At 39.4% G+C, this 270,000-nt stretch overlaps 4 protein-coding genes and 1 pseudogene across 6 annotated transcripts in view; 4 read left to right on the forward strand and 1 right to left on the reverse strand.

Annotated features, from left to right (window-relative positions):
* Nucleotides 1–34,635: 34,635 nt before the first annotated feature.
* MYL2 (myosin light chain 2) lies at nt 34,636–52,060 on the forward strand. Its single transcript, XM_074297423.1, has 7 exons — nt 34,636–34,715; nt 39,368–39,457; nt 41,826–41,901; nt 43,668–43,772; nt 44,660–44,738; nt 48,101–48,149; nt 51,696–52,060. The coding sequence occupies exons 1-7, from the start codon at nt 34,713–34,715 to the stop codon at nt 51,792–51,794; spliced, it is 501 nt and encodes a 166-aa protein (XP_074153524.1). The 5' UTR covers nt 34,636–34,712; the 3' UTR covers nt 51,795–52,060.
* An 11,462-nt stretch (nt 52,061–63,522) lies between these two features.
* Nucleotides 63,523–171,986, reverse strand: CCDC63 (coiled-coil domain containing 63). 3 transcript variants are annotated; one of them, XM_074297428.1, is made up of 14 exons: nt 171,931–171,986; nt 169,892–169,979; nt 127,624–127,816; nt 110,366–110,576; nt 109,215–109,378; nt 105,510–105,699; nt 86,508–86,627; nt 84,380–84,561; nt 79,449–79,630; nt 76,507–76,727; nt 72,586–72,660; nt 67,882–68,074; nt 67,367–67,564; nt 63,523–63,705 (listed from the first exon to the last, which is right to left on the reverse strand). In XM_074297428.1, exons 4-14 carry the CDS (start codon nt 110,372–110,374, stop codon nt 63,590–63,592), a joined length of 1,650 nt encoding a protein of 549 aa, XP_074153529.1. In that variant the 5' UTR covers nt 110,375–110,576; nt 127,624–127,816; nt 169,892–169,979; nt 171,931–171,986; the 3' UTR covers nt 63,523–63,589. The 3 variants fall into 3 exon arrangements, with proteins under 3 accessions (XP_074153529.1, XP_074153528.1, XP_074153539.1); XM_074297427.1 differs by lacking the exons at nt 127,624–127,816; nt 169,892–169,979; nt 171,931–171,986 and adding an exon at nt 120,673–120,797; XM_074297438.1 differs by lacking the exons at nt 127,624–127,816; nt 169,892–169,979; nt 171,931–171,986 and adding an exon at nt 117,737–117,906.
* Nucleotides 171,987–219,295: 47,309 nt separating this feature from the next.
* Nucleotides 219,296–241,926, forward strand: PPP1CC (protein phosphatase 1 catalytic subunit gamma). Its single transcript, XM_074297444.1, has 8 exons — nt 219,296–219,443; nt 231,047–231,178; nt 232,696–232,926; nt 235,077–235,181; nt 239,388–239,611; nt 239,763–239,897; nt 240,489–240,549; nt 241,534–241,926. Exons 1-8 carry the CDS (start codon nt 219,389–219,391, stop codon nt 241,602–241,604), a joined length of 1,014 nt encoding a protein of 337 aa, XP_074153545.1. The 5' UTR covers nt 219,296–219,388; the 3' UTR covers nt 241,605–241,926.
* A 2,660-nt stretch (nt 241,927–244,586) lies between these two features.
* LOC141559716 (pre-mRNA-splicing factor SPF27 pseudogene) lies at nt 244,587–245,498 on the forward strand (annotated as a pseudogene).
* Nucleotides 245,499–269,543: 24,045 nt separating this feature from the next.
* Nucleotides 269,544–270,000, forward strand: part of HVCN1 (hydrogen voltage gated channel 1) — a 45,932-nt gene continuing 45,475 nt past the window's right edge. Inside the window, exon 1 of the mRNA XM_074297467.1 lies at nt 269,544–269,629. The gene's annotated coding sequence lies outside the window, so the exon portion shown is untranslated. The remainder of the gene's footprint in view (nt 269,630–270,000) is intronic.

Raw genomic sequence — 270,000 nt, forward strand, 5'->3', positions numbered from 1 at the left:
GATTTTTCAATCATTCATTCATATGCAAATACAAGTTTTTATTAACATGATTATTGGTCACTAAAACGGCAAATGATGTTGAAAAGAGCCCTGATATTTTTCTTCTGTTGAAACATAAAGCATAAAAGCATTAAACAATGGTGATTAAGAGAAACTAAAAGGCTCTACTCTGTGGGATTTTAATTTCCCTCCTTGAGTCTCAGTTCCCATATCTGTTTAATGGAGAGGCTGAATCTTGTGGTCTTGAAGGTTCCTTGCTGCTCTAACCCTGTGACTCTATGGATAAAAGAATGGAAAAATCACATTAAAGGCTCTAACAAATGCTTACTCTTTGCCCTAAGCCATCAGTCTAGGCACATGACTCCAAGTCTAGGCAACAGATTTCCTTGAAAGCCATATAGACCTATTTGCTGTCGTGCACATACAACACTCCATTTCTTTGCTAGATGGTTCAAGGGACTGGACTTGCAATTCAGGAAGACCTTAATTCAAATCTATCCTCAAATACTTGACTGTGATCTTGGGAAAGTTACTTCATTTCTACTTACCTCAATTCTAAAATAGGAATAATAATAGCATCTACTTCACAGGGTCATCATGAGTGTGACTAGCTTATTTTGTTGTTGTTCAGTTGTATCCAACTTTCACTATTTAGATTGTTTATGTTGTTGTCCCTTTTGCTTCCTTAAGACTCAGTTCAAAATCTGGAGCTCAGCTAAAAGGGCTATGGAACTGTAATAATTACTAACACTACTGAGTCTGTATCCCAAAGAAGTGTTTTTTAAAGGAAAATCACCAATATATACAAAAATATTTATAGTGGCCCTTTTTTGGAGTGGCTAAAACTTGGAGATTGAGGGGATGCTCAGCAATGGAGAAATGGATGAATAAGTTGTGGTATATGAATGTAATGAAATACCATTCATTGTGCTATAAGAAAAGGAGAGCAGACAGATTTCAGAAAAGTGTAGTAAGACTCATATGAACTGATGCAAAGTGAATGAGCAGAATGAGAAGAACATTATGCACAGTAATAGCAAGTATAATAGTCTTAATTCTTCTCAGCAAGACAATGATTAAGACAATTCCAGAGGTCTCGTGATAAAATATTCCCAAAGAAAGACCTGAATGCAAATCAAAGCATCCTTTTTTTTTTTACTTTGTCTAGCTTTCTTTTATTTTGATCTATGTTTTCTTTTGCAATATGACTAATATAGAAAAATATTTTGATTTCACAGGGAGGAAAGAAGGGAGAGGAAATTTAGAAGTCAAAAAATTTTAAATACATGCTAAAATTTTTTTTATGTGTAATTAGAAAAAATTCTTAATTTTTTAAAAAGATTCAGCACAAACACCATATTCTTTCTATAGAGGATCTTTTCCTGGTCCTAATCTCCTTGCTTCTAGAGATTTCCCTTTGAAAATTAACTTCAATCTATTTGAGGGCTTCTTAACCTGGGGTCTGTGAACTTTTAAAAAATGTTGATAGAAGAAATTCAATATAATTAGTTTCCTTCCATTGATCATCCTATGTAAAATACATTTTTAAAGTGCTTTCAAAACACATTATTTTGAAAAGAGTTCTGATAGGCTTCTCTACACTACCCCAGGAGTTTAGGGTTCCTCAAAAAAGGCTAAGAAACCATGATCTATTTATCTTGTAAGTATTTATTAATTTTCATGATGACTCCTGAATAAGAAAGGAAGTCTCTTGAGAGCAGCCATGGTTTTCTGTTTGAATTTACGGGTTTAACACAGTGCCTAGTAGTTGTTATTATTCATTCACTTCAGTCATATCTGACTCTCCACAATCCTATTTGGGGTTTCTTGGGAGACAATAGAGTGGTTTTCTATTTCTTTCTTCAGTGTATTTGACAGATGAGGAAACTGAGGCAAATAGATGGAGTGACTTGCCCAGGGTCATGCAGATGGAGTGGTTAAGACCAATTTGAACTCAGGAAAATGAGTCCTCCTGAGTCCAGCCCTGGTGCTCTATCCATTGTACCACCTCGCTGTCCCTAGGTATCTAGTAAACACCTAAGAAATTAATTGTTTATTGATTAATTAGAGCAAGTTCTGAGAAGACCTGGAAAAAAATACCTTTATTAAGCATTTTGTGCTAGATTCTGGGCTAGGTGGTAGGGATGCAAATAAACAAAGTAATTTCACAACCAAAAAACAGGCTGCCTCAAATTTACATGCCAATGAATCCCAATTGAAATTGGAATTACAACCCAGCCTCAATGAACAGATAGAACATAGAGAAGAGTGGATGGCTAGGAAAGAGAATTTTTAATTTGGAAGTCACAGGAAAGCCAGATGATGTCCCAGAGCAATTGTTTTCCACACTTTTTTCTAGAATCAATGGCAGAACTGATTTTCTGGGATTGTAGATCTTGAAGGGATTACTTGCTTGTAGGGGAGAGGGTTTGTGTGGGATGGCAGGGCTGGAGGAGAAGTATGGCCAGACCCAACTCAAAACAGTGGATAAGGGGACCCTCAATCACCCCATCAGCCAAGATAGCTCAGGTCTAGTACAGAGTTCTAAAGAGAATTGTCCTTTTTCAATCCTGCCTTATCCCTCCCTTTCTTCGTAGTCTTTCAAATATCACTGATAGCTTCTCTTGAGGCTGAACTAAAATCCCATCTTCCATGAGAAGTCTCTCCCAACTTAATATTAAGTGTCTTCCCTTGAAGATTATCTCCAAGCTATTTTCTATATATCATATATGTACATAGTTGTTTGCCTGTCAGGAGACCGTGAGTCCCCAGGAAGCAGGGGTTTGTTTTTGCTTTTTGCAATTCTTTGTATCATCAGGATTTAGCATATATTGTTGTTAAGTCATTTTTCAGTCCTGTCTATGATCCCTTTTGGAATTTTCTTGGCAAAGATACTGGAGTGGTTCACCATTTCCTTCTTCAACTTATTTACAGGCAAACAAGGTTGAGTGACTCCAGGTCACACAGCTAGTGTCTAACGCTGAATTTGAATTCAGGTAATCCTGACTCCAGGCTGGATGCTTTACCCACAAAGACACCTAGCTGCCCTGTTTTAGCACATACAATAGGTGCTTATGAAATGCTTGCTGATTTGTGTCTGCTATTTATTTCAATACTGGATGATGTAATTCATTTGTCTGAACCAAGTGACTTGAATTCACCAAAGGGTACTCTATTATAACCTGACTTGTGTTTGCCATTTTTGCTCTGTTTTTCCTGGGAAATATCATTTTCCTTTGTTGAGAAACAAGAAATAAAATAATCCAAGAAACTCCAAATCCAGGTATTGCCTTTGACTTCCCTTGCCAACCTAACTCACTCTGAGCTTTAGCTCTCCTGGCCCTACCATCCTCATGTATTCATCCTCTATTACTAGTTCCTTCTTGTGTTGTCAGGATCAAATGAGAAAATGTAGGTAGAGCCTTTTACAGAGTGCTATATAAATGTTAGCTCTTGTTATTAGGAGAACATCCATTTTTTAAAATAACATTTTATTTTTTCCTCAATTACATCTAAAGGCAAGTTTTAACACTCATTTTTTAAAAAATTTGAGTCCCAAATTCTCTCCCTCCTTCCTCTCCCCCCTTTCTTTGAGACGATAACCAGTGTGATATAGGTTATACATGTGCAATCAAGCAAAACATATTTCCATATTAGTCATGTTGTGAAAGAAGACACAGACAAAAACCTCACAAAAATAAAGTGAAAAATAGTCTGCTTTGATCTGCATTCAGACTCCATCAGTTCTTTCTCTGGAGGTAGACAGCATTTTTCATCATGAGTCCTTTAGAATTGTCTTGGTTCATAGTACAGTCATTTTCAATCCAAGTAGGTTAAGGAGTTCATTGTGCAGCCTGCTCTTATTTCTCCTTATTGGAATTATGCCTTCCGAATTCATTCTTGAGCATATCCCATCTCTCCCCAGCTGACTTTTCCCCACAGCATTTAGGTCCCTGGGACATGACCTATTCTTTCTTGGAATGCTTTGAAATCGGTTTGCCCCAAATCTAGGGTGTATGTCAGACAGTACTCAGCTTTCATCTCTTCTATCATCATGGTAGGAGGGGAGTAGTCAATTTTCCCCAAATTATCATCATTTCTACCCTAGCAACTAATTCCTATTTGCAAAAATCAGATTCGGTATAGAATCTTGCTCTTGCTGGTTCCTACAACTTTTGAAGGATAAAAGCATCACTAAGGCAAATCAAGACATTTTCTGCTATTCTGTTTTTGAAAGAGAGAGAACGCCCAGCAGATGTCTGAAAAAAAATGGAGTCCTCCATCGCTCCTATCTCATGTCTCTGTGTCAGGCTTGTGATCTGTTTCCCAAACTCTTCATCTAGTTCCTCTTTCTGTGTAGGTGGATTGTGGTATATTTGACAAAATTTCTGCTATTTCTCCCTCCATTGATCTTCCCAAATAGTCTCCATTTTATTTCCACTTTTTGGTTGTATCCTTCTTGCTCTAGGAACAAGCAATCACATCTATAACTATGAATTTCTGATATCAATAATAATTGTCAGTTTTTTATAGAGCATTTTAAGGTCATATCTAAATCTATAAGTTTGTGATATTAATAATAATGGCTAGTATTTATAGAGCATTTTAAGGTTTGCAAGGTGCTTTGCAAATATCTCATTAGATTTTTTAAAATTAATTTTATAATTACAACATTTTTTGACAGTACATATGCATAGGTAATTTTTTTTTACAACATTATCCCTTGTACTCCCTTCTGTTCCCAATTTTTCCCCTCCTTCCCTCCACCCCCTCCCCTAGATGGCAGGCATTCCCATACATATTAAATATCTTATTATCTCATTAGTTTTTTTAAAAAAATCCTAATAGATGGGTGCTTTCATTATTCCCATTTTGCAGATAAAGAAAGTGAGGTAGACAAATAAAATGATCTGCCCAGGGTCAGTGTATAATTTGGATTTGAACTCAACACTTCCTGATTCCAGGTCCAGCCCTCTATCCACCGAACAATCTCGTTGCCTTACTGGAATGGGTGTGAAAAATCAATCATCCTTTGACTCCATCCCTCACTCCCCTAGGAGGCACTGTGAACTGCCTAGGGCTTGGTCAAACATCAAGGACACCAAAGTCATGGGCTGGATCCCAGGCCATCGCCAGTCATCCTGATAATGGATCTCAGTGATTCTGGAAGAGAGAGGGAGGGTGAGGGGTTTGTGTAACTATGCCTCACTTAAATCCAATTCACAATTAAATCCAAGTTAAGACTTCACGGCTTCAAAAAATGAAGGATCAACAACAACTGGTTTCATCAATTTGCCTCATGTACTAAGTGTTTGCTTCACTTGTCTTGCCATTTTGGAAACCTTTCCTTTACCTTTTCCCTGAGCTCTTAACCCTTTAATTCTTCCAGGTACCCTGAATTCTCCCTGATCCTCCTCTTCCTTCAACTGTCATACATGAAAGACAAAGGTAGAATGGGGACATGGACATGATTATTTTAAATTGTTATCTAATTTCTCCCATACTGCTTCACATTATGGAGCATCCCCATTCACCCTCTAGCCTTTTTCATAAACACAAACCCCTCCAAATCACCTTTATATTTCCTTCTTAGTTGGCTCAAGGGTTAGCTAAATGGTGCAGTGGATAGAGCACCAACTCTGAAGTCAGGAGAACCTGAGTTCAAATGTGATCTCAGACACTTAACACTTCCTGACTGTGTGACACTGGGCAAGTCACTTAATCCCAATTGCCTCAGCAAAAAACAAAAAATAGAATTTAGTTGGCTCAAACTCTTCTCTCTTTTCCCAAAACTGTCTCCCATAAAAATCAGAAAAAGACATTCAATCCAAGAAGCATGTATGTGCATGAAGCATGATCCAAGGCATATTAAAACATAATCTCAAAATGACTATGTCCCCTGCAGACATATTAACTACTGACAATTTAAAGATTCGATTAGATAAATATGTGCTATATTGATGCTAGCAATTATTATTATTGACACCATAAAATCTTAGTTCTAGATATGATAACTCATTCCTAGAACAAAGGGGCACTTATGTCAGAATAGATAGATGGATAAATTGATGGATGATTGCCTAGATAAATATATATATAGATAGATGGATAATTGGGCAAGTAGACAGACAGGTGGATGGACGGACGGACAGATGAATGGCCGGATGAATGAATGGATGGGTGATTTGATAGACAATATGAATAGATAGATAGACAGACAGCTAGATAGATGATTGGATAAATAGATAAGTAGGTTGATAGATAGATAGATAGATAGATAGATAGATAGATAGATAGATAGATAGATAGATAGATAGATGATAGATAGACAGAAAGACATGCATGGATGATTGGACAATTAGATAAATAGATAGATGATTGGATAAATAGGCAATAGATAGATGAATAGACAGAGAGGGGGGAGAGAGAGATGGATGGATGGATGATTAGATAGATAGACAATTAGACAGACAGACAGATAGATGAATGATTGGATGAATGATTGGATAAATAGGCAATTAGATAGATGAATAGATAGAAAGATAGATAGATAGATAGATAGATAGATAGATAGATAGATAGATAGATATGGATGACTGGATAGACAATTAGACAGACAGACAGGTAGATAGATGGATGGATGGATGGATGGATAAATAGGCAATTAGATAGATAGATAGATAGATAGATAGATAGATAGATAGATAGATATGGATGATTGGATAGACAATTAGACAGACAGACAGGTAGATAGATGGATGGATGGATGGATGGATAAATAGGCAATTAGATAGATAGATAGATAGATAGATAGATAGATAGATAGATAGATATGGATGATTGGATAGACAATTAGACAGACAGACAGGTAGATAGATGGATGGATGGATGGATGGATAAATAGGCAATTAGATAGATAGATAGATAGATAGATAGATAGATAGATAGATAGATATGGATGATTGGATAGACAATTAGACAGACAGACAGGTAGATAGATGGATGGATGGATGGATGGATGGATGGATAAATAGGCAATTAGATAGATAGATAAATAGATAGATAGATAGATACATAGACAGATAGATATGGATGACTGGATAAACAATTTGACAGACAGAGACAGATAGATAGATAGATGAATGATTGATTGATTGGAAAGAGACAATTAGATTAGATAGATGGATAGATAGATAGATAGATAGATAGATAGATAGATAGATAGACAGACAAATAGACAGATAGATAGATACTAAATATTAGGAATACCCACAGAAGAAAAGAGAACCAAAAAATCCTCCAAAACTCTAGTACCTGTTCTCCAGGAGCTTACATTCTAATGGAAGAAGACAACATATAAAAGAGACCCAAAAGGGTGGGGGGGGAAGTATCCATGCATAAAGATACCCATGGACAAAGTAGAAAAATTGTTCAGAGAATCGGGAGCTAAGCCAGGTTAGAGGTGAGCTTAGCTGGCTTTATCAGTCCCTCCAAATGAGGAAGAAGAGGTCTCAGGAGTAGAGGTATCTCTCATGAGAGAAGACTGCTGGGACACAAGTAAAGAAGTAGTCCATAAAATCAGGAGTTTAATAGAGTTTTTCCCATGTGATTTCCCTTTTGGCATGGTGATGAAACCTTAAGTTTTCTGGACTTTTCCATTGACCCTGTAATTGAAAAATTTTTTGTACATGTTTTCTCACAAATGTGACCTCCTTGAGGCAAGAAACTGAATATCTGGAGCAATGGATAGAGTTCTGGATGTGGAATTAGGGAGACTCATCTTTATGAGTCCAGATCTGGCCCCAGATACTTACTAGCTGTGTGACAAGTCACTTAATCCTGTTTACCTCAATTTCCTTATCTGTAAAAATGAGTTGGAAATGTAAATGCAAATTACTCTAGCATGTCTGACAAGAAAACTCCAAATAAGATCAAGAAGAACTGGACATAACTAAACAACAACAAAAATGTATCAATAGATTTTTCTATTTGTATCCCCAATACTTTAACACTGTGCTTGATACATAGCCTTAGTTAATGCTTTTTCATTGACTGATTCATTCATTCATTCATATGTGTCAGACACATTGTTAAGTACCAGGGATAGAAAAATGACATAGTCCTAGCTCTCAACAACCTTACCTTGTGGGAGGAAACTACTTGGTGGGGAGCGTGTTGATGATCAAATATAGCTGGAGTTAGAGGGCCTCTGAGGAGCGGTCCAGCTCTGGGATTCTATGTAATCAAAGGTTTCCCAGAGAGCTGACACATCATAGAATGAGTTAGAAGATTTAGGGATGGAGAAAATCACCTGCTACAAATCCCTCCTCTGGCAAAGGAGAAAACTCAGGCTCAGTAAGATGATTTGCTCCCAGTCTCACGGACAATTAGTACTAGAGCCAGCTTCTGAATCCAGAATCTCGGACCTCAAATCTAGGGCTCTCTCAAGTACCATCCTTGAGACCACCTTTCTTTCTGAAGATCCCCACTTATTCTATGCATTCTCTTTGGATGGGATTACTCATTCTAGCTTCTAAGCTTCCCATCCTAGGCCACGCAAGGTGTCTCCTGGCTCTCTTTGAGGGTGACTGGCATGGGGCAACGTTCTCCCTGCCACACTGGACTCCCACCCCAGATTATTTTTGAGTTTTCCTGGCAGTGGCTCTGTCTCCAAGTACCAGCTCCCCCTCCCCATTCTTTTTGGCAAATCTGTGTCATAAAATAAGATCCTCAGGATTATGTCTGTCTGACAACTGAAAAATGAGCAACGTAACAGATGTATAGTCTTACAAATTACCGGAGAATTATACATAGCCATCTGCAGCCTACAGCCATCCAGGATTTTTATCCCACACCATGGCCTTCCATATGTAGTCATATGTTTTTAGTATCTGATCCATCCTGTCAATGTCTCCCAATCCATCATATAGCACATGTGTGATCCAAGCCCAGAAGTGCCTGCTAGCATAGTCCCTGCCCGTGTTTCTGAAGTGAGAAGGAGAGGCGGGAGCTGGCGTCCCCTGAGCTTGCCTTTAGGATTGGGGTAGGTAGCGATTTGTTGCTGCACCTTTCAAAGAGGCAGCTAGAGGCTCATGGAGAAAGGGCTTGTAGCTGGAACTGGGGCTCTGAACTCACCTGCTGGGTGACCTTGGGAAAGGCCGTGTCTCTGAGAACTTCACAGGGGTAAGGTCTCTGGAGTCTTAAGACTAGAGTTCAAATCTCAGCTTTTCAACTTACTACCTATGTGAATATGTACACGTCAAGGAATAGCTCTGAGCCTCGGGCAATGCCTTAGGATTTATTTCAGTCAGACTAAAGAGGAAGCTCTGCTTTTAAAAGCAGCCTATGACACCTTTGCTGAACAGCTCTCTCAGAGACCCAGGACAGACTTCTTACTTTGGAGCCTGGAGATGTGGGTTCAGATCCCATCTCTTTCCCTTGACTCCTTCCCCCATCTCCAGTCTCTGTATTGGCTGAGTCTCTATGCCCCCCAATGTTCTCCCTCCTCAGCTCTGATTCTTAAAATCCCTTGTTTCTTTCAACACTCAGTTTAAATTCTACCTTCTAACTAGCTGAACAAGTCTCTTAACCTCAGCCTCAGTTTCCTCAAATGTAAAATGGGGGTAATAATAGCACTTATCTCCTAGAGTTGTGTGTGAGGGTCAAATAAGATAGTAATTGTAAGGTGCTTAGCACAGTGCCGGGCACCCAGTAGCTACCATTTCAATGTTAGGGAGTTGGAAATGGGGGATGGAGGTAGGAAAAGCTAGTGAGTTGTTTTGGATATGTTGCATTTGAGATGCCTATGGAGCATCCAGGTGGAGATGTCTTCCAGACAGGTGGTAATTAAGAGCCATTTAGTAAATAATTTTTAAATGAATGAATGAATAAATGAATGAGTGAATTAATGACAAATAGGGAAACTACAGCACAAGAAAAAGAGAGTACAGGGAGCCAGAATGAAATTGTCAGTCTCGTCCTCTTGATACTGGAAAGCCTCCTGACCCAGAATTCTTGACTCCTCTTGACCACTGTCATCACATGCTGGGCCACCATCCCTCCCTAGAGAGAATCCAGGATCCCTACTCCCCTGTTATCACTGTGTCTAAAGTCCAGTGAAATATCCTTGAGCTTCCACAACCACTGCTGAAAGGAACAAAGAAAGGCAGACCCCTAAAAGAGAACTACGTCTCCTTTCTCCAATGCTCCACCCGTTGAGGCAGGACCATAGATGGAGCAGTGAATGGGATCCTATGGATCACCGAGTCCCCCATTCCTCCTTTTCCTCATTGGAAAACTGAGGCTCATTCAGACTGGGAGGTCACTAGCCTTGCTAGCCAGCTTGTAAGTGGTCAAGTCTGGAACAAAGAGGACTATTGTAAATAAAAGAGAAAGACCGTAGACTCAGAGGATCATAGGAGGAGAATCTCAGAGGCCAGAAGTCTAACCTCCTCACTGTACAGATGAGAAAACTGAAAACTATGGAGGAAAAGTGACCTATACAAGTCCTACAGATAATAAGCATCAGAGTAGTCATTAGAGTCAAAGTTTTTAAATTCTAATATTGGCTTGCCTTTTGGTGAGGGAGAGAGAGGAGTAGGGATAAGTTTTTAGCTGTTAAAGCAAAGTCTGACCTAGGAAGCATTGTACAAACACGATGGATGGAGGATAAATCCAGACCAGAGGAGTGAATAAGTGTTTGAGATTGAAGATTGTTTTGTCTGTTTGGGGCTCAGTCCAAGGGAACTCCCAGCATGGGAACCACACTCCACTGATGCCAATTGATGATTAACCTATAATTTTTGGTTTGAAAGAATTTTTAGAATCCTTAAGAGGATGAGAGGGAAGACATGACTCCAAAATCTTCCTAATTCCAAGGTTTTCTCTCCATCCACTTCTCTCCAATCAGCTGTCTGAATTTGAATCCTTCTTCTGCCATTTACTACTTGAGTGATCTTAGGCACTTGACCTCCTTAAGCCTCAGTTTCCCCATCTGTGAAAATAAAAGAATTAGACTCAGTGATTAGCAAGATCTTTTCCAGCTATATCTTCGCATGATCCTAAGATATAAAAATTATGACTATTGATATTTCTGTAGCTCCTTAAAACTTATAAAATGTCTTCCACTCATGCATCCCTCACAACAGTCCTGCCAAATTATTAATGCAGCTTTTTGTCATTTGATAGATGAGGAAGTCAAATCCTAGGGAGGGGAATGATTCTCTAGTGAGTCAGCTATTAATAAAAATAATGATGCTAATGGTAATTAGTATTTATAGAATTCTTTTAAGGTTTGCAAAGTGCTTCACACCTACTATCTCATTTGCTCCTCATAACCACCTTGAGGCACAGATGCTATTATTATTTCCATTTTACAGATGAAGAAACTGAGGCCGAGTCACCCAGCTAAGAAGTAGCTGAGTTCAGATTTGAACTCAAATTCAATTTTCCTAACTCCAGGCACACACATAGGTGCGCACTATGGCGCCACCTGGCAGCTCCAATGATAAAGGCTGGCAAACGCTACAAAGAGTCGCCTGCCCAAGTTCCCACAATCCCCGTTCCCCTGTACATTTCCCAGGACTTTCCATGTCCTGGTTCTCCCACACTCCCCAGGGCTGCTCCAATTCGGAGTTTCAGGGGGGTTGGGGCAGGAGGGAAACAGAGGCTATGACATCAATGACAATCCCCATGCAGTTTCTGGGCATCACGGTCTGACAGCTATAGATTTTTACCTAATGATGTAAATTAAGATAATTGCACTGGGGTCCAATTAATGTGCTGAACTTTCTAGGATGAACAGAAAACCGACCTTGATTAAATGAGAAGGAACGCTGGCTCCTCTGCTCTTCTGTTCCTAGCTCCTCTCTGGCAAAGCCTGGGCAGAGGCGCCCCAAAGAAATTGTCCTCCCTCTCCCCCTCTCCCAACTGGCCTCCTTCAGCCAAAAAGAGAACCGGACTGGGCAAAGCGGCGGGCGGGAGAGATTTACATTCTTTAGGGTTAGTGAAGCTTAGCTACACACAAAAATGACCCACAAAACCGAAACAAAGCCTTGTGGCCTCCATAGAATTCTGCCCTACTTTGCATTGACTCTTTAATTAATTAAATTTAAAAAAAGAAAAGAAAGAAATTCCGTGGATCTCTCTGCCTGGCTGATTCTTCATCTCTTTTCAAATCTCTGCTGAAATCTTGTCTTTCCTCCTTGGCCCTCGATCACTCTTGAATTTTTCTCGGCTCTGTAATACTTCATCTCCAGCATGTGGTTCAAATGAAAGAACAGCACAAGGTTGAGGGGGCTGTACTCCAACCACTGGGAGAGATGGGGCCCTTTAAAGGGGCCCCCGATTCTTTAGAGCTCTTATTTACACATGCTTTGGCTCACTGGACCGTAGGATAAAAACCGAAGGTCATCCAGTCCAAACTCCTTTTTTAAGCATCCTGGAGAAGTTACACTTCTCTAGGTAACACAGATAATGGCAGAGTCGGGATTTGAATCCAGGACATTTGGCTTCAGATTCATGGTTTCCCCTAAACCAGGGCTCAACTTCGGCTTGATCAGAAGGATCAAATAACAAAGAGATAGATTTTATCTGTGGGACCGTGCCAAAGGCTTGGCTCCATTTTCCTTGCTCACCCTGTCTTTTCTTAGCCTTTCTGTTATGAATGATGTTCACATCTCACTGCCTTGGAATTCTGGTGTAGAGAGGACCTTGGACTCTCTAAAGCTGTGCATCAATTAATCCACCAGCATTAAGAAAGCACTTAGCATGCACCAGGGAAGGAAGCAAGCACTTAAGACCTACTATGTGCTAGGCACTATGTTAAGTGTTTTACAAACATGATCTCATTTGACCTTGGGAGATAGGTTATTATTATAATTCCCATTTTACAGATAAGGAAACTGAGCCAGACAATCTTTCCCAGAGATTCACAGATAAAAAGTGTCTGAGATTAGTTTTAAGTTCCAGAACCAATGCTCTATCTCAGGGATTCTCAAACTAAGGCCCGCAGGCCAGATGTGGCCGCTGAGGACATTTATGCAACCCCCCTTCCTTCCCCCCCCCCGATTATGCAAATGGGCTGAGGGGCAGAGACAGAGTATGAGTTTTTGTTTTTTACTATAGTCCGGCCCTCCAACAGTCTGAGGGACAATGAACTGGCCCCCTATTTAAAAAGTTCGAGGACCACTGCTCTATCTACTGTACCACTCAGCTGCTTCAGACCAGATCCTGCTTATGACCGTGGACAAATGACCTTCCCCTTCTCAATTTCATCTGTAAAATGAGGGGATTAGGTTTAGGGATCCTTGATTCCTGTGATTTCTGTCATCCTATGACTTTGTGGCTAAGGGTTATTCCAATTCTGAAATCTGTGAATTGCCTCCTCCAAACCAGTATTCTCCTCTGGAATAGTTCTCATTGGAAAAACAAACCAACTCCCTCCACAAAACAAAACATAAAATCACACTCACACAAACACACTTTATCCCTGATCCCAAATCTGTCTCTCTACCAATTCTGCCCATTACCCCTCTGGGACCAAAGAGAACAAAGCTCTGCTGTCTTGGAAAGGCTTTGAGCACAGACCATGATGGTTGTCAGAAGCCAAGAGCACAGAGGCTGTCAGAGGTCCATTTCGGAGATGCTTGGAGGAGTTCAGTCCAACTTGGCCCGTGGGACCCTCCAGCTACTCTGAATGTTACTTAACTGAACCACCCAAGAAGAGCTCAAGTCAGACATTGAATTCAAAAACTTCAATCCAGTTTTTTGCATGTTGTCTCCCCCATTAGCATGAAAGCTTCTTGGGGACAGGGACTATTTTTTCCTTTTTTTATATCCTGAGTGCTCATCACAGTACTTGGCCCAGGATAAATGCTTAATAAATGCTCACTCACTGACTGAAGGTTTGGACACAAAAACTGTCTAGGGCCATCCACTAAATTGTTACTATGATTATAAAGTCAATTAGTTGTATCCCAACTCTTCTTTTTTTATATAAAGAAAATATTTTATTTTGTTTTAAGGGATGACCATCTGGGAGGAAGAAACAGAGAAGATACAGGGAGAAATTACTGTTGACCAACTCTTCTTTTGGGATTTTCTTGGCAAAGATGCTGAAGTGGTTTGCCATTTCCTTTTCAGGGTCATTTTTACAAATAAGGAAATTAAGGCAAACAGGGTAAAGTGACTTGCCTAGGGTCATACAACTAGTAAGTATCTGAGACCAGATCTGAACCCAAAGGTCCTCCTGACTTAAGGCACTCTACCCACTTCACCACCTACCTGCCCCTAATAAATTAAAATGGGGGGTTGAATTGTGTCAGTGAAAAGTGTTCCCCTGAAGGGAGCCTTGGAACTTTGAAGCGTTCAACTAAAGACTTGGAGGAAGATTGGTTTGCTTTGTTTTGGGGTGTCGTTTGGAGGCTTGGGTGAGTTGGGAAGGGGTTAGCCAAGAAGTAACTACTTCTCTGTGATTTATGAATCCTCCAGGGAAAGCATCAGAAGAGGAAAAATCACCCTCATTTCCATTCATATAGACTATTGAATTTGTAAATCAGAAGATGTTCATTCAAATCAGTTTGAATTGTAAAATTACACTGCCACTTTCTGCCTGTGTGTCCGTGGACCTCAATTTCCTCATGAGGGAGGTAAAAGGATCAGGGAACCCCTGGGTCTCCCTCCAGCTCAAGACCTTAGGGGTGGCAAAGTGCTTTATTTCATACATAGCTCATTTGAACCTCACAATAAGCATATTGCTGTTATGATTCCCATTTTACAGAGGAGTAAACTGAGGTTTTAAAAGAAAAATAATTTGCCTATGATCATAGAATGGGTGCTTGAAGATGAGATTCAAACCCAAGCTTACCTTACTCCATTCCTAGGGCCATATATATTATAGGACAGGCCGTGATGCAGAGAGTCCTCAGGTTAACAAAACATCAATATAGGGCAGCATTTATTCAGCCTTAGGGGGGGAAATAACCAAAGAATTCACAACCAAGTATCATAAGTATTCCTAGGAACATTTGACTTTGGCTTGAGTTTAAATCTCCATAAAAAAATAAAACAATAAAGAAAATAGGAAAAGTTTTTCATTTCCCTAGGGACTCGGGCTAACCAGACATCAAATATAAATAAGCTTTATTCAGCATTGAAAACCAACACATATCCATCAATTGGTGAATGGCTGAACAGGTGGTGGTAGATAGTTGAAATGGAATATTATTGTGCCATAAGAAACAATGATTTTAGAAAAGCCTGGAAAGATACACACAAACTGATGCTGAGTGAAATGAGCAGAATCAAGAGAACACTGTATACAGTAATAGCAACATTGTATAGGGATCAACTGTGAATGATTTAGCTCTTCTCTAGAAGACATTTCCAAAGATGTAAAATGCTATCCACCTGCAGAGAAAGAACTGATGGAGGCTGGATACAGATCAAAGCAGACTATTTTTCATTTTCTGTATATTTATGTGTGTTTTCACCCTTTGGGTCTTTCATAATATAGCTAATATGATAATATGTTTTGTGCGACTGAACATGTAATAACCCATAACAAATTGCTTATTGTCTCGGGGAGAAAGGGAGGTGAGGGAGGGAGAAAAAAAATTTGGTACTCAAAAAATTTTTCAAATAAATATTAAAAATTGTCTTTACATGTAACCGAAAACAACTCCCTTTCTCTGTCTGGTGAGCCTTTTTCTTCTCCTATTGTCCATCAGATGTATAGTTCTGCATTGGGTGGGCCTCCCCTGCAAAGAAATACCCCTTGGGTTGATCTTGTCAAGGAAAACCCTTTTTTTGCTGGACCCCTACCTTCCTGGGTAGTCATTAAGTCCTGGGCACTTTATAGGTTTCTATAGGCTTCCCTAGATGCCCTAGGGAAAGAAAGTGAATTATAAAGACTGTTTATTAGCTTGGGTTTGAGACTTTTTGTGGTTTTCCAAAGGTTAAATAAAACCTGAACTATATTTGCTACCTTATTTGCTTGAATTCTTGCATATAAAATGAGAATACATTGCTCTTTTAACAGGAAGCTAGACAAGAAACAAATTCAAATATTCTCAAGGGAAAGCTTGAGAAAATGGTAGAAGGAAATCCCTATGGCTGACCTCAGTCTTTTCTGAGCTCAGGTCCTCAGTAATGAACATGGTACAGAACAGAGTTTAGACTGAAAGCTTCCAGAGAACAGGGTCTGTATTTTACCTTTTTTTAACCAATACTTAGCTTGCTACCTGGTATATAGTAGGTGCTTAATAAATGTATAATGACTAGCTGGTACATAGTCCTTCTTAATTTTTCCTATTTATTCAGTCTATTTTGTGGTTTTCCCCATTTGACTGTAAAAAGGGACTTCTTTTGCCTCTTTTGTGTCCTTTAGTATACATTTACAGCCCTTGGCATAGGACCTGGCACATAGTAGGTGCTTAATAAATGCTTATTGATTGTCTGTTATATTTACTTCAAGCAAATGTGATTTCACCCTTATTGATCCTCCTTCTTCAAAACCAAAGAGGATAACACGTCTTCTGTGATGATCTTTGAGAGTCATTGGTGATCCAATACTACTCATTTTGCTGCGATATTGGAGGTGAACCTCTCTCCTTTGCTTGTTCCTTGCTATAAGTGTCTAGACGCATGCCCCCCATCCCTGAGCTCAAAGCCAGAATTTGTGTCTTGGAGATTACAGGATGGAGGATTACCTCCATGCTCTTTTGCAACAGAAGAGTGGATTCTGCGGGAGTCCTGGAGATCTTGGAACATACCTACCAGTGAGTAGCAAGCAGGGGAAGAGACTTCTCTCCTCATCCTCCCCAAGTCGGGCAATAAGCATTTATTAAGAGCAAACCATTGAAAGAATACAAAACTTAATACCCACGGTCAAGGATCTTAATGAGGGAGACAAGAAACAGATGAGTATGTACCTACTGGGTATATACAGCACAAATAAAAAATAAGCTTACAGGTTCTGGGAAAGGCTTTTCATAGAAGGTGATTTTTGACCTGACCTGAGTCTTGAAGGAAGCAGAAGAGCCAGGAGGCAGAGGGGAGGAAGGAGAGCTTTCTTGTCTTGAAAAATTTGGAGTCAGAAAATGGAGGGTCTTAGGTGATAGACCCATGAACCCGAATTATAAAATGTGTGGAGGGGAGGGAAAGGTAAAAAGAATGGAAAGATAAAAGGGGAAGAGGCTAGATTGTGAAAAGCTAAGTGCCAAACAAAGGAATTCAAGAAATAGGGAATCACTGCAGTTTATAGAGTGATGCAATCAGATCTAGTCTTTTAAAAATCACTTTGTAGCTAAATGAAAAATGGATTGGAATGGGGAGACCAACTGTTATAATATCCTATTCTTTTATAATTATTGCTAATATAAAGCTATCATAATGGTTCTTCATGTAAAAGTGGGAAAAGCCTTTGGAAATCATCTAATCCAATCTCCTCATTGTACAGAAAAGGAAACTGAGGCACAAGTGATTTGTCCAAGGTCACACAGCAAATAAACTTCCAAAGCCAAAACCTGAAGCTGAGCCCTTGGCCATCAGACCGATCTGCACTGCACAGTTGCTTGTGTCTGCTCCCAATCGTGAGTCCCGGCTTTCTCTCCTTTCCCCTTTGCCAGTCTGGCTGCCATCTTCTCCAGCGTGCCGCCCTGTTAGAATTCTGCAAACACCTCCCTGGGCTGAGAAACCAGTTTGGCAAATTAGCTGGAAGCCTTGTTAGAAGCCATCCTGCAGGATCGACTCCTTGCAACCTCAGCCTGGCGCTGCACACATCTCAGCTTTCATGGCAAGGACACGATTAATAAGCTTCGCCAACAGAGGGTGTTCCAAACACTGAGATGAGAGGGAAAGGCTGCCGGGGTCCCTTGCCAAGGGAAGAGAGGCAGTCAATGGCCCATCGAGATATCATCGAAATTGCTCAGTCTAGTGATTCCTCTGCCCCCGGGCACATCCCAAAGGGGGCTTTCTGTAACTAGGATGGACTCGGACCCTGCAATGTGAGCCCCAAGCTGGACAGGAGTGAATGGCTCTGAGCTTCCACGAGAGTCAATGCATCCTTTAAGGGTAATAGAGCTTTGGGCTTAGAATCAAAGAGACCTCAGAAGAAACTAAAGTTACCATGATTGAGGGGTTTACCCAGTGTCACACAGCTAGTAAGTCTTACATTACTTACTAGTGGTGTGACCTTGAGCCTCGATGATGACCTCCAAGGCCCCCTTTTGACTCAAGATCTGAGGGCCATGTAGAAATGAGCCATCCGGTTCATTTTACAAATGAGGAAACTGAGGTGCATAGGATTAAGTGAGATAGGAAGTGTCGGAGGCCAGACACTTGAATTTTAGGATTCACTGAGTCTTCTTAACTTTAGGCTTGGATCTCTACCCACTGTGCCACCCAAGGTTTTAAGGTTAATCAGTAGCCTGTGGGTAGCAAAGTCAAAATCAAATCCCAGGTGTGATCAAATCTTAACCCTTTTCATTAACATTGCATCCCTCCCAAAGGGGTCAACTGATTCCACCACGATCATACAGAGAAAAATAATTTCACATCTCAACAGCCCCCATAGGAATCTGTTAAAGCATAAAGCACCACATGCCATGGTGTCTCCTCTGGGAATTCAACCAGAGCCAGCTTGTACTAGAGATTCTGGGGATCTGATGGCAAAAGCCACGTTTCATGGCAGCCGAATTCAGTGCCCGCTCAGTTCGGCTCATTTCTCCAAATACGTCACATTATGAGATGGCTCTCCTTTCCCCCAAACAACTTGGTGTATAGAGCACTGACATTAGAGTCCAAAGATCTGGGTTCAAATCGTGATCTTGCACGGATGACTTCGGGCCCTCAGTTTCTTCCTCTGTAAATTGAGCGGGTAGGGCTGGGTGATTTTCTGTTAGGATTACAAGGTGAGAACTCGGGTTGTCTGGACAGTGACAAGGTGAGACTCACCTTGTAATCCTAACAGTTTTCAAGGGTCCTTTCCTTCCTACGTCTAGGGTCCCATGGACCTTTGGATGTTTCTCAGAGGAAGGGCCATTACCAACTCACCACCTTACCTTACCTTACTGACTTGCCCTACATACCAGCTTGACCAGTACGGAGCAGCGATGGAATCTGAAATCAACTCTTTTGATTACAAACCCGGCAATCTCCCTTCACTTTTATTATTGCCATTCAGCTATTTCAGTCATTTCTGACTCTTTGGAACCGTATTTGGGTTTTTTGGGACAAAGATTCTGCAGTGGTTTGCCATTTCCTTTTCCAGGTCATTTTTACAGATGAGTAAACTGAGGCAAACAGGGTTAAGTGACTTGCCCAGGGTCACACAGTTCATAGGGATCTGAGTAGATTTGAACTCTGGGTGAATCTTTCTGACTTCAGACCCAGCACTCCATGCACTATGGCACCACCTAGTGGCAGTTCTCCCCTTCACTTTCCTATTTCTTTTTATCAGCTAAAGCAAAATAGGTGCTATTTAATTTTAGCAAATGTCATTTAAATAAAATAGGTATTTTTCACCCCAAGAAGGAAAAAGGCATCTAAAAGAAAAGCTCAAGGCCCCTCTGAGGGGGCAGAAGTGAAATTCTGGTCTCTAGACACAAGCTTGGGAAGAAATTTTTTTTTTCCTTTCTTTCTTTCTTTTTTTTTTTAGCCTTAGAATGAATTCATGCTCAGGACAGCTGCAGGGCCAGATCAAGCCCTTCAGGACGTGTCCCCAGCCTGGGGATAGATGGCATTTGTGAGAAGCAGCAGGCACGGAGTAAACAGGCACTTGGCTTTCACGGATTTAAAGCTAAAAAGGGATCTTAGAGATGGAGTCCAGTTCCCTCCTGTTTCAAAGAAGGAAAATGAGGCACATGATCATGTGACTTGCCCATAGCTATACGGGGAATAGAAGGCAGTAGAAGAATTGAAATTTGAACCCTGGTTCTCTGATCCCAAATGAAAGTTGCCGAGGAACTGAGTTCAAATCCTCTTTCTACTACTTGGTCTCCATAGGACCAACCAGGAAGCCACTGGATAGAAGACTATGTGCTGGGGACTGATGTGTAAGAAGACAGGAAAGGAAGGAGGGGACTGAGTTATGTAGGGCTTTGAATAATAGCTAGCCTTAATCCATCACTTTAAGGTTTACAAATATCATCTCATCTGTTCTTGATTCTTGAAACAGTTTTGGGAGGGAGGTGCTATTATTATCCCCACTTTACAGTTGGGGAAACTGAGGCAGGAAGAAGTTAAATGACTTACCAAGAGTCACACAGCTAGAAGTGTCCAGGGCAATATTCGAACTTGGGTTTTCTGGGTCCAGGCTCACCTACACAATCCAGATGCTTATGTAATCCCACTGCCTTCTTTTATGGATCCAGAGGGGTTAAGTGACCGACCTAGGGTCATACAGGAGGTGCAGCCCACAGGCAGCATTTGAAACGAGGTGGGCTTTCCACGATACCACCCTGCCTCCCTAGAGATGGAAGTATAAGGAGTTAAATCTCCAAGATAGAAACGCAACTTTTTTCTCATCTCATCTAGAGCAGGTTGGCATAAGGGGCAAGGAACAGGTGGGGAGGGAAAAAAAACCCAAAACTCCCTAACTAAGTGTCCAGATTGTGTCTGCTCCTTATTCTTTCCCTGCCAGAAAGGAGCAAAATATGAAGGCTGAAATAGCACTGCCCCTTGTGGTCAACGGGGGGATTTCAAAAAGGAGCCCTCAGCCCTCTCCTTGGGTCTCAAAAATAGAACTGGAGGTTTGGAAATGCAAGAGGGGAGGGAGGTTAATTGGTGTGTGGGTGTGGGGGTGGGTGGGTGGATGTTTCCACCTGTTTTTTGTGTAGTCTTGGAGGGGGATACATGCAACAGCCTTTGTGGAAGGAAAGAGAGGGAGAAAGAGGCAGAGGGAGAGAGGGGGGAGAGAGAGAGAGGAGAGGAGGAGGAAAGGAGGGAGAGAGGAGAAAAGAGGGGGATGGAGGGAAGGAGGGAAAGGGGAGGAGGAAGGGCGAGAGGAAGACAGAGGTGGGGGTTGAGAAGCACAAAGTGAAGGAGAGAGGGAGGGAGAAAGAGGAGGAGGGAAAGGGAAGATGGAGTGGGAGAAAGGAGACAAAGATAGAGACAGGGAGAAGATTGACTGAGGAAAGTAAGGAAAGGAGGGGAAGGAAGGGAAAAGAGAATAGAAGAGAGGAGTCAAACCTAAATTTAAGTGAAGGAGAAAAGAGAGGCAGACAGAGAGAGACAGATGGATAGAGAGAGACAGAGGGAGAAAGGGAGATGGGGAGAGAGGGAGAAAGAGAAGAGAGAGAAAAGGAGAGAGAGGGGGAGAAAGAGAAAGAGAGAGAGAGAGAGAGAGAGAGAGAGAGACAGAGAGAGAGAGACAGAGAGAGAGAGAGAGACAGAGACAGAGAGACAGAGAGACAGAGAGACAGAGAGAGACAGAGAGAGACAGAGAGAGAGAGACAGAGACAAAGACAGAGACAGAGACAGAGACAGAGACAGAGACAGAGAGACAGAGAGAGAGAATATGGAGGAAAGAACTGGGAATCTATTGGAGTTGGGGTAAATATTCCCACTTCCAAAAGCTCTCACTGCACCAGTCCCTGGTGCCAGAAGTTTGGGGGTGACTGAATCAGGCTAACAAAGAATGCCTTCTCTACTTGGAACATTCCCCTGCTGGTCAGGGCTGGAGCAGAGGGGATGTGGCTCAGTTGGGGATCACCCTCACTAGCTGGGGAGATCCTTTCCCATTCTTGGGAATTTGATGGAGGACCTTGAACTTTCCCTTGCAGTTGGCAAGCACGGGGAGGCACTAGCTAGACAGAGGCATAGGGTGCAGTGGAACTCAGGCTCTCCTTGGAGTCTGAGGACGCTGGTTTAAACAGACAAGAGGGACAAGGGACACAGGGTAGGAGGGGGAACAGCCAAAGGAGGCACTTGGAGGGCTCTGCTAACTCCAGGGGATCCAGACCCAGAGGCCCTGCTGGAACACCTGGGCAGGATTCTCCAATGTTTTCCTCATAGAACTGAGCCCTCCGAAGCAAAGTGCAATGAGTATGGGTTTGGAGACAAAGGATCTGGATTCAAATCTTTACTGAGCCATTTCCTACCTATTTAACTCTGCAAATACTTCATTTCTCTTGGCCTCAGTTTCCCCATCTGTAATATGAGGAGGTTGGGCTCCTAAAGTCCCTTCCCAGCCTTCAATCTATGATCCTAAGATTGTCTCCAAATTCAGTTTTTTCTCACCATTCCGTTCAACAAAAGGCCATCTAACTAATTTCCTTCCTACTCTGTGACAGGCACTTTGGAACATCCCTAGGCACCCTACTAGGACCCTCTGGGCATTGGCTTTGGGTCCCTTTCTGCCTTTTGAGTGATCCAAGTCCTTTCCTCCAGCAACTGTTCTGCTCCTGCTCTCTCTAGTCCGCCTCTTACTTTTTCTCACAGCTTGTCTATTTAAATCCCTTTTTAAACACTTTGGCCCCCGGCCAGAATAGATGAAACATTAGCACCCCTTTTATTGGCCCTTTTGAATCTCATAACCTCCTGTTCCTTGCTCTGAAGGCACTCAGAGGAGCTGGCCAGCTGGGTTTTGTCCAGAAGGATTTTTTTGTGAAGGAGAAGACACTCACTTGCGTTCCCCAGTCATGGCCCAGTCATATTATATTAAGTTGACTTATTATCCCTCTTGGACCTACAGCAAAGCCTCAGAAAGCATTCTAGAACTTCCGCAAGTTCAACTGGGCCCAAAGACTGGCTGAGATTGAATAAGTCAATAGTGGTCACTGAGGGCTGAAGTACTTGGAGTTTCTTTATCCATTTAAGTCCATCCAGTTCAGTAGCAGGCAAGGATATTGGGTGTGACCTTGAATATGATCTTGAACTCATTTTTGGAAAATCTCCAGGCTCACTTGGGTTTGTGAGACTTGGTGACCATCTATCTAGCATTTCATGAGGGATAGAAGGAAAGAGAGGAGGAGGGAAGCAGGGGCAGGAGTTATATATATATATATATATATATATATATATATATATATATATATATATATATATATATAGGGGTATTGCTATCAGCCTAGGATAAAAATTCAACATTAGAAAGAGGGATCCCAGAAAGAGCACAGTGTGTGTCTGAAGGGCAAACAATGGGCAGGTGCGATGAGGATTCATAGAGGAATTATATATGTGTTCTTTCTGGGATCCCTCTTTCTAATGTTGAATTTTTACCCCAGGCTGATAGCAATACCCCTTTGTGATATATGCAGCTAAAAAGGATCTCATCATACTATAGTAGGGGTCCCAGATCAATTTAGTCTCCCATCCCCAATCCACTTGAGGAAATTGCCAGATATTGACCTTTGACAGAAAGGGGCCCTTCAGAATGAAACAGATATTTTCAGATACAGTCAATATGACTGTCTATTTTGCATTTTCTTATAATTTTTTTTCTTTTTCACTTGGAGGTGGATGAAACAAAGAAGGTACATAGGGATAGAGGTAACAAAAAAAAAGGAAGAAAAAGGAGTCAGAAGTATTTGTAAATCACAAAAGAGAACAAAATAGAGCACAAATAATCAGGTTAGTTTTGAAAGTTATGTGTTGAATTTATTATAAATAAAAGAAAGAACAAGGAATATATAAAAGAGAGTACTAGTTTCATGTATAATCTGCTTTTCCTGTTCTGCCTTGTATATGGGAATGTTCACTAAGTTCAGAATTTATTATTTATTATTTTTAAAGAGGCTCCTCCTTTGGAGCTGGACCTACATGATGGCTCAACACTGGGGGCATATGCCTTGCTGGAATAGTATAATACCTTCCTGTAACGGGGGCTGTTGTGTCTGAGACCCTTTGCTTTGGGACTCTTCTAGTAATTTCTTCCCCTTAGAGTTTCGGAGAGAGGAGGGCATTTCTCTCCCTTCCAATCTTGATGCGTAGGTAGAGATTATGGTCTCTGAGTACCCAGAGACTTTTTCTGACTTTATTTCCTTCTAACCAATAATTCTAAGAAGTAAATATTTCCAGCCCTCATAGAAGGGTACCTTGAGGGTGTAGGATGACTGGGAAAGGAAAATATCAATTCCACAGTCTTACCAAGTTGTCTTTACCCCTGGGAAAGTAGAATACACTATCTAAGCTATTTTGAATTTTTGAATAATTTGTTAATGCAAATTGGATGGCTAGGGGGCGCCATAATGGATAAAGTACTAGGCCTGGAGTTAAGAAGACTGCTCTTTCTGAATTCAAATCCAGCTTCAGATACTTACTATGTGTTCCTGGGCAAATCATTTAACCCTGTTTGCCTCAGTTTCCTTATTTGTAAAAATGAGTTGGAGAAAGAAATAAGAAATCACTTTAATATCTTTGCCAATAAAATCCCAAAGGGGATGATGAAGAATTAGACTGAAATGATTGAACAATAATAAAATTTTGTTAATTCAGGCTTGTGAGTCTTTTGGGTCTTAAGTCATTTCTGTGCTGTCCTGTATCTGATACCCATACTGAAAACCATCTCTGCCTCAAGATCTCTCTGGTGTCCTTCAAGAGTTCATTCAACATTACCTTCTGCTGGATGTTTCTTCCTGATACCCTAGGAGCAGGTATTATCTACTTTAAGCTTATTCTCCATCTATTCTATGTGTATCATCTATGCATCTGTTTATAGACTATGGTCTCCTCCATTGGAATAGAAGCTTTTTGAGGACAGAGGTTGGTTTCTTTTTCAACTAATGAGACAATATTTAATTTTAAAAGCATGTAGAGGATATCAGTTATGCTTTACTCTTTTTACATCTTTTTAAAATTTAAACATAAATGCAAAAGAAGAAAAGAAAAATCCATTGGCATGTGCACAGCAGAACAGCAGAGAGGATTCAAAATATAAAGCAATACATTTTCATTTCTAGAAAGTCTATATAATAAATACTGCACAATGTGTTCAGAGCTGTCCATCTCTGCTTTCTTACAGGTTTTCTTTTGTTTTCTGCTGTCATTTTTTCTTTATTTTTTCCCATTTATCCCTCCAAGAAGGCTACAATTAAGTATAGCTAACTTTATATAGGTTGATTTTTTTTTCTCTCTCCATAGTTTAGCACAATATTTGGCACATAATCAGCTTCTAATAAATCTTTGCTGATTGATCAGTATTGCAATGAATTTTCTAGAAGAAGGGACCCTGTGACCCACATTTTGGGGAGACTCAGACATGAGCCATAGCTAATCTTTATTTTAAAAGGTTCTCCCGAGTCTCTCCGTGGTGGTGGACAATGAGCCCCAGAAAGAAAGCCTAGACCCCTTCTTTGGAGACAGGATGAATCTGCTTCTATGTGTGACCCGAGAAGGGACCCTCCCTAGATCAAGAGGAAAAAGACCCAAGGAGGTAGTAGAAGAAATGAGATTTGAACCCAGTTCCCCACTGGCTCATTTCCATTATAACGTATGCTTTCCTTGATCTCCCTTCCCTCTTAGAGCTCACATCATACTTTGTACTTAATATAAAATATTGTATAACAATTATCATAGCTCACATTTTGTACTGTTTTAAGGATTACAAAGAGGTTGCCTCATGAAAACTCTGTAAGCTAGGTCCAAAAGGGAATAACAATAACAACAAAAATCACAGCAGGTGATATTTATTGTACTTTAAGATAGATAAAGAGCTTCACATACAGGATTATACAGAAGGACATTTGGATCTCCCTCAGACTCCGTTAACTTATCTACAAAATACAGGTGATGACTTCTACCTCACAAGGATAGTAGGATGGGCATATGAAATAATATTTATGAAGTACTTCTTGGTGCTGGGAAATAGTATCCTTTCTTTTGGGATAGAGGAAGTGGGTTCAAATTTTACCTCCGAAATCTGCTAGTTGTTTCACTATGAGCATACCACATCCCTGCTGGAGCTCAGTTTCCTCATTTGTAAAATGACAGGGTTGGGTGATCTCTGAGATTTATGACAGCTCTAGATCTATTTAATCTTTTGACCATGAGTCAGTCTGGTCCAACCCATACTTGAACAAGAATCTCCTCTAAAAGATTTACAAAGAATGGTAATCCAGCCATCTTCTCATGCTGTTTTATCCTCAGTAGTAGATACCTTAGACACCAAGTGAAGGGAGTGAGTGAGAGAATGAGTGAGTGAGTGAAAGATGAACCACCCTTTCCAGATTTGAAGATAATGTTTATGAAGACAGAAGGTAGGGGATTCTGAAGAGAACTGAACTTGCCCTCCCTTATGCTCAGAACCCCATGCATGAAACCAGATGGATGGAAAAACAACAGCATTCAGACAACTAAAATCACAGTGGACCTCAGGAGCTAGACCCTTTGCCCCTTACTAGCTGTGGAACATAGGGAAAGAGAGCATTGGATAGGAAATCAGAAGATCTGTATTCAAATCCCAACTGACTTACTGGCTACCTTGCACTCTTAGGCAAACCACTTTCCCTTTCTGAGTCTGAATTTCTTCTCCTGTAAAATGAAAAGATTGGACTATACAGTATCTTAGTCCCTCATGAGCCCACAGGACAGTGATGTTCTAGGCAGAGTCTACTGGTGTAGCTGTTCTGTTCAGTGGTAGTCAGGCTCCTCATTGGTAAAATGGAGGAGCTGTTTGGATCTGGACAAGTTACTTATTCTTATTTGTCTCCGTTTTCTCATCTGCAAAATGAGCTGGAGAGGAAATGGCAAATCCTCCCAAAATCTTTGCCAAGAAAACTGACAAAGAGTTGGACACGACTGGAACAATCCAACAACAACAACAAAATGGAGGGTGACATTGGAGTAGATTATCCAGAAATGGGATGGAAACAGTCAGTCCTTAAGAACAGTTGAGCAAAGGCTGAACAACCAACTTGTTACGAAGGAGAATGTTTAGTGGCCATTACAAGATAGCCACTGAGGTGCCTTCCAACTCTTAAATTCAATCATTCTGTCGATATGTGATTTTTTTAGATCCCTTTCAGTTCTGTTCTATGATCCTCTCTTAGATTCAGTTTCCTCATCTGTAATTATTGGACAATTCCAAATACTACCTCCCTGGACCTCAGTTTCTTTTTCTATAATTGGGTAGATGGAAAAATGACCAGAAAAGTATCGGATTGTATGTTTGAAGTTCTGGAAGGAAGTGTTTGCCAATCCTTAGTTTCTTTACCTGTAAAATGGCAGGGAGAAGAGAGCTATCAGGGTTTTGGACTGTATGATCTCTGAGGTTCTTTCCTCTTTTAACTGTAAAAGTCATAGGTCTCAGTTTACCCAGTTGTAACATGGTCTCTTCCCACTCTGTGGTTCTCCCATCAGGACCAACCTCCTTGGCTGCCTTGTCTCTGCTGGGGCCCCTGTCCCTGAAACCTTCATGTACCTGATGACGGAGTGTTGAAAAGTCCTTAACCCAGGGCCCCGTGTCAAATGATTAACAATCCCCCACCAGGACCTTTATATAGCTTCCAGACTGCACCACTTGACAAGCTGATCCAGCTGAAACAATGTCAGTTTCTTTGGGAGGCCACAGGGCCACATGAGGTAGGGGGTAGAGTGAAGGCAAAAAGGGGGAGGAGGGGGGAGACGGGGGAGCAGCCGGCAGCTGTTGTTCCAACCTGGGATGCAGTGGGAGGAGAAATGATATCCTCCCCAACTCTGGGCGTGCCATGGAGACAGCTGAAATCACTATGGAGGGACAGGCAGGGTTACTGCAGGATATTATTAAGCCCAGAGGATTGTTTGGGCTCCATTGTCAACCATGCTTGGACCTCTAGGCAGGAGCCCAAGATCTAAAAATATGAAGGCAGAAAAAAGCCTCCAACCGGCATTACAGCCATTCTGGGTATGTCCCATGTCCACCCAGGCTCCTCTGTGCTCTCCCCATTCCCCTCGGGGGAGTAGAAGCATTGGGGTCAGGTAACAGCTGTAGCTAATGGGGAACCGAGAGGATGGAAAAAACAGCAAGACACATGGTGCATTGGACAGAGCAGGGTATCAGCAGTCAGGGACCCGCAACTCCTGCTATTTGTTATTTGTCAGCTTGTGACCTTGTGCAAGGACACTCCCTAGACTCAGTTTCCTGGTCTGTAAATGAGGAGATTTTGCTAAAGGATCTCTAAGGCCTCTTCCAGCTCCACCTATTATAAAGCATGCTCTGGAATCCACCTTGGGACTCTTCCAGGAGGACACTTAAACTCTTTCTTACTCAGACTCAATCTCCTCAGTCTTTGTCATAGGAAAAAATTATATGGGTATTTTATCTGGCATTTATAGACAGAACCAGTTAAATGGCACTGGACCTTAATTTAAGATGAAATGAGTTCAAATATTGCCTTAGATATTTACTAGTTGGGAGACCCTGAGTATGTGTCTCCGTTTCCTCATCTGTAATATGGGCACAATAATAGCACCTCCCAACTAGAGTTGTTTATGAGGATGAGGTCATATTTAAATGTGAAAGTGATAAATAAATGAATAAAATGAAAAATAAATGAATGAAAAGAGAGATTGAGACTAAATACCAAAAAAATTTCATGAGGGAGAAAACATTTTCAGGGGGAAAAGAAGGGATTTATGGAGGGAGTGTCTGACCTTTTCTTTGACAAAAAGAAAACAGAAAAAATTGCACAAGTACCATTTTCTTACCTTTTTGTTCCAGAGAGAAGGTCACAAAAGGAATGAATGTTGTCCATTTGAGACTTCAAGTGGAGAAGTCGGTTCTCTCCTGGTGGGTCTGAATGGTGTCGATACCTCTGCTGTCCAGAACCTCCGGGGTGAGTGATGGGCTCCGGCAGCAGGGGACAGCTCCATCTTTAAAATCTCATTTTCTCCCAAAAATCAATGAAATGAGAAAGCTCATGAAGTCAATTTCTCCTGAAATTGACATACACCTGAACCTAGGAGGAGACAGAAGAGGCATCCTCCTCATCCTATTTTGGCCCCAGAAGTCAGGACTCTAAGGGAGGAGCGAGAGATAAAAGGAGATTCCGGGTGAGGTAGAATTTTCTTTTTTTTTTCCTTGAAGCAATTGGGGTTAAGTGACTTGTGAGTAAGAGTTTGAGGCCACATTTGAACTCAGATCCATCCTCAAAGTGCTCTATCTGCTCCTTGGACCATCTAGCTGCCCAGGAACAATTTTGTTTCAGAACGAGGGGAAGTCATGGAAGTGGAGGTTTGTGGGTTGAGATTTTACATTAAGGGATGTAACTGAGTCCCTTGGGGTCCCAAGTCCTCGCCCAGAGGAAAACACTGTATTCTTTTGGAAACTGTTACATTCCCCAGGAGTCTGTACAAACAGGCAGCAGAGGATGGCGTCCCCTCCAGAGACCAGAATGAGAAATCTGATGATTGAAGGAGGATAGATAGGCTTTGGAGGCCCAGGGCCTTCTCCTGCCAGGTGAGTTGCCTCCATCGGAGCTTTGCCCACTTCTCCTACTGACTCCAGGCTTTGGGGCATTGATGGACAATCCTGGGAATATTGAGACTTTCTCTTTATATCTGCTGAAACCAGACTTTGGGCAGTTTCCACATCTGTAAAATGGAGGGATTGTCCATGACTGCTTTAAGGTCCCTTTTGGCTCTACATTGAGAACATTAAAGCCCAAAATGTTTACTGTTCATTTTCAAAGAGGACTAATGACATCACAGGTGATGATTTGAGCATAAATTGGATTTAAATGAGGCAGAGCTGCACAAAGTCTCCACTCTCTCTTCCTGAGACATCAGAGTGCAATGGCAAAAGTCAAGGCTACTGGCAAATTACTGGGTCTGTATCTCAAGGATATCCTAAAGGAGGGAAAGGACCCACACGTGCAAAAATGTTTGTAGCAGCTCTTTTTTGTAATAGCAAAGAATTGGAAAGGGAGTGGGTGCCATCAATTGGGGGATGGCTGAACAAGTTGTGATACATGAAGGTATTGGGATATTATTGTTCTATAAAAATAATGAACAAGCTGATTATAGAAAGGCCTGGAAGGATTTACATGAACTGATGCTGAGAGAAACAAGCAGAATCAGAAATATATCGTACACAATAACAGCAAGAATGTGCAATGATGGAAGGCCCGGTTCTTCTCAGTGGTTCAGTGATCCAAAGAGATCCCAATAGATGGAAAATGCCATCTGCATCCAGAAAAGAGCTAAGGAGACTGAATGTAAATCAACACATGCTATGGTCACTTTTTTCTCTCTCCCATGGTCTTTCCCTTTTACTTTTCATAAAGCAGTATGTATTAAAAATACAAAAGAATACAGGCAATAGCCCAAGAGGCAGGAGATGACCATGGGTGTCTTCCATATTTAACCAAGCTCTATATATTCACAGTGCTCTCATGGCCGCCCATTCCACCAATCACTTTTCATGCTTTTCACCCCTAACTCAGTGGCTTGTTTGAGGCCTGTTGGTTACCCACAGACTGGTTTAGTCCATCTGGCAAGGCAGTTCCTCTGGGTGTGGCTGCTGAGTATGCTACAGCTTCCTAGAGCCACAGGTGAGCATCGGATGCAGGTGGACACCAAAGGTGAATGAGCAGCGGGCACAACAGAGGTCTTAGTCCTCCTGTAACATCCCATACACCCCAAGGTCCAAAATAAACAGAAATTGACAAGATTTTGTGCTCTTCTTTGTCGTTCTGGGGCATCTGATTGATTTTTCCCTCAGGGTCTTTTTCCACCAGCAGTGAAAACCCAATTGTCCCAACCCAGATTGCCGTAGCCAGCCCATTCAGCTCTAGGAGGAGTCTGGTGAAGGATTCCGGCCTCCCTGGAATCACCAGCCTCTGAGCCACAAAAATAGTGGGCCAGAAGTTGCCAGAAATACCACAGAGTCCATTCTGGTCCTGCAGCCCTGCAGAAAGAACAAGGTCCCTGGAACAGACAAAGGAGAGTCCCCGGTAATTTGAAGTTTTCATTGTTCATCAAATAACATTATAAAATGTGAGAATCATTATTGAGTATCAGTGGTACAGTAAAACAATGTCAGAGCTGGGAAGGGTCTTAGAACAGGAATGTCAGAGCTGGGAAAAGCCTTAGAACTGGGAATGTCAGAGCTGGGAAAGGCCTTAGGTGAAACTGTCAGAGTTAGGAGGGAGCTTAGAACAGGGACTATCAGAACTGGAAAAAGCCTCAGAGATGGGGGGAACCTTAGAACATGGAGTGTGAGAACTGGGAAGGGCCTTAGAACAGGGAATATCAGAGCTGGGAAAAGACCTTAAGAATGAAAATATCAGAGTTTAGAACAGGGACTATCAGAGTTGGGAGGGAGCTTAGAACATACAACGTCAAGACTGGGAGGAAATTTAGAACAGAAAATGTTAAAGCTAGGATGGACCTCAGACCATAGAATGTTAGGGCTGGGAGAAAATTTAGAATGTGGAATGTCCAAGTGCCTTAGAGGCCACCTCATCCAAACCCATCATTCTATAGATGAAGAAACAGCTCTGAGAAATAACACACTGTAAGTCAGTCACCAAGTGAGAACCAGGGACTCTCCGGATGCTTCTCCTCAGCCCCGGCCATTTGACCAACCCAGGATGAGCTATGTAGCATCAGGACGGCCAGGGGCGTGGGGACAGTATCCTGCCACAGTTCTGGCTGCCTGGCTCGTTCCGCATCTTCTTTGGAGGAAACAACCTTTTCACTTGGTCATTTACAGTTAATGACTACACCCCGAGAGATTTTAAAGAAAATCCATGGCATGTTCATTAGCTCAGGAAGCTCTAATTCTAGGAATGTCAGAGTTTGGGGGCAGAAAAGAAATCCCCTTATGAGATAAAAACGCTGTCTCTCACACTCTTATAAGGACTTGTCCTTGGTTTTCCAAAACTCTGCTGATGTCCATTGTGATGTGTGAGCATGTTACAGTTCAGCCCAATTCAATCCAACTCTTAATCAAGTTTCTTTCTTTTCTTTCTTAATAGAAGTGTGTCACGTACTTTGACAGGTGTTGGGTGTACAGAAATAAAATGAAAATAGGTCCCGTCCTCAAGAAACTCAAAGTTTAGTAGTTGAAAAAGTCAACAACTCTATTGGGGTAAGTCAAGTGAGTCAAAATTTCATCTCGAGGAAAAATTCATTACTGAAAACTGATCTGAGGAAGATTTCTTTGGCTTACTTCTCTTTCCTCAAAGGGCAACGTGGCATAGGGGGGAGGGGAAAAGAACAAGCATTTATTAAGTACCTACTATGTGTCAGGCTCTGTGCCAGGTAATTTGTAAATATTCCCATTTGATGAATAAAGAAATGGATAAAGATATGATGTCACTTAGGAAAACTTGAGTAGAGTTCTGAAAATGTTCTGGAGAAGGAAATGGCAAACTATTCCAGTATCAGACCAGAAAACCAAGGAAAAACCAAACTTCCTCTCATTTTGAGCTTTTCCTTTCCTTGTCATCACTCTTCCTATAAATGGGCTTCTCAACAAAATGCACTCAGAATCAGAGATTTGGAGGCGAAAGAGACCTTTGAGATGTGGAGGCAACCAGTGGAGAAATGAATTATCCAGCATCAAAAATTACTAAATGTTAGAAGCAACATTTGAACCCAGATCCCTCTGGTGATAGAGTCAATGACCATTCCAAGGTACCACACTGTCTCCTGTTTACAGCACTACTAGAATGCAAGGTCCTTGCCTCATATCAGTCAGTCAATAAACATTTATTCAGTGCCTACTATATTCCAGACACTGTGTTAAGTGCTGGGGATTCAAAGAAAGGCAAAAGACAGAGAGGGATCTCAGGGAGCTCAAGGTCACAGCAAGCAAACAACTGACAAGATAAATTGGGGATAATTAGCAAAAGGCAGAGACCACCATTGAGGAGGGGATTTTATAAAAGGTGGGATTTTAGCCGAGATTGGAAGGGAGCCAGGGAAGCACGAGATAGAAATGAGAGAGAAAGCATTCCAGGCCCAAGGAAGATCCATGGAAAATGGAGTCTTCTTGACTCTAGGCCCAGTGCTCTACCCATTGTGCTAACTAGCTGCCCACCTGGAATATTGTGGGTGATAAATAAATGCTTGTTGTTGGTTGATTGATTGATTACTATGTTATGAACTAGGGAAAATTACTTCACTTGTCTGGGTTTCAATTTTTGCTTCTGTGAAATGAAAAACTAAGGTTCCTTTCAATTCTTCCATCTCTCTATCTCTCTACCTATCTCTGTAAAAGACAGATACATTGCCATTCAATGGGCAAAGTTTTAGGGGTACAAAGAAAGGTAAAAGACAAAGCATGGGCTCTACCTACCTAGCCATCCATCTATCTATCAACTTGTCTGTCTCTCTTTTTCTTTCTTTCTTTCCTGTTTTTCTGTCTCTGACTATGTCTCTGTGTCTTGGTGTCTCCCTCTCTCCCTCTGTCTCTCTTTCAATGCCCCTCTACCTTTCTCTCTCTATCTATCTCTCTCTTTCTCTTTGTCTCTCTGTCTCTCTCTCTCTTTCTTCCCTCCCCAATAGAGGCATAAACAGATAAATAGATTAAACCTCAAAACAACTTTGTGTGGTAAATGCTACTTGCCTCAGTTTCCTCATTTGTAAAATGAGATTAATGACAGCACCTTCCTCCCTGGATTGTTATGAGGCTCAAATGAGCTAATAATTGTAAAGCACTGGTACTTAGTAGACTCTATAGAAATATTAATTACTACTAGTATTAATATTACAGAAATGTCAGCACTTAGCATTGTGCTTAGCACATAGTAGGCACCAAAGAAATGTTAGTTACCACTGCTACTATTACTACAGAAATATGAACATTTAGTAGGGTGCTTGGCACATAGTAGGCATTGTAGAAATGTTAGTTACTACTACTACTATTATTACTACAGAAATGTCAGCACTTAATATGGTACCTAGCACTATAGAAATGTTAGTTACTACTAATACAGAAATATGAGCACTTAGTATGTGCCTGATACTATATAAATTGTTTATTATTATTATTATTATTATTATTATTATTATTATTATTATTATTATTATTATTATTATTATTCTCTCCCAGGATTGTTATGAGGATCAAATGAGATAAGTGTGAAGTAATTAGTACAGTGTACATAGTAGCCCTTATATAAATGTTAACTTCCTTTGGGTAAATGACCTGCCCAGTGTGGCCCATCAATATGTATCTGAAGCAGGATTTGAACTCAGATCACTCTACCCACAGAACCACCTTGTTGTCTTCCATCAATATGTTGAGACAGGAAAGTCTTGCCCAAAGTGCCCTTGCTAGCTGCTGCGAGCCCAGTGGAGAACTAGGGTTGCCTCAATTCCTGCTCCCCTGCTCCTTCCATTAGCTCTGGAGAGCACCGGGACCATGGGAATCCTCCTAGGTGCGGGGTGACCTTCCCATTCTGCAATGGCGGGCTGCTCTCCTGCAAGGCCCGCTGGGCACGTGTGTCCCCTGGCCGAGTCCTGCAGAATGCTGCCCTGTCAGCATCTTCCCCGCCCCGGACACAACTGGTGGGACTGGGTAACCTTGAAAGCCTTTGGGTCTCACATGTCACCCAGTGATATGAGCAGTTATTCCAGAACAAGAGTCAACGGAATAGAATGGAGTTGGGGGGGTTAGGGGGATAGCTTAGGTAGGGCCTCTTACCTATTACTGCCAAAAGTGGTCATGAGGCTATTTTTAACCCCAGGCAGGAAGTATTTATTGTTTCGGGGTTGGGAGGGGAAGGAGGGGCAGCAGTCAGCATCCCACTGTCAGAGCGAAGGAGGACTTCTTGGCCAGCTCCACCATGGTGAGTGGGGCCCGGGTCTGGCCAGGAGGAGGGTCAAGGCGGCAGCCCTAAAGAGACCCCAAACATCCAATGGGTCTCTTCTTCAAAGGAGAGTCTCCCTGGCTTCTCGGGACAAGGAACGAGAGTGCAGATTTAGAACTGGGAGGAATGAACCCTCGGGATAATTTGGCTAGTCCTACCCCCTTATTTTACAGATGAGGAAACTGAGGAAAAACAGGCTAGGAGGAACAAACCTGTGGGGTAATTTGGTTAGTCCCACTCTTATTTTACAGATGAGGAAACTGAGGAAAAACAGGGAGAATCAACTCCATAAACTTGTTTTCTTTTACTCATTTGACAGCAATATTTCAATCTAACAGGTTTCTTTGATAATCTTATGTACTTTATTGTATATACTCTAAAAAGGGGTCCTTATACTTCCCAGACCCAAAAACACAGTGAAGAGTGCTATCTTGGATCACAGATGTCCAACTGGAACAGTCTCAGAGGTCCAATCTCTCCATTTCGCAGATGAGGAAAACAAGCCCAGGAAAGACATAGGATCATAATTTTAAGAGCTGTAAAGAACCTTAGAAATCGGCTACTGCAATCTCCTCATTTTACAGATGGGGAGATTGAGGCTCGGGAAAAGTGAAGGTGCTTGCTCCAAGGTACCCAAGGTGAACCTAGGGCAAGTCCTCAGACCTCTGGGAGAACAAGGCTGCTTCCCCGGCCTCCCCCACCCTTACCCCGACCCCCACCACTCCCAAACTATAATTCTTGAAGCTCTGAGTTCCTCTAGCCCAACTCCTTCACTCTCCAATGAGAAGACTGAGGTTCAAAAGGAGCCTTGTCCAAAGGTCACCCAGTTAGTCAGAGACAGAGAGCTAGGAGCGAAGCCCAAATCAGCAGCCCTCCACGTCCAGGCTCTTTGCATTTGGACACAGTTTACAGTACTCGGACTACACAAGGTTCGATTCATTGCTTCTCGTGATGGAACCCCAGTCGATACACTGACGGGCCACAAATAATGCAGGCTCCCAGGGAATAGAAGAAGAAAAACAGAATAAGAAAGAGCTAGGTTTTTTTATGGGTTGTCGACTGACCTCTCTTGAAATCAATAACTCCCAAGGCTTGCAAAATGGGATTGAGTGCTTTTAAGGATCAAATTGTAATTCTTTTTTCTTGTTTGGGCACCTGGGGGGTGGGGGGATATATATATATAGGGATAGATATACACATACACATATATATGTGCCTATTACAAATATAATATGCATGTGTATGTGCATACACACGTGTAATTATATTGAGTAGGAATATCTTATATATAATATAATTATATATGCAAACACATGTATATAGAGTTATATATATATACCTATATGTGTATTACATGTATTGATATAATGTTTACATATAATCATATTTAGTAGAAATATATTACACATGATATATTTGTGTATAATTATCTGTGCAATACATATGTGTGTTCATGTATGTATAATTACATATGGATATGTATATATGTATTTTATAAATAAAATTATATTTAAAAGAAATATCTTAAAAATTATATAACTATATACACACATGTATTCATATATGTATATATAAATTTATATGTGTATACTATCCATCTATGATACATGCATATACATGTATATTCATATATAATTATATTTAGTTGAAATATATTATACTTTTGTATGCTATATTTGTATGCTATATACATACTTCTATAATTATATATGTATGATGGATATAATGATATGTAAATTTTATTGTATATATGCATGTTTTATATACCCATGTGTACATTTTAATATGTGTATTATATGCATATGCATACATATATTTATACATAATTATATTTAGTAGAAATAGATTGTATATAACATATACAATTACATAAGCACATATCTATATACAAATACATATAATTATATGTAAATCTTATGTATATACACACACATATAATTGCATATATATGCAAATTCATATAATTATATTTAGAAAAATGTATTATGCATAATATATGTATATAAAATTAATTTATGTACAGTTATATATATACCCACATACACATACATTATGAATACATACTTAGATATGTGTAGACAAAAGTATAATATATTTCAACTAAATATAATTATATATGAATATACATGTATATGCATGTATCATAGATGGATAGTATACACACATAAATTTGTATATACATATATGAATGCATGTGTGTATATAGTTATATAATTGCTAAGATATTTCTTTTAAATATAATTTTATTTATAAAATACGCATATGAAGCAGAAGCCCCCCACCCATCCAGTGACCAACAGACCCCAACAAACCATCCCCCTGCCTCCTTCAGTGCATCATCAATATAGTCTGGGTTTTTTAAAGTTTTTTTTTCCCCTTTCTTCTTGATTATAAAAGATATGGAGACTGTGAAAAAAAAATAAATAAAATAAAATACACATATACACATATTATATATACATATTCATATGTGTGCATACATATATATATATATGTATATATTCCTTTTGAAGGGTAAACTTTAAAACTCTTAGATCCTTTTTTGGAAGCTTTCTCCAAAGTAGGCAGTACAAGAAAATGCAAATTTATGTCTGGAAATGGTGTATGGGGCATTAATCTGATGGTAGCAAGTTCTGGCAGCTACTCTAAGAAAAAGAGGTTGGACTCAGACTTGGAAAGGAGCTACCTAGTCTGGAAAACGGAGGACACTGAGGGTCTGGGAGATGAGCAGGAATAGCTATGGATCTACAGGCTGGGAATCCTGGAGACTAGAGAGCTGGAGGCTTGTTTGAAGTCACAGAAGTTTTAAATGTCACTGTTTGGATTTAAAACCAAATTGTCATAACATCCGAATGCCAACATTCTTTCCTTGGTTTTGCCCTGCCCCTAATTCAGAGGCTCAGAGACTTAGTGATAGAAGTCATCCAGTCTTTCTGCCTGTGTACTGAAGAGAAATTGAGGCTCAAAGGGGTGACTTGCCCAAGGTCACACAGCTACTCAATGTAGAAAGTAGGATTCAAAGTCAGGTCTTCCTGCCTCCATTCCAGCTCTCTATCCACATCACCGATTTGTTTGTTTGTCTGAACTAGGGTTTCTTGACTCTTTGGACTCAAGAGGAAGAGAGGAGAGAAAGAGGGAGACAGAGACAGAGAGACAGAGAGAGAGACAGAGATAGAAACACAGAAAGAGTGAGAGACAGAAAGAGAAAGAGACAGAAACAGAAAGAGGTGAGAGAGACACAGAGACAGAGAGACAGACACACAGAGAGAGAAACAGAGACAGAGAAAAACACAGAGAGACAGAGACAGAGAGACAAAGAGACAGAGACAGAGAGAAAGCTGTTATTTCCTTTATGAAAACTCTCCTTTCATCTCCCCATATGTTCCAGTTTCAGGGCCTGATTGTCTCCCAATCAATGCTCCTTTGATCGTTGACTGACCCATTTGTCAAATGGTTCAGCAGAAGCCTCCGCTGGCTCTCTCCTGGGCAGCTTCACAGCTCCCCTCTTGTTTCTTCTTCACACACATAGTGCCTCATTAGAGCATCCCAGACCAGAGGCAGGTGATTATATTCCCAATAGTAATAGAGAGGATTTGAATCCATGTCTCTCTACAGCACTGCCTCCCTGCCCTTACCACAGCCCTCTCCCCCTCTCAGTCCTATATCGCTCTGGCTCCCACCTTCCACCCCACAATTCTCAGCCTTGGATTCTCCTGCTCTGCCCGCCTGACACCCACCCACAGACATTAGGATGTTAGCTCTAGGGCAATTTGGGATTTGGTTCCTGTATCCTTGTGCCCGGCACAGCTCTTCACACCCAATAAGATATTTTTGGACTAAGTTGAATCACGCAGAGGCAGTAGCAAAATGAGTTAATTTGACTTAACAGCTAAGGGAATAGCTAACCTACCAGCAGAGATTCATAACTAAGGATAAAGAGTTAGCCAGTCAATCAACAACAAGCACTTATTAAGCTCCTCCTACATGCCAAATATTGGTCATTGAGGAGAATCTATGGAATTGTGCGATTCTATAATTATTGTTGTTCAGATGGAGTTTTCTTGACAAAGACATGTTTTGCCATTTCCTTCTCCAGCTCACTTTACAAATGAGGAAACTGAGGCAAGCAGGTTAAGCAGCTTGTCCAGAGTCACTTAGCTAGTAAGTAATCTGAGGATTTGAACTCGGGTCCTCCTGACTCCAGGCTTGGCACTATGACATCACCTAATTATCCTAGTATCTCATTATTATCTATTATTATCATAGTTATTTCTATACATCATTTCTCATCTTCATGGAGTGTACTAATTTTAACAAAACTCTCTCACATCTATGATCTCATTCTACCTCCCCAACATTCATCTCTGCTCACTGTGTGACCTTCGACTTAACCTCTCTGGGTCTTTTATAAAAGAAGAAGGTTGCACGATTGACTCTCTGAGACTCCTTCCAGCCATAAATCTCATGATTCCTTTGAGGGTAAGTCGGGCAGGAAATATCCTGATTTTCATGAGAGATTCCAGTAGATAATGGGTGGGGTCTCATTCTCTTGGTGACAGAGCCAGCACAAGACCTCACTTTCCTGGATTCCAGCCTGTTGCTTTTTGTAATCACGGCCCTCTTTTCCGCAGGCACCCAAAAAAGCCAAGAAGCGGGCAGAGGGAGCCAACTCCAACGTCTTCTCCATGTTCGAGCAAACCCAGATCCAGGAATTCAAGGAGGTAAGTGTCCATACTTGAAACGAATTATGTACTTGAAAACTCTAAGCCTTTCCACGGGGCTATTTATTCTCCATGGTTCCTAGAAGCATTAGTGAACATTTGGGTGATGTGAATTTGAGGCCCTCCAACAGCTGATGCTAATCTATCACTACTGATGACAGTAGCAATGTTTGTGTATGTGACATTGTACCCCCTCGCCTCCAACCTTGGGGAGGCTCCCACTTCATTTTTCTCTTAGAACTCCTAGATTCCTTTAAGATTCCCTGTTCTTAGCAATTCTCCTCCCTCTCCAAGAGTAATATTTTGTATTCATTTGTATTTTGTATTGATCCGGTTTATATGTTTCTTTACAATTGACTCTCCAGTAGAATATGAAATCCTCAAAGGCAGAAACTATTTCTGAGTCTATATCCCCAACCTCAACGCAGTTTTATAGGGAACTCCCAATGGGAAAATCCCCTCTATCAACATCTGCTCTAGTACGAAAAGTCTTACCTTTGGTAAGATCTTGCTTTGGGTCTCAGAGCCTTAAATCCCGATTCCAAAGTCAGCTCCCAAATCCCCCCTCATTTCTCAATTATGTGTCTGGCAATCAATCCGCAAACACTGAGTAAGCACCTACTATGCACCAGGCACCATCAGTATTAGGGATGTAAAAATACAAAGAGAAATGAACAGTCTCCTCTATGAGAGTCATGGGATTTTTTATTTGTACAGATGGAGATTTCATCATTGTAGGAAGTTCCCAATGAATAAATTCTCTCTCCCAATGTAGATTTGTGCCCATTCTAATTTACAGCCTTATATAGTGCTGGGGGCAATGCCAGGGCCCCAATGTGTCAGAGCAGGGATGTGAATTCAAATCTCGCTTTTTATTCAGAATTAATAGGAGGAAATTTGGGGAGAAGGAAAATACTAGTAATTGGGCCTATTCAGTTGAATACAGGATACGTCTAAATTTTTAAGTCTGGATGTAGCAGGAACAATCCATTTTTAAGAAGCCTTGTTTGAAAGCAATAGTATTCCTTCTCCTTAAGCTTTCTTAGACAATTAAAATATTGTCACGTGCATATAAGGACGCAGTATAATGTTCTTAAGGCTCTTTCTCCTGGTACTTTCCAAATAAATTTTTATTGAAATCTTTTGTTTTACATATATTTTAACATATTCAACATGTATTGGACTATCTGCCATCTAGAGGAGGAGATAGGGGGAAGGAGGGGAAAAATATGGAACAGAAGGTTTTGCAATTACTCATGCATATATTTTGTAAATAAAAAGCTTTAATAAAATAAAAAACCCTTTTGTTTTTGCATCAAATATATAAGAAAAAGAAAAAATATTTCAGCAAAAACCGACACATTGGGGAAATTTTATTATATGCCGTATTCCATATCCATAGGATTAAGTAGACATGTTCCATCTCTTTCTTGGCCTCAAGCTTGATCTTTATAGTTTTATATCATTCTGTTTCAATTGCTCTCCTTTACATTCATGTTGCTGGAGTCATGGCACATTTTCTTAGTGGCTCTGCTTACTTCGCTTTGCATCTGTTTGAGTTTCTCCATGCTTCTCTGAATTAATCACTTTTTTCCTCTTTTTTTTTTTTTTTTCCTGAAGCAATTGGGGTTAAGTGACTTGGCCAGGGTCACACAGCCAGGAAGTGTTCAGTCTGAGGTTAGATTTGAATTTGGGTCCTCCTGACTTCAGGGCTGATGCTCTATCCACTGTGCCACCTAGCTGCCCCAAATTTATCACTTTTATCTCATTACATTTATGTTACCACAATTTGTTTAGACATTCCCCAATTGAGGAACATCTACTTTGTTTCTATTTTTTGATACCACACAAAGTGCTGCTGTAAATATTTTGGTGTAAACGAAGCCATTTTAAAATCACCGACTTTGTGTCCTGGCTATCTTAAACTCCATCTTTGTCAAAGGCAGGGACTGTTGGGGAGAAATGTCTAGCTAAATCCCAGGAATAACATTACCTCCTACTGCTCTTCTTCCTCATTCTGCCCCAGTCTGTAGAATGAGGAATCAGCTCTTCAGGATGCTATGAAATGATATTTGCAAAAGAAACAAATTTTTCTAGGGAGAGGATTCACAAAGAAAGATTTTTAAAACAGCACAGATCCTTCTACTCTTGATGCATTTAATTACTATAAATCTAGGACAACGAGGTGGTGTAGTGGATGGAGCACCAGCCCTGAAGTCAGGAAGACCCAAGTTCAAATTTGATCTCAAATTTAACACTTCCTAGCTGTGTGACCCTGGGCAAATCAGGGTCAAAAGTTACCTAAATCTTTCCCATCCTCCCCATGGCTTCTTAATGACCATCTTTCATTTCTCCCCTGCTTCAATAGGCATTTACCATCATGGACCAGAACCGGGATGGGTTCATTGACAAAGCAGATCTAAGGGATACGTTTGCTGCCCTTGGTAGGCCTTTAGTTGAGTTGGATTTCTACCTGCTCTGAGTGGATGAGTGCCAAGCATGATAGAGTGGTGATAAGAATTATTTCTATTATTTTTATTTTAATGATGATGATGTTTGCTTTTATACTGTCATATAACTGCTTTTTGTTACAAATAAAAATGGTTAAAGAGAAAGAACTTTGATAGTATACGCAACATTTTGCTGTACCCATAATCCACTCCCCAGCCCCATCAATTAAGAGACAGAAAAAATATTTCATTATGGGGGGAGGGAAGAACAACAATAGTACAAGCTTATGTCTGTTTAGGATTTGATGATGTTGTAATAATAAATCATTTAGCATAGGCTATATTATAATAGATCATGGAAACTATCAAAAGAAACCCTTAAACATGATCTTTGCTAAAATAAGTTTTTTGCCTGTTGTATAATATTCACATGTAGGTGGCGCCATAATGATAGAGCATTAGCCTTGGAATTAGGTTGTGATTTTTATAGAAACATCTTCCCGAGTTCAAATCTGGCCTGGGACACTGACTAGCTAGGTGACTCTGGGCAAGTCATTTGACTCTGTTTGCCTCAGTTTCCTCTTATGTAAAATAAGCTGGGGAAGAAATGGCAAACCACTCCAGTATATTTGCCAAGAAAATACCAAACGGGATCATGAAGAGTCAGCCGTGCCTGAACAACAATGACATTCACTATGTGTCTTTATCCCCTCTGAACGGCTCATCAGCCTATAAATTGGCATAATAATGTGATTGGACAGAATTTAAAACTTTCTAATGAATAGAAGTATCCCAAGATGAAAGGGGCCACCATGGGAAGTAACGATCACCAGCGGTCTTCCAGTAGAAGCTGGAAGCTATCATCAGTCATCAACTTAAAGCTTAGAAGGACTTTACGGCTGGTAAGGTCTTAAGTAAGACCTTACCGAGTTCTACGCCTTGCCTTTCCTAGATAAGGTAACTGAACTTCGTAAAAGTAAAGTGACCGGTCCAGCGTCCCCCAGGCATTCATTAGCAGAATCAAAATTTGACCTTGGGCCCTCCAATTCATAATCTTGGGCTCTTTCCATGGGGTTACAATGCCTGTCATTTAGGGGAATATTGTAAGGGAGGACTCCTGTTCAGAAAGGGATTGAACCATATTGCCTCAGAGAACCCTGATTAAACCTGAGGTTCTGTGAGTCTGCTTTGAATAAAATGTTATGAACCTTCTCTAGAATGGTGTGATTTTCATTAGAATCTTAATAAGAACTCCAGAGGCTGGGAACCACAGAATCCTAAATAAGGAGGGGTTTTAGAACATAGAATATGTAGGCTGGAAGGGACCTTAGGGCAGGGAATGTCAGAGCTGGGAGGATCTTAGAATGGGAGGTGATGGAGCTGGAAGGAGGCTTAGAATAGGGAACATCAGGGTCAGAACAGGAAGTGTCAAGGGGCCTTAGAACAGGGAATGTCAAGGCTAGGAGGGGCCTTAGAATATGGGTGTTGGGGCTTGGAAGAGCCTTAAAACTAGTGTATCAGGGCTTGCAGAGCCTTAGACTACATCACATCAAAGTTGGAGGAGATCCGAGATTCTCTTAAGTACAAGTGTCCCTCATTTTATGGAGGAGGACCCTAAGATACATCAGGTAAAGGGGCTTGCCCATGGTCATATAGTCTTGACAAACAGACTTGAAATCTAGGTTTTGTGACTTACCCCATCCATCCTCTGATCCCATTTCTTCCCTGTTATGGATCCCAAAATTTGGTTTGTGTCTCAGGTCGTGTGAATGTGAAAAATGAAGAAATCGATGAAATGATAAAGGAGGCTCCAGGACCAATCAATTTCACCGTCTTCTTGACCATGTTTGGGGAAAAGCTCAAAGGTGAGTAGCCTAGGCATGAGGATTAGGCTGACCTGATGGGTTGGAGAGAGGAGACCTGTGCACTCAGATAATATGAGGATGAGCCATTTCCCGGGGACTAGGATGCTGGCAGTATGTGTGACCATCAGAAGCAAGGTGTAAGGACACAGAGATTTCACTGAAAAACTGATATTCTCAACACGCATTGATCTTCAGGCTTTACTTCGTGTCTCTAGGCCGAGTTTTCCCTTTAAAATCAGCAGGTATAACATTCCCAGGGGAAGCCCTCAGGTACAGAGAACCAGCTTTGTTTCAAATCTTTGCATCAATTGGAAATTGGAGACTCTGATGCCCACAACAAAGACCATGAAGTGGGCTCAGACCAAGTAACTCAAAAAGTGCCTTGAAATCAGCTCTTGTTCAAAACTAATTCAGTTGGGGGTGAGGAGGAGACTTGGAGAGCTTTGGGTCATAAGGAATCAGGAGGTGAAGGCTGGAACACCAGATATGTCTGAGGAATCATTCCTGAGAATGCTGAAAGGAAAAGTTCAATTTAAACTATGGTATCTGGTGAGGAAAGAAGGGAGGAAGAAGATCAAGGAGTAGAAGAAGCATTACTCTTAGTCCAACTATTCTTACTAACTAGATATTAAGCCTAGTGGTTTCTACTTGTTGGAGGGTAACATTCATGGTCAAGATTTTTCAATCCCTATAAACCCTACGAGTCCATTCCAGTTATGGCTCTCTCTTTGGAGAGCTTCTTCCATACAAGGCAGCTCATCACCTTGACCCTCCCTAGCTTCTCCTGCCCTTGGGGATACTATTTATTGTTTCTCAAGGATATCTGCTAGCTTGAATGTGCTTCCCATTTATTCACAACCCATGGGGGTCTCTGCCTTCCATTTCAGGTGCTGACCCAGAAGAAACTATTCTTAATGCATTCAAAGTGTTTGATCCAGAAGGCAAAGGGGTGCTAAAGTCTGACTAGTAAGTGGGGAATAAATTCTGCTCTTTCCCAACTTAAAAAAAAAAAAAAAAAAAAAAAAGAATTCCAATTTTAGTAACCTTCTACCAACACAATTATCCAAATATGTCAATGAGAATCTTTTCAAAGCTTAAATATAAAACAACAAACTTCCATTTTTTAATAGTGTGTTCAGGGGAAAAGTATATGATCAAAATCCAAGCTTAAAACTTTCCTTTGCTGACTCATCTTGGCATGAAGATGACTGTAGTTTGCAAAGATTTTGCTCTCTGTGCTCTAGTTCAGCCATGCCCTACATATCTTAAAGGAATATAGGTCCAGTTAGATGCTCTCAGTTCTATGACTGCCTCAAGCGTGGCTCCCCTAAGTTTCTAGTCTTTTCAAAGTTCACAAGAATCCCTGCCTTCTGGGATAAGTTCTTGGGAATTGGTGGGTGTGGGAGAGGACCTAGGCTCCCCTAAAAAGGGTGGAGATATTAGATGTATGCACAAGAAATCAGAGGGAGAAAGTGCTTTAGAAATGGCAGGACTGGTGTCTATCACCTGCTGTCTGAAGGGACCCTTCCTGCCGCTTGTCCTTCCTCAAACTCTGCTTTGGACAAGATTTACTAAAAGATACATCTTTTTTGTTATTTTTTCTTTATTTGGGGGAAGGTAATTATCCTCCCCCATCTTGGCATTTGAACCTCAATCATACACTTTCCTAAAGAGAGAGGGGAGGAAAAGTGTCCCTGGCCAGGATTTATGAGGATTTCCCCATTTCCTGTTCTAATGGGGCCTCCTCATCTCCTGAAACTGCAGACGCATATATAGTGTCTGCATTGTTTCCCTTTGGCTCCTGCCCCTTCCTCTTGATCCCAGAGCCAGAAATGGTAGAGCTGGTATGAGGTTGACTTGCTTTGTCCAGGGTTCTGCTGTACAGAGCTGTAACTAGAACTTGGGCTGGGGTGGTAAAAGGTCTCTGGGATAAAGTCTTTGGAGGGATGGAGGTGGAGAAGTCATTCTAAATTTCCTTGGGAGAATACTGTTAATTTCTAAATCCTGGGCATCTTGGGAGAAAACTTTGACCAAACTGCCTGACGTACCACTTTGGTGCCTTTAAGAGATTGGGTTCTCCAGACTGGTCTTACCAGACAATGAAGTTCAATAAAAATCAAAATTAGAAGAAAAAAAAAAAGAATATAGGTTCAGGGATGGATTATGGATTTATTTTCCAAAGATCATTGTAACTAAATATGAAGGATTTCATCACTAATGTATTTAGCTATAATCTCAATTCAGTTACAGACGAGTTATAGTATCAGAGGAAAGAATGATGAATTTGGAATCACAGGACCTGAATCTGAATGGCCAGGATTAATTTGGATTAGATGGATTAGATTTGATATTAAAATGGGTTTTTTGCCAGTCATATGACACTCCTTATGAATCTCAGTCTCTGTAGTTTATAAAATGGGCATAAGAATGTGGATATAATGAAAAACTTCCTCCTGAATAGAATTATTTTAAAGTGAAAGATTCATCCATCTCTAGATCTGTTTGGGGTTCATACTTTGTGTGAAGTAAAGGTCTCTGCCCTTCAGTTTCTTCCTTTGTTAATATGAGGGAGTCTAACTGATTGGCCCCTATGTTTCCTTCTAAATTCTAAATCTATGATCTCTGAATCTTTGATATTCACTGAAGAAGGTCCATCCTGACAAAAATCCTTAAGATACTAAACTATATAGACCAGATATTAAAATTCTCCAGTTTGTTTCCATGCCTCTCTTCAGATCATTTTTTTTTCTTTTGAATGCATGTGGATGTCTTTGTACCATGTGAATGTTGGCCACTGGTACTCCATTCTTTTTTGCTCCCCACCTCTAAGGAATGGGGACAGTCTTGTATTCTTCCCAGGCTTTGTCCATCTCCTCTTGGTGGAAGAGGTATAGGATATGATCTTTAGTCACTACCCTCTCTTCCTTTCTTGGTCACTGAAGATTTAATCTGTCACACCCTATTACAACGATCAGCATCTTTTTTATTGTAATATAGCAATATATTTTATCAACAATATGCTATTTTCATGGAGTTTGTAATAGATAAAAAACTAGTAGCATGATGGGTAATAGCTCAGAGCCCCCAGTTAGAAAAAATCCCTAACATTCAAGTCAAGCTTTGACTTGTCAAATTTGACAAGTCAAGGAAAAATTTCCATTTATTGTTATCTCTACCTTTAGGTGGGGCAGCTGGTTGGTACAATGGATAGAGTACTGGAACTCATCTTCCTGAGTTCAAGTATGGCTCAAACACTAACTGTGTGATCCTAAGCAAGTCACTTAACCCTGTTTCCCTCAGTTTCCTCATCTGTAAAATGAGCTGAAGAAAAAAATAGCAAACCACTCCAGTATCTCTGCTAAGAGAACCCTAAATTAGGTCATAAAGAAGTAGACATTACTGAACAGCAACAAAAACTCTAGTTAACCCTCTGAGTGTCAATGCTTGAAAGGAAAATTAGGATACAAAAAACATTTAAATTTTTAAAAATGAGCAGATTATATTACAGAGGTTGTTATACACAAGCATGAGGAGGGGAATATGGAAGAGAGAAAACCATTTTTTTAAACTTCCTTCAGTCCTTAAAAAGGTGAGTATAACTGGTGAATTCAGCCTGAATTTTCTGTTCTTAGCTATCTATAAGAGACCATGGGCTCTCCTTTTCACTTTCTTCTTGTTCTCAAATCTTTCCTTCTTAGCACATTAAATCTTGACCAGAATTGCTACCCCCAACTACAGCACCTGCTCAGTTTTCAAAAGTCCCGATGTCTTCCTTGTCTTATCTATTCTGTTTCTCTTTAAAAGTTTGAAGGTATAGGGCCAGTTCACATTTTCTCAAACATCATGGTAGCCCCATAAATAGTTCTCAGAACTGCGAGGAGAAAGCCTCAGAACATGAATCCCAGGACACCAATTAGTTCTCAAGTTTCTATTACATGCACATTTTTCATCATGATGATATCAGTATATTTTGTGTGGGTTTAGTTTTTTATGCCTCATATATCCCCCTATTGTGCTTTGTAGTTTTCATATTTGTTTAATGAAATAACATCTCATTCCATTTGTGGAGGTGGCTTGAACTAGTGAATACGGAGGCCTGCCCCAAGTCAGAACCTAGCTTTTGATTTGTAATGGCCAGGTAACATTAAACTTTAAGTGCCATAGGCAAATCTCTAAGACTGTAAATTATAGTTGATTTGCTGCTCTTCAATGGTGGAATGGATTAAAAATCCATATTCTACACTTTTTGGTCATTCTCCAACCCCTTTTGGTAAGTCCTTCCTAGCTTCTTGCCTCTGGAATCACAGGATGCTTTTCTCTCTTCACAGTATCCAGGAAATGCTCACCACCCAAGCAGAGAGGTTTTCTAAAGAGGAGGTAAGTGTCTCTCTTGTGCTCGTCAACCTCCCAGGTCCCTGGACTTGAACCCCTCATGGAAGGGGCAATAAGACCCACAACCTCAACCACCTGCCTGATAGACACCAAAGTAAGCTCCTTAAAGGAAAGTGCTGGATTTGTTTGGGAGCATTCTATCTCTTGTACCTAGCTCCAAATCCAGCACATGACAGGTGCTTAATAAATGCTGATTAGATTTGAAATAAATGCTGGTGGGATAGTAGGGGCTTAAAAAGCCTTAGTTTAAAGCCCACCACAGACTACTATACCCATATATACTACTAGCTGTTGGGAGCACAATATGTAACTTTGCTTTACCTCTGGTAGGCCTTTTCTTCTCTTCTTGTGAGAGGATGATGGTGATTCAAGGAGACTAAGAGACAGTTGCTGTTCTCTGACCTTTCTTCTCTTCCCTCTGCCTCCAATTTATTTTCCCAATCCACAAGCAACACCTGTGTCAGCAAAGGCTGCTTTGCAACGTCTTCAGATGTTATGATCCACAGCTGTGGAGGCTCTTGGAGAATTGACCTGTCCCTTTACTTAGACATGGTCCTTAACAATGAGCTATATTGCCTTGAGCAAATCATATCACCTACCTCAGTTTTCTCACTATAAAATGGCTGCTATAGAATATATAATAACTATAGAGTTATTATATATATTCTATAGCAGCCATTTTTTATATATATATATATAGTATATATATATATATATATACTATATATATATATATATAAAATAGCTGTATCACTCAGTTGTATCACAGCACTGTTGTGAGATAATGTAGATAGAGAGCTATATAAATTTCGATTATTATTGTGATCCTCCCCATAACACAGGTGGCCATCAGCTATTCACTCTGTCTTATAGGGATAGAAAAATAGATTCAGAAATGCCTTTGGAGACCTGCTGAAGCTGTCACTTTCCTTTTGGACCGACGTTAGCATTGATATGCTCCATGATCTTCTTCTTAAAAAAAATTTAGCACTCGGTCTCCCAGGATGGAGTCTAGAAAATGCTACACTTTACATATTGATTAGCTCGAATTCTGCTGTTCTTTCTTCCCAAGAACTCAAGCGATGATAAAGAACAGTCGTGAGCTCCATTCTTCTCCTTGCTTGCTGTGATTGAATACAAACTACATTATCGTTTGTTACTTAATCCCCTATTTCCCAGACTTTCTGAAACAGGATTCCTTTTGATATCTATCTGAAGTCCACAGACATATTCCACACTTCCTACAGTGCACAGACATAGGTTTGTAGATTCAGAGCTAGGAGACAAATCAGGGGCCATGTAGCGTAATCCTTTCATTTTACAGATGGGGAAACTGAGGAGTCACTTGACCAAGGACACACCGATAATGAACATCAGATTTGAATCCAGGTTCTCAGACTTTCGAGCCTGCTCTTTCCATTGGACCACAGTGATTTTAATTCAATTCAACATAGGTTTATTTTTTCTTTTTTTCTAAATAGTATTTTTTTCCAAATACATGCAATAGTTTTCGACAATCATTTTTGTAAACCTTTTGTTCCAAATTTTTCTCTCTCTCCCCCAAGATAGTAAACAATCCACTATAGATTAAACATGTGCAATTCTTCTAAACATATTTCCATATTCATCATCAACACAGATTTATTAAGCATCTACTATATCACAGAAAGGGCTGATATGGAAACAAGATGAAAAATAGTCCCTGCCCAAAAAGAGATTATATTCTACTGGGAGGGATACACTATAAAAAATGGATAAGTAAATAAAGGATAATCTAAGGAAAGTATCTATAAAAATATAAGATCAGAGATAATTCCCCATGAATTGTAGAAATGGAATTGATCTGGAGAAAAGGATTCTAAGAAGTGACAGTGAAAGAGAAATGCATTCCAGGAATGGATGACAGTCCATAAGTTCAAAAAAACAGCAAATAATCTAGTTTGCTAGAAAATCAGCTCTGAGTATAGAGATTAAGTCCAGGAGTCCCATTCTCCTTATGTCCCATAGCTAAGTCTCAGGAGATCTCCTGTCTCCATCTTTCCTCCATCTATCCCTTATCAGTTGCTAGGTCTTTTGGGTTTCTCAGTGATGGAATTTCCAAGAACTATAGACAAAGTCTCAAGTTTAGTACTCACTATCTGTGTGTGAATTCTCTATTGTGGGTTTATTGATAGCATACAAATTTTATGGACATACTGTATAGGAGAAGAATCCCATGATGTGCTGGTAAATATTTAATATACAACTCTCTGGGGGAGGAAATGTATGAATAATACACTTTAAAGTTTAATATGCATTATTAACATTTTTCCATCACTTTCTTAAGTTTAAACAATCAACAGACCAATAAATCAATCCCTGAGTTGTAACATTTGCCAAATTTCATGTTTTAAATGCTCAAGCTGAATTTTAGTAAGATGCTCTTGAAGGGCAACTAAATGGCTCCGTGGATAGAGCACCAGATCTGAAGTCAGTAGTATCTGAGTTCAAATCCAGTCTCAGGCACTTAATACTCCCTAGCTGTGTGACTCTAGACAAGTCACTTAACCCCAATTGCCTCAGCAAAAAAAAAAATAATAATAATAATAATAACATTCTCTCACAAGACAGATATGAACTGGTTCTAGCCCCACTCTGTGCACTCCCCTTCACTAGTCACCTTGACTTGACTTGGAGAAGGGAATCTATGCATTTTAATAGCTGAAACTTAGGTAGCTGTTTCCAGGCAGATAACTGACCAGTTCTGCAAGACCTACAGGAGTCTGTGCAGTTTTATTCTCTGATAGACATAGAGAGCTCTCACTAACATCCTTCTCATTGGATGAGCAGATTAGATATCTTTGTATATACTAATCAGGAGGAGATCAGAGAAGGCTAAATATAGAAGTAGGGATGATAATCAAGGTTCAATCGGCCCTTTTACACCAGGTATTATTCAAGGCTGAGAATACAAAGTCAAAAATTAAAGCACCTCTGCCCTCAAGGAACTTACATTTTATGAGGGGAAACAATAGGTACACACACACACACACACACACACACACACACACACACACACAGTGAAATATATGTAAAATACAAGATACTTTTGGGATAACACATAGGGATATACTAGCAGGAGTGAAGGATCATGGAACGTTTAGTGTAAAAGTATGCATGTGATCTGAGCTAGAAACTAGAAATTCTAATAGATGGAGGTGAACAAATTCTTCTAGTCTATAAAAGTTTAGAGACAGAAGATAGAATGTTATATAAGAGCAGCAATAAATAAACTAGATTGTCTGGAATGTAGAATGAGTGAAGAATAATAGTCCTTGAAAAGTAAGCTGGAGCCACATTAAGATCATCTTTAAAAGTTAAAGAAATCTGTACTTCATTCTGGAGGCAATAGGGATTGTGTTGGTTTGGTGGACATTTATCAGTTGCTTTCCCTGTCTCTAAGGGTCTGATCTAACTGGCCTGCCTTACTCATGGTACTCATCCCTTCAGAATACATCCTTTTATCCTACATTTTAATGTGTTTGGTTACAGATTGACCAGATGTTTGCAGCCTTCCCTCCAGATGTGACCGGAAACCTAGACTACAAGAATCTCGTGCATATCATCACACATGGGGAAGAAAAAGATTAAGGGTGGGAGTGGGAGGTGGGGGTTTCTCCTGTTTCTTCGTGCCTTCTAAGGCTACTAAATGCTCCACCCACCCATTTGCTTTGGTCCAGTCTGCATCCCTAATCTTACTCCCATTTATTAGCTGAGCTCGAGCCTTCTCCCATCAGTTAGTTCTATGGCACCTGAGCCCCACCTGCTCTGTCCCTTCCCCTCCTGGATCCTGACTCTAGCTTTCCTTTTACAAAATGAGATTTAATAAAGTGAAGTTATCACTTTGGTTGCCATGACCCCTTTCTGCTAGAGAGTATCTCAAATGCTTCGCTTGATAAGATATCAAAATGGGCTGTTTGTTTGTTTTTTGTTTTATGGTTTTTTCCATTCACATTGTGGCCATTATTACTTTTTTCTGGTCCTGCTTATTTTGTTCTATATCATTTCATATAAGTCTCCGTCTGATTCTCTACATTCATTACACTCATCCTCTCTTTGAGAACAATGATATTTGGGGACCACCACTTGGTGAGCCATTCCCCAAACGATGGGCATCTACATTGTCTCCAGTTCTTTGATATCATAGAAAGGGTCACTGTGAACATCTTAGCATACATGGGCCTTTCTGTTATTAACATCCATGAAGTCCATGAAGTCTACAAATGGTATGCCTTTCAAATGGGTTATCCTATACTCACATTTGTTGTTGTTTAGTCATTCAATCCCATCCTACTCTTTGTTCCCCCATTTGGGGTTCTCTTGGCAAAGATACTGAAGTGATTTGTACCAATGAAATTGAAGGAAGTGGAGTAGGAGGAAGAGGAGGAGAAAGAAGAAAGAGGAAGAAAAGAAGGAAAAGGAGAATGAGAAGAAGAAAATAAAGAAGGGGAGGAGGAGGAGAAAGAAGAATGAGAAGGAAAAGGAAAAGAAGGAGGAGGAAGAGAAGGAGAAGAAGAAAGTGAAAAGATAAAGAAAAGAAGATGATGATGATGATGATGAAAGAAAAGAAGAAGAATGAGGAGGAGGAGGAGGAAAAAGAAGACAAGGAGAAGGTGATTTGCAAAACACTTTGCATATATCATCTCATGTTAGCTTAATAATAATAGCAGCTAGCATTTATATAGTGCCTACTATATGCCAGGCACTGTGTCAGGTCCTCTACATACATTATTTTATTTGATCCTCACAACCTCCTGAAAGGTAGGTACTATTATTATAATACCCATTTTGCAGTTGGGGAAAATGAGGCAAACAAAGGTTAGCTCACTTGCCCAGGGTACCACAGCTAGGAAGTTTCTGAGGCGAGATTTGAACCTGGGGCTTCTTGGTTGTAAGTCCAGAGTTCTATCTACTACACCAAATTATAGCATGCTTTCCTAAAAACAATGACCTACTGGAGTCAGCCCAGGAGACCAAGCTGTCTATGTTAGGATTCTGTGAGCACTGAATTCTTTTCTTTACAGTGTTTTCATGTTCTCTGAATGTTTGAAGATATTGAGGTTTAAAGGAGAACAAGGGCTTTGTGCACAGCATGCAGAATCTTCCCCTCTGCCCTCATCTTTTATTTAAACCAGGGTCTGGGAAGGAATACACACATCTCCTGCTGTCAGGTGGCAAGGAATATATTCTCCCTGTATTCTTTCAGTCCCTGCCCACTGACTACTAATCACATCTCCCAATTCATAGGATCCTGGCTCTAGAGCTGGAAGGGACCTCAAAGACCTCTCGTTTTATAGATGGGGAAACTGAGGCTCAGAGAGGAAATGACTTGCATAGGATCATAGAGTTTAAGTTGTAGAGCTAGATTTAAAAGAAAAATCCACATCTCCTTCTCTGTCTCACATCTCCTGTTTTTTCTCCCAAAGTTCAGTTCTTTATCCCCCAAGACCTCTTGAAATGCCCTCACAGCATTGGCTCATTGACAAAATGAGTGATCTGGACAAGGTGACCTCTGAGGGGTGAGCTTGTGCAGCTCCCTCTATAGCCCTTTGAAGCTGTCTTCCCATAGAGGGTCTATCACATGTGAGTTTAGATTTATTGTTTTGGTCCCAAAGGGCATAACTAGGAGTGATTGGTAGAAATTGGAAGGAAATTGGAGTCTGTAAACTCTAGGTCAAGGAGACTTAACTCAATTTCGGGCAAAATTCTTGAATGCATTGTGAAAGCAAGAGATTGGAGATATGATGAAAGGAAAACAGTAACCCCCAAGAGCCTGGATGGCTTCATCCAGATGGGTTCGGGAACAGAGCAGCAGAATAGTTCAAGAGTTGGACTTCCAAGTCCTCAATTCTCACCACTGACATACATTGGCTGTGTGACCCTGTAGAAGTGACTTGTCTCCGTGCCCCAAGCAGCTCTCTGAGCCAAAAAAAAAGAGAAGCAGATGGCTAGAGGGACTTGGACATAATGATGAAATCCTGGATCCAGCCTAAAATGGAGTTGGGCTGGCCAAATAGACATTATAGCTAGATTTCACACTTGCTATCTATGTGATCCTGGGAAAGTCACTTACTTCTGTTTGCCTCAGTTTCCTCATCTGTAAAATGAGCTGGAGAAGGAAATGGCAAACCAGTCCTAATGTCTTTGCCAAGAAAATTCCAAATGAGGTCCCAAAGAGTCAAATGTGATAAATAAATGGCCAGTATAACTACAACCTGGATCTCAGCAAAGGATCTGACAAAGCTATCTCATGCTGTCCTTATCATCAAGATGGAAAGATGAGAGCTGCATGTTAGGTGAGATTTGTCATCTGTTAAGTTACTGGATCTGAAGAAGAGGCATTAATGGGTCAACATCAGCTGAAGGTGATATAGTGGAGGAAAGAAGTCAGGTAAACCTGGCTGTTTAACCCACCTTGCTGTGAGACCTTAGTTAAGTCATTTAAAGTCTCTGAGACAGTAGGGGTGAACTCTGAAAATGGTGATACCTACAGTAACTCCCTTCTAGCATCAATGTGATCATCAGCTAGGATGCTATAAAGTGTTCCATAAACCTTTAAGTATTGTTGGGAGCTGGTATCATCATGATTTGGAATATCTCTGGTTTCCTGCTCCTGCGATCTGTGTTGTTCAAGTCTTTTCTCAAAGATTTAGATAAAGATAGATAGCATCTCTACCAGATTTGCAGGTGACAAGAATTTGGGAGAGAAAATCAACATATTAGGGGACAGCCAGGATGCTAAAATATCTCCACAGCAGCTAGGTAAAACACTTGCTGAGCCTGAAAATCCAAGTTCAAATCCAGCCTCCTATAATTTCTAGCTGTGGAACCCTGAGCAAGTGACTTAAACTCTCTCTGCTTCGATTTGCTCATCTGTAAAATGGGGATAATAGCACTTAGGTCCCAGGGTTGTTGTGAGGGTGAAATGAGACATTTGTAAAGCACTTATCTGGCACATAGTAGGTTTGTTTTCTTTTCCTTTATGACAATTATAATAAGAAACATTTGAATAGCATTTTAAAGTTACAATTGGTTCCAAAAATGCTTATTTCAAGTCAAACCCTAAGACTTCCATAGTTTTTCAATGGGCTCACTACTCTGGCTACTTAAAAGGGATGATGGTAGGTTTGTCTGTGTCTCTATCTCTGCCTGTGTCTATGCCTTTATTAATCTCTGTCTTTCCCACTCTTTTCCTTCTTCCTCTTCCCTTCTTTTTCTCTCCACTTTCTCTTGAATTCTCCCTTTTCACTCTGTTCCTGTCTCTCTTCTGTCTGTCTCTGTTTCTTTCCTTCTCCCCTTTGTCTTTGTCTTCTGTCTCTTCTCTATCTCCTCTCTTCTTCCTTTTCCTCCTCCTTCTTCCTCTTCCTTCTCCTTCTTTTTTCTCTTCCTTCTCCTTCTATGTCTCTGGGTCTGTGTCTTCTGTTTCTTTCTCCCCACCTGCCAGTCTTCCTGGGTCCAGGAGTAGCACATTGTCCACCGGTTTCTCAGGTAGGGATGATTGTTATCTATTTTACCTTCCAATCTCTCAATACCATCTCTTAAAAAAATTTAGTCTCAGTGCTCAGAAAAGGTGATGCAAGGACACTCTCACAGTCTCTCTTGAGCACTTTAGAATTGATTGTATGGCATGGGAGACACTGGCCCGGGACCACCCAGTCTAGAGTGCCCATAGGTGTTATGCTCTATAATCAAAGCAGGATTCAGTTGATCCAGAAGAAACACAAAGTGTGCAAAGTTAGAGAAACCACCCAAAATGTTCACGTGGACTATTTGGGCCCAACCTGTGGCATGCATTCCAAGTTTGTATTGATCTAATCAGTCACAGTTGGACACACTAAATTGACTCTAACATCATGACATCTTTTTGGCTCTCTTTGAGAGCAAAGGACAACAACCGAACAACCAACCCCATCTCCTCAGTACAAGATGAAGAACCTTGTCTCTTCTGGAAGTCACTGCTTTCTTTCCACAGATCTTTTTCTATCACAAGGAGAAGTTGGATGAGACATCTGAAAGCTCTGAAAAGATTTCCGGTTTTCAGTAGACCACAAGCTCAAGATAAATCAACAATATAATATAGTACCCATAAAGCAAATACCTTAGATCGTATTAAGAGAAGTTGGGTATCTAATACTAGAGAAGAAATTGCCCTATTGTATTATCCTGGTAGGATCACATCTGGGGTGTGGAGTTCAGTTTTGGGTGCCATGTTTTAGGAAAAACATTAAATAACTTGAGGAATAACCATAAGAACAGTTCATGCCAAATGAGGAATAATTAAAGGAACCAATACTTACCTAGAGAAGAGAAGATTTATGGGAGAACATGATAGCTGTCTTCACTCTGAAAGAGGGATTAGAATTGTCCTTCCTGCTCCCAGAGTTCATAAGAAGTAATGGTTGAAATGTCCTAGAGGCAGATTTAGGACCTATACAAGGGGGGGGGAATTCAATTATTAAGTCTACCTAGAAGTGGGACAAAGGACTTTGGACTGAGATGTTTTTTTTCCACTCTGTAAGTCTTTAAGCAAAGGTTGGATAACAACTTGTTAAGGTCTATTAGGATTCTTGCTTAAGTCTGGCTTGGATTGGATGGCCACTTGAGGTTCCTTCTGATTCTGAAATTGTATGACTCTGTGAGTACATCCCATATTATTCAATCTTTCCTGAGCCCCATTCATCACCAGCCATGTCCCATGGAGGAAGGGGACACTATATTCCTCCCTTACTAGATCAAAAGTAGGTAAATTTTTCTTTCTATAAAGGATCACATAATAAATATTTTAGGTTTTAATTTGGAACTATGCTCAAAAAGTTATCAAACTGTGCATACCCTTTGACCCAACAGTGTTACTAGTGGGCTTATATCCCAAACAGATCTTAAAGAAAGGAAAGGGACCTGTATGTGCAAGAATGTTTGTGGCAGCCCTCTTTGCGGTGGCCAGAAACTGGAAACTATGTGGATGCCCATCAAATGGAGAATGGCTGGGTAAATTGTGGTATATGAATATTATGGAATATTATTGTTCTGTAAGAAATGACCAACAGAATGATTTCAAAGAGGCCTGGAGAGACTTACATGAACTGATGCTGAGTGAAATGAGCAGAACCAGGAGATCATTATATACTTCAACAACAATACTATATGATGATCAATTCTGATAGATGTGGCTCTTTTCTACAATGAAATGAACCAAATCAGCTCCAATAGAGCAATAATGAACTGAACCAGCTACACCCAGCAAAAAAAGTCTGGGAGATGACTATGAACTACTACATAGAATTCCCAATCCCTCTATTTTTGTCCGCCTGAATTTTTTATTTCCTTCACAGGCTAATTGTATACTATTTCAAACTCCAAATCTTTTTTTACAGCAAAATAACTGCATGGACATGTATACATATATTGTATTTAACTTATACTTTAATATATTTAACATGTATTGGTCAATCTGCCATCTAGGGGAAGGGGTGGGGGAAGGAAGGGAAAAGTTGGAACAAAAAGTTTTACATTTGTCAGCGCTGAAAAATTACCCATGCATGTATCTATCTTGTAAATAAAAGGCAATAATAAAATAAATAAATATTTTAGGCTTTGAACTAAGACATAAAATCAAGGATGTTATATGGAGACTTACACAACAAAAAAGAAAATTTTCCATGTCTCTTAATTGATGAAATTCAAAATATAATAATATTTGAGTATCATTTTTTGTTATATAGACTTACTAATGAGAAGAATAGAATCATTTTAGGGGATAATACTTATGAGTTCAAAGTTAGTGTTTCTTAAAATCAAAATCAATTGCAAATGTTCATTTGTTAAGGCTGATCAGTAATGAGATTTTACATGTCTTTTCACACAAATAGGTACTGCTAAATACTGATTATCAATCAACAAACATGGTTTTAGTTGAATATATTCATTACTTGGAATGCATCTAAAAATTTATAAAATTCCCTTGGATTCTTTTCTTGATATTTACCTTTCAGAAGTTATTACATTCCCATTTAACTGCTTCCAATTGAAAGTTAGGTGGAAGCTTCTAAATTAAATGTTACTGGAACTGTAGTTTGTGCTCAGAAAGTAGACCCACTGCAACTTTGTGTAAGAATGGAAATCTCACTTTTGTTTTCACTTATGATAATGCCAGAAGTATATATAAAACAGTTTAACATTACTTGTGAGTCAAGCAACATTAGTTATTGTCAAATTGACTTTACTGCAGCATAAATTTTGTATGTAAGCACTATTTTACCTTATAATTTTAGGTTGAATTCATTAAGAAACATTTCAAGTCTTCAGCAAAAGCTAATTTTCAAAGTCATTCAATGTTGATAAAAGAATGGTTGAGGAGGATTTTTCTCATTCAGCAAAATTTCAAACTCAGCCCTGAGCTCAAAAAAAATCACAATTATACTTTTTCTTTTCTTGCTTTGACTTAATGGATATGCACTGGTAATAAAAAATATAGTCACAGCACAGCAATATATGTGATGCTAGAAATGATGCTGAAATGATACTGTATGAGGATGTATTCTGATGGAAGTGGATATCTTCAACATAGAGAAGAGCTAATCTAATTCCAATTGATCAATGACGGACAGAATCAGCTACACCCAGAAAAGGAACACTGGGAAATGAGTGTAAGCTGTAAACATTTTTTTTTTCTTTTTTGTTTTTCTTCCCAGATTGTTTTTACCTTCGGAATACAATTCTTCCTTTGCAACAACAACAACAACAAAATTTGGTTCTGCACATATATATTGTACCTAGGATATACTATAAGATATTTAATATGTATGGGAATGCCTGCCATCTAGGGGAAGGGGTGGAGGGAAGGAGGGGAAAAATTCGGAACAGAAGGGAGCACAAGGGATAATGTTGTAAAAAAAAAAAAATTACCTATGCATATGTATTGTCAAAAAAATGTTATAATTATAAAAATTAATAAAAGTGAATGAAGTTACAAAAAAAAAGAAATGATGTTGAGTTATAACTACAGTACAATCCTTGGTAGCTGAGCAAGAGTACAAAGTAAAGAGAGTGTCAGTCTCTATCATAATTGCTCAACTCTGCCATAGTAGTGTGAAAGCAGCCATGGACAATAGAGACACGAATGAGCATGGATGTGTTTCAATAAAATTTAATTTGTGGACACTGAAATTTGAACATCAAGTGCCATGAAATATTCTTCCTTTGATTTTTTTGTCTACCATCAAAAAATGTATGTATCACTCTTAGATTTCTACCTGTACAAAAACAGATTTAGTTCAAAGGGCATAGTTTGTCAACTCCTGATCTAGATGAAAAGTTTGGCTATTCAGTTCTGTCTTACTCTTAATGGCATCCACTAAGAGTTTTCTTGACAAAGACAATTGGCATGGCTTGCAATTTCTTTCTCCAATTCATTTTTACAGATGAGGAAACTGAAGTAAACAGAGGGAAGTAACTTGCCAATCACATAGCTAGTAAGTATCTGAGACCAGTAAGAATTTGAGTCTTGCTGACTCCAGGCCCATTGTACCTTGTAACTGCCTGAAGACTCTATGTGACTTTTTTTCCCATTTAATTTTTTCTCAAATCCATGTAAGCAAAATATTTTGATATTTTAAAAAATCGAGGTACAAATTCTCTCTTCTCCTTCCCCTGAGAAGGCAAGCAATTTAATATAAATTATACATGTGAAGCCATGTAAATATATTTCCATATTAGACATTTGCAAAAACAAAAACAAAGCAAAAAACAAGAATAAAGAAAGCTTAAAAATTATACTTCAATCTTCATTGATTTACTATCAATTCTTTTTTCTAGAGGTAGATAGCAAAATTGTATTAGATCATTGTATTGCTGAGAAATAGCTAAGGCATTCACAGTTGATTATCATACAATATTGCTGTTAACTATGTACAATGTTCTCTTGGTTCTGCTCATTTCGTTTTACATCAGTTCAAGTAAGTCTTTCAAGGTTTTTCTGAAAGCATCTTGCTCATCATTTTTAAAAAATTATTATAATTTTTTATTTACAAGATATATGCATGGATAATTTTACAGCACTGACAATTGCCAAGCCTTTTGTTCCAATTTTTCTCCTCTTTCCCCCCAACCTCCTCCCCCAGATGACCAATACATGTTAAATGTTAAAATATAAATTAAATACAATATATGTATACATGTCCATACAGTTATTTTGCTGCACAAAAAGAATCAGACTTTGAAACAGTGTACAACTAGCCTGTGAAGGAAATCAAAAATATAGGTGGACAAAAATAGAGGGATTGGGAATTCTATATAGTGGGTCATAGTCATTTCCCACAGGTTTTTCCCTGGGTGTAGCTGGTTCAGTTCATTACTGCTCTATTGGAACTGATTTGGTTCATCTCATTGATGAAAAGAGCCATGTCCATCAGAATACATCCTCATACAGTATTGTTCTTGAAGTGTATAATGATCTCCTGGTCCTGCTCATTTAACTCAGCATCAGTTCATGTAAGTCTCTCCAGGCCTTTCTGAAATCATCCTGCTGATCATTTCTTACAGAATAATAATATCGACCCTAATTTATAAGAAATCAAACCATTCTCCAATTGATAAATGGTCAAAGGATATGAACAGACAATTCTCAGATGATGAAATTGAAACTATTTCCACTCATATGAAAGAGTGTTCCAAATCACTACTGATCAGAGAAATGCAAATTAAGACAACTCTGAGATACCACTACACACCTGTCAGATTGCCTAAGATGACAGGAACAAATAATGATGAATGTTGGAGGGGATGTGGGAAAACTGGGACACTGAACATTGTTGGTGGAGTTGTGAAAGAATCCAGCCATTCTGGAGAACAATTTGGAACTATGCCCAAAAAGTTATCAAACTGTGCATACCCTTTGACCCAGCATTGCTACTACTGGGCTTATATCCCAAAGAAATACTAAAGAGGGGAAAGGGACCTGTGTGTGCCAAAATGTTTGTGGCAGCTCTTTTTGTTGTAGCTAGAAACTGGAAGTTGAATGGATGTCCATCAATTGGAGAATGGTTGGGTAAATTATGGTATATGAAGGTTATAGAATATTGTTGTTCTGTAAGAAATGACCAACAGGAGGAATACAGAGAGGCTTGGAGAGACTTACATCAACTGATGCTGAGTGAAATGAGCAGAACCAGAAGATCGCTGTACACTTCAATGCTGTATGAAGATGTATTCTGATGGAAGTGGATATCTTCAACATAAAGGAGATCCAACTCACTTCTAATCAATCATGGACAGAAACAACTACACCCAGAGAAGGAACACTGGGAAGTGAATGTAAATTGTTAGCACTACTGTCTATCTACCCAGGTTACTCACACCTTCGGAATCTAATACTTAACGTGCAACAAGAAGATTGGTTTTACACACATATATTGTATCTAGGTTATACTGTAACACATGTAAAATGTATGGGATTGCCTGTCATCTAGGGGAGAGAGTAGAGGGGAGGAGGGGAAAATTTGGGAAAATGAATACAAGGGATAATGTTATTTAAAAAATTACTCATGCATATATACTGTCAAAAAAATTTATAATTATAAAATTTTAAAATAAATTTTAAAAAACCAGAATAATAATATTCCATAATATTCATATATCACAATTTATTCAGCCATTTCCCAATTGATGGGCATCCACTCACTTTCCAGTTTCTGGCCTCTACAAAAAGGGCTGCCACAAACATTCTTGCACATACAGGTTCCTTTCCCTTCTTTAGTATTTCTTTGGGATATAAGCCCAGTAGTAATACTGTTGTATCAAAGGATATGCACAGTTTGATAACTTTTTGTTGCTCATCATTTTTTATAACACAGCATTCCATTACAATCATGCACTATAGTTTATTCAGTCATCCTGTGATTTACTTCCAATCTTCAAAACTTTATCACCACAAAAAAAAGTTGCTAAAAATATTGTTGTACATATAGGCTCTTTACCTTTTTTTTCTTTTTATATCTGGGATACAGACCTAGTAGCAGTATTCTTTGATCAATGTTTGCACAGTTTGATAGCATTTGGGTATAGTTCCAAATTGCTTTCCAGAAAGATTGGATCAGTTCACAACTGTTCACAATTCTACCAACAATGCATTAGTGTCCCTATTTTTTCCATATCTCCTCCATATATGGCTTTTGAATAGGACAAATGTGACTTTCATAGAATCTCTAACCTGAAAGATATCTCAAGGCCAATGAAGTCACCCTAAATGAGAACTCCTTCTACTATATCCTTAACAAGTGACCACTAAGTAATTTTTCTGCTGAAAAAGCACTTATTCACAAAAAGCCACTCACTTTACAAAGCCAAGTCACTCTAGACTTCATTTTTCCAATATCTGCAAAATGAAGGACCCAGTCCAGGTAATCTCTAGGGGTCCATCCAACTCTATTGAAACTATGAAAAAATGAGTTTGTTGACCTCAGTATCCCAGAATTACCACAAGTGAATAAGAATCTTTTCTACAAGGAAAAGATCCAAATCAGTTCCAATTGATCATTAATGAACAGAACCAGCTACACCCAGCGAAAGAACACTGGGAAATGAGTGTGGACCAGAACATAGCATTTCTACTCTATTATTATTTGCTTGCATTTTTGTATTTCTTCTCAGGTTATTTTTGCCTTCTTTCTAAATCTGATTTTTCTTGTGTAGCAAGACAACTGTATAAATATGTACACATACATTGTATTTAACAAATTTAACATGTATGGGACTACTTGCCATCTAGGGGAGAGGCTGGAGGGAAGGAGGGAAAAAGTTGGAACAGAAATTTTTGCAAGAATCAATGTTGAAAAAGTACCCATGCTTATGTTTTGTCAATAAAAAGGTATAATAAAAAAAAAGAATCCTTTCTACAGCATGAATGAATGAATGAAATCTCATTTTTACAAGGCTTACTATGGATTCAGTAAATGGAAGAAGGAATAAATGAAAAATCATTTAGTTAGTGTTTAGCATGTAAATAAATGAATTTGTATAAATGAATGAATTTAGGATTTATTATATAAGCAACTGACTCAGAACTTCTTATAAGCTACAGTCGTAATTACAGGATAAGACACTGTACTAATATCCCCAGCAAATGGTCATCCATACTTTGGCAGCCTGGAAACACTGGGAAAGGAAGAACTCACTGCCTCCTGAAGCAGCTTAGTTCTCTTTGGGAGAGCTTTCCTTGGTAGCAGATTTTTCCTGGCATCAAGATGAGATTTTCCTTGTTATACTTTGACTTTTGCTGGCCCAAGTGTTTCTGGGAGCATTTGTGAATTAAAGCACCAGCAGATTTATGAACAAAATGTTTATTTTATATAGCTATGGTATACACACGACCCAGCACATCAATACAAAGCCTATGTCGTCAATAGCTTCTTCTTGCCTCTGGTATCTTTTTCGCTCAATAAAGTCTTGAAATTATAATTTTCTCTCACCATATTACGAAGATCACTGTGATCTAGAGGTTGGTCAGCTATTTCAAAGAAAATGAAAATTAGTCAAAATACTAAATAAAGATCTTTTCCCTAAAAAGGGGACTTTTCTTTTCTAATCATCTCTTGAACAAGTTTCCCAGACCTGGATGTCCCAAGGTATCTTTAGGGGGTGTCATAAATTTCAATTCAATGCCCATGTTTAACCTATATTGGATTATTTTCTGTCTAGGGGAGGGGCAGGGAGGGAGGAAGAAAAATGTGAAACACAAGGTTTTGCAAGAGTGGATGTCGAAAACTGTCTTTGCATGTATTTTGAAAAATAAAGAGCTATTATAAAAAAAACAAACAGATTTCAATTCAATTTGACAGGTACTTATGAAGGCAACTGACATTGTGGATAGAGTGCTGGATCTGTAATCAGGCAAACATGAGTTCAAATCCTCCCTCAGATACCTTCTATATTTGGGCAAGTTATTTAACCTCTGTTTGCTTCAGTTTCTTCAATTGTGGAATTGGAATAATAATGTCTTCCAGAGATCAAATAAGATATTTGTCAAATACCTGATACACAATAGATACTGTATAAATACTTTTTCCCTTCTTTTCCCTTCTCCCTAGAAGTGACTTGCCTAGTGTCACCTAACTAGTGAGTGTCTGAGGATAGATTTGAACTCAGGACCTCCTGTTTCCACTGCACCACCTAGCTATGCATATATACAAAAATCCAAATCCAGTTTCAGATACTAGTTGTGTGACCCTAATCAAATCATTTAACCCACTAGCTTCAATTTCCTCATCTGTTAAATGGGTATAATCATAGCGCTGATCTTAGGGTTGTTGTAAAGATAAAAAAAGATTGTTATAAAATGATTTGCAGAACTTAAATGGTTGTTGTTTCTGTGGATCAGACACTATGCTGAGGGCTAAGAACAAAAAAAATGTAAAACAGCACCTACCCTCCTGTTCTTACATTCTATTGAAATATTTGTTCATCTAAATTTAAAATGAGAGAATGGCAAAGTAGGAAAAAAGTCTTGATTCAAGAGGCTCTAGGTTCAAATCCCACCTTGGACACATATCGGTTTGCTGGTCTCCATCTTGGCATTGTGGATGTCCCCTATTTGTATGAGCAGAGGAAGCTTCCTCCACCAAAAAAATCACACTTGTCAAAAGTAATTCTAAAGTTTCAAACAATTTCTAAATGCACAGGCTGTAAAATTTAGTAGTTGGGATTAATGGAGGGGAGGCAAGAAAACAGGAAGTGAAATTAAGATTGATGATAAGAAATATGGGCAAATTACACACACATGGGTTCATACATATACATACAGCCACTCATTCATACTCATATTTACACATATGCATACTCATTCACACTCACTTCTCATATACACTCACTCATATACTCATATTCGCTCTCAACTCTCAGAGTCACATTTTCACACATACGTAGAGTTACATCTTATATATAAGTGTATATATATATAAGTGTATATATGCACATATTCACACTCACTCACATCTCACACCCATGTACCCACTCACATTCATATATATATATATATATATATATATATATATATATATATATATATATATATATATATATATATATATATATATATATACACACACATTCACGTTCCCATCTCCCGCATACTCATCTTCACATACATATATATTCACACTCATCTCTCACATTCAGTCACATCTCACACTTTCACACTCATACATTCATTTACACATGCTCATTCTCTCATCTCATACTCATATATTCACATTCACACATATCTCACACAAACACATATTCAATTCAGACACATATTTACACATATTCACATTCATATCTCACACATAAACACCATGAAATCTGATTAAATAAGATCCAATTTCTTTGGAATTTCTTGCCTGAAATGACCATCAAACATTTCAAGTGGTTTTAATCTTGATTTCTTGGGCCAGTGTAACATTTTCACATTGTTACTCTGTGTTTTCACATGGAAATCACTAGCTCATTTCTCTAGAGTTAGAAGGAAACTAAGAACTCAATTAAGTATAGTTCTTTCTTTTTAAAGATCAGGAAACTGAGGCCTGGAAGGTTAGTCTCCCTACTCAAGACTACTAGGTAGTCAGTGAGCAGGGATCTGAACTCATGCCTTCTTTAAACCATTTTACTTCTTGGTGTTAGATAGGAAGTTCCTTCAAACTCTTCTCTGACTTGTTGGTGAGACTGCGTGTTAAAAGATCCCAAACGTAGAGAAAAAAGGAACTCAGAGATCAGCTGCATCAGCCCTTCATTTGACCACGGAGGAAATGAGAAGCTGAGGAATTAAGTGGCTTGCTCAGGGTGACATAGCCAATCAGTGTCTGAAAGTGATTATATTTGAAAATTTCTTTTTCTGGTCATCCTTCCCAAGTTTTGTTCTGATTGTTTGCAAACACATCAGGAGCAAGGACAAAAGTCTTTGGTTTTGTTGTTCTTGTTGATTTTTTTTTTTTAATCCTATGTGCAGGATACAAGTATTTACATTTCTGTCATAGCACTTTCCTGTTTCTTAAAAGACCAGAAGGGAATGAAAGCATGAGAAAAGGATTTGTGTGTGTGTGTGTGTGTGTGTGTGTGTGTGTGTGTGTTTGTGTGTGCATGTCCCAGATTTCATAGATCTCTTTGAGAATGAAGGGGAAAAAAGCAAGAAATTGCTTTTTTTTTTTTTCCAAATATATTAGAACAAAAGGAACTGCTTTATGTCTTGAAAGGGCCAGGGTTTTGGCTGAGTGATAATAGTAGCTAAAGCTGGATGGCTGTGCCTAACATGAACCTGACCTTCAACAGGAGACAGACGGTCATCCAGATCTCATCTGATTCCCAGCTATATCACGTTGTTTTTTTAAAAAGCTAGGTAGCCATAATGTTGGACAATTGTGCCCCTGCCCAAAATCTGATGACAACCATATTTGATTACATGCATCTTGAGGTTAGGGTTCTGCATAAGATTTAAAGATCATAGCTCTAAAGCTGGAAAGGGAATTTGAAGGCCAACTAGGACCATCTACTCATTATACAGATGAGGAAACTGAGACCCAGGGAGGGGAAATATTTTATGTAAATATATAGGGCTGAGAAGGGATCTTAGAAGTCATCTAAGGCAACCCTCTCATTTTAGAGATAGGAAAACTCAAGCAGAGGAAAGGAAAGTGACTTGCTCAGTCATAAAAAATAGTAACTAAAGTAAGATTTGAACCCAACCCCTTTGACTTAAAGCCAATATTCTTTCTTGTGTTCCCTACTGTCCTTTGAAATTGGCCCAGTCCAGCTCAGGACTTGTAAGAAATAACCCTGAATAAATAAATGTTTGCTGAATTGAACTGGTTGATTTGAATTGAATTGAACTAACAAACAAACAACAAAAAGGTTTGTGGGGCACAGTGAAGTTGCCACACAAGGGAAGGACCAAGAGTTGGTGCTTCCATTGGAAAAAACAAACAGGAAAAAATAATCATGTTGAAATATATTTTGTTTCTTGCCTATCAGGATGATCAAATACCTCATCCCCTGGTCCTGGCCCTAGAAATGAGTCTCCATGCTCAGTTGGAATTAATCTTTCCACCTTGACTCCCAGAACCAGATGAAACACAGATTATCATACAGATTAAGGGATGGCACCAGGATGCATGGGGAGGTCCTGGGAGCCTACTTACATTCCTCCAGTTTTTCACTTGTGCCTTCAGTCATCACTATCGGGGTCAAGCCCTTGAGGGGTTCCATTAACTTCAGGAGTGGTGAACCACCCCAGAAAGGGTTTCCCAAACCTTTGGCTTTGGGATCCTTTTCTTTTTCTAGTGAGCGAATGCAGGATTCCAACAACAGGAGAGCATTTGTTTTCTGCTCAATGACCCCTAGTGAGGAACAAAGCAATAGATACCATCAATTCACATTGAATTCTGGGAAATTCCAGACAAGTTTTCTGAGATGGAGGGATGAAGGAACCCCAGAAGAAGTGTAATGTACCACATCCTCTTTCATTTCAGAGAAACTAAGGCTCAGTGACTTCCTCACTGTAGTTAAATAAGGGTTCTTTCCTTTTTCACTTCTGAACTCAGTCACATTATTCACTGAGCTGCCCAGTCACCCCCAATATTAGTTACTATTGTAAAAAGATTATTAATAAAAATAAGATTTTTTAAAAGGCAAGCAGAACAGGGTCCCCACCTACCAAAGTACTGTATCAAATTAATATCTGTGATAGACCCTGACTCTCCTAAGTGTTCCAATATCTTGGTGCTATCACAGTTGATCTTCTTGAACAGTAATTCCACCGAAGATTTGAGCTGGTCAAGAGTCTTGTTAATCTCTTTGTTGGTGTTCTCAATTCGGTCAGCATCTTCTGCAGTCTTTTTCAGTTTTCCCTACCGGGGCACAAAAATTCCCAATAAGAACACTCTTCCTTCCATTCTTGGGTCTAGAAAGCATGGGAGCAAAGCTACGCTATAGGACCCTTTTTCAGCAAGCCATCTGCTTGAGGGCATCAGGACTTGGAGGCAATTACTGTTGATTAGAAAGGGCTCCCCACCAACACCAAAGATTTCCCTTTCAGCAGAAGCTGCTGTATCCTTTGTTTTCTATTTTGTTTTGTTTTTTTCCTTGTGAAGGCTTTTTTTAAAATAGTATTTCATTTTTGCCAAATATATGCAAGGATAATTTTCAACATTCACCTTTGCAAAATCTTATGTTCCAAATTTTTCTTCATTTCCTTCTACCCCTCCCCAAGATAACAAGCCATCAATATAGGTTAAACATGCTGCCATATCCTTTGGATCCCTGTAATTGGCCACTGGTGCCCTTAGGCCAGCACAAACATGCCTGAAGGCAAGAAATGTGCCTTGAAATCAGCTTTGCAACCTGGGATGCCAGAAGGCTGCTGATGGGGATGCTGCTCATCGCCCCACCCTAGTTAGGGTTCTGATGTTTTCTTAAAATGGACAATCTGATATTTAAGGGTCAATCTGAATATAGAGCTAACCTGAAAGGGCCATCTAATCCAACCCTTTCATTTGACAAAAAAAGGAAACTGAGGCCCTGAAGTCAGTAAGTTTAGTCAGCAGATGCTCAAAGGCTGTGTCACTCACATACTATTATCTGTGTTGCCTCAGTCTCCTCATCTGTAAAATGGGAATAGTATCTCACCAGGTGATTGAAGGACAATATAGGACGATCACTTCAGACCTCTCTCTGTCCTAGAATAATGAATCAGTTAATAAACACCTACTATGTGGCATGTATTTATTAAGCACCTATTATGTGGCAGTTGCTAAGTGATGGAGATGCAAAGTCAAAAGACACTTCCTGTCCTCAAGGTAGTCAAAGTCTAATGGAGGAAAAAACAAGTAAAACATATATGTAAAAATGAGATATATGGGATAAATGGAATAAAAAAAAAGAAATCAATCCATAAACATTTATCAAGCACCTACTATATGCCGGGCTATGCTAAATTCTGGGGATGTCAAAAGAGATAAAAGCTGCCCTCAAGCATCTTACAATAGAATGGAGGAGACAACTAGCAAAACATTCTTATAAAAACTAGCTATGGACAAGGTTAAATAGGAAATAATTAACAGAGGAAAGGCACTAGAATTAAGAGGGATTGGAAAAGACTTCCTGTAGGAGTTAGGATTTTAGCTGAGACTTGAAAGAAGTCAGGATGCCAGGTGGTGGTGATGAGGAGAGAGATTATTCCAGGCAGGGATGATAGCCAGAGAAGATGTCTATAAATGTAGCATCTTGTTCAAAAAAAGAAGTCAGTCAGTGTCCGGGGATCCAATGGGAGATGGTGCTAGGGGTATGTAAGATGTAAGAAGGCTGGAAAGGTAGGGCAGGACTAGAGTATAAGGGGCTTTGAACAGATATAGAGGATTTCAAATTTGAACCTTCAGGCAATAGGGAGCCACTGATGTTTATTGAAGATTGGAGTGACATGATTATATCTGCATTTTTGGAAAATCCCTTTGGGGGCAGAATGGAGGATGGACTGGAGCAAGGAGAGGCTTGAGATGGGAAGTCTCCCTAGAAGCTGGAATTCAGGCATGGGGTGAGAGGGTCTGCACTGAGGGATTGGCAACATTGGGGGGGAAAGGTGGCACATAGTAGGGATGCTGCAAGGCTGAAATAGACATGATCTTGGCATCAGCTTGATTATGGAGGGTAAAAGATAATGAGGAATCCTGGATGCCTCCTAGGTTGTGAACATGCAGGACCAGGAGCATGCTATTGCCCTCCAGAGGTTCTCAAACTACAGCCCGGGCCAGATGCAGCCCTCTGAGGACGTTTATTTGGTGGCTGGGTTATGGCAAATGGGCTGAGGGGCCGAGACAGAGTGTGAGCTTCTGTTTTTACTATTGTCCGGCCCTCCCACAGTCTGAGGAACAGTGACCTGGCCCCTATTTTAAAAGTTTGAGGACCACTGCTAGAGAGTGATAGGAGGTAGGTAGGATCACAGAACCACTGATCTAGAGCTGGAAGAAACCTTAGCCATCTACCTCATTTACAGATGAGGAAATTGAGGTGAAGAAAGTAGGAAGTTTAGTCACCAGATACTCAAAGATATTACCTACATACTACTCTCTGTCTTGCTTCAGTCTCCTCATCCTGTGTGGGATTTGAACTCAGGTCCTCTAACCTTCGAGTTGAGGCTTTTTTCCACTATACAACATAACCTCCTTTTTTCCAATCTCTTGATTTTTCAAAGAGGGAAACTGAGGCACAGGGAAGTGACATAAGTTGTCCAAAGTAATAGCTATCTCACTCTTACTCCAACTCATTTCCTCCTCTATTCAGTTCCCAGTTCTCCAGGAGGCCCCCATTTCTAAAGAGGTACCCTTATTTCAAAAATCATTTTAAAATATAACAAACATTTATGAAGTGCCAGGCAATGAGAATATGAAGACAGTAAAGGAAACAGTCTCTCCCTTTTGGCAACTTATATTTTCCTGGGGAGAAACTGATAAGTGAATGGGAAATACATACAAAATGAATTAGAATTAATATTGAGTTCTAACATGGGGAAAAGAACTGGGAAAAGGTGGCAGCACTTGTGTTGAGGCATTCCAGGAGTAGGAATTCTCAGGCCCATTTTATAGATGAAGAAACTGAGGCTTAAGATAAGTATCTAAGGTCACATTGATTATAAATATCAAAGGTTGTAAGGGAAGCCAACTGTTTTACCACTATATCAGGTAATGAGTCACCCACTTCCCCCACCCACTCCTGTCTTTTAAGGAAGTCTTCAAGAATAACTTGTATGACCTGTCTGTTGGAGAGTAGATCCTAGGATTTTAGGATCCTGTCTGTTGGAGAGTGGATTCTAAGATTTTAGGATCCTGTCTGTTGGAGAGTGGATCCTAGGATTTTAGGATCCTGTCTGTTAGAGAGTGGATCCTAGGATTTTAGGATCCTGTCTGTTGGAGAGTGGATCCTAGGATTTTAGGATCCTGTCTATTGGAGAGTGGATTTTAGGATTTAAGGATCCTGTCTGTTGGAGAGTAGATCCTAGGGTTTTAGGATCCTGTCTGTTGGAGAGTGGATCCTAGGATTTTAGGATCCTGTCTGTTGGAGAGTAGATTCTAAGATTTTAGGATAGGTATTGTAAAGGAAACAAAGCATGGCAGGCTTCCCTGCATACAAGTAGAGATGGGAAATGTGGAAACTGTTAATAGGCATATTTGGCTGAAATTTAAGAGCAGATGAAGAGGAGTGATGTATAATGAGCCTGGAAAGGTAAATATTGGAGCCAGAGTGGGATCGGCTTTAAGTGACTATTGGAAATGTTTGTATTTTGTTCCTAAAGGCCATTGGGAGCTGTTGAAGCTTCTTGATTGGAGGAATGCTCTTACTGAAAAGGTAGAAGCCTGGGTCAGGTGAAAATTGCAAAGCCACTCCTTTAATGCTAGCGCTTTCATTTGAAAATTACCTCCAAATTATTGTGTGTGTGTACATGTGTGTATGTATATATGTACACATGTATGATATATACATACATATATTTCTGTGACATATAGTTGTTTGCATGCTCTCTCCTCTATAGAATGTAAGCTCCTTGAGAGCAATGACTGTTTTGTCATTTTTTTTGTAGGCTAAATGCCTAGCACAATGTCTGCCACATAGTATAATACACATTTATTAAGCGCCTATTGTATATGACTAGATACAAACAGTATCTCTTCAAAGTAAGCACATGATAAATACTTGTTGAGTGACTTGTCCAATCCAAAGTAGACTGGACAGCCAGAGAAGCCTTTCTTCCTACTTCCAGCATCTGAGATTTCAGGGAGCCTCAGTTTTTTGTGAGGGAAAGAGGCCTCTCAATCCCCAAAGACTCATCAGTAAAGCATGGGGTCTGGCTACTGCTACTTGAAAGTTTGACCAGGTGTGGGTTCATAGATTTCCAGGAGTTGTATTTAAGAGGCAAATTCTCCTTGGAATATTGGGCTGAGATTCCAACTCCCACAGTCCACACTTCTGTGATGGATCCTAGGCTGAAGTTGCCATCATTTCCAAGCCATACATCAGCTGGGAAAGCGTGGAAACTGGTGCTTTGGTGCCCCCTAGTGTCACGTCCCAGATTAGCGGGGCAGTCTTGCCATCTTGCTTAGTTTGGGGTTTTCCCCCAGTCTTGTCTGCCTCTTTGTGACCCTGTTTGGGATTTCCTTGGCAAAGATACCGGAGCAGTTTGCCATTTTCTTCTCCAGCTCATTTGACAGAAGAGGAAACTGAGGCCCAGGGAAATGACATGAATTGCCCAAAATAACAGAATAGACCAACAACAGAACTAGAGATTTTAACATCTACTGGTCAAGCGACTGGCTAATTGACTGCCCAGGTGATTCCTACCTTGCCGCCACTTACCCACAACTGTTCTCACCTCCAATTCCTTCACAGCCTGCTGACCTTCATCATCAGATATTTGCTGCTTAGATTTCATCAGGGAAATCTCATCCTATACCAAAGAGAAACATACTGGGAGAGCGATTATAGCACACTACCCCCCCCCACCCTCAATATCCTGCTAAAAATAAACCTGAGTGTGATTATGGATTTTATACTATTTAATTATTAGCTTCTCCGGACAGGAGTAGCAAAATTAGGAGACAGTGTTGCCTCCTGAAACAGTTTGTTTATATTGTAGCACCTTCCTTTGTTACTGGAGAGGGATACTTGTTCTTGTTTTCATGGGATCCAGGGCTCACAAACTTTAGAAAGCATCCAGTCTGATCCTCTCATATTCCAGAGAGGAAACCAGTCTAGAAAAAGGTTTTGGTCCTTAATTTAGGAGACTTAAGTTTGGATCCCATCTCTGACACTTACTGGCTTATGTAATCCCAAGCAGATTGTTTCTGAGACTCAACTTCCTTATCTAAAAAGGGGGTAAAATAGTAGCTAGCCTCTATACGGTGCTTTAAGATTTGCACATATGTTGTCTCACTTGAGCTTTATCTCTTAGGAAGGTATTTTAAACCCATTATATAGAGGAAGAAATTGAGGCAGCCAGAGGGAAGGTGAGTTCCCCAGTTTTATACATCTACTAAGTGTCTGAGGTTAGAAGTGAACTGAAATCTTGCTGGTGTCAAATCTATTGTGCTCTCCAATGTGTCACCAGCTATCTCTATTTTATATAATAAACTTGTCCTACATGGACATCTCTTTTCAGGTTCAAGTGAAGGAAGTGATTTGTGTAAAATCTGAAAGGTACTAGATAAAGACAGCCAGTGGGTACAGCACTGGACCTAAAGTCAACAAGAACTGAATTCAAATGCCACCTTAGACACTTTATGGTAGGATACTGGGCCAGTCACTTCCCTTCTGTCTGGTTCAGTTTCCTCAACTTTAAAATGGGGATAATGGCAGGTTTGTTGTGAAGATAAAATGAGATGTTTGAAGAGGGCTTTGCACTCAAAACACTATACAGATGTTAGTGATAATGATGATGATAAGTAGGAGTTGCAATTTGTTAGGATTACCAGGTGAGCTCTCATCTTGTCATTGTCCAGACAACCTGAGTTCTCACCTGGTTGTCTGGACAGTGAGACAAGGTGAGAACTCACCTGATAATCCTAACAGATATTATTAAACAGGAGTAAACTGAGTCATCCCAAAGCAGAATAACTTAGTAATAAATCTAGATCTGGAAGAGATTTATCTATCATAAGTACCTATTAGAAGATGAGAAATTCAGAAGCTAACTAATACAGCCCCTCATTTCCTATATGAACACAGGGTCCAGAGAAATAAAAGTGATTTAACTAAAGTCACAAAGGGAATAAGATTGGTTTTGGACCCCACAGCCTCTTTACTCCAAATCCCAGTTTCCACTTTCATAAAAAAGATCTGACCTTCCCAAATAAGACAGATATTTTGTGATAGCAAGAAAGAGATGGTAGACAGAGATAGATAGATAAATAGATAGATAGATAGAAGAATAGATAGGTGAATAGATAGGCAGACGGATAGACACAGGGCTGTAGATGATAGACTTATATGGATGATGAATGGATAGAAGGATAGATATTGATGATAGCTATAAATGGATGGATGAATAGACAGACATAGATGATAGACATTAAATATAGGTGAAAGAAAGATAGGTATATAAGTAAGTAGATATATAGAGAGATAGACAGATATAGATGATAGATGGAAGACATATATCAGCAGATAGATACATATGAATAGATATGGATGATAGACATAGATGATAGATAGATGAATAGTCAGATGGATGGATAGATAAATAGGTGAATAGACAGAGAGGCAGACAGATAAGTAGGTAGATATAGATGATTGATAGATAGATAGATAGATAGATAGATAGATAGATAGATAGATAGATAGATAGATAGATAGATAGATAGATAGATATGATAGATAGATAGATAGATAGATAGATAGATAGATAGATAGATAGATAGATATGATAGATAGGCAGGTAGATTAATAGGTAGGTAGAGATAGCTAGATGTGGATGATAGATATAAATGGATGAATAGATAATAGATATATAGATAGATGATGGATTGAGTTGTATTGATAGGTAGATGGATAGACAGATATGGATGATAGATATAAATATATATATATATATATATATATATATATATATATATATAAATAATATCTAGATGGATAGGTAGATAATTATAGATGCTAGGTAAATATGAGTGATAAATGGTTGAATAAATATTTTTAATCATTTTATTCAACCTTTTAACTGCCTCTTTTTGCTGCAAAGCTGAGAGTCTATATAAGGAGAATGTCGTATTTGACTGCCAAGTATATTTGCTATTTGTTTCATTTTGCTTAGTTGTGGGATTTTGTTTGTTTGTTTTTTGTTTGTTTTGTTTTGTTTTTTCCCAGGAAGGCTGAGGGTAAGGATAGGGCTAAAAGAGGAGGGGCATATCAAGAAATTACAATGATATAAAAATAGAGAGTATCAATAAAAAAATAAAATAAATTATTTTTTCAAAAATGGCATTTCTGATCTTATATACAGACATTCCCCCTCCCATTACCACTATTCTGAGATTTTACTAATTTGTTGTTCTTGTTCAGTTGTGTTCAACTCTTGTGACCCCATTTGAGTTTTGGGGGCAAACATAGAGTAATTTGGTATTTCTTTTTCCAGCAGATTTTACAGATGAGGAAACTGAAGCAAATGGGGTGAAGTGACTTGCCCAGGGTCATTTACCTGAATCTAACTTTGAACTCAGATCTTCGTGACTCCAGACCCAGAGCTCTATTCACTGCACCACCTAGCTGGCTAGTTAGGGCATTAAGGAACCACAGAACGATTAGAACTCTTGCCAGACATTATGTCAGTATCTCAAGGAGGTGATATTAGTCTTACTTTGGAAAGAGCATTAATTTTAGAACCAAAGAACCTAGGTTCAAATACTGTCACGCACAATGTGACCTTGAGCACAAGCCATTTAATTTATTGGATCTCAGTTTCTCCATCTGTAAAAATGAAGGGGTTGGATTGGATAGCCTCATCAAGGCAGACTCATGATGGCAGGACTGTGCTTTCCTTGCTGTACCAATCCAAACTCACTTTATAATCTCAGCTAGTTGCCTTAGACTCAGAGAGCTCAAACAGCTTAGTCATTGTCCCACAGTGTAAGGGGCAGAGTTCACACTCAGGTCTTCCTACCTTCCTAACTCCATGATCAAAGTTCTGTTATACTCCTCCAAGAACACTTCTTTTCTCAATGTGGTCAAGTGAAATTTGAGGGCCAAAGGCTATCATTTTCCTCCAGTGTGGGCAAAAATGGACCCAGTCCACATCCTATTTGTAGAATGGGAAAATGTGCTGACCATTTGAGGTCCCTTCCCATCCTAAGAGTCTATAATAGCCAAGGCTTCTTTCAAGTGAAGAAACCTCTCCTAAAACATGCTAGCCAGCAGATGGCACTGCCCGAATCAGAGTCTGGAGCTGGAAGGAGCCACTGAATCCAACCCTTCTTTTTACAAATGAGGAAACTGGGACTCAGAGAAGTGACAGGATTTTCTCTAAGCCAGCTAATAAGTATTAAATGTGGGATTTGAACTCAGGGCTTCCTGACTCAAAGTATACTACTAGCCAGGATACCACTTGCTTCTAGAGGGGCTTGATGTTGATGAGTGGCTGGAAAAGATTGTTTTAAACCTGTTTCCCTTTTCAGACCATTATAGATCTTATATGGATGGATGCTCTTCACCTCTTACCCCCAGCACATAGTGATTGAGTGAAATGTAAGCCTGAACTTTTGGGGGGGCAGGGTGGGAAAGGGATCAGGGAAAGGGCAGAGACCTGGATACTCTGGATTTTCTTGTGCAGCATCTCCATGTCATTGTTCAGCTCTGTGACGTAGTTGAATCGAGCAAAGTTCTTCTCCTCCTCTGCCAGGTAGTCTGTCACCAGCTGTTCCAGGTCCCCATGCTCAGACAGCTTGAGCAGGCGCATGTGGGCTACCTCGTAGCTCTGGAAGCTCTCCCCCTTAAGCTTCTTTCGGGGCTTGCTGACCTTGAGAGCTGCACAAGACAGTGAGCTCAGCCCTTTCTGGCATTTTCTCCTGAAGGAGAGCCGACCCATAATATGGGGAAATGTCTTTCATTCTCCCCAAGGAGAATCTATAGTCTAGAGAACATTTGCCCTGAGGGTAAACCCTTTACCTCAGGGAGAGCAGTTTCTCCCCTGAAAAAGAGCCTATGGTCCTGAGAAAACTGTTTTCCTTCTCCCCAGAATGAGAAGCTATAATCCTGACAAGACCTCCTAAGGCCTGATAGGCACTTTTTGTAGCCTACCATCTGCAGGAGGGGAGCTTGCCTCCCTTCTTACCTGAAAGAGAGCCTGTGCATGCCCTGTTTACTTTTTTCTATTCTATTAGGAGAGAGTCTACAGTTGGCCTTGAAGGATACCTCTTGCACTCCTATAGTTCTGGCAAATTGGCCTCTATCCTCTCCTCAAGGAGAGTCCCCACCCTGAAGGACCCCTGCATACCCGCCAAGGCCCTTTCTTTGTTCTTTCCCCAAAGATTTGAACCCTGGGATAATTCCAACTTTCTCTTCCCCTGAAACCTGTGGAGACCCACTCAACATAGAGCAGGGGTTTCTAATTGTTTGTCTCATAGAACCTTTATAGAATCTCGTGAAGTTTCTACTCTTTCTCAGAATTTTGCTATTGAATCCTATCAACAGCACTTTATCAATCATGTCTTTCTCTACGTGACCCCATTTAGGTCACAGAGAGTTAAAAAAAAACCCATTTAGGTATTTTGGATAAAGGTACTGAACTAGTTTGCCATTCCCTTCTCTATTTCATTTGATAGATGAGGAAACTGAGGTAAATAGGGTTAAGTGATTTGTTCAGGGTCACATAGCTAGTAAGTGTCTGAGGCTAAATTTGGACTAAGCCCCTCCTGACACCACCTTGTTGCCATACCCCTCAGGATAGTGTTTTTAAATACATAAAACCAAATTGGGTTACAATATGGAAATAGTTTATATATACATACATATATATAACATGTGTGTATATATGTGTGTGTGTGTGTGTGTGTGTGTGTGTGTGTGTGTGATTCCTTGCACCTGAGGTTAAGAACCCTAAACTTAGAGGGCATTTCTCCTTTCTCTATCCAGGGAAACCCTACAGTAAGGGTGGTAGAGATTCTCCTGGAAAGCAGTGAAATCTATACACTGACCATGTAAGCCCTCCTTTCTCTCTATCCATGTAGAGTATCATATCCTTACCTGTGAGTGCTCTGCCCAAAGGAGTGTCCATTTTGATTGCTGAAACCTTACAAGATATCTTGGGATTCACAGGCTAGATTTCTTTCTTAAAGATCATGTCTTATACCCAAATCCCAATAAGAGCCACTATGGCTCTTATGACTAGCCAATAGCAGGTCCCAGACCAAGCCCTACCTGGTCATTGTTTGGGCCCTGTTGGTTCAGAGTGAGTGTAAATAACGATTATTTCTGTTTTGGCCAGAACCTTGAGGATCTTCCCCTCTCAGACTGATTTTAGTTTTTTGTTTTGGGTTTTGTTGGGGGTTTTTTGGCTTATAAGAGAAGCCATTCTTTACTTCATTTCTTACCTAGCCTTAATCACTGAATGGCCATTGCCTCAATCAAACTGAGACGTGTTAAAGGCCTTAGTTTAAAAAGGCCAGGGTCTCCCACTGCATCCTGGGCCATCTCCGGTCATCTTGAAGTCGTCTTGCCACGGGACCCAAATAGCTCGGAAGGAGCTACTCTCGGAAGGAGAGAGTGAGGCTGGTGACCTTGCACAGCCTCTCTCACTTAAATCCAATTCACTTGCATGTCATGGCATCACCTTCCTGATGTCATGGTCCTCTTGGAGAAGGAAGGATAAACAATAATAGTCTTAAGGAGTTGCCTAGATCATTGAGAGGTTAGGTGTCTTGCCCAGGATCCCAGAGCTGGTATGTGTCTTAGGTGGGACTTGAACTCAAGTCTTTCAGAACTGGACACCAGCTGTCTATCTGCCTATGTATCTACACATTAGGGGCTAAATAAATATTTGTGGATTGATTCAATTTATCTCATCACCATCCATTGCCACCCCTTTCCTCCATAAAGACAGAGACCTCATCTTTTCTCCACTTTGTATCTCCCTCCAGCTTCCAGTGCATCAGCAGCCATTTAAATTTGTTTGTAGGCAGAGAGGTCAGCTAAAAAAGTAATAGGAGGGTTGGGGAAGATGCTCGAGAATAGGCAGATAAAGCCTAGAATCTGGTAGAAAAAAGATTAGAGTTCTTATTTCTTTATCATTCTGTCATCAACCACAAGAATGACCTAGGTGTGGATAATAAGTTGCTCAGACCTCCTTAAGGGCCAGCACCATTCTTGTTAGTAGTTATAATGACAATGATTATGATGATGATGATGACTAGTAATTTATGATACTTTATGAATAGTATCTCATTTTTTTCTCAGAATGCTGGAAGATTGCGATGTTACCATCTCCATTTTACAGATAAGGAAACTGAGGCAAACAGAGTGAAGTGACTTGCCCAGAATCTCACAGCTAGTATAAGTGTCTGTGGCTGAACATGAACTTGGGTCCAGTTCTCTAGCCACTGCTGTCTCTCACCAGCACCACCAGCAGGACAGGTAAGAATCCAACCCTTCATCCCTCCAGGGTCTTTCTTTCTATTACACCACAATACATTAGCACAAGATTAGAAACTAGCAGTAACCCACAGACTACTCCCTGAGGGGGAACTGTACCTTCTTCCTTTCTGGCCTTTTCTTCAAATTCACTTCGGTCCATAAGTTTGATGAATAAGAAGGACTTCAGTTTTGCTTCATGATCATAAATGCGTTCCAGCTCCCTAAACTCCATTTTATACTGGAAGAGGTCTTTTTCCCGTCGTTCCTTCATGGCATCTATTCGAGCCATTGCTTCTTGCCTAGGCAGAGAGAAATGCAAAGCTGGGGATCCTCAGCAACTTTCCTCCACCCTATCTTCATTGGAAACTACAGTAGCTCTCCTTATCCCCGTCTTCCTCTAGAAGAAAGAGATGTCCTTCCTACTGATCAGAGAGCCCTAGCTTTGTCCCTTTCTAACACAGAAAATCAAGACCCTCCAGAAGCTCCCTATTGCCTCTAGGATAAAATGACAATTTTTTTGTTTGGCCACTAAAAAGCCCTTCCCAGCTATCTTTGCACAGTGATTTTATCTCCCTCTCATACTCTGGGTTTCAGCCAAATAGCCTTACTTGCTAATCTCCATACATGACATTTCATCTCTCAGTTCGTATGTCTTTGTACCTCCTGCCTAGAATCCCTGATGAAGTGATCTGTTTGTCTCTTATTTTTCTCTTATTCTCCTTCCTACATATTTCTTTAAATGCCTGGTTAATGATTAATAATAGCCAGAATTTATATAGCCCTTTAAGATTTTAAAAATACATATGTTAACTCATTTGATCTTTACAAAACAACCCTGTGAGGTAAGTACTATCATTATTCTCATTTTATATGTGAGGAAACTGAGGCTAAAAGTGTTGAATGAAATGACTTTTTGTAGGATAGCAAATATCTGAGGCAGTATTTTAACTAGTCTTCCCAATTCCCAATTCTTATATCTATCCATTGTACCACCTAAGTTGACATAAAGACTCAAACTCAGATACTACCAGCTTATACATAAAGCCATTCCTCATTTTTCTCCCTAAGCCCCGGATAGATTACTAGTCCTCTTCATATTCACCTGGAAAATTAGGTATCATCTAGAGTAAGACTCTAAATATAAAGCACTATTTTTGGTAGAGGATATTTCCTTTAAAATGGTTTCTTATGCTGATGAAATTACAGGTTCCATTCTTATCTTATATGTTTTACATTTATTAACTTTCTAGATAGATGGTATAGAGGATGGAGTTAGGAAAAACCTGGCCCAGACTTTTACTAGCCAAGTGATCCTTTCTAAGTCATTTTGTTTATCATTTTCAGGCTCAGTTTCCTCATCTGCAAAATGGAGAGGATAATAGCACCTATCTCACAGAATTGTTGTATCAAATGAAGATAACCTATAAAAAGTACTTTGGCAACCATAAAGGGCTATAAGTTAGCTATTATTACATTGTATCTGGAATATAAGCTCCTTGGAGGCAAGAATTCCATTTTTGTCTTCTCATCCTAAGTGCCTATGCACTTATGCATGTTGTATGATACAAAGGAGGCCTCAAAAATGGTTAAATTGGATTGGATTGTTTGGCTTTGTTTTGAATTGCAATTCTCTGAAATGTTTTGTTTCATGGTGGTTGACATGGTGTGGTTAACAAGGGTATATGAAAAGACAGTCAGCTCTTATTCCCACCACAGAAACATTTCATTCAATGCTCTATCAATCTCAGAGGGTCCAAGAATAGAACCAAAGAATATCACATTAGAAAATCTCATCAATTCTCACCACTCCATTTTACACATAAATAAACATGGATCCAGAGTGTTGAAAAGATCTTCCCTAAATCCTGAGTTAAGTTAGAACCAAGGCCCTCACTTAATTTGTTTTCATTTACACAGTCCTTTGCAAAATAGTCTTGATGTTATCATATCTTAACAGAAATGTAATAGAATCGATTACTCCCAAATTTATTTCAGTACTCACTGGAACCAGTCAAGATTTGTTCAGAATTTTAAAACCATCTTGATTAGTAGCTAATACAACTCAATAAGTATATATTAAGTAACTACTATGTACTGGACATTCTCTTCTAGATTTTTGCTATGCAAAAATAAAGTGAAAGTTTCTTCCCTTAAAGGGCTTACATTCTATTGGGGAGAAAAAAATTATATACATATATATATATATATATACATATATACATACATACATATATATATATATATATATATATATATATATATATATATATATATATATATATATATACAAAAAAATAATGGAGCATTTTCATCTCTCTGAATATGTCAAAATCCCATCAGTTGATTATATCATAGAAGGGGAAAAGACTTAAAAATGGAGGTGAGATAAAAATATCATTGTTTAGAAAAGACAAATTGATGTCGCTAAAATTAAGAGAAGATGGGAGCAATAGAAGTAAGAGGGTAGTAAATGAGAAATGGGAAGATGTCACTCTCTTCTCTTCACTAGAAAAGGGAGGAAGAAAATGAGAGAATAATAAAAGCAACCAAAAAAACTTGAGGTTGACAGGGATAATAGGAGGGTTATTACATCTCTTTCCATGTTTGTTGGGAGGAGAACTGGATCAGATTTGCGTAATCATAACAAACCACAGGAACAAAGTGCTGACAGAAAACAGGGAAGGAAAAACAACATAAAAGAATTTAATGGGAAAAAAATACAGGCTTAAACAACTATGATTATAAATGGACCAAATTCCCCAACTAAAAAAAAGTGATGAAATGGATTTTAAAAAACCTAACCACCTTCAGTATACATAAAAAACCATATGAAATATAAACATAGTGAAAATAAGGAGATAGAACTAATTCTATTATTTTTCACTCCAAACTCAGACCTTAGCCCATGTCTCTTTTCTACTTTTCTACTGGGAAATGATATGATACTTTCTAGCCTTCATGGTTGAAATGGAGGAAGCTGTTGATATCTCTTCTCCCCCACATTTAGTAGGGCTTCTTAGTTTGGGTTCAGGTCTCATTAAGAAGACTCTTTGTTAGTCTGGTCAAGATAGCATTCACCACTCCTTGTGGAGGATTCAGTCAGACTATTTCTGTCATAATACCAAGTCACTTATAAGGCAAGATTCTTCTATACTGTTTCTGTAGCCTAAATCCAAAGTGCCTCAAGTTATCCAGACTTGAAAAACAAATAAATGAAGGGTTCCTAACTTCCAAAGCTTATAGCTTGGGTATCTCCTTTAGGAAAAAAATAAAGACAATAGCTCCGACATTGTGAAATAGCTGGTGATGAGAAAAATGCCATATGGGGAGCATATCTCTCTCATTCAAGGTGGCTGCAGCAAATTTCTGAATTTGATTCCACTTCCAGCTTGAGAAATAGATGGAGAACAATGATGATTATCCCCATTTGACAGAAAATAAAAATGAGGAATTATAAGACTGATGGAATGGCTCAAGACCCCTTTGTAAGAAAGGAAGACTGAAAACCATAGATATAACCCGGTGGCTACCCCACTACTTTTCTCCTTTCTTTTTTAAACAACAAATAGCAATAATTATAAGTGATTTTAAAGTATTTCTTCATTTTAAGTTAAGTTCCATTAGACAAGGTTTGGACCTAATATAATATATTATATTATATATATATGTATATATATATATGTATATATATATATACATATAATATAATATATAATAAAATAATACCTGATTGGTCTGAATTTTCAGGTGATAGATATAATCCCATGTTGGCTAACTACCCATGTGACCATGGACAAATCATTTGACTTCCTTGTCTTCAGTTTCTTTATCAATAAAATAAGAAAGTTGGACCAAATGATGAGTCTAAGTGACTTGCCCCAGGGCCACATAGGGACTAACCATCAGAGATGGTGGGAAAAGGTGTCCTTTCTATGAAGGACTCTAATTCTAAATTCAAAAAAAGGTGCAAGTTGAGAGAACCAGGCTCCAGAAACTGGGAGCCTAGTGGAGTCTAGGAAGCCCTAAATATCCAAATAAATATTCTAAATATTTATTAAGGACCTCCTATACAGCAATACACTTAGAGTCAGGAAGACTTGATTTCAAATGCTTACTCTGATACAAACTATGACCCTAGCCAAGTTACTAATCTCTCAGTGTTGCAAGGCCATTCCTTAGGACCCCTATATACCTTGATGGAGGAAGTTCCCATATCAGGATCTCTCTGTACTGACAAAATCACAGCCTCTTCTTATATATGAATAAGTGCTAGGGATGCACAGAGCCCAAGAGTCTCTAAAATATTTTTTAAAATAGGATCATATTTTTGTAGACTTATTGCTAGAAGAGATCTCAGAGGAAATCTAATCCAACTCCTTCATTTTATAGATGAAGGATCTGAGACCTAGAATGGTTGGTTGTCCTGTTCAAGGTCACACAAATAGCAACAAAATCTGGATTTGAACCCAGAACTACAGCACAGACTATTTCTAAGATCCAAAATTAGGTATTCCCAAAACAACAAAAGGTAGGAATTCATAAGCTTGGTCACTAGGTTCACTCTCTTCTGCATTGCAGACTTCCAGCATAAATGAATTGGTGGATGGGTGGGTGGGTGGGTGGATAAATAGATAGATAGATAGGTAGGTAGGTAGATAAGGGGTAAGAGAGGGGAACAGAGACACACACAGAGAAAAAGACAGAGAGAGAGATGAATAGATAGGAACATGAGTTATCATTTTTGGCACTAGAAATATAGATGGGCATTTTTCCCCTTTGCAAACATATCTCTTATATTTCCATAGAGCTCTATGGGGTTCTATTAGATTCTCTTTATAGAAATCCTTTGTTCTAAAGTCAACTTTCCCTCTCAAAAAACAAATATTGATTTATAGGCAACACAAATCTTTCCACATGGAAGAGATACAACCTCTCTAGCCAAAATGGAGATAGATTTTTTTTCCTCTCAGTCCCAAGAGGGATGCCAGATTTTCAATCAAGCCCCAAAAGTCTCCCTCCCAGTCTGCCCTTTTCCCCTCCCTGCCTACCGCTGGATATAAGCTTGTGAAGACTGCTCAATGGCTACATTCATCGTTTTCTTCTGCGACATAAGCCGACGATGGAGCCGCTGGTAGACATGATCATATGCTGCCTTCTCAAACCGCAGATCCTCTATGGCATGCCGGTACTTGGAATTGGTGGTTAGCATTTTGTCAAAGTGGACAGTGACCTACCCAAGAGACTACCTGTCAGGGTTTAGTGGGAAAAGGGAGAGACAGCTCTGCATGGAAACGTAGTGTGTGGTTCTCTAGTACAAAATAAAGAATTTAAATCAAGAGAAGATTTGAGACCATCTAATCTAACTCATTCATTTTACAAAGGGAGAAACTGAGGACCAGAAAAAGAAAGGACTTGCCCAAAGTCAACTGGAAGTAAGCAGCAGAGCTGGGTTTTGAACCCAGCTTCTCTGCCTCTCAATCTAGAGCTCTTTCCCCTATCAAGCTACCTCCTCTGCAAGAAGTTACCCTTTTGGAAATGGATCTGGGATCTCATGGTCACTGTCATAAAAAGTATTACAGTCTCTCTGATCATAACCAAGGCTCCATCCTTGGAATTCCAGAAATTCCCAGTGGCCATCCACTTTGAACTGAAATAGAATCTCCTTTCCATCCCACCCCATCTTGGAGCACACCATAGTGACAGCTCCCATCACTGGAAAGTGTTTCCTATTTTGGGCCCTAAACTAGCCTCTTGGTTAATTTCACCTATGGCTATTAGTTTTAACTTGGTGGAGAGAAGAAGCAGAATGAGTTTAATCCCTTCTTTTACACACTAACTTTTGGGAACTCTTCAAGTCCTTGAAGAGAGCCCTCATGCCTCCATTCATCAACCTACCCAGACCCCCCACCATTTATTTTCTAAGCTAAACAACACTACTTCCTTCTATGGACCCTCCATGTGAAGTCATCCTGAGTCCGTTCCTCATTCTCATTGTCTTTCTCTAGACATATTCTAACTTATCAATGTCCTTTTCTCAGGTGTGGTACCAAATAGCTCATTCCCTATGCCAATGAAACAGGAGAAAGGATGCTGCTCAGACAGGACTGGGGCTTTATTTTTAGGGACTAGAACCATGATTAAATCAGCATAGGGAATTTCCAGGGAGAAAGTTCACTCAACTATTGCAGACTGGCTCCTGCTTGGAAGTTTAAAAGCTTAGAGAATTGTCTGAGGCTTTAAGAAGGTTAAATTATTTGCCTGGGGTCACACAGCCAATGTGTGAAGATCTAGAACTCTCTCTCTCCCTCTCTCTCTAATCTCTCTCCCTCTTTCTCTCTCTCCTCTCTCTCTCTCTCCTCTTCTCTCTCTCCTCTCTCTCTCTCTCTCTCTCTCTCTCTCTCTCTCTCTCTCTCTCTCTCTCTCTCTCTCTCTCCCTCTCTCTGTCTCTGTCTCTCTGTCTCTCTGTCTCTCTGTCTCTCTGTCTCTCTCTCTGTCTCTCTCTCTCTCTCTCTCTCTCTCTCTCTCTCTCTCTTTCTTTACCATGTCTCCAAAGAAATGCATTTTAAGTCAGATAGACTGGAAAATAAAAACCATTGTTCCCTGGGAGAGAGTCATATTTTGGGCACCAGGAAAATGATAAGAACACTTTTAGTGGGAATTTGGGCCAATTCTAGGGACCCTGAAATCATGCCTTTTATGCATCACCCTTTAGAAACAACTAAAGTGGGATGAAAGTTTACAGAGAAAATAGTTTCCCTACAGAGCATTAAGATTCAACTTCCCCAATGTATATTTACATGAACCTCTCTCTCTTTCCCAAGAATTCCCTTGACAGTTGACTTTCCTAAGTACTCTAAGAGTTCACAACCCTGTAAGTGGAGAGGATAAATAGGATCACCCCAATTTTACAAATTAATGAAATGAGACTCAAACTGGTCAGAAGATCGTGGGACCCCAGATCTAGAGCTGGAACTCCAGAAGTCATAGTCTGTGTCTTTTATAGGTCCCTGTTGACCCAAGGACTTGACCAAAGTCACAAATAGTAACTAGCAGAGATAGAATTTGAACTCAGGTCCTCTATTTCTCCAAATGTTGTTCTTTTTCCTATTATATCCCATTATTCCCATTGCAGGGGGGAAAGGTGGTTTGGGTAGTAAGGTTAATTATGTCACTTACCAGATTTAAATGGGTCTCCAGAATAGAAATTTGCTTTTGTAACTTCCGGGGGCTTTGGGTTTCCTGTTTTTTCATCCAGATCCGTTTTTGTTCCAAGATTTTGTTTTCTATGTCCATTATCTTGGAGAGCAAGTGGAAGGGAAGGGAAAGGAAGAAAAAAATCCAGCTGTATTGATGCTCACACAAATTTTGCCCATCTTTTTCTCTGATACTTTTTTTGATAGTTTTGTTTCCCATAATAATGACCCATGATGGAGTGATTCTTCCCTCACCAGTGTAGATCCCCAAATTTCTGTGACTAGATGACTTTTAAGAGCTGCTATGTCAGAAAAATATACCGTATCATCCTGTAGCTCCCAGCAAACCTGGTAATAAATCTCTTTAAATCTTGGTGGGCTGATCCTTGGACATACAAAATCAATCAATCATCAAACTATTGGCAGTAATAATAATGATGATGATAGTATCTGGCATTTCCATAATGCTTTGATTTTTACAAAACACTTTTCATGCATTCTTTTCTTTGACCCTTATAACAACCCTATGAAGATTATTAGGGTTATTTTATAGATTTTTTCTCCCCAGAGATTTTACAGATTGAGATTTACATACAGATTTGCACTGTACCTATGAGGAAGCTGAGGCTGTGGACAATAAAATGGCTTGCCTAGGATTATACAACTAGTAGGTGTCTGAAGTAGAATTTGAACTCGGATCTTCTTGACTGAGTCCAACACTCTATCTGCTGTGACCTAAGCTTAATTAGAATTTATATAGCCCTTGCCAGATACTGTGCCAAGCATTTTATCAATATCTAATTTGACTTTCAAACAACCATGAGATGTGAGTGCTATTATCTCACTTTACAAATAAGGAAACTGAGGCAGACATGATGTGATTTGCCCAAGGTCACACAACTATCAGATGTCTGAAGGCCCAGCATTCTAATTAATTTTGCATTCAGTGGAAGACTAAAAATAATCCCTGGCATCAAGGGCAATCTAGTGGACAGACAAAATGTGAATAACTAAATACCTACAAGATATGTACTGAGTAGAAAGTTATGCCAGAAGGAAAGCAATAGTAGCAGGGGAGAGGGGAAGGTCCCCTTGCAGAAGATGGAATTAAAGCTAAATCTTAAAGGAAGCCAGAAAGAGGAGGGGAGGGGAGAGAGCATTTCAGGTAGGGGTCACAACCAGTGCAAAAACATGGAGTCAGAAGATGAAAGGTCCTATTTGAGGAACAGCAGCTTATCATAGAGTGTATGAATGTGTACTTGGGAATAACATATACAAAAATAGGAAAGGTAGGAAGAGGCCAGATGGTCAAGGACCTCAAATGCCAAAAGAGGATTATATTTAATCCTACAGGTATTAGGTCAATGCTGAGTGAGTAGGGCAGTGACATGGTCAAACCTTATGTTAGAAAAATTATTTTGATGTGAAATATGGATCTGAGTAGGGAGAGTCAAGACAGGAAGATGAGTCAGCAGACTATTGCAATAGTCTAAGCACACAGTGACGAGAGCCTGTATCAGGGTAGCAAAGCTGCTACCACTTCTTACACTGTCCAGGGAGTGAAGAAAGCTTTTAGGAGAGTTGTGCTCAGGATAGGAATGGGGAGGTTTGGCAGCAGATTAGGTAGGTGGGATGCATGTGAGTGAAGAGTCAAAAATAAAGGAAAAAAAGAAAAGACAAAAGAAAAATAAAATAAACATAAAATAAAAATAAAGCTAAAGTTGCAAGCCCGAGTGACTAAGAGGATAATTGTATCTTAATGGCAAAAGAAAAGTTGGAAAGAGAGAAGATTGGGGGCTGGGAAGCAGAAAATTGGGGGGAAATGTAGATAATGAATTCTGTTTCAGACATGTTGATTTTGAGATGCCTACAGAGCATCTGGTAGATGTTGAAAAGGCAGATGATGATGAGGGGCTACAGCTCAGGAGACAGAATAAGCCTGGAAATACAAAGGAAATCAATCATCTACTTAGAGATGATAACTAAATCCAGGTGATAAGGTGATGGGAAATGGAGTGATGAGATTACCAAGCAATATAATATAGAGGGAGGGAGAAGAAAAAAAAGGGTCCAGGGAAGAACCTTGGGGAGCATCTGGAGTTAACAGAAGAGATCTGGTTGAAGATCCAGCAAAAGAGAATGAGAAGTGGTCAGACAGGTAGGAAAACCAGGATAGGAAATATGAAAATAGAGAGGAGATAGATTATTATAAAGTGTCAAAAGCTACTGAGAGGTAAAGAAGAGTGAGAAAAGGCCATTTGAGATCATTGGAAACTTTGGAGGGAGTAGAATAATGAAGTGGAAAGCCATGTTACAGAGGATTTAGAAGAGACCAAAAAGGAAGTGGAGGCCCCAATTATGAATAAGTTTCCCAAGTTTCACCTCAAGGGGGAGAACAGATATATAAGACAATGGCCATGAGGCAATGATCAGGTCAAGAAAACTTTCTTTTTCCCCTTTGAGGCTGGGGTTAAGTGACTTGCCCAGGGTCACACAGCTAGGAAGTGTTAAGTGTCTGAGACTAGATTTGAACTCAGGTCCTCCTGAATTGAAGGCTGGTGCTCTATCCACTGCGCCACCTAGCTGCCTCCCTTTTTTTTTTTAAGATGGTGGAAATGTCTATAGAGATGGAGAAAGGAACTAGTAGATAGATACTGAAGAACAAAGAGAGAGTGGGAATGATTGAGAGAGCTATTTGTTGATGAAAATGAGAGAGAGTGGGATCATGAATGCATGTGAAGGAGTTTTCCTTGGCAAGGAGAAAAATCACCCCTTTATCGTAGCCAGGACTAAAAGAGAAGATGGTGGCAGATGTCTGAGTGATTCAAGATGAGTAGGAGGAGAGAAGAGCTAGCTCTTGATGAAAGACAGCAATTTTTTTCAGTAAAGTGTAAGGTGAAGTCCTCGGCCTAGAGGGTGGAGGGTGGGTGGAATACTTGAGGGGAGACAAAAAAGGTTTGGAATAGACTTTGTGTGGATTGGAATAGTGAATTAAATTGGAACGAGTAAGAGCGTTGGCTTGCCACAGTGAAGGCTGAGCTGATGATATATAACATGTTTTTGGATGGACATAATCTACACAGTTTTATCACTTTATTCAGCAGCAAACAAAGGCAAAGGAGAGGCAGATGGCAACAGTAACCCTGGGATGGGTTTTGGGAAGGTGTGATAGGAAATATAAGACACTGTAGTAAAACTTCCAGGCTCAAAGATCTACAAAAGGGAAAGACATTCAAGGCCATCTAACCAACCCCCTGCCTTCTTATTTTACAGGTGAGGAAATTAAATCCCAAAGAGGTGAAGGGACCACATAGTCAACCAGTCAACTAGCAAACAACTAGGTACATACAATGTACAGATAAATAATAAATAATCAACAGAGAGAAGGCACTAGAATTAAGAAAGTTTCAAAGAATCTTCCCTGGAGAAGATGGGATTTGATGGAAACCAGGGAGACTGAGAAGAAAGGGTCAGATAGAAAAGGAGGGAGGCCTTGGGGCCTCCAAAATCTAAAGAGTAGAGAGTATCAGAGAGGAGAGAGTGATCAACAGTTCCAAAGGGAGATGTCAAAGAGAATGGGGACTAAGGAAAGGCTTTGGATCAGGGAATGAAGAGATCATTGGTAACTTTGGAGAGAAATTTCAGTTAAATGATGATATCAGAAGCCAGACAAGAATTTGAGTTCAGACCCTTTTCCTCTGAGTCCAGCCTCTTTTCCACAGATATCCTGGGGCATAAAGATGAGTGATAGAGGAGATCAGCAATGGTGGGAAGGGCTCACTCACAGGATCAAAAAATGAGATCCTAGAGCAAGAAGGAGAATATGAAATCATAATGGAGAGTATTACATATAATTACATATAGTCATGTGACTAATTGGCAGATGATAACAACTGGATTAGGACTGGATTAGGACAGAGTAATTCAGGTTTACATTCAATTGTAAGAGACTCACCTAAATCCAATCTATACTAGGAGGAAGATTTCCCCTCCTGCCTCCTCAATGTGTGGTCATTCTTTGTCTGCCTGAAGATTTCTAATGAAAGGTTTATGGAGAAGCAGCATGATGGGAAAAGAATGGGGAAGGGAAAAGAATCGGGAAGGGGACAGCCCAACATGACTGTTGTTTAAACAAATTCAACCCCAAATCGATTCAACAAACATTCCTTCAGAGCCAGGCACTGGGCTCCAGGTTTGGACTGTGAAGATTAAAAATGTTATTTTTTTTTTCATCAAAGATATAGGGGGGGAGGTGGAGAGACACTCAGAGTGCTCTGAGGATGTTTGAGGATGGAAGGCTTTAGAGATAATCAGGAAATGCATTAGAGAGATGAGCTGAGTCTTAAAGGATAAGAACAGTACAAACTTCAGAATGTTCATTCCTCCATTATAATATGAGCCTAAGGCCTCACTTCCATCATCAGTTCTACAACTTCTCTCTTCTTTCTCTCACCCCCATCTCTCTATTTGTCTCTGTCTCTCTGTCCATCTCTGTTTGTCTCTCTGAGTCTCTATCTCTCTTCTCTCTTTCTCTCTGTCTCTGTCATCTTTGTCTCTCTTCTCTCCCTCTGACTCACTGTGTCTCTCTTTCCCTCTGTCCATCTTTCTCTGTCTCTTTGTTTGTTTCTTTTTGCCCATCTCTCTATGTGTATCTGCCTCTATCTTCTCTCTGTATCTTTCTCTGTCTCTCTCTTTCTCATTTTGTCTCATTATAAGATCATATATTTAGAGCTGGAAGGGACCTTGGAAACCTTCTAGTCCAACCCCTATTTTACAGAAGAGGAAACTGAGGCCTAAGGAGGCCAAGTGACTTGTCCAAGAACACATAAATATCAGTAGTAGCGTAGCGTCAGAGGAAGGATTTGAACCCAGGCCCTTAGATACCAGAGCCATTGCTCCTCCATCTCTGTCAAATTCTTTCTGTCCTCAACTATAAAATGGAGGCAGGATTCACTATTTGATTAAAAAAAAAAACTGCTGGGAAAACTGGGACAGTGGTATTAAAAAAAATAATAAATTTAGACCAACACGTCACACTATATACCAAGATAAGCTCCAAATGGATGTGTGACCCAGATACAAAAAAAATTAGAGAGACATGGAAAAAATGACCTCTCTGATCTCTCCAGACAAGGGATAGAGAGGATCAGAGAAGATAAAAAAATTGTATAATTTTTATTATACAAAAGTAGCAGGATTTTGTGTATAAAAATCAAATAAAGCTATGATCAAAAGGAAAACAACTGGAAAATATCTTTGCAGCTAGTTTTTCTAATAAATGCCTTATTTTATTCATATATATGTAGACATACATAGGTGTATGAATACAAACATATGCATATGTATGAAACTGATTCAAATTTATAAGAATAAAAGCCGATCCCCAATTGATAATGCATAAGGATATGAACAGACGATTTTTAAGGGACAAAAACAAGGCTATCTTTAGAAATGGGAAAAACTGCTCCAAATCTCTACTAATTAAAGTAATTTGGAAATTCAACCTCACACTCATCAGACTGGCAAAGATGACAAATGTTGGAGAGGCTGTGGAAAATTAGGCACTTTGCTGCACTGCTGATGGGCCTGGGAATGGGTATAACCATTGTGAAAGTAATTTGGGTTCCTACACAAAAAGTTGCTAAATTAGGAATATGCTTTGACTAAACTATATTACTGCTAGGTCTAGGTCAGGTAAGTATAAAAATATTTATAGCAATTCTTTGTGTGGTGGCAAAAAAACTGGAAACTAAAGGGAATTTAACATTTGAGGAATGGTTAAATAAATTATCCTAAATGAATGTGATTGTTATAAAAAAATGGGGAAGGGGATGTTTTGTTTTTATTTTTTGCTGAGGCAATTGGGGTTTAATGACTTGCCCAGGGTCACACAGCTGGGAAGTGGGAAGTGTCTGAGGCCACATTTGAACTCAGGTCCACCTGACTGCAGGGCTCTATCCACTGCACTATCTAGCTGCCCCTGGAAATAAAATTTTAAAAAGACAAAAATACATGGGAATACATACATAATGAATAAACTGAACCTGAGAACACTATAAACTATGGTCAGTTCTGCTATAACATGACATATACATTTCCTAAAAATACAACATGAGATAATATTAGTTAATAAAAACCACAGGGCCTATGGGGAAGAAATGGAGGTAGAAGCACAATACCCTAAACTTAGCCAGTGATGCTTTAAGAAAAAGATTGGAACCTAATTTAAATAGTTGTAGTTTTATATGGTTACTGGTCAAGAAATACAGTAATTCAACAGAAAATAATGGCTGCATCTGTGGCCTCGAGCTGTTGCTCTTAGGTTCTCCGAAGGGCTGAACTGGAAAAGTTGGGCAGGCCGCAGCTCTGAGTCTCAGGGCAAAGGCCATGGTGAAAGGAAATGTGATACAATCCATCCCTCCTCTGCCCACAATCCTCATGGTACCAGATGACATAGGGTAAAAATGGCATTTTATCTCAACAAAGACCTAAAGTTTGTGGAAGTGAGCTTCAGAAAGGAAGCAGCTTGTGAGTTACTGTCAAATTGTGCTATTTTCTGTGTTCTCGTTTCTTGAATAAGAAATTGCTCATAAGCAAACTTGAAGTTTGGAATTATGTTGCATTGGAACAAATTCTCATTTTCAAAACAAGTGTTATAGCAGAACTGGTTTAACGTCAATATTATTTAAAAATGAACAATTTGGGGAACATATGTATATTGAAGAATAAAATGAGCAAATCAGGAGAACAATGTATACAATGATAACAGCATTGTAGAAAATAGTCAAGACAAGTCTATTTCTACTTTGCCACATCTCTCCGATATGACCCCATCCCTCCTCTGACACTGCCGCCCCCCAGTGCACAGCTTTATCTTCATACCTGTATTATTGTAATAGCTGCTGCATTTGTCTCAGGTCTCTCCCTACTCCTATCCATCCTCCATTTAGCCCCTGATATAATTTTTCCTAAAATACAAGTCTGATCGTACCATTCCCTTCCTCATTAAACTGTTGTGGCTCCTTATCACCTCCAGGAGCAAATTCAAAGCCCTTCATGACCTGCCTCACACTTTCTCCCACTTTTCCAGCTTTCCCACACTTTACTCCCTACCATGTACTCTTCTATTCAGTGATCAGCCTCTGGCTGTTTCACTAATAAGACTCTCTAATTCTAGGCTCCAGGCATTCTCTCTGGTCTAACTCCATAACAAGAACTTTCTCCTTCCTCAATTCATGTTATGCCTCAGTTTCCCTGACTCAGTTTCTCTGAATTGTTCTGCCTCAGTTTCCCTGAATTATTCTGCCTCAGTCTCCCTAGTGGCAACTCCCCCTTCCTGGCCATTAAGACTGGGAGCCCTGGCCACTAGCATCCCAAAGAGTCATAAAACTCCAGATGGTTTATCTCAAATACCTAGATGGTACCCCCCCATCTCCTGATTCAGACATCTTGTCTCTAGCTTCTTCCCAATTTACCAGAATTTATGGTCCTTCCTCTTTACCCCCAACCTGTCAGAACTGAATTTATGGTCCTTTCCTGGAAAGTACCATCCACCAGTGCTCTACTCCCCTCTCCCTGCCTATGTTTCCCTAATTGCTAGAGCCCTTTTAGAGTCTCTGAAATCCCTCGCTTGTTGCTGAATGCTTTGAGACAAGCATCTGATCCAGCTGTCTGGCTAAGTCCAAACCCTCCCTCTAATAAAAATATTTAAAAACCTCTAATCTCTATCTTGCCTCAGTTTCTCTGACATCACATTCTGACTTCTGACCTCTTTGGCTTCCAACTAAAATCCCACCTTCTCCAGAAAGACTTCTCCAACCTCTCTTAATTCTAGTGCCTTCCCTCTGTTAATTATTTCCCATTTGTGTTGTATATCACTTGCTTTCCATATATTTGTTTGTATGTTGTCTCTCCCCATTAGACTGTAAGCTCCATGAGGGCAGGAACTATGTTTTTTTTTTTTTTTTTTTTTTTTTTGGTATCCTCAGTGCTTAGCATAATGCCTGGAATATTGTTAATCAGTTCCATCATGTTCGAATCTTTGGTGGACCATAGTGTCCATTGGTAAAGACAGGAGTGGTTTGCCATATTCTTCTCCAGTGGATTAAGACAAACCATGGTTAAGTGATTTGGGTAGGGTCACACAGCTAATAAGTATCTTTATTTTTATATTTTTTTTCTGAGGCAATTGGGGTTAAGTAACTTGCCCAGGGTCACACAGACAGGAAGTTTTAAGGGTCTGAGGGCACATTTGAACTCAGGTCCTCCTGACTTCAGCACTGGTGTTCTATCCACTGTACCAACTAGCTGCCCCAGCTAATGAGTATCCGGGGATAGATTTTGAAATCAGTCCCAGCACCCTATCCTCTGTACCATCTAGTGATCTCTTAAAGAAAAGGGACATATTTTGAGATGAAATTTTTTCTGATGAACAGAAAAAAAAACTCATCCAAATACATAGCAGTCTCTAAGACCTCTCATTCTGGGGTTCCCATGAATCAGTCAGAAAGCATTCAGAAGAGTTCACTTATGCATTTTAAATCCCTACTATGTACTAAGCACTTAAGAAAGGCCTCCAAAAATCATGGTGAACTCTAAGTTTTTACATGGATCAAATGAAGGAAATGGCAAATGTTTAGTGGGAGAGAAGAGATCATTTGAGTGGACACCATTCTTAAGTATTTAAAAGGCTGACATTTGGAAGAGAAATCCAAGTAGCTCTACTTGATCCCAGAGGACAGAAGCATAATGAATAAGCAGGTGTTGTACAAAGGCAGATTTAGGCTCAACAGAAAGGAGAGCTTGATAACAAAGATGGCTATCCCATAGTAAAATGGGACTTCTGATAGGCAGCTTTTAAATCAGTTTTTAAGTTGGTAGCTCAGTACAATGGGAAGTAGTCAGAAGACTAGTCTGGACTCTCAACTCTGCTACATAATGCTTGTGGGAAATTGGGCTCCTCCTCCCTGGGACTCAGTTTCCTCATCTGGTGGGTGGGTAAGTGAGATGGCTTATGAGGTCCTCTCTAAGAGCTTCTGGAGTCTGAATGGATATGTTGGTGGGAATAAATACTTAAGCAGGTACACTTTGTTGAACTAGATTGGCTGAGATTCCTTTTGACTTCTGAGTCCCTGTGAAAGGGAGGATATGGTTGTAAACTCGGGAGTTCAGGGTTACTGATGGCCTGGGAACGAGGCAGAGAAGACAAAAGAAGGGGAAAAGAGCTTCAAAGATAATTCCACAAGGAACAATAACTCCAGGCAGAAAACTGTAACTAGTGCTTTTTCACTTCAGAGTAAGGTTTACAAAATGCCCTTAGGGTCAAATCAACTCTGAAAGATAAATTCATTTCTGGAGGGAAGAAAACAGAAAACCAGAGCACTGCAAGGGAAAGGACCTAAAGGAAATGGGATACCCAGAAATCTACAATTTTAACTAATTACAATTTTTACTAATTACAATTTAACTAATTTAATTTTAACTGCTGATGAGATGCTAAATTGAGGCATATCTATTTTGCTTAAGGAGTATTGTCAAGGATTGTCAGTACCTCCTTGAGTGTCAGTTTCCCCATCTTAGTTATGGGTCTAGCCTAGCACACCATTCATGCTTTCAGATAACTGAAGGGAGATGGAGAACCTGAATCTACTCTTCTATGATTAAGCACATATTTATGGAATTGTAGCATCAAATGGAAATACTGAGTTGAGCACTATGGTTTTTCTAGAAGATGAGGGCTAGAAAGGAGTTTAGAGATTACTTAGCCTTAAACATTTAGGGGCTTAGATCCCTTTGGCAGCCTTGTGAATCATTCTAGAATCATATTTTTAAACGCATAAAATAAAATATATAGGGATACAAAAGAAGCCAATTATGTTGAATATTGTCATTAATTTTTTTAAAGTTTCCAGGACCACAGGTTAAGTATCTTGGAAGGAAAATATTCCAGGTAAAGATAACAGAAGTATTGAGGGAGAAAAGACCAGGGCATAAAGGCATATGGAGAATGTGGGGAAAATGTGCGGTCAGAAATACTGATTATTGCAAGATCCTGGAGGGTCTGGAATGCCAGGTAAGAACTCGAATTTTATTCTTCAAGCTAAATAATTTAGAAAATATCCAATTTCCTTCTTTCATTTTATGTGAAGAAAAACCTTTTGTTTGTTAGTGAGAATGCAAAGTATAAGATTATTTCAGTCTGCTGAAAACACATGACTATAAGTCCTAGGAAAGGGGTAGGGAAGAAGGTTAATAAAGAAATAAGAAACAAGATACTCAAAGAGTTTGTTAGTCCTGTTCCCCAAAGTCCCTCAAAGGAGACTGATAGATGGATGTATGGATAGATAGATAAGTAGGTAAGTAGGCGGGTAGGTAGGTAGGTAGTTAAGTAGATAGACAAATAGACAAGTTGATAAGACTGGAAGGTAGGCAAATGGATAGCTACCTAGATAATGGATGGATAGATTTGATAAATGCTGGATAGATACATGATCAATGATTTAGAGATGGATGGATGAATAGATGATAAATTAATAAATAGGCAGATGGATAGATAGATGATAGATGGATGAGTGGATGGGGAGAGATAATAAGTAAGTAGACTAATAGATGGGCAAATGGATAGCTAGATAGACCATGGATATAGAAGTAGAGAGAGAGACAGAGACAAAGAGACAGACAGAGAGAGAGAGAAAAAGCATCATAAAGAATGAAAAGCTTCTCCCAAAATGCAGCTAGATGGCAGAGTGCATAGTGCTAGAAGTGTTGAAAAGAAAACTTGAATTCAATTCCAATCTCAGATATTTACTAACTGTGTGATTCTGATCAAGTCATTTAACCTCTGTCTTACTTTTGTCATCTATAAAATGACATATTAACAGTACCCACTTTCCAGAATAATGAAAATCAGATGAATTAATATTTTAAAAGAGTTTTTTAAAACTTAAAGCACTATATAAACACCAGCTATTTGCATTAAACTTTTCATCAATAATAAGCTTATTCTTTGGCTATAGCCACAAAGTGTCAAAATAACTTATGTCTAGGTCTTCCTAATTCTAAAATGAACTCTCAATCCATTGGACCTGGAAGACTTGGCCTTTGTATCCTTGGACCTCCTGCTATAATGTCTTGATATTTGTTATGGGGGTAAGGGAGAGAGGGAAACTGAGCTACTTACTATATCCAGACCTGCCATCTCACATCCTTTTGCTTTGACTTAATGTTGCCCCCTCCACCTTCCCATTCTGGAACCATAATCAAATCAATTCGATCATTGTTCCTATAAAAGGCATGTCAGTCTATTCCCCTAAGGTTCCATTTGCCACTGGATTCCTCCTCCCCATTTTTACTGAGGTTAAGTCTCTCCAACTCACCCAGTCTGAAAATGCAGCAGAAATTTATAAACCAGATACCACTGCTAATTAATTGACAAGAGAGTTTTGAACTACTCCATTTGGAGGGCAGGGATGGTATTGTCTGCTTATTCTTTTTTATTAAAGCTTTTTTTTATTTTTAAAACATATACATAGATAATTTTTCAACATTGACCCTTGCAAAGCCTTGTGTTCCAAATTTTCCCCTCCTTCCCCCCACCCCTTCCTCCAGATGGCAAATAATCCAATATATATTACACATGTTAAAATATATGTTAAATCCAATGTATATATATACATATTTATACAATTATCTTGCTGCACAAGATAAATCAGATCAAAAAGGAAAAAAAAAGATGAATAAGAAAACAAAAGGTAAGTGAACAACAAAAAGAGTGAATTGCTATGTTTTGATCCACACTCAGTTCCCATAATCCTCTCTCTGGGTATAGTTGGCAGTGTGCTTATTCTTAAACAGCCTGACATCCTCTTCCCTCATCCTCCAAGGATCTTATTGGTGTTAGATCTAATGTGGACACAAAATCAAGAAGCTGACCAGCCTTAACCTCCCTGGTGATAGGGGGTACAGAGATGCACATCACCATGCTGATCATTTTCCAGACCAAAGCATACTTTTCTGGCCAACAACTTTTTAGTTCCTCGTGGACAGGATTTTGTGCTTGTATTCTTAGCAATTAGTGTCATTAGCACTTAGTGACCTCTAGTAAATGCATTTTATTTTCATCCATACCTCAAACTCAAATTTCTATCATGCTTTAAAGTTTGCAAAGTCCCTTACAGATGTCAACTGAGTCTTACAACAAACCTGGAAAGTATTACCTCCTTTATTCCAGGTGAAGGAACTAAGACTCAAAGAAGTAAGTTGACGAAGCTCAGGGAATAAATATCAGACAGAGGACTGGAACGTAAGTCTTCCAAGTCCAGCCCTTTATCTATGAGCCATGGGAGAAAATAAAAGAAATTTAAACTCACTTTTGCCTTTTTTTTATTTATTCTGTATGACATACAAAAAAAGAAAAGAAAAAGAAACAGAGTAGGAGTGGAATTCAAGCCAGAATCCCCCAAGGCTGCTATCAGGGGAAAGGGGAATTAGGTTCTAAATTCTCCAAAATGACTATTAAAATGGAAAACCTATGCAACTTGGGATTTTATTTTTGTCTTATGTAGATATCTTGTGGCTTGCAGGTACAAACTAGCTCATTCCCAGGAAGTGCCAAAAATGGCCCTGGAAGTGGGATGCACATTTGAATCAATTCAACAAACAAATGGTAGCCATTCAAAACCAATAGGGGAAACAAAGACCAGGCTGTAGTAAACAATTCTGGTGCTGTTCTCAACATTCCTGACTCAGCAACACTTTCTGAACACCTCCTCACATATAACTTAATTGCTGTCCTTGTTTTGCTATTGTGTGAATCACAAATGGGAATATTTGACACGTAAACTCCAGTTCTCTGTTGTTGTTATTCTTCTTGTCGCTGTTCTTTGTCTTTAGTTCTTAAAGAGGACCCTGACATCAGGGAGGGATGCTATGACATGTAAGTGAATTGGATTTAAATGGGGGCATGGGGGAGGGAGATCACCTGCCTCACTTTCCCCTCCAGAGCCATCCATGTCCAGTGGCCAGATATAGATCAGGATGACTGGAGATGGCTTTGGATGCAATGATCTTTTAAAATGAAAGTCTTTAACAAGTCTCAATTTCATGAGGCAGTGCCCATCCAATGATTAAAGTTGGTAAGAAATGAGATAGAAAATGACCTCTTTTTAAAAAATCAATCTGGTGACTTAAATCCAAGTCCCTCTGGTTCTCATAGATTGGCCAAAAGTGTCCCCAAAGTTAAGCCTACGTCAGAATGATTGTAAATAGCAATTGTTTCTGTTTGGGTCAGAAACCTTGAGGGTCTTCCCCTCCCAATTGAATCCTGTGCTAAAAACCTAGTTGATAAAATTTGCTTTGATACCAGCCCTTATTTTCCACATGTAGACATGATTAAATGCCTCATTCTGGATAGGTACACCCAATTGCAAATAAAATGGCCTTGCCTGTGCCCATAACCTCTCCCCTCGCTACAAGCAGTCCACCAGCAAGCATCTCTGAAGCCCTTACTACAAGCCAGGTTATATGCTGAGTGCTGGGGACACCAGGAAAGGAAAAAACAGACCCTGAACTCGAGAAGCTTGCATTCTAATAGGGGGATAACATGTCAACAGCTATGTACAAGAAAAAAAAAGGACAAAGATATGCAAACATATAAATATATATGGATATATATGATTTGCATATTTTTGTTCTTTTATATATATGTATGTATACAAGGTAAAGGAAGGAATTTTAGGGAGGAAGAACTATCTTTAAGAGTGACCAAAATTAAATAAATAAATAAACAAACAGATAGATAGATAGATAGATAGATAGATAGATAGATAGATAGATAGATGGATAGATGGATAGATAGATAGATAGATAGATAGATAGATAGATAGATAGATAGATAGACAGATAGACAGATAGATAGATAGATGAATAGATAGATGGATGGATAGATAACAATGATTAAGAGGGACAAGTATGTGGCCCATGGGCCCTGGAGTCAGGAGAACCAGAGTTCAAATCCAATCTCAGTCACTAACTAGATGTGACCTTGAGCAAATCACTTAACCCTGATTACCTTTTTTTTTTTTTTTTAAGTGATCAGAAAAGGGTTTTTTGGAAAAAGGTACGATTTTAATTGGGACTTAAAGAAAGTCAAGAGATAGAGATAAAGAGGGAGAGCATTCCAGACATGGCAGTAAGAGAAAATGTCCAGAACTTGGAGATGGAGGGTCCTGTGTGAGTTCATGGAATCACAGAGTTGAAAGGATCCACCAGGTCCAACTGGTGACTGAACAAGTCTCCTCTATAGCATTCCCATACCAACTCAATTCAATATTATTTATATAAAATTCATGTAGGTCAGAAATACTGGATCCAGGTTAAGTCATTCTATGTGCTAGAAGGAATGTTCGAGGTCGTGTGTTCCAACCCCTCAACTTCCTGATGAGGAAAATGAAGATCACTCAGAGATCTATTTTAGTCACACAGTTGTTAAAGTAAGTAGAGGTTTTTTTCAAATTCAGGTCCTTAAACTCTGAATCTGGGCTCTTTTCATTCTGTTCAAGTTTTAAACAGAGGAGTAGAATTGGGGGAACACCTTCCATCAAAGCAGAGGGCTGATATTCTCTCAGTGAAGTTGGAAGTTATTATGTGTTTTGTGTGTAGGGTTTAGGGATAGTATTCTGAGCTTCAGAATAATCCCAAGGAGAAAGGGGGAACCTTGCCTCCAAAAATATAAATGAGATACCTTAAGCTGTGATAAAGAGGGATTGCCTATGCATTATAATAAGGGACTTGGGGATGAGGGCTTTGTGGAAAAGGAAGGAAAGATGGCACAGGGAGATTGACTAAATTGGATTGACTAAAATGCATCATAAGGAAAGTTTATCTGAGAGGGATCACGTGGCCCCAGGAAGTTAGGATTTCAACCCAGGGCTCCTGGCTCCCACCCTAGTATTTTTCCCCTCCAAAAGAAATGTCCAACATGGCAACCTTGGCCCATAAATCTGAACCAGATTAAAATGTGACTGAGAAATATTTTAATTGGGCTATGAATGTCTGATACTTCAAACTCCCATAATTAAAATGAGTTATACGGGACAAGAAAGTTATCAAGAACATTCCTACGAGCAAACATCTTGGGAAAGTTCCATCTCTACTCAAGGAATCATAATATTATAGATGGGGCATTGGTCTTAGAAACCAAAAAACTTGGGTTCAAATTGTACGTCAGATACTATGTTGCTTCCCCTTTATGGGTCTCAGTTTTTTCATCTCTGAAATGAGGAGGTAAGACACAGTGCTATCTTTCCAGGGTCCTGTAGCTATCAATCAGAATCTCTCTCACAATGTTATTGTGATTAGGCATCGAGGGGGTGTAGCAAATAGAGGATAGAATTTGGACACAGAAAGACCAGAATTCAAATCTGGCCTCAGAGACTTTGCAGCTATTTGGACAAGTCACTTAAATTTTCCCAGTCTCAGTTTCCTCATCTGTAAAACTAGGATAATAATAGCCACTACCTGACAGGAGCTGTTTTAAAAATCAACTGAGTTAACATGTGTGAAAACAGTCTATAAAGCTTAAAGGATTGTATAAATGTTAGCTATTAAAATCACTTTTAAGCTATAAAATGCTATAAGAATATGAATGTTCCATTAACCTGTGACCCTGGCCCTCTCTATAAGGGAAGGAGGCTATCAGCCAGATCTTGGGGTCAGGGGCCAATACTCTGGAGGATGAATTAATTCTCCTAACTTCTCATTTAGACTCTCTCCAGTAATGAAGCTTGCCCCATGGCCATGCTAGGAATTCACAGAGTGCTTGAAATTTATGAAGTATTTCCTTCTCCATAATGGAAAAGCAAATGCGGCAAATATCATAGGTTCCATTTTATAGTCTACAGAGAAGTTTAATGATTTGCTTATGGTCACACAGCTAGTGAAATTTAGAGCTAGGATTTCAATCCAGGCTCCTGGCTCCCAGCCCAGTATTCTTTTTACTCCAAGAGAAGTGTTCCAATATGGTGGCCTTGGGCTGTTAAATCTGAACCAGATTAAAATGTGACTGAGAAATCTTTAACAAAATCAAAATACAATAAAACATAGATAATGTTTATATGTGGTTTTAGAGCACTCACTGGCTCTGGAGTCAGAAAGCTTGCAGTCAAATCCTATCATCTACATTTATTGCTTCTGGGCCTTGGGCAGGTACTTAGGAACTAAGACTCCCTCAGTCTCAGTTTCCTCATATGTAAATGAAAGAGTTGGACTAAATCAGAGGTTCTTAATAAAAATAATTAGCATTTATATAGCACCTACTATATGCCAGTCACTGTACTAAGCCCTTTATAAATATTATCTCATTTGAGATTCACAACAATCCTGAGAGACATATTATTGTTGTTGTTATTATTATTATTATTTTGACAAAGCAATTGGAGTTAAGTGACTTGCCTAGGGTCAACACAAATAGCAAGTGTTAAATGTCTGAGGTTGGATTTGAATCCAGGTCCAGAGCTCTGTGCACTATGGCACCACCTAGCCATCTCAACTTAACCCTTTGGCAGCCTGGTGAATCCTTCTCAAAATCATATTTTTAAATGTATAAGAGGAAATACTTAAGATTATAAAAAGTGAAAAAAGGCAAGTGAAATAGAGTTTTAAAAACAAAGTTTACTGATCCTAGTTAACAACCACTAACTCAGATATATATGGTACAAGGGAATTGGGCTTGGATTTGGAATCAGAGAGTTGAGGTTAAATCTCACCTTTAACATTGCTAGCTATGGGATCTTGGGCAAGTCAGTCAACATCCCCGACTCAGTTTCCCCATCTGTAAAATGGGGAAGGGGAGGGGCTAGAGGGCTGCCAAATTTGTTTCCAGATTTTGTGATTATATAAAACAGTTTTCATTTTTCTTTGTGGCTCTATCATCTCTCTGCTCTGTCCTTGGCCCATCCCCACAGGGGTCTCCAGCTTGCAGCATCTTTGACTAAGAAGGAAACAGCAGCATTTTATACTGTTTCTAATCAGGCTCCAAGCCCAGGTTCCTCCGCCAGAAAAACTGCAGACTCATCAATTTTTCTGAAGACTCCTGTGATTAAATTCTGAAGTTTATTCCCTAGGGCAGCTCGATCCTTGTGCTCCGCTCTTGGGATACTCTGAATAATTACACTGTCAGCCAATGAGGGATGTTGGCAAAGATTGCAGCAAAGGGAGCAGGCTTTTATTCCCTCCCTGAGTCAGCTATGGTTCCCTATCCAGCTTATTATTTCTTCTATAAGAAAAAACAATAATAACTAACATTTATATAGCACTTACTATGCACCAAGCACTGTGCTAAGTGCTTTGCTATTATAATCTCATTGAATCCTCACAATAAGCCTGGAAGGTAAGTCCTATTATTATCTACATTTTGCAGATGATGAAACTGAGGCAGACAGAGATTATCTAACTTGCCCTTACAGTTATTAAATATCTAAAGTCAGATTTTGAATTCAATTTTTCCTGACCTATATCATCACGATTTCAGATTTGGTCTCAGACACTCACTAGCTGTGTGATCCTGGACAAGTCACTTCACCCTATTTGCCTCAGTTTTCTCATCTGTAAAATGAACTGGAGAAGGAAATGGCAAACCACTCCAGTAATATTTGCCAAGAAAACCCCAATCAGACATGACTAAAAATGACTGAAAGACAAAAACAGCTAGTTCCTGAGTTAAGGATCGTGTTTTATCCATTCTATCATCCAATGGTCACTTCCCAGAGGAAATGCCTCCATGTCACTCCACACAAGTTGGAAGACCCAGCTTCAGTGCCAAGGGGAATATGGGTAAATATACATTCTGAAAAATGGAGATCCACAGTCAACCACAAGATTGAAAGAATGAGACTAAATCAGAGATTCTCAACAAGATTAGCATTTATATAGTGCCTTCTGTATTCTTCTTGGGTGGAGAAGACTCCAGGAGCTTTCACAAGAATTTCAAGCTAGAGGGCACCTAGTCCACTGCCATCATTTTGTAGCAAAGAATTGGAAGCCTGGAAAGAGAAAGGGAGCCTCCCAGGGTCATAGATTTAGAGCAGGATGGGACCTCAGGGGCTATATAAGTCAACTCTCTCAACTTACAGATGAAGAAACTAAGGCTCAGGAAAATTAAATGTCTTCCCCTGGGAAGTAAGCACCAAAGGAGAAATTTAATCCCAGCTCTTCTGGCTCCTGAATTAAGGTTTTCTCTACTATACTATGCTGACTCCAGCTCCATATTCATCAACTCCAAATCTAGGACTGTTTCCACTGTGCCCACTCTGCCCAACTCCATCTGAGAGAAGAGAATTAGGACCTAGGAAAGGTGGAGGTGTGACCAAGGTTACACAGGGAATAAATCACAGGATTCTAGCCCAGATGTTCTTTCCTCTGTAATTAATCAACAAACCAGAACTGAAGTCCTACTGTGTGCCAAGCATTTGCTAATTATTGGAGCTGTGAAGTCAAAAATAAGACAGTCCTTGACCTTAAAAAGTTTTTGTACCCAAGATAATCACCAAAAACTATGCCCTTGGTTAAGGGGAAGGAATGAGGAGTTGAAATGAGATTGGGGGGGGCAGCTAGGGGGCGCAGTGATGGAGCACCAGCCCTGAATTCAGGAGGACCCGAGTTCAAATTTGATCTCACTTAATACTTCCTAGCTGTGTGACCCTGGGCAAGTCACTTAACCCCAGCCTCAAGGGGAAAAAAAAATGAGATGTATACATTTGCCCTGTATAGCTCTTGTAGTTTCCTGTTTTAACTAACTGTTCTTGTTAACTAGATGTTACACATTTCAAATCTTTTACCAAAATACCTTTTGCCCTCTTCTGGACATAGTTCTGGGAATGGGTCTTTCCCCAAATCATGCTCGGTTTCTTTCTTCCCCTGCCTCCCCTACTCCCCCATATTCCCATCCCTACTAACAAGTCCTGATTAGCTATTAAGAAAAAGACTGCACCTTCTCATCCAGTTCTCCTAATAGGGATTTCATTGCCTTGATTAAAGCATCATATTCGTCCTTGGTTTGTAGCAAAAATTTGAGTTCAGTATAATTTTTATCATCCAGCTCCAAGTTCTTGGGTGATCTTACAAGATTCAAAAGCAGAGTGATCTCATCTTGCTCCTCTTGTAAGATATTTATCTCTTTACTGTAACAAAACAAAACAAAACAAAAACAAAACAAACATTATTCAAATCCATCTTGGCTACACTGGCTATTTATCATAGACCTTAGAGACAATAATGGTGCAATGGTTAACTAGCTATCCTCAAAACTAGGAAGGCAGGAGTTCCCATGTTGTCCCTGACTCAACACAGATTGTTTGAGCGGTACCCTACTTCTCATTCCTTGGATCTAAGGTTCCAAGTCTCAGGGAAGGGATTGACCTGCATTGATGGAGGAAGATTCCTCATTCAAGAATTGCAAATTCCAGTGAAATCATAGGTTTGTGACTAGCCCTGATCCACAGATCCTTACAGCAGGAAGGCACTTTATTTACCTTTTTTATTTAATATTTTATTTTCCCCCAATAATATGTAAAAATAATTTGAAGATGATTTTTTCCCAAATTTTAAACTCCTAATTTCTCCCTTGATCCCTCCCCCCTCTCATTGAGAAGGCAAGCACGTTATACGTGTGTAGTCATGCAAAACATATTTCCCTATAAGTCATACTGTGGAAAAAACAGACAAAAAAAAAAAAACAAAATAAAGGGGGAAAAAGAAAAAGAAAGATTAAGAAAAAAGGATTGTTTATCTTCAATCTGCATTCAGGCTCCACCAGTTCTTTTTTTCTGAAGATGGATAGCACCTTTCATCATAAATTATGAGGGAACTTTAAAGATAAAGTCTTCTCATGTTATACATAATCATTTCCCCATCACCCTGGGAGTGGGCAGCAGAGTCAGAACCAAAAGTCAGCCATTTTTTCCCAAACATGGTGCTGATTTTGAAGTTATAGAAGGAGGAGAGATTAAAGTCACATAGGTAACAAGCAAGAGAGACAGGATTTGATGCTGTTCTCTGATTGCAAATCTTTCCTCTATGTCAAGTCAACAAGCATTTATTAAGTGCCTAATTGAATGCAATAATGCAATTTTCATGACCCCATTTGGAGTCTTCTTAGCAAAGATATTAGAGTGATTTTGCCATTTGCTTCTCCAGCTCATTTTACAGATGAGGAAACTGAGGCAAACAGGTTACCCAGGGTCAGGCAGCTAATAAGTGAGGACAGATTTGATATGAAGAGGAGTCTTCCAGACTCTAGGACCAGACCTCTATCCACTGGGCCACCGACTATATGCCAGACATCGTTCTAATGATGTTACACAGCTTAGCCTCTTTCTCTCACACACAAACACTTCAATTTGAGCTTTAGATTAAATTTGTAAGCCTATAGGCAAAAATTGCATGTCAACCACCATCTGTCATCAACTTAGCTACTAAATTACCAAATTGTTTATATGTCATTTCATTTTCTTCCCTATCTAATCCCTCCCTCCTTCTCCTCACTCACATGCACTCTTTTGGAAGATGCAAATGGATAGTAAAGTCATGATGACATGCACTTATTAAGCACCTACTATGTATCAAGCACAATGCTAAATGTTGGGGATACAAAGAAAGGCAAAATATAGTCTCTGCTCTTAAGGAGCTCACAGTTTAATGGGGGAGATAATATGCAAGATATATAATAAATTGGAGATAATCTCATAGAAAAGGCATTGGGGTTAGGAATGGCTTCTAGTACAAGGTGTGATTTAGTTAGGTCCTTAAGGAAGCCAGAATAACCAAGACAGGGAGGGGAAAGAGAGAGAGAATTACAGATATGAAGGAAATCAATGAAAATGCATAGAATCATTATAGAGCACCAGCCTTGAATTCAGGAGGACCCGAGTTCAAATCTGGTCTCAGACATTTAACACTTCCTAGCTGTGTGACCCTGGGCAAGTCACTTAACCCCAGCCTCAGGGGGAAAAAAATGCATAGAATCAGAGGTGAAGTTTGAGGAGCAGCAAATAAATTAAAAGGGAAGATCCAGAAAGGATCAAATACAATAAAAGCTAGGGCAACTTGGTGGACCAGTAGATAGAATGCTGGGGCTGGAGTCAGGAAGACCTGAATTCAGATCTAGCCTCAGGCATTTAGTAGCTGTCAGACCTTGGGCAACTAACTTCACATTGTTTGCCTCAGTTTCCTCATCTGTAAAATGAGCTGGAAAAGGAAATGGCAAGCCACTCCAGTAGTTTTCCCAAGAAAACCCCAAATGGTATCATAAAAGGCACCACAAATGAACAACAAAGGCAATGTGCTTGGCATAAAATTGGAGCTTCATAAATGTCTGTTGGATTGAAATGAAAGAAGGGAGGGCCAGGGAAACATTTCAAAGCTGGGTAATTCACCAGCTGGATAACCCCTGACCTCTGGGTAATTGAGAATTGGCTGTATGTATTAGTGTCATTCATTCTTCAAATTTTGCTGTTGCAGAGAATTCCTCAGAATACCTAGACTACCCAAACCTCAGGCACTAATCAGAACGGTTTTCTCTCTCTTTATTTAAACATATCCAGGATATCTAGCTTGATATATGGGGAAAGATATCTGAATTTTAGGGGCAGAAAATCTAGATTTGAGTCCTAACTCAATGATTAACCATGTGTTTGTGGACAAGTCATGTTACCTTTTCAAACATTATCAGAACATGAGTAAAAACTGCTATTTATTGCTGCCTGGGTATCTTCACCTTTCTGGCTAACAATTTCCTTATGTATAAAATGGAGTTGGGTCCAACAAGCTTTATTCTCCCTTTCAGCTCATAAATCCTATGCCTACAAACTCCATTTGCTACTGATTTTTCATACCAAAAAAGGCATTCCATGTATCAGTTCCCTTTCCATCCCAATGGGAGTCTGACTGTGTAGAGTCCAGATTCTGAAGATTATCACTGAATTTCAGAGTAGGAAAGGATGTCAGCAGGCATCTAGTCCAACCCAGACCTGAACAAGAATCCATTCTCTGGCAAATATTCATCTGCCTCTGCTTGAAGACCTGTTCCCTCCCAAAGAAACTCTCCACCTTGGACAGCTCTCATTCTGAGGCTAGAGAGCATATTCTGACCTCACACGTCCAATTGCCCCTTTCCCTTTCCCTGAGTTCTGCACTCTAGGAACAAGAACAATAAGATTAAACCTCCCTTTTGTATGGAAGACAGCTCTTATCAAAACTACAAAAAGCAATTCTTGCATTCTGTCATTCCATGAGGTAGTCTCAGAAAAAAGTTCTTTACATCCAGAAGGGGGTTTCTCCCATCGTTGTGAATATAAAAGATTCAACTTCTAGGACAAATCTACTTGTAAGAGAGATAAAGGAAAGACCCCATGAGAGAAAAACAGAGATTTGAGTAAACCTACTGCTTGGGAGAAGGAGGAAGCTTGATCAGAAGGGAGCTCACTTGGAGCACTAAGTTTAGTTGCAATGCCCCCCCCCCCTTCACTTTGTTGCTCTGGGGCCAAGGCCCAGCTGCCTCACCCTAACTCCAGCTCTGGCTATCATTCCCCCTTCAAATCTCTTTTTCAGACTCAGCATCCCTGATTCCTTCAGGATCATGATCTTAGGGCCACATCTTATTGGCCTTTGTTGGTCACAAAATCCCAAACTAACTTACCACTGGTTCATTATCTGCTGCTGAGACTTAGCAGTAAAAGACTTCCGTTGCTCCACCATTCTCCTGAACTGCTGCTGGAGTGCCCGTAACTGCGCTTCAGCCATCTTCTGCTTTTCTTTTTCTGTCATGTCTTGGTTTCCACTATTCCTCCTATATTGTTTTGACTTGGGAGAAGAAAATGAATGACCCCTCCCCATTGACTGGAATGAGAAAAAAAAAGCCCCCATCAAAATTTCTGCTTTTAATATGGCTCAAGGGAGGGAACCTAGGTGAGAAAATAATTCCCTTTAATCTTATCTCCTTCCATGTTCCTTCTTTTCTCTTTCCCTCACTTCCTTCAATAAAAGAAAGGAAGGGAGAACATGAGAGAGGAGGTCAGAAAGTGAAGAAACTAGACAAAACTGAGAAAGGAACCAGTCAAAGGGGCCAAGTTGGGTCTTTGGTAGAAGTAACAAAGCAATCAACACTTCTCAAGAACCTACTGTGTGCCAGGCCCCAGAAACTGGGGATAAAAAGACAGAAATTCAACCATCATTCAACCTATATTCTAAGAGAGAAGACTCCATATAAATATTTGAATATATAAACAAAATAACAGAGTGATACTGACTCTATCCTTAGAAAGTCTAAGACAGACCATCCCCCATCCTGCTCCTCTTAGGCCCTGACTGAGGGTCTAGAAGCTATCCTGAGATTGCACCACCTTTTCCCTATGGATACCAAGTAGGGTTTGCACTTAAGAGTAAGGGGTTTTGTTCTTAACCTTATTGGTATTGGGGACTCTTTGGCACTCTGGTGAAACCTGTGGGTCTCTTTTCAGAATCATGTTTACAAATAATGAAGAAATGTTCAATTTCAGTGAGAGGTTTAGAAAAATAAAGATATTTTCCCTCAAGTTGACAATCCCCCTAAAATCTATCCAGTTGGGTTAAGAACTCCTGACTTAAGAGAATGGCCCCCTTGGTTGCTAAAATAGAAGGAGAGGTAAAGACCAAAGTTATTTACTTATTCAATTATGTCTTTGTTCATTCATTGAAACCCAAATTTCCTCCTTAACTCCCAAATAGCTCTCCTACCTCAGTGGTTCCAAAAAACAAAGATGGCTGTCAAGTATATTTTCCTACATAATTATCGTTATTTATACTTCCTACCTGTGACATTTTGAAGATTTCTCACTTTTCTTCTGCACTGAGAATGTTGACTAGAGAAAGTCAGCAAATTCTTCTCAGCAATGGAAGAGAATGGAAGAAAGGTCAGCAGTTAGATGCCTGCTGAGGTCCAGGTCTAGAGCTTTTCGTTCTTGTCCTCTCTCCCTTCTTCGGATCCTGATTGGCTCATAAAAACGGTATCCTCTGTGGCTCCCTAGGCATATAGAAGAGGCACATTTTTGTCAGTATTAGAGTGAAATCTGCTCATCTTATTGACTTTATTATTAGAGAGAAAGCAGATGGCTCTGGGATGCCTCTCCTCCTCCTAGTAAGAGGGATCCCACAAAGGAGGAATGCTCACATAACACTGGGACAAGACCAATGGCACACATCCCAAGTAGGTTAACCACCAAAGGGGTTAACATGAAACTCTTCTCTGCTGCTAGTCTAATTTTTTCTGTGGGTGTTAATTTTTCCTTTATTTAAATCTGCTGCCGACAAACCCAGATCATCATTGTTACAAAAAATCTGCATTTAGATCACATTTTACCCTTATATAATCTGAGGAGCTCAAAGCAGTATTAATGCATTTATTTCTAAAGGCTCTGACCTTCAAATTCTGACTTTCACAGAACAGCAGACATTTCTCAGAATCTCAGTGTTGAAAGGCACATCAGGGGCCATGGGACGCAATTTGTTTCTGACCCAGAATCCCTTCAGGTTATAGCATTTACAATAAGAGGTGATTCCACTTTGAGGATCTACCAGGTCCAAGATAATTCATAGCCAAAAGACAATAGAATGTAGAGTGCTTGATGAGGACCTTAATTCAAATCCAGGTTCAGATGCTTGCTAATTGTGTGATTCTGGGCAAGTCATTTAATCTATTTGCCTCGGTTTCCTCATCTGTAAAACAGGGATCATTCCCTCCCAGGATTGTTGTAAGGATCAAATGAGAGAATCATAAAGTGTTTAGCACAATGTCTGGCATATAAGAGATGCTATATAAATGTTAATTATTTTTATTATTAATAATGGAAGGTTTTCAGTTCCAGTTTAGTAATGAAGAGAGTCAGCTACATTCAAAGAGAGAACTATGGGAAATGAGTGTGGACCAAAACATAGCATTTTCACTTTCTGTTATTGTTTGCTTGCATTCTTGTTTTCCTTCTCAGATTTTTTTTTCTAGATCCAATTTTTCTTGTGTAGCAAGATATAAATATGAATGTGTATGTATTGGATTTAACATATGCTTTAACATATATAACATGTATTGAACTACTTGCCATCTAGGAGAGGAGTTGGGGGGAAGGAGGGGAAAAATTAGAACAGAAGGTTTTGCAAGGGTCAATGTTGAAAAATTACCCATGCATATGTTTTGTCAATAAAAAGCTCTAATAAAAAAAATAATAAAAAAATAATGGCGGGTTTTGGTGTATGCTTAAACCTCCCAACATGACATCAATCACAAGGTATTCCTTCCGTATTCCAGACATAGATCTCCTAGTGTCTTCCACATGGGTGATGTCATCAGAGGTAATCTGGTTGGGCACAAAACCTCCATTATTTATTCCCAATTTCCTCATCATGAAAGTTCCCAATTCCCTCAAGGTTCAAACTCCACTTTGTGAAAATGCTGAGTGTAGTGATAAAAGAGCTGACTATTTTCCACCTGTGGCCTTTTCCTGACAAACTAGCTGGAAACTGTCCTTTTTGCATCTTTTATCTATTGCTGCTACTTCTGCCTTTATCAGGGGCCAAGGTGAACAAGCTAATTCTTCACTCTTCCATGCCATAATTCTTCAGATATCAGACAGAAAGCTTTGATACCCTTTTCCGGTAAAATTCCTCTTCTTCCTGGTAAACAAGATTTTCTAAAGCAGAGTTTCCAAACCAAGTTTTGCAGCAGCTTCCAAAGCATATACAGTTATCCAAAGGGATATTGAGAAATTGTCTAAGTTGTCTCAGGAAAAAAAAAAGATTATTTTCAATTCAGTTTAATTTCAAAATTAAGCTTTGTCTCAATAAATCTTGAACAAGGGTGAAATAGCATGGAAAGAACTCTGGATTTGGCTCCAAATGGCCTGGTTTCAAATCCTGATTCAGCCTTTTATGATGTGTGTGACCTTGGACAAAATCACAGTCCTAAAGCCTCAGTTCCTTATCTGTAAAATGAGGGCATTGGACTAAGTGGTTTCTGAGGTTTCTGATTGTTCTAAATCTATGATCTTATGAGTCATGAAATCATTAGATTCCAGAGGCTTTCATTTCATTTAAACAATCCATGTAGCAAGAACTGTGCTAAGTATCAGGAATACAAAGACATAAGTCCTCAAGGAGCTTACATTCTAGAGGAAGAAATAATGTATGCATCTAGAAGTATACCATAGAAAAATAGTTAAAATAACATGGTAATTTGAGGAGGGAGGGGCTAGTAGATAGAATCAGGAAAGGCTTCATGGAGGAGGTAGCATTGAAACTGACTTTTAGAGAAAACTGGGGATTCTGAAGGGCAGGGGAAAGAGTAAGAAGGGACTGTATTTCAGCCTGTGGAAAGGTAGATAGAGGCAGGAAATAGAGTATCCTGTGTGAGAAACATCAGGGCCTTGTGTCTGGATCATATGCAAAGGAATCTAATGTATAATAAGACTGAAAAGGTTGAATCCTGTCATGAAGGCATTGAATGCCAAATAGAAAGTTTTATTTTTGATCTATTTTGTAAATGCTCTGAAGTCATCAGAGCATAATGATTAGAGAAGGGGAGAAAGCAACAAATATTTCTAAAGCACCTATTATGTGCTAGGCACTAGGCTAAGTACTTCATAATTTTTATTTCATTTGGCTCTCACAACAATGCTCGCTGTTAGGATCCTCATTTCATAGATGAGAAAACTGAGTCAGACAGATGAAGTGACTTGTCCACAGTCATGCAACTAGTAAGTATATGAGGCTGTATTTGAACTCAGATCTCCTGACTCTAGGCCCAGCATTCTATTCACTGTACTATCTAACTGACCTGAACAGATAGCCAGACTCAGAGCCAAGAAGATCATGTTTCAAGTCCTATCTCTGATGAGTATTTGCTGTATGATTCTGGATGAGCACTAGGTTCTTGTGGGAGTTCCCCATCCCAATCACAGGTCCAGTCTCCTCTCCTTCTACTATTGGACTTGTGACTAGCCATAGTAAGATCAGTGAGGAGGATGCTTGTCATCTAGTCATCATAAGACCAGAATATCTGAGGAAAGCTGGAAGAGATTTTTGAGACAACCGGGTTAAAGTTTTCATTTTTACAGATGAGAAGACTAAGGTTAACTCTGAGTCCATGCAGCAAGTAAATAAAAAAGCTAGAACAAAAAAGCTAGGTGTTTGTTCTTTCCACTACATTTCCAACTGCCTCCCTCCTGTGGTTCATCCCAGTGTAACATCCTGTAGCTCTCCTGGAAGGGAAGACAGTAGATAGTCAAGCAGAGATTGAGTGATTGACAAAGCAGAAATATCAGGGTTCAAATCCTGTCTCGGATGCTGTGTGACACCAAGCAAATTGCTTCAATTCTCTAGGGCTTCAGTTTCCTCATGTATTTTATAGATTCACTGACCCTTAGAGAGACATGGTCAAAAAAGGACTTAGAACTTGGAGTTTCTAGATTCGAATCCCCACCTCTGATCCTTCTTAGTTGCTGGGTGATCCCAATGGACGAGTCATGAAACCTCTCTCAGCCTGTTTCCTCACTTATAAAATAAACATAATAGCTGATGTGACTATTACGCAATCTGAATGATATGCTGGATGCACTCCTTGAAGTACCCCATTCCACCTTGGATCAGCTCTCATTATTATGAGTCTTTCCTAGGATCATAAATTTAGAACTGGAAATGATGTGAAGGGCCACTGAGTCCAATTCTCTTGTTTTATAGATGAGGAAACTGAGACACAGAAAAACAAAATGACTTAGGCAGGTAAGAAGTTTCCTCCCTCTGAATATAATCCTCTCTATCTTCATCTGTCCCATCTCACACAAATAAATTCTGTTCTCTGGGACCAAACAAAGCAAGTGTAACTTTCCTATGCTTTCATTGTTTTTTGAATACTTGAAGATAGCTATCATGTCTCCCCTAAGTCTTCTTCAGTACACATTCCCTACCAGTTTTCATATGGCTTAAACTTAAGATGTTTCCCCATGCTGGATGATTTCCTCTGAATATTCCAGATGCCAAGCTCCCAGAAGATAGGAACCATTGGCCTGGAGGCCATACCTCTTCAGAAATGAGATCTTGAACCAAATTTGTGAAGGAAAGAAGAGGTGGAGATGTTTAAATCAGAACAAATGGCCCCCTCTCACCACCCACCCGAGTTATAGGATTCCCCCCTTTGCTCAGAGGGTAGGATGTGGATGGTCAAATATTGCTCATACATATAATATAATGCCTGGTCCGTGCTCACTGGGAACAAGTCATTAAATGGGAAATCATCTAAAGATAGGGGCAGCTACTTGTGGTTTAGCAGAGAGACGCCAAGCAAAATAGGCAGACCTCACTTTATGGAACAGATATAGTTGAGATTTTAAAAAAAGCTTTATGTAAATAAAATTTTATGTAAATTGAATAATTTTAAGTGCTTACAATTTTTTAAAAATTCTATTCAGATTCCTTTTGTAAACTGAGACATCATAACCCTCCCCCCCATAGACGAAATTTCATAAATTTTATTATTGATTTGGTTTGGCTTAGAGGGAGGGACACGAAATAAGATTTGATAGAGACAGACCCATTTCTCAGATTTTGATGTACTATTATACAGACATCATACAGATAATCCACAAAATCAATTCAACAAGCATTTATTAAGCATATGCTATGTTTGAGACACTATGCTGGCAGCTGCTGGTGATACAGAGACACAAATGAACCAGTCTCTGCCCTCCAAGAGCTAACAGTCTCTTGGAGGATAGAACCTACTACAAACATTTAAGTACATATACATTTGTGTGTGTGTGTGTGCATGCATGCATGTGTGTGTGTGCGTGTGTGTGTGTGTTTGTGGTGTGTGACATACATTTGAATAGGCAGGAGAGTACTAGGGGGATCAAGAAGGGCTTCCCATGGAAGAATGTAGTCTTATGAGAAGCTAAAGCTGCTGAGAGAAAGACAGAATTGAGGACAGAAGGGTGGTCCAGAAGATGTTAAGAGAGGGAAGGGAATACCAAATGAGCTAATTTGGCTGGGACAGAAATGGTATCCCAGGAAGTTATGCAACAGCAGACTGAAAGGACAGGTGTCTGGTGGTTTTTAATAGAATGTTTAAAGAATAAGAGCAAAGGAAGTGAAAGGATATATTATCCAATCAAAGGAGGGCTTTCGTGCTGAGCTGGAGTGGCTACTTTATCTTGTGGGTGATAAGGAGGCACAGATTATTCTTAAACAGGGAATTACTTGACCAGACCTTGGTGGCTGGGTGGGCAATCAATCAACAAGCATTTTTTGAGCACCTACTTTGTGCCAGGGTATGGGAAGCACTTAAACAAAAGACAGTTCACAAGGTATCCATAGTCTAATGGGAGAAACAATGTGCAAACAAGATATAAACAAGATATAAACAAGATATGTATAAATGTGTATCTATTCATATTTTGTGTGTATGAATATATATATATATATAATTGTCATTCAACTGTTTTCATGTGTCCAACCCTTTGTGACTTCATTTGGGGTTTTCTTGGCCAAGATACTGAAGTGTTGCCATTTTTTTCTTCAACTCATTTTATAGATGAGAAATTGAGACATATAGGGTTAAGTGACTTGTCCAGGAGCAATAGTTGATAAGTGTCTCGGTCTGGGTTTGAACTCATGAAAATGAGTCTTGTCTCCAGGCTCAGAATCTCATCCATTGCACCATCTAGCTGCCCCTCATATACAGAGAGACAGAGACAATGAGAGAGAGGGGGATGGATTAGAAATATACAAAGATAGATATAGACATGTACATACATGGTAAATGTGAGAATCAATAGAGAGAAGACAAACATTAAGGAAAATTGGACAGAGGATGGATTGAAGTGGATTTGATAATTAAGGGGTCTTTGTGTCTCTATGAAGTAGTGTGGATGGTCAAGCAAGTTAAGAGGAGATGAATTCAAATTTATGGAGGTGGAATAGAGGAGATTTGGCAGTAATTGGCTAAAGGAAAAGTCCAGGATAGGTCCAAGGTTGCAAGCCAGAGTGGCCAAGAGAATTGTAGTATTCTCCAAAGAAATAAGATGGAAAGAGATCTAGGTTTGGTGAAGAACTTTTTTAATCAACTTAATAATTACATTAATGTAAGGAACTCCTGATGAGGAAATATCTGGCCCTGAGGAATACCTAGAAATACAAATGGGCCCTTGCTCAGCCCTTTAAAGTCAAAAGGCACTAAGAATAAAAGTGACTTTGCCCGAGTCATAACTGAGACTTGAATCAGATCTTCTGTAGTCAGTATGCTGCCCTCTCTGAGGGAAAAGAGAATGAGTTTCATTTTGGATATGTTGAACAAACACTGAATATGGATCTGTGTCTAGAATTGCTTAGGAAGAAGAAAGAGAGCCATATGAATGGTACAAGAGATCATGTAGCACTTTCAGGGATCCCTCAGTGGGATAAAAGTCCATCTCTTGAGCATCTGCTTTCCAAGTATGGATCTATGGAATCATGAATCACAAAACACCATTAGAGCTCCAAAGTATCCCAATGTCGAGCAAATCCAAAAGAAAATGGAAAGATGACTTGAGGATATAAGTTGACTTCAGTGTATTACCAGGAATGAATAGTGCATATCTTGGTCCCAAGAAAAAGCCCCAAAAGACTGAAGGAGAACCAATGAAGGTGTTTCTCTGCTAACTCATGGGATATTAGAAGGCCTATTGTTCAATCATTTTTCAATAGTGTCCAACTCTTCATGATCTCATTTAGAATTTTCTTGTCAAAGATAGTTTGCCATTTCCTTCTCCAGATTATTTTACAGATGAGGAAACTGAGGCAAACAGTTAAGTGATTTACTCAGGATAACACAGCTAGTAAGTTTCTAAAGTCAGATTTGAACTCATGGAGATGAGTATTCCTGATTCTAAGCCCTCTAGCTGTCCATGAAAAGGTTTAGAGAGCTTTCAGTATTTGGACAGATCCTTTATAGAGGATATTTGAAAAAGCATAGTTAAAAGTCACTCAGGATAACAAAACCTTTGTGGGTTACCATCTACATTGTTGAAGGGAGTGCCCACTTTCAAAGAAATTATGGCTCCTCCAAAGTAAGCCAGAAGGTGTTGTCTTTTTGTTAATCCAACTCATGCAGGTGTCATATTGCAGAGCATAATTCTTTTTCGCTTTCTCAAACAAACTTACATTTTTCCCTTTTGTCTAGACTTCTCTGAAACTTTCTAAGTTTGACTGTTTCCCTTGAGGCTGAGGTCTCAGGAATCCAAAGTCACCAACTTTGTCACTGGTAGAATACACTCTCTCCTTCTCCAGCCATCTATAGTTGCCACAGGCTAATCCTCCCCTACTTGGAGACCAAAGGGAAATGGAAAACAAATGAAATCTAAATGGAAAGAACTTTTTCAGTCAACAATGGAGTTCCTCAGTGACTTCACAAAGTTATAGAACCTAAGAGCTAAAAGAAGCTTTAAGAGACACTTTGTAGGATTCTAGGTCATAGAATTATCTCTAGAGCTCTAGAGCTGGAAGAGAATGAATGGCTTAGAAGCCATCTGGCATCACCTCACCTTTCTAGATAGAATTCTCTCCACCCATTCTACTTTCTTAGCACCCAGTTGGACTACTTTCCTCCTTCCCTCACCCCCAAACACAGGCCATGTTTTCTCACTCTTGTGTCTTCACTCACATTCTTTCCTATGCTCGCAATGTGTATTATTTTGAAATAATCACTTGACCTCTGTAGGCTCAATTTCGTCTTCTGTAAAATTAGGGGATTGGACAAGAAAGCCTCTAAATCTTTTCCATCTCTAAACTTTTTGAGTTTATGAACACTCTCCTTCTTCATCAGTTGAATTCTTTCTTCCTCGTTCTTTGGATACTCAGCTCAAATATGCCCCTCCTAGCTGAAGCCTTTCTTGATCTCCTCAGATATTACATCATCTTTCTGTCTTACATCCATCACAGAATTGCAAAAACTCCAAATTAGAAAGGAACTCAGGAGCCATCTAGTCCAACCCAGACCCCCCTATAAAACCATCCTCCTAAGTGATCATGCAATCCGTGCAGGAGGAGACCAGTCCATTCTACATTTAGATAGCTCATATTGTTAGAAAGTCCTTCCTTCCAAAGATAATGATAAATGTTGGAGAGGATGTGGGAAAACTGGGAATTGTTGGCAGAATTGTGAACTGATCCAGCCATTTGGGAAAGCAATTTGAACCTATGCCCAAAGAGCTATAAAACTGTGCATACTCTTTGACCCAGCAGTGCCATTACTGGGTCTGTATCTCAAGGAAATCATAAAGGAGGGAAAAGGAGGGAAATGTGCAAAAATGTTTGTAGCAGCTCTTTTTGTGGTAGCAAAGAATTGGAAAATTAGTAGATGATGGAATATTATTGTTCTATAAGAAATGATGAACAAGCTGGTTTTAGAAAGTCCTGAAAAGATTTATACGTGATTCTAAGCTAAACAAGTAGAACCAGGAATACGTTGTATACAAGAATATGAGATAGTCAGCTATGAAAGACTTTGCAGTGGTTCAGAGATACAAAACAATCCCAATAAACTTTGGGCAGAAAATGCCATTCGCATCCAGAAAAAGAACTACGGAGACATAACGTAAATCAACACATGCTATGGCCACTTCTTTTTTCCGTTTTTTTTTTTTATCTGATTTTTCCCTCTTGCTCTGATTTTTCTATCCCAACATGATTCATAAAGTAATGTGTAATAAAAATAAAAAAAAATATTATCAGAAAAAAAAGTTTTCCTTTCCATCAAGCTTAAATCTGCCTCTGTACATCTTCCACCCAATGGTCCTAGTTCTGCCCCCCAGGGCCAAGCTGAAGAAGTCTAACCGGTCTCCTATAAGACGGTCTTTTAAATTTGAAGACATTTTTTTTTCCTTCTTCATCTCCTCTACATTACCCAAATATCACCTAGTTTTCTTTTCTCCAAGTTAAAACAGTCTACAGTTTAGACAGCTTACCTTGTTAGAAAGTCCTCCCTCCATCAAGTTTAAATCTGCCTCTGTACATCTTCCATCCATTGGTCCTAGTTCTGCCCCCTAGAGCCAAGCTGAAGAAGTCTACCCTGTCTTCTAAAGGACGGTCTTTTAAGTACCTGAAGACAAATCTCCTCTCCCTTCCTCATGTCCTCCTCATTACCCAAATATCACCTAGTTTTCTTTTCAACCAGGTTAAACATCCCCATTTTCTTCAGCCCATCCTCATATGGCCCTGTCTTTACTTCCCCATGTTTTTGGTCTTATCAGCACAGGGGCCTTCTCTTCCTAACAGACAATGAGCTAAATGAGACCTCCATGCCTCCATGCTCAGCACACAGGAGGTGCCTAAGATAAATTTGATGGACTCCCTAAACCCAGGCCTTTCAGAAAGCAGAACCAAATTAATAGAACTAGGCAGGAATAGACCTTAGAGATCATCTAGTCCTCAATGGACAGAAGAAGGAACTGAGGTTGGGGAAATTAACTGACTTGCCCAAGATGACTTAGAAAGTGTCAAAAAAAAGTTTGAACCTTAGTCATAGAACACAAATGTAGAGCTGGAAGGATCCATCATGTTGAAGCCCTTATTTTAATACTGAGGAAAATACAGCACCGAAAGTGCCAGAAAGCCTGAATTCAAATCCTGCCTCAGACACTACTTTGAGACCCCAGGCAAGTCACTTAAGCTGTCTGCCTCAGTTATATCTGTAAAATGGGTCTAATATTAGTAAATAGTTCAGAAGGTTGTTGTGAGCATCAAAGGAGATATATGCAAAGCATTGGCAATATAAAGGCTAGCTATTCCATTAAGTGACTTGACCAGTAATTAAGGGTCTGAGGCAGAATTTGAACCCAGTTCCTCTGCCTGCAGAGCTTCTCAGAGGGAGGGAGGGAGGGGAAGGGGAGGGTTTGGAAAGCAAGCCACTAAGCACAGTGGTGGTCAATGGGATCCTAGGATCTGAGGAGGAGACGTAACGGGTGACGGCCCTCCCCGCTCCTGCGTTGGGCGCCCAGAGCAGCAGCTGGCGGTGGAGGGGCCGGCACCTCTGGACGTCGGCGGAGCACATCTGGACGCTGAGGAGCACGAGGAGGTGGGAGAGCTGGGGCTGCGCTTACGCGGGAATGTCGGGAGGGGGCGGCCGGACTGCGGGTCTGGATCTGGAATCCCGGCTCAGGCGGGGAGCCCCTCCTGTGGGGTGGCTGCAGCTGGCCCGTCTCTCCTGGAATCCGGGGCGTTCTCTGGGGTGGGGGCCGGAACAAGCCGCCTTTGTGACCCACGCGCAGCATTCCCCGCCTCTGCCCCGTGGGCCAAGAGGGCCGCCCCCTCCCAACCTCCCCAGGGGTCCCCCTCCTAACTCTACCCAATCCGCAGGGAGAGGAGCAAGGGGAAGGAAAAAATGAAGTACAGGAATGGTTTGCCATTTTCTTCTCCAGCTCCTGTATAGATGGGGAAACTGAGGCAAACAGGGTTAAGTGACTTGCACAGTTAGTCACACCCAGATAAAATTGGAGAGAGGCTCAAATCTCAGCTCTCACACTTCCTGACCCTATGTCGCTGAAGCAAATAAAATGAGGTGTTTTGTGACCTCAGCTTGCTCATCTGGAAAATGGCCATGTCAGGAAGGTTGTGGTGTTTTAAAAAAATAAATAAATAAAATAAAATTTTAAAAAAGCTAGATTTTGGAGCCAAAGATTCCAAGGAAAGGCCAGCTTCCGTCATCAGAGGACCTGGGTTCAAATGCCTTCTCTAAAGCTACAAGTGAGACCTTGGGGCAATTAACCTCCACCGGCCTCAGCTTCCACCTTTGCCCTTTCCAGATCGAACCCTCTAAGCCCATGATCCCTCTTCCATCCATTTGTTATTGACATCTGGTCGCCACTATCTGAACACGATATCCTGGAGAGCCGCTTTGGGCTCCTGAGCCAGTCCCTTACTAATAGACAGCATTTATATAGCACCTACTATGTTCCAGGCACAGTACTAATAGCTTTACAAATGTTATATCATTTGATCCTCACAAGGATCCTGTCATGTAGATGCAATTATTAATCCCATTTTACAAATAATGAAAATAGCTAACATTTATAGGGCACCTACTATGTGCCAGGCACTGTACTAAGGGCTTTATAAATATTATCTGATTTGGTCCTCAAATCAACCCTGGGATGTAAGAGCTGTTATTATGCTCACTTTACAATTAATGAGAATAGCTAACATTTATAAGGCACTTACTGGGGTAGCTAGGTGGTGCCGTGGATAGAGCATGAGCCTTGAATTCAGAAGGACCCCAGTTCATATCTGGTCTCAGCCACTTAAGACTTCCTAGCTGTGTGGCCCTGGGCAAGTCTCTTAACCCCAGCCTCAGGAATATATCTATCTATCTATCTATCTATCTATCTATAGATATATATATATATAGAGAGAGAGAGAGAGAGAGAGAGAGAGAGAGAGAGAGAGAGAGAGAGAGAGAGAGAGAGAGAGAGAGAGAGAGAGAGAGAGAGAGAGAGAGAGAGAGAGATATGGCACTTACTATGTGCCAGGCACTGTACTAAGTGCTTTACAAATATCATTTGATTTAGTCCTCACCACAAACCTCTGATGTAGGAGTTGTTATTACGCCCACTTTACAGATGAGGAAACTGAGATAGGCAAAAATGCCCAAGGTCACAGAATGTCAGAAGTCAAATTTGAATTTGGGTCTTCCTGATTCCTTTGCTGAATTATCTGAGCTTCAGTTTCCACATCAATTAAATCAGTATGATAATACCTACTTACTGGATAGTTAATGAGGATCAAATGAGTTAATGTTTGTAAAAGACTCTGTAAACCTGGGAAAATCTCTATAGGAATAGCTAGCAATTATATAACACTTCAAGTTATACAACACGTCTAGACAAAGAGATTTGTGAAATATTATCATATTTTATATTTACAATAAACATGGAGGGCAGCTAAGTGGTACCATAGTACACAGAACATCTGGCTTGGAGCCAGAAAGACAAATGTTCCTAAGTTCAAATCTGGCCTCAGATACTTACTAGCTGTGCAAGTCACTTAACCCTGTTTGCCTCAGTTTCCATGTCTATAAATGAGCTGGAGAAGAAAATGGCAAACCATTCCTGTACTTCTGCCCAGAAGACCTCAAATGGGATCATGAAGAATTGACACTGAACAACAACAAGGTGCTATTATTTCCATTTCATAGAAGAGGAAACTGAAATTCATTGAACTAAAGTGATTTGCTTAGGGTCCTCAAGGTAATGTGTCAGGCAAGATTTGAACTTAAGTATTTCCCTCCAGGTCCAGTGCTCTAGCCACTATACTATATTGTCTCTATTATTAACTGGCTAGGTGACCCTGGTTGGGCAAGTCACTTCACCTCTGCCTATTTTTGTTTCCTCATATGTAAAATCAGAATAATAACAATCACATCTGCCTCCCAAGGTTGTTGTGAGGATGTAAAGAAATATTATTTGTAAAGTGTTTTAGCTTGGTGTCTAGCACCAAGTTGGTGCTATGTAAAAATTAGCTTTATGATAAATAAAATATTAGCCAAGACCCCATTATGCGCAACAACTTTGTCCAATCTTCCCAGGGTCCATTTATAATTCCTGCCCACATTTCTCCAGTGCCTGCTACCCAAAGAGCCTCATTGTTCCTCACTGGATTGGCACATTGATGCTTCACAGGCTCCAGGTGCCCAGAGCTGATAGATACCGAAGGATCATTTAACAAAAAGGATTGCTGTTTTCTTTAATTAAAATAACTGTCCCTCAATGGTTAGGGGCCACAGAGGTCTGTTGCCTCTGATGCAAAGTTAATAAATTCTTGCTATTGGATTCCTATTTATAAGGAGTCTGGAGCATAATTGCACTTAATCATTTTTCAGACATTGACATTTGAAACCTGTGAGTCATTGGGCTAAGTATGGAACTGGCTGATATATCTTTCCTTTAAATACCCAGCTGACATCACAAATCATGTTTAGCAGGAACATCTTGGATCCATAGAACAGCAGAATAACAGAGTTGAAAAAGACCTCAGCAGCCATTTAGTTCGCCCTGGAATAGTGCATGGAACACTGTACTCACAATCAAAAAGACCGGTGTCGGAAATTGGGCCTCAGATATTTCTTAGCTATGTGACCCCCTGGATAAGCCTGAGCCTCCATTTCTTCATCTGTATGATCAGGGATTGGACTCAGTGACTTTTAAAGTTCTGTTCAAATTCAAAATCTATGATCACTCTACAATAGGCCGAATAAAGGGTCACCTAGTCTGTGCTTGAAGATTTCAGAGGAGGGGATCCACCGACAGTTCTGCTTTTTGACACTTCCAACTGTTAGATAGAATTTCCGGCTCCTTAGCAACTCTGTTCCCCACCTCCATCTCCCATTGTTCCAAGTTATGCCCTCTAGGACCAAAAAAGAACAAGTATAACTCCTCTGGGGCTGCTCCAAACCTGGGGCAGGGGAAAGGGGTTATTGCTGACCACAATCCATAATAAAGTCTGGAATCTGGATCAAAAGGTTTGAGTGAGAGGATGTTGCCTCTCAGTTCCATTTGGGATCTTTGTTCTGGTCCTTTATCCTACATTTTCATTTTTTCTGGAATACCAAAGGACCTTGAAGGGACAACTAGGTGTCACTATGGTGGATAGAGAGCACTGGACTTAGAATCAAGAAAACTCATCTTCATGAGTTCAAATCTGGCCTCAGACACTTACTGTGTGACCCTGACCAAGTCACTTCATCCTGTTTCTCTTGGCTCCTCATCTGTAAAATGAGCTGGAGAAGGAAATGACAAACAATTCCAGTTTCCTTGCCAAGAAAACCCCCATAAGCGTGGTCAAAGAGTCAAACATGAACATCAAAACAATAAAAGAAACCTTGAAGAAAAATACAAACAGGGCACTGCATTTGAAGTCAGGAAAATCTAGGTTCAGATCTCCTTTCTACCGCTTATTAACTGTATGTCCTCTCATCTTTTGAGGTTTACACAATCCATATCTACTCCAAATCAAAATCCTGGTTGTTATTTATATTCCTTCAGGACACTCCCCATCTTTCCTCAATGAATTAATGACCTGGCTCATAATCTGTCCTTCCCAATCCCTTATTATCATCCCTGAAAACTTTAGCTTTTCCCCTCTTCTATTTACCTTTCTCTCTGTGACCTCTGTAATGAGATGCAAGAAAAAATTGCCTGCATTTTGTTGAAACTGGGATGTTCCATTAGGAACCCTAAATTCAGCCACACACTATATACATAAATATTTATACTCCCCCAAACACCCTAACTTCACAGTCCATAATTCATCAACTTACTCATTTCTCCTGACCTACTCCTCCACTTTTTACAGAAGGGGAAACTGAGATCCAGAGGAAAGTGACTTGTTTAAAGTGACACAGTGAATGAATGGCAGAGCCAAGTCTTGAACCCATCTCCTGACTTCTAAATCCAACATTCTTTTCATTGTTCCATAGTGTCCTCCACAGAAGGAAGGAATGTTAGGAGACCACAAACCTCAGTTCCAAATTGCCTCATAAAATCTAGGGATCTGAGTTGGCCATGTCACCATCTTTTGGGAAGAATTTAAAGGGATCCTTAGAGATCATCTAGTCCAATCCCTTTTTATAAATAGGGAAACTGAGACCCAGAAAGTAAAAAAAAATCATGGATACTAGATTTGGAGACTTTATAAGACATCATGTTCAACCATCTTCATTTTACAGATGGGGAAACTGAGATTGAGAGGTCCAGGTCACATAGGATCAGCTTCTCAGCTACCTCAGGCTTCTCAAAGGAGCAATCTCTGCTTGTCAGCACCATAGACAGCTCTCTGGCAAGGATAAGATATTCTCCTGAGGGAAAGAAGATCATTTGATTCAATAAAATAAAAATTTTTCAGTACCTATTAATATGTCAGTTATTGAAGCTATATAAAGACAAAAAGAAAAAAAGACCCTGCATGCATGGAGGTTATATTCTATTGGATAAATTATAGGTAGCAGTTTAGGTAGAAGAGTCAAGAAATGTTGGAAATGTAGAAGAAATCAAGCACAGCTAAATAAGACAAGAGCCCTCCTGGACCAAAACTGATAATGAGATCTTAGAGACTGTTCAGAGATGAGTTATTGGAAGCTTCCTCTCAACTCACTTACAATCAGAATTCTAGAGTGGTCAGGAACTCGGATATTCCCCAATCATAAAATCATGGAATGTTGGAGCTGGTAGGGGCCTTAAAATTCATCTAGATACACCCCCAGTTGCCCCTCTCTTCTATTCCCCTTCCTCTCTGGGACCTCCCTAATGAGATGCAATAAAAAATTGCCTGCATTTTGTTTATACCACGATGTTCCACTGGGATCCCTTAATGCAGCCACACAGTCCCTAATAAAAGAGCACAGTATCTGAAGTCTGGAGAACTGTTTCAAAATCTGATTGCCAGTACAGGTGACTTAATTCTCCCTGAGATTCATTTCCCTTTTAAAAGAGAGAATTGGAGGACTTTGAACAAGGAATTAAACTCTTTCTGAGCCTCAGTTCCCTTTTTTCCCCCCTAAAGTGAAGGGATTGGGACAAATCTTAATTCTAAGACTCAATTTCCTTTTCTGTAAAATGGAGGCATTCAAGCGTTAGCTGATGACTTTGACGTCCATTCCAACTTTAATATTTTACGATCCACTGTTGGGCATAATAAGAATAGTGATAATAACTATAGCTAACATTTATATAATACATTAAAGTTTGCAAAATATTTCACAAATATTGTCTCATTTGATCTCTATACAAGAATCCAATGAAGCATAGACTATTGTTAACCTCATTTTACAGTTGAGGAAACTGAGTCAGGCAGATGTTAAATGACTTGCCCAGAGTCCTGCAGCCATATTTGAACTGATTTTTAAAACCCTTTATAGCCTGGCTCCAACCTGTCTTTGTAAACTGATTTCCCATTACTTCCTCTCATTAAAGAAACCCCAGACACAGGGAAATTTTTGTTATTTCTTAAACTTGACATTCAATCTCCAACCTCTGAAGCTTTGCACAAGCTGTCCCCCAAGCCTGGAAGACTCTCCTTCCTCACCTCTACCTCTCGGGATCCCTAAATTTCTTAAAAAATCAATTCAAGAGTTATCTAGTTTCCTGATTGTCCTCCTCCAAATCTTCTTCCTTCCCACAGTTAATGTGTATATGAGTCAAGAAATGGCTTCATGGGCACTTGATGAAGACAGCTGTGATTCTGGGCATAAAAATAGTCCAGGGGCTGCCCTTTTATAAATGTAAGAAGGGAGGATTTTGCCTTAATATTTGATTTGTCCAGAAGGTGGCGTTCTCCTCAAGCCTCCAGACAAGTGATTTTGTCATAGTCTGTAATTGGAAAATATGCAAGTCTCCCACCCTACTAAACCCCAGGCACTGATTGGGATTAGAAGAATTGGGGCAGATAAAAAACAGACTCTGAATCTAGAGTAGGAGATGATGAAATATGCCTCAGAATTACTGTGATTATACAGAAAACTCTATGGTTGTGCCCCCAACCTGTACCTGGGCTTTCCCTTTTCATTCACTGACATCCCTCTTGCTCCTCCCTTAAGCATTTTTAGGATGTAGAAAGTCATGGTTTCTTTAACTTAGAAAAATTCAGCAGAAATCATGAAGTATTCATCACATAATCCCTTAGTACCATAAGGGAAACTGACCAGCAACCTAATCCTCATCATGGCCCTCCCTGATTTGATTTCTGAGTTTATGCAGACATAAAAGTTAGGGCTAGGGTTAGGGTTTGAATAGGTTTGAGTTAGGATTAGAGTCTCAAAGCACTCAATGTCCAATCAATGCCTAAGTATTTATTAAGCACATAAGTGTCAGGTGCTATCCTAAGTGCTGTTCCTGAAGCTCAAGGGTTTATACCTAGGAAATTGTATTGGGATTAGTATCATAAAATAAGTGTAACAGAGGAGAGGTGTTTGTACCCAGTCTCCTAGTTCTTAGGTCCAAACTAGGACAGTAAAAGTTTAAAAAAAAAAAAAAGTGACAGGAAAACACTCTTTCCAAACTCACCAACTCGTTGATTTTTCCAAAATCCGCCTCTTTTTGGAGATGGGCCTGGTCTCCCCTCCAATCTGGAGAGGTAAACAGGCTCAGAAGCTTCTCATTGCCCATTACCTCTGTGGTAGACATGGAGATCCAGTTCTGCAGGTACTATCTTTCTGTTCCCTGTGCTTTTTTTGACCAATGGATGCTAGGAAGTGACCTTTGTGAACAATCAAAGAGAAAATGAGAAAATCCAAAGTTCTATTTACCTGATACTTCTTTCCATTTCCCAGTGAATCACCCAATTTATTTTTCCCTTGTCTAGAACTGTCCACTCACAATAGGGATGAAATGATGAAATGCCTAAAACATTCACTCACCACACTCACAAAGGTGTACATGTATCTGTGTGCACATGTGCGTGTGCACATATATGTGTACGTATCTATATTTAAGTATACAGAAAATGTTAGTGACCTTCCCCTACTTAGGGACTTGTTCTGCTGAAACTGAAGCAGATTGGTTTCATGTTGGAGCTGCCAAATTGTTCATCTTTTTAACAACAACAAGTCCAATATCTATCACCATCTGGCCATCTGTACAGCCAGCCACCTACTCACCATCCCTACATCTCTAATGACAGGGTGAGCCTGGAGAGCGACAAATGCCAAGTCCGGGGCATTGGAAAGAGCTGAGAGCCCAGCCAGAGAACAAAACTCCCTTTCTGTCTGAAGCCTTCAACACCCGGCTCTTTGCGTGTTACTTAATTACCCATCAAGACAGGATCAAAACAGCAATCCCTGCCCAGCTGGCGAAAACAATCTCGGAATTGTGTCCCTGGCTCTTGAGCTTTCCCCCAGCTAAGTGCTCAAGCTTCCCAGAAGAAGGATCTTCAGTCCTTCTGGCCTGTTCTTCTTAGGGAACACTGACTTCTCAGAGAGACCCAGAGCTACTGCAGACAGACAGCGTTGGGAGTTGTAGACTGGCATATTCAGGGATCTTATCCCAAAGCATGGTGGCAAGGAAAACAAGAGTGGAGAGCATTCTAAATATGAGGCGGGGAGATCTAGTTTTTAATACTGTCCCTGAAACTCACTTGCTGTGTGATCTGTGGAAATCACTTCCCTTTTCTCAGCCTCAGTTTTCTCATCTGTTAAATGGGAATGAAACCTATAGCTCCTGCTGCCTCTACAGGTTGTCGTAAGGATAAAGTGAGACAGCACACTTCAGAAACCTTGAAATTTGAAATAAATGTTGGTGTATACATATTTTGTATTTAACTTATACTTTAACATATTTAACATGTATTGATCAACCTGCCATCTGGGGGAGAGGGTGGGGGGAAGGAGGGGAAAAGTTGGAACAAAAGGTTTTGCAATTGTCAATGCTGAAAAATTACCCATGCATATATCTTGTAAATAAAAAGCCAATAAAAATATATTTAAAAAAGAAAGAAATGTTGGATGTTATCCATCATTACCTACTTCATACAGGTGATATGAGAGAAGATATCAAGTAAAGGTGAATTATTTTTATCATATATTATATTCACTGCATGGCCCAGTGAAATCAAAGACCTGTGATTGAGTCTACCTTCTGACACATATTGGCTGTGTGATTCTGAGCAAGTCACTTATCCTCAGTGTTTCCTTATGTTGAAGGGAGCAGTATTTATTAAGCACCTATATGCCAGACACTGTGCACAAATATTATTTCACTTGATCCTCACAAAAACCCTTTGAAATGGGTATTATTGGTATTCCCATTTTATAACTGAGGAAACGGAGGCAAGCAGAGGTTTAAGTAACTTCCCTCTAATTGTAAGTTGCAGAAGTGACAGTGACCAGTATTAAATAAAGAATTTCCTCACCGGGAGAGCTCTGCCTCAAGGAAACCATACATCACATAAATAAAAGGTGGAGAGAAGAAGGGAATCATTATTCCAGCAAGGAGTCCAAGTCACAGTGGACATGTAGGATCATTTAGGGGGTCTCCTTAAAGTAGAGTCTCTTATAGATTTCAGGATTCCAAGAACTTGGTCGGTAAAAGAAATTTATAAATTTATTTTCACTGATGTCCAAGTGAAATTAATCATTTCCTTCTGCTGTGAATGTAGGCAGTCTATAGGGGTCTGCGGGTTCCATCAACTGATTGCCCAAGGAGTCCAGCAGACAAAAATGTTGAAGAATCCCTACCTTAAAGGAAATTTGACCTGCATTCAAAAGAAAAGCTAACAATGACAGATCTGTCACACACACAGACACAGCCTCTGGTTCTTTCCCACTCTCTCCCTATCCTCATCTTTACTTAAAACAAAAATCATTAACTTCTCTTTATCTAGAACATGAGAATAATTACCTTAGCTTCTTCACAAGGACAGAAGAGTTTTGAAAAGGTTCTGTTCTGTCAAGCTAAGATGTGATTAGATGGGAGAGAGCCAGAGAACCTGTATCATATTGAATCGAGAGCTACAACTAGGATGAGTCAACTGGAGCTTTGCTCCATGACAACAAAATATAGCAGGTGTAAAAATTTTAAATAATGATTTTTTAAAAGAGATTACATTTATATTTTGGAAGTTCTTTCAACCCTTCAGCATTAAGCTTCACACACAGCTAGCAAAGATAATTAGTTGAAATAGAAAACTACTATGATCATAGGACCATTCACTTTGATGCTATCTAATTCAACTGCCTGATTTTTACTGATGAGAAAAATGAGCTCCAGAATGATGAAATTTAGAAAAAGGCCAAAGAGTTCAAACTTCTCATTTTACAGATGAGAAAACTGAGGCAGACCGAAATTAAGAGACTGATTGGGGCCATACAGCTAGAGTCTCTCCTAGGTCTAAGTCTATGAACTTCATCATGTCATAAATTTTAAGCTAAGTGAGGTTTAGCGTGTGCCAAGCACTGTACTACATAGTTTATAATAATCTTATTTGATCCTCACAACAATACTGGGAGGTGGATATTATTGTCTTCATTTTACAGATGCAGAAACTGAGGCAAACAGAGGTTATATGACTATTGCAAGGTTACACAGCTGGAGAGTGTCTGTGGCTACATTTAAACTCAGTTCTTCCTGACGCCCAAAAGGTAAAATGAAAGTCCATGAATTGCTGCCCACCTTGGGCTCACTCAGCCTTCCTTCTCTCTCTGTTTACTATGCTAGCAGCAATAAGGCTGGACTAACTGCCCCAAGGACTTGACCTGTGATCTTGAGGCAAAACTCAATCCCATATATTTGTCCCTCTTCCCTCTGTCCAGTACCATAATCTGAACTCCAAGCTGTAGAGCTTTACTGAGGTCTCAGGAGCCAATGAATGTCCCTGTAGTATTCTCTGTTGCAAAAAAAAGTTCTACAGGAAAACAGAGGAGGGGACAGGAAATATATCTGGGCTTCAAATAAGGTCAGTCTCACATATCGTCCCATTTCCCAACCATCACCACCATTTAGCCTCAGAGACACAAACTCCAAAGGATAGAAATTAACCTCAGCTACAGAGAGAGAGATCTGAGGAATCAGAAGGATTGGGACCAAACACATTGCATGGAAGTGTGGAAGAAAGGGGATGTGTGGGGCTTATGACATGTTCATAAGTCTTAGTGAAGGAGTCCAGCATTTATCTGGAGCCAATTCAATCTCCCCAAAAGTCAACTGGGGCAGAGACTGAGGCTGATAAACTATGAAATAATATCCAGCATAGGAGAAAGCTAAAACACTTTGAGATCCAACCCCTGTGGAAATAATCCTAAGAGAGGAGGGGATCAAAACTAGAATAATAAGGGAAAAAAAGACAAAAATCACCAGAGATCTCAGGAAGAAGAAAAATCAAAGACCTGGCAAAAGGAAACTTGTCCTCCAAATTTAGTAAACAAATTCTGACGTGTCTAATAAATACTGCAATCAGAGAAATGCAAATTAAGATAACTTTGAACACTTCTAGACTCCTTTGAGATGGACTAAGATGACAGGAAAAGATAATGATGAATGTTAGAGAGGATATTGGGACACTAATACATTGTTGGTGAATTGTGAACTGGTTCAACCATTCTGGAGAACAATATGGAACTATGCCCAAAGGGCTATGAAATTATGTGTACCCTTTGATCCAGCAGTGTTACTTCTGGGCTTATATCCCAAAGAGATCTTAAAAGAAGGAAAGGGACCCACATGTGCAAAAATGTGTGTGGCAGCCCTCTTTGTAATGTCAATAAACTGGAGTGTATGCCCATCAACTGGAGAATGGCTGAATAAGTTGTGGTATATGAATGTTATGGAATATTATTGTTCTATAAGAAAGGATAAGCAGGATGATTACAGAGAGGCCCGGGGAGACTTCCATTAACTGATGCTGAGGGAAGTGAGCAGAACGAGGAGATCATTGTCCACGGCAACAAGAAGACTATAAGATAATCAATTCTGATGGATGTGGCTCTCATCAACAGTGAAGTGATTCAGGCCACTTCCAAGGGTCTTGTGATGAAGAGAGTCATCTACACCCAGAGAGAAGACTGTGGGAACTGAATATGGATCACAACATAGCATTTTCAGTCTTTTTGTTGTTGTTTGCGTGGTTTTTTCTCATTTTTTCCTTTTGGATCTAATTTTTCTTGCATAGCATGGTATTTGTGGAAACATGTATAGAGGAATTGCACATATTTAATATATATTGGATCACTTGCCAACTGAGGGAGTGGTGAAGGGAAGGGAAAAAAATTAGAACACAGGGTTTTCTAGATGTCAAAAATTTTCCATGTGTATACTTTCAAAATAAAATGTTATAATTTTAAAAAGAAAAATAAATACTGCAAAATAAAGGAAAATGATATACTCAATGAGGCAGGACACCATGGAATTTGAAGAGAATATGAAACTGCAATAAGCTGTTTCTAAATGATTTAAAAGAGATATGGGAGTTATGAGAGTAGAATTTATGGCTTGCACAGTAAAATCATCGCCAAAATAGAAAAAAATGTGAATTTGTGATGGTAATTTGAGGGGGGAGGGAAGGAAGGAGGAGGGAAAGAAGAAGGGAAGTAGGAAAGGAGAGGGAGGAAGAAGGATGGATGGAGGGAGAGAGAATATCTGGCTGTGAATAAAATGCATAAAAATTAAAAACTATCTAGAAGGGAAGCAAAAAACAATGATATTAAAATATAATGTGCTCTCTTTTTAAGCAAAACATATCAATCTTGAAGATGGGATGCACAGAGACAATTTAAGAATTTTAGGTCTCCCAGAAGACCATGAGAAGTCAAAAAAAACTGCTCATAATGTAAAAAAATAATTCAAGAAAACTGTCCAAAACTTCTGAGGGCAAAAAATTAAATACCAGTTCAAAGAATATTTGGCTTGCCTCCAGGAAAAAAAAAAATAGGGCTACAATTGTCAAAACGTATGTGATTGAATTTGGCAATTCGATTTCGAAATAACAAATCCTCCAAACAACCAGGAGAAAGACCTTAAAATATAAAGGAAATGAAATGTTGATAACATAAGATTATTCTGTCCTTATCATAAAACATCAGAGGAAGTGGAATAATGTGTTCTGAAGAGCAAGGATGTCAGCCAGGGTGACCTACCCTACAAATCTGAGCTTAACCATAAATTTAAAAGATAGACTTCAGTAATAAGAGGCATTCAAAATATTCTTAGAAATAAAACCAGATAGGCATAAAATATATGCATAATAGTGTATAACATCAACATATTTTATCTTTTAATACCATAATAATTCAGACTTCTTCTCTAGTATGAAATGATGGCCAAAAAATTTTACATGGACTTTCCAGATAGTGAGATCACCATGCTCCTAACCCCTGTGATGTGGAAGGAATACATGTATATTTCAAATTTCTTAGCATATACATTCATATAGGAAACATTAAAAAAAAAAAGCTACAAAAAGACATAGATAGGAGACATATTTCTCTCTCCATTTTAAATAGGTTTAACAGAAAGATAAATTGCTGGAGAAACTAGTGCTGATCTGTGGTGTCTTCTAAATAGAGAGATAGTTAAACAAATTATAATATATAAATTATGTGGAATATTTTTATGCTATTAAAAAACAAAAAAGGACAAATGAAAGTAATATAAAAAAGCATGGAAGACTCGCTAAACTGATATAAACCAGAACCAGAAAAACAAGAGTCTAATGACAACAATGAAATGAAAAAAGTAATTATAATGACCAGTCTTGATCCCAAAGAAGAGATAAAGAGATAAGGATAAAGAAATAAAGAATTTCTCTTCTTTCAGTGGAGCTATGGGGAACTATGGATTTATATTAAGATTGTAGAATGACGGGGGCAGCTCGGTGGCGCAGTGGATAGAGCACCAACCCTGAAGTCAGGAGGACCCGAGTTCAAATTTGACCTTAGACACTTAATACTTCTTAGTTGTGTGACCCTGGGCAAGTCACTTAACCCCAATTGCCTCAGGGGAACAAAAGATTGTAGAATTAGAGTTGAAAGAGATCACAGAGATCCTTTAGTGTATAATACTTTTTAGTATTATAATTAAGGAAAATAATTCCTGGAAAATTAATCAGTCAGTGAATAAACAATTATTAAGCACATGCTATGTACCAGGCACTGCTCTAACTGCTAAGAATATTGGTGCTTGCTATCTTGAAGAAGGAGGAGGAAAGGGAGGGAAGGAAGGAGGAAAATTTGGAAAGCAAAGTCTTACAAGGGTGAATGTTGAGAACAATTTTTACATGTATTTGGAAAAACAAAATACTATTAAGGAAAAAAGAAAGAAAGAAATGCTTGTTGTCTTGATCCATCCATTCTGAAGAGCAATTTGGAACTATGCCCAAAAGGCTATCAAACTGTGCTTACCCTTTGATTCAGCAATACCACTAATTAGGTCTGCATCCTAAAGAGATCATTAAAAAAAAAAAAAAAAGGACTCATGTACAAAATATTTATAGCAGCTCTTTAGTGTTGACAAGGAACTTTGAAACTGAAGGATGCCCACTAACTAGGGAATGACTGAACAAATTGTGGAATATGAATATAATGGAATATTATTGTGCTCTAAGAAATGATGAGCAGATGGATTTCAGAAAAGCGTACAAAGACTTACATGAACTGATACTGACTGAAGTGAGCAAGAGAACATTGTACACAGTAACAGCAACATTGTATCATGTTCAATTAAGAATGACTTAATTCTTCTTAGCAATGCAATGGTCTAAGATAATTCCAAAAGACTTGAGATAGAAAATGCTGACCCCATCCAGAAAAAGAATTATGGAGTCTGACTGCAAATTGAAGCATACTATTTTCACTTTTGGTTTTTTTTTTCCTTTCTCATGTTGTTTCCCTTTTGTTCTGTCTTCTTACACAACATGACTAGTGTGGAAATATGTTTACCATGATTGTACATGTATAATCTATATAAAATTGTTTGTTATCTTGGGAAAGGAGAGAGGAAGAAAAATTTGGAACTCAAAATTTTATAAAGACGACTGTTGAAAACAATCTTTACCTGTAATTGGGAAAAAAATAAAATACTATTAAGTTAAAAAAGAGAGAGAGAAATATGTGTTTCTTTCTCCCTTTTTTCTGACAAAAAGACATCTAGAGGCTATCAAGACCGAATACCGCTTCTATGGTTTCTCACAAAATAATATTAAACTCCAGAAAATTCTTACAGAAGGATTCAGTAAAGTCCTACAAAATCCTGATTCATTCTCTTACTGAGGCAATGTAGAAAGGTCAAAAAAAGGCCAACCTTATTTTTACTTTTGATAAGATTACTAGCCTAGAAACTCAGGGGAAGGCATTTTTTATAGTTGGTGGAGACTTCAGCAGAACATTTGATAAAGTATCTTATACTATGATAGTAGAAAAGATAGAAGAGAAAAGAACTAGTTAATAAATTTAGAACAAATCAATGATTCAATGTCATCTTGGTAGGAAGTTTCCAATGAGGTACTGTAAACATTTGTGTTCAGTTCTGTGTGTGAACTCCTTTGACCAGAACTTAGATAAAAGTACTCATGAATTTTGTAGATGATGCAAACCTAGAAAGATGAGCTAACATACTATCTGACCAGGTCATTCCCTGATTCAACAAGCTCCAACGGTTCCCTATTACCTCCAAGATCAAATATGGAATATTCTTTTGGGATTTTAAAGCTCTTCACAATTTGTCCTTCCCTCCCACATTCCTGCCTTTTTATATCTTATACCCTTCCCTGTAACATAAATCCTTTTATAAATCACACTGGCCTCTTCAACATTCCCCAAACAAGATATTCTCTCCTAATTCCTGGTATTTTCACTGGTTGTCTTTGATCCCTGAAATGCTCTCCTTCCTTATCACTCCTTAATGACTCCTCTGATGTCCTTCTAATCCCACCTTCTACAGAAAACCTTTCCCAATCTCTCTTCATTCTAATGCCTTTCCCCATTAATTATTTCCAATCCATCATGTATCTAGCTTGTTTGTACATATGTTTTTTCTTCATGCTCTGATTTTTTTTCTTTTTTAATATTATTAATTTTATTTTCCCCAGTTACATGTGAAGCAATTTTTACATTAAAAAAAAAAAAAAACTTTGCAGCAAAATAACTGTTTGGACATGTATACATGTATTTATTTAACTTATACTTTAACATATTTAACATGGATTGGTCAACCTGCCATCTGGGGGAGGCGGTGGGGGGAAGGAGGGGAAAAGTTGGAACAAAAGGTTTTGCAATTGTCAATGTTGAAAAATTGCCCATGCTCATATCTTGTAAATAAAAAGCTATAATAAAAAAAAATAATAATAATAATAAAAATAAAAAAATTTTAAAAACCTTTGAATTCCAGTTTCCCTCCTTTCCTTCCCATTCCTACCCCCAGTAAAAAGGCACATGTGAAGTCATGCAAATTATTTCCATAAAAGTCATGTTATAGGGGCAGCTAGGTGGTGCAGCGGATAGGATACCAGCCCTGAAGTCAGGAGGACCTGAGTTCAAATTTGGTCTCAGACATGTAACATTCTAGGCAAGTCACTTAACCCCAATTGCCTCAGGGGGAAAAAAAAGTCACATTATGATATATCTTCCCCCCAAAAAAATAAAAGAAAAAACCCTCAAGAAAAAAAAAAGTTAAAAAAAAAAGTCTGCTTCTTTCTCTAGGTATGGATAGCATTTTTCATAAGTCCTTCAGTTGTAGAGCTTTGTGTTGCTGAGAATAACAAAGTCACTCACAGCTGATAATAGTTGCTATTATTTTATACACAGTACATTGCACTTTGAGTTTATGGAGGACTTTCTAAGTTTTTCTGAGAGCATCCTATTCATTTCCCAAAGAACAATAGTACCCTAATCCTAATGTGGCACAATTTGTTCAGCCTTCCTCAACTCTTTGCCCTGAGAAGAGACCTACTGTAACTATTTTTGTACATATGTTTGCTTGTTTCTCCCTTCAGATTGTGAGCCCATTGAGAGTAGGCACTGTCATTTGCCTTTCTTTGAATCTTACATTTACTACAACCTTACTACAATGAATGGAACATAGTAAGTATTCAATAAATGTTTCCTGATTGACTAGCATTGCCAGAATCAGGATCTTGGTAGCCAGAAGCAAAGGTTTCAAACTTTCTTTCTCATGGGACCAGATTAAAATGTCATTTAGAAATGTTTCACAAAGCAAATAAAAATTCAATAAAAAAAATCATGTTGTTAATTTGTGGTTTTCTAAGTCAATATGTGGTCAGGAGGGATCCATTTCTGTTTGAATTTGACACTACTGGCCTAGAGTATTAGGCTGACTCTATAAAGATGAAATTCGATAGAAGCAAATGTAAAGATTTAGGGCAGCTAGTTGGAGCAGTGAATGAAACACCAGGTCTGAGTCAGGAAGACCTGCACTAAATCCAGCCTCAGACACTTCCTAGCTGTATGACCTGGGCAAGTCACTTAACTAAACCTGTTTTCCTCAGTTTCCTTGGAGGTAAAATGATCTGGAGAAGGAAACAGCAAAGCATTCTAGCATCTTTGCCAAGAAAACCCCAAAAGAGATCATAAAGAGTTGGACACCAACTGACTTACATTAGAGTTTAAGAAATTTATTTTACAAGTTTCAAGAAAAGAGATGCATGATTTGAAAGCAGTTTGAAAGATATCTGAGGGTTTTAAGGAACCTCACACTCAATATGAGTCAGCCATGTGATGTGACAAATAAAAAAAGTTAACTCCATCTTGAATTGCATTGAGAGACAAATGAAAGAAATAAGAAAATCATGGTCTCTCTGTAAACTGTCCTGGTCAGAATAAATTCAGAGGATAGTGTTAATTTCTCTGACACTTACTAGACACTTAACCCTGTCTTCCTCAGTTTCCTTGTCTGTAAAATGTGAATAATCATAGGCTTTTACCTCCCAAGGTTGCTGTGAGGATCAAATGAGGATAATCATTATAAAGAGCTTAGCACAATTCCCAGCACATAAAATTTAGCTATTATTATCATTTATTATTTCTGTTTAAGAAGGCCATCCCTAAGAAGTGTAGCTAAAATTCAGCAATCAGGATATTGAAAGGCCTTGAGTCTATCTCATTTAGGAGGATTGCTAGAAGGAACTGGAAGTAATTAGTCTAGAGAAGAAAAGACTTTAAGTCTTATAAAACTGTCATTCAGAAGAAGAATAAGATGTTTTATTTGGTCACAAAGTTCAAACTCAGAAACAGAGGATGGAAGCTGCAAAAAGAGCAATTTTAGACTTGATATATAAAAAAAAACAAAGACAAAAGCCTAACCGGCAGAACGACATAAATGGAGGATGAGGCTCCTTTAAGGAGCTGAGGTTTTTCTTATTAGAGGCTTTAAGTGGAAGCTAAGGGATTTCTCCTGAGTAGGTGCTAAAGACCTTCCAAAAATAAATCCTATGATTCCATAAAGTAGAAGTCCAAAGAACGGGGCCATTTGTCCCTGGTCACACAGTAGCAAAGTACATCCATTTTATGCCCCCTTTTTATGGGACTTCCTATAGAGAGTCCTTTATGGAAATGGGCGTTGGTTTTCTATGGCTACCCCCTCTGCCTATGGTGAGTGGCAAACTGGATGGGCCCTGGCTCACAGCTGCTGACTTGGACAGGGAAAATGAAGTGCCTGGAAATAGGCAATCCTTCTATAAAGAGAGCACCCAGTGGAAACAGTGATGGAGGTTTTGCTAATAACACAGAGCTGATCAGGGCTAGGAGGAAGAGGAACCCACTCCCTGCTGACCCTGAGAACTTGATCCCAGAACTGTTGTCGCTGCATTGACCACAGGCAACATTGAGATTTCACTGAAGTGTGACAGGCCTGAAAGATAGCCTCACAAGGAGACAAGGGGGCGTGGGGGGATGGAGGCAGGGCCCAGTGTCAGAAAGCCAGAGAATATGAGGGCCTTAGAATATATAATAGCAATGGGGCAGCTAGGTGGTACAGTGGATAAAGTACCAGCCTTGAATTCAGGAGGACCTGAGTTCAAATCTGGTCTCAGACACTTAACACTTCCTAGCTGTGTGACCCTGGGCAAGTCACTTAACCCCAGCCTCAGGGGGGGGGGGGGGGGAAAGAATATATAATAGCACCAAAAAAAAAAAAAAAAAAAAAAAAAAAAAGCATGGACAAAGATGGAGGACAGGCACAAAAACATTTATGTTGAAGATAACATATCTACATAAAAATATATTTTTGTTTTCTTTCTCATTTTTTTTTCCTTTTTGATCTGATTTTTCTTGTGCAACATAATTGTGGGAATGTGTTTAGAAGAATTGTACATGTTTAACATATATTGGATTACTTGTTTCTGGGGGAGGGAGTAGTGAAAGGGAGGAAGAAAAAATTTGGAACACAAAAATTTTGCAGAGATGAAAACTACCTATGCATGTGTTTTGAAAATAAAAAAGCTATACATGAACATGATGTTGAGTGAAATAAGCAGGACCAGGAGATCTTTGTATACATCAACAACAATACTATGTGATGATCAATTCTGATGATCGTGGCCATTTTCAACAATGAGATGAACCAAATCAGTTCCAACAGAGCAGTAATGAACTGAACCAGCTACACCCAGTGAAAGAACTCTGGGAGATGACTATGAACCGCTACATAGAATTCCCAATCCCTCTAATTTTGTCTGCCCACATTTTTTACTTCCTTCACAGGCTAATTGTACACTGTTTCAAAGTCTGATTCTTTTCGTACAGCAAAACAACTGTTTGGACATGTATACATATATTGTATTTAATTTATACTTTAACATATTTAACATGTATTGGTCAATCTGCCATTTGAGGGAAGGGGTAGGGGGAAGGAGGGGAAAAATTGGAACAAAAGGTTTGGCAATTGTCAATGCTGAAAAATTACCCATGCATATATCTGGTAAAGTCATATAAAAAAAAAAAAGAAAATAAAAAGCTATTATTTAATATTTATAATGCATATGTGCATTATATATATATGCAAGATACATAAAAAATAAGTACTGGGTAATTGGTGGGCTTGGAGAAGGCATTAGATGTTTCATTCCATCAATCAATAAAAATTTAAGTCTCTACTTTATGCCAGGGAATTTAAAAAGAGACAAAAGTTCCTACCCTCACAGAGCATACAGTAGGTTGGAAACTTTAAGCCTCTGGAATGAAGATGGAATCCAATCTGAGTGTCAAAGGAAATTGGGGGTTCTTTCTTCCTTTCTTTCTAACCTTTCTCTAAGACAATTGGAGTTAAGTGACTTGCCCAGGGTCACACAGCTAGGAAGTATTAAATGTCTGAGAGCAGATTTGAATTCAGGTCCTCCAGACTTCAGGGCTGGTGCTCTATCCACTGCACCACCTAGCTGCTGCTAGGGGGAACTCCTAAATGAGAATTTGAATGTTTGAATAAAAAAAATCTTCCCAACGATTTGCATGTTCTCAAAATGGAATGACCTGCCCAGGGAGGTAATATATATTCCTTTCCTGGAGGCCTTCAAGCAAAGATTAGGCCATCATATGCTGTGGATTTTGAAGAAGGACTTCTCCAGATAAAGTCTCTTCTAAATCTATGATCCTGAGGCATCTAGGTGGTACAGGAATCAAATGCAGCCTCAGACACTTGATGCTTATTAGCTGTATGACCCTGTGAAAGTCCTTTAACCCTGATCGACTTGCAAAACAAATGAACGAATGAATCTGGGATCCTATGATGTTCCAGGACTACAATGGACCAAATGATCTCTCAAGTTTCTTCCAACTTTGAGGTTCTGTGATTCTTTCTGTGAGCTTTGAGTGTAGAGGGGAGGAGCTGGAAATGACCCCGAGAGCATAGTGTGTCAGACATGGAAGTGGTTAGGTCTTGTGGTTCTCAAAACCTCTTCATGCTCTCAAAAATTACTGAAGAGCCTCCCAAGAGCTTTTGTTTATGAGGATTACATCTATCAATATATATCATATTAGAAATTAAAATGGCTTATTATTCTTGTGAAAAGAACTTGACTTTACATACCCCCTAAAAGTGTCTCAGGGACCCCCAAGAATCACTGGGCCACACTTTGAGAAGTCTGTTGGAGTCTAACTTCTTAATTTTATGAATAAGGAAGATCAGTTGCCTCCCACACTTTAATTCCTCTAGTTTCTCCAGACCTCCTTCCTCTTTCTCCTTCCAGCAAGTAAAGGCCAGTAAAGTCCCTAAAAGACAACCAGACTGGTGAATCTCATAGCATTCATCAGGGTGAGTATTACTCCTCCCCCACTTTCCACATTTCCCTGGGCTGCTGTCAAGACATCAGTGTAGTAACATTATAAGTAAAAATAACCCTCTCTAGTGCTTAGTTCCCTCATCTGTAAAATAAGGAACTTGGACTAGACAAGGAACTTTCAACCTTTCCTGTGTCATGAACTCCCTTTTCAGCCAGACGAAGCCCATAGATCTGTTTTCAAGAATCATATTTTTAAATGCATGAAATAAAATACAAATTAATAATAAAATATATTTTAATAATAAATTAGACTGCAAAGGAAACCAATGATACAGCTATTGAAATATTTAAAACAAGCTCATGAACCCCATGTGAAGAATCCCTGATTGATAGATCCTCAGATTCCTTCCAATCCTGATATTTCATGGTCAACTCAGTAATCTTGAGATATTTATGAAGCATTGTCCTGGGCACTGTGGAAGGCTTGGGGCAACTAGGTGGTATAGTGGAGAGAGCACCAGCCCTGAAGTTAGGAGTTCAAATCTATCCTCAGACACTTAATACTTCCTAGCTGTGTGACTCTGAGCAAGTCACTTAACCCCAATTGCTCAGCAAAAAAAAAAAAAAAAAGAAGAAGAAAAGAAAGAAAGTATATGAAGGCCCCTGCCCTCAGAAGCTTGTGGTCTAGTTGGGGTGGCAGGGGTAGGGATAGAAAAATGTTATCATTGCCATGACTAGGATCTGACCATTATTGCTATATACATCTCTTGAACCAGAGTATCTATATTCAGAGAGTCACAGAGTTTGACAGGATGCCAGGAGCCATCCAGTCCTACTCAGACCTGAGCAAGAATCCCTCTCTGAGATGTGCTTGCCCAACCATAACTAACCAACCACTAACAAAGGAAACCCATGACTCTGAAGCAATACATTCCTCTTTCAAATAACTCTCATTGTTAGAAATGTTTCCATCATGTCAACTCTAAATTTGCCCTTTTCGCAACTTTACAACAGAGTGGAACTTCTACCCTGAGTGCATCATTTCCTTGAAAATTGTTTCCTAAAGAACAATCTGAAACTATGCCCAAAACGCTATCAAACTATGCATGCCTTTTGATGCAACAGTATCTTGTATCCCAAAGAAATTACAAAAGAGGGAAAAGACCCATGTGTGCAAAAATGCTTGTAGCAGCCCTTTTTGTAGTGGCAAGGAACTGGAAACTGAGCAGATGCCCATCAGTTGGGGAATGGCTGAATAAATTATGGTATATGAATGTCGTGGAATATTATTGTTCTATAAGAAATGATGAGAAGGCTGATTTCAGGAAAGCCTGGAAAGATTTACATGAACCGATGCTAAGTGAATTGAGCAAAGCCAAGGGAACATTGTACACAGTAATAGCAAAATTATGTGATGATCAAGTATAATAAACTTAGCTCTTTTCAGCAACACAGAAATCTAAGACAATTCCAATAGATTTGAGATAGAAAATGCCATCCACCTCCAGAAAAAGAACTATGGAGATTGTAGATCAAAAAATTCTGTTTTCATCTTTTTTGTTGTTTGCATTTTTTTTTCTTGTGGTTTTTCCCTAATGTTCTGATTTTTTCTTTTCCAACATAACTAATATGGAAACATGTTTAAAATGAATTGACATGTGTAACTTATATCAGATTTCTTGCTGTCTTGGGAATGGGAATGGGAATAAGGAAGGAAAAAAGGAAAAAAATTAAAAGCCAAAATCTTACAAAAATTAGTGTTGGCAGGGTAGTTAGATGGAGCAATGGATAGACCTGAGTTCAAATCCAGTCTCAGATACTTAACACTTGCTAGCTTAAGTGGGCAAGCCACTTAACCCCAATGACCTCAAAAAAAAAAAAAATGTTGTAAACTATCTTTGCATGTAATTAGAAAATAAAATACTATTGAATTTTTTTTCCCCTGAATCTTTCAAAATCCTTCTTTTCCTTCCAGACTCAACTTGGATATTTCCTGGCTCTGTGATGATGCACTGGAAACAACTTTCAGCTGTTCTTTCCTTGTACAATGCTCCTAGAGCTTTCTTCGAGGTCATAGGTCTAGAGCTGGAAGGGGCCTTGGAAATAACCCAATCTCATTTTTGCTGTTGTTCATTTGTTCAGTCTCATGGATACACCAGGTCCTTCTACTCTCCACTATCTCCTGAAGTCTGTCTAGGCTCACGTTTGTTGTTTTCCTGACACTATCTAGCCATCCTCTGCCATTCCATTGCACAGATGAGGAAACTGAGCCACAGAGAGATTCTCCATGTATCAATAAGCATTTATCAAGTACTTACTATGTATTAGGGTCAGCTAGATGGTGCCATAATGCATAGAGTACCTGGCTTGCAATCAGGAAGATTTATCTTCCTTATTTCAAATCTGGCTTCAGACACATAATAGACGCTGAGCAAGTCACTTAATCCTGTTTACCTCAGTTTCCTCATCTGTAAAGTGAGTCACTTAATTCTGTTTGCCTCAGTTTCCTCATCTGTAAAATGGTAATTTGTGGCAACCCTTTTTGTAGTGACAAGAAACTGAAAACTGAGCAGATGCTATCAGTTGGAGAATGGCTGAATAAATTGTGGTATATGAATGTTATGGAATATTACTGTTCTATAAGAAATGACCAGCAGGATGATTTCAGAGAAACTTACATGAACTGATGCTAAGTGAAGAGAGTGGGAGATCATTATATACAGCAACTAGATTATACAATGATCAATTCTAATGAAAGTGATTCTTTCCAACAGTGAGATAATTGATGCCAGTTCCAATGATTTTATGAAGCCATCTGCACCCAGAGAGAGGACTTTGGGGACTGAGTGTGGATCACAACATAGCACTTTCACCTTTTTGTTGTTGTTTGCTTGCATTTTGTTTTCTTTCTCATTTTTTTTTCCTTTTTGATCTGATTTTTCTTATGCAACATAATTGTGGAAATATATATAGAAAAACTGCACATGTTTAACATATATTAGATTACTTGCTGTCTAGGGGAGGCATAGGAAGAAAGGAAAAAAAATTTAGAACAGAAGGTTTTGCAAGGGTGAATGTTGAAAATTATCCATGCATATGTTTTGAAAATAAAAAACTTTAATTTAAAAAAGAAAAGAAAAAAGAAAAAAAAAAGTCAATGGCAAACCACTCTAGTATCCATGCCAAGAAAATCCCAAATAGAAGTCATGAAGAGTCAAACACAACTGAAAAAAACAACTAAACAACAACAAAATGTATAAAGTACCATATTAAACACTGGGAATAGACATGACTGTTTCTACCCTCAAGGAACTCACAATCTAATAGGACAGACTACATTTAAAAAAAAAAAAAAAAAAAGCTAGGTATAGGTAAATTGTAGATGAGTAAATAGTAAGTAGTCAACAGACATAAGGCACTGACATTAAGAGGGAAATGACTTAACTAGTTTCTAAAGTAGATTTGAATGTAGTTCTTTCTGAATCCGATTCCAGTCTATCGACCATTATGCCATGCTCCTTCCCTCTCAATTCCCATGCTAAATTTACTTATCTGTGTCCATGTTGTATCTCCATCCCTCCCACTCCCAACAGGATGAAAGTCCATTGAGAACAGCCATTGCATTCCCAGTGTCAAACAAGGTCTTTAATGCACACAGAAGATACATAGTAAACATTGCATGCATGATTTTCCAGACCTTCTTCCTGTGACATTCTGCCCCAGAGCCCAGGCCCACGGAGCTGCTGAGGATTTAGACATAATTATGGTATTAGTAGTCTAAAGGCTCAAAAATGTGAATCAAGCCTTCTTGAACAAGGATTTCTCATTGCCTATAGGGTCCCCTGTTAATCCTATGAATTCAATCCCTGACTAACATTACACGAACTTATTTTTCTTTTCTTGTTACTTCCTACCTCCTCTCCCAGATTCCGACACAGAGACATTTGGGCTAGGTCAAGAGAGAAAACTCCTGTTTGCCTGGCCTCTATCCCTATCCTGAATCTGAAGGTTTCACAGTTTTCCCCGATGAGTAACAGGCAGGAGAAGATATATCCATAAAATAAACATTAGGGAAGTCACAGATCCTTGATGGTCCCTAGGAAGCAGCTAGAAGCCCCAAATTCTAGAATGTCAGAGTTGGAAGGGACTGTCTAGTGCAAGCAGACCCCTCCCACAAAAATCCCTTCCACAACTTCCTCAAGAAAGTCTTCTTCCATCGCTGTACACTTCAATGCTGTATGAAGATGTATTCTGATGGAAGTGGATATCTTCAACATAAAGAAGATCCAACTCACTTCCAGCTGATCAATGATGGACAGAAACAAGTACACCCAGAGAAGGAACACTGGGAAGTGAATGTAAATTGTTAGCACTACTGTCTATCTACCCAGGTTACTTATAGCTTCGGAAGCTAATACTTAATGTGCAACAAGAAAATGGTATTTACACACATATATTGTATCTAGGTTATATTGTAACACATGTAAAATGTATGGGATTGCCTGTCATCTAGGGGAGGGAGTAGAGGGAGGGAGGGGATAATTTGGAAAAATGAATACAAGGAATAATGTTATTTTAAAAATTACTCATGCATATATAATGTCAAAAAAAATTTATAAATAAAATTAAAAAAAAAAAAAAGAAAAGAAAAGAAAGTCTTCTTCCAACCTTTGCTGAAGACCTTGAGGAAGGAAGGGCTCCCCATTCTACTTTGGGCTAACTTTCAAAGCTGGAGAAGTTTCCCCCATGTCAATTGTCATCCTGTCAATTTTCCATCCAATCAATTGCCTTCATGTCTGTAATTTCCAACATGGTGGAGTAGACAGAGCTCTGCAGTTGGAGTTGGGAGCCTTTGATTTCAGGCTCAGTTCTATCACTTACTAGCCTTGTGTCTCTCTTCTTCTTTATATCTTTAATCGGATGATGAATATAATTTAGTCTTGTATTGAATTTATTTATGAATTTATTTTATTCAATTATCTATAAAATAAAAAAAAATTGAATTAGATAATTTCTGAAGTCCCTGTGATTTGAAGATCCCAGAGAGTGCCTGGTCAAATCCCAAAAGATCTGGATTCAAATTCTACCTTTTGTACTTGCTAATTGTGTGAACTTGATCCAGAAGTTTCCTTTCTCTAAGCCTCAGTTTCTATTTCTGTTTATGGAAGAGTTGTTGGACTAGAAGGCCAACTCTTAAATTAAAAATTCTTGCTCATAGGATGAGCAGAACATTGGAACTAGAAGGAGAGAGCTCTGGGCTTAAGACCTAAACCTGTCACTTATCATTAGATGACATTTCTAAAGCATTTCATAGTTTGAAATGTGATTTATTTGCTTTATTTCCTATGATTCTCACAACAACCCTGCAATATGACATAAGTGCTAATATTCCCATTTTATAGATGAGGACACTGAGACTGAGTGGGATATTCTTCCAGTGGTGTATGAATGCAAGACGTGAAATATTCTAGACTCTGGACTCTGAGCATCACACAATGGTCAATGAAGAAGTGTGTGGCGGGGACTAGAGAACTGAAGCACATTACAGTGAGGAACTAAATAGAGGAAATCATCAGAGGAACTGAAGGCATGATAGTTTCCTCATCTGTCAAATTTGAGGCTAGATGAATTGACCTCCAAGGTCCCTCGTAGATTTAGAATTCTATTAGGGACTAACAGAGTGGCCACTCTGTGGTGGTCTTATGGTCTTATGATCTCATTCCTCAAAGATACAGATAACCCTTTCTAGTCACATATCTAGAAAGTATCTGGGATGAGATTTGAACTCAGGTCCTCCTGATTCCAAGTATACTATTTTGTTGGATTTTTTGATGTCATTTTCAGTCATGTCTAATTATGTGTGATCCTATTTGGGGTTTTCTTGGCAACAATTCCGGAGTGGTTTGCCATTTCCTTCTCCAGCTCACTTTACATTATGAAGAAACTGAGGCAAATAGGGTAAAGTGACTTCTCCAGGGTTGCATAGGTAAGAAGTATCTGAGGTCAGATTCGAACTCAGGAAGATATGCTCAGGTACATTCTGCTTTACTGAGTCACCAAGTTGCCTTATACTATGTGGTTTTCTCCTTATTAATCAAAAAGGCTAATTATAATACTAGCCTTGCCTAAGTCAAAACTTCACTCCAATGCCTATCAGAGACAGTTGATCAACAGTTAGAGGGAAACTTCAAAGGCTGACCAGTTGAATCTCCTCATTTTACAGATGAGGAAATCTGCCTAAGGTCACATAGATAATGAACATGAGAAGCAGGATTTGAATCTAGCTCCTCTGACTCTAGAGCCAGTTGTCTTTTCATGGCTCCTCACTACCTCTCTATGTGAGAATTTTATAAGTAAAACCCTGTCCTAGTGTGAGGAATTATTTTTTTTTTACTTTTCAATAATATTTTATTTTTTAATTACATATAAAGATAGTTTTCAACATTCATTTTTGTAAGATTTTGAGTTTCAAATTTTTTCTCCCTCCCTCCCTTACCTCCCTAAATCCCCAAGACAGCAAGTAATCTCATATAGGTTATACATGTTCAATAACTTTAAACATATTTTCATATTAGTCATGTTTTGAAAGAAAAGTCAGAATAAAGAGGAAAAACTGTGAGAAAAAAAAAGTACAAAAAAAAAAAAAAAAGGTGAAAGTTAACACTTTTCATCCCCACTGAGTCTGCATTTTTCATCCCAGGTCTATTGGAATTGTCTTGGATCGCTACATTGTTGAGAAAAGCTATCACAGTTGATCACCACACAATTTTGTTACTGTGTACAATGTTCTCTTGGTTCTACTCACTTCATTCATCATCAGTTCATGCAAGTCTTCACAGGCTTTTCTGAAACCAGCCTTCTCATCATTTCTTATAGAACAATAATATCCCATTGCATTCATATACCATAACTTTTCAGTCATTCCCCAATTGATGGATGTCTTCTCAATTTCCAATTCTTTGAACAATGATTCTTCTTCTTGTTGTTCATCCTTCATTCTCAACGAAGACCAATAACATCATAAGGGTGATATCTTGATTCGTTTGTGAATCACATTTAAGTTAGTCAGAGCTTCACAAAGTCATCAGTCTCGCTTCTCTGGAGTCATCAGTGTCCACTGTGGCAGGACAAAAGCTATGGCCTGGGATGCTGTGGGTGATTTTCTATATCAGTCTTTCCCAGGCCTCAATTTGGGCCCCCAAGTTCAAAAGGAACTGCTCTGCATCTCAATCACCTTTCAGACAGAAGCCTCTCTTCCTTATTTTGTACTTTTCAATCTTACAAATGTATAGAGAGCTCCCATAGCCCAACAAATGCATCTTACAGAGGAAAGACCTAAATAAAACTCAGCTCTTTCACTTCCCATCCCCCCTCATCTAATCAGTTGCCCAGTTTTGTCCTATCTGACTACAATCTTTCTCTTTCTCTCCCCTTCCACAGACACAGCCAAGCCCTGATCTCTTCTCCAGGCTTTGGGAACAGCCTCTTACTGGAGGTCTCCCTGCCTCCAGTCTCTCCCAACTCTCATCACACACTTGCCTGAAAAACCAGGCCAAATCCAGGTCTAATCATACTCCTGCTTCCCCCATTGCCTCTAAGTTAGGAAACAAGTTCCTCTATTTGGCATTTGGAGCTTCACAGTCTGGCTCCCACCTCTCATCCCAGACTGATTTGACATGACTCCCCCACATCTATGTTCCAGCCAAACTGGCTATTGGCCCATGGCACGCCATTTCCCATCTACCTGCCTTTGCATAGGCTAGCTGCCATGTCTCCAGGGTCTTCTCTCCAACCACATGTACCTCCTCCAACCACACTTCCTCCATGAGACCTTTGCTAATCCCTCCACTTGTTAGGAATCTCCTTCTCAATTCTAGATGAAATTATTTTCTATTTGTTTCTTCTTTTTATGTTCTCACTGCGTCCAAATTGCATCCCGGGTTCCTTGCAATCAAACTGCATGATGAAGAATGAGAGACTTGAAGTCAGGGAAGATATTGATGGGGTCCTGAGTAACCTGGAGGGGTTAGAGGAGAAATACTGAAGTACTGGTAAGATTACTCCCTGAGGCAAGCAGGGAAGGGAACTGATGGGGATCAGTTCAGTTTTATAGTTCTACCCTCTGTGGAGGTCATGGGCCGCCCCAGCTTGCTGCAGCCAGTCAGAAATCCAAATTCTGTCAAACCTCCAGGTTTACATTTTTATTATAAATCTGTCAATGGCCCATGCCAACTTTGCTGAACCTCTTTTGGGTTATAATCCACAACAGCATTCTGCCTCATGGTGTCTTTCCTTTCAGCCTCATGGTGTCTAATTATATGCTCCCAACTCTATTTCGCATTTACCATTCCTGGTGCCTGGTGCTTTTGCTTCTTCATTTTGTCCTCTTCTCCCTAATAAGCCTACTTTTTGCCAAAGAGAACGGCCAAAGTGAATTCTTCACCAGACCAAACCCCAACATTTGGTGCCTACATCAATCTCAACACTTGGTGCTGAACCCCAAACACATCATTTGGAACACATCCACATGAGTTCTAATTCTGTCTTATTAACTGTGTTGTTCCTGAGCAAATTACTTTTCCTCTCTCCAGCTTAATTTTCCTACCTGTAAAATGGGGATAATTAAGAACACCTACCTCCAGAGATGTGAAGATCAGATGAAATAGCATATGTAAGGCACTTTGGGAACCTTAAAGCATTTATAAAAATGCTAGCTGTTGTTAATATTCTTATCTTCCAGGAGAATGTAAACTCCCTGAGGATAGGGATGATATAATATTTCTCTCTCTATCATCAGTTCCTAGCAATACACACAGTGAGCCCTTAATAAATGGTTATTGATCTGTTGATTAATAAATATCTGACTTGGATAAACCACTAGTCCTAGAGTCAAGAGGACCTGAGTTCAAATTCAGACTCAGAAACTTACTAGCTGTGTGACCCTGGGCAAGTCACTTAACCCTGGATGCCTCTTTTTAAAAAAATAAATAAATAAATAAGATAAAATGTCCGTGTTGTCTTCCTAGGTAGAATGTAGGCTCCTTGAGAGCAGGGACTGTTGTATTGCATTTGTATTCCTACCACTGGACCCAGATGGCTCTAGAGGATAAAGTGAGGCTAGTGACTTTGCACAGCACTTCCTCATTTAAATATAACAAACCTCCTTGGTATCACCTCCCCAGTATCATGGTCCTCTTTTAGAATGAAGAACAACAAACTCTGAGTAGACAGCTGCCCCACATGGACCCAACGAACAACATAGATTCCTTCCTTCCTTCCTTCCTTCCTTCCTTCCTTCCTTCCTTCCTTCCTTCCTTCCTTCCTTCCTTCCTTCCTTCCTTCCTTCCTTCCTTCCTTTCCTTCTTCTCTTTCCATTCCTGCAGGTACTCTGCCCAAATATTTTTGATCACCAAAACCTCACAAGATATCTTGAAGTTTTAAGGATTATGATTCTTTCTTAAGAGCCATGCCTTAAACCCAAATCTCTCTTGATTCTCATTGATTGGTCAGTAGGTCCCAGTCAAAGCCCATGGGATCATTGTTTGGATAAAATGAGTGTAAGTAGCAATTGTTTCTTCTTAGAAACGCAGAGACCTGAACATTTTCCCCGATCGGATTGATATTTTTGGCTTTTTGACTAGGTAAAAGAGGCCATTCATTATCTGCCTCATTTCTTATCTAGCCTTAATCTCTGGACCAGTCAACCTGAGACTATTAAAGGCCTTAGGTCAAGATCTCCCACTGTATCCAGGGCCATCTGCAGTCATCCTGATCTACAGATCTATATGCAAATGGATCCAGATGGCCCTGGAAGAGAAATTTAGGCTGGTGACTTTGCATAGCCCTCCCTTACTTAAATCCAACCCATTTGCATGGCATGGCATGGCATCAACTCCCTGATGTCACGGTCTTTTCAAGAAAGGAGGACAAACAACAATAACAACATTCCCAGCATCTAGCTTGGTAAGCGCTTAACAAATGTTTATTGGATAAATAATAGATATTGTCTAGTATCACACAGGTAGCAAGTACAAAAGATGATGGCTAGCATTTAAGTTCTGCAAAGTCCTTTACAGAAGAAATTCAACCCAGACATTCCCCATCCCTCTCCCTGCCATGCCATGTTGCCAATTCCAAAGCGAGCCATGTGAGAAGGGACATCCAGCTCTCAGCCAGGCTTACATAACCAGGTTTCCACATGGGTGTTACACAACCCTGGCCCCGCTGGCCCCATAGCTGCCTGAGGCGGAGAAGCCCGTGTGGGTGCCCAAAATAGACAGAGGCTCCCAACTCTCCCCAGAGCAAGTGGTTTTCTCAGGCAACCAGACTGGCAGCTCCCTTCCCTCTGTTCCATTGGGCATCAGCTACCCCCTTTGCCCTCTTCTCTAAGCCAGCCCTGCCTGGCACATTCTGCCTATCAGAATGGCAAAGCTATTTTCCCCATTACCATCGGGCAACTGTCTGAATGTCCTGCTTTCACTGGACCTAAAATTGTATCAGGGTTTGAATATGCATGTAAATGTTTCATGCTGCTTACTGGCTTGTGGCTTTGAGTAATTCACTTAACCACTCTGGGTAATAATAATAATAATAATAATATCTACTTAACGATTATATTTAATAATGATTCACATTTATCTAGCATTTTAAAGTTTACAAAGACAAATATTATCTCATTTGAGTCTCACAAAGACCCTGGAAGTTGATGTTATTATTATTATCCCCATTTTACAGATGAGGAAACTGAGACAGGCAAAAGTTAAGTGACTAGCTGAGGGTCACACAGTTATATAAGTCTCTAAGTTTGGATTTGAACCCAGTTTTCTCAACTCTTAAGTCCATTGCTCAAATCAATGCACCACCTGGCTCTCTGCCACAGAAACGAAAGGTTCTGGCTGAAGGATCACTAAAATGTCTTTTAATTCGGAGTCTATTCTCCTATAGTCATGGCCCAGGAACTTTGAAATCCTTCTATTATGTATGAGGTTAGTTGTGGGAAATTTTGTCCCCAGAGGATTAGTTAGAGTCATCTGACCTATAAAAATCCCTTGCCTTTCAGCTGAACTCAGATTAAATGAGAGCACCAGGTTTAATCCTAAAGGATAGACGATGAAACCGCCTTCCAACCTCGGAGCAGAGAGGTGGAGACCACAGCTCTGCATGTTCTGTCTACCATGATCTCTACGTCAATCAATTGTGCTGCACTATTTTTCTTAAGTTAGTTATTATTGTTCAGTTATTTCTCAATTATGTCCCACCCCTCATGACTCCATTTGGGATTTTCTTGGTAGAAATACTTGAGTGGTTTGCTATTTCCTTCTCCAGCTCATTTTACAGATGAGGAAACTGAGGCAGAGTGAAGTGACTTGTCCAGAGTCACCCAGCTAGTAAGTGAAGCCAGATGAGTCTTCCTGACTCCAGTCCCAAGACTGTTAACAATCATAAAACTGGAAAAGATCCAAGAAACCAGATAATCCAAATCCTCCATTTTATAGATGAGGAAAATGAGGTCCAAGAATTAGTCACTGACTCAAAGTCACAAACTTGGTGAGTCTCAAGGAAGGGACTTGAATTCAGGTCATTTGGTTCTAGAATCTCCCCTCCTTTCTCCCCAACCTCCCATGAAATAACTACTATCTTTTTTACAGTTTTTCTTGCCCTCATATGAAATTTTCAAAAAGTTTTTCTAAAATCTTTCCACATCTGTGTTTGGAGAAATCAGATTCTCTCTTTTCTTTCTAACTTCATAGCTTTCCATTTTAACAACAAATCTATTCAATCATTCCATCAGTCTGTCAAACAAATGTTTACTTTTTTTTTTATTAAAGCTTTTTATTTTCAAAACATATGCATGGACAATTTTTCAACATTGTCCTTTGCAAACCTTGTGCTCCAAATCTTCTCCTCCTTCCCCCCACTCCTTCCCCTAGAAGGCAAGGAATCCAATATATACAAACATTTATCATTGCTGAATGTTTTTGGTTCTGTCTCTACATCCTCAGTACCTAACACAGTACCAGACACACAGTAGATGTTTAATAAATGCTTATGAATGAATGCATAGATATATAAAATGTATAGATGAGCTCAGCTGTGACTCACTAAGAAAAATGCAAATTGTACATCTGTCCTTTTGATGTTATCGGGGTCACTGATGTTGACAGAAAAAGTACTGAATTAATTCCCCAAGGCAAGGAGGCAAGATCACAGGAAGGGGACCAGTTCCATCTTCTAATCCCACCCTCTGTGGAGGTCATGGCTAGCCCCACCTTGCAGTGTCCTGAGTCACTGGGATTGGCAGAGAGAGCCTGAAGTACTGATAAAATTACTCCTTGAGGCAAGGAGGGAAGATTGCAGGAGAGGGATCTGTTCAATCTTAGAGTCCCACCCTCTATAGAGGTCATGGCTAGCCCCACCTTGTTGTGTCCAGTTAGAAATCCAAGTAGTTAAATCTCCTCCATAAATCTGTCCATGACCCACACTATCTTTGCTCAATCCATTTTGGGTTAGCCCACCATGGCCTTCCATCTCATGGTGTCTTTTTCCTTCCCCTTCCCCGTCCCCCATCATACCTCATGGTATCTTTCTGTATACTTTCCCAAGTCAATTTCATATTTGCCATATTGGCTTTGGTCTCTTCATTTTGTCTTTAACCTCTTCTCATAAATAAAAGTACCTTTTGTCAAAGAGAATGGCCATTGTGAATTCTTCTTATGACTGAACCCAACATTGCCTACATCAGTCTCATCATTTGGTGCTGGATGAAAATATCAGTTACTCTCATGAAGAGTCTAGAAGACAAGTAAGATACATAGATAATTATAGGATATGATACCATGTGATTAATGCAATAGAGAGGGACAAAAAAAAAAAGGTCCAAAAAGCAAAAGCTGTTTGAAAAAGGGGTAGGAAGGACATAGCAGAGAAAGAACTTGGGCTGGAGTCAGATGACCTGAATTCAAATACACTTATTGGCTATGTGACCCTAAGTAAGACCCCTAATCTTGTTTGCCTGAGATTCTTCATCCAAAATAAACTAGAGAAAGAAATGGTAAACCACTCTAATATCTTTGCCAAGGAAACCCCAAATGGAAAAGTCAGAAATGACTCAAACAACTCAACAGCAAAAATCTCAGTTTCTAAGAGAATCACGCTGATTTTCCATCTGAATTCAACTCCCTTTGACTTAAACATCTAAGGAGCCTTTTAAGTAAGCATCACTTCATTGTATCTTAGTGTCTACCATGTTGCCTCCCAATCTTTGGATACTATCGGTCCCCCTCCTTCGATGACCTTCACATTCATCCCAGTTGGACTTACAGCCACATTTAGAGTGGAGCATCTCTCCATCTTCCCAAGCAAATTTCCTCTGCATTTCATTTATCCATCTGTATAGGAATAGAGTAATTGCAAACACAAACTCACAATTATTCAGCTCTTTGTGACAATAAAGTATTGGGATTTCTGCTCAGTTTGGCTTTATTTTCGAGCCCTTAGTAAATGATAAGAATGTCATAAACATAGAATCAGAAAGAACCTCTGAGCTTTACCTGTCCATATGATTTTGTAGATCATGGGATTATAATTCACAAGCTGGAAGGTATCTCAAAGACCTGCTCAGTTTATTAATAAGGGAACTGAGGACTCTAACTGAGCTGGAGAAATAAAATGGCAAACTACTCTAATATCTTTACCAAAAAAACTTCAAATGTTATGAAGAACCAGGCTGGACAAATAGTTTAAGAAACTTGAGTGCAAAGAGCTTAAGGAACACAGAGAGGAAGCAGAAGAATCAAGATTTGAACTCAGCAACTTTGATGCCATATCCAAGGCTCATTCCACTGTCTCATGTTGCCTTGCAAGCATGTTTAACAGAATTACTATACTGAAAAGTGTTATTTTATTTATTTATTCATTTATTTTGGTTCTTGGTTTGTTTGTTGCTGCCGTTGTTGTTTTTACTAGGTATTAAGGTAGTTGATGACCATAGTACTCCCTGTTCTCCTTCCTTAATTGTCAAGAGTATTCTTCCAGGATTTGGGCTCCAAGCCCTCCAGCTCAATGCTTGGTGCAGAAATATTCCAGAAGCTTTGAGATCAGCTGAAGAAAAGGTCCCTGACTCACTCAGACCCCTTCATGTTCCTTTTCTGAAGAGCCTGATTCTTTCCCCCAGGGGCCTCATGCTTGCAACTCCCAGCCAAGTTGCTGAGGGAGACAGTTTTTTCTGAACAGGACCCAGATCTGCATTTGAGTTGCTAAGCAACATCCATCCTGCTGCCAGCTGGGAGGGGGAGAGGGGAGGAAGAGAAGGGGGGACACTATCTCAGCCCTAGGGCTTATGGCTCTCTCCCTAGCCCTCTCTCTCCCAATGACCTTGCTTTGGGGATTTATGGGGGAGGAGGCGGGAGATGCAGGAGCTGGGACTATGAAATTCCACACACCAAGCTGATCTAATTGCATCAAGCCAGAGTATGGGATAGAGGAATCAGAGACTTTCCCCACTGATGGAAAGGCAGATAATCTATAGCCTCTAGAGTGCTAATGGGGGAATTGGAGGAGGATTCAAATCCTGGCTCTGTCACTTATTATCTATATGACCCTGAGCTATCCAGTCAGGTTTGACATCAGAAAAAAAAATCCGTAATAATGAGAGCTGCCTAGCTTTCTGTAAATGTGGGTAACGGGGTGCCCATTCCTCCATGGGCACATCCAATAAATAACAAGCAGGGAGAGGATAGCCTTGATTCCATTTATAGAAAATGCGGACAACACAAGGTACAAAAACGAGCCCATCTACAGCTAATGGAGGTAACTGGCATGAAGATTAAGACAGGGGATGAAGTGTCATTCAGGAAGATGAGGAAAAAGAGAGTGTCTGGCTCAAAAAGGACAGTGATGTCTAATAAAGCTGGAAAAATAAAGTTTCAGAGTGTGACGAGTGCTGAATGCTTCACAGAGGCATCTATATTTTCTTCTAGAAATGATAGAAGCCATTGGAGCTTGTTAATTTATTTAACAAATAAATGCTTCTCGAATAAATAAATGAACAAGAAAATGAGTGAATTGATGAGGTAGGTGTGGTTGGCAGAGAGAAATTGTAGAATTGATAAAAATATTTCTGGGGGCAGGCAAGAAGAAAGCTCTGATAATCTAGATCAATTGAGTTCCTTCTATGGAGGTAATCCAGTCAGAAATCCAAGTTATGTCAAGTCACCGAGGCTAAATTTTCCCTATAAAATAACTTATAAGGGGCAACTAGGTGGTGCAGTGGATAGAGCACCAGCCCTGAAGTCAGGAGGACCTGAGTTCAAATTTAAACTTCCTAGTTGTGTGACCCTGGGCAAGTCACTTAACCCCAATTGCCTCAGGGAAAAAACAACACAATTTATAGCCCTTGACTTCACTCCTTTAGGCCAGCCTGCCACTGGCACTCTGCTATGTGATATATTTCCTCCTTACCTCTTCCCCCATGCCATGCCATATCTCTCCTAACCCTATTATGATACTGACCTCCCTTCTCATAGCTAACTAAATCTTTTGGGATGCTAAGTTCCTTTAGGATTTAGTCTGCCAGCTAAGGGTATGCTCGATTTCTACTGGATAATTGTGAATTCCACTAAGGAATTGTCTTTCATATGCTCTCCCACGCTATTTCATATTTACCACTGCTGGTTTCTATTGTACCTCTGATTTTGTCTGTAAACTCTTCCCTGAAATAAATCAACCTTTTACCAATGAGAATGGCCATTGGGAATTCTTCACATGACCAAACCCCAACTTTTGGTGCCTGCCAGCATCTGGAGTCCATATCTACATCAGAATGAATGAATGTGTGAGTGAATGATCAACCTTGGTATCTCATGTGCCATCTCCATGCCTTTGCCCAAGCTCTCCTCCAAGCCTAGAATGGATTTCTTCTGTCTCTTTGCCTTTCAAGATACTTCTCTTCCTTCCCCACTCAACTCGGGTACCTCCTCTGCTGTGAAGCCTTCCCTGATTCTATCCATGATTATGTTCTTTGCCTCCTCAAATGACCTTATATTTACTTCTCTGAGTTTATGTTGTATCCCCATCCCTCAATCCCAGATGAATGAATGTCAGCTCTTTGAATATAAAGACTGGTTGTATCACTAGCGACTAGCACAACGCTTCACACACAGGAGATGCTCAGTGTTCACAGAACTCAATGAGTGAGAAATGAATGAAAGATACAAATACATGCAGAGATTTTTGTTTTCCTTCTCAGGTTTTTTTTTAACCTTCTTTCTAGATCCAATCTTTCTTGAGCAGCAAGATAACTATATAAATATGTATACATATATATTGGATTTAACATATACTTTAACATATATAACATGTATGGAACTACCTGCCAGCTAGGAGAGGGGGTGGGGGGAAGGAGGGGAAAATTTGGAACAGAAAGTTTTGCAAGGGTCAGTGTTGAAAAACTACCCATGCATATGTTTTGTCGATAAAAAGCTTTAATAAAAAAAAAAAAAAAATTTTTAATACGTGCAGAATTGATCCATACTATACTTCTTGTTAAAAGCCAAAGAGTGTGTATTGCAGAGCTCTGCAGAATTTTAGAGCTAGAAGATTTTAGAAAATTCAATTTCTTATTTTCCAGATGAGGAAACTGAGGTGCAGAAAAGTGAAATAGCTTTCTCGAAGTCACAAGACCAATAACAGCAAAGAATTCCTAGCTGAGAATAAAAGGTAGATTTTTAATCCTGGAAGCATCCTCATGAATGGGACTGATTGGATGAAATATTTCTCAGTATTGTCACATGGTCCCTGTTCCCAGAACTCGGGGACCTTGGGGAGGTCATTTGACCTCTGGAGGAATGAACTTTGAAAACTGGGATACAGGAAGTTGCAGGAAGTGACATGACCTGTGGGAGGCAACCAGCATTGGTGACCATGGGTCAAGGATGGTTCCGTCCTTTTAGTCTATCCAATGAGAAGGCTTGAGTCTTTTGCTTTTAAACCCTAAACAAGCCTGAAGCTGACAAGGTTCCAGGAGCACATGATGGGAGGTGGGATGCCTTCCAGGTGTGTTTGGGCCTCTCTCTGCAGGGATTAAATAAATGCTTTCTCATTGCACCTGATGATGTCTCTGATTAGTTAATTGGGAAGATGGTCTTGCATCCAACTTGTCCCACACCAAATAAAATATCAGAAGTGGGAAGAACTTTAGAACAGATAATGTCAGATTTGGAAAAAAAAAAAAAAAAAAAAAAAAAAGGATCATTGATAATTCTAGCCAAAGGTTGGATGGACACGTTGGAATCCTGTCAAGTCCATCTCCTCCCATTCACCTTTAAGGTCATCCCCTTAACTTTTCAGGGGAAAACCTGAAACCTTGAGGTTAGGTGCTGCTTCCTAATTGTTTCCCCTTTCCCTCACACTCTGGCTAGTAAGTAGTACAGGAAGGAGTTCAAAGGACAAAAAGGGCAGTGTGGGCTGAAGCAGTCAGGAAAGCCTTCCCAAAGGACTTGACATGTGATGAGATGACCCTTTCTCAGTTCCCCTTCAGCCTCTAGTAACCCAAACCTAGGTCCACTAGGTGGTGCTATAGTGGATAGAGTGCCAGGTGTGGAGTCAGAAGGACTCATCTTCCAGAGTTCAAACCCGGCCTCGGACACTTACTAGCTGTATGATCCTGTTACAACCTCATTTGTCTCAGTTTCCTCAATTATAAAATGAGCTGGAAGAGAAAATGACAAAGCATTCCAATATCCTAGCCAAGAAAATTCCAAATGGGGTCAAGAAGAGTTGAACTATTTAACAAACGTTATTTGGTCAGTCCCTACAATTATATACGATTCCGTTCAATTCAACAAGTAGACAATGTGGCACAGAGGATGGAGGGCTGAGCTTGATTTTTTTTTTCTGATTTCTTGATTTCAAGAGGACTGAATAAAAATCACACTCTACAAGTCACCTCATGGTAGGCCCTTGGGTATGTTGATTTACCTTAGTTTCCTCATCTGTATAATGGGATGAAATTAGCTTTAGTACTTAACCTACAGGATTGTTATGAGGATCAAATGAAATAAAATGCATTAAGACCTTCCAAAGCCTAAAGTGAGATGACTTGGAGGAGGAAGAGAATGGTCATGATCAGAATGATAATGATAAAGAAGAGAATTCTAGGCTTATCTTTGCCCTCAAGGACCTCTAATGACTAAGGTGAGAGAGAATGAGGGAGGGGGAAGGGGAAACTCCTGCCAGACTGATCTGGGAAATTATCAGTCACAGCACATTCTTTGACTAGTACTAAAAGTTCTTCACAATCTGACTCTCACCCAACTCTTTTTACCAATTTTAAAGAAGTTTCTCACATGAACTCTCACATTTCAGCTTAACCAAACTACTCACTGTTCTTTAAACATGGCATTCCATTTCCCACTGCCAGAACTTTGCATAGGCTGTGCACATACCTAATTGCTGTTCCACCTCATCACTTCCTACAATCTTCCTTCAGGCTGATCTCCAGAATATGCTCATACAAAGGGCACCTAATAGTATAGTGCATGAGTTCAAATCTGACCTCAAACACCTAGCACTTCCTAGCTGTGTGACCCTGGACAAGTCACTTTACCCCAATTGCCTCAGCAAAAAAAAAAAAAATATATATATATATATATATATATATGCTCCTACATTATGGTGTTGCCTGATCTCCTAGTTGTTAAGGTTCTGCACAATCAACCTCTTTAAAATTACTTTGTATAATATAGTTATATATTATATATACTAATAATACATTGTTATATTATTATATAGTACATAGAAAAATATACTTATAATATATGTAATTCAACATATTTTCAGTGTCTAGCACAGTGCTGAACTATAACAATAACAACAGTAATAACTAGCATTAATACAGGTTTTTAAGATTTGCAAAGTGCTTTACTTCTATTATTTCACTGATCTTCACAAAGGCCTGGGAAGGTAGGTGTTATTAATATACCCATTTTGTAGGTAAAGAAACTGAGGCTAGGAAAAGTTAAATGAATGACCTAGTATCAAATAGCTTGATACTAGGCAGATCTTCCTGACTCCACATACAGTGAAGGCAAGCTAAATCCCTAACCACTGCCTGTCCTCTCTGAGGACATGAACCAAACTGATTGATTGGATCTCTTGCTGCCAGTGCCTTGAGCCAAAGAGTAGCCATTGAAGAATTGTGTTGTATTAAGTGGGACAAGTCCCTTCCCTTTTTAGACTTTAATGTCTTCATTTATTAAAGAAAAAAAAAAGGGCGGGAGTTGGATCAGATAGATGGTCCCTCAGGTCCTTTCGTACACCAGATCTTTGAAGTTGTGAATTCTTGATATGTGTGATCTTAAAGACTATTTAATCTTTCTGAGCCTCAGTTTCCTCATCTGGAAAATGGGGGAATTGGACTCAGCAGCCTCTGAGGTCTCCACCAATTCTCATTCCCATTATGCTCATCTGCCCCCTAGACAGTCTCTCAAATACCTGAAGATAGCTCTCTTCTCTGTGCTTCACCCAAATATTATGGTCCTAGATCGCCGTGCACCTCATCAGTCAGTCAACCAACAAGAATTTATTGATTGGACTAGTTCCTGGAGTCCCATAACAGAGCTATGGGTCAAAGTACTAGCATTTCTGATCCCAGGTGAAGCTCTGAATTCAGGCCTATTGAATTCAGAATGCTGAATGAAACAGTCCTGCTCCAAACTCAGGATGTCTTCCAAGGATAATAATTTTTCCAGAATAGGATAGGATATTAAAAACAAGGAGACTAAAAGGGAAGAATTAAATGACTTAGCCAAGATCACTCAGTCTGAACCCAAACCTTGAACTTAGATCCTAAACCTGAACCTCCTTGGCTTCTAGCAGATAGTCTTTCTTTTAGGTCTTTTAAAGTGTTGTTGTTTTTTTCTTTTAAGTCTTTCTTTTCTTTGGAGGGGAGGGGGCAGCCAGGTGGCACAGCACTAGGCTGGGAATAAAGAATCTGAGTTCAAATTCTGCCTCAGATACTTTCTAGCTGTGTGTCCTTGGAAAAGTCACTTAACCCCCTTTGCCTCAGTTTTCCCATCTATAAAAATGAGCTAAAGAAAGAAGTGGCAAACCAATCTGTTATCTCTGAGAAGAAAACTTCAAATGGCATCATGAAGAGTTGGACATGACTAATCCACACACACACACAAAAAGAAAGAAAATTTTTCTTTAAGGTCTCAGTTAAAATTCTATCTTCTACAAGAAGTCTTTCCCAATCCCCTTTCTGCTGATACCTTTCTTCTGAGGATTGTTTCCAATTTATCTTGTTGGGACATAGTTGCTTGCATATTATCTCTCCCCTCAGAATGTGAGCTTTCTGAGGACTTTCTTTGCTTCTTTTTGTTTTTCTCAATGTCTGGCACACAGTAGATGCTTAATAAATGTTTGTCAACTGCTCTCCCAATACTCCAGATTCCCTCAAGACATCCTTAATGACTGTTTAGATCCAGCCAAAGTTCACCTTTGTTCCATTACGCCAAGAAATGGCTTAATAAGCAAATGAACAAGGTCAATGAGATTAGAGAGGCTCTCTTCAACCAAAGAGAACAAGATATTCTTCCAGATTGAATAATACTAGCTAATAACCATTCTTATCTCTTCATTAAAGCAAGCCCAGAAAGGGCTCTGCCTGAAAATACTTTGTTTGATAGTCACTGGAACTGTGAGTGCTTGAAAGAAATAAAAAGGTAACACTTTTTAAAAAATTCTGTAATTGAAAGGCATCCTGAACTAGGCCAGGGCAACTGAGATAATAGCTCAGGGCACCACCATATGGTCTTGGGGTGGGCACTTCCTTCCTGGATAACCTTGTTTCATGGTCTGCTTCATTCTACAAAACATACCCAGTATCCTCTCTTCCAGGACCCCCCTTTTTCATTCCAAACTCTTTTAAGGAAATGAACTAGATTCCCTGAGAAGAACTCAGATCCTCTGAAGTCAAAGCTGATGCACAATACTGACCTGAAGAATTATGGAAACTAGAATAATTTTTATGATGGTGGTCAGAAAAAAAAGTTCCCTGCTCTGTGAAAGTGCTTGCTCATTGGAAACATCAAGCTTGTGAATTCTGTCTTCCTCCTTGAGGCAGGCACATGGCAGGAAATGTTCTCTTCCTTTTGCAAATGACAGTTCAGAGTTTCATTGCAAACCTGGGTGAACACGTACCTCCTGACCACTGACCCAGGACTTCAGCAAAAGGATAAAATGAAGGAAGAAGGCTCCTACATAAGCCTAATTTGAGCCATATACTCATCCCTGGTAGGATCAAAGCATGGGAGAAGGCTGACAAGTGTCTTAGACATGATCAAACCCTCATGTTTTGTTTTTACAGATCAGGCAACTGAGTCTCAGAGAGCATGATTACCTTGCCCACGGTCACACTATTAGTAGGAGAAGGGAATCAGAATTTATGTAGCTCCTACTAATTACAAGGCATTGTGTTAAGCACTTTTGGCTAATATTTCTTTTGACACTTGTAATAACCCTTTGAGGCAAATGTTATCATTATCCTCTCCATTTTTACAGTTGAGGAAATTGAGGCAGAAGTTAAGGGTTTCGCTCAGAGTCACTATTTGTCAGCTAGTCAGTATCTGAGGTGAGATTTGAACTCATTTCTTCCTGACTCCAGACCCAGGGGTCTGTCCACTATATCACCAGTTCCCTCAATGACTCAAATTGAGATCTTCTGGCTCCAAATCCAGGGTTCTCTCCAGCTCTTTATCCCCACTATATGTCCCATTGTGTGAACAGATGAATTGACAAACTCACAACTAGAGGGTGTGAACAGGGCCTGAGTTAAAAATGGTGCCTTCCCCATCTCAAATGGTCTCAACAGGCCTCTTGGGCTTGGGATCTCCATTTTCAGTTCCCTGATTCAATGGGGAAAGAGCCAGTTCTAGAATCCAAGAATGAATGTTCTAATCCTTCCTCTGATGTTTACTACCAGTAAGACTTTATGTAAGTCACTCAACCTCCACAAGCCTCAGTTTTCTCATCTGTAAAATGGAGAGGTGGGAAGATGAGATGACTTTGAAGGACCCTTCCCACTCGAAATCTATTCCAGATTTCTCTCCCAGAACCACTTTGGAAGTGATAGTGCTGGATTCGAAGTCCTGGGTTTAAATCTCTATAACAATTACTGTGTAGGTCAGTGACTTTGAACAAGTCCTTTCATTTCTCTGAGGCTGTTTTCTCATTTGTAAAATAGGGAGCTTGGACAAGATGATTGCCAAGGTCTCTTCCTATTCTTGACCTAGGATTACCCAAGGAAGAAACATCCTGCCTTCTCTGTCTTTGTTATCTTCCCTTTCCCTAGACTCCCTAAAGCTATCTACCAGCTGGTTCAGCTGTAAAGTCAACAATAGGAGCCCTTCCCAGAATTCTCTTTTGTCTTCGCAGAGAGGCCAAGAAGAACAAAACCAATTATTGTCAGCTAAGTGCCTTCTGGCTCCATGGGCTGAAGATCCAGGCAATTAAGAAAAGCTTGAGTATTGAGCAGATCTGATCTAGAAAATCCAGAAAAGGAAAAAAAAATAACTACCAGGGAGATACATCTTGCACCAATTTTGTCAAAGTCTTTCTCTGGATGGAATCCAGTATTAACACCACAAAAATTAATCTACTAGCTAACTACTACACTGATTGGAGTACACAGCACTTCAATTATAATTAAGTCCATGGTTCTCCCAAATCAGCAGGACAAGGCAGGAGCATCAGAGCAAGAGCCCAATCATTAGGTATGACCTCCCCGATAAAATGCAAACTCCTCAGCTAAGGGAATTTAAAAGCATCCACGATCTGGCTCTTGCCCAACTTTCCAGTCTTACTCCCTACCACCATGCCTGCCTTTTCCATTTCAGGCAAATTGGCCTCCAGCCTCTTCCAGGCATACACTCTTCCCTATCTTGACTCCAAATCTTTGTCACTTCTGCCTCTTTGACATCCCAATGTCCTTCCAAGCAGAGATTGGATGCTCAATTTCTGTGTGAGACCTTTCTAGATCCTGCCAGTTATTAATATTATCTTGAAATTACTTTGTATTATCAATCAATTAGCAAGCACTTATTAAGTACCTACTATGCACCAGGTACTGTGATAAGTTCTGGGAATATAAAGAAAAGAAAAAGAGAGTCCCTGCTATCAATATAATGGTGGAGGCAACACACAAGCAGCTATACACAAACAAATATACATAATACAAACAAGATAGATATACATATATGTGTGCAGCAATATGTATGTGTATATATTTATATATACATATATATTTGATATTTGTCAAATGTGTATGTGTAAGTTCTGGAGATACAAAAAAGGCAAAAGTTTTATAATAATTAAAAGATGAAAAAACTGAAAAGGCCTGAAAAGATCTACATGAGGGGGGCAACTAGGTGGCGCAGTGGATAGAGCACCAGCCCTGAATTCAGGAGGACCAGAGTTCAAATCTAGTCTCAGACACTTAACACTTCCTAGTTGTGTGATCCTGAGCAAGTCACTTAACCCTCAGGGGAAAAAAAAAAAAAAAGATCTACATGAACTGATGCTGAGTGAAACAAGCAGAACCAGGAATACATTGTACACTATAACAGCAAAAATATACAATGATCAACTATGAAAGATTTGGTTCTCAGTGGTTCAATGATCCAAAGCCATCCCAATAGATTGAACAGGAAATGCCATCTGCATCCAGAAAAAGAACTAAGAAAAGTGAATAAATTCACTATGTTCACTTTTTTTTAATCTCTCCCATGATTTTTCCCTTTTGCTCTGATTTTTATTTCCCAATAGATTCATAAAAGCAATATCTATTAAAATCAAGCAAAATAAATATAATAATTAAAATAAAAATGAAAGAACCTCAAAATTTCTTCCCCTTCTCTCAATTGCTCCTAGATTGTGCCTTTATATATAATACATATGTGTGTATAAGGTATAAACAAGGTATTTAGATCTAGACATCTTGTTAGTTAAATAGTGATTTGCATAATGTCTCATCTATTTAATATGATCTCTTAGAGGGCAGAGGCTATGTTTTGCTTTTTTTTGTATCCCCAGAACTTACTGTATACACATACACACAAATACATACATATATATGTGCATATACACATATTATAGGGTAAATGGGAGTTTTAGAACTGAGAGTATTTCCCTTTTTTTTGTCTAGCACAAGGCTTGGCTAATAGGTCCTTAATAATTGTTTGATGAATTGCATCATATTGAATAGAAGGCAGAGTGTTGCAGGGGCAAAATTATAAGCTTCAGCATTAGATCTATCTTGGGTCACTTACTGTCTGGATGACCTTGGAGTAGTCACCTTCACTGAACTTCAGTAAAATGAGGGGATTTAAATTAGTTAACCTCTGAAATCCTTTTTCAGTTCTAGTTATATGATTTTATGATCTGAGTGGAATTATCAAGATAGAAGAACAAACAGCAATGCTAGGTTTTTTGAGGTCTTTGCTGGAGAAAAAGAGAGGAAGCCCATTATTCTGGGAAACAATTAAGCTGCTGCTCAGGGAGCATCCTTCCAACCAGGCCTCTAAAGACTCCTGCCAAAAGCTGAGTTTCTCCCTACCTCCATCTATACCCACTTATAATTAGGAGACTTAAAATACCATTTTTTAAAAAGGCAGCCTGCAGGAGTGGGGACCCACTGAGACAAAAATAAATGAGTTAAGGATGAATGGAGGAACAGCTAAAGATACACAGATGGTTAGAAAGGCATATTGGAAGCCCTCAAGCAGTTTTGGATTTGGGTTTTTTTTTTTCCCTGCTATTTCCTCAGCAATCATTTATGGCATTCATTCTAGTTCTTCAGTGAAATCATTCATGACATTCATGCTTGCTCTTCTTTATCAGTTCCATCTGGAGGAAGAAGTCACCTGTCATGCCATCCCCTTCCCCCTTCAAAGCGCTCTTCCTGGTGAGTGTAGGTTTCTTCCAAGACAGAAGACCAACTCAGGCTAAGATATTGTCTTCTATGAGGTAGAAAATGACCATCAGAAAATGTCTGCTCTGAGGAAAAAAAATTACCATCAGAAGAAAAGTATCAGAGAGCCTCTGCTTTTTTGGTCAGCCAGGTTCAAAGGCATCTGACTAGGGCACTAGTTTATGAATTATTTGAAGAAACTGAAAATTTTTACCACGAAGAAGAGATGACTGAGGGAAGATGGTCATTATTTTCAAGTTTTTAGAGGAGAGATTCAACTTGTGTTTCTTGGCCCCAGAAAAGAGAACCTAGGAACAACTGGAGGCAAGTAGACAAAGCTGAGTGGAGGCGGGAGTAATTTTCCTTTTTATTATTATGAAACTGACAGATGTTGACAAATATGGATCCTTCACTAAATAAAGAAGAACCAAAAAAAGTGGATTGCATATGAAACTCTGAATTTCCACCACGTACAGTTTGATTGGAGTTTTTATTTGTTTGTTTGTAATTTCAAATTTGTCATGGTACTCTTAGTTCAGCTCTGTCTGCCTATGTGTCCCCTTCTGAACTATCTTTAATCTTCTCTTCTTTATTCTTAATGATTTGGTAATGCTTCTTTTCTATTTTTAATATCACTCTCATTACCCTTGCACCCTTTCTTACTCCCCTGGATGGATAGATAGATAGATAGATAGATAGATAGATAGATAGATAGATAGATAGATAGATAGATAAAAGATCATACCTTTTAAGGAAGAATAGTCACACATTCACACATTGGCCATGTCTTTTTTTTTAAGTATCATTCTGCACGCATAGTTCAAAGGAAAAATGTGGCAAAATAGGAAATTTAGGCTTGATCTCAGGAAGAACTTCCTAAGTAGCAGAGCAATCCAAACATGGAATGGGCTGTCTCTTGGTGTAGTGACTTCCCCTCAGTGGAGGTCTCAAACAAAGGTATGGATGACCCCAGAGGGAGAGGGGGTGTATCAAGGCTATTTTGGTTAGGTACAGAATCACAGAATCAGAATTTCAGAGTTGAAGGGAGTTCAGTAAGCATCTAGTCAACCTACACATTATGTTGCTGGATTGAACACAGTGCCTGGCACATAGTAAGTAAACCTTTAGAGTTTGTGGACTGATTACATAGTGGCTACATAAATGGCACATTAAATGCTTGTTGACTGACTAGCCGGTTGAACATGGAGAGTCTGAGTTTCCCAATGAAAAGCTACTTAAGCTTGGATGACTATTTCTCTAATATGATATGGAGGGATGTCTTGTTCATATTTGGGTAGAAACTGGATGGCTTCTGAAGTTCCCTAAAACTGAAATTCTGTTATTCTGTGAAAGTAATTCATTTCTTTGAAACTTTGTCTAATTCTAGTTACTCAGCCAAGAAAAAGAACAATTGTAACCTTCCAAGTAGTTTCTCAGGACACAAAAACTCCTTTCAGAGCATATGTAGCAACTTCTGATACATTGTCCATATCATTCCTTCTTCCTAGGAAAAAATGTTTTTTCTCTCCCTTCCACTTTCTCAAAATTTTACTTTTCTTCAAGGCTCAGCTCAAGTCTCACTTCCTCCATACTCCTTTCCCAGATCACCCTGACCCAAACTGACCTCTCCTTCCTCGGAATTCCTCTGATACTGAATGAATGCATATTATTAACATCCTGTCTTTTATTACTAGTTATCCATTCATATGTCTAGCAGCTGGAACTCTCTTTAGTTTTCCCAGGATCAAAGCAAGCTGGGTTTAATTCACTCAAAAGCATAACTCATGTGCCTCCCACCAAGGTGGTGTTAACTTTTATTAGTTGCCAAAGGATATAATTAGTTCAAAGAGAAAATATTTAATAAATTAACTAAGTAGTTCAAAGAGAAAATATTTAATAAATTAACTAAGTAAGAAGAGTTGCAAGAGAACATTTCCTCCCTCTATCCATAAACTTAGAAGATATTCTCCAAAATATAAATAAAATACAAATAATACCATTGATCAATATGGATATGCATGGGAATCACAAATGAGGGAAGCCAGAGTACTGGGGATGCAGTGGGAAATAGTGGGAGAGAGTGGGAAATAAGCTTGGTTTTTTTTTTTGTTTTATTTTGTTGAGGCAATTGGGGTTAGGTGACTTTTCAAGGGTCACACAGCTAGGCAGTATTAGGTATATGAAGTCAGATTTGAACTCAGGTCCTCCTGACTTCAGGGCTGGTTCTCTATCCACTACACTACACTACATTGGGACTAGCTGCCCCAATATCCTTGGTTTTAAAAGACTTGACTTCAGGCAGTCATTTAACAGCTTTGTTCCTCAGTATATTCCTCTGTAAAATTAATGGTTAGATCAGATGACATTTTGTAGGGGGTTTTAAAAGCTCTGCTCAATTCAATTCAACCCAAAAAACATTTTAGTGCCTATGATACCCAGGCTTTAGAAAAAGAAAGAAAGAAAGAAAGAAAGAAAGAAAAGAAAGAAAGAAAGAAAGAAAGAAAGAAAGAAAGAAAGAAAGAAAGAAAGAAAGAAAGAAAGAAAGAAAGAAAGAAAGAAAGAAAGAAAGAAAGAAAGAAAGAAAGAAAGAAAGAAAGAAAGAAAGAAAGAGAGAAAGAAAGAGAGAAAGAGAGAAAGAAAGAGAGAAAGAAAGAGAGAAAGAAAGAAAGAAAGAAAGAAAGAAAGAAAGAAAGAGAGAAAGAAAGAATGAGAGAAAGAAAGAGAGAAAGAGAGAAAGAGAGAGAGAGAGAGAGAAAGAAAGAGAGAAAGAAAGAAAGAAAGAAAGAAAGAAAGAAAGAAAGAAAGAAAGAAAGAAAGAAAGAGAGAAAGAGAGAAAGAGAGAAAGAGAGAGAGAGAGAGAGAGAGAAAGAAAGAAAGAAGAAAGAAAGAAAGAAAGAAAGAAAGAAGAGAGAAAGAGAGAGAGAAAGAGAGAAAGAGAGAAAGAGAGAAAGAGAGAAAGAGAGAGAGAGAGAGAGAGAGAAAGAGAGAAAGAAAGAAGAAAGAAAGAAAGAAAGAAAGAAAGAAAGAAAGAAAGAAAGAAAGAAAGAAAGAGCTAGTCCTGCCCTCAAAAAGCTTACTGTCCAAGACAATACACATAAGGTAGCTGAGTGGGGGAGGACAGGCAGGGAGCATCTGGAGTAGAGGTCCGGGAGGTATTATATTTGCAGATTTAAAACCCAGCAAAGCCTCAGATGGGAAAGGAAAAGTTACTTGGAAATTTCTGAACTCTCTAAAAAGGAAGGCTTTGGGAAGAGTTTAACGATCGACCCTTCAGCTCTCCTATCAGAGAGAAGGATCTGAGGGAGATGAGAAGGCATAATGGAGTCAATCTGCAAGGGAATGAAGTTTCAGTTAATCAGTTTCTCCTGGAAAAGGCAGGTTGTTCATAAAAACAAAATGTAGCAGAACTACTGATGGAAAATGAATAGAGAACGATGGAAAGTGGCCATCAGTGCCCACTAGGGCTATCATGGCTATGCTTTAACTGGGCCAGCTCCCTGCTGGGTATAGTGTCTGAGCCAGACTTTGCTTATTACTGTTCTTATAATAGCTACTGGATATAATTGTGTCTATGGGTGTTGTTCCACAGGTTTCTCCATAGTTGGGCTTATATTAGCTACTGAGCACATACTCTCTGCTGAATACTATACCTTGCTACCAGTTTATGGACTTCATCTCTTCACGGCCAATTACCAACCTTCTCAGCTCCAACTTGCTGGTATTGTAATGCAGGAGAAACTGAGGCAAGATAGAGATTAGAGAGTATTTAACAATTTATTTAAAAGGGAGAGATTTATTGGGACCAAATGGATCCATGGTTTGGTCCCAGGGCTGAATGAGACTATTGTCTCCAAGAATCCAGCAAACTATGTGAGTTCTCAATGACATATATATACGTGGCTCAGACTCAGGGGGTAGACTGAGGCAGGGGTGGAGTCAAAGTGCTGAGAGTGGGAACTGGACTCTGACAGCATGGGGCTTGCCACCAGAGATGGGGATGACATAATGGGGGGAGGCACCCCGGAGATGGGGAGAGGCGTCTTGATAAGACAGTATCTGATATTCTGATAGCTTGGGATGGGGAGAGGCATTCTGATATTCTAAAATATAAGATGTTTTATCTATACCAAATATTCTGATTAAGTGGGAGGGGTGGTTTTGCCACAATGAGCAGAACAATTATAAACTGAGGCAGGACAATTTAGGGAAACTAAGTCAGGCAAACTGAGTTAGGATAATTAGGGAAACTGAGTCAGGATAATAAAAGAGAACTGTGGCACAACAGTATAATTAGAATCCCTCCCCCATAAGGATAGGCTGACAACTCTTTACTCATATCGCCACAACCAGCAAACAAAAGCCAGAGTAACCCCAGATTAAGATTATTTTTTTCTTTTAGTCCTCCATGTTTTGGAACTGCTCTCTATTCCAATAACAATTGACTTAGAGCTAGCTATTGCAAGTCTCCTCCCTGCCTGAGCATGTGTATGAATATAAGCCAAAATAAAAGGCAAACTTTTTTCACTATTCACCTATCCTAAATTCTTTCCTTTACTCTTGTGTCTACCAGCAGAGCAAGCCTATGGCTATACAGCTATATTTTTGGCCATTGAAAAATCTGAATAGAACTCAAAAATTCAGTGTGTGATAAACCCTCAAACCTAAATGACTTAAGAAAGAAAAACCAGAAAAAAATCTCAAAAGTGGTGTTGATGAAGCATAAGGATTGCCAGTGAAAATGCCTGGAGTTAGGAGATGGCGGAACTTATACAGGAAACAACCCAGTGTCACTACATCATAGAGAATGTGAGTAGGAATAAAGTATAAGAAGATTGGAAAGGTAGTGAATGGGACTGATTGGATGAAGTATTTCTCAGAATTGAGCCATGTGACCCTTGTTCCCACAACTGGGACCCTGGAGAGGTCATTTGATCTCTGGAGGGATGAGCTTTGAACCCTGAGATACAGGAAGTTGCAGGAAGTGACTGACCTGTGGGAGGCAGCCAACATTGGTGACCATTGGTCAAGGATGCTTCTGTCCTTTTAGTCTATCTAGAAGGCTCTTTTGCTTTTAAACCCTGGACAAGCCAGAAGCTGGCTAGGTTCCAGGAGCACAGAGCAGAGTTGGGATAACTCCCAGTTGTGTGTCTGGGCCTCTCCCTGCAGGGATTAAATAAATGCTTTCTCTTTGTACCTGATGATGTCTCTGATTAGTTAATTTGGAAGGGGGTCTTACATCCAATCTGTCCCACATAGTAGTAAAGGGCTAGAAAATGAAGGGCTTTAAAAGCCAAATGGGATCTATATCTGATCCTAGAAGTAAATAAGAACTCACTGGAGTTGATTGAATAAGGGTGTAACATGGTCAGACTTGTGTTGTAGGAAGATTAATTTGACAACTGGATGGAAAAATGGACTAAAAGTGGGAGGAGATGAGGCAGAAAGACCAAGCAGCAAGCTATTTCAGCAGTCCAGGGGTGATTGAGCCTGCACCAGGGTGTTAGGTAAGTCAGAGGAGAGAATGGGGTGAATATAGGGGATGTAGTAAAGATACAAATGATAAGAAATGGTAATACAGGTTGGATGGGGTGGGGAGAGAGAAAGGAAGACCAGGTGAGTGATACAGTGCATAAGATCACCCTGCCTGAGTCAGAAAGTCTTGAGTTCAAATCCCAAATCAGATACTTACTATCTGTGTGACTCTGGACAAGTCATTCAGCAATATTTGCCACAGTTTCCTCATCTTGTAAAGTGAAAGTAGTATCATAGTAAGCATAAAATTAGATATTTATAAAAGGCTTGGCACAGTGCTGGGCATATATATATATAATAAGCACCAAATAAAAATAAGCTATTATTGTTATTAATAATAGATGCTGAAAGCCCTTCCAATTCTCATATTTGGTGGTTCTGGGGGAAAAAAGCCAAGAGAGTGAAGAAAAGCCAGGAAGTTGCCTGAGCTCTAGGAAACAATGTTAAACTGAATCTCCAAACAGATTCTAGAGTGAAAAAACCGACAAAAAGACATAATGAAACAATTTTCCATCTTAAGATAGCTTAGAAGGACTTCAGGAAATGTTTGTCTCGTTTGGACAAAAGGGGACTGCCCAGTGGGGAAGGTGTCTGGGTGAGCCAGCTGGAAGCTCTTAGACACAGCACAGATCAGCAATCAAGGCCCAGTGGTCCTCACCCAGAAAACCAATAATATAGCAGGTCAACTGTGAGGCCTCCAGCCCCAATGCAGAAGGCAAACGACCAACCCCTGAATTCCCAGGCACAATAGCACAACTCAGCTAGGCTATCCCAGCACAGTGGGCAAACCACCAGCACCTGAAGCTCCAGCACAGAAAGTCAGTAACCAGGCTCCAGTCCCTAGCACATGAAGTTCGAGAGTTTTCCCTTTGCCCCAGAAGCAGAGTTCAACCTTAAAAGTCATGAAATTGGCTTTAAAAATGGGCAAAAAGAATACCAGAAAAGAATCTTGACCATAGAAAGCTAGTACAATGCAGAAGAGGATTACAATACCAAAATACCTATATGTGAAACCTCAAAGGGAGATACTGGCAGAGGACCACCCAATACCTTTTACCCTCATCAGAGAAGGTGCTGTGCTACATGAGCAAAGCATAATTGAATTAGCCCAAAGGAAATGCAAAATACACAAAATTAGAGAAACAAATCCAAATGTTCAATTTTCTCCAGAGGTATATTACATGTAACTTTTCTAAAATTCTATTCACTTCCTTAACTTATTTTATTTTATGGTTAGGTTTATCTAGTTCTGAGAAAGGAAGTTTGAAGTCCCCTAATAGAATAGTTTTGCTGCCTATTTCTTCCTGTAATTCACTTAACTTTTCTATTTAAAAATTGGATGCTATACCACTTGGTGCATATATGTGTACTATTGATAATACTTCATTATCTATGGTGTCTTTTAACAAGATGTGTTTTTCTTCTTTATCTTTTTAAATTAAATCTATTTTTGCTTTTGCTTTATCTGAGATCAGGATTGCTATCTCTAATTTTTTTTTTTAACCGCAGCTAAAGCATTGTTGTTGTCCTTTAATTTCAGAGGACCAAAATGACATCACTATATTAGAATCAAGTTATAGTGTATCTGATTGTGGCTGACTAGACCAATATGAGCTCAACTACAAGTCAGACACAAATAGTTTACCTATCAGATCTATGGAGAAAGGAAGAATTTATGAACAAATGACCATTTTATGACATACAAAATAGTTAATTTCAATTACATTAAATTAAAAGGGTTTTGCACAAAATAAAAAACCAATGTAATTAAAATTAGAGGGAAAACAATTTTTACAGGAAGTGTTTCTGATAAAGGCCTTATTTCTCAAACATATGGAGAACTGAGTCAAATTTTTAAGAACACAAGTCATTCTCCAATTGATAAATGGCAGTTTTTATTTAAAGAAATTAAAGCTTTCTATAGTCATAGGAAAAAAATGTACTAAATCATTACTGCTTAGAGAAATGTTAATTAAAAGACCTCTGAGATACTACCTTACACCTATCAAATTGACAATGTGATAGAAAAAGAAAATGATAAATGTTGGAGAGGAAAATTGGAATACTAATGCATTGTTGGTGGAGTTGTGAACTGATCCAACCATTCTGGAGAGCAATTTGGAACTATGCCCAAAGGGCTATCAAACAGTATATCTATATCCTTTGATCCAGCAATACCACTACTAGGCCTAAATCCCAAAGAGATCATGAAAAAGGACAAAGAATGCACATGTGCAAAAAATTTTAAAGCAGTTTTTCTATGGTGGCAAAGAATTCAAAATTGAAGGAATGTCCATCAATCAGGGAATGACTGAACAAGTTGTGGTATATGGATGTAATGGAATATTATTGTGCTATAAGAAATGATGAGCAGTCTCATTTCTAAAACATGTAGAAAATTGACTCAAATTTATAAGAATACATGCCATTCTTCAGTTGAGAAATGGTCAAAAGATACAAACAGACAATTTTCAGATGAAAAAATTAAAGCCATTTCCAGTCATATGAAAAAATACTCTAAATCACTAGTGATCAGAGAAATGCAAATTAAAACAACTCTGTGGTACCAAAGATAATGATAAATGTTGGAGGGGATGTGGGAAAACTGAGACATTAATACATTGTTGGTGGAGTTGTGAAATGATCCAACCATTCTGGAAAGCAATTTGGAATTATGCCTAAAGGGCTATTGAACTGTACATACCCTTGATCCAGCAGTGTCTCTATTGAATCTGTATCCCAAAGAGATCATAAAAAAAGGACATGTGGGATAAAGAGCACCAGCTCAAATAAATCAAATAAATTATGGAGATTTTTCAAGGTAAAAGCAGAAAGAAATTTTATTATGATCTCGTGAGAAAGGGCATCTCCCTCCTTACAAGCAGTTAAGCAAGGAGAGATGAGGTTCAGTTAACAGGCAAGAATTATATAGGAGCCTGGGCTAACAATCCTTGTAGGCTGACTCTTTGCCGTGATTAGTCAGGACAAATGACCTCACATTCTAAGTCATAAAATGAGGAAAAACCTTTAACCCAACCACATCTTTAGGATTACTAAATTACCTTCTATGGGAGTTTTAATGCCAAGATGGCCCCAACTTAGTCTCACAAAGAAAAGGTTCCATTCCTTATAGACCACATGATTTTTTTTTTTTAATTTTTTTTTTTGATTACATGATTTCTAGAGAAAGAAACCTCGCCCGGGGACACAGTCGACCTTCATTCCGTTTTTAGAACACTGTCTCCTTCTTGTGAGACAGCTTTCACAGTTCACTTCATTCAAGGGTAATGGATCCACATGTACAAAAATGTTTGTGGCAGCCCTTTTTGTAGTGGCAAGGAACTAGAAACAGAATGGATGCCCATCAGGTGGGGAATGGCTGAATAAGTTATGGCATATGAATGTTATGGAATATTATTGTTCTGTAAGAAATGACCAATAGGATGATTTCAGAAAGGCCTGGAGAGACCTCCATGAACTGATGCTGAGTGAAGTGAGCAGAAGCAGGAGATCATAGTACATGGCAACAAAATCATATGATGGATGATCAACTATGATGGATACGGTTCTTTCCCACAATGAGATGATTTGGGCCAATTCCAATACACTTGTCATGAAGAGAGCCATCTGCTTCCAGAAAGAAGACTAAGGAGACTGAATGTGGATCACAACATAACATTTTCATCTTCTTTTTTGCTGTTTGCTTGGGTTTTTTTTTCTCATTTTTTCCCTTTTTGATCTGATTTTTCTTGTGCAGCATGATAAATATAGAAATATGTTTAGAAGAATTGCACATGTTTAAACTATATGGGATTATTTATTGTCTAGGAGGGGAGAGAAAAATATGGAAAATGAGGTTTTGCAAGGGCGAATGTTGAAAACCATCTTTGCATATATTTTGAAAATAAAAAGTGATTGTCCAAAAAAAAAAAGTAAACTCGTAGAGGGCAAGGCTTTTTTGTTTTTCTTTTTGCTTGTATTTTTATCCCTAAAGCTTAGCCCAGTTCCTGGCTTGTGGACCAACTTTAAGATCCAACTCAAGAGCCAACTCTCCCATGAAGGCTTTAGTGACACTCCCTTCTCCCAACCCACCTCCCAAGATAATGAGTTCCTCCCTCATCAAAGCTTTAATGGCATTTTTCTGGATAATCTTTCCTCCCATCACATTCTATTTATGCTTATTTATCTCTGTGTTGTTTCTCCACTGAGATAGCATAGTCATGGGATCCACAAGCTGGGCTTCTGCCCGGAGATAGTGCCCCTCCCCCCAATGTCATTGCTTTGGGGCAAGGTCCCAATTGTTTTAGTTAATTGCCCCACCCTAGTTATGGCCTTGGAGCCTATAATCCATGACCTCGTTGTTGTTTATTCTAGGAATGGTGCATACCTTTTGGCAGTAGCCTATATGGATCTGATAGGTCAGTCATCCTATTCCCTAAGAAGGGAATCCAGGTGGGGTTTGCTGCAGCAGTTGGGTCAACAGCTTCCTCCAACATTGCACCTGGAGGCAGCCACCCCTCTACACTTCAACCTCAGGGTCACCCTGCAGAACATCCTAGCCCTATTGGGTGGGCAGGAGGGTGGGAACAGGCCTCAGCAGGTACTGACCAGGCTGTAACCAATAGCAAAAGGCAAAGCTGCCTCCCTATCCTCACCCTCCTGCCCACTCCAGTTTGCCTTCTACCTTCCCTTCTGCACAGGCCCAAAGTCTTGTTAGGTCATGAGGAAATAAGGAAATAATCCTATAGACTGCCCAGCTCCAAGTACTCCCAACCCCAAGGCAGGGCAGGCTTCTCTCTGCTTTCAAAGCCGAAACCTGGACAGCCTGAACAGCCTGATATGAGCAATCACTTAATTATACAGGGAGGAACACCTGGAGTCAAAAGAAAGAGGAGGAGGCTTTGGGGACAGGGGGAGAATTCCCATAGAGTTGATTTCTTTCTGAGCCCCACCTGGGATGTGGATGAATAGCTCAATTCTCAATCCCAGAAACCTGTTCATTTTGGGAACTGCTTCTGGCTTTAATCCCATAATCCCCCAGCATCTTGGATTCCCTAATGTACTTCAGTGGGGAGGCAGCATGAGAGGATGCAAGGAAAGGGGATTCTAAAGAAGAATCACCACCATTACTACTACAACCCAGCTAGCCCAAAGTGGGCAATGCCCAAAGTGTTCGATGACCTAGGCAACATAAACTAGACTCCACTGTTGTAGAATAAAAATGGGTCTGCTTTGTGGCTGATGCCAGATTAATCTAGACCCAGCCTGGGAAAGGCACCCTTGAGTCTTTTATTTGGGTAGGGATGTAGACAAGAGTTGAGTTTGCTTCCTCTGACATTCTCACAGTCAAAGCCAAGGAGTTTTAGGGAGACAACAACATGGTAAAGTGGCCAAAACACTGGATTTAGAATCAGAGGACCATGGGAAAAAATGTTTCACTTCACTGGGCCTCAGTTTCCTTTTCTGTAAAATGAGGAAGATAGATGGCATAGTGGATAGACCTGAAGTCTAGTAGAACACTACCTGTGTGACCCCGAGCAAGTCATTTTAATCTGTTTGCCTTAGTTTCCTCATCTGTAAAGAAGGGACAATAACTGCACCAATCTCTGTTGTGGGGATCACATGAGATAAAAAGTATAAAGCACTTAGCACAATACCTGGCATAAATATTAGCTATTGTTATTACTATAGGAATGTACCTGGCACACAGTAGGTGCTATATAAATGTTAGATATTATTATTATTTTTACTTCTGAGATTTATTCCAGTTCTCTATCAGGATCCCACATCTTGCCTATTTCAGTCACCAAGAAGGACTCTCACTTTGGCCAGGGGTCTTGAGTAGGATAAAAATCCAACATACAAGTTTTAAAAATATAAAGTGCTATATAGACTGGAGAGATTATTACTACCAGTGGACAGATTTGGTGGCAAAAGACTTAGGATCAAATCCCACCTCTAATACCTATTTTCTTTGTGATCTTGACCATTCCCTTTTCCTCTCTCCCTGTCTCCCCTTCTTGGAAATGAAGGAGTCAGAGTATATGGTCTCTGAGTCCCTGGCACTTCTAGTTCTTTGATCCTAGGATGATTATTATTCAAATCACATATCTCTAATTAATATCCCCGGGAGCCCTTTTATCATTCCCTCCCCAAATTGTGTAACATACTCTGAAATTATTTCATATTGACTTTTTATATATTTCACATTGACTTATCCATCTATACTGTGCCCTTGGAACATATACTTGAGAGCTGTTTCCCTTCCATCTTTCCCTTCCCTGGATCTGGAATGGTGCTTGACCTTTAATAAATGCTTGTTGAATTAATGGATGGATGGGTGGATGGATGAATGAATAAATGTATGAGTGAATGAATGAGACCAGCCATAAGGCTCTTGAAATAGATCTGGTTCACTCTCCTTTCCCTGCCACCTCTTTCCCACCACTGGTGCCCCAAAGCTTTTATACCTTCACAGTATCTTCTAACTGGTCTTTCTTCATATGTGTGTGTGTGTGCATACACACACACACACATATCTCTCTCTCTCTCTCTCTCTCTCTCTCTCTCTATATATATATATATATATATATATATATATATATATATATATATATATATATATATATAATCTTCCCAATTATACACAAAAAAATTTTTAACATTTCAAATTTCAAAATTGATTTTTAAAGATGAGTTCCAAATTCCCCACACTCCTCATAAAGAAGGTAAGCAATTTGATCTAGATTATACATGTGCAATCATGTAAAATATATTTCCATATTAATTATATTGTAAAAAGAAAACAGACCAAAATAAAAACCCAAGAAAAATAAAGAAAATTATAAAAATATGCTTCAATCTGTATTCATACTCCATCAGCTCTTTTTCTGGGGATGGATAGCATTTTTCATCATAAATCTTTTCGAGTACTTATCTTGGATCATTGCCTTGCAGAGAATAGCTAAGTCATTCACAGCTGATCATCTTAATCTACTGCTGTTACTTGTGTGCAGTGTTCTCCAGGTTCTACTCGTTTCACTTTGCATCAATTCCTATAGGTCTCTCCAGGTTTTTCTGAGAGTATTTAGCTCATTATTGCTTATACCTGCGGCTCTTTCTTTAAAGGGTTCACTTATCTTTGAAGTATGAAGGTCATTATTTGAAAACCAATAAAAAAGGGCGTCTTTCTCCTAGGCAGCAAAAAGTATGTATGTGGAACCACTTACCCAAGAGGTGGAACCAGCCAAAAATAAAATGAGGGCTTAAATAAATCCACAGATGATTGATGTGTGTCAGTTGCCAGGAAATGTCCCTGAGAATGAGGAGGAGGATGTTACTCAATGTAATAAGGGCCTCCCTCAAAAGATGTCCTGGTACTCTCTGCAATCAGTCAAAAAACATTTGTTAAGTGTGTACTTTGTGCTAAATAACAGGACTGTAATGGAAGGCAAAACCAGAGCCTCCCTTCTTGGAACTTATATTCATATATACATATATATATATATGTATATATATATAATATTATTATATATAGTATAATAATATAATATTATATATATATATAATAAAATAAAAAATATAAACTTTTTTTTTCCTGAGGCAATTGGGGTTAAGTGAATTGCCCAGGATCACAGCTAGGAAGTGGGTTTTTTTTTTTTGTTTTTTTTTTTATTCTCAATTTGATTTTTATTTAATTTTATAATTATAACTTTTTTTTTTGACAGTACATATGCATGGGTAATTTTTTACAACATTATCCCTTGCACTTACTTCTATTCAGATCTTTTCCCTTCCTCCCCCAACCCCCTCCCCCAGATGGCAGGCAGTCTTATACATGTTAAATATATTACAGTATATTCTAGATACAATATATGTGTGTAGAACCGAATTTCTTGTTGCACAGGAAGAATTGGATTCAGAAGATAAAAATAACAGTTTACACTCATTTCCCAGTGTTCCTTTTCTGGATGTAGCTGATTCTGTCCATCATTAATCAATTGGAATTGGATTAGCTCTTCTCTATGTTGAAGAAATCCACTTCCATCAGAATACATCCTCGTACAGTATCATTGTTGAAGTGTATAATGATCTTCTGGTTCTGCTCATTTCACTCAGCATCAGTTGATGTAAGTCTCTCCAAGCCTCTCTGTATTTCTCCTGTTGGTCATTTCTTACAGAACAATAATATTCCATAACATTCATATACCATAATTTACCCAACCATTCTCCAATTGATGGACATCCATTCATCTTCCAGCTTCTAGCCACTATGAAAAGGGCTGCCACAAACATTTTGGCACACACAGGTCCCTTTCCCTTCTTTAGTATTTCCTTGGGATATAAGCCCAGTAGTAGTATGGCTGGGTCAAAGGGTATGCACATTTTGATAACATTTTGGGCATAATTCCAGATTACAGCTAGGAAGTGTTAATGACTGAGGCCAGATTTAGTTCAGGGTTGGTGCTCTATCCGCTGCATCACCTAGCTGTCCCAGAACTTATATTCTTAATGGAAGAGAAGGAATTTCTTTTGGAAACAGCATCCTGGTCAGGCCACAGAATGGGGTTGGCTCCATCTAATCAATCATTTCTCTTCTTCTGATAAACAACCCCATTTCCTATCTTTCTTGCCTTCAATCTCTACTCCATTACTGATTGATTGACTAAGGGACTATAGTGATCATTCATAAGGGCTGGAAGAGACCTCAGAGGCCATTACTCCTCAATTTAGAGTGGAGGAAACAGGCTGAGGAAAGCCACGTGACTTGCCGAGATGACAAGGCAGTATCAGAGGTCCATTGTGAGAGTGTCAGAGGTTATTGGGAAAGCTCAGGTCCTCCTGACTTCAAATCCAGCACTTCTTTTCCTTGAGGAATCAGAATCATGAAACTATCCCAGAATTATTCTGACATCCTAGGGGATATGGAATGAGTATATGAGTTACCGTCATTATCACCCCTACCACAATCTTCTTTTGGTCCCAAGGACATCCAATGATGCAATGGAAAGAGGAGAAAACCTGGCTCTGTTATAGAGTAGCTTTGTGACCCTGGTCAAGTCACTTCTCCAGGCCTCAGTTTCCTCATTTATCAAATGATAGAATTGGATTAGCTGTATTCTAAAGCTTCTTCTGTGTTTAATAATTACACCTTTCTTTGCATCTTTCTTTCAATCCTTCTCTCAGTTCTTCGAGTTTCCAGTGTTATCATTCCCAGAAGCCTTCTCCTCTTAAAATGTACCTCTGTTGTATGGATCTTTCTACACCCAAATCTTCTCCACTGATTGGAGTCTTCCTCTGTTTTAAGGAAGCTAATCATGTTTACTTCTCCATTCCTCCTCTGCTCCCAATTCTCTGGGAGTCACCATGCCCTCATCATGGGTATCTTCTCCCAGGCCATTGTTCAGCTCCATTAAAAAGTAAGTTTCTTGGGGCAGCTAGATGGTGAAGTAGATTAAAGCACCAGCCCTGAAGTCAGGAGGACCTGACTTCAAATCTGACCTCAGACACTTAATACTTCCTAGCTGTGTGACCTTGGGCAAGTCACATAACCCCAATTACCTCAGGAAAAAAAAAAAGTAAGCTCCTCAAGAGCAGGGACCAAGCAAAGGTGTTTTTACATTCTCGATGTTTAGGACAGTCCCTGGCACATAGTAAATGCTTAATAAAAGGCTTGTTGACTTGACCGGATACAACATACACATCTGTAAAATGGGGAACTTGAACTGGGTGATCTCTAAAGTCCCTTCCACTTTTAAAACCCCTGTTGCTATATTTCTTCCTCACAAGTTTCCTCATCAAATAAGGAAGGCTGACTGAATTCAGTTTTGCATGGCATAGAAAGACAGAGTGCTGGCTTTGGTGTCAGAGAATCTAGGTTTCAATCCTAGCTCTTCCACTGTTGATACTTTGGACAAGGTCCTTATCCTCCTAGAGCTCAGCTTCTGACCCCATAAAAAGGAGTTGGATTAGCTGATCTCTGAGAACTTCTTCCAGCTCAGTGTATATTAGCCTTAATATGGTAATAATAAGATAGCCTTCCTTTTCTCTGCCCCTTTAGAATTGTCCTATGTGCTTTTCTATTTTATGGACATTCTTGCTTTCTTCTTCCTCTTCCTCCTCCTCTTCCTCCTATATCGTTCTCATCACACACCAAATCACCTTCAAACCAAGCATTAATTATTCCTAGACCACATCATGCAGCCAATCAGCCCACTCACCAAGAGAGCTATCTTAAATAACACTGAAGAACTCTGCAGCATCAGAAAGACCTCCATTCAAGATCTGCCTCAGATACTTACTTGCCTTAACCTCTCTCAGTATCTGTTTCCTTATCTGTAAAATGCCTGCTAGTTCACAGAGTTGTTGGGAGAGGAAAATGAAATAAGTTACATAAAGGATTTTGTAAACCTTAAAATGCTGTATCAATACTAGTGTGTTATAGATATTATGTATCACATATTATATAAATAACATATTACATATATAACAAATATATTATATGTGTTATTATATACATTATTAGGGAACAATTCAAAGTGTTATGGGTTCATAGGATTTAGGACTGGAGGAGAAGGATCTTAGATAGTATCCAGCCCAATCCCCTTAATTAACAAAGGAGAAAAATGAGGGCCATAAAGGTTATGGCACTTATCCAAGATCACACAGCTAGTATTATTAATGGCAAAGCTGGGATACTACTCCAGCTCTAGGTGCAAATGTAAGGAGTGTCCTTCCTACTATGGTATTCTCCTATTGCCAAGCTGTGGTACATTTGCTGACGTGATTTATGGCAGAAATTTCCTGGAGAGAAGAATTCACCACAAAGGTCTGGAAGCAGCAGCTTCAGTTAAACAGTATGCCATCGTGATCTAATAAACAAGAAAAAACCACAGTCAAATCTATAGAGGAGGACAAGAAGGAAGAAAAATCCATTCCCAGCTGGAAATAATAAGAGCTCATATTTATAGAGCCAGTTACAGACATAGCCTTGTTTGATTCTTATACTAACTCTGGGAGAAAAGCACTGGGAATGTTATTATCCTGACTCCAGGGATGAGAAACTTGTATCTTAGCTAGGATTAATGATTAACTTGTGGATTTGAATCCAGCTCCCATCTTAATCCAAGTCTAGCACTAACCATTATACCTTCACAGCCTCCTTAAAGGGTCTTTCCATTGTTCCACCTTTTTTTTTTTTTGTAATCAATTGCATTTTTATCAATTAATCAATTAACAATGCATCAATTTGCATTGTTCTACCTTCCATTTCCAATGGCCCACCCAAAGGATAGCTCCTCAAGGAAGTCAGTGAACATTAAGAATAAGGAACAAACCATACTTTGATCCAGATATCCCACAGCTAAGCATATACCCCATGAAGTCCTTGATAAGAAGAGAAGCCAAATGCACCTAAGTATTTATGGAAGCACTTTTCATGATTGCAAAGAATTGGAAACAAAGAAGATATCCATCTCTTGGGGAATGGCTAGGTAAATTGACATAGATGACTGGGCTGGAATATTACTGTGCAGTAAGAAATGACGTGTGTGATGGAGAAATGTGTGGAAAGACAGCCTTGAACCAATGCAGAATGAAGTCAGTAGAGCCTAGAAAGCAAAATACAGTGACTACAACAAGGAAAATGGAAAAAACAATCTTGAACACACACATACTTTTTCTTTTGTCTTAAAAATATGATTTGTTTTATAGGATAATTCCCTGGTGGAGGGAGGGGAAAGATGTTTTCTTTATTATTTTCAAGACATCACTAATTTATTTTTTAAACTGAATGCTGTGAGATCATAAAGACTTCTTTCGGCTCCGAAGAGGAATGATCAGAGACATCGCCCCTTATTCCTTTGCAAAAAGAGTTCAGGGTCCAGGAGGTATGAAACATCGTATTTTACATCAGAGTTTTTTCAAGTGTTCATCAATTTTGCTGAATTATTCTCTCTTCTCTTTCTCTTTTTAAATTCTTTATTAAAGATGGTTCCCTGGGAGAAGCAGAAGAGGGATTAGATACAAAAGAAAATCAAGGTGGGATAAAAAATAAAATTTATCAATGAGCTTTCAAGAGAAAAAAAGGACAGGGGTTAATGCTTAAAGTATACTGATGATCTCCTGGCAGAAAAACAATCCACTCAAGATGGAGAATGAGACACAAGTTTTTGGAGGGGGCCAAGGTGGGAATCTTTTTTGGTGGTCTAGTTATATTTCAAGTGAGGGATTTGTTTTTCTTTTTTTTTTTTCAATAAGGGAGAGAAAATAAATAATTATTAACTTTTTTAATCTTTTAATTTAAAAAAAGAAATTGAACAAGATTTAATACTGAATTTGGAGCAAAGGCCCTGACTTCAGGGAACAGTACTGTCACTTTCTAGCTGTAGGACCTTGGATAGATCCCCCTCTAGGCTGCCTGTGGAAAATGATGAAAAGGGAGCTAAATTTCTAAGGACCTTTCTAGCTCTGAAATTTGGAGATCTGGGGAAAAAAGGAAAAGGGGGGGGATATCCCATGGAAGCAGCCTGTGCCACAGGCCATGCATGCAGCAAATAAAATTCTAGGTTAGAAAGGAGTGTCCCACCCCCACGTCCATCCCACCCCCATTAAAGCCAGTGAAGAGATTTCTCTGTAATTAGCTGGGTCCCAGCTGCACGAGAGTCTCTCCTCCCAGTACTCCAAGAAGGTGAGTGGGTGTATTGGTTGATGCTTCCGTACTGGGAGTTTGCAGCCAAGGCATTTAGGGAGGAGGGGGGCGTTCTGGGCTGTCTTCTGTCAACCTCTAATAGCATCCTCCCCCCCAACCTAGCAATTCTGATTCATCTGAAGACTTCTCCGGTCAGTGCCATATAAGCCTTTCCTCTGGGGGAAGGGAAAGCTGTTGCTCTTCTTATTCAGTCATTTTAGATTCTTCCTGACCCCATTTGGGGTTTTCTCTTGGCAAAGATCCTGGAGTCATTTGTCATTTCCTTCTCCAGCTCATTTTACAGATGAGGAAACTGAGGCAAATAGCGCTAAGTGGCTTTTCCCCTGGGGGGTCACCACTAGTATGTGTCAAGGCCAGACTTGATGTACTGGAGGGGTTTGCCATTTTCTTCTACAGTTTATTTTACAGATAAGGAAACTGAGGTAAAGGGGATTAAGTGATTTGCCCAGGGTCACACAGCTAGTGAATATCTGATGCCAGATTTAAATTCAGAAAGATGAGTCTATATGGTAGACAGAAAACTGAGTCTGAAATCAGGTATTCCAGGGTATAGATGAGTGGAGAGAGTGCTGGACTTGAAAGATCTTAAGTTCCAATTCTACTTTAGATATTTCTTAGCTATGTGACTCTGGGCAAATCACTTAATTTCTATTGACCTCAGTTCACTCATCTGTAAATTGGGGATAATATTAGCATCTATCTCTCAGAGTTTTGTGAAGATCAGATGGGATACATGTTAAATGCTTTGCAAACCTAAAAGCACTCCATAAAAGGTAGCTATGGTTATTTCCTGATGGAAATCTTCAGTATTTATCTGTATTTATCTGGCTACTTCCAGAATTAAAGACTGAGCAATACATACTTTCCCTTGCTACTAGTCAAAGCTTCCTGCTCCTTGTCCAGCTGACCAAGAAGTCCTCTGATGAATCAAAATTGTTGGTGAAAAAAAAATTTTAGATAATGTAATGCTGGAGAAACTGAGGCAAGATAGAGATTAGAGAGTATTAATATTTAAAAGGGAGAGATTTACTGGGACCAAATGGATCCATGGTTTGATCCCAGGGCTGAATGAGACCATAGTCTCCAAGAATCCAGCAAACAATGTGAGTTCTCAATGACATATATACACGTGGCTCAGACACAGGAGGTAGACCGAGGCAGGGGAGGAGTCAGGATGCTGAGAGTGGGAAGGTGAGCCACAGAAGAGGGGGGGAAGCACCACGGAGATGGGGAGAGGCACCTTGATAAAACAGTATCTGATAGTCTAATAGCTTGGGATGGGGAGAAGCATTCTGACATTCTAAAATATCTTTTATCATATCAAATATTCTGATTAAGAGGGAGGGGCTGTTTTGCAGGATTGAGCAGAACAATTTTAAACTGAGGCAGAATAATTAGGGAAACCAAGACAGGACAATTTAGAGAAATTGAGTCAGGATAATTAGGGAAACTGAGTCAGGACAATAAAAGAGAACTGTGGCATAACAATAAATCAAGGGTTTTTAACTAGGGTTTGTGAACTTACTATAACACTTACTATATGCCAGGCACTGTACTAAATGCTTTATGATTATTATCCCATTAGATTCTCTTACATTTATTTTATTTATTTATTTTTCCTGAGGCTGGGGTTAAGTGACTTGCCCAGGGTCACACAGCTAGGAAGTGTTAAGTGTCTGAGATCAGATTTGAACTCGGGTCCCCCTGAATTCAAGGCTGGTGCTCTATCCACTGTGCCCCCTTAGCTGCCCCCTCTCTTAATTTTCCAGATGAGGAAACCGAGGTAGGTAGAGGTAAAGAGGCTTGCCCAGAATCATATAAGTAGTGTCTGAGTTCAAATTCAAATTGTCTTCCTAATATTCAACTCTCTGTGGTACCCAGGTTAATACTCTAGGGTTCTATTAGCATCTTACATAGGATTGCATAATGAATGTTTAATAAAGTTTGTTTACTTGGATTGAATTAAGACTAGGCCTCCTTGTACTGTCTCACAAATTAGTGAAACCTTTGCTCTCCTCCCACCCATCTACCCAACCACTCCCATCAAGACCCTTTACAATTGACTTGTTTGCACTTCCACAAATTCAAATGGCTCTGTGTCTTCCCCTCAACAGATTTCTCCACTTATTGATCTTTAGAAGAAATGCCACTGGTGAGATCATCATCCCCCAATGGCCAAAAGCACTGTTGACTTGGATCTTCAGAACACCAGCAGATTGCTAGCTCTCCTACACTCTTTCATGTGGAACATTCATCATTATATTTCTTGAATTTTGTACAATGTGTAAGGACTTTTGTTCCTATTAGAGAAATAACTCAATTGGAGTTTCCTTTGAGGTAGCCATGTTCTTGGGGCTTTTCTTCAACCAAGAAGTGAAGACTCTTCAGAGGATTAACTTGGACCTCTCAACAGGGTTCAGAAAACTGGTTCCACTCTGAATGTGGACCACAACATAATATTTTCACTCTTTTTGTTGTTGCTTGCGTTTTGTTTTTTGTTTTTTCTATTTTTTTTTTCCTTTTGAATCTGATTTTTCTTGTGCAGCATGACATTTGGGGAAATATGTATAGAGGAAATGCACGTTTAACATATATTGGATCACCTGTTGACTGAGGGAGGGTGGGGAAGGAGAAGGAAAAAATTTTAAAACACAGGGTTTTGTAGGGATGAATGTCAAAAATTATCCATGTATATATTTTAAAAATAAAAAGCTATAATTAAAAAAGAAAGAAAGAAAGAAAACTGGTTCCACTGCCAAGCCTAGTTCAGTAATTAAAATCAATCAATCATCAGACATTTTATTTTATTTTATTTTTGCATTGCAATTTTTATTTTTATTTTTTTAAATTTTATAATTATAAAATTTTTATTGACAGTATATATATATGCATGAGTAAATTTTTTTTGTAACATTATGCCTTGTATACATTTTTCCAAATTTTCCCCTCCCTCCCTCCACTCCCTCCCCTAGATGACAGGCAATCCCATACATTTTACATGTATCAGACATTTTAACCAGTTACTGCATACCAGGTACTTTACAAAGCCCTGCAAAGCTTATGGAGCCCTTCTCAGAATAATGTTTCTAAAGGTATTTTTTAAATTTAAAATTTATTTAAAATAATATATATGGGATTACAAAAGAAATTTATTATATTGAAATAGTTATCAAAAATTTTTTTCTAGTTTTGAAAGGAAAATTTATTTGAAAAATTTCACCTAGTTCAATACACCTAAAAGGAGATCACAACTCAATGAAAGATTGAAATCAAGGTTTCAGAATTTAATATGAACACCAACACCAAATCATAAAGTATCCAAATTGCATTTTAAAACTGTCTAAAAGCTAACAAATTAGCTTTAAAAAAAAAAAGAAAAAATCTTAAACATATGTGTCTTATCAGCAGGATGATTTCAGAAAGGCCTGGAGAGAGTTACATGAACTGATGCTGAGTGAAATGAGCAGGACCAGGAGATCATTATATACTTCAACAATGATACTGTATGAGGATCTATTCTGATGAACGTGGCTCTTTTCAACAATGAGAGGAACCAAATCAGTTCCATTTGTTCAATAATGAATAGAACCAGCAAAACCATCGAAAGAACTCTGGGAAATGAGTGTGGACCACAACATTGCCTTTCCACTCCCTCTGCTTTGTCTGCTTGCATTTTTGTTTTCCTTCTCAGATTTACCTTATTTCTAAATCCGATTTTTCTTGTGTAGCAAGATAACATGTATAAATATGTATACATAGATCATTTTAAACATATACTTTAACATATTTAACATGTATTGGTCTACCCGCCATCTGGGGGAGGGGGTGGAGGGAAGGAGGGGAAAAGTTGGAACAGAAGTTTTGCAAGGGTCATTGCTGAAAAATTACCCATGCATATATCTTGTAAATAAAAAGCTAAAATAAGAAACAACAACAAAAACATGTCTTATAGAATAGTAAACAAAATAAATTAGAACAAACATGACAAATGTTCCACTTTCAAATATCAAAAAAAATTTTTTAAACAACTTCACGGATCATAGGTTAAAAGCCCTTGGCCTATCTATCTATCTATCCATTTATCCATCCGTTTATTTATCCACTCATCCATACCTTTGAGCTTCTAGTACATTGACTGCCCCTCCTGTCCTACTGCTCCAAATGGTAGAGGAAAAAAAGAGCATTTAGGAGCTTTTGAGTCAAAAAACATGGATTTGGATCCTGATCCTGATATTCTTCCTCTTATATGGGCAGGACAATGTGCAACTCAGGTCCTCAGTTTCCTCATTGGTAAAATTAGGGGATTAGACTAAATGACCTCCAGAGTCCCTCCCAACTCTAGATCTATGGGCTTACTTTCTGCCTACTGTGAAAGGACCAAATGGAAAGAGTATTGCTGCTGGAGCCCAAATCACAGGACTTGGGTTCAAATCCCAGCTCTACCCCATATAGTTTGTGTGAGCAATCCCTTTCCTCTCTCAGTGCAGTTTTTCCAACCAGAAAAGCAGGGGCTAAAAAAGATGTGTCTAAAGTCTTTCCTCTTCAAGCGATCTTTGGGTGCCCGTCTTTCCACTGCCCACCCTATTGCATCGTAAGCTCCTTGAGAACAGAATCTGTGAAAATGATAATTCTCTTAGCATCCCTAGGGCCAAGCACAGAGGTGTGCACATTATAGATGCCTGAGAAATATTTGTAAATAATAAAAAGGATGAGTGACCAAGTCCTGTATTGGGACTGAGGAAGAAGGAAACAGCACCGAATCTCCGGCTCTGAGATCTTATGATTCTGACATCCTCTGTTCTAAGGTCCCTTCCCTCTCAGCCCTGACATCCCCTATGCTAAGATTCCCCCCCCCCCCCAGCTCTGACATTCTCTGTTCTATGGTTCTGTCCAGTATTCTAAGGCTCTGATTATCCTGCTACAACCAGCATGACTATACGGGATGTTCCAAAAGCTATTAAAAATGAAAACAGACATTTGGAACAAAATATATTATTTTCCTCCTCACAGCCAGGCTCTATTCCTCAAGGTCTATGTCACTTCAAGGAGATTTTTATAGGTTGTTTGTTGTCGAGAATATCCACCTCGCCCCCACCTCCCACTCCCTTTCTCCATAGCATGTAGGTCACCAGTCAGCCTGAGGGATCCACCAGCTGACATTCATCCTCAATTTCAAGCTCACCCCTGTGTCCAATTTTCTTGAGGCAACTGGATTATGGCCATTGCTGATGTTGGAGCTTCCTAAATGTGATAGAAGTGCATTAAAAATCTGTTGCTATTGATGAGTCACAGAATGTCAGAGCGGGACAGACCTTAGAACACGGAAGAGCAGAACCAGAAGGACCCTCTAACAAAGAGTCTCAGAATCGGTCAGTTACGTATGTATTGAGTACCTACTATGTGCCAAGCACTATATTAAGTCTTTGGAGCACAAAGAAAGACAAAGACAGCTCTATTCTCAAGGAACTTACAATCTAATGGGACCTTTAGGACAGGGAAGTCCCTTAGAACATAGAATGTCAGAGCAAGGAGGAATCAACAAATAGAGAACGTAACTGGTCTTTAGAACGCACAATACAAAATTTTGGAGCTAGACGAGTCCTCAGCTACTTCTGCTACCTCCCACCCAATTTCTCAGATAGGGAAACTGAGATCCAATGATGTGAGATAGCTTGCTGAAGCCTCCACAGGTAACACGTCTGAGAGTTCTAGATAGTATAAATCTGGGACCTCTTCTTATCCTGATAAAGCCTCAGTTCATGGCCAGACCCCATCCCCAATGTCTACAGACTTCTCTATCTGTCATCTTATACTGACCTGGGTTGGAAATATGATTCACTGTGACTTTTTAATTGACATTTCCTATCAGAATTAGATCTAATGTATTTTCTAGATCTTTGTCGAAGAGCTATAATGGGTAATTCGCTTACTTCTTCCCATTATTCTGTCATCTTGGCTCTATCTCCAGGAAGAGATAAGGGAAAGTCTTTCTTTGTAGCACAAAGCTCACACAAAGCTGTGTCTAACACATAGTTAGTCCTTAATAACTGCTTGTTGGTTGGTTGATTGTTTGGTTAATTGCTAATGCTTATAAATAGTCCATGGAACAGCTCTGGATCTTTCCTCCTTAGCCCATCCTAGTTGGAGGCTAGCAGAGAACCCTTGCTTCCTGCAACAGTCAATAGTGGCAAACAAAGTACAATGGGCAGTTGGACTGGGATCAGGGTCGGGTGGTAGAATAGGTAAAACATAAGAGGTATAAAAGAAATGTATATTATCCTCCAGAAGCTTAATGTTTAGACAAAAAGGTTGTCATTTAAAAAAAAATTATTTTATTTTATTATTTTTTTTTTATTTTTTAAAAATTTTATGCACAGATAATTTTCTAGCATTGACAATTGCAAAACCTTTTGTTTCAACTTTTCCCCTCCTTCCCCCCACCCCCTCCCCCAGATGGCAGGTTGACCAATACATGTTACATATGTTAAAGTATAAGTTAAATATAATATATGTATACATGTCCAAACAGTTATTTTGCTGTAAGGTTGTCATTTTTAACCCCCTTCCACACATACACATATATCTTTACCTAGCCCTCCCCTCTGTAACCCAACTAGTAACCTATTGTTGGTTTGGGCAACCCAGGATAGCTCCTAAGGAAAAAATGTGAATAGGGCATTATGTCCTAATCACCTAATGAAACACTTCAGAACTGACTTGAATCCATCTAAACATAGCCTCTTTCCCAGCCCAGCTGCTAATGGATGGAAAGACAATCCTGAAGCAGACCCACAATCTGATCAATAGTCCACCAACCACAGGCCTTGCTGCTTCTCCAAAAGGCCTGATCTGTCAACAAGCAAAGAAAATGGAATTTGACAAACTTCCCTGCTTTAAGAGCAATTGCTCACATTAAAATTTAAAAGGAAAACTTCTATAAAGAGATGAATGTTTTGTATTAGGGCCTAAAATTTTTCTGACTCACTAGACTTTTGGCAGGACAGATTTGTGAAAAAAATCAAAAAACAAACAAACTTTTATTTAGTCTTTTTCTGTCTCTCTGTCTCTCTCCCCCCACTCCTCTCTCTGTCTCTGTCTCTCTCTCTCCCTCTCTCTTTTTCTCTTTTCCTCTGTTTCTTTCTCTTCTTTTCCTCTCTCTCTCTTTTCCTCTCTTTAATCTCTTTCTCTTTCTGTCTGTCTGTCTTTCTCTCTTCCTCTTTGTTTCTCTCTTCCTCTCTGTCTTTTCCTCTCTCCCTCTCCCCCCTCTCTCTCCTCTCTCTGTCTCTGTCTCTCTCCCCCTCTCTCTTTCTCTCTTTTCCTCTGTTTCTTTCTCTTTCTCTCTGTTTCCTTTCCTCCTTCTGTCTCTCTCTTTTCCTCTCTTCATCTCTTTCTCTCTCTGTCTGTCTCTTTCTCTCTTCCTCTTTGTTTCTCTCCTCCTCTCTGTTTTTTCCTTTCTCCCTCTCCCTCCTTCCTCCCTCCCATGTCTCTTTCTGTCTCTGTCTCTCTCTCCTCTCTGTCTCTCTCTCTCCCTCTCTCTGTCTCTCTCTTTTCTTCTCTCTGTCTCTTTCTCTTCCTTTCTCTCTTTCTTTTCATCTCTCTCTCTCCCCCTTTCTCTCTCCTCTCTCTCTGTTTTACTGTCTCTCTGTCTCTGTCTTTCTCTGTATTGCTGTTTCTCTCTCTCTCTGTCCCTTTGTCTCTCTTTCTCTGTCTCTGTCTGTCTCTTTCTCTCTGTGTGTGTCTCTCTGTCTCTGTTTCTCTCCCCTGTCTCTGTCTTGCTCTCTCTGTCTTTGTCTCTGTCTCTGTCTCTCTCTCTCTCTCTCTCTGTCTCTGTGTCTCTCTCTCTCTCTCTGTCTCTCTCTCTCTCTCTCTCTCTCTGTGTGTGTGAGTGTGTGTGTGTGTGTGTGTGTGTCTCTGTCTCTTTCCCTCTCTCCCTTATTTCTGTCTCTCTCCTTTCTCCCTTGGGTAACCATGTTCTCTACCTCTGCCACCATTCCTACTATTTTAAAAACCTCATCTCCTCCCTCCATTATTCTCTGTTTATATAACTCTGTTATAGAGATGATAATAAACATGAATGAAAGTGGAAAGGTCAATCAGGCATATAGATATTTACAATACCCAGATGTCTAAATATCATTTCAGAACCAATCAATTGAAAGCATTTAAATGTCTATTATGCACAAGGGCCTGGGGATACAACTACATCAAATGCAATAGACTCTAGTCTAATGCAGTTTACTTTCTAAGAAGGAAATATAGATATAGGTATATCACAGAATAAGTATAAAAATAATAAATACAAGGCAACTAAGGAGAGAAAGCACTAGGGGTTGGGTAGGATCAGAAAAGGTTTCCTAGAGAAACGGGTGCCTGAGCTATTTGTTGAAAGAGAAGAGGCATTCTTTGAGATGGAGGTGAGGAGGGTAAGCATTCAGTGTAGGGGATGGCCAGTACAATGGCAAAGGTGTGGAGATGAGAGACGGAGCGCTGAATGTGAAGAACAGAGAGGACAGTTTGACTTGACAGCAAAGGGCAGAGGGGAGGCTGTGAAGATATATTGGGATTAGGTGGTGAATGGCTTTAAAAGCCACTGGTGAGTTTATATTTGATTCCGGCAATAGGCGAGTCATTGGAGTTTGTTGGGGATGAAAGTACCATGGTCAGATCTGTCCCTGAGGAAAATGTATTTGGCAGCCGTGCATAGTGGAGGCTGGAATGGGGAGAGAGTTGAGGCAGGAAGAACCGTTAGGAGGCCTGGCAAGAAGTGATAAGGGCCTCAGCTAAGTTGGTGAATCTGTAAACAGGGAAGGCATTGATGTGAGAGATGTTGAGGAGATAGAAAAAGAAAAGATTTGGCAATCGATTGGATATGGAGGATGAAGAATAAAGGGTCAAGTTCTTTATTTTTCTTGCTGTTTTATTGGCAACATAGAAAATGTGAGGATATGTTCTGTATGGCTTCATATGTATAACGGATATTGCATTTCTTGCCTTTTTGATAGATGCTGGAGGAAATAAAGGGAAGGAGAGAATTTGAAACTGATAATTTTTTTTTTCAAATTTAATTTTTTTTAAGAATAAAATCAAGGTTATAAACCTTGAAAACTGAAAGATTGAGAGTTTTTTCTTTTAAAAATTTATTTATTTTCTAGAAATTGTAAAGTCTGAAAGACGGCTGGATTTGAAGGAAAGATGCTGAGTTCTGTTTTGGGCATTTGAGATGGGTTGGAGATGCACCCAGGATATCCAATTAGAAATGTCCAATCAGCCACTCTTGATATGTAAATGCAGCTCAGGGGAGAGAAATGACGTTATCATGAGGTCAGTGGCTAGAGAACATCAAACATGGGGTCAGGAAGACCTGAGTTCAATTCTAGCCTCAGACATTTACTAGCTGAGCACTTCACTTTACCTCTGTTTGCCTCAGTTTCCTCAACTGTAAAATGGAATGAGAGCTCCTACCTCCCAAAGCTGCCTTGAGCATTAAATATTTGTTATGTATACATTTATGGTATTTAACATATACTTTAACATATTTAACATGTATGGGACTACCTGCCATCTAGGGGAGGAGAGGGGATAAGGAGGAGAAAAGTTGCAACAGAAGTTTTTCCAAGGGTCAATGTTGAAAAATGACACACTCATATGTTTTGTATATAAAAAGCTATAATAAAAATGTAATATAAAAAACAAAAACAAAAAACAAATGAGATATTTGTAAAGCACTTAGCATATTACCTCACATATACAAAGTGCTTAATAAATGCCTATTTCTACACTTCTTTCTTGGATATATAGATCTGCAAACTATCTGAGTAAAGATAATAATTATATCAATGAGAACTAATAAGGTCACCTAGAGAGAGTGAAAGGCAAGAAGAGAAGAGGACCCATGGCATCCCTCCCCAACTAAGGGTGTTGATATTCCCCCATCATTCAAAGCAGGCGTCAGACAGGCAGAAGATGAACCAGGAGAGAGCATTTGCAGCATCCCCAAAACTCAGAGAGAATATTCAGGAGGAATCAAGGGTTGAAGAGAGGTCAAGAAAGTTGAGAACTGGGGCAGCTAGGTGGTGCAGTGGATAGAGAGCCAGCCCTGAAGTCAGGAGGACCTGAGTTCAAATTCAGCCTCAGACACTTGCTGTGCGACCCTGGGCAAGTCACTTAACCCCAATTATCTCAGCAACAACAAAAAAAAAAGAAAGAAAGGAAGGAAGGAAGGAAGGAAGGAAGGAAGGAAGGAAGGAAGGAAGGAAGGAAGGAAGGAAGGAAGGAAAGAGAGAAAGAGAGAAAGAGAGAAAGAGAGAAAGAGAGAAAGAGAGAAAGTTGAGGTCTAAGAAAAAGTATCTGATCTGACTGTTAAGAGCTCTTAATTAATAACATGCAATTTGTACAAACATATAGCATGGCAGGAGAAGAGGAGAGTCTGGTTACCTGAGGGACTTCTTCAATTTCCATCTGGATTATTGACCATTTGGTGGATACAACGGGCATGCATGTGTGTGCCAGGGATGGGAGGGACAAAAAGCTCTCAGATTTGTCCGCATCTCCCATCCTTGATCCCCTAAGGTCATAGGGTCATCAGGAAATCAGGAAATTGCCACATATTTACCCTGACTTGTTATTTTTGAGTACAGTCACGACTTTGGAATGTCCTTCCCTAAGACTCCAATGATCATTCAGTTCCTCCCATTGAAAGATGAATGAACTCGGGGAGTTGTCGAGTCCTAGGACGGGTTTGCTTTTCATTGGGTGCCCAAAAGGATTGCCAACTACTGGAACAAGAAAACAAATTCCACCCACCCCCAGCAGAATAGGCCTTGCCAATGGCAGCAAGTATTAGGCGGCGAGACTGCCTGACCCTTTCCAAGGCTCACTCCACCCATAAGAAGCATTTGACCAATGGGCCAACATTCTTGCTTCTCTTGTGTTGGAGTCATTAGTCAATATGCAGCAGGACATTCAGACCTGCCAACCTGACCTCAGACTTTATGGAAGTTCTAACTATGTTCACAAGCTTCTTGAGAGTTTTTATTATTAAATTCTCATTTTATCAAAAGATTTGGAGGCTCACAGATTGATTCCCTTTAGGCTTTGGGCCTGGGATTAAAGACCGACAAATCCTAGAGTCTAATATGTTATGCTTTTTTTTTTTGAGAAGCATTTGGGGTTAAGCATCACACAGCTAACTAGAGATAGAACCAAGACTAGATTTCAGACTCATGACTTCTAAGTCAATATGATAAAAATGCATCAAATGCTAGACTTAGCATCAGGGAAACCTGGGTTTTGTGCCCGACGCCGAGTCTAAATCTATGATTCTATTGTGATAAATTGCTCCTAAATAATCATGAATGTGTACATATATATATATATATATATATACACACACACACACATACACACACACACAGAGCTGTAATGCACATATATGTTTGCATACAACAGACATTGTGATTGCAATGTATGTACCACTGGGAACCTACTGCATGCACATACACACATGTTTAGATACATACAGTAACAACACTCAATGCATGTATGTGTGTATGTGTTACATTACACGTGTGTCTGCACATGTGTGTGTGCATTGCTCGTGTTGACATGCACTGGGGCTGGAGGCCTTCTCACTTTCTCCCAACATGTCTTTTTTTTTTCTTAATTTTATTTATATATTTTTTGACAGTATATATGCATGAGTAATTTTTTAAAATAACATTATCCCTTGTATTCATTTCTCCAAATTATCATCTACTCCCTCCCCTTGAGGACAGGCAATCCCATACATTTTACATGTGTTACTCTCCCAACATTTTAAGGGTACCAGCAAAATATTTAGGTTGCCCAACTGTAGAATATATTACATGCACACACACACATGCATACATTTCTGTGTGCACATACATGAGTGCACATGTGTAGAGAATGTACAGCCATATTTTTTTTTGAGGCAGTTGGGGTTCAGTGACTTGCCCAGGGTTACACAGCTAGGAAATATTAAGTGTCTGAGACCAGATTTGAACTCAGGTCCACTGCACCATCTAGCTGCCCCTCTTTTTTTTTACATCCATATCTTATATCAACACACCTTTATATGTACTTGCTTATGTTCATATGTATACATGTGCATACATAAGTACCTATATGTGTATAGGTACATCCATCTCTAGATTGCCCGTGTGATTTATGCACTATGCAGATTTGTAATGTTGCCTCATATTTATTGCCATTTGGTTGCAAAACCCAGAATATAGCTGCTTCTGAGGAGCTTAAACTCTGTATAACACCACGGGGATGCAGAAGCATGGAGTAGGCACGTGCAGGCTATACCGGACCACTCCCACTGTCCCATAATCCAGTTTCCCTGGGATTGACCCTCAGCATGGCAGTCTGGACATAGGCAGCTCAGAACTACAAAATTCCCAATTTGGCCAAAGAGCTTGAAGCTATTAAAAAAAAAAAAAAAAAAAAAAGTTGTAGACGCCAAGAAGTAACCCCTTGACCCTTAATGCCAACATGTAGCAATGCTGTCTGGGTGCTTTTCTAGTCCAAACAAAAGTTCCCATTCTCTCTTCCAGGACTGGACGGCTTTCTTTATGCTGAGATGCATTGAGATGCAGGCCTTTGAGCTATAATACAGCACTACACCAAAATGATTGTTTCCCCTGAGACCCCGCTGAGCTCCCGACCTGCGTGGGAGATTCTGGGACTAAAATTAGTGGTCTCTCCCCTTACCTTTTTAATTGTGGGTTTCTCATAATTTTAGCAAAGAATAAAGCACTGTTTGTTACAAGGTTATGGAAGAACAGGGATAAAAGAAGAGATGGGCTAGTCAGGTGATGAGGGTAAGAGATGGGCAGCCCAAATGCTCTGCTGATGCCCTTGAAATGTTGGGGAAAGCAGCAGTACAATGATCCATGATTATTTTGAAGGATTTATGATGAAGAATCCTATCCATACCCAGAGAAAAAACTGATTCTGTCTGAATACAGGTTGAATATCTCTCCCTCCCTCCCTTCCTCCCTGCCCTCTCTCTCCCCTCTCCCCTCTCTTTCCCTCTGTCTCTCTTTCCCTCTATCTCTCTCTCCCTCTTTCCCTCTCTCTCCTTTCCCCCCCTCTCCCTCTTTCCCTCCCTTCCTTCTTCCTTTTCTCCCTCCCTCCCTCTCTCTCTTCTCTCTCTCTCTGTCTCTCTGTCTCTGTTTCTCTGTCTCTCCCTCTCTCTCTCTGTCTCTCCCTCCCCGCCCTCTCTCTCTCTGTCTCTCCCTCTCTCTCTCTCTGTCTCTCTGTCTCTCTCTGTCTCTCTCTCTCTCTCTCTCTCTCTCTCTTTCTCTGTCTCTCCCCTCTCTTTCTATCTCTTCCCTCTCTCCTTCTTTCTCTCTCTCCCCCTCTCTATATGCCTCTCTGTGTCTGTGTGTGTGTCTCTCTCCCCATCCCCATCTCTCTGTCTGTCTCTGTCTCTCACCCTCTCTTTCTTTCTTTCTCTCTCTGTCTTTCTCTGTCTCTGTCTCTCTCTCTCTCTTAAACTTTATCTTTCTTGAAGGTTTTTTTTTTTTTTAATCAGGATAGGAGACTTATGTTTTCTTTCACAATATGATTTTTATGGAAGTATTTTACATAATTTCACGTGTGGTTTCTTAATGGGAGCTGAGTGGGGAGAAAGTAGAGAATCTGGAACTCAAAAGTTTAAAAAAAGTTTTAAATGTAACTGGGGAAAATATTAAATAAATAAATAACATTTAAAAAAAGAAAGAAAGAAAGAAATGTTGGGAGAAAGTAAGAAGTCCTCCAGCTTGTTAGGAGGACCCCCTACAACAAGCTTATGGGAGAACGGGTCCCATAAGGGTCACACAAGAAGAGCAGGCACAGATGGGTTGCACAGATCAAATTGAGCTGAGTGATTTTGCACACTAAATATGATCTATATGTATAGAAAAAATGGATGGCTAGCTTCAATGACTTGGTTTTTCAGGTTTTTTAAGAATTTTTTTACATGTAAAAATAAATTTTAACATTTTAAAATCATTTTTCAGTTCCAAATTCCCTCCCCCACCCCTTGAGAAGGGAAGCACTTTAATATAGATACTTCTTCAGTTTTAATACCTATTCTTCCATCCTACTTTAGAATTCATATAAAGCAGTGAATAGAGCACCAGTCCTGGAGTCAGGAGGACCTGAATTTAAATATGGCCTCAGATGCTTACCAGTTGTGTGACCCTAGGCAAGTCACTCAATTCCAATTGCCAAGAAGGAAAGAAAAAGATACACACACACACACACACACACATACACACACACACACATACACACACATACACACACACACACACAGAAAGAAAGAGACAAAGAGAGGGAAGGAGGAAGGGAGAAAGGAAGGAACGAAGGAACGAAGGAACAAAGGAAGGAAGGAACAAAGGAAGGAAGCAAGAAAGGAAGGAAGGAAGGAAGGAAGGGAGGAAGGAAGGAAGAGAGGAAGAAGGGAAGGAAAGAGGGAGGAAGGAAGGAAGGAAGGGAGGAAGGGAGGGAGGAAGGAAGGAGGGAAGGAAAGAGGGAGGGAGGAAGGAAGGAGAGAAGAGAGAGAAGGAAAGAAGCAAGGAAGGAAAGAACGAAAAGTAACCCAACTCTCAAGTCTCTCTCATACTTAGTAGCTATGTGATTCTGAGAAAGCCACCTAACTTTTATGTGTCTCAAGAGATGCATTAATATTTAGGAAGTAAATCAATGACAGGTTATGGTCTACATTGGTGAAAGGAATGCCCACACCAGGAATTCCCTATGTGAATGAAATCATAGCTCACCCTTGTAATTTATACCTAGAAGCAAGAAATTAATCAACAAACATTTATAAAGTGACAACTCTGTACTAGCACTGTATTGGGTACTAAGGATATAAAAACAAAATTAAAACAAGCTTTACCCTCAAAGAGTTTCCATTCTGGCCACAACCAAAATCAAACCAACCCCCCCAACATGTACATCTATAAACTTTGTATGCAAAATAGAAACAATTGATTAGGGGAAGGGGTGATCATAATATCCCATGAAAATAGAATGTAAGCCCTTTGAGGGCAGGTATTATTTACATCTTTTTAAATTTTTAAATTTTTAAAATTTTTCTTCAGCTTAGCATAGAGTCTGACATGACTAAGTGCTTAATACATGGTCACTGGGTTGTTGATTAACTGATTAAAACAGGTTTAAATGGAATATCCACCCCAGGAAAGATTTTGAAGTATTGGAGAAAACAATAATGTAATTATCCAGTTTCAGTTCATCAAACACTTATTAGGCACCTATTGTTCTGCCAGGTCCTGTGCAGGACTAGGGTATACAAGGCCCAAAGGAAGAGTTCCTACTCTCAGGAACTTACTTTCCAGTGACAAAGAACAAGTACCAGGTAACAAAGTTGGCATTTGCTTCTCTCACCAAGAGACAGTGTTTCCTGGAGGCTGTCTAGAAGTCAAACCAGAACTATTCCTCTCTAAGTTTGTTTGTTCTGACTTTGGCAGGTCATCCTGATACTCTGCAAGGTGTTTTTGTCCTTGGGATAGGAGCCAGATGTGGGTGTAGCCTGTCACATGCACACACACACACACACACACACACACACACACACACACACACACAGTATGGATGGATGGATGGCATGTTGGGTAACAACACAGACCTGTCACTTCCCATGAGAATTAATGAAGGAACAAATGAATGAAATGTATTTATTAAACATTTACCAGATTGCAAAGCTGTTAAATAAATGAGCAAGTAAGGCATATAGAATTTAAGAGTTGCTCAGAAGAATGGAGATCTTTCCTTTTTTGTTGTTTCAACAAGGTGAGAATCTAATTTCTGAGAGTCTAATTTCTTGTGAGGAAGAAATGAAAGGAACAAGCATTTATTAAGTACCTACTATGTGCCAAGCACTGTACTTTCAAAGTACAATGCTTTACATATATTACAAATTTCTGGAGGATAAAACAGTTCTCTTTTATTGCCCTGACTCAGTTTCCCTAATTATCCTGACTCAGTCTCCCTAAATTGTCCTTCCTCGGTTTCTAATTGTTCTGCTCAATCCTGCAAAACCACCTTCCCTCTTTATCATCAGAATATTTGATAAGAATAAAAGATCTTATATTTTAGAATATCAGAATGCCTCTCACCATCCCAAGCTATCAGAATATCAGATACTGTCTTATCAAGATGCCTTTCCCTATCTCCCAGGTGCCTCGCCCCATCTCCAGTGGCTCACCCATCCTGTCAGAGTCCTGTTCCCAATGTCAGCACCCTGACTCTACCCCTGCCTCAGTTTACCCCCTGTATCTGACCCACGTGTATATGTCATTGAGAACTCACGTTGTTTGCTGGATTCTTGGAGACGATAGTCTCATTCAGCTCTGGGACCAAACCATGGATCCATTTGGTCCCAGTAAATCTCTCCCTTTCAAATAAAATATTAAATACTCTCTAATCTTTATCTTGCCTCAATTTCTTCGGCATTACAAAACTCCATTTTACAGTTGAGGAAACTAAGGCAGACGTGGTGAAGTGCTCAGGATCTCACAGCTACTATGTCTGTGAGGCTAGAGTTGAACCCAGATAAGCTTTCTTGCTTCCAAGATTAGTGATATAACCATTGAGTCACTTAGTTGCCTCTGGCTGGGGGCTTTTGAGAAGGGAAGAATCCGTTTTGAATCAGGAAGTTGATCTCCTTAGGAAGGCTTGGAATCCAGCAGGGCTTTGGGGAGTGCACTCCCAGGGTGGTTTTTTACTTTGCCATTGGGGTTTGATTTATTCCTTTTAATTATAAAAGTTCAGCTTGGGATCTGTGCTGAGAGCAAAGAAAAACAGAATGGGAACTTCCTTCTAACCCAGAAACAAAGGCTCTCTGCTCAATCTCTGTGGGATATGGCACGCCTTCTGTATATCCATGAAAAAGAAAATGAGGTAAATAACTGCATATTCAAGCTTGCAAAAAATTGTCCTGTGGGGACCTATGCTTTATGAGAGATGCTCCTGTCAATCAATGAATACTCAAGAAGCACCTACTGTGTCCTAGATGGTGTGCTAAAAACTAGAAATACAAAAAAAAGAAGGTTTTGGGTTTTTTTGGTTTTTTTTAAGAGGGCAGTCCTAACTTCAAGGAGTTTACAATCCAGTGGGAGAGACAACAAATAAACCAGTAAGTACAGATAAGATCTGGACTAGATAAAGAGGAAATAGTACAGAAAAGGAAGATACCAACATTAAGAGGGACTGATGGAAGTGATTAAAGGTCCCAGGTTCTTAGTGACTGAGTAAATGTAAGGAGGAGCATTAATAGGAGAGATTGGATAAAATAGGATAAAATAGGAGAGATTGGATAAAAAAATGGACTTTTAATTTGGATTCAAAGGAAGCCTGGAAAACCAGGAAGTGGAGAGCACTCTAGGCATAGGGGACACTCAGAAAAAGTGAGCTGAGAGAGAAAGGGTTTTTTATTCACAGAACAGCCAGGAGACCAGCGTCCCTGCATCAAAGAGTAATTCCTGAGGAATGAGGTGGAAAAAACGTGGAAGTATAGGAAAGGACTTTGAATGCCAAACAGAGCATTTTGTATCTGATCCTAGAGGCTATAGGGAGTGAGGTGTGTGTGGTGTGTGTGTGTGTGTGTGTGGTGGGGGGTTTGATGGGGGAGTGAGGTGAGTATAGGAGTAAGAAGATTGGATCTGAGCTGTAGAAAATCACTTTGGTGGATGATATGGAGAATGGATTGGAGTAGGAAGAAACTTGAGGCAGACAGACCTCCCCACCCCCCCCAACCTCCACCCCAGAGCTATTGCTATAATCCATGTATAAGACAAAGAAGTGAATGGTGGGACTGTCCCAGGAGAGAAGCTAGTATATTTGGGAGATTTTGTGAAGGTAAAATAAACAGGCCTTGACAACAGATTGGAGATGGGGAGTGAAAAATAGTGAAGAGTCCAGGATGACTTCTAAGTTGGGAGCCTAAAAAAGCTAGAACAGTGTAACCCTTGACAGCAATAATGAAGTTAATAGAGAAGAAGAATTTAGAAAGAAACCTCCTTCACTCCTCCGCCTCTTACCTCTGCAGACATGAGTCTAATTTCAGTCTCATAACAAGATGGGTTCTACAGATATCCTTAGGTTACAGATGAGGAAACCAAGGCTCAGTAGGATAAGATGACTTGCCCTTGGTCACTTAGCTAGTATCAGAAATAGGACCTAATTAAGAAAAACCTTTGGGTTTGAACCTCTCCCATGTAATCTCTCAAGTTTCATCTATGCCAGTGTGTGGCTAGAATGGCTCCAAGATCAAATCTTTAGTGCCAATTCTGTGTTGGGGTAAGTGAGGAATGGGGTTAGCATATATATATATGTGTGTGTGTGTGTGTGTGTGTCGTGTGTGCTGTGTGGTAGGTGTATATATATGGAGGAGAGACAGACGGAGAAAGACAGAGAAAGAATGTTATAGAGATTCCTTTTGTATTGGACTTGATGACAGTGAAGGAGCCCTTCTGCCTCTCAAAATCTGTTATTCCTCCAGCCTACTAAAAGTGAATGTACTGTTAAGTTTTTCTCCTGGACACTCATCTCTCTTATAATGATCTCATCAGTTTTCATGGGTTTAGTTTCATCTCTTTACAGGTAACACTCACAAATTTATAACCTCTTGCCTGATTTTCCATTTCACATTCCCTATTGTCTTCTGGACATCTATCAGTTTGTCCCAAAGCATCTCAAACTCAACAAATATAAACAAAAAGTCATTCTTTCCCATTTCCCCAGCCCATTTTTTCTTCCAAGTGTCTCGATTTCTGTTGAGGGCCCCATCATCTTTTCAGTTAACCAGGTTCACCACCTTGGAGTTATCATTGAACCTTCAGGCCTACTTCTGATTGGTTACCAGAAGAGCTTACCTCTCCCACCTCCTTTTCCAGACATTGCTTCTAACTTCTGAGGCTAAACAGAACAGATTTAATCTTTCCTTCATGTGACAGTCTTTTAGATACTTGAAGACAGCTGGTACAGACTTGGGATACATATTTCTGGGCACACTGACTTCTCATTGAATAGTTTTTATTCACTATGAAGAACTTTCTGAAGTGCTCAGAAATGCCAAGTCAGATGACTGGTACAAGATAATGCCTGACCTGGGCATTGCACTACATCCCATCTACTGGGATTATTCTCTGGAGACTCGCACTTGAAGTCACCTGTCATAATCTCCAGATGCCCCAGACAAGGCTCACCCACTTTGGCCCAGCCTAGAACTCACTGCCCAGGTATCCAACGCAGAATTAATATCAAAGATTTGGCCTTAGGATTATTCTGGTTACACTCAGGCATAGAAGTGCCTGGGGGAGAGGATGGATGCATGGGAGAGGATCATACCCAAAGGTTCTTCCATTCTACAAATACACCTCTGCTTTCCCAACACCATTGTCTCTCACATCCTTATTCCTTTTTCTCTTTCCTTCTCCCCCTCTATCTTTCTTTCTCTGTCTTAGTCTGTCTCTAGCTCTTTCGGGGATCCCCTTCTCTATATATAATCTATGTATAAATGTTAGAAATTATAACATACTCAACAAGTGGTCATCTAACTACTAACCCACTGATCTTGGAGCCATTCTAGCTACACACTGGCATTGAAGTGTCTGGGGAAAGGTATTGCATGGGTGAGGTTTAAATCCAAAGGTTTTTCCTTTTTTTTTAAACTAAAGCTTTATGTTTTCAAAATATATGCATAGTTTTCAACAATCTCTCCAGGCCTTTCTGAAATCATTCTGCTGATCATTTCTTATACTACAGTAATGTTCCATAACATTCACATACCATAACTTATTTATCTATTCTCCAACTGATGGGCATCCTCTCGGTTTCCAGTTCCTTGCTACAACAAAAAGGGCTGCTACAAACACCCTTGTACATGTGGGTCCTTTCCCCTTTTTTATAATCTCTTGGGGATACAAGTCCAGTAGAGACACTGCTGAATCAAAGGATATGTACAGTTTGATAGTCCTTTGGGTATAGTTTCAAATTCCTCTCTAGAATGGGTGGATCAGTTCACAACTCCACCAACAAAGTATTAGTGTTCCAATTTTCCCACATCCCCTCCAAAATTCATCATTATCCTTTCCTGTCATCTTAGCCCATCTGAGAGTTGTGTTGTAATATCTCAGAGTTTTTTCTCTGATCAATAGTGATTTAGAACATTTTTTCACATGACTAGAAATAGTTTTAATTTCTTCATCTGAAAATTGTCTGTTCATATCCTTTGACTATTTATTAGTTGGAGAATGGCTTATATATTCTTATAAATTTGAGTCAATTCTCTATATATTTTAGAAATGAGGTCTTTATTAGAATACTTGAATGTAAAATTTTTTCCCCAGTTTATTGCTTCCATTCTAATCTTGTCTGCATGGGTTTTGTTTGTACAAAAACTTTCAAACTTAATATAATTATCCATTTTGCATTCCATAATGTATTCTAGTTCTTCTTTGGCCACAAATTCCTTCATTCTCCACAGATCTGAGAGGTAGATTATCCTTTGTTCTTCTAATTTGATTATAGTATCACTCTTTATGTCTAAATCATGAACCCCTTTTGACTTGCCCTTGATATAGGATGTTTTTGCCATAATAATTTCCAATTTTCCCAGCAATTTTTGTCAAATAATGAGTACTTCTCCCAGAAGCTGGGGGTCTCTGAGTTTATCAAAAACTAGATTTCTTTATCATTGACTATTGTGTTTTGTGAACCTAACCTTTCCATTGATCAACTACGCTATTTCTTAGCCAATACCAAATGGTTTTGATGACCTCTGCTTTATAATGCAGTTTTAGGTCTGGTACAGCTAGGCCACCTTCATTTGCAATTTTTTTTCATTAATTCCCTTGAAATTCTTGATCTTTTGTTCTTCCAGATGAAGTTTGTTATTATTTTTTCTAGCTCTGTAAAATAATTTCTTGACAATTTGATTGGTATGATGCTGAAGAAGTAATTTAATTTAGGTAGGATTGTCATTTTTATTTTATTAGCTTGGCCTACCTATTGATCACTTGATATTCTTTCCACTGATTAGACCTGACTTTATTTGTGTGGAAAGTGTTTTATAATTGTGTTTATATAGTTCCTGATAGAGTCGGGAGGGTTAGGGTAGGTAGACTCCCAAATATTTTATATTATCTATAATTAGTTTAAATGGAATTTCTCTTTGTATCTCGCTGCTGGACTTTATTGTTAAGATATAGAAATGCTGACGATTTATGTGGATTTATTTTATATCTTGCAACTTTGCTAAAATTGTGACTTGCTTTTAGTAATTTTTTAGTTGATTCTCTAAAATTCTCTAAAGATACCATATTATCTACATAGAGTGATAATTTGGTTTCCTCATTACCTACTCTAACTCCTTTAATTTTTTTTTTCTCTTTTATTGCTAAAGCTAACATTGAATAGTAATAGTGATTCTTTTATCCCTGATCTTATTGGGAATGGTTCTAGTTTATCACCATTAAATATGATACTTGCTGATGGCTTTAAATAGATGCTAATATAGTATAGTTTCTAGGGAAATACAGTAGTGGTTTTGGGGTCCCCTGGCCTTGGGGGGCAATCTGTTCTGGCAATCTATTTGATTCCAAAGTCCTTTGGCTTTGCCTCACTCACCCACTCAACCTAGGAATGTAATTGTTCTAATAATCTGTCTGATTCTGGAGACTACTCCTCAATTCACTGCTGATTGATAACCTTGTCATCAAGAACCAAATTCTGGAAACCACTCCTCCATCCTACCTAAGAGCCATACAATTAGCATATCAGTGATAGGAAGCTGAATAAATATGTCTTCTTCTGTAATGGGCCAGCCACCACAAGGCTGATGAAGATGGAAGGTCTCTCTGAGTCTGAGTGCTTGAGCTCCAGCCTCAAGTCCTGTGTCTTCTCAGAGTCTGTCTCTAGATCTGACTCTGACCTCTTAAATACTCTATTACAATGAAATCCATTCATCATACTGAGTATAAGCCAATCATTATATCACTAGGGAACCATTATTTGTTGTAAGATTAAGATTACTTATCTCTAAGGGTTGTTGAGAGACAACCTATGGCTGTTCTCTCATCATTGGATCATAGCTTTAGAGTTGGAAGGGACCTCAGAATTTACCTACTCCAATTCCTTCTTTTTATAATTGATGAAATTGAAGCCCAGGGGAGTCACTCAAATAGTATCAGAAGCAGAGATAAAGAGACAGAGAGAAACAGAAATTCACACATAGAATGAGACACACATACAGAGAGAGAGATAGAGAGACACACAGAGAGAGACAAAGAGAGAGACAGAGACAGAGAGACACAGAGAGAGCGACAGAGACACAGACACAGACACACACATACAGAGAGAGAGAGAGAGAGAAGTGAGAGCAGAAAGGATAAAGAAGTAAGAGATAACAGTATAGATCATGACATGTATTGGTGAAACAGATGATTCAAAGCCCAATGATCTTTTCTGGGTTGGACTAGTTAGCCCCAAAGGCCCCCTCCCAACTCTGAGATTCTGTGATTATATGACTGCCCATCTGTCCACAAATTTCTTTTATTTACCTCTTTAACCAAATCATCCACCTTTAGGTCCACAATTCCTTTCAAATGTCTTTTCTTTGTATCCGGCATGGACTTGTTAGTGTAGTTACTGCCTTTGTTACATGGATGTTGGACTTAAAGTTTTCTTTACTTCACTGTATCACTTTTCATGTCTTCCTACAATTATCAAATTCTCCATCATATACTCTGGTGCAGTAATAGTGCATTGTATCCATCAGCCATTGCCCAGATACTGGGAGCTTAATTTGCTTCTGGTTTTGTTGCTGTTGTTTGTTTTTTGATATTACAAAAAGGGCCATGCTAAGAAGCATGGTAGTGTAGAGAGATTTGAAGCCAAAAGACCTAGATTCCAATCCCAGCTCCTTCATTTACTCTCTGTATGATTTGGACAAATCACTTAATTTCTCCAGGCTTCAGGTATCTCATTTGTAAAAATGATAGCACCTCACTGGATGACCCAAGTGGTCCTTTCTAGCTGTTTTTATGATGGTTCTTTTATAATTTCCTTGAAGTTCCCATTTTATCTAATCCATGCTATTAATGTAATTATGATAATATTAGAAAATGTGTAAATGTAGTTTTTTTTTTCATCTCAACCAATTATTGCAACCAATCATTTGGCAAGACTCAGCCAAAGTAAAAGGAGAGGTATCATGAATCTAGAACAAAGTACCAGATTCAAAGCCCGGCTGCACAAAAGAGAATAGAAAGTCACAGAAAAGTAGGATGTTGCAAAGTGACATGTGGAATTTATTATATATTTTAAAGGAAATCAAGCTTATGTAATAAAAACTCACAGTTTCAGATTCAATTCTTTTTTTCTAGGCTAACATAAATGAGAATGTCCAGTTTATATGGTATTTGTTATTCGAAATAAAAAAAATGTATTTTAAAATCCTGAGTCATTCTTCAATAGATAAATGATCAAAGGTTATGAATAAGCAATTTTAAATTATTTACTTTTTCTCAATTATAATGTAAAAACAATTTTAAGATTTAAAAAAAATTTTGAGTTCCAAATTCCCTCACTGGGAAATCAAGTAACTATATATAAATACACATGTGCAGTAATGCAAAATATATTTCCATGTTAGACATATTGTAAAAAAAAAAAAAAAAAAAATCAAAAACTCAAGAAAAAATTTTTTTTAATTAAAGTATTCTTTGATCTGTATTCAGATTCAGTTCTTTGAGTATGGATAGCATTTTTTTTTTTTTTTGGAAGTCCTTCAGAATTGTCCTGGATCATTGTATTGCTGAGAATAACAATTATTCACAGTTGATTGTCTTATAATGTTGCTTTTGCTGTGTACAATGTTCTCCTGGTTCTGCTCACTTCATTCAACATCAATTCAATATAAGTTTCCAGCTTTTTCTGAAATCTGCCTGCTCATAATTTCTCTATAGCACAATAGTATTATATCACACAAATCATATAACACAACTTGTTTAGCCATTCTCCACTTAATTGGTCATCTTCTCAATTTTCAATTCTTTGCCACCACTACAAGTTGTTATACATAATTTTGTACCTCTAGGTCTTCTCTCTCTATCTTCCTTCCTTCCTTCCTTCCTTCCTTCCTTCCTTCCTTCCTTCCTTCCTTCCTTCCTTCCTTCCTCCTTCCTTCTTTCTTCTTCCTTTCTTCTCTTTCTTTCTTTCTTTCTTTCTGTTCTTTTCTTTCTTTCTTTCTCTTCTTTTCTTTCTTTCTTTCTTTCTTTTCTTTCTTTTTCTTTCTTTCTCTTTCTTTCTTTCTTTCTTTCTTTCTTTCTTTCTTTCTTTCTTTCTTTCCTTTCTTTCTTTCTTTCTTTCTCTTTCTTTCTTCTTTCTTTCTTATCTTTCTTCCTTTCTTCTTCTCTTCTCTCCTTTCTTTCTCCTTTCTTCCTCTCTTCTTTCTTTGTCTTCTTCTTTCTTTCTTTCTTTCTTTCTCCTTTCTTTCTCTCCTCTCTCTCTTCTTTCTTTCTTTCTTTCTTTCTTTCTGTTCTTTCTTTCTTTCTTTCTTCTTTCTTTCTTCTTTCTTTCTTTCTTTCTTCTTCTTCTCTCTCTCTCTCTTTCTCTCTTTCTTTCTTTCTCTTTCCTTCCTTCCTTCCTTCCTTCCTTCCTTCCTTCCTTCCTTCCTTCCTTCCTTCCTTCCTTCCTTCCTTCCTTCCTTCCTTCCTTTCCTTCCTTCCTTCTTTCCTTCCTTCCTTCCTTCTTTCTTTCTCAGATCTAATAGTGGTATTGCTGGGTCAAAGAGTATGCATGGTTTTATAGTCCTCTGGGCAAATGAACAAGAAATTTTAAGAGAAAACAATCCAAGCTATCAAAAAAACACAAATTTTTAATGTTCTGAATGACTAATAATACAAATTAAAGCAATCCTGATTGGCTCTATTTCACAACTAGCAGACTGGAAAAGATGGCAAAAGAAGAAAGTGGCAAATGTTAGAAGGGCTATAGGAAAAAAGGTACATTACGCAGTGATGGTATAGTTATGACTTGGTCCAGCTATTCTGGAAGGCAATTTGGAACTGTGCCCAGAAAGTTACTAAATCCTTTCATCGAGTTTTACCACTATTAAACATATATCCTAAAGAAATCAAAGAAGAGGAAAAGGACAAAATATAGCAGTTCTTTTTATGGTAGACAAAAGTTGGAAACTAAAACTATGTCATTCTTTGGACAAAGTTAAATTATGACACATACATGAAGACAATGGAATATTTTTGTGCCCCCAAAATTATGATATTGAAGATTATGAATCTATGTAGAGTGAAGTGAACAGAATCAGTACAATTTATAGATAATTACCTTATAGATGGTACAATTTTGTTGTTTTTAATATAATAATAGCTTATTCTCAAAATGCAAAAATAAGTTATAAACATTCATCCTTGCAAAACCTTACATTCCAGATTTTTCTCCCTCCTTCTCTCCTCCTCCAGACAACAAGTAATCCAATATATATTAAACATATGAAATTCTTCTAAACATATTTCTAATTTATCATGCTATGCAAAAAAAAAAAAAAAAAAAAGGATCAAAAGTGGGGAAAATGAGGGGGAAAAACAAGCAAGTAAATAAAAACAACAACAAAGGTGAAAATACCAAGTTGTGATCCACATTCAGTCCCAATATCCTCTCTCTGGATGTGGATGGTGCTTTCTATCACAAGGCTATTGAAATTGCCTTAATCATCTCACTGTTGAAAAGAGCCAAGTTCATCACAGTTGATCATCACCTAATCTTGTTGCTGGAGAGTGTACAATTTTGAAAGACTTTAGAACTCTGATCAATGCAATATTAAACCACAAGTCTAAAAGAATGAATATGAGCTACACCATTCATATCCCTATAAAAGAAGTGATGAAACTCAAATACATTAAGAGACATATTTCTGGATAATATTTAATGTAGGAATTTATTTTGCCAGACTCTCTACATCTATATTAAGTATAAATGCAATATATGTATATATATATATATATATATATATATATTAATAGTATATATATATATATATATATATATATATATATATATAAAATTTAAAAACACAAATATTCACAATTAGGGGAAGATAGTGGGAGGGTCAGATTAACTTTCTAAAACTTATTACTTGACAAACAACATCAATGCACTATGAAAATTTAAGTTAAAAAATCCCTGTGGTACCATTAACTGTGTGAGTTCAAGTAAGTCACTTAATTTCCTCAGTTTACTCATCTGCTAGATGAATACGTTGACATTATAAGGTTCCCAGGAACCTCTCAGCTTCAACATTTGAAGGTGGCTCCCATCTTCCAATCTGTGATCTAATGACAAATGCAGTTGAAGAGTCAGAACCCTGGCCAGAAACCTGAAAAAAAAAAAAAAAGTCACACAGTTATTAAGCCATCTATAAATATAATGTTATTTAAAAAGACATAAATACTGTTTTAAGGTTTTATTTTTCTCAATGTTCTAAAGCAAAACAGGATGTTGTGTAATAAAGCATCAAACTAGCTATTAGGAAGGAACTCCAGGTTTAAGATTTGTCTGTTATATTTTAAGCATTTTGACCTTAGGCAAATCTATTAATTTTCAGATCCTTATCTGTATCAGTGTCATATTGGTCTCCTGGGGCACTGACCTTCTCTAATCTATTTTTCTCTCAACTATGAGAAAAATCTTCCAAAGACAGATCCAAGGAGTGTGTTGGTAAATGTTTAACAACCAGTTCTCTGGGGAATGGGAGGAGAAACATATATGCATAGAGATTTAAAAAATTTTTTCCCAATAGTACTATATCCTTCTAAAGACATCTTTCAACATTCATTCTTGCAAAAGTTTAAATTCCAAATTTTTTTCCCTCACTCTAACACAGCAAGCAATGTGATATGTTTATAAAATATCAGAGTATAATCCTTTTAAGCATATTTCCATTTTTGTCATGTTGTGTAAGAAAAATCTGACCAAAAAGGAAGGGGGAAAAAAACACCAGAAAGAAAAAAAAAAAAAAGTGAAAATTCTATGCTTTGAGCCATATCCAATTTCCCCAATTTTCTCTCTCAAGTGCATAGACTTTTAAGTTAAATTTTTATCATTAACATTTCTCCATCACTTTCTTAAGTCTAAACAATCAAGAAAACAAGGATTAAAACTGAAAATTTAACTCACACTGAAAATGTAAACATCTGCTCTCATGAGTCCTATAAGGTAGTTCTATCCTATCCCTGTACAGGTATGACTGTTCAAGTTTCTTCTATGGTGCTCTTTTGTCTATGTGAAAAAATACAAAATTATTGTCATTTGCCAACTTTCTCCTGTCTGGTTCCAACCTATCTGTATGTTTTTTGCTTTTTTAATCATTGCATTTATTTATTTTTACAACCAAAACCTATCACTCCCTGCCATTTTCCCCAATTGGAAAAAAGGAAAGAAAAAACAAAAAGTGTGTGTGTGTGTGAATCCTTTATAACAAATGTACATAATTAAGCTAAATAAACTCCCAATTAAATTTTTTGCCATCTCTAAAGACATCTCTCCTACTCTGCATCTTCAGTCCATCACCTTCCGGTCAGGAAGGAGCAGGACACTTCATCAATGGTTTTCTGAAAGTCCAACTTCTTAATACTTATCTCACAATAAGGGGTAAGTGCTCTTACCCTTTACAAATTACCTTGTTTTTTATATATCTGTATACATGGACTGTCTCATCCAGGAGAATACAAGTTTCTTGAGGGCAGGGAAAGTCTGTCTCACTCTCATATTTATATCCCCAGTGGCAAGCACAATGTCCAGCACAGAACAGATCCTTGTTAAATATCTGTTGAATTAAATTATGTCGAATCTATAAAATAGGGTGAATTACATTCTGCTATTAATGACACAAGCTTGTGGTGAGGCGAAGTCTTTTCAAAGCACACTATGTAGATGAGCTAGAATAACAGAAATGAAGACTAGGAAGAACACAGAGGAATATGGGAAGACTAACAGGAAATGATGCAGAATGAAGGAAGTAGAACTGGGAAAACAGTCTATACAATAACTACAATATGAGAAATAGAAAGAAAGATAATGAAATAATTGACACAAAATGCTATAAAATTATGATAACTAAGTCTGGCCCTAACAAAAGGTTATGAAAAGGCACATCATTCCCTACTTTGCAACGCTGGATGTGCAACACTACATATAAGGAAAGAAAAATAAAAACAAGTATTTATTAAGCACTTACAACATGCACTTTGCAAATATTATCTCATATGATCTATATAACAACTCTGGGAGGTAAGTGCTATTATTATCCTGATTTTACTGTTAGAGAAACTGAAACGGACAAAAGTTCTGTGACTGGCCCAGTCACACGGTAAAAAGTTTTGTGGCTGAATGTGAAGTCATCTTTCCGACTCCAGGGCCAGTGCTCTATCCAATATATGTGTTCTGTCTACCTCTAGAATTTGCATATGGTGTCAAACTGTGTAGATATGGGTTTTTTTCCTGAATTGTTTTTTCCTTCCATATTCTCAGATATTCTTATCATTGGATTTTTGTGAGGGAAGATAATTGGAAAGATAGTGAAAGATTTCGATGGGAGTATTTTAGAGTGTTACTTATTTGAGAAGGTTGCCAGCAATGAAAAGTGACATAAAATCCTGACTGAAGCCTTGAAAACCAGTTGTCATCTGATTCAGGGAGTGCGGGGCCCATATTGATGAGATCAGGGATTCTTGCAAGTACAGAATATTGATAGACCACACTGTGTTATGGTAGAAAAGCATAGGATTTGGAATCAAAGAGCTCCTAGCTTTCTTACTAATTTCTTACCTTAGGTAAATCAGTTTATTTTTCTTGGCCCCAGTTTCTCTGTATGGAAAATAAGAAACTAAGCCAGATGATCTCTAAGGTCCTTTCTAGCTCAACCCCTCTAGCCTAATCTATAACTCCTTAGTAGATCTGGAGCTACTAAGAATCTGTTAGGACCCTGGGTCTAAAGCTAAAAGTTAGGACCTCAAAGATATTCTAATCCATCCCTCATTTGACAGAGGAGGAAACAGAGGAGCAGGGAGGCAAAATGTTGCCCAAAGTCACACAATTCATAAGGTTCAGAGGCAGGATTTGTATCCAGGTTCTTCTACTCCAGAGCAAATATTCTTCCAGTTATGGCATTCAGTCAGCCAAGAACTCTCAGGACAGGGCTTGCAGTTTCTTAGGCCTGCTGCATCATTTTGGGGCCTGCTACAGTTCAAAAACATTTTAAATTCTCTTTTCTACAAGAGAACTTTCCCAGTATTCCTCCTTCCTCTACCTGCAAATGCCAGCCCTCTCAGCCTTGAAATCCTTATTGACTGACCCACTAGGTATCCCTCCTGCAGGAATGGGAAGCTGGTGTCCCTGTCACGAATAGCAAATATACTTTGAATTATAATGTTGTGGTTTTTTTTTTTTTCCTAGGGAGAGTTTGGCACCCTACCAGCCACATTCTCATCCTCCTCATGCCCAAGGGCATACACCTGCAAGTTAACTAGCCAAGGACACCATCTCTGCTCAGGGAAAAAGTTCTGTCTGTGTGCCATCAAGCCTGCAGCTTTTTCCACACTGCATATTAACCAACTGAACTAACTAGCTGTGACAAAGACACTACAGCTCTGGGAGAAGGAGAAAGCAGTAGCCCAGTGAGACTCAGCCTCTGGCAATGATTCTATGATATCTAATGAATCCAGAGGAGACAGCTCTTCAGTCCTAGCTCACCAAGCAGCTCCACTGAAGTAATTCCCAGGACTTATGCCCATCATTACATAACATCAGCTACTCTTGGTTTCTGCTGGTTACAAAGAGCAGAGAGGCAGAGATACAGTATGGGATTTGAAGTTAGAAAGACCTGAATTCAAATCTTCCCTCAGATACTTACTAGTAGCACGATCCTGACAAATCACTTCACCTGCTTGCCCCAATTTTCTCATCTATAAAATGGGGATAATAATATTACTTGCCTTGCAGAATTGTGGTGAGTATCAAATTTGCAAACCTGAAATACTAGCTATAGTTATTATTGGTGCCTTAGAAAAAGGAAGATTTCAGTACATAGGAAAGGTAGTTAATTCCAAAGAAAAATTAGTCCTGAGGCACACACACATACACATACACATACACATATACAGCCCTTTACTTTCTCTCACTCCAGAAGTGTACTTTGTTCCAATAAACTCCCTGAAATATTAATGTCTCTTCCCAGGAGGCTGAACAGGAGCCATCCTGTGGACAGATGGAAGGATTTGTAGAAAGCATTTCAGAGACTCCATCAATCCTGATCCTAGACATATGAGATGAGGATCAACATATCTCAAACTGTTACAGGGCAAATCCCTAGGAAAAGCTGCAGACAATAGAATAATGTCCCCAAGCCCAGCTAGTGGCCCCTTTATTTCAAATATTCTTTCTTACAACAATAGCATCAAAAATCAGTAACAGTTAATATAATGTTAATAATGTAATAATAAGTAATCACATTTGTATAGCATGTTAAGAACTGCAGAATACTCTATCTGTATCATTCTCATTCAGTGCAAACAATAATTCTGGGAGAAGTTGTATTCCCAGTGGCATTCCAACAACAATCTTTTATGGTAGGCGATAACATTATTACTGTTCTCATTTTGTAGATGGAAAAACAGACTCAGTAAGGTTAAATATTTTATATATGTTCACATAGATACATAATAAGTATTAAAGGCAGGATTTGAACTTAGGCCTTTATTCACTAGACCTTACTTTCTCCTCAAAAGCAACTCTTTATGGGCCCCTATAACCATTTATTCACTTACCAAGTATTCTACCATGTATTTATTTTCCTGGCTAGATGCTTAGGATACAGATATTCTTTGCAACCAGGGAGCTTACCTTCCAAAAGGGAGAATTAGATATTCATAGACAAGTAATTATGAAAATACATACAAAAGTAAATGCAAAGAAATTTTTAATGAGGGATGGAAATAACCACAAGAAGAATCAAATATAGGCCTACTGAGATATGGCACTTGAGCTGAGCCTTGAAGGCTATAACAGGCTGCAAATAAAATCCCACTCCTCCCCATCATGTCCCCCCAAAACTGTAGTACTCACATTCAAGATTAAACTAGTTGTATTGCCCAAAAATGCCACTTTGGGACCTATGCCCCAATCATATTAAAGAGAGAAAGGCCTCATATATATCAAAATGTCCATAAAATCACTTTTTTAGATAGTAGTCAAGAACTAGAAACAAGGTGGGTACCCACTGAGTGGCAAATGGCTAAGCAGGCTGTGGTCCATGAATGCAAAGGGCTATGATAGTAACATAATAATGAAGAAGAATTCAGGGAAGTATGAGAAGACTTGGATGAGATGATTCTGCGTATTGTAAGCAGAATCAGGAAATAAATAGATGCGATGACTACACTGTTGTTAGTGGAAAGAATGATTGTAGAAAGGATCAATCATATGCTCCTTAGTTGCATAAGCTGATAAAGTTTGACCCTGAAAAAAAGAAAATGAAAGTACCTCCCTTCTTTGCAATGGTGGATGACTATGAATGAGGAACCTGCATATGTCATTTGAGTCAACTGATGTGTGAGCTGATTTTGCTAAACTGCCTTTTTTAATTCTTTTTTTTTTAATTGTTTTTGGTCACTCACACCACACAGACAAGTATTTAATAAAAGCTTTTTCATTCAATTAAACCAGGAATAAGGATCAATCAAGTAATTTTTAACATTACTTATTAATTATTAGTATTAAGTATCTCCACTATCTATTTTACCAGGCAAGTGCTTGGGCACTGGAGATGCAAAGACTAAAGAGCAGTAGCTAAAGGGTTGGGTCTGGAGTCAAGAAGATCTAGTTCAAATCTAACTTTAGATTCAGTGAGGATAATAGCTGTACCTCCTACCTCTCAGGGTTATGAGAGTCAAGTGCAAAGAAAAAAGCACTTTACTATACTAGGTATATAGCATTCATATAACATGCTTGCAAATATTGTCTCCTTTGATCCTCACAACAACCTTGAAGGGTGGGTGCTATTATTATTTCCATTTAACAGACAGGGGTTAAATGACTTGTTCTGGATCACAGCGAGGACTTGAGATAGGATTTGAATTCAGAACTCCAGGTCCAGAAATGAGATTATGTAAAATAAGAAATGTCCATTGATTTTTAAAAAATTAAAATATTAAATCAAGTCTTGATCTTTTCCTGGCCAGAGTTGGTTCTGACAAAAAAAAAAGAAAAGATGTAAAAAAGTGAGTTTCCCTCTCCTCTGCCGCTTCAGGCCCCCTCCCAGTCAATAGCATCCCGGGAGCCTTTGTTCTTAGCAGCCTCTTTGGCTCTCTCGGCATGAGGCCGAATGTCTTGAACTCTTCAGCCAGTTAATCCACTTCTCCAGCTGTAAAGGGAACAGAAACTTTTTCTGCAGGTGAATTACACAACCAGACCAGCTTCAGAGCTTCTACTTGTGCCTAAACCTTTGTGGTGACCTTGTCAGGCTTGGGAGGCTCCGACTCAGGAGGATGCTAATGCTCCTTGTAATTTGGTAGATTGCACCCCGTTCTCCATCCAACAAAAATTATGGGCTTCTTGCTCTGTACAGTGCTAAATTTATCGCATTCAGACATGAGCTGTCTTGCAAGAACAAGCCAGCTGTGCACAGCTGTGCACACTAGAAATGTTTAGGGGGAAGGCCCGGACGATCTCCATTGAAAAACAATAACATGCCTTGGAACCCCGCATGGAAAAATGACTGGCTGTGGGGCTGTTAAATTGTTCCCATTTAACAGAGAAAGACCATGAGAGGGAGGAAAAGGCAAATGATTCTGTTCTGGTGCCAACTGGTGGTGAGGCTTAAACCCCTCAACTTCCGGGCTTTAAAGATAAGGGAGACAGATCCCCAGACTATATTGTACAAATATAAACACTGCAGTTTCAAGGTCAGAAAACTAAGGCAGCACCGGCTAGTTTTTCCATAAAATGAATGCTCATTGCCCTTGTTTCCTTTCTGCCTCCCCGTCTCTCTCCTCCCTTGTTCCCCTAGTCCAGGTGGATCCCAGGGAGAACATCGGGGTTTTTAGGGGCCTAGAGTGAAAGGGCAAGAGAATTTGACTTCTCTACCCATGGACTGAGGCGGTCAGCGGCCGGCCCTTTACTGGTTTGCTCAGTTCTCTCAACTGACATCAAGAGATACAAGAGACACTTGGGACCCTTTCCGGGAGCGCTCCCTCCCCCCAACAACGAGGCATCTCCGCTCCAAGGGCAGTTTGTGTCCACAAACTGGACTGCAGAGAGGAGAAAGGGGGGGATGGGATAGGGGAAGGGAAGGAAGTATTAAACGGGAAGGGGGGGAAGAGAAAGTCTGAGGGGAGGGGAGGAGGGAGACAGGAGAGAAAGAGAGGGGGAGGGGGGGAAGAAAAGAGGAGGAAGAGTAGGAAAAAAGAGCAGGAGGGGGGACAGGGGGAAACCTGAGGGGGAGGACAAAGGAGGAGGGGGAGAGGAGAAAACAGGAAGAGGAGGGAAGGAGGAGAGGAGAGGAGAGGAGCAGACTGAAAAAAGAGGGACATCGGGAAAAGGAGTGTGAAGAAGCAGAGGGGGAGGGACAGAAAGGGGGCGAGCAAGAGAGGAAAAAGCAAAGAGCAAACGCGAGTAATGGAGGGAAGAGGGAGAAAGCGGGGTGGGGGTGGGGAGAAAAAAGTGAAGAAAGGAAATGAGAGGAAGGGCCCGAGGGGCCGGGCAGACTGGGGCCCACGTGGCCCCGGCTCCGCAGGCGCCCGGCCCGTCGCCCAGGCGCCCCCTTCCCGGCCCCGCTCGCCCCGGCTCAGCCCGGCGCGGCCCTCGCCTTCCCTCGGACAGAACGGGGGCATTTAAAGCTTTTGCTTCTCCCAGGTCCCTCAGCCCAAAGTCGGAGCCCTAGAAAAGGGGAGAATCCCGGCAGAGCCGCGGGGAGGTCGGGGCAGACTGAGCCGGGGGGACCCTCAGCCCCTCCCCTCTGCTCGGACCCCGGCCAGATGCGCGGGTAGGGGCTCCGGGGGGTGCACGAGTGTACAACGGAACCTCGGGACAGCGGGGAGGAACGCCCGGCAGGACTCCGGCAGCAGGCCAGGAGGCTCCCGGGGGAGCCCTCGGACTGAGAGTGCCCGTGGGTCAGAGAGAGGAGCCCCAGAGCGGCCGCGGCCGCTCCACAATCCCTCCCCTCTCTCTCTGCAGCCCGCGCGGCTTTTCGAAATCCCTCCTTTGCCGAGGTCCTATTTGTTCCTTGGCTCGCGGAAGGATCCTGCGCATACCGCGGGAGCGACGCGTCAAGGCTCCTCCCACCCCCTCCCGCCTCGCGAGCCGAGTCCCCGCCCCTTTCCCCTTTGGTCCTAGCGCCCATAAAGAGGTCCCGGCCGGGCTGCCGCGCTGCTCCCGCGTATCCGTACGCCGCCCGAGGCTGGCTGAGGAGTCGGCGGCCATTTTGTCCCTCTCGTGGCTCCAGCGGGAGAGAAGGAGGAAGAGGGAGCCCGGGGGGGGGGGAGGGAGGGGACGGGAAGGGAGCCGGCCGCCGACGCCTCCACCGCCGTCTCCATCACCGTCTCCACCACCGCTACCCCCGGCGCCTCCACCGCCGCCGCCGCTTCTCTGTGCTCTGGAGCGTGGGGAAGGGGCGGACGGAGCCGGGAGTCCAGGGGCTGGGGGGCGGGCGGCGGCGCCGCCGCTGCTGCTGCTGCTGGGGCCGAGCCGGGCCGAGCGGAGCCGAGCCGGGCCGGGCCGGGCCGGGGGGTGGGGGGAGGGCCGGTGAGGAGGCGCCGCCGCCGCCGCCGCCGGGGCCGGGGTGCAGGAGGAGGCGATGGCGGATATCGACAAGCTCAACATCGACAGTATCATTCAACGGCTGCTGGAAGGTGAGCTGCCCGCGGGGTACGTAGGGTGGGAACGAGGATGCACGGCGGGGGGTCCGGGGGGGCTCGGCTGCGGCGCCCGCCGCTGCCCGGGGGGGCTCCAGGGTCCCCAGGCCGCCCGGCCTTGCAGGCTGAAATGGAGAAGGAGCGCCCACCATGAGGGCCCCCTTGGGGAGGGGACCCATTCATCAGCCCCGGCTGTGGTCCGGGGGATGCATGGACGCGTCCCTCCTGCTTAACCGCGACCCTCGTCCCCCTCCCCCCCGCCCCTTGGCTTTGAATTAAAAACCGAGCTGTGAAGCCCCCCCCCCCCCCCTCCTAGCAGCCGCACTCTCCGAGGCTTGGCCGGGCTCTCTGCAGGCTGGTTCCGGAGGCTGGAAGGGCTCGTCCCAAGCTGCAGGACGCCGTGTTCCGTCCCTTGTGCTGGCCCAGCTCAGGTCTCTCCGAGGAGCCTCCCCAAAAGCCCCCGGGAGGGGTGCCCGGGCTTTTGTCCGGCTCCCCTCTTTCCCTCCCTCCCTCCCCCACACACCTTAGTCCTGAGAGTCTCTCTCTAAAGTTTAGCCCGAGTCCTGCCTAGACTTGAGTGACTTCACCTTCTCTCCCCCTTTAAAAAAGACAGCCCGGGGAGGGGGCGCTTAATCCGCCTCCTGGCGTGAGACCTGAACCGAGTCGGGAGAAGGTTCCATTTGTTTTCTTAAGAAAAATAAAATAGCGGGAGATTTCCCTCCCTCCGCTGTGATCGAGGGCCGAAAGGCGCTCGTTCGGGCTGACTAAGGATTTTAGGTATCGAGATTCGTGGAGAGCGATGGGAGGCAAAGACGCGGCTCGTTTCCCTGAGGCGGCCCGAGGTGGAGGGCGGCGAGGAGCTCCGGGCGCTCGGTCCTCCGGGCTTCGCCGATTAGCTGGGAACTCGCCGGCCTCTTTGTAATGTCGATGAAGCGGAGGGAAAGTCCGCAGAGCACGAGCTCGTGGCGGAGAAAGTCTCCTCGCTTTGGGACGAACGACTTCGGTGAAATAGCCAAGATGAAATTTTGTCTTCTTTCTCATAACTTCGGTTTTTTAAACAACCATCCAAATCCCACTTAGTCTGTGTGTGTGCTCTGAGGTGTGTTTCACATGTTGCCCCGTCTAGGTTTGAGCTCATCCTATTGATGTTCTGCAGGATGAGACTGCTCTGTTTTTTGAATGTTTAATGTAGTTTTTTGCTTAGTGAAATTGCAATTTTCTCTTGACCAGAAATTGATGAAAGCAAACTGCGTTCTGTGATGAGTAAAGAATCTGTTTAAATAATCTAAAATCGAAATTAAATAAATGACAGAAATTTAAAAGATAGAATTCATTCTTTTTCCTCTTGTTCATTTGTTAGGTTGATGGGTTGCTCTTTATAGATAATCTGTAAAGCTATTAAATTAAGATTCCTTTGCTTTTATTTAATGTCATTTAAATGCAGATTTTTTAATACCCACACGCTTACCTTATTGCTATTGGAAGCCTTGTTTTACATTTCCTTGTCACTTAGAAAATCTGTCATTACGAAGCTTATCCCATCACATTAGCATCAGTTGATTATTCATATAAGTATTTCCTCTTAGGTACTAAGAAAAGAAGCCACACTGAATATTTAAATAACCTGTTGGCTTATGTTTGGAATTGGCAAATAAATTATTGCTTAAGCACCGTACAGGTAGTGAGGGGTTCACAATCCAAGGGGGAAGACTTAATAATGAAATTTAGTTAGGGGTTTGGTTTTTTTACCCTGAAACCTTAAGTTTTCCATTTAGTTGTGTTTGGAAGTAGGGGGCGAAATGCTTGATCAGCAAGTACTAGACTTTTCCTTTGAGGCAGTTCTTTTACATATTCAGTTTCTTCTAATTGATTTAGGACTTTGCATGCTTATGGATGTTGATGTATGGCTCAGCAAAATGAATAGACACTAGAGAAACCAACTCAAAATGGATGATTTCTCAGTTTGGTAGCGGGTCAGGTCTCTGCAGAAGAGCTGTATTTTAGATACTCATGTGAATTTTACCATTTTAAGACTAGGGGTATTAAGCTTTTTTGTACTGTTTTTTTCTGTCTTATGAATGGTATTTTACACATAACAGAAGTTGATGTATTCAGTGTATTTTGTAAACAACAGTGAAGTTAACATTACTAACATCTTAGTGTGACTAGCAATCTGTTTAAGCTATTGAAAGATAAAGAAAAATAAGCTTGTTAATTTTAGTAAAAATGTGTATGTGCTTGCATTTTTAAAAAGTACCCTGAACAGGGTTATTAACTGAGCAGTACTAGTGCTTTTTACAAAGTATAAGATTGTTAAGGAGCTCAGAACCTTTGCTCATGTTTCCTAATGGTAATTGCCACATTTTCCGGGAAAGTTTATTTCTCTTCATTAGTGGAGGCAAAAAATTTCTTTCCTTTAGGGTAGTTCTTGCCCAAAGTCATGTAAACAAGTCTCTGGCCAGGCTCCACTTGGGTTAGAATTCTCTGACTTGTTTTGACATCGGGGATGTAGCCTTTCTATAAAAAGGTACCTATAATAGCTTCCTTCTATGTAATCCTTTGTAATCTTCCTCCTGAATAAGAACATTGGTTCCGTTGATAACATTAACTTATTTTTGGAGCAGTCAACTCTAAGGTGGAAATTTTAAAATAAATTTCAGTTTTGAGAGCATCAAATACCAATTAGCATCTAAGTATTAATAATTAGAAATACTTGTTCTTAGTGAAGCTTTGACTTAGCATTCCAGGAGGGGAAAACGTTTAAAATACATTTAATATAAGTAAGTTTAATATGTGGATTAAATTCTACTTATAAGTACCTCCTGTAGAGGTGTCACAGTGAATAGAGAGCGGGGCTTGGAGTTCTAGAGAGACCCAAGTTCAGATCTAACCGTATACACTTCCAGCTGTGTGAATTTGGGCAAGTTGTTTAACCCCTCATATGTAAAATGAATGAGAGAAAGAAAACCTCAAAAGAGTCAGAAATGACCAAGTGACAAAAAACCCAACAGTATTAAGGAATTACAGTTTAGAAACGAGCATGAAAATTCATACGACCCCTGCCCTCAGGGAGCTTATAGTTCGCTAATTAGGTAGCATAATGTATCTATAAATGTTTGTCCTGGGCAGAGAATGTTAAATGCAAAGAAGTATCCCCAGAGTGCTATCTGTGGCTGTGAGTCAGTTGCAGTCTTATTTTTGAAGATGGAAGAAATGTCCTGAAGGTCAGTAGACCTAGCAACAATAAATTAGGTCAAGGAGGTATAATTGGATGGCACTAACTGCAGAGGGGAGCGTACTGAATGTTAGCAAAGCATATCTTAAAAGGACAAAAAAGCATTTTCTACTTAGTGATTCTCAGTCGCTAGGATAGGAGAACAGGAGGTTGTTCTTTAGCCTCAAGGTTCTAAACAGAACATGTGCTAGTCATGTCCCTGGTGAATACTGAGGACCAGTGGTCTTTTGGGGGAGAAGTCTTGTACTAAGGAGAGATGAACAGTTTTGCATTTCTTTTCTTGGATTTAAAATATGGTTTATGTTAAGTGCAGTAACAATTCTTGCAGGTGTTCCCTTCCATCTCTCAAAATAACTCCTAGCACGCTGAATTTTTTTTTCCTGCAGCTTTGTGTAACTGATGTCCTCTGATTATGCCCTTGCTAAGACATTGGAAATTCGACACCAGATTCAAATAATCTGCTGTTTTGAGGCAGTTAGAGAAGAGTTTTAAGTGTGGGTCTGTGATTAAAGAGGATTTCTCTCCCCTTAGAACTTTCACTGCCTGTATCAAGCAGGAGGCTATGGTGATATCATGTGTTTGATTTTTGCTGCTCGAAAGGAATTGTTGTGTACAATTACAGAGATAGTCCTTTCCTACAGAATTGTGAACACTAGATAGAGAGAGATCACCAACAGTGGAGGGTGGGGAAAATAGGTTTTTTTTGTTTTTTTTTTTTTTAATGGCATGTGCTTATGACAGAAAATTTTCATTTAATAGTATTATGATTAACTTGATCTAGAGAAGAATTTAAATGTCAGCTTTAACTATGACTGTTGACATCTCTTAAAGATAATTGAAGAGTCCAGCATGACTGACTTGAAGGTTGGAGGAAAGGGAACAGCCTTCAAGCTTCAAGAAGAGTTGGTTTTGTGTTTGTTTTTAAGGTGAAATTATCTTAATAGTTGTGGCATTCTGGAAAGATGACCAAATCTAGTGCTTAAGTATATTCCTTGTGAATTTAAATTGCCTCCAAATAAGTAGGTATAGATAAGTTTACAAGTGTGTATTCAGGTCTTTTACTACCCTGCTCCCTAGAGTTTATATGAATTTTCATTCCCAGAATGATTAGAGGGCACCCCTTACCCTCTCTTCTGCTGACTTGTCTCAGACTTCAGCGCTTCTGAGAATTGAAAAGTAGTGACTTAGTTTTCTCTCACACACACACATGAAAAGTCAGAGATCCCAAATGGAATATTTCCGTCTAAAGGGCTATTTTGTTTGTGTTTCTGCTAAACTGAATACTTTATATTTCATTGTTAAAGCATGTTGCTTACAACAGCCCTGTAAGGTAGGTGTTGTAGGTGATCTTCATTTTGTAATTAAGAGGTTGGCTTTCAGAATATTTCATTGACTTGCCCAGAGCCTCACAGTTATTACATTTCAGAGCTCAAATTGAAGTGGGGAGTCAGACACTGATTCATGGAATCACAAGTTTAGAGGTCTTTCAGTCTAATTCTTTGGTTTTATACTAGAAACTGAGATTAGGATTCAACTAACAGAAATCATTTACCTTTGCTATTGGGTAGAACTGCTACTATTTAGAGACTATAATGAAGGGCTACATTTTGAGTGCTTCCACTTCTAGAATCCAGAGTTGTGTTTAGGGGTTTGGGTTTTGGTTTTTGCAACATTTTTTAATAGGTTTGAAGTTGGGAAAATGACTTATCAAAGTGCCTAGTCAAATGATACTTTGAGATTTTTCCTAGACTCAATTGTGTTTTACTGATATTCATATTCTTTGAGTAGAATCTAAACTTTCTTTGTCATTTTTTGTGGCTAATGGAAATAATGGAGTTTCTTCTAGGAATTCTTTCATTTAGTTTGACTATACCTTTTTTCTGGTTGGTTTCAGTTTCACTTAATTTTCTGCATTAGATAAGGGCAGTATCCATTTATGCAAAGAATCTTTTAGAAATCCTCCCCTCCCCCCAAAAAAAGTTGTGAAACTTTAGAGTAACTTTAGTAGTGATCAAGGAATGTATGTTTTTGTTTATTTCTAGTCTAAATAGAAATGTTAATATTTATTTGCAAAGATTAATTTTAAAAGCAAATATTCTAAAGCGTTAGACCTATAATTTTACCATTTAGTTAATGTAACATGTTACAGAGAAATTCTTAAATTAATATGGCAGTAGAACAGTGAGTTTGTAGTCTAAAATTTGCTGTATGTAATTTTCCCTGTTGTAAAGATTTTAAAGAATCCCAGAGCTTTGTTTTTTGTTTTTGTTTTTTGCAAGGTTGCTTTGCCCCAAGACCTGATTGGAAATTCTCAGGCTTTAGTTTGGAGGAGACAAGACAGTATTTGGACTTAGAAGAAAATTTCTACTAATCTCAATTCTTTATGCTATTCTTATGTCCTCCTGAATGCAACTCCCACCATCTATAAACTACCTACAGGTGGGCAGAGTTTATTCTTTGTATCCCCCAAAGGACAAAATACTGTGACTTAAACAGAGGCAAATACTGTCAAGTAGTATAAGATTAATGTGCTTATTGGGCACCTTCTCTGAGTTCTAGAAGTTGAAATCCACAGAATAAAGGTGTAGTTTTCTCTCTAAAGACAAAGATTATAATATAGACTCTATGGGAAAGTTTTGGCACAGATAGGCCATATAAATCCAAATATAGTTGAGCTCCGTCTTTCCTCTGACAGTGTCATCAGTTACCTTGAGACAGGCCCTCATCATCTCATAGCTGGACAATTTCAGTAGCTTTACTGATTGATCTTCCTCTCTCAATCTGCCCACTCTAATCCATCCTTTGCTTGAGTGTCAAATTAATCTTCTTAAAATGCAATTCTCCCGTGTCAGCCTAGTTAGCAAATGCCACCAACTCCCTAGCACTTTCAGAATCAAATATAAAATACCTTTGGGGATATTCAAAACTCTTTACCATCTCAACCTCACCCACCACCACCCTCTGTACTCCAGCCTTCTTACACCCACTGCTACCATGTACTCTGTAGTTCACTGATACTGGCCCCTCCTTGCTCTCCCTCAACAAGTCATTCTATCTCCTAAATTTAGGCATTTTTACTTGCCGTCCCCTATGCCAGGAATTCTCTCCTTTTTTCACTTTTTGACTTCCGTCACTGCTGAAAAATCCCACTTCCAGGAAGATTTTCCTGATTCTCTTAACTGCTAAGACCTTTCCTTTTATTCATTGTCTTCAACTTAACCCTGTCTATAGTTTATTTGTACATAACTGTTGCCCACTGTAAGCTGTCTGAGAACAGTCTTGCCTTTCTATGTATTCTGAGTGCTTATAGCATAGAACCTGACACAATGAGTAAGGACTTAATAAATGCTATTTTATTGACTGTCTAACATATGATATACTCACCGTAGTTTCGAGCTTTGTACAAACTTGCAAATCTATTTAAAATATTGCATGTAGTTAAAATAGTCTTTTAGGAATCCTGCAAATACAAAACAACTATTTCTGAAAGGAGGCCGTCAATAGATTATTCAGCCTGAGGCTGGAGGGCAGTAGGAAATTTAGCCTCTAATAGAAGGAAAGAAAAGGTTGCTAATCACTTCCAATCTGGACCAGATAGGGAAACTCAGTCTTTTCCTAAACCTTGAAATGCCACTATTTTTTAAAAAAATTTTATTTTTAAAAGGGTTTTTTTTTTCCCCTTACAAAATCAGTAGTATATTTTGTCTAATTTCAGTGTTGTCGATTTTACTATATTAGGTCTATAACATTTCCCAGTTTAAAAGACTAATTCTCAGTTAAGGAAAATGGGTAGCTTCTTGAGATCATTTAAGTGTTGTTTATATAAAGCAATATTTTTTGAATCTTTGTATATTCTGGAAATTTTTGTTTATATTGAAAGTTCATCTCATTGAGGTGGTTAATGTTGAGGATAGCTAAGGGTAGCTAGGTGAGCCAGTGGATAGAGTTACTGGCTGTGAATCACAAAAGACTAATTTTCCCAACTTCAAATCTGCTCAGTCAGATACCTACAACCTGTGTGACCCTGGACAGGTTACTTAATCATATTAGCTTCAGTTTCCTCATCCGTAAAATGGGTTGAAGGAGGAAAGAACAAATCACTAAGAAGTATCTTTGTCTAGAAAACTCCAAATGGATATGACTGAAATGATTCAGCAGCAGCAGCAACATGATAGGATTTGGTATTATCTCTATGGCTAAGACCCTTTTAGTTTTCTCGTGTTGGAGAGGTGTCTATTTATTGGGGGGGAACAAGAATGTAAGAAGTCAAAAAATAATATTGAGGGAGAAAATAAGTCATCACATAAATGTCCCCCAAATCAATCCAAAAAGAAACTACAACCGAGCAGTAAGATTTGTATTTGTGTCAAAACAATATAAATCAGTGTCATCAGCATCATATATGCTGCAAAAAGGTATCTCTTTTCTGTGGGAGAATTGCTTAAGCATCTGCCAAATGGCAGTATCATCAATATTAAGATTGTTTTGTTTTTTTTTCTCTGGTTAGAAAAGCAAGAATTTTTCCACAGTGAGTGATTCTGAAGAAAATAATACAGTATTGCTTTTTGGGGGGGAAAATATTTCATCTTAATCATATCTCATGCTTAGTTGATTTTCATAATGTAGTTTTGGTGTTTCCTGGGTACTGAATTTCATAAGCTTAAATAATATTCTCTTAAAGATTAAAAAACATTTCCTCTTCCCTATTTCTCATTTCATAAAATGGTTTGAAAGGGGACTTAGCTAAAATGCTCACAGAACTAGAGCTGGAAGGAAACTTTTAAGTTTACTTCGTCTATGTTCATTTTACAGAAGAAGAAACTGAGGCACGCAGAAATAAAAATTACTCCCCTAAGTTGAGGATCTTTTCTATGGCCCTGTGAGAATTCTTTATTTTATAGAAAGAAGGAAGCCCTGACCCAGAGAAGTTAAATAATTTTCCCAGGCTCATATAGCTGCCTATCTTTAGTCAGTGTTCTAACTATAATCAGAGGCCAGATCTCCTGACCCCTCTGTCCTGAATTCAAAATTCTCTTCTCTTTACTTGAGTATAATCTTCAACTTGGGTGGGGGGGGGGGAGTCACTTTGATCAGTGTCCTAGTTACCATCAGAATATATTAGAAGAGAATACGTAGCTGCCAGTAGAATTGCTGACCATAAAGTGTTTTTAGAGTTAACCTATGCTTTACCCCAGATGCCTAGGATTCCTCTGCAGAAGGAAGGAGCAAGACTCCCTTTCCCACCTCTGGCAACCAGTTTTTGTGGGGTTCTACCTAGGCATCATTGGCCTGTTATGTATATTAAGTGAATATACTCATTGGGTCTCTAATGATATATGCTTCACTTTTTGTCATCCAATACAGTGTGGTTGTAGAGCCTTTCTTTTTTAGAAATTACATTGTGGGGGGGGGGAGGGTTGTAAAACAGTTGGGTTAAGTGACTTGTCCAAGGTCACACAGCTAGTGAGTGTTAAGTGTCTGAGACTGGATTTGAACCTAGGTTGAGCTAACTTGAGGGCTGATGCTTTACCTACTGTACCATCTACTTGCCTCAAAATTGTCTACACCTTGTCTTCCCATTAGTACATAAGCTACTAGAAGGCTGGAGTTTTTGATTTTGCTGAGGCAACTGGGGTTAAGTGACTCTTAAGGCAAATTTGAACTCAAGTCCTCCCTTCTGCAAGAGCTACCTAGATGTTCCTGGTTGTAAAGCCATTCTAATTTATTTGGGTCATTTTAATTTGAACAGTTGCTAATTCAGTATCACTTGAAGACTTTGTTTTTTTTAGGTTATTGATACTTATGCCATAATTGCTACATCTAAATTATAATGAAATCTCTGAAGGTATCTATCTAATAGCAAGCAAAACTAATTCCACTTACTGAATGCAAAAATAGTTTTTGTAGCTTTTAAGATCTAATCATTATAGTTCTGTAGAGTTTTTTTAAAGAGGAAAATGTAGATAGAAGATGGGTGTGATCATCTTAAACCCCTTAAATAGAGCTGTAGGTTTCTGACAAAATTCCCTTTCTAAAGGAAGTAGTATCTTAAAATGCCTATAATATATGCAAAGCACTATAGTTGTTTTTTAACCGTCTAATATCTGTACGATCTCAAATAACTCAAGAGAATTCCTTATTGGAAGTAAACTATAAAAAGAGGATAATTGTAGGTGAGCTTATGTAATAAAGTAGCATTTTCAAATTTAATTATTAGTGTGTTTGCTGAAGATGGACAAAGAGGAGAATTGAGGGAATCTTGGGAAATGGGAAAAAAATAAATTTGGAAAGAACACAAAATGATTCAGTAGAGATTGCAAAAGGGAGATCTCTAAAATTTCAGATATTCATCCAAGAAATGTTGTTAGGGATTAGGATTACAGAGGAGTAAATGAATGTAAATAAGTTTGAAAATGGCCATTATGCTTGATTATGCATATTTGTTACAGGGGTTTTTGTTTTTAAATGCTTCATAAAATTTTCTTTTTCTTTTTTTTTTTTTTTTTTTTCCCTGAGGCTGGGGTTGTGACTTTCCCAGGGTCACACAGCTAGGAAGTGTTAAGTGTCTGAGACCAGATTTGAACTCAGGTTCTCCTGAATTCAGGGCTGGTGCTCTATCCACTGCGCCACTAACTGCCCCATAAAATTTTCTTTAAACAATTCTATAGTGTGTGGTCAAGTAGGCCATTTCAGTATCCTACTTCTTTAATAATATTCATTCCTTTGGCTTTTCATTGTGAAAATGACTAGCCTTAAGATTTTATTTCAGCTCTTTGCCTGAACCTTCATTGATCCCCTGAGGAATGGCTAGTGATAGAATATGCATCTTGATATAACTGTTTCCTGTGGTTACCCATTTGTAATGGAGTTGGAATAGGTCCAAAGCAGGTCAACTTAATGATCAAAGATTGGAAGAACTGCCATATAAGGACATTTAAAAAAAAAAAAAAAAAAAAAAAACTAGGACTTTTTATATTAGTGATGGAAGAAAAGATTGAGTTCCATAAAATCATGAAGGATAAATAGAGATTTTTTTTTTTCAGTAAATTGAGAGTTTCAAAAAGAAGTATTTATTTAACTATGAGAACAAAAAATAGTAGGATATATACTGTCAATAATAATTCCAAGAATTATTAGTGGGTAAAACCCTATGGTACATTGAAGTAAAAATTTTGACTACTAAACCCATAATTCTTTGGTTTGAATATGGACCACACTGCTAACATGATACCCTTTAGAAAGGGAAAAAAAATCACTAAGCATTTATTAATAATAATAGCTAATGTTTATATAGCACTTACTATATGCCAGGCACTAGGCTAAGTTTTATAATTATCTCACTTGATCTTCACAACAACCCTGGAAGGTAGATATTATCATCCCCATTTTACAAATGAGAATACTAAGGCAGGTAAAGGAGTCATGACTTGTCCAGAGTCACACAATGAGTAAGTGTCTGAGGCTGTATTTGAATTCAGGTCTTTCTGATTTAATGCCCAACACTGTCCACTACTCTACTTTGCTGCCCCGGTAGTGCCTGTTACATATCAGATATTTTGCTAGGTGCTGAGGATACAAATACAAAGAAAGAATGAAGAGAGCCCTACTTGATAAGAACTGCATTTGGATTCTGTATGAAAACTGGGAAGAATTGTATCTTAATTCTTAATATCTTTACATGTATCAAAAAATGAAAGGACTGGTGGGGGTACTTGTGCTATGACCATTTCCCTTTTGCTCCAAAGGGCAGCAGAACCAGCATGGGGGGGGGGCAGGGAGAAGTTGCTAAGAAAAGCTTGTCAACAATTAGAATTGTTCCAAAAAGGAAAGGGCTTCCCCATTTGGAGGTTTTGAGGCAGAGATTACATGACACCCTGCTGGTACTCCTACCACAGGAATTCTTTCCAGTTAAGGTATTGGAAGGCCCTAAGTATTTTGAGTTTTAAAAGCAGATACACCACACACAAATATTATGATAAGCAATACTTTATGGAGTCTGAACACGGTCATCCTCAATTTCAACAAATTATTTAAGGATGCTTCAAACGCAGTATGAATTTATGTGATGTCTATCTTTCCATGTAAATGTCAAATATTAGATTTGAAATTAATGTTAAAATTGCAGGTTCTTTTAAGTACTGTACTAGAATGTTTCTAAGAAAATATAATATTTTTCTTACAATTTTTTCTGTAAACTAAAAATATCTGAGGAAAGTTATGTATACATGTTTTGCTTAATTTCATCTGTATATTGAAATACTGCTTGAGGGGTGAGAATTTGGAACTCAAAATTTTTTTTAATGCTAAAAAAAAAATAATAATAATGTTTTGAAAAATCACCTGATTGTATTTTGTACTTCCTCAGTGAGAGGGTCGAAGCCTGGCAAAAATGTCCAACTACAAGAGAATGAAATCAGAGGACTGTGCTTGAAATCACGGGAAATTTTTCTCAGTCAGCCTATCCTATTAGAACTTGAAGCACCACTAAAAATTTGTGGTAAGTTCTGGTATATTAACTATTTATTTTTGTCATTGAATTGAATTGTGAATGTGTTAATAAGGCAAATATCTCCTCCCTCCCCCACCCCACATTCCTTTCTTTAAGGAGGAGTGGGAAGACAAGGTTCTACTTTCATTGGCTTAGAAAACTGCCAGTCAGCAATCTTGATGTCCTCTTCATGTGGGTACCTCCTCTGGGCTTAGAGTCTTAGAGAGTTATTTAGGCACAGAGACCGTTCCTGCTCAGGGTCATATAGCCAGAACTTGGTTCTTGATCTTCCCTGGGCCAAGTCACTAACTGTGAGTATTTGAGGACTAGTTCATTTCTTGAAGCCTTACTCCTGTAATAGCTAACTTAGTTTATATGTCTCTTCTCTCTCTACATTGATTTTCTGTTATTTAGATGCTGGAAGCTTCTTTGTAGTAGAAACCCTGGGGTCAAGTCCCCTCTCTGACAAACAGGGATGTAGGACTTAGAGCAGAACACTTAACCTATCTACTTAACCTTCCTAGTCATGCTGTGCTGATTAGAGGGGATTTCCTCCCTGGAACTTCCCAATGTGAATGAGATCTCCATTTAAGTCTTTTCTTCTCATCCTCTCTACCCCTGAGGTATAACAGGGGGAGAAGGACTTCATTTTCCTTAAGTAATAAAGAAGAAAAGAGGTTAGAAATGGGGAAAAGTGGGGGGAAATAGAATGGTTTGGGGTTTTTTAATTTCTCAGCTTCCTCATGTACAAAACAAGGTTAAAATACTCCCTGGGTCAGAGAATTTAGAATGAAGAAAGAGGCCTTGGAAAAATCATTTCCTACTCCTAGCTTTCATGTTTTTATAAATGACGGAATGGCATTATTTATTTTAGTCATTCCTTCATACAGATTGGGTATTTAAGTCTGAAAACTAGAAGTAAAGACCTGCCTAAACTAGCCTTTGAAAATCTGTTTGTATTAATGCTCAGCAGACCTGGAAGAAAAGCTATTCTTTTGACAAGATGATTCTAAAATGTCTTTTTTTTTCTGAAGCTGGGGTTAAGTGACTTAAAATGTCTTCTTGATGAGACATTTTAGTCTCTTGATTAGATATGATTTGCTTCCCTTGGTGAAAAAAATTAATACGTATACAAAGTTGCATTGAATTAAGTGAAGTACTAAACTACATAGTATATATAATATAACGTAGAGTCAGTGGATATTAGGTTGCTAAAGAATTACTAAATTTATAGGGGCAGCTAGATGGCATAGTGGATAAATTACCAGCCCTGAAATCAGGAGGACCTGAGTTCCAATTTGGCCTCAGATACTTAATACTTTCTAGCTATGTGATCCTGGGCAAGTCACTTAACCCCAAATGCCTCAGGAAAAAAAAAAAAAAAGTTGACGAATTTTAGGTTAGGTGTGAAATTAGAAGATATTTATTTGATGTCATACTATATATATAAGAATCTGCAAGGGCTGTGTTTTCATAGGTTTTACTCATTTTAAAAAAATGCTTTATAACACAATTCTTGTTTTTAGGTGATATTCATGGACAATATTATGATCTGCTTCGGCTTTTTGAGTATGGTGGCTTCCCACCAGAAAGCAACTACCTGTTTCTCGGAGACTACGTGGATAGAGGGAAGCAGTCCTTAGAAACTATCTGCCTTCTACTGGCCTACAAAATCAAATACCCAGAGAATTTTTTTCTTCTTAGAGGGAACCATGAATGTGCCAGCATCAATAGAATTTATGGATTTTATGATGAATGTAAGTAACTTGTCCTTGTGAGAAGTTATTTAATCTTTTAAAGTTCTTTTGTCTTAAGAAGCAGTGTCCATCACCACAAGTGAGAAAAACACTGTCCTTGACAACTGAGATGCTTCTTTCAGAAGATTGGAATTTGGGGAATACCCTGTATATTATCACACACCTTCCAAACATAGTTCTGAGATCTTTTTTAAATGAGTTCTTGAAATCACTTATTAATGTGTATTATTTTTCCTAGCTTATATGTGCCAGTGAAAAGTTGAATTTGCTAACTTCAGAAACGTGCTGTGAGAGGCAAAAAAATAATCGTATTGCCAGGAATTCCATGCAGTATCCAGAGTGGTTTGTTGTAATGGATTTTTGTTTAAAATGCATATATTGCTTGAAATCCTTCTATGAAATTATGTCTCTAAAGTGTTGAGCAAGTGCCTGGCACATTGTAGGTACTCAATTATGCTTATTCCCTTCCCTCCCTCTGCTCTTCATGTCCTGTAGAAGAACCTCAGCTTCATCTGTAAGTAGAAAAAAGGAGGACTTTGAGGGAATCTAACAGGAAGAGTCTCATTCTTGCTCTTCTCCTTTGGATTCTTTCTGCACGTAGAATCTGGGCTGGATAAGGTGGTGTTAGGAAGAGCTGCAGAATAACCACAATAGGGGAGTGAGCCGTAAGGACAGCTTTGTATTTCTGTAGCAAAAGCACCTACTGGTTTTGTGGATGCCAACAAAGCCTCAGCTGTTTATGCAGTGTGCTGTGAAGGAGCAGTGACTTTGGGGTTTCCCATAATTTGATTACAGGAATAGGTAATCATTCAGTCTTTGGTGATCCATGGCATCAGTGACAAAACCAGATACTAGATGCTTAAAATCCAAGGATTCTATTTTCTTAAAAATTATTTTAAAACTGATGATTACTGGTGTCATGCCTTGATTAACCATTGACAATCAATCAGAATCAGTATGTTTATTTTTAAATTTAAGATCTTTAGAATTTTCCATTTGTGAAAATTGATCCTGTTGTCAATTTACATAAAATGTTTTTATATGATACATCAAGAGAGAATTATTCTTTGTAGCAACTCTGTCTTTATCTTTTTTTTTTTTTATTTAATGGAGTTAGTGTATTGATGAGGTTACAATCCAAGTTCACAGAAAGCACTAGCTAGTTTCTGTTTGCTCAAAATCATTTGAAGGAATTGGGGGTGAGAATTGGCCTACATACTGTTTTACAGTTTGTAGTGGGGATATTTTCCCCAAAAAACTGTCCTAAAAGAGAAGTTACTTATTCCTTCTGAATCCCACAAAAATTTACTTAATTCATATGCTTTGTACCTACATACTAATGCTGGGGGGGAAGAGGGGGGCGCAACAATTTAATTACTATAAACCTTCCCTTCACTGAAAAGATCTTTAAGTACAATGATCACCAAAGGGAAAGAAACATTATCTCATGGCCAACTCTTGGTCAAGAGCTTCTCTGAACTTTGCTTGATTAATACTTGGTTTATATATAGTTCATCATCGAACCTAACTTGTTGGTTGGTAAGACAAATTATACTTCACTGGTAAACAGAAGCTTAGAGAATCCGCATTAGGTCCATGCCAGGAAGAGGTATTGAATAAGCAGAGCGTAAGTGTCGAGTTTGAAATGTAGTTCTGTACAATGATCAGAAAGCCTCCCTACCCTGGCCTCTCTTCTTACCTTCTCAGTTTTCTTACGCCCTACACTCTGCTTCCCTGATTCTGTCCTCCTTGCTGTTCTTCACAAGAGTACTGTAGTAGCCACAGCATAGATGGACATTTGGGTTTATAAGGAGAGGGTGTGTGAAAGGGGGGGCGGTTCAAGTTGAATTTGTGTTAACACATAATCATTGACTTTGACAAAAATGACTTAATTATCTTCTCAGATCAAAACCTAACTTAACCATGAAATTTAAAATGCCTTGGTCCATATAATAAGAATTAAATTTGGTGTTATTGATCAGATACTGCCAAATAAATGGTCTCATTCTTCTAAGTCCTTTCTAAACTTTCTAGTGTTTAATACTTGAGAATTTTTTTTATTATTAAATATGTTTCAAATATTAATTTGTCAAAAATTATGTTGAGCAAGTGAATCTGCAGATTAACATGTCATTCTAAAATATTTGTAGGTAAAAGAAGATACAACATTAAACTATGGAAAACCTTTACGGACTGCTTTAATTGCTTACCAATTGCAGCCATCGTGGATGAGAAAATATTCTGCTGTCATGGAGGTATGTGATGGTGCCTGCTTTCTAAATAGCCATTTGGAGAGGGCTGAGTTGATTTTATATCCACGTTTGTGAGTCTGACTTCCAAAACTGAATTCTTATTGTCAGCTCTTACGTCACCAGTCTTCTCTGACTCATCCATATCTATCTATCTCAAAGGAGAAGTTCAGGATGAGTGGGTGGACATTGGGGGCTATGCAACTCTAGTCTTTTAAGTTCTAGCCTTTTCCTTTTTTAATCTCATTAAAAGATGTCATTGAATCATTCCCTTTGCCTTAGGATCTCTAAGGCTGTTCTTTGTCCACATTCTCTATTATATCAGTTGAACCTGGAACAAATTCAGGTTTTCAGAACATGTTACAGCAGAACTATGTTAACTCTACCATCTTAATCCTTCTCTCCTATCCTATTGAACTGAACCCAGAAGAAATCATAAAACTATGTTGAATGTTTATGCTGCTAATTTGTTATTAATCACAGTGGCCTTCACTGGATCAAGGAAGTCCTGAGCTCCCTAATTAGTTCTTTATCTCTCTCTCCATGGACACTGTTCTAAGCCTCTCTCCTCAAACCTCCCTGCCCCTCACCCTCATAGCTGAGACTCTCATTTCATCTTTAAATCTTTCACTGAGAACTCTCTCTTCTCCTTTTCTCATTTTATATCCCTCTGGCAATATAACACACTAATCCTTCCTTTCTCCTTGTCAAAGCCAGCTTCTCTGTCCTATCTACAAACATGCCAGTGTCTCCCTCGTCCTTAAATCCTCACTACTTTCAGCTCCTCCTCTCCCCACCTCCCTAAAAAGGAAGGTACCCCCACATCCTCACCTCACTCTTCCAAACCTCCTGCAGTCTGATCTCCAAACTTTTCACTGAATGGAACTATTTTATCCAAAGCTACCAATGCTCTTTTCTTTTTTCTTTTTAAAAATTTTATTTAGTTTTAATTTTTTAAAGTTATAGTTTTTCATTTATAAAACATGTGCATGGGTAATTTTTCAATACTGACCTTTGCAAAACCTTCTGTTCCAAATTTTCCCCTCCTTTCTCCCACCCCTTCTCCTAGATGGCAGGTAAAATATGTTAAATATGTTAAAATATATGTTAAATCCAATATATGTGTACATATTTATACATTTATCTTGCTGCACAAGAAAGATCAAGAAGGAAAAAAAACCTGAGAGAGAACAAAAATGCAAGCAACAACAACAGAAAGAGTGAAAATGCTATATTGTACCAGTACTTTTTTTTCTTTCTTTTTTTTTCCCCCCCTGAGGCTGGGGATATGTGACTTGCCCAGGGTCACACAGCTAGGAAGTGTTAAGTGTCTGAGATCAGATTTGAACTCGGGTCCTCCTGAATTCAAGGTTGGTACTCTATCCACTGCACCACCCAGCTGCCTCCGTACCAGTACTCTTTTAATGGCCAGATTTAAAAGCTTGTTTTCCATCTTTATCTTTTTGAGGAAGAGGCAGCACTTTGTAGTGGTCTAAAAGGCAAGGGGACATTGGCTCAGATTCCAGCCCCTGCCTCCTCCTCTTGACACTGGGAGCATCATTTCACTTTTCAGGATTTTATATACCTCCCCAAGAGGATACATTACAGATAAGAGTATATTAGAGGGATTTTCTAATCTGTATTAGAGGGAATTTCCTCACTGGGGAGCCGTCATTTCAGTTAAAAGCAATCAGATCCAGGTTTTCCTTTAATGATAGCTTTTTATTTTTCAAAATATATGCTAGCTTAAAACATTCACCCTTACAAAACCTTGTGTATTTTTCTCTCTCTCTCCACCTCCCCTAGACAGCAATATAAACCAAGGTAGGTTAAACATGTTAAATTCTTTTATTCATCTTTCCACCATTATCATGCTGCATAAGAAAAATCAGCTCAAAAAAGGGGAGGGGGAACCAAACAACAACAAAAAAGGGGAAAATATTATATTGTGTTCTGTATTCAGTCTTCTCTTTTCTATCAGAGTTCACCACTGCATAATCTTGTTTCCTTGTGCAATGTTCTCTTGGCATCATGTAAGTCTCTTCAGGCTTTTCTAAAATCATCTTGCTGGTAATTTATTACAGAACAATAATATTCCATAACATTCATCTACTATATCTTATTCAGTCATTTTCCAACTGATGGGCATCCACTCAGCTTCCAGGTCCTTGCCTTCCTTTTTGACCTTTCTTCAGCATTTGATGTATTGTTGAGTCCCTCTTCTCTTGGAAGACTCTTCTGTGGGTTTTCAGAATGTTGCTTCTTGTGGTTTTCCTCCTACTTCTCTGCTTAGGTCTCACTTGTTGGATCTTATTCCATGTCATACATACAAACGGGATATTCTCCAAGGCTCTGTCCTGGATTCTTTTCTTTCAGTGCCGGGAATTCTTAATTTTAAGTTTTTCTTTGTTTTATAACTGCCTTCCAATATAATTTATTTCCTTTAATCCTATGTATTTTACATATTAAATGTCATAGAGACCTAGTCTGTAGGTTTCCCCAGACTGCCAAAAGTCAATTCATGACAAAAAAAGAGTTCCTCTTGTATATTATCTTCTTGGTAAGCTGCATTTTCCCCTTCCCAGTGGACATCTCAAGCTGACTGTGTCCAGTAGATAGCTCAGATGCAGCACATACAAAACAGCTTATTTTCTTCTCTTGTCCCCCACTCCTTTGCAACTTCCTAAGTTACTGTTGAGGGCACCATTATTCCCACAATCTTGGTGCCAGTTCTGTTGTCAAATCTTGTCAGCTGGGTGGCAAATCTTGAAACCTTATGTTCAAAGCCAGCCTTAGACCCTGAGCGAGTTACTGAAACCGAATTTGCCTCCATTGACTCATTTGTAAAAAGGAAATAAGTCACAGCACCTGTATCCTAGGATTATTGTGAGGATCAAGTGAGACAGTGTTTGTAAAAGTGCATGGCAGAGTGCTTGGCACAGAGTAAGCACTGTATTCATGTTAGGTCATTGGTGGTATTGTTATACATTCCCTTTTCTCACTCTAATCAGCCCCCACTCTTGTTTAAGTGCTTATCAGCAGTTCCACTCCAGGACTGTTGTGGTTGTTGTACTTGGTCTCCAGGTCTCTCTCCTATTTACCTTCCCTTCCATCAATGAGTCTTCCTAAAGTCCAACTCTGACTATGTCACTTTCTGATTCAGTAAACCCTAGTTATTCTCTGTCTCATTCCAAGATTAAATAAGGAATTTTTTATTTATTTAGTAAAACCCTCCCCTCCCTCTCTTTCCAGTCTTATATTTTACTTATCTTTACCCACAGTGAGTGCTAAGAGTAAAATTCCTATTTAAAAGTGATCCCAGTATGCAAAAAAGGTTGGGAACAACTCATCTACATCACATCATTTTGTCTCTAGTTGAAATTGATTATTTTTGTCCATTCTACTTATAATTTACAAAACTTAATTCTAGTTGTGTCCTCTTCATCCTAATTTAACTGTTGCTCTACAATATTACCACTGTGCCTCCCAAATTTTTATTGCACAAAGCAATAATAATAATATTGATTTAGACAATATTAAATGTATCCAAAATAGCAGAAATGAGCAGGGTTTTTTGGTTTTGTTTTTTTAAACATGTGCTACCTTCATGAAAAGAAGACAAAGTTTTTAAAGGGAAAAAAATCAGCATATCCTTCTTCTTTCCTTTCTTCCCAGATTTTGTTACTCTAGATATTCTGGTGTTTGGGGGACTTTTATTCTTAGCAGCTTCTGGGGTTATAAACCCAGTGATGGAACGTCTGATCCAGGGGATGGTCAGTTGGCTGCTCCTGAAACAGCATTGGGTTTTAAAAGACATTTCTAATCACTTGAATCATCTATATCTGTAGTTACTTCAATATAATCAGTGATAAAATCTAGAATTTGCATGGCCTTTAAAAAAGATTCTCAACTAATAAAATAATTGTCAAAAACATTTTGTTTTAAGTTAAAAGAATGCGATAATCTTTTAAGGGCATTAAATACTTTCCAAATGGTAACGTTATGACTTCTACTTGAGAGAAAGTGAGTGTATGCATGTATGTAAGAAATCTTGATTTAAAATAAAATTTTCCAATTTTAAGGTCCTCACTGGCAAGTTTTAACCAATTCCAGGCTTCCCCTGATATGGACCCTTGATTATTTAAATGAAGTTGCTCTAGCCTAATTTTGGGGTTCCCCCTCCCCCCCCAAATGTTTCTTTTTGTCCTCCAGGTTTATCACCAGATCTTCAGTCCATGGAGCAGATTCGACGAATTATGCGACCGACTGATGTACCTGACCAAGGTCTTCTTTGTGATCTCTTGTGGTCTGACCCTGATAAAGATGTCTTAGGCTGGGGTGAAAATGACAGAGGCGTGTCCTTCACATTTGGGGCCGAAGTGGTTGCCAAATTTCTCCATAAGCATGATTTGGATCTTATATGTAGAGCCCACCAGGTATTAGATTTTGAATTTTACATCAGAGCACATGTGCTAGGCTTTTAACTATGAAAAGTTTCCTTAAGGAAGCCACAAACTTAAAAGGCAATTGAGGACTTTTTAGTACATTTAGAAATTATGTGTAATAACAAAGCTTTTTCTCTCCAAGGTGGTTGAAGATGGATATGAATTTTTTGCAAAGAGGCAATTGGTAACACTCTTTTCTGCCCCAAATTATTGTGGTGAATTTGACAATGCAGGTGCCATGATGAGTGTGGATGAAACCCTAATGTGTTCTTTTCAGGTAGAGTATTTTTTTAAAATCTTGCTTGGTTTTGCTTTTGGGGTCAAATTTGCTATTGTTAAATCAGTATTTTCTTCTACTTTGTGGAAGAAGTTTTTGGTAGGCACAATGGTCATACTGCAGAGCAATAATTAGAAAGAAGAGGAGATACTTAAGAGTGAAGTTTTGTAAATTATAAATAGAATGGACATAGAACTTTCAGATAGACTAGATGATGTGCTGGGAAAGCGCTGTTCAAGTGAGTTTTAGAATTGGGATCACTTTTTAAATGTAGTTTTAGCATTCACTGATTGAGAACATGTACAGTAAAAAAAATTATATGAAAACAATAACATGCTTCACTTTTTTTTAGTAGTTTTATATGCATTTGAAAAAAATATTTCTAGACTTCTTGATTATTTAACCCAAAAAGTTCACTTAATTCATGTGTAAGTCCCCACTCTAATGCCCCATGTAGAATGGGTTTCAGTGACAGTCCCCCAAGCTTGCAGAGGGTTAAAGGTCAGAATTGGCTGGGCACCTGAGCATCCGGGTCATCTACACCATTGCAGCCTCCTCTGAAATGCCCTCTTGCCTGTGTGACCATTTCAGATCCTGAAACCTGCCGAGAAGAAGAAGCCCAATGCCAGCAGACCTGTCACGCCACCACGGGGTATGATCACAAAGCAAGCAAAGAAATAGAGGTCAATTTGACACTGCCTAGTTGGGACTTGTGTGATAGGATAGAGCCTTCCTTCTTTTTTTCTTTCCTTCCTTCCTTTTTAAACTGGAACGTGCACTGGTCAGCTTGCTTAAATAGATACGTGTTTGTGGTTTCTTTTTCCCATTTTTGATTTAATGAATGGCATTTGCTGGTTACAACAGCAAATGAAAGACTTTGTCCACTCCCAAGGAAAGTTTCTTTTTTGAAAAACAATTCTCTATTCTTTAAAAAAGGAACTTCCGTTGGTGTCCCTGCTGCACACTCCATAGCAGTTGATCCCGTCTTTCGGGGTAACTGCATGATTGACTTTTATTTTTTTGATTCAGTACAATATACGTGTAGTGTAAATGCTTGTTTTTCTTTAGAATCTAAGGAGGGCCCTAGAGTTCTCTGAGACTAGGCATATGTTACTGTCATAAAATGCATATTGTTTATACAAACCACTGTGAATGTGTTTTTTTTTTTTTTCCTTTTTTCTTTTTCTTTTTTTTTTTTTTTTTTTTTTTTTTTTTACACTTTAAAAAAGATTCGTTTCAAAGGGATTGCTTTTTCTTCATTGTCTTGTCATGTACAAACTAGTTTTATTGCTATCAACATTAGGAATAACCTTCAACCTTGCCAGCATCACTGGTATGATGTATATTTAATTAAAGCACACTTCCCCTACCGTATACTTTTGACAATTAAAGCCATTATTTTAAATGTTTGTGACTTTCCTAAAGCCAAAGTTTCTGTTGAAATATGTATCGACACAACCCATAAATACACGTTGGCATGGTTGTATGTAAATGCCTTCCTCTTGGGGATTTAAAAAGAAGTTTTGATTTTGAATAGCCACTAGTAATGCAGTGCTGTTTATGCTATTAATGATTAAAGTTAATAAAATTTTGTACAATTTCCATATTGCCTATTCATTAAGTAATCTTTTTACAGTTGCATCAGGCCTGAACCCGTCCATTCAGAAAGCTTCAAATTATAGAAACAATACTGTTCTATACGAGTGATCGGTTATGCTTTCTTTGGCCTACATGCTTTATTCTGCGGTGAAGCTGAGGCTTGTAAGTCAAAAAACAAAGGAATTAACTTAATGTTCACCAGTTTATACAAAACTCACAGTATCTATGACTTTTTTAAACTAAGATCTGTTAAAGAAATCTGTTTGAACAGATGACAGTGTACTATACCATGTGGTGAAAACGAATTCAGACTTATTAAATGAAGAACTTGTTAAATCCTCTCGGTGTCAATTTATCAGCACAATACACACAGGAAAACTGTTGATGGCATATTGAGTAGATTTTAATGAATAAATTGCTCTGGAAACCACCGTGTCTCCATTTGGCTTTGTCTCTTCACATTCAAATAAATTTTTTTCAGAAAAGAAATGGTAAAAACTGAGACTCTGTTAACCTGGTTAAGGGTCTAAGGCTGAGCCTGAGAGCTGCAGGACAATGCTCTTATCATGGTGGGATGGGAGGTGTGGCGGACCCCACGTTAGAGACCAGTCATTATTGGCGATGTCATTTTTTAGCTTTTGATGGCTTCCATGTTTTGCAGCACTAAATTGCATTATAACAGCAATCTGTTGTGCTGTACAATCCTTTTCAAAGTTAAGATTCACATTGGGGCTTGAAATGGAGGAGAAGGTACCAGTTCTCAAGTTTGGGGCTGAGAAAGCTAGAGTGTATGTGAAAGGATGACACATTTTGAGGGGCTTTCATGGCCAGGGGCTTGAGCTTTGGCTTTGTTCCCCTATCTGTACACACATCCAGAGCACCTTGCACAGAGTCAGTATGGAATGAAAAAGTAAATGGTATGAATGAATGATTGCAGGATGGACAAGACTCGGCTTGCAGGGCTGGCTCACCTCAGCTCTTAAGTTTTTTGAATGGTTTCCATTCACCTGGGAAGCTTAAGTCTCAGGCTTCATGATGTGGCCAGGGGAGCTGGCCGCCTTTCCACAGTGTCAGTGGTGACAGTTCCCTTGTTTCTTTTCACACACACAGATGACTTAAGACTGGACATTAACACCAGCTCTGGACCTAAGACTAGGCTAGATGGGGAAAGAAAGCAAGGAACAAGTGGCCCCAGGGCTCTGGTACAGGCTCCTAGATTGGTGGATTAGTAAGCCAAAAGCCAAGTGAGGGCTGGTATCACCTCTGTCTTTGATTTACATACTAGTCCTGGTTGTCAGTATCCATGCTTCTGTTTTTAATGGAGTACTTTAAGTTGCCTCAGGAGAACTTGCCTTAATTGAAGATCAAACAGCTTTTCCCTAGGGCATATTCCCTTCCCAAATTACACTGAGGTGGGTCTTCTATGGGTCAGTTTATGCCCACTGAAGAAATGGAGAGTAAAATTTCAGTTTTTTTTTTTTTCCCCCAGATAACTCTGTCTTCAATTCTGTTTCCCAAGTGGCCAAACAGCAAATTCCAGCAATATTTCTGTTAAGAGTGGGCCAGCCCACACAACAGTTGTCTGGGACACTCTCTTAAGTGGAAGGCCAATCAGTTGTTCTTGAGCAAACAGGCTGTTTGACCTTTTCTAGGAAGACATTGGAACATGTATCCTGCCTGTGTGCCAGTGTTCTCTGCACTGGAACAGATGAATTCTGCATGTTGTCGGAATGTCGCACTCCCGAGGGTCAGGGCCTTGCCCTCTGCTGGCATTCGGCATGCTGCCGTTGGGTGAAAAAAACGTGGGGGACATTCCAGAGGGTGCCACTCAAAGCCTTATCACAGGCCCACCCCTCAGAATTTCCTCTTGACCAAGAAGATTGATAGGTCTGGGGGTTTATTTTTTACTTCCTCCTGGGTAAGGAAGACATTTCAGGTCCACTGCCAGGGAACTGGGAGGTCTCATTTTGAATTGGTTGTATAGTTGTGAGAAGAAACTATGTGTCAGATAAGTTTCCTCTCAAAACATCAGTGAATAAAAAAGTCTTAGAAACTTTCTAAAGTAATATATAGGGAAAGTAAAATTAAGTATTTGGCAGTAGGACTCTGCCTAGATTAGCTTCTCAAATATTCTAGTAGACTAACTCCTAGAGATCCAAAGATTAAACATGTCAGCCCGTCTCTAGTTTTAACTAAAAAACTCATCCTCCTTCCTACTTCTGATAAGGAATCAAGACTCGACAGAAGAGATTTATTTCCCTTTCCAGTGACCCACACTTCTTAAACTTAAGTCAAAGTTTGCTAATCTGTTTAGAACTGACCAATACCCTCTGTCAGCAAAAAATCAAGAGCTCATCATCTCCAGAACAGTTTTCCTGGGGAACAGGAAAACTGCCTAAGAACCTGCTCCCCAACTCAGGGTCTTGCTTGGGCTGCTCAAGTTTCATGACCTACTCAGGACCCTTCAGCTGGGGTCTGTCTGGAGGACTTGACCCCAATTCTGCTCCCCTCTGAGGTGGCCTGTTTCTCACAAGAGAAAAATCTCTGAATATTTTACATAAGCAATTTCTAATAAACTACTGATTTTAAAAGTTGGGGTGTTTAAAAACAACTGGAGAATTCAGTCTAGGTGAAGCAAGCTCCTTTGTTTTGTCTGGATATCCTCACAATCCCTCCCATAGTCCTTCCAGCAGGAATTGACTGTTAGGAGTCAGAACTTGAAACAAGGTGGTAAGTCACTGGATTTGATAGACAATGCTTAGCTCACACCTTTAAGAGAGTTCACACACGTTTAGAGATCTTATATAAGCTAGGAGCCTCAACTAGGATTAACTTTGGGAGATTCAGGAGTTGGGAACCCAGAAGCCCACTTGGAGGTGGAGTCGGATTCATTCCAACTTCCACCTTCATGCTGGCTGGAGGCTTTGGATTCAGAGGGAGCTAGAGGCAGAAGCTGGAATACACAAAGGACTAGCAGCAAGAGCTCTCAGAACCAAGGAGAGAGATGGGCCTATAAGAAAGCTAACCAGGCCCCGGGAAAAGAAACAAGACTTTGAAGGAGAAAATAGAGAATTTGGACTTTAACTCCTGTCTGCCTTTGGGGTGATTATACTGAACTGAAACTAAGGCTGCCTCCAGAAGCTCCCCAAGAAACCTGCTCCCAGAGAACTTTTAGAGAAGATAACATTGCATCACCCGCAGGATGGCGGGTACCGGTCTGGTCGCTGGGGAGGCGGTGGGGGACGCCCTGCCTGATTTGGATCAGGGTTACGAAGCGCCTGGCGAGCGGGAGGCTGCTGCTGCCCTGGTAGAGGAAGAGATGCGGAGGTTCCGGCCTACCAAGAACTCCCCCGAGCTACCTACCGGCCCTGAGACTGACATGAGAAATGAATCAGAAAGACTGGCTGCCCCACAACCAATTGAATTGCTTAGCATGAAAGGATGTGGACTTCCAGCTCCCCCTTCTGGCCAGAATGATATCACTGATGGCAGGAATGTGTAAACAGTCCCATGGCCCAACTGGAGCATCGGGCAATTCGCAGTGAAAACCTCCAGTTGATGTCACAACACGGTTGCAATGCCTGGAAAGCATATAATGAAAATCTAGTTCATGTGATTGAACATGCCCAGAAGGAACTGCAGAAATTAAGAAAACATCCCGGATTTGAACCGGGCAGAGGAAGAATATGCAACTCATTGCTGGATCTAAATTACGAGTCGACTTGGGTCTCGCTCGTCAGTAAAAATTATGAGATCAAACGGACTGTTGTACAGCTAGAAAATGGAATCTTCCAGCTCAAGCAACAGCCTGGGGAGGCAAACAAAACATCCAGCAGGGTTTCTGGAAAACTGGAGTGTGGGGGGAGGGGAGAGAAAGGGCATCTTAGGGATTCTTAAGGCATCAAGAAGTTGAATGATTCTCAAATCATGGTAAGAAGAGAGTGGTAACGGCCTGGATAGCCTGTGAATGCTTTAGGAATATGATAGAAACTGAGAAACTGTACAGAATGCGTACATTAATAGTTCTTTGTATTATATTTCACTCTATTTGTATATTTCTTCGACAAATTTTTACCTTAAAAAAAGAATATTACAATTGAACTTGATCAGCAATGGTTAAGTCACAGAGAAGTGAAATGTCTCCTGGGAAAAGCATGTGCCGGACTATGGCTGGATGGGGCTTGTCGGCACTCCTGGTTCTCTGTCTTGTCTTGGTTCCTGCCTCTTCATTCTCGGGGATTTTCTGGAAATTTTTAGCCTGTTTTAGGCCACCATCCACCAGTTCTTTAAAATATGAGTGATGTGTTTTAAAAAAAAACAAACATAATTTGCTATTACCTGAAAACACAACTCTCATTAGGTAGGGGGATAGGCATTTTCTGTTTAAAAAGTGCCTTCTTCAAGACCAGTCTGGAGTGATACTTTCTATGGGATGGACATGGTGCTCACAGCAGGAGGGCCGGAGCCCAAGCTTACCTGCGACTTGCCTGGGATGGGGACTTTTCTGCGGTGGGGTTGGAATTCCCTTATCCATCTCCCAGGAGGAGGAGCCTTTCCGGGCCCGTAGAGTAGTAAGGCAGCTTCCCCGAGGCCCCGAAGTGGGGATGGGAAAACCGAGGCTTTCCATCACCCTGCACGCAAATCTGCGTCCGGCACCCACGCCGCCAGGCTTAGTGCCGGGCGTTATAACGAAGGAAATAACCCGGAGCTTAGACTAACCAGGGAGAGGACACAAAATATCAAGCCCTAGGGACACTTTTTTTTTTTTCAAATAGTTTGTATAGTACTGGAGCCCATTGTTCTTTAAATGGTTGGTGAAAGTCACATGTAAATCCGTCTGGGCCTGGAGATTTTTTCCCTGAAGGAGTTGATTCGTAGCTTGTATTTTTTTCTAAAACGGGACCAGTTCAGTCATTTAGAAATTTAAGTAGCCAAAGAATTGATCCTCCTCAGACTTAGCCTCCCATTGGCCGCGGAGGCTGCAGCGGGGAAGGCCGGATCTAAAAGCGAGGCCCGGGTTTGCTGCGGCTGCAGCTCTGCCAGGCGGGAGGGGGTGGGGGCCGCGATTCCATCCCTCCTCGAATCTTTCACAAGTCCGTTAGCTTCCCCTGCCTCCATTTCCTGAGCTGTAGGGCGGCCGTCGGACGCTAGGTGGCGCCGCAGCGCGACAGGAAAAACGCACCTTCCTGAGTTTGCAGCCCGCCTCGGAGGCTCCCGGAAGCCGGGGATGCTGGGAGAGTGGCTGCGCCCGACCGGGGGAACAAGGCGACGGCCGCGCCAGAAAGCGGAGCCACAACAAAAGCGGGAATAATCTCACTTTAATTAATACATATTTTCTCTTTTTTAATTTTTTTTTTTTTAATTGAGGCAATTAGAGCTAAGTGACTTGCCCGGGGTCCCACAGCCAGGAAGTGTTAAGTATCTGAGGCAGGATTTGAACACGGGTCCTCCTGACTTCAGGGCTGGGGCTCTACCCACAGCGCCCCCTAGCTGTCCCTATCTTTGTTACTTTACGCAAATCACTTTGAGCCCCCCTCGTTTTCCTCATTTGTAAAATGAAACCGACTCGCTAGCCCCTGTATCTGTCCGTATCTTTCCACAGGCCCCGGAGCCTTCCCCCAGCCCCTGGGGAAGGATACATTGTAACAGCGCCGGGTAAGTCCGCGTCTTTCAGCCAGCTGCGGAGGTGAGCGCCCACGTGGGGGAGGGGGACCGGGCAAGCGGCCGCTCCCAAGCCCTCAGTGCAATTTCCGCTTCGCGCTTCTCTCGGGCCGAGTCTTACTCCCCTCCTGGGTGCCGAGGGTGCTGATAGGATCGCATTTAGAGCTGAGAGGAACCTTCAGAATCACCTCCCTTACGGAGGAAAAACGGGCCTACAAGTCTTCTGTTCGTAGCAGATCTAGCATCATATTTAGCACTAAATCCACATTCTTCTTTTTGGGAAAAAAAGGTTTTAATTTAATTTTTTTCATTTAATAAAAATTTCTTTCACTTCTCACTGCCGATTGAAAAGGAAAAAAAAAAAAGCCAGAAAAGAAATGGAGTCCTTGCCACGACGTCCAAAAACGCGCATCCCAGTCCGTCACCTCGGCTTCCTGGTCCGGCCGCAGCGTCGTCCTTCCGAGTGCCGGCCCAGAGCCGGGCTCCACCTGCCACCCAAAGGAGGCTGCGTGGATGCGGGCATTTCTTCTCCGTCCACACCAGGCGACAGCAACCCCAGCCTCCTCCTCTCCAGCCAGTCTCCAAAGAGATAGGCCTAAAGGCAGCATTTCACTGAGAAGTGAAGAAGGGAAAGAACAATAGGAAACTATATTCCACACACGCTCTTGTGACCAAACCTCCCCCGAGAGGATAAACCAGGCCGTTCACGGAGAACGCTGCTGCTCTGCTCCTGCCGGAGCTCCCAGCATCGCTCCTTAAGCTGTAGAGGAGGCTTCATTCATTCATTCGCTCAACAAGCACCACTGCACGCTGGCCCTAATGGGGAGTATACCGAGATAAGATCGAAATCTCCCATCTCAAGAAATGTGGGGGCGGAGAGGAGGAGAATAAATATATGAAGGGGAAGGGGAGAAGGAACAAGCATTTATTAAGCACCTGGTGTTTACCCAGTACTGTGGGAAGACCCTTCTATACATATTATCTTATTTGAACATATCCTGGGAGGTGAATACTAGTTATTTTTACAATTGAACGAATTGAGACAAATTAAATGATCTGCTCAGCTAGTAAATGTCTGAGGCGGAATTTGAATTCGCGTCTTCCATCACTGAAGCAGGTTAAGGATAGAACCTGGAGTGATCCCCTCAGGTAGGGGATGGGCCCCCCGGGGATGACCCTAAAAAAGGAGACCCATAAGATAGGAAGCGAGGAGGGCAGGGTCATGAAACCCCAGAGCGTCCAGCAGAAGCTGGAAATTGCCCAAAGCTGCAGTAAGGACAGGAAGACTGAGCAAAAGCCACTACGAGTGCCATTCATGAAGAAATCTCTGATAACTGGAGGGAGCAGTCTCAGGTCATTGCCACCCTAAGGGAGGGATGCCCCCAGAGAGACCAGCCTCAAGTAAAACCCCTTGAAGCCTCCAGAAGATTCTGTTAATATGATCAGGGCTGAGCCATCATAGTAATGCATGGAGGGGGCAGAATTGGGAAGGAAGGGGGCCATTTGTACACCCCCTCACCCAGAGTGGATGCAGAATGAAACAATACTCTTAAATCAGACAGTGCCAAGATGGCAAAGGAAAAGCTCTGCCCCAAACCCTTTTAAATACTTTTAAATAATGGCTTTCACTTACATGAACCGATGCTAAGTGAAATGAGCAGAACCAGATCATTGTACACGGCAACAACAAGATTATACGATGATCAATTCTGATGAATGTGGCCCTCTTCAACAATGAGGATTCAGAGCAGTTCCAATGGTCTTGTGATGGAGAGAGCCATTCACACCCAGAGAGAGGACTGTGGGAACTGAGGATGGACCACAATGTAGCATTTTCACTTCTTTAGTTGTTTTTTGCTTGAATTTTATTTTCTTTCTCATTTTTCTTTCTTTTTGATCTGGTTTTTCTTGTGCAGCAAGGTAATTGTATATGTTGGATTTAACATATTTTACCATATTTAACATATATTGGATTGCTTGACATCTAGAAGAGGGGGTGAAGGGAATTGGAACACAAAATTTTGCAAGGGTCAATGTTGAAAAATTATCCTTGCATATGTTTTGAAAATTAAAAAAGCTTCAATTAAAAATAAATAAAATGCTCTAAACAAATTTTAGAGCACCAGAAGCCATAAAACCAATTTTCCAACTGAAGACAAGTTAGAAGGTCAGCAGGAAAGCTCTGTTGCACCAAGTGGCAGACCTCTTAGCTTACAGCACCAAAGACCACCTGGAAGGCCGGCAGGAAAGGTGTGTCTCACTAGGGTGAGAGGGCCTTGGGAAACCTGCCCCTTAGGAGAGGGTATTGGGAGCCACTGAACTGGCAGTGCCAACATTAGTGGCAGTGGAGGTCTCAGCCCAGACAGTAAGGGGTTGAGCAGTTAGAAAGAGATTACAGGGGTCTCTTTGTTAGCACTGAGGCAAGACTCTGTTGCTTTGTCCACACTCAAATCCAGACACAGTCCTGGCTCACAGGACAAGGGGGAGCACATTAGAACTTACAGCCAAAGTGGATTGGGGATCCTCTTCACAGTTCCAAGGCAGAGAGGAGTGCTGACGGTCACTCATGGACCAGAGCATACGCCAGGAGACTAGTAAACACATTTGTCCTTGGATCATACCACCTTGGAAGGACTGAAAATTTACTGGTCCCTAAAAGGAGGGGAGTAAGACTTGGCCAGAGAGAAGCATGAAGCAGAAAGTTGCACTGAGGGCTTGTGAGGGGCCGCTTGCCCTTTCTCCCTCCCCCATGTGTGCGCTCACCTCCGCAGCTGGCTTAAAAGGGACAGCAGCACAAAATCCCTCAAGTTTAGGACAGTGACCGGCTATCCTGGAAGCAAAGCCCTAATTTAACAAAGAGTTAAAAATCAATCTGGGAAAATGAGCAAACAACAGAAAAAGATTCTGACCATAAAATGTTACCATGGTGACAAGGAAAATCAAAACACACATTCAGAAGAAAATAACAACATCAAAGCTTCTTTGACCAAAGCCTCCAAGAAACATAAAAATTGGTCTCAAGCCATGGAAGAGCTGAAAAAGGATTTTGAAAGTTAAGTAAGAGAAGTCAAGGAAAAACTGGGAAAAGAAATGAGTGGTGCAAAAAGGAACTGCAAAAAGCTAATGAGAAGAATGTTTTTTTAAAAATTTGGCCAAATGGAAAAGAATATATAAAAAGCTCACTTAGGAAAATAATTTCTTAAAAACTAGATTTGAGCAAATGGAAGTTAATGATTTTATGAAAAATTGAGAAAAAAATCAAAACCAAAAGAATGAAAAAATAGAAAACAAGGTGAAATATCTTATCAGTACACCTATATCAACTATTAATCAATCAATCAGGAGCCAAATATGAAATAGTCCCTATCCTCAAGGAGATTACACTCTCTACATTTTATTTGTATTATACATATGTGTACACATATATATGTATATGCATATATATGTATATAATAAAATATTCTTTTTTATTATAGCTTTTTATTTACAAGATATATGCATGGGAAATTTTTCAGCATTGACAATTGCAAAACCTTTTGTTCCACTTTTTCCCCTCCTTCTTCCCACTCTCTCCCCCAGATGGCAGGTAGATCATTACATGTTAAATATGTTAAAGTGTAAATTAAATACAATATATGTATACATGTCCATACAGTTATTTTGCTGTACAAGAAGAATCAGACTTTGAAATAATGTACAATTAGCCTGTGAAGGAAATAAAAAATGCAGGTGAACAAAAATAGAGGGATTGAGAATTCTATATAGTGGTTCATCGTCATCTCCCAAAGTTCTTTTGCTGGGTGTAGCTGGTTCTATTCATTATTGAACAAATGGAACTGATTTGGTTCATCTCATTGTTGAAGAGAGTCACATCCATCAGAACTGATCATCATATGGTATTGTTGTTGAAGTATATAATGATCTCCTGGTTCTGCTCCTTTCACTCAGCATCAGTTCATGTAAGTCTCTTCAGGCTTCTCTGAAATCATCCTGTTGGTCATTTCTTACAGAACAATAATATTCCATAACATTCATATACCACAATTTATTCAGCCATTCTCTACCTGATGGGCATCCATTCAGTTTCTAGTTTCTAGCCACTATGAAAAGGTCTGCCACAAACATTTTTGCAAATTCAGATCCCTTTCCCTTCTTTAAGATCTCTTTGGGAAATAAGCCCAGTAATAACACTGCTGGGTTAAAGGGTATGCACAGTTTGATAACTTTTTGAGCATAGTCCAAATCGCTCTCCAGAATGGCTGGATGTATTCACAATTCCACCAACAATGTATCAGTGTCCCAGTTTTCCCACATCCCCCCTCAACATTCCGCATTATCTTTCCCTGTCATTCTAGCCAATCTTACAGATGTGTAGTTGTATCTCAGAGTTGAAAATATTCTTTTTACAAATAAGGACCTCTAAATAAATTGGAGGAATAATAATTACTGAGTAGGCCAAGCCAATATAATAAAAATTATAATACTACCTAAATTAATTCTTTTATTCAGTGGCATACCATTCAAAATGCCAGAGGATTACTTTATAACTAGAAAAACATAATTTTGTAAATTCACCAGGAAGAACAAAAGGTCAATAATATCAAGGAAGTTCATGGAAAAAAAAGTGGGAAGAAAAGAGATCCCATCGTTTCAGATCTCAGAGTGTATTATAAAGCTGAAGTCATCAAAATAATTTGGTACTAGGTAAGAAATAGAGAGATTGGTCAGTTGACAAGATTAAGTAAAATATGTGCTTCTTTAAAGCACAGTAGTCTAGTGTTCAATAAACCCAAAGATCCCAACTAAGGGGATAAGAACTCACCAAAAAAAAAAAAAAAATGATCTATTAGGAAAATTGAAATGCAGTCTAGCAGGTATAGATCAATATGTTCTGCTGTATACCAAGATAAGCTTCAAGTGGGTATAGGTAGTATGCAAGAACATGCCTATTTAGATCTATAGATAATTGAATAGTTCATGACCCAAAAAAGATCACAGGAGGTAAAATGGATATCCTTAATAATATAAAATGGAAAGTTTGTGTACAGGCAAAACCAATTCAGCTAAAATTAGGAGAGGAGCAAGAATGGGGGGGGGTGATATTTGAAGCAAGTTTCTTTAATAAAGTTCTCATTTTATATTTATTTATATATATATCCATATATACATGCATATGTATGAAACATTCAAATTTATAAAAATAAAAGCAGATCTCTAGTTCATAAATGGTCAAAGTATATTATCAAGTCGTTTCAGAAGAAGCTATCAATACCCATATGAAAAAAAAGTGCTCTAAATGAGTAACTAGAGAAATGCAAATGAAAACAACTCTGAGGTTCCACCTTAATCTACCAGATTAGCCAGCATGACAGAAAAGGAAAATGACAAATGCTGGAAAGGGAAAATCAGCACACTAAGTACTCCTGCTGGAGCTATAAATTTGTTCAGCCATCCTGGAAATCAATTTGGAATCATGCCCAAAGAGCCATACAGTTGTGCATATTTTTTAATCCAGTGATGTCCTTATAGAGGAAGGAAATATGCATTTATTAAGCACCTACTATGTACCAGGCACTGCCTTAAGAATCTCATTTTAGTCTCTTTGGTCTATTTTCCAAGAAAGAAAAAAAGCTCCATATGTTTAAAAATACAGCAGCTCTTTTCATGGGGGCAAAGTACTGGAAAATGAGGTGGTAGCCATCAATTGGGAAATCCATGAAAAAGTTATGATATATGAAACTGATGGAATATTGTTGTGTTGTCAATGATGGCATCAAAGCAGTGTATAAGTCATTCAGGACTGTTGTTACCACCTGACATACAATAAAGAGATTCTGAGATTCAAATGCCTGACTTCCACAAAGTTGTGACTTTCCCCCAGAGTTCTCCAGTCCTTCCCAAAAAGATGTAATCCTGACATCGATGGAAGCCTAATAAGCAGCTAGATGGTTTCAGAAAAATCTAAGATTTGTATGAACTGATGTTAAGTGAAATGAGCAGAACCAGGAGAACACTTTATACTAACAATAATATTGTAAAGATAATTTTTTTATCATAGAAGTATATTAATTGTTCTGTTGTTTTAATTCTGCATAACTCTGGGTTTTGGGGGGGCAAAGAAATGAGTGGACTGTTAGTCCTTTCTCCAGCTCATTTTACAAATGAAGGGAAACCTAAGCAAATGGGGGAAGTGGTTTGCTCAGGACCACATAGCTAATAAGTATCTGAGGCCATATTTGGTGCGTCCTGACTTCAGGCCCAGCACTCTATTTACTGAGCTCCCCAGCTGCTCCCATTTTAACAGAATGATTATACCATTTCCACAAAATATTTGCATTTTAACTTAAGTTTAATATTTGCATTTCAACTTAGCACAGTGTTTGACACATAGTAAATGTTTGGAAACTTGTCCAACTAGATCCCCAATAACTTTTTTTTAAAGGCATATTTGATTTTTTTTATTCTATTATATTTTCAGTTTCAAATTCTCTCCATCCCCCTTTCCTAGATCCATTAAGAAGGCAAAAGAAATTTAAAAGAATACAAATATGTATATACATGCAAAAGAAATTTCCTTGTTAATTGTGTAAAAAGAAAAAAAAAAAAACAAGAAAAAGAAAGAAATTGAAAAAGATAAATAATGCTGCTCATAAAATCCCTTTTCTTTCCTGGCCCTCAGGGTAGGAAAAATGATCTTTTTCTGATTGGGATTTCATACTTCTAATGTTCCTGCATACTTTGAGGCTGATTTCCTGGGGATTTACAGAACATAACATCACCACCTGAGATAGGACCTCAAGGAATCAAATACCTCTCTCACAAGACTGACTACCGTCACTCTGCACTCATCAATGGCAGTATTTTCAGCCTCTGAAGTCCTCTCTAATTTAAAGGATGGCTCAGAACCTCCATGTAAGGAGGGGATCAGGTCAGGTCTCTGGTTGCACTTCACTGGACTGACCCCCTCCTTCTCACCTTTTTGTATTGTCTTCTTTATTTATGTTGCCAGAAATTGGCACAGTGTCTCCCCTTAATAATGCTTCATAAATGTTTATACGAAGGGGCAGCTAGATAATTTCACCGGCTCTGGAATGAGAAGAAGCTGAGTTCAAATACAGCCTCAGACACTTAACACTTCCAAGCTATGTGACCCTGGGCAAGTCATTTAACCCCAATTGCCTCAGAGGGAGAAAAAAAAAAAAAGGATCAATGTTTATTGACTGAGTGGAAGGTTAGGATGCTCCATCACTTAGGGGTGGTTCTGTGCCTCTGGCAGCTGATAGCCAAAGTCTTTGCCCTCCCAAGCTCATCCCTAACTTCCCAATGTCCCATTTCAGAGGGCAAAATGGAAGAATAAGCAGAACTGTAATGAATCATTGGGACAGTGCTCCATAATTGTCAAACTTTCTTTCATCTTAATTCTAGTGCCTTCCCTCTGTTCATCATTTCCTATTTATTCTTGCATTTAGGTTGCTTTGTAAATATTTGTTTGCATACTGTCTTCTTAGATTGTGAACTCTTTGAGGGCCAGAACTATTCCCTCTTTTGGTATCCTCAGCCCTTAGCACCATGCTTGGTACACAGTAAGTGCTTAATAAATGTGGATTGTTCTTGAACCTCTTCCTTTGTGACTCCTTCTGTCTTCTGCCATTCAATCCAGTTTGGTTCCTTTCTGCTGACACTGCTTCCCTCCCCACACTTTCCACTACTATGCTTTCTCTCATATCCTCCAAGTCACTGGTCCTGATGGAGGAGAGACTCTTACCTACAGGGGACACAGAGACTCCATTCCCTCATGCTCCCTCTAGTTACTGGCCTGGTTTGCCTACTGGGAAAGGAGAAAACCCCTGGGGGTCCCCTGCTCTGAGCAGCCTCAGAGGTAGTCCTCTGGGGGTAGCTACTGTGAGAAATGGATGAGCATTTATCTGGTTTCCACAGTTATGAAAATCAAATTGGAGAAGTGAAACTTAAATTAGGAAACGGAAACCCACCAGGACATCAAAGAATAATCAAGGGTGGAGGTGATCTTCCCCCAAAAAGAATGCTCCTCCCAGGAGGCAGGGGTGCCTTTTTACTTTTTTTTACTTTTTACTTTTTACAGGGGTGCCCTGACTACTTTTGTAATCAGGGGTGATGGTCTGAGATTTGAAAAGAATCTTCAGTTCTTTGCCCTCAGTCCTCCTCTGTTACCTTCTCCCTAATGGAAAGTAAGCTCCTTTGGGGCAGGGACTGGCTGTGGAATGAAGGGTGGAGATTCATGTCCTGTAACTTCTGTAACATCCAATTAATGGGGAAGCAGGAGAGGCACTTGTGCTTCAGGATGGGAAACGAAGTGCTGCCTTTGGCCTTTCGAAGGTGTGTCTCCTCAGCCTGCAAGAATGTAAAATAAATCTTTCCTGCCTTCATCAGTGAGTCTGTGGAGTTCTTGCTAAGATATTATGTTTCTTATATTATCTACAGCTAGAGAATTATCCCCTGAGACTGTATCCCTAGTGATATTAATAATCCACCGGCACTCCCTCATTCATCAGTGATCAGCAGTCCCCCTCTCCATCATATTCTCCTCATCCCAGTGGTGCTGCAGTCCCAGCCGGCATTATCACCACCCTCCACTGGCAGCTCCCTTATTCCCACTCCCCTTGATGCTCCCTCCTCAAGGTCCCATTCTCTTTATGCCTTCCCCTGTACTCTCTAAAACTGTCTCTCTTTCACTGTGTGTTTCCCACTCCTTTTATTTTCTGGCTGTCACAGATCCCCGGCTCCTTCCTGATGACCCAGCTTCCCTAACTACTCTTTCTCACCCCGGCCAAGCTTTCACTCATTCCCCAGACTCCCTGGTTGAGATGAGAGAGTTAAGACTCTGCTCTCCATTTCCTCTTCCAAGAAATATTACCACTCTTCAGGAAAATCTCCTTTGAGGTTCCCTCACTTCATATCTGGGCGTCTCACTGGCGCCATAGTGCATGGAGCTTGGAATCAGGAAGACCCATCTTCATGAATTCAAATCAGCCGGGGACCTTGGGCAAATGACTTCACCCTGGATGCCTCAGTTTCCTCATCTGTAAAATGAGCCGGAGTAGGAAATAACAAGCCCCTCCAGTATCTCTGCTGAGATCACGACTGAAGTGACAGAATAAATTTGTATCCACTTTTCCCAATTAAAATTCTGGAAACTGTTGTCTCCAGACCCACAGGACACTTCTTCAATGAGTTCACTGCCTAAACTTTGCATTTTCTCCCCTTCGATGCCGGCTCCCATGATTTCAACATGTGTCTCTTTTCAAATGTAAAATCCTTCCTAGATGAGACTAGGGGATTTCACCACACTCCCTCAAACATCCCAATCTTCCATTTTCTCAACTTCCTCATTTCCCATGACCTCCTCAATCCCCTTTCAGCTACACATGGATGCAATTTTGCTAGCCCATACAAATATACCATTTCCATATCCATGAACTCTGGAAATCCTTTCCTGTTAACAATCTTTTGCCTTTCTACCTATACTTCTACCTTGTAACATCAAACTCTGTTCTTTTTTTTTTTTTTCCTATCATTTATTTATGTAAACCTTAAAAAATAGGAAAAGAAAAAAATGTCCATGTGAACAGCAGAGCACAAGAAAATTCAAAATATGAAGTAATAAATTTCTATTTTAAGAAAGGCTATATAACGAATGCTACACATCGGGTTCAGAGCTGTCCATCTTTGCTTCCTTCTAGGTTTTCTTTTCTCTGCTGTGTACTTTTTATTTTATTTTTTTTCCTCTGTCTTCCCCAAGAAGGCTACAATTAAGCCTGGAGATGTGTGTGTGTGTGTGTGTGTGTGCGTGCAGGTGTGTGTATACCCATATATAAACATACACAAATACGTACATACACATATATACACAAACATATACATAGATGTTTATAATTACATACATATTTGTATACATATATACATTCATATGCATCTATGGGATATGGCTGATGTAGACACCGGATGATGGTAGCCACCAAATGTTGGGGTAGGTCGTGTGAAGGATTCCCAATGGCCATTCTCTTTGGCAAAAGGTAGATTTATTTATGAGAAGAGGTCAGACAGAATGATGGCCTACAACAGACACCAGGAGTGTGAATGTGAAATAGAGATGGGAAGTACCCTAAAAGGTTAGTTATAAGGAAGAGAAGTGTAGTGGGTTTAGGAAAGATCCCACGGGGCATGGGGGAATGGAAGGGGAAGGCGAAAGACACCACAAGGCAAAGTGTCAGTGGCAGCATCAAAGCCACTGGCCTTAAACTTTTATAGGGAAAATGTGCTTCAGGGACTTGGATTTCTGACTGGATTTCCTCCAGGAGGTGGGACCATGGAACTAAACTGATCTTGATTATTAGAGCCTTCTTCCCTCTGCCCCAGGGAATATACATATTTATTTATTTATTAATCAATGCTTCAGTTTATATCTACCACACTCACCATTCAGGACCTCATATATAAGACCAAATTACGCTTGTTTGCCCTCTGTTTCTCTGATATCTTCTTTTTTTTTTTCCCCCTGAGGCTGGGGTTAAGTGACTTGCCCAGGGTCACACAGCCAGGAAGTTAAGTGTCTGAGATCAGATTTGAACTCAGGTCCTCCTGAATTCAATTTATCCACTGCGCCACCTAGCTGCCCCTGATATCTTCCTATATAAGTCCAGTCTTCCATTTTTTTCTAAATCTACCAACTCATCATTTCTTTGCCACAACAATATTTCAACCTAATAGTATTTAGTTATTTTAAAAAGTCTAAAACAATCTTGATGAATATGACTGATTTATAGTTTAGCTTTTCTATATTTTCTTTTGATTAAATCTATCTTAACTTTAACTTTGAGATCATGATCACTATCCTTGCTTTTTCTAGAATAAATTAGAATAGATTAATAAATAATAAAATAAAATTTTAAAAATAATAAAAAATAAAATCGAATAAATTCTATTTCTGATCTTTATTGTATGTTTGTGTGTATTACTTATTTCCTATTGCTCCTGACTCCTCTGCTTTAGTTTTTCCTATCTTGCCTGCGGATTATTAACCTACCAGTCCTCCCTAAAGATCCTTGCCTTATCCTGTCCCCCCTCTATCCCCTTGATTTCTTGTTTCTATCTGAATTTAAAAGACTTTTATACCCTTCCAAATATATCTATATCTATATCTATATCTATATCTATAAATGTGTGTGTGTGTTGTTAGCTCTTTATCTCATTCCTCTTCATCTATATAACCTTTTATGACCCACCTTATTCTATTCCTATTTCTTTATAAATTTAGAAGGCTTTTATTCCCTTCCAAATATATGTTTTCTCTTTAACTTAAATCTGATGTGAGTCGGATATCTTCTACTAATCCCTCTCTTATCCTCTCCCCTTTTCTATTCCCTTAGCCTCTCATATCGTTCTAAATTTCTAGATATATTTGTATTTTCTCTCTTTAACCCATTCCCAATGAGAGCAGAGTTCCAGAGCAACCAGCCCTCTTCCTCTAATTCCACTACGTCAGTTCTTCCTTTTTCATCTGGCTTGCATGAGATAATGATTTTTTTTTTATACCTTTCCCTATACAGTTTTGCTTTTTAGACTTATGTCATACTTCTAACCCAAAGTAATGACAATCTTAGACGTAACAGTTTACATTTCTGTGTATAAAAAGCAAACAATTTGTCCTTATTGAATCCCTTGTGTGTGCGGGTGTGGGGGATATTACCTATGGTCTCAGATCCTCCTTCAATTCTCCCTCTGGTCTGCAACAAAACCCAGAACTCCACCTCCCCTAAGTCCTGTAGCCAGCAGCGCCCCTGCACTTACGGGGTACTGTGGTTCCCTTTCACCCAGGACCATAGCCCAGCTGAGTCCGGAGTCAATCTTCCTCTGCTCAGACACCAGACTCTCCCCACTGTCTGAGGGATCATGGTTCCTGTGGCTGGGGCTAACCCAGCCAGTTCCAATGCTCACAGCTGACCATTTCCCCACAGGTGTTTATACTTCTCATGGGGCAAACTTCATTTATCCTGTTCTGCCCCAACTGTTGTTTATTTTTACCACTTCACGTTGGCCCTGAAGACTTTTTTGTCTTATTTGTGGGGTAAATGTAGAAAGCTGGAATTTTCTGCTCTCCTCTGCCATCTTCCCAGAATCCTCTCCCCAAACTTGTTCTTCATCCTCACCAGCACCTCTGATTTCTTGTCCCTTGGTTCTTTCCCAAGTCATCAACCCCCTCAATGCCCAACAGGCAATTTGAGATGCCGGACGGAGATGTTATGAGTCAAGAAATCTGAGAATCATCTATATAGAGATGATAAATGAAAACATGAGAGCTCATGAATATATAGGAAAGATCAAGAATAAGCAGTCCATTAGATGAGAGGAAAATTAGGAGATCACTTAGCACAGTGCCTAGCACATAGTAGGTATTAAATGTTTATTAATTGGCTACTTCCAGTTGCCACTTTCAGACAAAATATCCCCACTTACTACTCAATTCAAATATTAGGGATTCTTCTCTTTTGACTCCCAGGCCATTCTTACTAGTCAATCCAAATATTGGGGGGTTTTCTCTTTTGACTCTCAGGCCATGCTTACTACTCAATCCAAATATTGGGGGTTCTCTTTTGACTCATGTTCTTCATAGAGGAAGAAGAACATGAGTCAAAAGAGAACCCCCAATATTTGAATTCAATGACTGGCTCATAGTCTGTCTTTCCTGTCCACCTTCTATCCTCATACCAGGGGGCTTAACATACAGATGGATACTCCTTCAAATGCCCTAATCTCACCATTTCTTAATCTTCTCAGTTCTCATGACTAATACCAGTCAGCATTTAGTAATCAGTCTCCATCAAGGAGGAGAATCTTATGCAAATAGTCTCAGACTCAGCATACATTAATGATAGGATTAGCAATGAGTATGCAGAAAACATGGTGCATTAAACCCATATAACCTTGGTTATCCCAAGAGTATTTAAAAGCGCAACTGAAGGGAAGACAAGAAAGCAATTTAAATAGATCTGTCTGTATTTCTAAGCCACAGTAATTGTGTGGACTTTCCACAATTGGGCCATCTCATGCCTTTCTTCCCCTGGGAAACTCATCATTGGGAAATCACTTTCTGAAAGACTGAATCTGCCTGGTCCTCCTGGTTCATCAGTCTCCTCTGTGCCTCTGATTGGACCCTTTGACTGGAGGACATGGCCATGCATTCCAGTTTCTATTTAAAGGGTAGGGGGTTTAGATTAGTTTTTTTCCCTATTTCCTACCAGTGTTACCAATTTTTGGCTTCTCTGAAACTCCTTCATGCTCCATGGCTAGGAACCTTCACCTTGACCCTATACCAACACTTCTAAATTTCCTTTCATGAGTTGTCTTCCTTCATTACACTATAAGTCCCTTGAGGACAGGGACTGGTTTGTTTGGGGATTTTGGGGGGTATTTTTGTTTTTTATCACCAACTCTCAGCACTGAGTCTGCCTGGCTCACTACAGGTATTTAATAAATGTCTATTATAGTACTGGTGTGCTGTATGAGAAAGAAGTCGTACTGAATAATCCTTATGGGAAGAGCTTCTGGACCAAAATGAGTGCAGACAGAGGACTTTATGTCAGAAGCAACACAATCCGAAGGCATCAAGGGATCAAATCTCTCTCTCTCTCTTTTTTTTTTTTTTTTTTGATTCAGCTTTTTATTTTCAAAACACACACAATGGATAGTTTTCAACATTCAGCCTTGGGAAATCTTGTGTTCCAAGTTTTTTTTTTTCTCCCTCCCTTCCCTCCCCCACTTGCCCCCATGGCAAATAATCCAATATATGTTAAACATGTGCAATTCTTTTATACATATTTCCACAATTATCATGCTGCACAAGAAAATCAGAAGGGGATCAAATCTCTAAAGGGGAAGATACCAACTTAATGGGGGAAACACCACAGACAATATTGTTACTCAAAAAAGGCAAGCAAGATGACATCAGTAGCTACAACCTCATATCTAGAAAAGTCTTCATGAGAATGACCTACATAAGCATCAGCAGTATCCTTGAGGAGAAGATAAGAAGGGAACAGTTAGGATTCTGCAAGTAATTTTCTATGCCAAGAAAACTGAGTGGAAGGTGTAGAAAATACAAGATTATGGGCAGAAAGGATCATGGATGGAAAGGATCTTAGAGTTAAAGGATTTTTCCAAGATTACAAGGTTATCCATGGCAAAGCTAAAATTCCAACCTTTTGCTCTTACTCTGGAACCAGCCCCTTTCTCACTGGACCACATCCCAATAAGCTTAGAACCTGTGGATAATGAGCATTTGATTCAATAGAGAAAAAATGAAAGTTTGAGGTCTTGTATCTTAGCTTTCAATATCTGCCCCATGCAATAGGCTAAGATCTAATTTAATTGCTTGATGAGTTACAGAAGGCACCTGTGTGCTAATGTCCCAACTTCACTCGGTTCTGTCTGTGTTTTAATATGTAAAATTATTTGCAGATGATAGTTCCCAAATTTAATTACAATTAGATTCATTTGCTCTATCCAGATATTAAGCGCTAGGACAATTTGTAAATATGAATGCTGTTCTAGTTCCCATTAAGAAGCTAATCTATGTTGGTGGAGTTGTGAATGAATTCAGCCATTCTGGAGAGCAATCTGGAACTATGCCCAAAAAGTTATCAAAATGTGCATACCCTTTGATCCAGCAGTGCTGCTACTAGGCTTATATCCCAAGGAAATACTAAAGGAGGGAAAGGGACCTGTATGTGCAAGAATGTTTGTGGCAGCCCTTTTCATACTGGCTAGAAGCTGGAAAATGAATGGATTCCCATCGGTTGGAGAATGGCTGAATAAACTGTGGTATATGAATGTTATGGAATATTATTGCTCTGTAAGAAATGACCAGCAGGAGGAATTCAGAGAGGCCTGGAGTGACTTACATCAACTGATGCTGAGTGAAATGAATAGAACCAGAAGATAATTATACACTTCAACAACAATATTGTATGAAGATATATTCTGATGGAAGTGGATATCTTCGACAAAGAGAAGATCTAACTCAGATGCAATTGATTAATGATGGACAGAATCAGCTACACCCAGAGAAGGAACACTGGGAAATGAGTGTAAACTATTAGCATTTTTTGTTTTTCTTCCCAGATTATTTTTACCTTCTGAATCCAATTCTTCCTGTGCAACAAGAAATTCAATTCTGCACACATATATTGTGTCTAGGATATATTATAACATATCTAACATGTAGAAGATTGCCTGCCATCTAGGGGAAGAGGTGGAGGGAAGGGAAAAATCAGAAGTGAGTGCAAGGGATAATGTTGTAAAAAATTACCTATGCATAAGTATTGTCAAAAAATGTTATAATTATAAAATTAATAAAAAAGAAGCTAATCTATCCACTCTCTCCTTCTCCTATCTCTCTCTCTCTCTCTCTCTCTCTCTCTCTCTCTCTCTCTCTCTCTCTCTCTCTCTCTCTCTCTCTGTCTCTCTCTGTCTCTCTCTGTCTCTCTGTCTCTCTCTCTCTGTCTCTCTCTGTCTCTCTCTGTCTCTCTCTCTGTCTCTCTGTCTCTCTCTCTCTCTTTCTCTCTCTCTCTTTCTCTCTCTGTCTCTCTGTCTCTCTCTGTCTCTCTCTCTCTCTCTGTCTCTGTCTGTCTGTCTGTCTCTCCCTCTCTCCTTTTTTTTTGGAGAGAAGTGATCAGGGTTAAGGGTCACACAACTAATAAGTATCTAAGACCATATTTGAATTCAGGTCTTCCTGACTTTAGGGACAGTAACCATAATCTTTAAAACATCAAAACCATAGATGACCAAGAAAGCATCAGAGATCTGAACAGTGGGTAGAAATCAGATATGGCATATTTTAGTGACCAAGACAGAGAGGGAATTTTTGATGTGGGTATGGATTTGTTATTAATGAGGGGAGGTGCTAAGTAGAAACCGTCTCCATCAGTGCAGATTGGGATTCATCTGTAATTCAGAATCTGAAAGTCATTCACAATGTCTCCCTCTTATGCTCTCAACCTTTTTTCTCCCATGCCTGAAACACTCTCTTCTCTTCCCTCTGGCTCAGATCTGAATATCACTCTCTTGCTCAAACACTTTCAGTGGCTCCCTATCAACCTTTGGAGAAAATGTAAACTCTTCAGCCAGACATTTAAAGTCCTCTACAATTCATTTCCACCTACATTTCCAAGTTTATTTCTTTTTGCACCCCTGGTCCACTCAAATTGGCCTGCCAACTGTTCTTTGAACACAAAACTGTATCTCCCATCTTCATGCCTTTGCCCAGAATCCTCTCCTCCTTGGAATGTCTCTTGAAAACTTTAAAGTTCAGCTCAAATATATCTATACAAGAAGTATATTCTGATTCTCCCATTTTCTAATGCTCTCCTCCAAAAAAAAAAAAACCCTACAAATTACATTTGTTTTAAAGATATGTGTACAGGGCAGCTAGGTGGCGCAGTGGATGGAGCACCAGCCCTGAATTCAGGAGGACCTGAGTTCAAGTGTGATCTCAGACACTTAACACTTCCTACTGTGTGACCCTGGGCAAGTCACTTAACCCCAGCCTCAGGGAAAAAAAAAAAAAAAAGATATATGTCTTATTTTATGTGTGTACATATGTTTATATATAAGTATGTATATATTTAAATAAGTATCTGTCTTAATATAGAGATATATTTAAATATGTATATATACATTTAAATATATACTTAAATATGTATATGTATACATGTAAATATGCATGTATGTTTAAATATGTGTCTATTAAATATATTTATACTTAAATATGTGTGTATATTTATATATTTAAATATGTCTATATTACACGTGTTTAAATTCAAACATGTACACATACATATTTAAATTTACGTGTATATTTATGTGCCTGTATGAACTATATGTATATATTTAAATATATACATAATTAAATATATGTATACATACGTATATTTCATTTACTCATCTGAGTACATGTTACTCCCCTCCCCCATGTGTTAAGATCCCTAAAAGCATAAACTCCTTCATTTTTATCTTTTTTTTACCTGCATGCAGTACCTGGTACTTTTCTGATGTAGATCTGTGATTTCACGGACACAGGGAACTCCCAATGAGGAAATGTCCACTACCCATACAGATTGGTATTGAGTTGCCCAGGATCACACAGTATGTGTCAGAGACAAAACTCCAATCTAGCTCTAGAACTTCAAGAGCAGAAGTCCACTTCGTCATGTTGGCCATCACCTAAGGGGGTGAAAGATCAGAAAAGGAAGTGATGTAGGAAGGGAAGGAATCCCATGCCTGCCTTAGCACCCATAGAATCAATCAACAAATCCGCCAGCATTTATTAAGTGCCATCCATGTACCAGGCACTACCAGGAATACAGAGACAAACATGCCATGAACCCCGGCCTCAAGGAGCTTAGAGAAAAAGAACTCAAATGCATCAGGTGGGTAAATTTAAATTTAAGGCAAAATTCTCCCTCATTTCTTTTTAGAGGTGGGGAACAGTGGGTATGAAATACTACCTCTGCTATTGGACCTATTTGATCTCTTGGTTTGTTTGCGGAACTCTCTTTTTAAAATTCTATGTTACAAGAAATAAAGGAGTGTAAGGAACATATTGAGAAGCGAAAATGTTAACAAATAACAAATATTAATATTTTTGAAGGTGCTATGGCAGAATGAGGATTAGAATTACACATCATAAAAAGACATAGAGGATTTTGTTCTGCACCCAATGAAAGCATTACTCAGTTTGATGATCCCTGGCACATTCAGTCCTTTTAGCCTGGCAACTGAAGGTCAGAAATTTAGTCTAAAGGATCATCTACTTCAGGAGTCCTCATTTAATAGGGTTTGAGATTGGTATAGTTGGTTCCTGCTAAAAAAGTCTTTAATGAAACCTTAAAGAGCAAATAATTGTCCACGTATGTCACAAAAATTTTTTTCCTCTGTGACAAGAATGTGCATCATGCTCATCCACACAACAATGTAGGTGTTCGTGTGGCAATTACATCAAACTCTGATCATTTCTAAGTATAACGTGTTGCAAGTTTTCAACCTGTCATCAAACTTTTTTCAAACCACCACAAGAGTTCAACATCAAGCACAAACCAATACAAAACACATGTTCAGACATACACATACTCTCATTTATATTCCACAGACTTCACCAGAATAGTTCCCATCTCCTTACCATTACCCTATAATCCTGCATAATCAAAGGATCAAGCAAAAACACTTTCATTCCTGCAGCACAAAATGTCAGGCGATTTGAAAACCATTATCGTGGGGTATGTGTATTGTAAGCGCCATATTGAAATTATCACAGACCATCTCAAATGTTCCACAGAAACAAACCTCACATGACGTCTCATTGCAGCATGAAACTGTCTTCCAATTTTTCTTTCATTATTATTATTATTTTTCTATCGATTGGATTTTTAAAGGAACTCATCAATACTGGCCAGTAGTTCAGTAGCGTTTCTATGAGAGTGTAGCTCTGTGTCAGTGGAAAAAGAGAAGAAAATCATATCTGAAGAGATTCTTTACAACGGTTTAAAACAAAGATATACATGCAATTGAACTTTAAGTATATTTATCATTTAATATAATGCTTGCTTGTCATTAACCAGTAGAAAAATGAACATTTTATATCGGAACTAGCTATTCATTTTAGCTGATTGATTAGGTAGCTATATCTTCTAAAGTCCGTGCATACTAATAAATCCAGTATTTAGCTTCAAGGGAGGGTCCTGATGTCTATCTGTTGCCTTGAAGCAAAGTTTCTTGAAAGAATATGCTACTGTATCAATCATGCTAATGCAGGGTTGTTACATATTTAACAAGCATTGGATATAAAATGAATTTTTTTTTGTGAAATTTTGTGAAATTTTTGTTTTTAAAATTACAGCAACCCCTTTATCATTGGATAAAGAGTGGAAGTATATGAAAAGGATTTTGAAAAATATATTAGTGAAGAATCTAAAAAAAATCCATTTAGATGAATTCTGTGATTGAGAAATTTGCAAAAATCATTCAATATTATATAATTCTGAAATGACATACAAAGACATTTGAGATGCCTGCATTACGAGAGGCCTGAAAAAGAGGAAATATAATGAAAACTACATTAAGTTCAAATTCTTATTTATTATAGATAATTAATATCCACTCATAACTATAATGTGTAATTTTGGAGTTTTTGCCAATAGCAACTTAAAATCTTTTCTTGACATTTACAATCAAAATGTGAAAGCCATGTTGATAAGTCTGTTATTCTTTATTCAATAAAATGTGAAAATCTTATATTTATTCATTATTAATGTGAATAAAAACATTTAGTAAGTTTTCAAGTTGCAAAAATTAGAATTCATACTATTACAGAATAATTAATTTTGCCTGTTATTATTCAGTCCTGTCTGACTCTGTGACATCATTTGGGGTTTTCCTGGCAGAGATATTGGAGTGGTTTTCCATTTCCTTTTCTACTTCATTTGACAGATGAGGAAACTGAGACAAATAGTTAAGTGATTTGTCCATTGTGTCTGAGGTCACATTTTAACTCAGGGAGTCTTCCTGACTCTAGACCCAGAACTGTGCACTATAGTAACCCTTAGCTGTTCTCTTATAGGTAATATATTAAATACCCTGGGAAGTCACAACACAATTTTTTGGTTGTTGTTGAATCGGGTTTGTGGAACAACAAAACACTGAGAACTTCTCTCTGGTCTAATCTCGTTTTTAGAGGAGGAAATTGAAGTCCAGGAAGGAAAAAAGATTTGTGTAGAGTCCACAAGAAGTTGGCTTGCAGATCACAAGTTTTTATAGACAGGAACAGTTGGTAAGTGCTTAACAACCAGTTCTGGAAACAACACACTTTAAAATTTAATTTACATGATTAAGACTCCCTTTAACACTTTCTTAAGAATAGACAATCAACAAAATAATCAAGAAACAAGCTTGGTCTGCCCTGTTTCTCCCTCTCCCCCATATTACAGTTGAAGAAACTGAGGGCTCGACAGGCAGTTCAGAAGCCAAGCTTGATCCCAGGTGGTTGAGCTCCAAAATGTGGACACTTTTCACTACTATACCAGAGAATACAATATGGGTTTTTAAAGGATGAGGAGGGATTCTACAGTTGGGAAAGAAGAGAAGAAATATTATAAATAAATATAAATACAATTCATTCCAAACACCTTAGCAAAGGTCCACGACTGCCTTCTGGGGCCTAGTTTTATGGGCAAAGTGGGCAACAGAATTTGGGCAACAGAAACCCACTCACAGGCCCTGAGAATTCCATTTATATAATTCAATTACACACCATTTCAACTATCTTTACTAATTAATTAAAGCCTGCTGGCTTGACATCTGGCACTTTCACCAGGGCAGTGTCAGGCAGGTGGTCAGCCCTGCTCAGCCCTGCTCATCATCGCCACTTCCTTGTTAATTCAGCAGCTCTGGGTTTTCATCACTGTGGGTGCTCTCTCCTCCACCGGCACAGACAGACCCACCATAAGCCCTCCAACCCTTTTCTAAATGCTTTCATAAGTGCTTGTAACCACAGAGCTGGTCTCCTGGAAGACAATCTGTCAGAGATAAACTTCTCCCAGCTCACCTAGACAGGCTCTTGGCCCCCAGCCCCACATAAAGAGGTTCAGGTTCACCTATCCGGCTCGTATCTCATTAGTGGTAAACCAATCCTTCTAAAGTACAAGGTTGGCTATATCGCTACTCCGGTGCTCAGAAAGCTTCATAGCTCCCTATTACCTCTAGGACCAAACACAAATTCCCTTGTTTCATTTTAGTTCCAACCCATCCCCCCACACACATTATGTTCCAGCCAAACTGCCCTCTGTTATTCTCATGGAAGGACATCTATGTCCCAACCCTATCCCTCTGCTTTCCCCATGCTTTGAATGTACCTCCTCTCACCCACCCCTTAGAGAATCATGGGGTCACAGTTTCAGAGCTGGAACAGAACCCAAACATCACTAAGTTTAACCCCCTCATTTTTCAGATGAGGAAACTGTCTTGTCATCTTGTAAATATTTAAGGCCAGGCTTTTCTGATCCTGAATCCAATACTCTTTCCACTACTTTACACTTAGCTTCTCTTAAAGCACCCTTATTTGTTGATGTTCTCTTCCTTGTGGGATTACAGTACTTGTTATTTATGTGTGGGTGTAGAGCATCAACCGTGTTGTCCTCTCTAAGAATGCACCCCATTTTAATATTTATCAAATATATATGTCTTGATTTATACCCATAGCTCCTGCATTAGAGCATAAGTGAGGGGAGGGACAGTGTAGCCCTAGCACTTAGCAGAGCTCCTGGAACATAATCGGTGCTTAATAAATATTTATTTGTTTGATCTTTTTTTCAAAAATGTTCACCCCAGTGCCCAGTGTCTGGCACGTAATTAGTGCTTTATAAATGTTGCTTGACACAGTCGACCCAAAGAGCAGTCTTAATAGAGCTTCTCTTCTGTGAGCAGAGCTCCGATCCACCTCCCTGGGATGATAAGCTACAAGAGGAAGGTTTTAGGGAACTATGTGCTAGCATTTCATTTTTCTTTTATAAGGATCTAATAATTTTTATTAAAGTAATCATAATCACAATGATAGTTAACATTATATGATATATGTATATATCTAATTATATATATTAAAAGTTTATAAAGTGCTTTTATATTTTTTTATCTCATTAGAGCCTCACAACAATCTTGGCTATTTTACATTCTTCCTATTTTACAAATGAGGAAACTGAGGCAAAGAGGAGTTAAAAGTGACTTGCTCAAGCCACAAAGCTAGAAAATATCTAAAACAGGATTTATATACTTTGGTTTTTCTGACTTCTCAAAATGTGGTTGGGAGATCTGGGGTCAAAACCATTTTCATAATAATATATATAATTCATAATAATGTTTATTATTATAGTAATATTTAATATATTATATCATATACAACATATAGTATATTATTATATTAATATTTAATAAAATTAATATTATATTATTATAATGTAATCTATAATTCACAATAATGCTGTAAATCTTACTAGATTTGGTGGGATTCAAATCTAACATAAACAAGCTATTTAGGAAGATGAGCATTAAATTTTTGGAACATAAAGGGATCATGAGACCCCCAAATTTGAGAGTACCTGCCCTGTGTTGCTAAGCTGCTCTTGGTACCTTGTTCTTATCGGTGTAAATGTTTTGACTCATGTGTACAGATGGGACCTGCTCATGAATGACCTTTCATGCTACATGACTCTCATACACATGATCTTTGTTGTTGCTCAGTCATTCCAGTATTGTCCAACTCTTTGTGGCCCCATTTAGGGTTTTCCGGCAGAGATGCTGGAGTGGTTTGCCATTTCCTGCTCCAGTTCATTTGACAGATGAGGAAACGGAGGCAATCAGAGGAAAGTGACTCGCCCAGGATCACACAGCTAGTAAGTGTCTAAGATGTCTTTCTGATTCTAAGCCCAGAGCGCTATCCCCTTCAATCTAGTGGGGAAGACAAGATGCAAAAGGAAGCTGAGAGGGAGGCGGGGAAGGGAGAGAAGGAAGGTAAGGTGTATATGTTCATTCAACATTTATTCGACAAACATTTATTATTAAGTGACCACTCTGGGCCAGACACTGTACTAAGCAATGAGGATACAAAGACCGACTAGAACTGACTTTCAAGGACGTGGGGAGAAACAACGTATATACATGTGTACAAAATACACACAAAGTAGGCACCAGATAATTTCCAGGAAGGAGGAGGGACACTAGCATCTGGGGGGAAGGGGAAAGCTGTGGGGCAAGAGGTGACACC

Source organism: Sminthopsis crassicaudata, chromosome 1 (assembly GCF_048593235.1).
Source record: "Sminthopsis crassicaudata isolate SCR6 chromosome 1, ASM4859323v1, whole genome shotgun sequence".
Taxonomy (NCBI): domain Eukaryota; kingdom Metazoa; phylum Chordata; class Mammalia; order Dasyuromorphia; family Dasyuridae; genus Sminthopsis; species Sminthopsis crassicaudata.

What these genes read in the sequence shown, in the direction of transcription:
- MYL2 (XM_074297423.1), top strand. An exon ending in GTTTGGGGAAAAGCTCAAAG is followed by an intron (nt 43,773 to 44,659) that starts GTGAGTAGCCTA and finishes CTTCCATTTCAG; the next exon opens with GTGCTGACCCAGAAGAAACT. An exon ending in GGGGTGCTAAAGTCTGACTA is followed by an intron (nt 44,739 to 48,100) that starts GTAAGTGGGGAA and finishes CTCTCTTCACAG; the next exon opens with TATCCAGGAAATGCTCACCA.
- CCDC63 (XM_074297428.1), bottom strand. An exon ending in TAGGAGAACTGGATGAGAAG is followed by an intron (nt 86,628 to 105,509) that starts GTGCAGTCTTTT and finishes TTGCTCTCCAAG; the next exon opens with ATAATGGACATAGAAAACAA. An exon ending in AGAAAATCCAGAGTATCCAG is followed by an intron (nt 72,661 to 76,506) that starts GTCTCTGCCCTT and finishes TCTTTGGTATAG; the next exon opens with GATGAGATTTCCCTGATGAA.
- PPP1CC (XM_074297444.1), top strand. Translation starts at nt 219,389, where the DNA reads ATGGCGGATATCGACAAGCTCAACATCGACAGTATCATTCAACGGCTG. An exon ending in AATATTCTGCTGTCATGGAG is followed by an intron (nt 235,182 to 239,387) that starts GTATGTGATGGT and finishes TTTGTCCTCCAG; the next exon opens with GTTTATCACCAGATCTTCAG. An exon ending in TTATATGTAGAGCCCACCAG is followed by an intron (nt 239,612 to 239,762) that starts GTATTAGATTTT and finishes TTTCTCTCCAAG; the next exon opens with GTGGTTGAAGATGGATATGA.